The following is a 268,747-nucleotide window of genomic DNA, read 5'->3' on the forward strand; positions in this document are numbered from 1 at the left end:
CACGCGGAAATTCACAGGGATGTCTAGAATGTGGCTCTCTCTGAGCTATAGATCCTTGGACCTGCTTAATTCCAACGACCACTGCAGTGGAGTAAACAGTGGCGTGAACTCTCCAGTTAGAAGGCTGCTGGAGCTGATTTCTTGCGTTCTGGAGGCTGGGCTGTGCCCCCGGAAGGGCCCCGAGGTCTGAACATGGTCCCCTGAAGTCAGAGAACTTAAGGAGGATACCAGCTTCATCCCAGAGCCATACGCACAAAGAGGGCAGCCAAAGGGAGAAAATGGCATTGATTCTGGGGGAGGCTATACACGAGACACATTAGGAGACCTGCTCCTCGTTTGATCTGCTTCAACCACAGACAGTGAGGGGTCCACATATAGCCAGGTCTCTAATTTTCCCAATTAGTTGCTTGGAGCACCTACATGTCCATATAGACAAGAAGTGCCATGTCTCCATCACAAGGCATCTCCCTCCCTCCCTGAAGTGCCCAGGAGCCCCAGGGCTGCACTCACTTGGGTCCGTGGGAGTCAGTCTCCCTGCAGGTGCTGGCAGAGAGAAGAGGAGGTGTGATTTGTTCACCGGCCAGTGCTTCGAGGCATCCTCGGTGTTGCGTTGACCGTGGCCCTTCCTTGTTGGGTGAACACTTGCTCTGTTTGCAGAGACCTGGCCTGGATTCCTAAGGCCACCACCTGGGGCCTCCTCCCAAGCTCTCAGTTCAAAGCTCTCTTGGAGCCCTAACCGGTTTGGCTCGCGGACTGGAGGGTCCCAGGTTCCATCCCGGTCAAGGGCATGTACCTTGGTTGCAGGCACATCCCCAGTAGGAGGTGTGCAGGAGGCAGCTGATCGATGTTTCTCTCTCATTCATGTTTCTAACTCTCTATCCCTCTCCCTTCCTCTCTGTAAAAAATCAAACAAACAAAAACTCTCTTGGATCCTGCTGATGCGTCCAGCAGTTGAGTCCTGAGCCTCCTCCTTGCATCTGGGCAGAGTCTGGGCATCTGGGCAAAAACCAGCACATGGTCCTCGTAAACACTCAGCCCAGGAACACTGGGCATGGCCCTTTCCAGGTCATTGGATTGCAAACTCACCCGCAGATAAACAGCTTCCTTAGCATAAAGAATGTGGCTGCTGCCCTAACCGGTTTGGCTCAGTGGATAGAGCGTCAGCCTGAGGACTGAAGGGTCCCAGGTTCGATTCCGGTCAAGGACATGTACCTTGGTTGCAGGCACATCCCCAGTAGGGGGTGTGCAGGAGGCAGCTGATGGGTGTTCTAACTCTCTATCCCTCTCCCTTCCTCTCTGTAAAAAAATCAATAAAATATATTAAAAAAAAAAAAAAAAAAAGAATGTGGCTGCTGAGAGGGCCAATGAGAGGATGAGCAAAATACGTTCTGCTAACGGAGGGGCCTGCCAGTCCCTGGCCTTTGTTTGGTAGCAAAACCGGGAGGGGCCTGGAGACGCCCTCCACTCGGCTGCTCACTGACCATTGCCATCCCCTCGCAGGTGTGACGTGGAGGAGGTGTTGATCACCATGACAACACTATTCTGAATGCTTTCACCTGGAGGGGGATCTTAGCCAGTTTTAACAGAGCACAGCTGAATACAGTCAGCTGACCCGTGGACATTGCTCCCTGGGCGGCCTCCAGGTATGTCCTCCGTGAACCCTCACTACGCTCCTTGCCACCTTCCAACCACTTTCCCACTCCCACCCCCAAACCCCCACACCCCCAATCCCTACACCCCACACCTCCACACCCTGGCCTCTAGTTCAGACTTCCCTCACAGAGTTTTTCCTTAAGGACTTTGGTATTCTTTTCTGTCAAAACATCCTTCATCTATCCCAACAGGCTTTCCTGTCTTTTTTTTTTTTTTAATGTTTTTATTGATTTCAGAGAGGAAGAGAGAGGGAGAGACAGAAACATCAATGATGAGAGAGAACCATTGATTGGCTGCCTCCTATACGCTGCCCCCCCCCTCCGCCCCCTATACTGGGGGTTGAGCCCACAACCCGGGCATGTGCCCTGACCAGGAATCTAACCATGACCTCCTGTTTCATAGGTCGAACCTCAACTGCAGAGCCATGCCGGGCGGGCGAGCCAGACTTTCCTGTCTTTGAATCTCAGAGAAAGAAGGGGCTGGGATCTGGAGACTTTTGCCCCCGGAGGCTCCTTCACTGTGAGACAAGTTTATACTTTCTCCCAGGAAAGGGCATTTGCTCATCAAGAGGTATTAAGGGAGGGGCAGCTTTCACCAACCCTTCAGAACAGCTTCATGCCACTCTCCACTCAGGGCAACGAGCACCTACTTGCCCTGCATTTTCAAAAAATAAAAGAATCCATTCAAAGAGGAATGAAAATCCTAAGATGACTCAGGTCCACCCTCTGACATTGAAGCAGCTGGGATGATGCAGAAGTTTCTCTCAATAGGTGACCAGTTATAGTTTTTAGATCATTTTGATGACTTATTGGGTCACAAAGTTTTTTTTTTTTCAGACAAAAAGATCATTATCTTAAATACATTTTTAAATCCTCAGTAATAAAAAAAATAGAAAAATATGGTAATTCTTTCATTTTGTTCATTATATTTCACCCTAATGAGCAAGATATCAGAGAATATATAGTTTAAAAATAGCCCTAGCCAGTTTAGCTCAGTGGATAGAGAGTCAACCTGCAGACTGAAGGGGCCCAAGTTCAATTCTGCCCAGGTTGCAGGCTCAGTCCCCAGTAGGGCATGCAGGAGGCAGTCGATCAATGATTCTCTCTCATTATTAATGTTTCTCTCTCTCTATTTCCCTCTCCCTCTCCCTCTCCCTTCCTCTCTGAAATCAATAAAAATATATTTTAAAATAATAAAAATAAAATACAATGACAAGCCCAGCTGGCATGGCTCAGTGATTGAGCATTGACCTATGAACCAGGGGGTCAGGGTTCAATTCCCAGTCAGGGCAGATGCCTGGGTTGTGCAGGAGGTAGCCAATCAGTGATTCTCTCTCATCATGAATGTTTCCATCACTCTCTCCTTCTCCCTTCCTCTCTGAAATCAATTAAAAAAATATATATATATAATGACAATTCATAATCTCATTTCATGAACAGTTTTAGGGATAACGTTTCTTAGACTGACAGGAAGAAAGAAGTGGAGGGAGGGAGGGCAGGGAGGGATGGAAGCAGGAAGGAAGAAAAGAAGGAAGGAAGTCTGTTCCAAGAATAACTTACGATTAATTAGTACAAAATGTATGGCTGAAATGGTCGATATTGGATAAATGTGATATTTTTCTGATACATTGGAAAGTTAAATGCAAAATATTTCTTTAGAGCTAGGAGTTCACCAAAGCTATTGGAAAGTCTGAAATCTCCAGGGGGATTAATTTATGAGGGTCTGGCCTTGGTGGCCTCTGGCCTGGAGCCCTGAGATCCTGGCTCTCCAGCCCAGCACCATCAGTAACTCCCTGGGTGTCTCAGCAAACCGCTTCCCTTCGGTTTCGTGACATTCTGCTTTATTTGTTAATAAAGGGCTCAATCCCACAAATTATTACAACCTGAGGCGAGGGATTTCACCTGCTTGACCAAAAGGGGGCGACTCCTGACTGTGCCTTCCATTTTTACCCCGGCCTCCAAAATTCTTTCCTGCTTCCTCAGGAAGTCATTTCCAAGCGTGACAAACTCCATTTCAGAATGGATTATTTCTTCTTTCGTATTATACAGGTGATGCACTAACAAAGACTAACGCCTTATTTGAAAACCCACTAAAGGCAGCAAATACAGGATGTAGTGTTGGTCTAAACTTGACGGGAACGCAGTCATGAACTCATTCACTCTTTCATTCCATGAATAAATGCCACAGCCCTGTTTTCTAAAATTGGGGAGATTTGTGTATCAGAAATAACCAATTCACAATCTTATTAGAATTTCCTTCTAATAATTGGAATTCTAGGTATCTGCTCAGATCCTAACTGCTTGCCATAAGCAAAAATAAATTTTATCATCATCCAGAGCCTCAAATTGTATCTATATTTCATACGTGATATCTAGTACCTAATACATAATAGAGCTCAAGATAGGTAACAAAATTGACCTAAATAATAAAAAGCAATAGACAAATCTATGTGAAAAATTGACAAAAGCGGAGCCATTTTAAAATAGAGCCAGAGCAATAATATTGTAATAATAACAATGTGGTGTCAGATGGGCACTAGATTTATTAGGGTGATTGCTTTGTAAGTTATATAAATGCCTAATCACTGGGTTGTACACCTGAAACTAATATAATATTGTATGTCAACTAATTGAAAAATAAAAAATTAATTTAAAAAATAAAATAGAGCCCTAGCTGGTTTGGCTCAATGGATAGAGCGTCGGCCTGCAGACTGAAGGGTCCCCAGGTTCGATTCTGGCCAAGGGCACATGCCTGGGTTTTGGGCTCAATCCCCAGTAGGGGGCGTGCAGGAGGCAGCCAATCAATGATTCTCTCATCATTGATGTTTCTATCTCTCTCTCCCTCTCCTTTCCTCTCTAAAGTCAATAAAGTATATTTAAAAAAAAAAAAAAAGTAAAATAGAGCCAGAGCAGCCATTCCAGGGGAACTGCTCGCTCCTTGAATGTTTGGAATGTTGGACGGGACACAATAACCTTTGCACTGGGCCAAAGCGGCATGACTTACCAGCAACTGTTGCCAGGGACTAGGGGTGAGGAGGAACGGGGAGTGACCGCTAATGGGTCTGAGTTTTTTGTGTTTTTTTGGGGGGGGAGGTTGATGAAAATGTTCTGGAATTAGGTCGTTATGATAGTTGCACAACTTTATGAATATATTAGAGCCACTAAATTGAATACTTTAAAAGGTGCATTTTTTTTATTATTGATTTCAGAGAGGAAGGGAGAGGAAAGAGAGAGAGAGAAACGTCAATGATGAGAGAGAATCATTGATTGGCTGCCTCCTGCATGCCTCCTGCACTCCCCCTACTGGGGTTTGAGCCCGCAACCTGGGTATGTGCCCCTGACTGGAATCTAACCTGGGACCCTTCAGCCCACAGGCCGACAAATTCCTCACTAAGCCAAACCAGCTAGGGCTAAAAGGTGCATTTTATGGTATGTGAAGTATATCTCAATAAACACACACACACACACACACACACACACACACACACACACCGGCTCAGACTCCCCCATACCAATGAACCAAAAGACTCTGTGGCTGGGGTCTAGGCATTGACGATTTTGAAAAGCTCCCCAGGTTATTCCAAGGAACAGCCAGACTTGAGAACCACTGTTAGAATAACATGACTGTTCCCTTTCTTCCCCTCCTGCTTCTCTCCAAGGAGAAGTGGAGAAACTGGGGGGAGAGATTTTGCATGCTTGCTTAACGGCGGTGTCTCCATCTCTCTCCCTTTCTGGTTCTCTTCCCTCTCTAGATCAGTTCAGCAGGGAAGAGATCAAGAAGCCCAGTATGGCCAGTTATGGACTGAATTGTTGCCCCAAAATCCATACATGGAAGTCCTAACCCCCATGTGACTGTGTTTTGGGCATAGGGCCTTTAAAGAGGTAATTAAGGTTAAATGAGGTCATAAGACTGGGGCCCTGTCCTCGTAAGAGGTAGAAGAGCTCTAGCCAGTCTGGCTCAGTGGATAGAGCATTGGCCTGTGGACTGAAGGGTCCCAGGTCCGATTCTGGTCAAGGGCACGTGCCTCGGAGGCAACCAACCCATATGTCTCTCTCACATCGATGTTTCTTTCTCTGTGTCTCCCTCCCCGCCCCCTCTTCCTCCCATTTTCTCTAAAAATCAATGGAAAAATGTGAGGATTAACAACAACAACAAAAACAAACAGAGGAAGTAGAAGAGACACTAGGGATGAGCTCACACAGAAAAAAGGCCATGTAGACAGCACAGAGAGAACAGTCATCTGCAAGCCAAGGAGAGCGGCCTGGGAGAATCCACACCTACTGACACCTTAAATTTGGACTTCTAGTATCCAGAACCATGAGAAAATAAATTCCTGTTGTTTAACCACCAGGACGTCTCCGATATATTGTAATGGCAACCTGACCAATACGGTGTCCAATCCAGTGGTTTCTCTAATAGAGCAAGAGGTAGGGACAGTCTGATTCACCCCTCTCATCAGTGGGTGGGGTAGCTGGTCTGAAAGGCAGGGCCCAGGTTCCACCCTTCTCTCACTTCCCAAGTTCAGAAGTGTGTGGTTAGCACACCCTTACAGGCCACCCTCCTGGAGGAGGGGTAAGCAGGGATCTGATAACATCTCCACTGTGACTGGATGGGCAGGTCCAGCGACCCTTGTCCTGAGGGTCCTGCCCTGTTCAGTTCAGAGGAGAGAGAGGACGACCATGTCTGCCTTGGGCTTGGGTTTAAGTCGTGTTTACTGGAGCTTTGCATGAAGGTTGGCTTTTGGTTTCCCATCTGACCGGCCATCCTTGGACATGTATTCTATTGGTGTGCATCCTGAAGTGAGGGGCGACTCTCTCACTGACTCCCTAGGTGCTCTCATCAAATATTTGCCACATAAATGAGTGAACTGATTGATGTACCCCGGCTTTTTCCTCCTCTAGGAATAGCTACTGTTCACTGAGTGCCTTCCATGGGCCAGGCACTATGATCTCATCGCATCCTCCCAACAACCCTACCAAAGATGTGTTATTATTTCCATTTTATAAAAGAGGAAATTTTATATAAAACTACCAAATTAGCTATCCCAAAGCAAACCTCTGCTTTAAAAAAGTAGCAGCTCCCCTCCCCACCCCATTCCTCACAAAATCTGACCCCAGTCTCCAAGTCAGTCCTCAGGTCAGAACATGAAGCGCCTCCGTACGGGCCATTTGCATTATTGATCTCACAGAAACGTGCTCTCTCCTGCCTTGTTTCCTGCATTCGTCCCATCACACATATTCCTTGAGCGTCCCCCGTGTGCTGGGTATGGAAGCTGGTGCTGGGGACACGGTGGGTAATCAAGACAGACATGATTCCTGCTCTCAAGGAGCTTTCCTTTACCAGGTCAACAGACATGAACAAACACAGTGGGTGCTGCACAGGAGGCCTGTGGGCGGAGAGGAGGCGTGAGACAGAGGGGTGTAACCTAACTGGAAAGCCAGGGAAGGCTGCCCTGAAGAAGCGATCAGTTTGAGCGAAGCTGTGCTGGCTCAGGCCACCGCCTGGGTTGGGATGCCCTGCCTGCTGATTTTCTCTGGCCCCCGGGTGTCAGTCAGCATCCTGACCCCGTGAAATCTCCAGAAATTTGACCTTAATCTTTTTTTTTTTTTTTTTTAATGTTCTCAGGTGAGAACCTGAGCTTTCTTTTTTTTTCTTTTAAAATATATTTTATTGATTTTTTACAGAGAGGAAGGGAGAGGGATATAGAGTTAGACACATCAATGATGAGAGAGAAACATCCACCAGCTGCCTCCTGCACACCCTCCACTGGGGATGTGCCCGCAACCAAGGTACATGCCCTTGACTGGAATCGAACCTGGGACCCTTCAGTCCACAGGCCGACGCTCTATCCACTGAGCCAAACTGGTTAGGGCTGACCTTAATCTTTACATTAGAATATAAAATAAGAAGATGGGAGGATGTAAAAAAAAAAAAACACACAACACATTAGAAACAATTTCATCATAGGGATAGAGACTGTTCGTTATCTCCCCATATCTCTTCTCCCCCACCCCCCTTTGGTAATAGGAACATAAGCTTTTAGCTGAGCCTTTGGCCACCCGGAGTATAAAGATGATTTTCCTACCGCCTTTTCAGCGAGGTGTGGCCGTGGGATGCAACTAGTAGGTGCTACTACGAGGTTTGTCCTTAAAAAGAGGTGGATCTCCGCCTTCTTTCCTTCTCGTTCTCATGCTCAGTGGATATGAACACTGGAGAGCCACCTTGGGCCATGAAGTTGAGGGCCATCTCCTAGGGATGGGGACAAGGGAGCTGGAATCACCTGCACCCCAGATGCCCGGAGAAACACTGTATTCGTTCCCTGTGGCTGCCATAACAAATGGCCACTGACTGAGTGGTTTAACACAGCAGAGATTCATTCTCTCACAGTTCTGGAGGCTGGAGGGCTCCCCTTCCATGAGGTCACCCCTTCTCTCTTGTACTTCCATTGTTTGGGTTACGTGGCCTGCAAGGTTGCTGGAGTGGAGGAAGAGAGAGGAGGGGGTACAGCCACTCTTTTTTTTTTTTTTTAATTGTTCATTTTATCTTATAATTATGTAAAATATCTACAGAGTTTCAAAATCCAATCTACAAAGCAAGGTCCACTCAAATAAATCTAACTTATAGTACTGTCCCCTCTACCCTATTCCCTCCTTTCCACTAAAGGTAATTATTTTTAAAGTTATATATTTTTATTTTTAAAATATAAGCAATTATGTACCTAGAGTCCCCTCTCTCCTTATTCAATACTATACAAAATGTCTCTACCTTACTTTTTACATTTTTATTTTACTTTCTATCTTACTTTTTAAATTTTCTGGTTTTTTATTATGGCAAAATATACATAACATAAAATTTATTTTATTTTATATATTTTTTATTGATTTTCAGTGTGTAAGGGAGAGGAAGAGAGAGATAGAAACATCAATGATGAGAGAGAATCATTGATTGGCTGCCTCCTGCACGTCCCCTACTGGGGATCAGCCTGCAACCTGGGCATGTGCCCCTGATGGGAATCGAAACCGGGACCCTTTAGTCTGCAGGCAGATGCTCTATCCACTGAGCCAAACCAGCTAGGGCACAAAATATAAAATTTATAATCTTAACCATTGTTAAGTGTGCAGCTCAGTTGCATTAAGTACATTCACCATATTGTGCAGCCATCACCACTATCCTCTCCAGAACTTCTTTCATCTTCCCAAACTGAAACTCTATTCCCATTAAATTTCCACTAACTCCCCATTCTCCCCTCTCCCCAATCCCTGGCAACCACTATTCTACTTTCTGTCTCTCTCAGTTTGACTAGTCTAGGCACTTCATCTAAGTGGAATCATACAATAGTGGTTATTTTGTGACTGGCTTATTTCAGTTAGCGTAGCATTTTTAAGGAGGGAGAGTCATTCATAAATGCCTCAGCCCTGGCGTGACATATGTTGCAGTTCATTGGCTAGATCTAGTCACATGGCCCCAAATGAACTACAAAGGATGCTGGGAAAATGCAGAGGAGCACATGGAATATTTTGTGAGACATTGGGTTCTGTGAGACAATTGTGTCGATGATACATGCTCTTTTGCTTACGCTAGCTTAAGTTGGTTGTTGTTCCTTGTAACCAAGGAATTCAAACCACATCCATTCTATACATGTGTCTCAACATCTGGTGTAGAGGGGAAGCTCAAAAAGGGGGGCTGGGAACTTTTTTTTTTTTTTTTTTTTTTTACTGAGAACATTTTTGTGCTGCTTTTCAAAATAGAATTACAGGTTGTTGGCATTAAAAGAAACCTGAATCGCCCTAACCGGTTTGGCTCAGTGGATAGAGCATTGGCCTGCGGACTGAAGGGTCCCAGGTTCAATTCCGGTCAAGGGCATGTACCTTGGTTGCGGGCACATCCCCAGTCGGGGGTGTGCAGGAGGCAGCTGATCGATGTTTCTCTCTCATCGATGTTTCTAGCTCTCTATCCCTCTCCCTTCCTCTCTGTAAAAAATCAATAAAATATATTAAAAAAAAGAAAAAAGAAACCTGAATAAAAAAAAAAAAGAAACCTGAATCCAGCCCTGACCGGTGTGGCTCGGGTGACTGGAGTATCCTCCCATACACCAAAAGGTGGTGTTTGATTCTCAGGCAGGGCACATACCCAAGTTGTGGGTTCGATCCCCGTTGGGATGTGTGCAGGAGGCAATTGATTGATGTTTCTCACGCGCATGGATATTTATCTCTCTCTTTTTTTCTCTCTAATATCAATTAAAACACACACACACACCCTGAATCCAGAGTCTAGGCAATATTGTAATTTGACTTTTTGTAGACCACGTATCTATTTCAATCAATATTTATTAGACAAAGTGCACTGAGCACCAATGATGCCTCAAAAATTGTGAGGACTGTGGGAACACAACATTTAATGAAATGTAGTCTCATTCTAGTTTATGGAAAACGTTGTTTTTCCTCTGTTGATTATAATTACTTGTTTGACCTATGACCTAAATGTTGGTTATTATTAGATTGTGCTCATGAGGGAAATCTATGAGTAAACCATGAGTATATTTTTGAGTTGTATAATTTCACTTCCTTTTTCTTAACACTTTTACTATTAGTAATACTGTATCAAATTTCCCCCTTTTTTTCTTTTCTTCTTTTCCTTGTATCTCTCTCTCTTTTTCTTTTTTTGTAAAGTTAAATAATAAGGATGCCACATTTCCCAAACGTTTATGAAATGACTCCTCAAAAATGTTAAGGACCAGAATAACTTTCCTGTATCTGTACTTGATGATCCCAAGCCCATGATTTGACGTGATTGCACAGCACAAGAGATCAGCAAGCTTGGCAGGGATATAAACATATTTATATGAATGCAAAATTAGATACAAAGAGGGAATCAGGCCCAGCTGGCGTGGCTCAGTGCCTGAGTGGCGATCTATGAAACAGAAGGTCATGGTTCAATTCCTGGTCAGGGCATATGCCCGGGTTGTGGGCTCGAGTCCCAATATGGGGCATGCAGGATGCAGCCAATCAATGCTTCTCTCTCATCGTTGATGTTTCTATCTCTCTCTCCCTCTCCTGTCCTCTCTGAAACCAATTCAAATTTTTTTTTTAAAAAAAGGGATCAGTTCTGTGTCTAAGTAATCAAGACACTCAGGATCTCATGTTGGATCTTCCCACAAATTAACTGCATCACTTTGAGCAAATTTTTTAAATTCCCTAGACTTTAGCCCAAAGATGGAGAAGGCATATAAAATAATTCAGAACGGCAGAAAGTGGAGTCACATAAAACAAGGTGAAAAGGAGGAAATGGAAGGTTAAATGTTTTCTTGGAACTGCATAGCTAAATCACATGACATTTTCTTTTTACGCCTGCAGAGAAAGAAGAAATCTGGTTGTCTATATTTCTCTTGCATTACGATGAAATCTTCAGGAATTAATATGACTTGCCTCAGTAGGATTTAGCAATTCTGAAGGGGGTAAAAACAACAACAACTGATATGTGGTAGCTGCTTTGAGCTATCAGCTTGTGGAAACTCGAGCATAGTCGTTAGTGAATAAATGCTTTTTCGGGAGAAGGTGGACAAAGAGTGTTGCAGGTATAATGAGACAATGTGGGGTCACTCACAAATGCATCGTTCACTTCCGCTGGCTCTCCCCCAGACTCAGAAAGAATGATTACGTGGCATGATTTTCTCCTCCCAACAAAGCACGGGACAGATGAGGACAATGCTTAGCTCACGGCCACCTGACTCACATGACAATGGACCCCTGTTCGAGGGTGTTGTGTTCTGATTGGTCAGAGGCAACACTGCACAAACAGAAAGAGCAGCCAGTTCCTAAACAAACCATTGCTTGGTACAGAGGGAAGGAAGGAAGCTTCTATTCCGGGCCTTTCCTCACCCCATCCTGTCTCCTCTCTAGTCCTTGGGGTGAGAAGCAGGGTGCATCTGTCTGTAGCTTACCCTTTACCCTCGTAGGGCCCATGAGACCTTGGCAAGTTCCTGTGTGCTCTGCCTCTCATCTTCCACATCCCTAAATGGGCACGATCGTGTACATATAAGAAGTAGACTGATGGTGCCAACAGCAGAGTCTTAAGCAGAATGGAAGCTCAAACGTGTTCATTATTCCTATTATATGTTTTTCCCTCTGTGGACATTCTTCTCCTTTCTTTTTTTTTTTTTTAATTTCTTTATTGATTAAGGTGTCACATATTTGTCCTCATCCCCCCATTCCCATCCCCCCCCCCCCCCACCCATGCCCCAACCCCCTGTTGAACTTAACCGTTGGATAGGCTCATATGCATGCACACAAGTCCTTTTGTTGAACTCTCCCCCTCTCCCCACCCTCCCCTATCCTCCCTCTGAGGCCCGATAGTCCCATCAATGCCTCCTTGCTTCTGGTTCTGTTCTTGTTCCTCAGTCTATGTTGTTCATCATTTCCCCTAGATGAGCGAGATCATATGTCACTAGATATATACTTATGAGAACTGAATGTGAGACGAGCAATAATAGTTATGTTGACAGGCAGATGGATCAGTCTGTAGTGAGTTTCTTTCTGGACCAACAGTTCTTTTGAGACCCAATTTCAATGTCCACCAGTTCCTTATCTGTACATGTCAGCACTGACCCCTCAGCTCTGGATGGTGGACAAATGGTGGTAACGGAGGTCCGACTCCCTCTGGTTTGGTCTTGGCGAACCCAGGGGCACGGCTTCACCCGGACTAAGGGGCACGTGGCCTCACCCGGATCTAGGGACACATGGTCTCACCCGGACCCAGGGACGCTTGGGCTCTCCCAGACCCAGGGGCACATGGCCTCATCCGGGCCTAGGTGTACGAGGCCTCACCCGGATCCAGGGACACATGGTCTCACCCGGACCCAGGGACGCTTGGCCTCTCCCAGACCCAGGGGCACGTGGCCTCACCCGGGCCTAGGTGCACGAGGCCTCACCCAGATCCAGGGACACATGGTCTCACCCGGACCCAGGGACGCTTGGCCTCTCCCAGCCCCAGGGGCACGTGGCCTCACCCGGGCCTAGGTGCACGAGGCCTCACCCGGATCCAGGGACACATGGTCTCGCCCGGACCCAGGGGTGCGTGGCCTCTCCCAGACCCAGGGGCACGTGGCCTCACCCGGGCCTAGGTGCACGAGGCCTCACCCGGATCCAGGGACACATGGTCTCGCCCGGACCCAGGTGCGCGTGGCCTCTCTCACACCCTGGGGCACGTGGCCTCACCTGGACCTAGGTGCACGAGGCCTCACCCGGATCCAGGGACACATGGTCTCACCTGGACCCAGGGACGCTTGGCCTCCCCAAGACCCAGGGGCACGTGGCCTCACCCGGATCCAGGGACACGTGGTCTCACCCGGACCAGGGACGCTTGGCCTCTCCCAGCCCCAGGGGCACGTGGCCTCACCCGGGCCTAGGTGCACGAGGCCTCACCCGGATCCAGGGACACATGGTCTCGCCCGGACCCAGGGGTGCGTGGCCTCTCTCAGACCCAGGGGCACATGGCCTCACCAGGACCTAGGTGCACGAGACCTCACCCAGATCCAGGGACACATGGTCTCTCCCGGACCCAGGGACGCTTGGCCTCCCCCAGACCCAGGGGCACGTAGCCTCACCCGGGCCTAGGTGTACGAGGCCTCACCCGGATCCAGGGACACATGGTCTCACCCGGACCCAGGGACGCTTGGCCTCCCCCAGACCCAGGGGCACGTGGCCTCACCCGGGCCTAGGTGTACGAGGCCTCACCCGGATCCAGGGACACATGGTCTCGCCCGGACCCAGGGGTGCGTGGCCTCTCTCAGACCCAGGGGCACGTGGCCTCACCTGGACCTAGGTGCATGAGGCCTCACCCGGATCCAGGGACACATGGTCTCACCCGGACCCAGGGACGCTTGGCCTCCCCCAGACCCAGGTGCACGTGTCTTCACCCGGGCCTAGGTGCATGAGGCCTCACCCGGATCCAGGGACAGATGGTCTCACCCGGACCCAGGGAGGCTTGGCCTCTCCCAGTCCCAGGGGCACGTGGCCTCACCCGGGCCTAGGTGCACGAGGCCTCACCCGGATCCAGGGACACATGGTCTCGCCCGGACCCAGGTGCACGTGGCCTCTCTCACACCCAGGGGCACGTGGCCTCACCTGGACCTAGGTGCACGAGGCCTCACCCGGATCCAGGGACACATGGTCTCACCCGGACCCAGGGGTGCGTGGCCTTTCCCAGCCCTAGGGGCACGTGGCCTCACCCGGTCCTAGGTGCATGAGGCCTCACCCGGATCCAGGGACACATGGTCTCACCCGGACCCAGGGACCCTTGGCCTCTCCCAGACCCAGGGGCACGTGGCCTCACCCGGGCCTAGGTGTACGAGGCCTCACCCGGATCCAGGGACACATGGTCTCGCCCAGATCCAGGGGTGCGTGGCCTCTCCCAGACCCAGGGGCACGTGGCCTCACTCGGGCCTAGGTGCACGAGGCCTCACTCGGATCCAGGGACACATGGTCTCACCCGGACCCAGGGACCCTTGGCCTCTCCCAGACCCAGGGGCACGTGGCCTCACCCGGGCCTAGGTGCACGAGGCCTCACCCGGATCCAGGGACACATGGTCTCACCCGGATCCAGGGACGCCTGGCCTCTCCCAGACCCAGGGACATGTGGCCTCACCCGGGCCTAGGCGCACGAGGCCTCACCCGGATCCAGGGGCACACGGTCTCACCCGGACCCAGGGACGCCTGGCCTCCCCCAGGCCCAGGGGTACGCGGCCCCACCCGGGCCTAGATGCACGAGGCCCCACCCGGATCCAGGGACACATGATCTCGCCCGGACCCAGGGGTGCGTGGACTCACTTGGACCTAGGTGCACGAGGCCTCCCCCAGATCCAGGGACACATGGTCTCACCCGGACCCAGGGGCGCTTGGCCTCTTCCAGACCCAGGGGCGCTTGGCCTCACCCGGGCACGGGACCCAGCGTCATCCGGGTCCAGGGGCACTTGGCCTCACCCGGACCCGGAATCCGGCCTCACCTGGAGCCAGGGGCACGTGGCCCCACCCAGACCCAGGGACGCGAGGCCCCACCCATACCCGGAGGCGCGCAACCACTCCCGAGCCCAGAGGCGCGCAACTCCGCCCGCACCCGGGTCCCAGCGGGGCCCCGTCCTCCCGATCCCAATTCCCGCCGGTCAACCCCCCCCAACAACCCCCCCGGCCATCCTGCCAGAGCTCCAGGACGGCTGCCGCAGAACTCGTCGGGCGGCTGCTCAGCGAAGTTCCGGTGCGCCCGGTGCGTGGCGGCGGGCCGGCCCGGCGTCACCGCGCCGGCTCCTGGGTCCGCAGCGGCGGCCGGTCGCCGAGCATGCGCCCCCGGCCGCCCCCGGGGCACCGAAATTCCTGAAGGACTTGGAGGCCAGCAAGCGCGGAGTCCCCCACCCCACGTCTCACAGGGGCCCGTCTGTCCGTGCTCAGCAGCAAGTGGAGCCGCCCCCTCAGCCAGAGACCGCCGGGGGGACCGCGCCGAGCACGCTCCAGGTCGCCCCTGCGTCGCCCAAGCCGCAGTTCCCAAAGTGTGGTCCTTGGGTCATCTGCATCAGCATCATCCCGCATACCCCTCTTATTCTAGCTGCAGAGCATCCACTCAGCCAGCCCTACAGTGGTTTTGGGTGGTGTCTGTTCCGCTCTCCCGTCGCAGCCTCAAAGTTGTTGTGGCAGGCAACATCCAGGCCTCCGCCCTATGTCTCCATCCCAGTCCTCCCTTGTATAGTTAAGTCTTGATTGTTGCTGGTGCCACCGGGAGGGCTCTCTTTGTCTATAAAGGAAGAGTTGCTGTGCAGGAGACTCTTCTATGGGCCGGGTCTTGGTGCAGCAAGGCTTTGGTGCTCACTGAATCTGCCTGTTGGATTTGTCCCTTATGTGCGTGGTTGAAGTCTGGTGTCATTTCCCACAGACCACCAGATGCCCTCGTTTCTGGGTCCCCAATGGGGCGTAGATCAGCCACTGCCTTAGACACTCAGCAGGGATTACAGCAAGAACTGTAGTTTCCTCCTTCTGTCTGAGTGGCCCTGGAGCAGTCCGACTAGAACAGCAGTTTATCTGGTCCGCTGCCAGAGGGCAGGCCACCCACATGCATAAGCCGTTGCTTGGAGCATAGGTGTGCCTGCAAGACTTGTGGGGCGGGTCTTCAAAACGTGCGGGGCGGTTCCCAGGGTGGGGCAGGTCTCAGGGCGGGACGGGTCCCAGGGTGGGGCGGGTCTCAGGGCGCCAACAGGCCATGGTGCGGCGAGCCACAATGGCTGCGAATCTGCTCCTTCTGCCTTCCAAGTTTCTAAGTCCCCTCGTTCCGCGCTCTAGCGCAGCAAACACTGATTGCTGGGCGCACCTCCGCAAGAGTCCCGCCTCTCCCCGCAGGCATCTGGGTCTCCCGCGGGTCCCCAGAAGCTGGATTTCAGGGTGATGGAGAGCTAATCTCCCCTAAGTTTGGAACAAAAGCCCCTTTCCCCCGCCACCAGCCCGAGCCACGCGCCTCCGCACCTTGTCCCCTCCGATTTCGCTGGTTTCCTCTTCCCTCTTAGCTGTAAATCTCTCCTGTAGTTCTGGGCTGCAGACGCTCTGTCCTCCAGTCGCGCCCCTGAAACCGCTGCGCTCGGCCCAGCCATCCTCTTGATTCTCCTCCGTCAAAATGGCTAGAGGACTTGAAAGTAAGATGAGATCTCTTAAGAATCCTCCAAATTGGTGTTGGCGGCGTCCGGGGCCCCGAGGATCTCAGTGCGCAGCTCGGCCAGGTCGGTGGCGCGGGTGAGCCCCTCCTGCAGAAAGATGGTCTCTCCTTCTCCTTTCTTTATAAAGAAGAATCATTTAGAGAGGACCATCCCGTTTTGGAAGAAGTTTCCTCTGAAAAACACTGCTACCAGCTTTATGGATGGGAATATGAAAATTTTGTAATGGGAACGTCACACAAGAAGTTATAGGTAGATGCTGGGGGATAATAAGTCATAGAATCATGAATCTTAGCCATGGGAAGAACTCCTAGATAGCTTATTTAGAAAGGGCTTCTGGGCTACTTCACCAGGAAACCTGGTGCTATCTCCCTTTTTGCCTGTAGAGAGGGGGCCTTTGTTGGCTTTGAGTATATTTACCCCCGGGAAGCAATTGTCCTGTTCTTAAACTGATTGTTGTGGGTTGAATTGTATCCCCTCAAAAGGTATGTTCAAGTCCTAACTTCTGGTACCTGTGGATATGACCTTAATGGAAACTGGGTCTTTCCAGATGTCACCAAGTTTTAAGATGGGGTCATACTGGAGCCCCAATCCAATGGCTGCTGTCTTTGTAAGAGGAGGAAAGTTTAGACACAGACCCAGAGGGAGGACACCAGTAACAACGGAGGCAGAGCTTAGAGTGATGTATCTACAAAGCCAGGCAACGCCAAGCATCGCCTGCAACCACCAGAAGCTGGAAGAGGCGAGGAAGGGCTGTTCCCTGGAGCCTGCGGAGCCAACATGGCCTTGTCCACACCTTGATGTTGGATTTTAGCCTTCAGACGGAGAGAACACATTTCTGTTGTTTTAAGCCACACAGTGTGTGGTAATTGATTATGGCAACACAGGAAACGAACACACCCTACCACGTGACCACATCTCTTTGTCCCCTCTCTTATTTAATCTGTGAAAGAGAACAAATTCTTGCTCTCAATAGCTTTGAGATTTCTGATGGAAATTTTAATATAATTAATATGTAGTGGTGTTTTTTTGTTTGTTTGTTTAAAATATTTTATTGATTTTTTACAGAGAGGAAGGGAAAGGGATAGAGAGTTGGAAACATCCATGAGAGGGAAACATCAATCAGCTGCCTCCTGCACACCCCCCAACTGGGGATGTGCCCGTAACCAAGGTACATGCCCTTGACTGGAATCGAACCCGGGACCCTTCAGTCCGCAGGTTCAACGCTCTATCCACTGAGCCAAACCAGTCAGGGCAATATGTAGTGTTTTTATATTAAAATAATACATATTGGGATTGGGGAAGCTTCCTGGTGACTGAGTTGGAAAGCTCGTAGGAAAAAGAGAGACACTCTCTGTAAGTCCTCTTCTGTGCTGCTCCATCCAGCGCTAGAGATCCTGCCCGGAGGACCCAGGCACCACGAAAACCGTCTGCAAACGCTGCTGACACTTACTTCCTGCTACTTCAGAATAAAAATACGTCTTGTAAGTATTCTGCGCTCTACAAAGGCTGCTGTGGAAAATCAGAGGTAGCATTATTTTCCTTTGCCTCTTTTTTAAAAAATTATTATTACAAACGGACTTTCCCTTCCTCAGAACTTGTTATTCATATCTTTTCCCTCAAGATATCTTCTCTTTGGTGCCTGACAATAATTCTTGTTCTGACGTCATGGGTGAGTCCACCCCTAAGCAAAGGTGATGTTTTTCCATTCTATCAGGAACTCAGCTATTTATTTCAATCCATTCATAGACTTGTAGCAGAAAAGGATATTTTGGTTGAATACATCCCCTTATCAGATTATAGATGCATCCCTAGCACTGTGGGGTTTTTTTAAACATGCGAAATTGATAGAAACTCTGTTGACCTCATGTTCTTTTTATATCTCTCACGACTGCAGTGAGTCACACACAGAACTTGGAATTGATATCAGCTGGTGACCTGAAAAAGGACTCACCGCTTAATTGCATCATCATTAATGATAAGCTATCTGGCCTCACACTTTCTAACTCCAAAACATTTTTTGTTCTGCCTGTTGACCGAGGAATCCCTTGTCCTGGTGCTGGGGCTAGTTCTGCATGCTTACTTCCTGGCTTCAGTATTAACTCTTGTTGTGAGCATTACCAAACGTGTTTCTTTTTTTCTCAAGCTCTAAAGAAAAATACGAATGTCTATGTGGTTTTATATTTTCATGAATATAGCCTTTTGACTCTCATGTTGTCTCTAAAAGATGTTGTTATTGCCCATTTTCCACCTTTTTTGGTGTGCTTTAAGAAGAAACACTTCTTTGCCCTAGCTGGTTTGGCTCGGTGGATAGAGCGATGGCCTGTGGAGTGAAGGGTCCCGGTTTCTATTCCAGTCAAGGGCACATGCCTGGGTTTCGGGCTCGATCCCCAGTGGGGGGCGTGCAGGAGACAGCCAATCAATGATTCTCTATCATCATTGAAGTTTCTATCTCTCTCTCTCCCTCTCCCTCTCCCTTCCTCTCTGGAATCAATAAAAAAAAATATATTTTTTAAAAAAGAAGAAGACACTTTTTCACATGAGGTGTTGGTTATGATTGAGGTGTTGTTGTTTTTTTAAGCTTGTGATTATTCTCACTCATCTTGCTTGTTCAGACTCCTGGTGCTATTTTTAGCACCGAACACCTGTTGTTTTAGATTAGATTAATAATGGAACAAAATTTCTCAGTTATTTTTTTCCATTTTCTCAGCTAACAAAATATTTGCAATATGCCTCTGAAGATCATTTTAGCAGGTACTTTCATTTATCCAAGAGCTTTGCAGAGTATATCAACCATGGGGAGATTGTTGCAAATGTCCAGTTTATGTGTATCTATGTTATTTTATATAGTTCACATTGTGCTTAGCAAAAAGATTCCACATTTTGTAGGGTGATTGGATGGACCCCAAGGACGGGTAGGGGATGATGAGAAGGAGAATAGGTAAGCGGAAGATGAGACCTTTAGCTGATGTTATGGGCTGAATTGTGTCTCCCCCAGGTTCTTATGTTGAAGTCCTCACACTGTGTCTATATTTAGAGATAGGGCCTTTAAAGAGGTAATGAATATAAAACGAGGTCATATGAGTGGACCTTAATCCCATATGACTGGTATCCGTATAAGAAGAGGAAATTAGGACACAAACAACATGTGTCAGAGATATAATCATGGGAGGACACAGCAAGAAGGTGGCCAATTGCGAGCCAAGGAGGGAAGCCTCACAAGAAATCAACCCCGATGATGCCTTGATCTCGGGCTTCCAGCCTCCAGAACTGTGAGGAAATGAATTTCTGTTGTTTAAGCCTTCGGTCCAGTGGCTCTTTGTTATGGCGGCCTGAGACGCTAATACAGCTGGGGACTGGCCACAAGTCCTTCCCTCCGGAGGACCTCAGCCTGAAGGGCAGTGGGAGGGGCCTGGAGGAGAAGGGTGGTGGCAGAGCCCTCAGTCTGGACACCTGCTTGGCACCACTCTCCAAGTCCTGAGCATGGCATCATATCTAGGCTGGCTGGCAGAGACGGAGCCCTGCTTGAGTGCGGGGAAGGGGGCGCAGTGTGGGGGGCGGCAGCCCACACTCCTGGAACGGAGAGCTGGCGGCGAATATTCGCACGATAATGATCTGGCTGCTGTCATATTTGACTCCCCGATGGCTGATGGTGCTCCTTTCCTTAAGAGCAAATAAAACTCTGCCCTTTAGCAATAGAAGGAAACAAAACCATTAATTTGTACAGGCTTCTATTATTCTCTAGATGGCTCCTCTAGCTGAGTGACATGGCGAGTCAGTGTATTAAAAGGGGCAGTAAAAGGAAACCAGGCCATTCAAGAGACCCACAAACCTTCGTTGGGCAAGCGTACTTGGCTGAACAGTGTCTCCCAACATTCATGTCCCTAAGGAAGCTGTGAACGTGACTTTATTTGGAAATAGAGCTCTTTGCAGATGTCGTTAGTTATTTAGATGATATCATACTGGATTAGGGTGAGCCCTCAATCCAACACGACTCCTTATAAGAAGAGGAGAACCGAGAGAGACACATAGACACAGAAGGGGAGAGGCCACGTGATGATGGAGGCAGAGATTGGAGTAGCACAGATGCAGGCCGAGAAATGCCAAGGATAGCCAGAAGTCATAGGAAGCTAGGAAGAGGCAAGGGAGGGCCCCCCTACAGCCTTCAGAGGGAGCACAAGCCTGCCAACACCTTGATTTTGGACGTGTAGCCTCCAGAATTGTGAGAGAGTAGATCTCTGTAGTTTTAAACCAGCCAGTTTGAGGGACTCCATTACAGTGGCGCCAGGGAACTGACAGAGGAAGTGAGCAGGGCAGGGACAAGTACAATGATTGACAAGGGCTTGAGGGCTTGTGTGGTACAGCAGCTACAGGTCCAAATAAGAGATTTGGAACCTGTGGTGAGTGGTGTGTCCGCGGTGACGTGTCCAGAACAGACCCTCAGAAATTGTTCTTCCCCTCCTTTCACGCGATTCGGTCCGTGGGAACCACGGACTGAAGTTCCACGAGAACATCGTGAGGGTCTCCACCGTCTCAAACAAGACAGCGCCAAGAAAGAGCTTTAGAACCAGAGAAAGCCTCGTCAACTGTGAGGTGATTATTGTGCCTCCAGGGTAAAGAATCTTCTTTATTCTGAAACATCCAGAGTAGCTGCTGTGGGAGGCAAAACCATCCAATTCTTGAGAAACCTTTCCCTTTCTGAGCATTATCATTTAGCAACAGGCACAGGGCGGTACGTGTTGGAAGGGCAATGTTTTCTTAAGTCTTTCGGATGTAAACTTGAAATATGAAGGCCTGGTTTTAAGGTTTAGGGTATGGTATGCTGGTCTTTTCTGCCCCAAGGACTTGTGTGAGGCGTATATTGGAAGCTGATTGTAAATGGCAATGGCGTCGTTGCCAGGCAGGGAATTACCGAGCAGCGAGGTGCTGTGGTGGGAATCGCGCTGGATAAGCAATTCCAAGGCTGGTTTCCAGGAGGCCTGACGTCAGAAATGTGCTGCCTGATCCTAGGCAAGTTGCTGGAACGTGCTGAGTCTTCATCCCGTAGAGGCTGGCTGAGTATGGTTGCTCCAGTGCTCTGCCACTCCCCACGGAGAGAGACGGGAGGGGCATTGGCCCCTGGAGTGGGTACAATAGGGTATGTCCAAGTTCTAACACTCACTGCCTGTGAATGTGACCTTGTTTGGAAATAGAGTCTTCGCGGCTGTGACTAACTTTCTCTGGATGAGATTCTCCTGGACTGGGGTGGGCCCTAAACCCAATGACCCGTGTCCTTAGAGGAGACAGAAAGAGAGAAGAGACACAGAGACACAGGGGAGAAGGCCATGTGAGGAGCTGAGTGAAGACCGAGGCAGAGGTTGGAGTTGTGCAGCTACAAGCCAAGGATGGAGGAAGCCCCAGAAAGCAGGAGAGAGGCATGGAACGGATTCTCCCTCACAGCCTCCAGAAGGAAGCAATTCTGCCAACACCTTGATTGTGCATTTCTGGCCTCCAGCACCAGGACAGAACACATTTCTGTTGTCTTAAGACACCAAGTTTGTGACAATTTGTATGGCAGCCCTCACAAACGAATACAGTCCCCTCGCACTGGGGACCCATAAGAAATCTTGCTGCATCTGATGACTGGAAGCCAGTGCTGTCCATCTCTGCCAATCTTTGTCAGACCAAATACCTACAGAATTCCAACAGGGGTTGCATTAGTTTCTTCTGGTGACTTAAAAGAACACACTTTTATTCTCTTACGGTTCTGGAGCTCAGAAGTCCAAAATCAGCCTAACTAGGCCAAAATCAAAGTGTCAGCAGCCTTCAGAGGCCTTAGGGTAGAATCAGTTCCTTGCCTCTTCCAGCTTCTGGTGGCTGCCAGCATTCCTTGGCTTGTAGCCATGTCACCTCCATCTTCAAGGCCAGCATCTCCAAATCTCTCTCTGCTCTGCCTTCATGTAGACTTCTCCATGTGTGTAAAATCTCCCTCAGCCTCCTTTTCATAAGGACACGTGTGATTGCATTTAGAGCCCACCTAGATAGTCCAGGACCGAGGTCGGCAAACTGCGGCTCTTTGGCCCCTTGAGTGTGGCTCTTCCACAAAATACCACGGCCTGGGCGAGTCTACTGAAGAAGTGGCGTTAGAAGAAGTTTAAGTTTAAAAAATTTGGCTCTCAAATTTCAATCGTTGTCCTGTTGATATTTGGCTCTGTTGACGAATGAGTTTGCCGACCACTGGTCCAGGGCAAGCTCCTTAATCACATCTCAATCATATTTGCAAATATACTTTTTCCATATAAGGTAACACTTACAAGGTCCAGAGACCAGGACCTGCTATCTTGGAGGGCTATTACTCAGCTGGCCACAGGGGCTCAGCCTGTGCTTTTATTGAAATGTCAGATAAGCAGCCTCAAGCAGCCCAGTTAACAGGGCCGGAAGCTTTGCCTTCATCTGACTCTTTCCCTCATGCCGCTCAGGGTGAGGGTAGGGTGGGGCAAGTCCTCTCGGTTTGGGCCGTCAGAGAATATTCTGAATGGATACTACCTATTCCCTCAATTCTCTCTCTCTCCAATTTTTGAGTGTCTGTCTCCCGCCCCCTCCCAGTCTGATGTCTCCCAGACCTTATTTTGAATATCACAATTCTTCAAACAGTTTGGGATCTGTCCTCTATCTCCCCAAGTATTTACTACTCCAGGCTTCAGCCTGATGTCACTGAAGACGTTCCTTTGTTGGCTCAGAATTGTGTGTGTGTGTGTGTGTGTGTGTGTGTGTGTGTGTGTGTGTGTGATGCTAAAAGTGACCTTGGGGGAGGACTGTGGTGCCCTGCTTTCTTCCAGGGAGTTCTTTGACCAGAAAGGGCTGTGGTCAGATTCCCTCTGAATCATCCAAGGGCAAGCACACCTTCCCACATGGAGCATTACATTTCTCCCAAAGACAACCTAGTCTAATATCACATGATGAAAACACTCTCTTCCTATTAATAGTCCTTTTGAATCCACTCCTGGAAAATCTATATCCCTAGCATTATTGAATAAAATAATTCTTCCCACCTCTATTTTCACCCCAAGGGCTCTACACTGACTGAGAATAGCTCTCTCTGAGTCATTTGGGATGAATGGTGCTATCCTTGAACACACTGTTTCCGATTTCTAAATTTATCTCTTGCTAGGAGGGAGTGTGTGTGTGTGTGTGTGTGTGTGTGTGTGTGTGTGTATTCACCCAGCTACATGACTGTTAATGAATTAGAGAATTGGAGAGAAGTGAAAATATATTTGAGTTTAGAAAGAGGGAAGGGACTAAAATGATAAAAGAGAATGATCAAAGAAGGAAGGACATATCAAGAGAAGACAAGAACAGGCTCCAAATTCTCCTAAAATGTAGAAGCACAGAATCGTCTTCTTTTTCTTCTCCTCTTCCTCCTCTCCTTCTTCTTCTTCTTTCTCTTTCTTATTCTTCCTCCTCCTTCTTTTTCTCCTTCTTCTTCTTGGTTAATCCTCACCTGAGGGTATTTTTTCTTTTCTTTTTAATATATTTTTATTGATTTCTGAGAGGAAGGGAGAATGAGAAAGAGAGACATCAGTGATGAGAGAGAGAGAATCATTGATTGGCTGCCTCTAGCACGCCCCACACTGAGGATCCAGCCCACAACCCAGGCAAGTGCCCTGATCGAGAATTGAACCATGACCTCCTGGTTCATAGGTCGACACTCAATCACTGAGCCACGCTGACTGGACCCGAGAATGTTTTTTCCATTGATTTTTAGAGAGAGCAGAGGGAGGTAGGAAGGGAGGAGAAAAAAGGAGAAACATTGATTTGAAAGAGACACATTGATTGGTTGCCTCCACACACAATGGAGGATGACTGGGCTGGAGGATGAAACCTGCAACCGAGATACATGCCCTTGACTGGGAATGGAACCCAAGACACTTCATTGTGGGGGCCGGCACTCTAACCACTGAGCAACTCAGGCCAGGGCCAGAATGTTCTTTTATGCTAGTGTGTTAGGCACAAGGTTTGTGGTACCTGAAGCTTTTTTATTTTTTAAATCCTCACCTGAGGATATGTTTTTACTGATTTTAGAGAGAGAGGAAGGGAGAGAGAGAAACATCAATGTCAGAGAGAAACATCGATTAGTTGCCTCCTGTATGAGCCCAACAGGGGATCGAACCTGCAACTTAAGTACGTGCCCTTGACCCAGAATCAAACCCACAACCTTTTGGTATCCAGGACGACCCTCAAGTGAGCCATCAGGCCAAGGAAAGCTTTTTAAAACATGGAGGGTCCTCCTTAGAAAGAAGAATACAAAACAATGAATACAGAGTTAAGTACAGGGCTTTGGATGAAAGGGCATAATCTGAAGTTTAAACTTCATTAGCCGCAGGGCAAATCCTCTGTGTTGGTTGGGAATGGAGACCAACATCCTCCTATTTATATGATATCTCATTACTCCAACTTCTCAATGATGTAGTTCCAGCTAAAAGCATTTTAATCATATATATAATGTTAGGAATCCAAAATATATATACTATATAATGTTAGGAATCTATAATTATATACAACTAGAGGCCCGATGCACAAAGATTCGTGTAAGAATAGGCCTTCCTTCCCATGGCTGCCGGCACTGGTTTCACTCCGGCACCCAGGACCCGGGCCTTCGCTCTGGCCGCTGCCTCCCGCCTTCGCTCCGGGGCAGCCACCGCCATCTTTGTTGCATTAATTGGCATATTCCATCCTTATTGGCTGTGGGTGCTGCCATCTTTGTTTAGAAGTGATGGTCCATTTGCATATTCCATCTTTATTAGATAGGACGTTAGGAATCCGTCAAATCATCTTAGATCTAGAGGGGAAACCTTCACACATAGATTTTTTAAAATTATAAAATAACATTTCTATATCACTTTATAGTTTAGGACACCCTTTCAAAGACGTTACTTCATTTAATCCTGACAAGAACCTTGTGAAGAAAATTTATATTTTATCCCCCTTTTACATAAGGGAAACTAATTTTGAAGAGTTGTGAGTTTTGCCCCAGTTCGTAAAGCTGAGGTTAATACAGGAAGTGGGCGGCACCCGGGGTTTGACACCTGCCAGCATTGACAGGGGGTTAACACTATTGGCAAACACCTCTCCTTACCAGGGGGTAGGGTAAGTGTAGGGCAGTGATGGGCAACCTTTAGAGCCTGGTGTGTCAAACTTCGCCAAAAAACTGAGCATAACTCGGGTAGTGTGTCACTTTGAGGAAAAAACTAACTCCAAGACTCTAGTCGCAAATGTTTCATCCTCAGGAGCAGCAAATGTTTCATCCTCGGCATGCGGCCGCGTGTCATCAGAAATGGCTACGTGTGTCAGTGCTGACACGCGTGTCATAGGTTCGCCATCACTGGTGTAGGGTATGGGAAAACAAGAGAGTTCATCCAAACTGCCTCTGTCTTGACATTGATCCTTTCTTCCTGTCTCTCCCTCCCCTTGGATTTCTCAGCCCCACCTTTGACAGGCAGAACAGTAAGTGATTTGCTCCAAATAGGGCGGGTGAGCAAAAAACAAGGACTGTTGGCGCTTTGGGGGATGCCTACAGAAGCAGAGCTGTCTGCCTCTGCAGGGTTGTCCTCCGAGCTCGCTGTTGTCCTCCGAGCCACATACGAGTTCCAATCATGAAATCACAGGGGAAGAAAAGTCCAGAAACTAGGCTGGGACCTTTAAATGTAAGGGCCCAAAATAAAATTTCCCCCCAGCCACATTTCTACCTCCCATTCAAAATGAAAATAGTTTTACTGAATTCCAAGGAAGATGTCAGGCGCCTGCTGGAGTAATGGGATAGACTTGTCCCCTTTTCCCCACAGCCCGAGAGTTTTGTGGCTTAGCCTCCTACTTCCAAGGAGGGCCAGGCCACTCCAGGGGAAATAGCCCTAAGAGGTCAGATTTCTCGGCAAAGAGCAGAAATAAAGAGAGGCGTCTAGAGAGCAGTTTGGCCAGGAGAGGTATGGGAGTATCTGTGCTGTACGAGGGCAATGGTGAGGAGAGAAGAAATAAGATTAAAAAACAAAAACAAACTTATGGAGGGCTTTATCGTATTGGAGAAATACACCCAACGGACTTGCATTTTCTCAAATTATTTTTAATTGTATGGAATGGGTATTTTAAAATTTTTAATGTTGCCCTTTGGGTTGTAGCTTTATAAGCATCATCCCTACAACCTAGAACCCCACACGATTAAATCATAGGACAGCAATGAGAAATGAAGCATAATTTGTGGGCAATTTAAATGTTAGTATCTCTGCTGAAACCGGTTTGGCTCAGTGGATAGAGCGTCGGCCTGCGGACTGGAAGGTCCCAGGTTCGATTCCGGTCAAGGGCATGTACATTGGTTGCGGGTGTGCAGGAGGCAGCTGGTCGATATATCTCTCTCATCGATGTTTCTAGCTCTCTATCCCTCTCCCTTTCTATCTGTGAAAAATCAATAAAATATATATTTTAAAAAAAATAAATGTTAGTATCTCACCATCTTCAAGAGGCAGCAACAGCAGTCTAATCCTAACATTAGAGTGAGGACCAAATTGTATTTTTTTATTTTATTTTATTTATTTTTTTTTTTAAATATATTTTATTGATATTTTTACAGAGAGGAAGGGAGAAGGATAGAGAGCTAGAAACATCAATGAAAGAGAAACATCGACCAGCTGCCTCCTGCACACCCCTCACAGGGGATGTGCCCGCAACCAAGGTACATGCCCTTGACCGGAATCGAACCTGGGACCTTTCAGTCCACAGGCCGACGCTCTATCCACTGAGCCAAACCGGTTTCGGCCCAAATTGTATTTTTAAAATATATTTGCCACCTTTGCAGCTGGTCTCTAGTCGCCCACCATGGGCTTTGTTAAAAACACCATCGTGAAGACGGCAAATCACTCTCCACTCCACTCCCCGCCCCACGCTGCTCCCCCACTCACTTTGCTCATCACAGTGCCCTTCCCCCAACACACACACTTCACTGTGCTTCCTCGGCCTCACGGAAGAACTGCTGTAAAATTGAGAAAAAGGATGGGGCAGTGTTAGGAAAACCCAAACCCTATATTTCCCTGAAACTAAGGGTTGCTTTTACAAACTGTTGAAAACTGAGATATTCTTTTTCTTTAATCAGGAGAAGCAACAATGGGTTTAAAATCTGGGCGATTTTTCCAAGGATGTACCCAGTTTCTCCAAGAGTAATTCCGCCTCTGTAGTTCTCTGGTGCAGTACAAAGCATTCTTTGAAACATCTCTAAGGTGATTAGCAGAAGGCATTTCAGCCATTGTTACTGATTTGAGATGGTACAGACCCCAGCAGGCCATCAGCCTGAGTATTACAATTGGCAGAGAGGAAGAACAGGCCACAGCCACTGTTGTGGTTAGGAAAGTGCTGGAGAGAAAAAACTGTTCCTCACACTCCATTTAAAAGAGTATACAGTGCAGAAAGATGGCTAACAGATTTAACTAGGCCTCGCTTTGACAACATTTAAGATGGCTTACAGACTTAACTATACTTCACTTGGACAGCATTTAAGGTGTTAGGAAATCTCAAAAATATTAAGCAGCGTATGAAGAATAAAAAGAGGTAGGCCTGGGACTCCTGGCTTGTCAAGGCAAAGGGTTCTAGATCTTTAGGTAATATGTCACCAAAACGTATGTTTTTGGGTGTGGTAGAAGAATGAGTTTTATACACACACAGATACACACACACACACAAAACTAGTATTTTTTAAAAATATATTTTTATTGATTTTAGAGAGGAAGGGAGAGGGAGAGACAGATAGAAACATCAATGATGAGAGAGAATCATTAATCGGCTGCCTCCTGCATGCCCCCCACTGGGGACTGAGCCCGCAACCCTGGGCATGTGCCCTGACCAGGAATTGAACCATGACCTCCTGGTTCATGGGTCAATGTTGCTCAACCACTGAGCAACACCAGCCAGGCATAGTATTTTTTTTTTAAATAAAAACAATCTGACAGCATTTATTGTCATCTGGTAATAAGGGTAATCAAAGCAATATGAATACATGTTTAAGAACTATACTCCTAACAAAGGTCACCTAAGAACCACAACCTGTATTGCCTTCTCAACAATTTCTCACTGTATTAGTCATTTCTAGCTGGAGACACTTTGGAGCAGAGCAATACCTCCTTTTAGTATGATCTGACCCATTTGTTTTCTTGACTTTGTTTTAGAATGAACCTCTTCTGCATCATCTAGTACGAGGTTCATGCACTCATCAAAACCCTCCATCTGCAAGTTCACTTGCTCTTAAAGCCACACCCAAATTAGAAATCCATTCTGCAAGGGTCTGCAGGTGAGGTTGATGGGCTGCATGCTCCCCTTCTGCACTTTCTGGCCATGCATGGTACACCCTGGTGGAAGCGGGATAAAGACTGGACTAATCCAGGCCTTTAAAAAAAGATTTAAAGTATTAAAAGTACATGGTTATAGCTCTAGCTGGTTTTGCTCAGTGAATAGAGGTCGGCCTGCACACTGAAGGGTCCTGGGTTTGACTCCGGTCAAGGGCACATGCTCGGGTTGTGGGTTCGAACTCCAGTGGGGAGGCGTACAGGAGATAGCCAATCGGTGATTCTCTTTCATCATTGATATTTCTCTCTCTCTCTCCCCTCTCCCTTCCTCTCAGAAATCAATAAAAATATATTTTTAAAAAAGTACATGGTTATAAAAATTAAAATAGTATATAGGAATATAAAATGAAAAGGAAAAGTTTCTCCTCTCCCTGCATTCCTGATGCCTTCAGCTGCCACATCTCCTCTCCATTTGCATTCCTCAGAGGTAACCACACTTCCTTGTGTTTTGTTTCAGAATGTTCTGGGCATTAAAAACATACTCTCTCTTCCATCCTCCTCTTTTAAAAATGCAAATGGGACTTGGTGTGGTGAACACACAATACAATATACAGATGATGTATTATAGAATTGTACCCTTGAAACTTATAAAATTTTATTAACCAATGTTACCCCAATATCTCTATATATAAAAGGCAAGCGACCAGAATGCTGGAATGACCAGAACGACCTGAATGACTGGTCGCTATGACACACACTGTGGCCAGCCAACCAGCCTGATCAGGGCAGGGGGCGGGGCGGGGGGGTGTCCTGTCCCTGATTGCCCCCCCCCCATCAGGGGCAGGGCTGGCTAGCCAACTGCCTGAGGCCCCTCCCCTGGGCTGGCTCCACCACCAATCGGCCCCCATCGGGGTGGGCCGGATCCCCCCCCCCCCCCGTGCACGAATTCATGCACCAGGCCTCTAGTATTCAATTAAAAAGAAAAAAAAATTGGAATACTTAAAAATACTATTCTGCAACTTGGACTTTTTCTATTTAATAGTATACATTGGGCATATTTTTCACATTAGCTTATTTAGAACAACCTAATTTTTAGCTGTCTCATCTTTTTTTTTTTTTTTTTAATTGAAAAGTAAGTGATAACAGAAAGGAAGGAGAGACAGCTGGCTTTAGACAAATATGAAATTATCACCGTAAAAGGCTAATTTATCTTTCCTCTGGAAGGAGATTAGATGCAGAAAACACATTCCATTTTTCCTCTCTCTCTCTCTCTCACACGCATGAAAGATTTATTACAGCTGGTTTAAACAATAACTTGGGTCCTTGACAATTTTATCAGACCATACAACGAAAAGCCAGTACTTTTTAACCCCCAAAGTATAGAAATGAAGTAGATATGGTCTTCTCCAGTGAACAAAGTGCTCTCTCTCTTTTAAACCAACATGATGGTCTCTGAGGGACTTGCCCCCTTTTTGTTCTATGGTGCTTCTCAAATAATTTCATTTTTTATATATGTCTAAGTGCTCCAAAGTGGTAATTACAATCTCCGGTTGTCTCTGAGGAAGTTATAGGAGGAGGTGGCACAAGTTTACTGGCAGACAAATCCATGAGAAATTGGGTGGTGATTGGTCAAATGTAAAAATTTGGCTGGGAGTGTCTTGGGCCTTTAATGGCCCTGACTGCTGACCTAAGAAATTAGCAGCCTCCTGGCAGGCAGAATATGTGTATTTTTAAAAATCTCTCCTTTGGGAGATTTCTCATATACAAACATGACCGAGGAAAGTAATAGACAAACAACACACAAGACTGTGGTCAAGTGTGAGAGGAGATGATGTCAAAAGTCAAATTGCACCGGAGGATACTAGAGTCTAATCAAGAACCCCCAAATCTGAGACAAATAATAAACCTGACATTGAAGGCCAAACTGATCATCAAAGTTGAGTCATTTACCATCATTATTTGTGTAGGTTTAACTATGTGGACTCATTTCCTCCCATTCTTTGATTTGCAGGGCTGGAAGAACCCTTAGTGATTGATCGTCTCTTTTAATAAATAAGGAAGTTGAGACCAAAAGAGATTAAGTGACTTGGCTGAGATCACAGAGAAGTGGCTAGAACCGAACACCCTAGTGAGTATACTTACATTAGTCTACATACACCATACATGTAAAAGACGATGCATAATGTGTATGATAGTCATTCACGTTTCAAAAACAGAACAGCATTGCCAACTTTCCAGTATAACCTGGGTGACACCATTCAAGAGCAATGTGGCCTTGAATTAGGAAGCTGGAAGAGAGGGATGAGGGTGGGGAGGCCAGCCAGGGAGTGGAGAAGTGGCAAGGTTAGGAGCACCTGGCAGGCAAGCCAGCTGAGGCAGTAGCTGGGGACCTGCTTTCGGCCTAGGACAGAGTATTTACTCTTTCACTGATTCTGCTCAGCCAGGCCAGGGCTCTACCTACGCCAAAGTCAAGCATGTTTTTAGAGCGAGAGGGAGAGAGCAGTGTGTGTCTAGGCCAGAGAGATTCCAGGAGCATCTTTCCTTCGTTTTTTTTTTTTTCTCTAAGGTCTTTGCTTGTTAACTCTGGATTTACAGGTAGGCAACCCCCCCGAAATGGTATTAGTTAATGATTGACTACTGTTTTCTGCTAAGCTGCTGTCAGGGAGACTTTTGCAACGACTTTCATTTAAAATAGTGGTTGGTGCTTACTGTTAGGTCTGATCTCATTATTGAATGGACTTCCCCTCCCCGGGGAACTGACCTTTAGACCACTTCACAACAGACATTCCGCTTTGCTTAGCACTTGCTAAGACCACATGCCACTTGCTAAGACCATTATCTTTCCCCTCAGGACTCGGCCTAGAGAATTCTCCGCCCAGAAAAAGCCTGCCCAGAGTCCTGTAAAACCTCTGACTCCCTGTCCCTGGGTGCCAGTGCCATGTTGGGGCTCAGCCCATCTGGTATCCAGATGACCTAATAAATTCATAATTCTTCACCCCTTTTGGCCTCATGCGTCCCTCCTTCGGTGACCCTAACACTTACCTCAGCTGCACATTAGAACCCTCTGGGGAGCTTCGAATAAAATACTGACACCAGAGCCCAACACAGTGAAATTCTGGTTTAACTGGTCTGAGATCCAAACGCTGGTAGGTTTGAAAAATCCCCCAGCCCCAAGTGATTCTAAAAAGTAGCTAGGGTTAGAACCACTGATTTAAAACATCAGGCAAAGTTTCAACCAATGAACCAATTGTCTTAAGACAGTTACAGTAGCATTGTTTTCTTCATATATCTGGCAATGTGGTTCATTAAAAAATGAAATAATTTGCAGAACATCTGCCTTCATAGGACGTTCTCATTATCTATTTATTTGTGTGTTTTTTTTGCTAAGGAAAGTCCACATGGGGCTGAATTCAACAGTGGATCTGAAACTGATGGTTCCACTGAAACTTCTGATCTCCTTATTTCTACTATTTTCTGTGTCCAAGTCACATCACAAAGATTTGACACAGTAATCACTCCTCTAAGACCTTTATGTTGAGGGGTCTGGGCAGCCCAGAAAGCATGGTACTTATTAGAGGCTCCAGGACGTTTTGTCACCACGGGACTTCCTGTGCTGTGGCAATTCAACAACCAATCAGTGTGGGCCGGAATCTATAATAATAAAAGCGTAATATGCTAATTAGACCAGATGTCCTTCCGGACGACCTTCCAGACAAAGCGCGGGCGGCGAGGGAAGCCCAGTCCCGGGAAGGCCTACTCTTGCACGGAGGCCTCTAGTAATTAATAATGTGGAACTCCTTCCTGCATTTGAGTCCTCTTACTTTTATCAAAGCAGAAGGTAAAAAGTATTCCCTGATCTATAAGTCTGGGAGTGTAATTAAAGGTCATTTAATTCAACGGGGGGGGGGGGGGGTGGTGGTTTAGGGGGGCCTGACTCAAGCACAATTCTGTTCAAGAAGCCACCTAGCCTTCCAAGATAGACAGCTCAAAGATACTGGGGCGTCCTCCTTCCATAGAGGTTCTTCAGCTCTCTTACCCTTGTCAACCTAAATCCCTTTCACTTCATTAATTGACTTATTTTATGAAGTCTTCTCAGATCCATCCTGCTCAGTTGGGGGCGTCCGAGCTTTGCGCCTTCCTTCCCGCTAGTTAGAGCCCCGTGCTGCGAATACTTGTGTGTCTCCTATTGCTACGTGCCCCTCGTTGGTGTGCACTTATTGCAGGCCTGCTGCTGTCAAACGTCACAGGCTCCTAAGAGGAAATACCAAACAAAATAAGACAGCCCCGCTGGGGCAGAGCGCCCGGCTGGGGCCCTCCCCCTCCCCCCCACGACCCCGCTACGTGGGAAGCTCAGGCCTCTGGGAAGGAGGGGTTTCGAGCTGGATTTAGGAAGTCTGCCTGGCTTCCCTCAGGGCCGGTGAAAGGAACGCATAACCTGCCGGCATGGAGGGAAGGCCCCACGAGTGGGCTGTTGCTCCCAAGGCCACGAGGGAGGAAGACGGCCCGCCTGACTCAGCCCTTCCCGGGTTCTGCCCGCGTTTGCTTCGGGCGGGAAGGCAGGCCGGTCGGAGGGGGAAGAAGAGCCGGGGGGGTGGCGGGGTGGCGGCAGGAGCCCGGGGAAGGAACTCGGCAGAAGCTGGAGGAGACTCAGGCGGCGGGAAAGGGGAGCCCCGCGAGCCCAAAGGAGCAAGAGGCGGGGGAAGAGCCACGCAGGGGGAGGAGCCTGGGAGAAGACGGGGGCGGGGCCAAGGAGGGGCGGGGCCGGGGGCGGGGCCGAGCGGAGCGGACAAGGGGCGGAGCCGGGGAGAGGCCTCTAAGGCCACGGCCGCCGCCGCCGCCGCCCGCCCGCCCGCCGCCTCCGGGGTGCGTTCTCCCGCGGACCCCGCAGCCGCGGCGCTTCCTCAGCCGCCGCTCCCCGGGGCGCGGGCCCTGGCGGCCCAGCTGACGAGGACGCTCCGCGCGCCCCCCGCGGGCCGCCGCCGCCTGCCGGGCCGGGGGGCCGCCGCCTGCCTCAGCGCGCGGGGCCGGCATGGAGCTCTTCCAAGCCAAGGACCACTACATCCTGCAGCAGGGCGAGCGCGCGCTGTGGTGCAGCCGCCGCGATGGCGGCCTCGAGCTCCGACCCGGTGAGGCTGGCGGCGCGGGGTCACCCCTGGGCGCGGGGAGCGGGGGGCGGCGGGAGGGCGCGGCCGGGCCCCCCAGCCCGCGGGAGCGGAGGGCGCCGCCTGCGGCCCTGGCGGCCGGCGGGCTCGGCGCGGGCGCGCGCTGTCATCATTTCCCGACGGAGGGGGCGCTCGCCCGGCCCCGGGCCCGACCCCGGGCCCGACCCCTCCGCGCGGACAAAGGGCCCGCGACCCTCGTCCCTCCCCGGGGGAGCTGACCCGAGCTGCCGGCAGCCGGGGTCCGGCCGGCTCTCCCCGGGAAGTTCGAGCGACGTACCCCTGGCCGTCAAGGCCTCTTCCTGTCTGGAGTGGCCTCTGGCCCGTGGGTTCGAGTCCCCACCTCGGGCCAGAAGCGATGCCAGTTCAGTGGCGCGAGCTGTCGTCGGAGCTTCGCTCCCGGTTCACCTGTTTCTGGGTCCTTTTTCGAGGCGTGATTCCTTCCGGCCTCCCCACGGGCACCTGCTTTAAGGCGCCTTTCCTTTGACTGTGGCTTTGCAATGAACCTGTCGTGTCACGTTGAACTGGTACTATTTCTGGGTGGCTCGCTGTTGTGCGATGCCGGGGGTACCGTGGGCCCGGGTCGGGGTGTCCGGGGAGCTGCTGTGCGACGCCGGGGGCTGCGGCGCTCCGTCTGCGTTGGGAAAACTAGTTCGCGTGGTGAGTCCGGCAGCAGCCCCGCCCGCACCGGCCGGGTGACACCTCCCCCTCGGAGGGGGTCGGTCCTTTTCCTCATCACCTCGGGCATCTTCCTCTAGAGAAGCGAGAGAAGAGAGCTCTTTAAGTAAACAGAGCATTTCAAATTTGCTTGTCATTCTTGTGTATAATAACCTCGACAAAGGAATTCCATGGTGTGAATGGGAAGGTCTAAGAGATCCAAATAAGCTTTTCCGATCACAGCAGCTACCGTTTATGGGCTGGCTTCCCAGGTCGTGGTCCTTCATAGCCCCACAACCACCTCACGCCCCCCCCCGCCCCCCCCCGTGAGGACACAGGTGTGAAAGGTGGCCTCACCGGCCTGAGGTCAGGCAGGGAGTAGAACCGGCCCCAGCAGGTGCCGCCGCTCTCCGACGAAGGCCTGCTGGTTGATTTGCAGGGAAGGAGAACTTATTCTTTTTTTTCTCCCTCTAGCCTCGGTGTATTTTCTTACCGTTACGTGTGATTTCCTCTGTTCAGAATGGAGGAGAGACTGCGGCACCCAGATAAGGTTCTTGATGGTCTTGGGACAGAAGTTGTGGTGGGTAGGCTCCTGTTGGCCAGTCTCCATTCATTCATTCTCTTTTCTCTGTTTTTCCTGATCTGACCATTTGCCTAGCCCTCCCCCTGCTCCCACCCCCAACGTTTGGGTCAGGTTCCAAGTTTAGCTTGAAGCAAGGTAGACGGCAAAACCCCCCAAGCTGTTCAGGAGCCGACCGTAGATCATTTACAGCTGGATGGAAATGGAGATCCTCTCCGACCCAGGGAACAGAACACTTTTCTACGCCTCATCTCTTCAACTACAAAATGAGGGCTGGGCTTTTTGGTCATGGTACACGATGGAAATGTTTTTTAGAACCATGCCAGTTTGTCCAGTGTACGTTTTAGGGGTTGATATTGGTGTGTTTCATGAAAAACACTCAGGATGTCTCCAGGTAGTCACCAGTATGTTTGGGCAGTGAATTGAGGCACATATAAATAGGGGGGGCTGGGTTGTTTGCATTTTTAGGGCCACTCTCTTCTTTGTCTTAGCCCCTAAGATTGACAGAGATGAACCAAGCTGGTGGAATTACATGGACCACGGTGCAGTCATAGGAGTCCTCTGAAGAGGAGCGGTTCTAAGTGAATTATTTGACATTCTGTTTGATTTGTGTTCAGTTCTTATACAAGGGAGGCTGTCCTACCCTAATGGTTGTTTGGGGATAAATCACCCCCCTCAAGCAAAGAAAGTCAGCTCTTCTAGGCTGCTGGCTAGTGCCCCACCTTTCTGTGGAAGGATACTTCATACTTCTGAGCTAAGGAAGCTCAGATGAGCCACAGGTGTAAGCCCTTAAGAAATATCCCCAGGGTAACCTCGGCCTAGATTTTGGATTAAGCCATGTGGTTTGAGTTACTGTTTATATATTCAAAGTCCACATCAGAAGGCAAGTTAAAAACTTCTTTTCTACATAAATGTCTGAAGTCTTTGCAGTTACATTTATTTCATGTCTTAGGATGTAGGCAACCACAGACTGAAGGAGACTGAAAATCTAGAGGAAGGAAGAGGCCACTATATTTCAGAATAACCGCCTGCTTTGATCTTCAGGTGTTTGAGTATAGCCAGTGAATAAAGAATCCCGTGTACTTTACCAAATTGTTTGTCCTATCCAGTACTTAAGATCCTTTTTAAAGAATGACTATTAATAATTGTATTTTAATTGCTTTTTTCTATAGAATCGTTCAAAATTCTTTTCATTTTATCGTACCTTTTCCCTCTGCTTTTGCTCTTGTTTCTAATGAAAGCATTTAAAATATTCCATTATTCCCAATTGATAATTCAACTGAATAGGTGATTGACCAAGTCCTTATCTTTTCCAAAGGGCAGTGTTATAAGACCAAAAAAGCCTGTGGACATTGTGGTTTTTATGTTTATGGCTACTGAAAACCTGAATCAGGACTTCCTTTTTCTTAGAGACATCAGAAGAGTCAGCATTGATTTTTAAGGTTAAAATGACCATTTCCTTATCCTGGAATGTGTGTTATGATTTTTAAGGTTAAAATGACCATTTCCTTATCCTGGAATGTGTGTTACTGTCCGCCTCTTTTCCTGCCTCGTTTCTTCTGGAAGACCCAGCTCAGATGTGTGCTCACCCTAGCCGCATTCCTAGGGCAGAATTGTGGTCACAATAAACACATTATTGTGTTTCCAGGTGCTTTGTCCACTTAGCACACACGTTGATTATAGCCCTTACTGCATCATATAATAATAGTTTCCTTCCTTTTTCCTCAGGGGACAGTACTTTTCCCAAGGCAAGGACCGTACTTGACTCATCTTGGTATCTCTGGGCTCTAGAGTGCTTAGAATGCAGAAAGCATTTTTGGTTGAGTGGAGCCGAGTTACATTTTAAGTCCAAGTTTTCTCTCAGTAATATCATTGCCATAAAAATAGGATGTTGTGTTATGCTTATTACCCATTTTAGTCCCTGTTTTGAATATCTTCTAATTGGGGCGGAAAATCTCTGTCCAGCTGGGTGAGGAAATAAATGCGAGGCTTTCCACTTGTGTGTGTGTGTTTTTTCCCCCCTTTCTATCTGATTTAGCATCACCATTTTTTAAAAGAAAAACCTTTGGATTCCTTATTTTCTTCTTTACATTGTTTAATTTTTAAAAATTGTTTTTTCTAAACAGTTGATACTATTATTTTTTTCTGATGCTTTCTTTCCTTTTTAAAAAATTCCTCACCTGAGGATATGTTTTTCTGGTTCTTAGAGGAAGGGAGAAGAGGGAGGGAGGGAGAGAGGGAGAGAAACATTGATGTGATTAATTGCCTGCCCTACTTGCCACAACTGGGAATCCAACCCGTAACCTTTTGGTGTATGGGAGGATGCTTCAACCATCCGGACCACCCAGCCAGGGCTGATGTTTTCATTTTTTTAGTCTGTAGCTTGCTTTTTGGTGGATGCTTATGTCTATTGCAAAGTGACCCCTAGAGAAAAATATTTAGATTGTTTTATTGTCTACCAGGGAAATGATAAAGTACTGTGTAAACATTCAATAACTTCCTGAGAGTGAAGTTTTACTATCTGAGAGTAAGGATTGTAGACTTTAAACAGTCCACTGTTTGGGAAGGGTGATATGGTCTTACCTCTTCAGTCTTAAAATTACTTCGACTAGACCTCGTGTCTGATGTGATGGTGTTATGTAATTTACTGCATTCTATGCTTCATACTATTTGCAGACTGAGTGACCATGGAAAGATGTTAAAGCATTTGTCATACACATAACATTCACAGCCTGTAAACTGGAGAGAGAGAAATGATAATTCTGAATGATGAATGCCAGTGAATATGTTTTTGGAGGAGATAACTAGCTATCAATTAGAATTCACAGAAACATGAAAAGTGTTTCTGTTCTTCTTAGTAATTTTTTAATAATGAATTATTTTTAGTATGTCATATGAAGTTAACTTTCTTTGAATGAGAAATTATAGTAATGGAACTGAGATCCACATGAAACTTTATCTTTTCAGGATCATATTTTCTGAATATAGATTCAGTGTATTTAGAGTTTTGTGCCATTTGATATTGACTTTGAAAAAAAGATTTTTGAACTAAAATATTTGCTAATAAACACAAATTACCATGACAAAATATAACAGGGCATTTTAATTTAAAAGATTATTAAATATATTGTAAAAATCTTTGTTTTTGTTGAATAACCAGGTTTTTTTCAAGTGTCTTTACCCTTCAGTTTATTTAAATGGCTTACCAGTTTTTATGTTCTGAACTACTTTTTACTCCATGGTTTATATTTCTAATAATCTAGCATTGTTAGATTGAAGAGGTCTATATGTTTATTTTTATGCACACTTACTTTTATGCATGCAAAATAGAAAAGACTCATCTTTCCAATTTTTTTTTCTCCCTTCTGGGGTTAAAGAAAAGAACGACAGGGTCTTTCTAAGGGGGCAGATAACAATTTTTGGAGTCAGGTTTTACAGATGAAGGAAGTTTTTGAACATATTTTGTTGCCTACATTGTTAACTGAGAGTAATAGTAGCTAATAACAACAGCTTTTATTTATTGAGCATTTTGCTGAACCAGACACTGTGCTAAGCCCTTTATTTGTAACTGGCGCATTCCATCCCCACAGACCTCAGGAGGAGGGTTCTGTTATTTTCTGACAGACGAGGAGACTGAGGCATAGAGAGGTAATCTGTCCAAGTTCACAGAATTAAGTGGGGGAGATGGGCTTCTAACCCACTATGTGACTACAAAGCCAGGGAGATACCTCTCAATGCTGACAAACCTGTTTGATAAACCTTTCTATCTTCTTGACTACAGAGTTATAGTGTTCATAATTTTATGGATAATATCTGAAATGTGTCTTTCGCTATCATCATCGTATAGATTAGCCTTTATAGAGAATCAGATAGCCTCTCTTGTCAAAGCACACACACTGAGGGAGGATGTGTGTAGAAGGAAAAGGTTGATAATGGGACTGCTGGATGGTTCTTTGACCCAACACCTATCCCTGACTCCTCCTTGCAAAATTAGTTCATATACTTACAGGGAATGTCACTATGTAATAGATTGACTAGTTGTTTTTCCAGGTTAGGGTTAGTTTATCAGGTTTCCCTTAAGTTTTTAGAACATCTGCAGTTTGAGAAGGGACTAGAGATAGGGTAGATCTTTGTGCAGAAACATTGATCTGTACGGGATGGGAAGTGTTTCAGCCTGTGATGGCAACCTGAAGCCTTCCTCAGTCTAGCTTTGCGAGAGTCCTAGCTCTAATTTCACAGGCGTCTTTCCAGAGCATATAAAGCAGAGTGGGAATGGTTAGGGAAAAGTCTTTGGGACCACTGCCTTCAAACAGGGAGGGGCCTTTGTGGAATCCCTGGTTCCGAGATGCTGTGCTCCGAGCAGGCCATCGCCAGCAGAGGCCACGACTTGGCAAAGGCTAGCTTCAGAGGAGAGGAAGTAGGAAGGCCTTTTAGAGTAGAGCATGCAGGTGCCAGCAAATTTGGTGTCCTGATAGCGTGGTCTTTTCCGGAACCTGACTCCTTTGGTGCTGCTCCAGGATGCCTAGCTGCACGGCTTCCCGTAGTCCTACCTGCCCAGCCTAACTCATTTGGAGCAAGGGGGAGGAGATGTACATTCATCACCATATCCCTAGCACCTGGCCCACAGCAGGTCTTATGTAAAAATTGTCTCAAATGAATTGAAATAATGCTAGTTAGTCCCTGGTCAACCCTTTGCACTTTAAGCAGCAAAGAGATTGTTGGGAGGATTAAATGGAGAATGTAAGAATAGAAGGCCAGAATGCTGCCTCTCTTGCTAACTAAAAAAACTGCTAATTTCTCATTTTGTTCAGTAAAGGGGGAGGGGGCGGAGAATCTAACTTTTAAGTCTGAGATTCAAGAAATTTATTCTCTTTTAGAATGAAAATAAATGGGACCTGAAGACATTTTTTTTCTTATGCAAAAAAAAAAAAAGTTTGTTAATGATTTGGTCCTTGTGATTTATGACAAAATGAACTGTTGTATTTACAGATAGATACCAGACTGTTGGAAAAATCAAACTAGTTTGGCTGTGCTATTTATTCTCAGAGCCATAGTCTGGTGTGGTTTTATGAGGGTTTAAATGTTAGATCTTTATAAGCTGTATTACTACCTCTCTTTGCATCTTTTTGTTAACTGTTCTATTCATATTCAAATATGTTTTAAAATATGACCTTTTAAAAATCTAGCCTTGCGAACGAACACAAGTTTGAGAAGTAACAGCAGTGTCATTGAATCTCTAACAAATAATTAATTACTCCTTAGCTCGTCTATGTCATCATTATGTGTCAACTGACCATAATTGAATTGAAAAGAACATTTGAATTAGAGTATGTTTAACAAAATGGAGAAATATTTTTTATTATCAGTTGTTGATAATCTTAAATAATAATATATAAATAGTATTTTAAAAGTGAGGATAAACACTGAACATTAAAAAAACACACACCACTGAACATTTAGCATTGTAGTACTATTACAAGACACACTGATAGTATCTTAATTAAATCCCATGCTTTGTTAGAATGACTCACTTTCTGGTTGCTGTGAGACCCTTAAAAAAACTGCTCATTCAGAAAAAGCATCCACTCCTGCCTGCTTTCTTTGGTTAAGGCTGGCTGAATTAAATACAGGTTGATTTTAGGTCATTGTTTCTTCTTTAAGTTACTTCATTTTGATTTCAGGTTCTTTCAAGTTTAACTTCGCATTTCTTCAACTTGACAGTGGGATGTTTAAAAATACATTAACTCTTTATAAATCTTATTCTTTGAATCAGCTTTCATTTACACTGAACTTCAAATTCCACAGTTTCTGCAGTGGTCAGTATATACCATCTGAAGCAATCATAGCATCAAACTGAAATATTAGGAAATTTTAAACATGCCATATGCTTTTAATTTTAGTAGTTTGCATATATAATGATGATTCTTCACAGTATTATTATACATTGCTTTCATGGCAGATACAAACTTTTTTCTTCCCTCTGGGAATAGCTGTGATGGGCAGAGTCACAATGTGCCAGACTCCCTTCTGGGCAGCTGTGCTTCTTAACTGTCAGGGTTTGTCTCTCCTCTGGTAGCTATTGCATTTATTCCCCTTCACACCTTTCAAAAGTTCCCGCATCTCAAAGCGGCAGCCCCTCCTCCCTGCTTCTAACTAATTTAGTATTCTATTTCTTCCTCCTTCCAAAAATATTAAGGCTGAGTTTCTGTGAAGCCATTTATTCTTTCAACAAACATTTGTTGAAGACCTGCTGGGCATTGTGCTAAAGTGAAAAGATGGTTAAAACACTGTCTACCCTAGCCGAGGTTGTAGTCCAATAGGAGATAGACACACACAGAGGTCTGGAGTGACGGACACTGTGATAGAGCTATATAAGACAGTTCTGTGGAAGATTTGGGCCGTCTTGAAGTTCCAGGTCTCAGTGTGTTTGTTTTTCTGAGGTGGTAAAAAATTTTTTTCTAATAAAATGAGAAGGAAGGATACTTTTTTCTTTGATTCTGTGAAATTTCTTGAAGTAGTCTGTGATAGTTCTTTCTCTCTATAGGAGTGGAAAGCCCTGGAAGAAACAGGCTCTGTGCACGTGTGGACTTATTTGTGTGTGTCTTGCCAGAAATAACTTTGTATGCTCAGTGCCTTCATTCTAATGAGGTACTCAAACAAAACAAAATGACCGTTTATGAGGATGCCTAGTGCCTACCAGGCTAGACTGAAATAGTGCAGGTTCTTCCACTCTGTGGTGGCCTTGTTTGATCTAGTAGAGTTCTTCATTTGATCTGATGGTGGGTTTGAAGGCAGAGCTTTTTGTTGGTGAGGACCTATGGCGGCAAGACTACTATGTAGACAGTCCTAGATGGGAGAGAATAAGTTAACTTTGGGCAAAGTTTTCAGGGAAAGCTAGGAAATTATTTAAGTACCAGCTGGGAGAAAGGTTGCACTTATTAAATGAAGGAAGTGCTAATTTTATACATCTTGGTTTAAGAGCTCTAAAACGAGGAAAGGAAAATACCAATTGTTAGCTCAGCTGTGCTCTGATTTAGTTCTCAGAATCCTATTTCTGAAAGTTATATCAAAGGACAATTTTTTTTGGGAGAGCAGAAGGTGAGAGACGTATTTGAACACATTGCTATGTTACTTGGGTGATGCATTGTGCATTTATTATTCAAAGATTTATCGAATCCTTGTTTAAACTGGTTGTATTTTCAGCCTCTTCAGGTAATGAGTTTGGAAAGTTGTGGCAGGCTGTACTTTCCTTCATTTATTCCCAAACTATGTCTTTTAAACATGCGTCTCCTAGACTCTTATTCTGAATGTACTGTAATCTCCATACCTCTCATAATGTTATGCATTTCTGGTAGGTTTTCCCAGGACCTTTCTACATTGTTTGACCTTTCATGAAAGTCTTTTTCTTTAGTTATCTTCTGTTCTTTTTTGAGTTGCATTGGGTCTTTCTTGAAATGTGATTATTAGGACTTTATACTTCAGATAAGGAATCAATAATTTTTCGTGTAGATATTACAGAGTTTAAAAACCAATTTCTAATATCCTTCATGGTCATGATCAAAAGTTTGTGGGCTCTTTGCTATAATTAGATGCCTGTTTTAATAGAAAAGTCTAGGTATTCTTAAGATTTCCTTCCTAGATAGTATCTCTTATCTTTTAAGTACTCTTAGGGTTTTTTTTTTGAAATATAATTCTTTGTACTAGCTTATGCCAGCTCACTGTATTATGAGATCTTTATGTAATTTATGGTACTTTATTACATTAAAGAGTTTAAAGTTGTACATGACACAGGTATCATTTTGAATCAGACTGATAGGATAAAGCTAAACTTACTCATGCACGTTCCATCCAATAACCTATAATCACTTAGACCAATAGAGTAGTTTCCCCTTTATCCGACATTTCCCTTTCCTCAGTTTCAGTTGCTCCCAGTCAACTGAGGCCTGAAAATATTAAATAGAAAATTCCAGAAATAACTTACAAGTTTTAAATTGCACGCTGTTCTGAGAGGTGTGATGAAATCTCCTACTATCCCGTTGGTCACTTAGTAGCCATCTTGGTTATCAGATCGACTGTGGAGGTGTTGCATTGCTTGTGTTCAAAGAACCTTTATTTTACTTAATAATGGCACGAAGCGCAGGAGTAGTGGTGCCGGCAATTCAGATATGCCAGAGAAGCTGTAAATTGCTTTCTTTAAGTGAAAAGGTGAAAATTCTCCACTTAGTAAGGAACGAAAAAATCATCTGCTGAAGTTACTAAGATCTATGATAAGAATAAATCTTTTGTCCATGAAATTGCCTAATTTGTAAATTAAACTGGATCATAGGTATGTAAGTATAGGAAAGAATATAGTAAACGTAGGGTTCCCTACTGTCCGCAGTTTCAGGCATCCACTGCGCCGCTCCACCCCTGTAGATAAGGGGAGGCTACTGTGATTCTCCACTTGGTTGTACATTATAATTTCCTGGAGGAGCTTGACAAACACCTGTGTCAGGGCCCCACTCCAACCAAGTGAAGTCAGACCTGGTGAAGGGCGGGGCCCAGACATCAGTATTCTATAAAGCTCCTAGATGCTGACCATGAACAGCCAGAATGAGCAACCATTGATTTGGAGTTCACACTGGGAAATCACCAGCTGCTAGAACTTCTAAGTTGGATTAGCTATTTAACTTGCTGCGTGCCAGAAAATCATCACCATTAGAGTTCAAAGAAATGTATCAAATTTTGCATTTTTAAGATGGCTCCTGAATCACCTTTATCTGTTTTCCTGGCCAAATTAAATTCTGAGAGTTGAAGCATGGAAGAGCTAACAATGGGAACTTTCAGTTTTTCATTTTAGAACCCTTTTACTCATCTGTCTGACTTTAGTGATTGTCTTTCCATACCAATAATATCCATTGTCTTTAGCAGGAAATGAAACTTGGGTCTGATTATTTATGCATACCTTGGTACTTTTTTTTTTCCCCCTAAAACAAACGAAACTGCCCATAAACTTCAGCAGTTGTGAAAAACACAGGCTTGTTCTTGGGCTGAGGGAGTGCCTTCACTCTGGGCTTCTGGAATGAATGACTCATACTCTCTGCAGGCACCCAGTATTTATCACTTGTTTCTGTGTACCAGGAAGGGGAGGGCCTGTGAAAACAGAAGCCCTGTACTGCCAAATGAACCTGGAAGTGGAGACCAATTGGCCAAACAATTGAGCTTAGAACAAAATATTTCTGCCTTTAGTGTATGCTGCTTTATTTCACTAATTAAAAGTTGGCATTATTTGTAAAATGCTATACTTTTGTAATCTGTAAGCAACTTTTCTCTTTACTAGATGACTTTGATAATCCTAAATTTTAAAACCTGCTTGCAAATTTCAAACATTTGTCTTTTGAATTTATCTGCCACCTTGGAATATACTTTTTGAAGGGAAGATTAGAGAGCAATATGCTTGTTGAAGCAGATCAATTACATGGCTGTTCTTTGTGGAAGGATAGTATAAGCCCACTGGCCTTTTTCTTTGCCATTCCAATGCCTTCTGCCTCCTGAGTAGTGGTAGTGTGCATTACTAAGTGTACTTGCTACATATGCTTAGACTAATATCATTTACAGATTTCCTCTATACAGAATCTACTAATGCCAACTGATTCTGCTTCCTTTTTAAAGAGTAACAGATTGGGGTAGGGGGGTGCACACAGCCCTGGTTGGGTGGCACGTCGTCCCATATGCCAAAAAAGTTTGTGGGTTTGATTTCTGGTCAGGGAACATACCTAGGTTGCGGGTTTGATCCCTGGTTGGGACAGGTGTGGGAGGCAACCAATTGATGGTTCTCTTTCACATCAGTGATTCTCTATCTCTAGTTCTCTCTCCTTCTCCCTTCCTCTCTAAAACCAGTAAACATACCCTGGGGTGAGGTTTAAACACACACACACACACACACACACACACACACACACTTTGAAGTACCTATGTGTCCCAGGCACTGTACTGGGCAGCAAAGGCACATCAGTTCAAAAAGACACACCGAGCCTCTTTTCTTGGGCCAGTTATATTGCCTGCTTCAGGCCTTCCTCTCTTGTCTTGTGTCTCTTGTCTCTATATTGGTATGAGAAACCATGGGCACCAGCTAGAGATTTTAAGATCATTTCCCCGAATGTTTAGGTAAGTCTTTCATTGTGAGACAGGCTCATCATTTATTATATTTATTGAAAGATAAATGCTTTTATTAAAAATGCTTGTATAGCATTAAAAAAAAACCAATTTAAGTTGGTAGCCCTATTAAAAGTCAGTGAAAATAAGCAATTGGTAGAAGTCCATTTTTCATGCTTACTTTTACTCATTTATTGATTCATTTGGTTCAGTAACTATTGAATGAATGCCTGCTATGCATCAAACACTGTCCTACACCTCAGGTATATAGTAGTAAACAAAATAGGCATAGAATTAAATAAACTGATAGAGGGGTTGAGACTTAATAATAGTCTGTCTTTTTAATTGGTTAGTTTAAACTTTACATTTATTTTAGTATATTAGGAGTTATCTCTATTGTTTATTCTTGTTTTCCATTTATTGTGCTTTTTCTTTTTATTCTATCACCTTTTCCTGTCTTCCATTGGATATCTCAAATATTTGTTAGGTGCCTCTCTATTGCTGATCGAAAGTTACATATTCTACTTATATTCTTCTATGGTTTCTTAAGACCCAGTATTTATTTTCACATACATAACTAAAATTTACCAATATCCATGTCTTTTTCCCAGGCATAATCTTACCTCCCTTTAGCCTGTACTTCTAGATTCCACCCCCTGCCACCCCTGCGTGTGGAGGATTTAGAGGGGAGGAAGCTGGCAGTCATGCTTGATTTGCCATTTGGATCTGAACCGGAACTGGGTTGCTGGGACTAAGACTGGATGCCTAGTTTTGAGCTGCGTCAGAGCTCTGGATCTGTTTCATATTAGAGGAAACAATTTTGGGGACATATCTAGATACTGAGATTTTCATAAAATTTTTTTACTTTGAGGAGGCTTTCAGGAATTATGGCCTTACCATAAGATTTAATAAGTAAAAAAAATTGAAATTTTTCTTTTTAGTTTTTTTTTTTTAAAGCTGTATGTAGATCCTTGAAATAAAAATCTATGGAGAGATTGACTGAGTGGTAAGAACCTGGAATTTTAAATGCATGTACATTTCCCAACTTGAGCTAAAAGTTATTGAACATTTATGTGCCAGACATGGTGCTGGACACTTTCATATAATTCTCTCATTTGATCCTTATAAAAACCCTGTTAGTTGAAATTTCCATTTACACAAGAGGAAATGGAAGCTGAGAGGTCTTCAGAGACTATAGTAGAGTCAGGACTCTACCTGGGACACCGTATTCAGGCTGTGCCCACATCATACCTGCGCCTCTAGACTCTGTCCAGGCTCCTAGTTCCCGAGCCAGCTCGAGGCTGTCCTTGTACACACGCTTATCGGGATCTCTGGCTTTAGGCCTGCCCTCTCATGTTCATCCTCTACACTGGCCCTGATGTTCAATCTCAAATGCAAATCTGCCCTGTCTGGAGGAAACAGCCCTGACCTCACTATCTGTTGTCCTCCTGAGTGGGTCCCTGTGTAGTTCTTCAGCCTTGCTCTTGCAGCTCTCTGCCTTTTACGTTAGGGTCCTGCAGAACCAAACTGTCTGGAGTCCTCATTGCATTCAATGCATATTTGAATGCCTTTTATGTATTAAGCAGCCTGCTAGCTATAGAGCAGACAAGAGCTTTTTTAATGATCCAGATGGGGGAGGTCTAGACCCTGGGCAAGAATAGTGGCAGTGGGATGGAGAGAAGTGAAACATTCATTAGATATTGAGGGGATAGAATCAATAGGACTCTGTGAGGAAGAAAAGCATTTTGGACATCACCCAAATGTGCAGCTGGGATGATGGTGAGCTGAAAGTCCCATACAAAAATGAGAATATTATACCTGAGAACATTTGGTAGGGAAACTTGCGGAGTTTGATGTATGCTAGAAAAAGCCCTGGGCTGAGAATGGGAAATGGTGTTTTGATTTTGACAAGCTATGTAGTATTGGACAGTCCCTTTGTCTCTGCTAGCCCTGAAGCTTTTATCTGAACTAGAACAGAGGACTTTAACTTTGCTATTTTATTTATTATTATTATTTTTTAATATATTTTATTGATTTTTTACAGAGAGGAAGAGAGAGGGATAGAGAGTTAGAAACATCGATGAGAGAGAAACATCGATCAGCTGCCTCCTGCACACCCCCTACTGGGGATGTGCCCGCAACCCAGGTACATGCCCTTGACCGGAATCGAACCTGGGACCCTTGAGTCCGCAGGCCGACGCTCTATCTACTGAGCCAAACCGGTTTCGGCAACTTTGCTATTTTAAATAGTGAGCCCTTCTAACACGATTCACAGCAAATTATCTGACTTTAACTTGCCACTCCATTCTGTGTCATACGTTCATTTGTCTACTCAGCATTTTGGAGCCTGCTGTGTACCATGCACTGGGGATATAAAGCTAAATGAGAGTAGGTCTTATGAGCTTCCTGTTCTTGATGAGTTTCCTGCTCAGTCAGAGAGACAGACAAGTCAATAGTTAGGTGCATTAAACCAAAGTACGTTGCTATGATGGAAATCTGAGCAAGGTTTAGGGAGTCACAAAAGTGATCCTGCTCTGTTCTGCGAGGTGGGTGGAGAGGGGAATGCGTCAGGGAACACCGGTGACCCTTGCTCTGAGTCTGGAATGAAGAGAGGCAGAAGTGGGTGGGGAGCAGCATTCCACACACAGCCTGTCCTACTGGATGGCTGCAGGAAGACCAGGATGCTGGGGGCGGGGAGGCAGGAGGAGGGGCACAGGACCCGCCCATGCGGGGGCTTACAAGCCTTTCCAAGGAATTTGGACTTAGTTTCTAAAGCTGTGGGGAATAGGAGAAGTAATACAGTTGGATTAGCAATGTTCATATTTATCCCTTTTTATACCGAATGTATTTCCTTCACAATACCGGTAATAACGGTAGGCAAGCTAGACTTTGGGGCAAAGAACATTATTTGAAATAAAGTCAGTTATTACATCCTGATAGAGCAGTTCACCAGGAAGATAGAGTAATCCTGAACTTAGTCTCAAGTGTAAAGCAAAACTTAAGAAGGAAAAATGGAAAAAACACAAAGCATGAGAGTTTTAAAAAAAGAAAAAAGGAAAAAGCCTGCTCTCAAAACCTATTAGGTTAAGCAGTCAAAGAAATTAGCAAATGCATAGAGAAGTTGAACAAAAGAATCAACAAAGTTGATATAATGAGCCCTAGCCCCAAAGTTAAATAGTGTGTTCAAATATTTCACAACCATAGTAAGAAATACTTTAAAAATCATGACCTGTTGAACACATATGTATGTACCAGAAACAAAAGTTTCATAAAATATTTCCCTACATGGTGCAATTTTTCATGGTATATTCAGTTTTCTGTTCTATTCTGTTGTGTTGCTGTTAATACTAATTTCATACAAAATTGATTTCATGATCCACTAATGGATTGATACCCCTTTTCCTTGAAAACACTAAGTTAAAAATATGCCTGCTTTTGAACACATAGAACATTTACAGATCGACTTCCTGAAGTCCCTTCACACCAAGCCTCTGCTGCCTCTCTGTGCCTCTAAAGCAAAGTTGACTTTGACTCCTATTTTTACTGAGTCAAGGCCATCCAACACATCATCTGCTTTTCTTCTCCATTTCTATATTTAGTCTTTCATCTTTGCTTCTAGACGTAGAAAAAAGTGGTATCCTTCCTTTTCAAAGGTTAACTTTTATACCTGGAATTTTACTGTCATCATCTTCTGTTTTCTTTTCCTCCTTTTAGATCTCTGGTTCTTACATCTAGACATTTGCCCTTGATCATCCCACAATGAATTCAGTCTTATTGGGTTCTCTTTTCGAACCTCAAAGATTATCAGTAACTATTATTTTTAGTCTTTATACCATAAACTTGGTTATTTTAGTTTTTTCTAGTTTTTAATCCTCAACTGAGGATATTTTTCCCATTGATTTTTAGAGAGTGGAAGGGAGGAAGGAGGGAAGGAAGGGGGAGAGAAAAAGAGAGAGGGAGAGGGGGGAAGGGGAGGAAGAGGGGAAGAGAGAGTGGAAAGGGAATGGGGGGGAGGGAGAGGAAGAAGAAGGGAGAGAGAGAGAAAAGGAACATCCATGTGAGAGACATATCGATTGGTTGTTGCCTCCCGCACACACAACAACCGGGGCCAGGGATTGAACCTGCAACCTATTGAACTACCATTAATGTTACATTTATATCCATGCATTTCACAGCCTTTTGCAATCGGGGTTCCACAAGAGAATTAAGCCCTAATGTCCTCAGGCGCCCATTGTGTGTAATGAATTAACTTCTCTCCTATGTGTCTAGAATGGCACAAGTTATTTGGGAGAATTGAGAAAACAGTCACGCACATCATTGTTTGTTTTGTGGCTCAGATGAGGAAGCCTGATCGGGATGCCCGGCTCACACCAGGCACTCAATACTTGTTCCTATTATTTTTGCCCTGGAAGTCCCATAAAAGAGCACTAGCTGTCTGGATTTCTTTGCTTGGGGAAAGGGTATTTTCCAGACTGGGATCCAGTAAGTGGGCATCTCTATATGGCAGTTTCTCAGGCCTTGTCTTCGGATTTGGGACTAGCTCTGACTATAGGGCTGCCGGCATCTCCGTTGTCTTGTAGTGCACCAGCCTCTTTCCCCCACTGAAGGGCGCCAGAGTACTGCCTCCAATCTGAGCCGACTTTCAGAATGTCAGTTCTTTCCCCATAACTGTCCTTACGACAGAAGCCTTATTCAGGCTTTGATTGAACGCTTTTTCAAAAATTGATAGTAATGTATTCAGTTCTGGGTGTTCATAACTGCTTTTTTTTTTGGACATTGATCATATTTTAATATACTGCTTTTAATATACTGTTTTACATGTTTTCTGATGAATATTTTCTCATGATTGCTTCTTATTTTATTTTAGCTACTGATCTACTTCTTGCCTGGAATCCCATTTGCTTGGGTTTGGTAGAAGGCGTTATTGGGAAAATTCAGCTCCATTCAGGTATGTTTCTGTAAACTCCATAAACTTGTCAAACTGATTGTGGCATTTTGACGTTTTCTTCTTTGAGGATAAATGTAGATTCTGTTATGGCTTTGATTCCTTTGCCTTAATTATTTGTCTGCCCAAAGTGCGTATATTGCCATATAAGTTTCATGAAATAAAAATAAAACTTTAGAGAAAAAGGAGGTATAATATTACAACCCTTTCTTCCTCTTAAAACACAGCACTTACCAAACGCCTAGCAAGTGTCAGGAATCGTGCTAGTCGGTAGAACACAGTAGTGAGCAAAACCTGACCCATTCCCACCCTCATGGAGCTTACAGTTTGGGAGAGAAAACAGACATTGGTGAATAATCACCGAAAAAAATGTATAATTATTTGATAATGATGGTAGGTGCTCTGATGGAAAGACATCCCCCCAACTGCACTGATTTCAAAGGAGAGGATAGTAGGAATAAGGCTAGAGAGATAGGCAGGTGGCAGACCATGGCTGTTGTTGCTTTGGGTCCGCTGTCCATTTCTGATCCAATTAACTGGCCAGGGAAGAGTGTGGGTTTCTTAGTATGGAGTGTGGTCCTTTCCGGGGGCCCTATCCAGGGCAGACAAATTGATGGAAGGTCTAGGTACTTTAGCAGGCCCCGTCTTGGAAGGACAGACACCTGTGCCCTGGGTTCAGAGGAAATTTTGTTTGTGAAAAAATTAGATGTTATATAGTTGGGTCCCAAAATATTCTGAAAATGAGTAAATGAAATAGTTTAAGCATTATATGTAAATTAGAGGCCCGGTGCACGAAATTCGTGCACGGAGGGGGGGCGTGTCCCTCAACCCAGCCTGCACCCTCTCCAATCTGGGACCCCTCGAGGGATGTCCGACTGCCCGTTTAGGCCCGAAACGGGCAATCGGACATCCCTCTCACAATCCAGGACTGCTGGCTCCCAACTGATCACCTGCCTGCCTTCCTGATTGCCTCTAACCGCTTCTGCCTCCCAGCCTGATCACCTCCTAACCACTCCGCTGCCAGCCTGATTGATGCCTAACTGCTCCCCAGCCAGCCTGTTTGCCCCCAACTTTTCTCCTCTGCCAGCCTGGTCACTCCTAACTGCCCTCCCCTGTAGGGTTGATTGCCTCCAACTGCCCTCCCTTGCAGGCCTGGTGCCTCCCACCTGCCCTCCCCTGCTGGCCATCTTGTGGTGACCATCTTGTGTCCACATGGGGGCAGGATCTTTGACCACATGGGGGCAGCTATATTGTGTGTTGCAGTGATGGTCAATCTGCATAAGTACTCTTTTATTAGATAGGATAGAGGCCTGGTACAGGGGTGGGGGCTGACTCGTTTGCCCTGAAGGGTGGGGGTTCCCTTGGGGCGTGGGGCAGCCTGAGCGAGGGGCCTTTGGTGGTTTGCAGGCTGGTCACGCCCCCTGGCGACCCAAGAGGAAGCCCTGGAATCTGGAATTTATTTACCTTCTACCATTGAAACTTTGTAGCCTGGAGCAAAGCCAAGCCTGCTGCTCGCTCCTCGGCCAGCAGTGATTTCTGTAGGAGTTAATTCACCTTCTATAATTGAAACTTTGTAGCCTTGAGTGGAGGCTTAGGCCGGCAACAGGAGGCACAGAAAGCTTGGCTTCTTTTGTTACCGCCGAAACCCTCCCGCTCTCAGTGGCTGTAGCCATCTTGGTTGGGTTATTTGCATATTTGCTCCTGATTGGCTGGTGGGTGTGGCTTGTTGGTGGGCGTGGCTTAGGCGTAGCAAAGGTGCGGTCAATTTGCATACTACTCTGTTATTAGGTAGGATATCTGTTTTTCCTTTCGTATCCATTTTAATATGAGTTTTGAGCTATTGGAGGCTTTACCATTATTGCTGTGTAAAAAAGTGTGCCCTTTGCTCTGGCCAGTGTGGCTCAGTTGAGTGAGTGTTGTCCTGTGCACCGAAAGGTCACTAGTTCAACTGAAAGGTCAGGGCACATGCCCAGATTGTGGGTTCGATCCCTAGTGATCCTCGGTTGGGGTATGTGCGGGAGACAACTGATGGATGTTTCTCTCTATGTCGATGTTTCTCTCTCCCTCTCTGTCCCTCTCTCTCTAAAAATCAATATAGCCGAAGCCAGTTTGGCTCAGTGGATAGAGCGTCAGCTTGCAGACTGAAAGGTCCCAGGTTCGATTCCGGTCAAGGGCATGTACCTTGGTTGCGGGCACATCCCCAGTAGGGGGTGTGCAGGAGGCAGCTGATTGATGTTTCTAACTCTCTCTCTCCCTTTCTCTCTGTAAAAAAATCAATAAAATATATTTTAAATAAATAAATAAATAAAAATCAATATAAACATTTTTTTTTAAAAAGTGTGTCCCTAAAAAAAAAAAAAGGTGTGCCCCTTTTTATTGTAAACTAAAATTATTGAGCATTTGTGACTTCTTGTGTATAAAGCACATATTGCTGGAGACAATCTAATTTTCCTTTATTAGTTGTTTTGGTGGTTTTTAAAAAATCTGTTTTCATTATGAAGTATATTTTAGATACAAAAGCTGTTTATCACAGAGATAAGGCACAGGTTATTGTAAAACAAACACTTCTATCTACCACCCAGCTTGAGAAAGGAAACATGACCAATGTCTTCGGAGCCCTCACGATGGCTTTCTCCAAGTATATCCTGCTTCCTTCCCTTAAAGAGATCCTGCCGTTTTGAATTTTGACTTCTATTATTGCTTTTATTACATATGTATTCCTAAACAAATATGTTGCTAATTTTTTAATAAGTGATATTAAGCTGTTTGTATTCTTTCACTTTTTCTCTTACTCAACTTTACATTTTTTAGCTTTATCCATGTTGATGTATGAAACTTTAGTCCCTTGTTTACACTACTGTATGAATATACCATAATTTGTTCTTTTTCCTATCACTGAGTAATAGTGTGTTGGGGGGTTGTTTATTTTTTCACTGTTAGAAATAATATTGCCACAAGAATTTTTGTATATTCTGCCTTTGGTAGTTTAAAATTTTTTTCAATACAGAAGAGAAAAGCATTTAGACATTCTGTAACCATGCTAAGTATTTTAATAACACCCTCCTACCTGTCTACATTTACATACATATACTTTTAATTCATTTATATGCTGACAAGATAATTTCACAGCTGAGTGTTCTGAATTTTCTATTGTTTAAGTGAAGTATGTGAAATTTTTGAGTTATTTTTCTTCACATCTTGGAGCAGTGAATAAATCCCTGAACTCAATCAGAAAACCTGGATTCAAGCTTTATTTATTAGCTTTGAGATAAAAGGGAATTTAGTTAACATTCTTTTCATTTATTCTGTTAGCTGGGGTCATTACTGTGGCAGCCTGGAGCTGGGAGGGAGCTTGCCTGGGTGTCTCAGTTTCCCTGCTTGTGGCATCTCCTTCATATCTCCTCTCACATCGCCTCTCCTTGGTTCTTCTCTCTCCTGGATACCTATCCTTTTAGGGTGGTGGCTAGAAGACAGATCGCAACAGGCAGGGGTTTATCAAGCATCGGCTTGTGTCACTGAGTTTACTAAGGTCCCATTGGCCAATGGAAGTCCCAAAGCCAAATCCAGAGTTGGCATGGGAGGGGACGTCACCAGGGCGTGCATCCCAGAAGGCTGGCTCGTTGGGTCCACGTCTCCGGGCCTCTGCTTTGTAAGCAGTGAAACAAGAGTAAAACTGACCGCCCTCTTTTTCCTAGAGGATTGCCAGTCTCCAATGAGATAGTGTACCTGAAGGTGCTTCATAAATTAGAGATCACTGTTTTATCAAGACTCTTTTGGTTGCAAATACAAACCTATCAGCTTATGCAAAACAGAACAAAAACCCCAAATTTTTATAAGGAACCTAGGGACCAAAACCAAGAAGTGGACATTGTGTAGGGACCCAAGATTACTTTTTCTGGGTCAGGTGGTCTCTGACCACCACTTCTCCCTATACCTCTCCTACCCCCTTCTCTTCGTTCGGCTTTCTGTGTATGTAAGACAACATTTTTGTTCTTACGGCATTCAATCCAGCCTCAGCCCCCAAACCAACCAACATCTAATGTTTCTTTTTTTAAAAATGTTTTATTGATTTCAGAGAAAGGGAGGGAGAGGGAGAGAGAGAGATAGAAACATCAGTGATGAGAATCATTGATTGGCTGCCTTCTGTATGCTCCCCACTAGGGATCGAGCCCCCAACCCAGGCATGTGCCCTGACCAGGAATCGAACCGTGACCTCCTAGTTCATGGGTCAACGTTCAACCACTGAGCCACACTGGCTGGGCTGATGTTTCTTACAACCATTGGAGACTGACTAGCTGTCAAGGACTGAGTAGTGGGTGTAGTTCAGACCCCGAGGACAGAGACTCTTTTTGGCCCATTGGGCCAAAGGCCCTCCCTGGTCACAAAGGTCAGACTTTTCCAGAAGTGTGCTCCTCTAGGCAGGAGGGGCAGTCAGAGCAGTAGGGTTTGGAGGTGGCAGACAACCCAGCAATGAACCAGTGTCTTACTGGCCGATGATTTCACGGTGCTGGGAAAGCATGGTCAGCTCCTGTGGTCACGTGTGCTTCCCCTTCTGGCACCACTTGCCTTTCTCTGGACCAAAGACAAGTGGTTGGTAGGCAGTGGGGTACCTGCTATACAGGATATTTTGGAAGAGGGAAAGGTGGGGAATCGAGTGAACTGAAAAAAAATATTTTTTAAAAAGAAAGATGGACAAAAAAAAAGGAAGACCGACAGGGAAAGTATCTCAGTTTTCCCCTTTCCTAATCTCTACCTCTTCTTTCCCCTTGTCACATCACTTTTAAGGTTTGACTGTTAACAAAGGGAGGGGGGCAGGGGGAACGAAGGGAAATCTTTTCTGGGCTCCCTGCTGCTCTTTACCCATGGAGACAATTGCAGCCTCACCCTGTATGTGTCATTCCGCCCCCAGCTCCTCGCCCTTGGAGCATTCATCTTACTCTTCCTTGCCTTCTCTTCTTCATTCTCTGTCCTGGGGATGCCTCCTCCCTTCTCCGAGCCCCGTTATGTCTCTTGCTCTGGCCACACACACATTAGCCTGGGTGAGGGGAGGCGTGCTTTTGGTGTGCCTTACAACCGAGATATCACTGCAGGCATGTTTTCCCATGGGAACATCTTACCTTCTGGGGGAGAGGACGAGGGGAATAAAACATATGTCCTTAAACATTTTCATCCTCCTACTTACTCTATACATATAAATGCATGAATTTTTGTTCTTGCCTGATGAGATGGGAACGTATAAATTTATTTGAACAGATGTCATTAACAGTCTTAAAAGGGCGTGGGTGCGCTGTTCATGACCGTCACTGAACTCTGAGCTCTGGAAATATTAAGCAGGTGTGACTTAGGAACTGTATTGTTTGCTGGAACTGCCATATACTGAAGTTCTGCAAACGGGGTGTCTGTAACAACACATTTATTTTCTCCCAATTCTGAAGGCTTGAAGGCTGAGATCAAGGTGGCATCAGGGTTGGTTTCTTCTGAGGCCTCCCCTTGGCTTGGAGATGCCATCTTCTCCCTGTGTCGTCACGTTATCTTCTTCTCCGTGTGTCTGTATTCTCTATTTTCTGGGTAATGTTGGGGAAATAGCTGTATCTTCACACAGCTATTCATGAAAAGATTGCTTTAGGCTGGAGACTTTAAATGGATCACAAAAGCTCTTTAAATTGAAATTATTTTGAAGATTAAGGCAAGGATAAGCTCTGTTGGGGTAAGAAATAACGGAATATAAAAAGCAAAAGTATATATTCCATGATAGATTCAGAAATAGTTTGAAAATTGTCAAAAACCTTGATTAATTTGGCAATAGAGACTCTTGATGTAGTAATTAAGGGAATTACTACAAGTAGGATTGAAGAGTCAGACAGTTCCTCAACGAGCTCTCGTTAAAGTAGTGCTTGCCATCTGCCTGTTTCCCCTTTGAAGTGGCGATGTCTCAGTCGCTGAAATGTAAAGTGGATTATGCATAGGGTTTTAGGTGTGTAATTTCAGTCCTCTGCTGTCCATGGAGACTTTCTTGCTGTGACACTAAGGACATGAAATATTTTACATATTTCAGTGATGAATGGAGTGGCACTAACATTGATTTATTCTTTTCTAAAAACCCGTTAGAAAACCCCATCCTCAAGGCACCGGAGAGAGGGGACGAGGAGCCTGGCAGGCCCCTGCTGGAGACCTGTCTCTCGGGAGGGACATGCCTTTTGATAACGCTTCTGTTTCAATGAGAGCTGTTAGTATGGTTTGCTCTCTGGTAAACATTAGCTTTAGTAATGATAATATGAATTTTTAAAAATATATTTTATTGATTCTTCACAGAGAGGAAGGGAGAGGGATAGAGAGTTAGAAACATCGATGAGAGAGAAACATCGAGCAGCTGCCTCCTGCACATCTCCTACTGGGGATGTGCCCGCAACCAAGGTACATGCCCTTGACCGGAATCGAACCTGGGACCCTTGAGTCCGAAGGCCGATGCTCTATCCATTAAGCCAAACCGGCTAGAGCGATAATATGAATTTAAAAAGTTACTTAATCCTCACAGCTACTCTCTGCAGTAGGCAGTCTAGTCCACTTCACAGAGCAGTTAAGTATTGTGCTGCCAAGTACACGGAAATAAGTGATGGAGCTAGAATTTGAGTCTGAGTTCTGACTTCCAAGTCCAGAACATTGAAGCCTCCTTGAAACAGGAAGGTACTATTTACAAAATTCCTTCTCTGTTGAGATCATTTGTGTTACATTTTGTCAGATTTTTATTTTCTTAAAATATTTTTTATTGAGATTTTTAGAGAGAGAGAGAAAGGAAGAGAGATAGAAACAATGATGAGAGAGAAACATCATTGATTGGCTGCCTTCCTACACACCCCCTACTTGGGATCGAGCCACAACCTGGGCAAGTGTCCTGACCGGGAATCAAACCAGTGACCTCTTGGTTCCTGGGTTGATGCTCAACTGCTGAGCCACACCAGCCAGGCATATTTTGTCAGATTTAATCTTTCTCATAACCCCCCAGGTACTAGTATATTGAACTTTGATCTGTAAAAGAAGCACTTCCACTTTTCAGATTTATTCTGTGTGAGTAGTTAACTAAACTCTAAAATATGCATATTTTATTTTAAAATGTGTTTGAGTTCATAATTTGAATTTCAATATTGGCAATACCAATACTTTTGTGGAAAAAAGGATGCTTTGGTTTCTCAAGTGGGATAAAACTTGTTGTTTGAAAGTTAATATTTTTATATCTTTTTCTGTTAATATTTTTATATCTTGGTATTATACCATTAGATGGTTTATTAGAAAGACATTTATTACATTTGATTATGCATATCATGTTTGTCATAGCTGTAATTTATTAAGATTTCAATTCATGATATTAATACAAAATGAATTCAAAGTAAACTGCATTAAGAAGGCATAAACATAAAAGAAGACTTCCTAATGCTGGCTTGTCTGGTAACTGCCAATGCTCTAAATTGTTCAGTGTAAAATAGAAATTACTTATTTGAGGTTAAGAAACCTGTGATAAGGATTTCTTTTTTAAAATATATTTTTATTGATTTCAGAGAGGAAGGGAGAGGGAGAGGGAGATAGAAACATCAATGATGAGACAGAATCATCTATCGGCTGCCTTCTGCACGCCCCACACTGGGGACGAGCCTCCAACCCAGGAATGTGCCCTGACCCGGCATCGAACCAGCGACCTTGTGGTGCACAGGTTGGTGGTCAACCACTGAGTCACGCTGGCCGGGCAAGGATTTATTTTAATTCAATAGAATGTATTGACACTCTACAGTATATTATGTTTTATGTGTTTTATTAAGTGTTAGGTTTATTGTGTGTTAGGTGCTTAGTAACCTTGATTCATGCCTTCCCAGCACATGGTAGGTTCTTGGTTAATGTTTAATGATAATGAATAATGAAATGGCTTATAAAAGCCTTGAAACTTGGGAGTAGATTTCCACCCTACTTTATTTAATTAATTTATTTATTTAAAATATATTTTATTGATTTTTTACAGAGAGGAAGGGAGAGGGATAGAGAGCTAGAAACATCAATGAGAGAGAAACATCGACTAGCTGCCTCCTGCACACCCCCTACCGGGGATGTGCCCGCAACCAATGTACATGCCCTTGACCGGAATCGAACCTGGGACCCTTCAGTCTGCAGACCGACGCTCTATCCACTGAGCCAAACCGGTTTCGGCTCCACCCTACTTTATAAAGAATTATAAAACACTTTCAAACTCTTGCATTTATTGAAATGCCTAAAAAAACACATCTTCAAAACACTGTTCCTAATGTGAGAGTTGATTAATATTTGGAAGTAAAAGTGGAAATTGAAATACTATGTATCTCTTTAAAAAACTTTTTTCATATGAGAAATATATATCATGTTATTTTTCTACAATATGAAATTCCTGAAACAACTGTTTTAATATTTTTATTTTTGGTATATTTTTCTTCATGATATAAACTCATAAACTGAAAAGCTGTTTTTACATGCGGTCTTTCATAGACTATTTCTCATTTAATTAAAAATCGTTTGTGAGCCGAAACCGGTTTGGCTCAGTGGATAGAGCGTCGGTCTTCGGACTGAAAGGTCCCAGGTTCGATTCCGGTCAAGGGCATGTACCTTGGTTGCGGGCACATCCCCAGTGGGGGATGTGCAGGAGGCAGCTGGTCGATGTTTCTCTCTCATCAATGTTTCTAGCTTTCTATCCCTCTCCCTTCCTCTCTGTAAAAAATTAATAAAACATATTTTTTAAAAAATCGTTTGTGAGAAGTCAAAACTTGGATTGGAAAGATAACTATTGGGCCTCTGAGTATTTTCTTTTTTCTCGCTTGTATTAAGATTTCTTTCATTTGTTTACCATCTTCCTCACTCTTCCCCTCAGTATATTTACTAATTTGCTCAGTCCTCATATAAAGTAGTTTTGGAATTGCTGATCCATACCCTTTTGAAAAACAAATTCATTAACCAGATGCAGTATTTTGCTCAGTTGTTTTTGTCTTTATCCTTACAAAATACTCTCTTCCAAAGTTATTTAGTTTTTTCCTCCCTATCTCCTACAGTGTGGTTACATTTTCTGTTTGTAGCTGAGTTGGGTTACTATTTGCATTTCATTTTGGGTTTCCTCCACATTCTGGTTTATTTGAACTATGTCTTTATTTTTGAGGCGACATGAAGCATTACCATTTCTAACGAAAGAGCATACTCAGAGGACTGTTATTTTTCATTCCCTTGTACTATCCCCATTTCCCCTTCTTCCGTTCTCTTTCTGCCTATCCCTTGTAGGCGACCAATCTCATTAATTTCTGATTTATCTTGCCTCTTGTTATTGAACAAATGAGCAGATATCTGAACATTTTTTCATTTCTTTCTTGTATAAAGTGTGGGATACTCTATTCCTTTGTACTTTGTTTTAATAACGTATCCAGTTTATCCACTTAATATATCCAGGAATCACTCCTTATCAGTCACGAAACACTTCTAATTATTTTTCATAGCTGCCGAATACTCCATTGAGTATATGTGCCTTAGTTTGTTCAAGCATTCTCCGGTGTCTAGGCATTCAGGTTCTTCCCAGTACTTTGCAACTACCAATTGCTGCAATGAATAGACTTCAATATATATACTTGTGTGTTATTGTGGATCTTAAGGGGAATTTACAACAGTGGGATTGCTAGGTTAAAAGGTAAGTGCAAATGTTTTATTGTAAGGTACCACTAAATTTCCCTCCAGAGAAATTGTATCTGTGTGTATTCCCACCAGTACTGTATGAGGTGCCTGTTTCTCCACAGCCTTGCCAGCAACTGTACTATCTTACTTTTTTATTTTCCCCTATCTGATGGGTAAAAATGGCATTACTCTAATGAATGAGTGAGATTAAACGCCCTTTCACATGTTTAAGGGCCATTTTTATATTTGTTGTGTCTTTTAAAGAGTTATATCTAATGCACGTTGTGGTTGGATTATTCACCTTCAGCCTCCCAGGATAGTAGCACTTTATAGAGACTAGACATTAATAATGACTTTTCTGTTTCAGATTTTCCATGGTGGCTTATTTTAATTCGGCAGAAAGCACTGGTGGGCAAACTTCCAGGAGACCATGAAGTCTGTAAAGTTACCAAAATTGCTGTGCTGTCACTTTCTGAAATGGAACCTCAGGATCTTGAGCTAGAGGTATGGTACTGTCTCAGGAAATTTTATGGAAACGTGATATGAATATAATAGCAATTATGAGGATTTGGTTTAATAGACCAGAATCATACAATGTTAGACATGGGTAATATCTTTAAAATAATTTAATCTTATGGTTTTCAAACTCCATTTTAGTAATGGAAACTTGGTTTCCAAATTGGTGAAATCCAGTATATGAGATGCATAAGATCAGAGCTGCTTTGGTTGAGGTGGTGATGGGGAGTGGGCATGTGCAGTGAACATTAATGTACAAATTTTTGGTGGGCATTTCTTTTCTCTTGGGTATATACCTAGTGATGAAATTGCTGGGTCGTGTGGTAACTATGTTTAACCTTTTGAGGAACTGCCAGACTGTTTTTCAAAGCAGTGTGCCATTAAAAAAATATCTAGACAAGGGTATGAAGAATCTGTGGGGTTCAAATAAATGAGAACATAGGTGCTCTTCCTTTTTGGGGAAAAAAATCCTTTAAAGTTTTATAGGCTTGATGTTCCATGTCTGCATATCGTATTTGCTGTATCTCATTGCCTTAATAGATAACTGCATCATTTCCCATATTTAGTTTCCCATCAGACATCTGTTTAAAATTTTAGCTCCAGATGGACATAGATAGATACCAACTTTTAAAGTAAAAATCATGTATTTTTATTTCCTTAGACAGCAGCCACACCTGCTCTTGATCCTGACTATGAATATAAGCTGGTGGAGTAATAGGAAATATCGGGAGCACCGCGGGGCTTGTGGGGTGGTTTTCTTTGTGAGATCACGTGTGTCAGCACGCGCGGCACAGACCTGGCTGGGCCTCTGGAAAAGGGAAGGTGATCCACCGTCACACCATGTGTTGTGATCCCAAGAACCTTTTAGGATAGAAAGGGTCTCAGATGTCATTTTCTCTATCCACACTTTGTGGTAGGGCTTCATTGAACCTTTTTAAAAAGATAGTGGTCTATACTTTTTTCTAAAGGTAACTGTGTGGAGGATTCTAGAATATTCATTGAAAATGTTTATGTTCAAAGTAATTTTAGATTTCTATTTAGAAAAATCGGTTTTAAGAGGTAGCGATAGACTGCCGGAGAAGATGGTGTAGTGTTTGTGCTTCCCTATACAGGTCACAGTGGTTATCTGAAACCTTTGGGGCCGTATTTGTTTTAGAGTTCAAGTTTTGATTTTGGAGGGTGGGGAGGTTATTGAGAAGGTTATTCCATGTATTTTATGTATGCCCTGTGAGTCTGGGTGTTACTCACAATACAATACATTAATATTTCTTAAAGAATCATGAATCAGTAGAATATTCATATAAGGGAGGTAGCTTCATGTCGGTTTAGGGTACATTTTGGCATATTGTAAATGAGTTGTAACAAACGTAAAACATACTAGTAAAATTTCTGGTTTCAGAATTTTTTGGGTTTTGGAGTTGTTGATAAGAAAGGAAGTGAAGGGGTATTGGGCCCAAACCCAGGAAGAGGTTAGATTACTAAAAGAAAGAGAGCCCTGACCATGTGGCTCAGTTGGTTGGGTGTCGTCCCATGCACCAAAGGCTGCTGCTGTGATTCCCGGGTCAGGCACAGGCCCGGTTGCAGGCTCGATCCCTGCTAGGGGATGTGCAGGAGGCAGCCAGTGGATGTTTTCTCTCACATCGATGTTTCTCTCTCTCTCCTTCTGCCTTCCTTTCTCTCTAAAAAAATCAATCAGTAAATAAAAAGAAAAACGAAGAAGATATTGCTAGGCCTGGAGCGTAGTATCTTCATGGACCATAAACAGAACAGTAGTTTGAATGGGGCCACAGGCCTCCTGGACTTTGGATCCAGAAGCAGGCAGTTCCAGGTAGAAAATTTCCCCCTACCCAGTACAGGGAACTAAAAGGGCTGCATAAAAGATGGGGGGTCTGAAGCCATGCTTGGTACTAGAAGCCTGGTGCTAGAGGGAGACTCCCCAACTCATGAAAGGAAGCTGTTAGGTCATTGCACTAATGGGGTAGATAATTGTGCATAAATAATTGTGTCTGTTAAGCACTTCCTTTGAGAAATACTGGGCAAAAGATTAGGACCTGAATTAACACAATAACAATCAGCATGAAGTGGTTAGGTTTGATAGGAGAGACTTTAGGAAGGAGAATAATGGGAGATGACTCCTAGCTTTCTTGCTTAAGTGATCCCGTGGGTGCTGTAGTCGTTGCCCGAGGTAGGTCAAATCAGAGGAGGAACAAGATTTGAGAAACAGATGTTGAACAGTTTTGAAGATGCTGAATTCGAGGGACTGGTGTGTCTATAGCAGGGAGATGTTATATATTTGGTTCTTGTGTTCAGAGCAAAAGATCGGAGTTACCGTGAACACGGGCAATAGGGTAGTGAAGACTGGGAGGGTGTGTGTGAAATTATATGTAAAATACTTGATTTTAACCAGATAGTTGTCTTTAGAACTTCTGTGCCCTTCTCTGGTCTTAACACGTCCTCACCTTTGCCAGTGGGCCCACACATTTCCTGAAGCCCCTACATGCTGCTTCTTCAAATTTAATCTCTGGACCCAAAGAGTATGTTTTTTGTTGGTTTTGCTAGTGCGTGAGGATAGGAGCCGAGGAAGCAGTTGACGTGTCCAGCTTTTGAGATTCCCAGTAGAGCAGACTCTTGACATGTTCTAAACCAGATCACTCAGTTAACTGGCATGAGTGAATATTTAGCACAGGCAGCTGTGAAGTAATGCCCTTGGAGCATAGAAAATGTGCATTATGCAATATTTAAAATTTTAGATGCCATTTTTTAAAGCATTAATTAACCTCAGCTGGAGCATTTTATTTCTCAGTTATATTAGCTATAATTATGATCCTAAGCTGAATTTTCCATCCCTGAATCCTAAGTAGATCCTGTTCTGTATTCTTTGCCTGCCGTCTCCTGTAGCTTTCTAATCACGGAAGCACCGCTGTGTTTCCTAGGACCAGTTGTCTACTTGGTCGTTTTTCTAACTCTTGAGGTTTACTCTGAACCGCAGTGCATGAGCAGTAGCATCCACTTTTGTACTCACACTTGAACATTTAGCAAGCAGATATTAATAATAATGAATTCTTGCTGAGGCCCGTTTGGCTCAGTGGATGGAGCGTCGGCCTGCAGACTGAGGGGTCCCAGGTTCGATTCCGGTCGAGGGCATGTGCCTTGGTTGCGGGGCTCATCCCCAGTGGGGGGTGTGCAGAGGGGACTGATCGATGTTTCTCTCGTCGATGTTTCTGGCTCTCTGTCCCTCTCCCTTCCTCTCTGTGAAAAATCAATAAAATAAAAAAATAAAAATAAAAATAATGAATTCTCTCTCTCTCCCCATTATTTAGCTCTGTAAGAAGCATCATTTTGGAATTAACAAACCAGAGAAGATTATACCATCTCCTGATGACTCAAAGTTTTTACTGAAGACCTTTACGCACATTAAGTCCAATGTATCTGCTCCTAATAAAAAGAAAGTAAGCAAAATCAGTCAGAGAAAGACAAGTATCACATGATCTCACTCATATGTGGAATCTAATGAACAAAATTAACTGATGAACAAAATGGATACAGAAACATAGACACATAGAACAGACTTCGGAATCTCGGAGGGAAGGTTGGGGAGGGTGGGTGGGTGAGAAGAAACTAACCAAAGAACTTGTCTGCATATCTGCGTCACCCAAGGACACAGACAGTGGGGTGGGAAGGCCTGGGGCGGGGTTGGGGGTGGGCTAGAAGGGATCAATGGGGGAAAAAGAGGGACATATGCAATACTTTCAACAATAAAGGTTTAATAAGAAGAAAAAAAGAAGAATTTAACTGATACGGGCTTGGAATTCACTTTTTATTAGGTTAAAATTGAGGGGTAGTTTTCCTGCCCGTGAACTTATTTCGAAACCACTTGTCATATTCCAACACTGTCTCTGTATGTCCTCGGGATGAGCTTCACTTCCTTCCTAGGAAGGCGTGTATTACCCACACAAGGCTGTCTTTACATTTCATTCCTGCAGTGATCGGAGATTCATATTTTACAGGTTAAGGAGAGTAAAGAAAAGGAGAAGTTGGAAAGAAGATTACTTGAAGAGTTGCTGAAGATGTTCATGGACTCGGAATCCTTTTACTACAGCTTGACCTATGACTTGACCAACTCAGTGCAGAGGCAAAGCGCTGCGGAGAGGGACCCCCGGCCCCTCTGGCAGAAGGTACCTCTCACGGTCAGGGCAGGGTTTGCCCTCCGGAGCAGTTTATGGACTTATTTGGCTTTATCGGAAAACTGAAACAACAGGTTTCTGACTGTTTATTCTCTACCTTTTCCAGGTTGATGATCGATTTTTTTGGAATAAATATATGATACAAGATCTTACTGAGATTGGTGTGAGTAGTTGTTTTCTAAAATATTCTAAGATAATTATAGTTAAGCAAATATCTTTAAATTGTCTTAAAATCTCTAATGTTTTTCTCTATAGAATGGGAATTATTTAGTCAGGGAAAACTAAGACATTTGGTATTTTAAGGCAGCTCACAATTCCATTGCTTAGCCACAGGCCTATCTTTTTAGCAGGTTGCCATGGGATAGTAGTCATTGAAGACTGGGGAACTAATGTCCTCAGAGTTCCTATAAAACAGGTAGTTTGTTTACCCATTGGAAATGTTGAAGCCCAATTGTCCTTGAATAATACCAGATTTTTTAACTTTCCTGTTTCTTCATCTGGACAGATCTCCAAGGACATTCTAGTACTGCCAGTATTTGAATCAGGGAAGATAGGGAATATGATGAGGTTATTGAGATTTGGTGATTACAGTCTTTCTTTACTCTGTCATATTATGCTGGAGAATGATGACTGTCCAAGGACAACTAATTAATTTATTCAGTCAATCCACAAATATTTGTGGAAGGCCTGCTATGTGCCGGTTACTGTTTTGGACGCAAAGTGGGCAAATAGTTGATTAGAATCATATATTATCTTTTTCTTAACCTTTCAAAAATTTCAAACCTTTTGTCCTGGCCAGTGTGGTTCAGTGGTTGGAGTGCTGTTACCTACACAGAAAGGTCTCAGGTTTGATTCCTGGTCAGGGCACATTCCTAGGTTATGGGTTCGATCCCTGGTTGGGGCACATAGAAGAGGCAACCAATTGATATCTCTCTGTCTGTTTCTCTCTCCCTCTCCCTCTCCCTCACTCCCTCCTTCCTTTCTCTAAAAAATAAAAATCAATAAACAAACACATTCTCAGGTGAGGATTAAATAAGTATATTATTTTTAAAAATTTTCAAACCTTTCTCCTTTTTTCTATTTCTCTTCCTTGGTGGGAGTTAGTAGATAGAGAGTGCCTACCACTAGCTAGCTATCATGTCTCTATCGAGAAAGAGTTCAGACCTCTTTATGATGCTGAAACTTTGACCACCAAAACTCTGTGGCAGGATTAGCAGTAAGGGTGTCTGTAATGAATATTTGTCTTGCTTGCTGACATAATGAGCTCTATGTTTTGCAGAGTTTTTTGCAGATATTTTACATTACCATTTAAAACTGATGACTTGCAATAAAGGTGGCATTTGGCAACATACATTTCTTTGTTCCTGTCAAGAGTTTTGCATTTTTTGCTAGAAGGGGAAAAAATACAAATAACAGGAATGATGATAAGAATAATGAAGGCAGGTAGACCCTTTACTGTTTTCAACCACCTTTCCAAGATCCTGTCTGCAGGCTCCATAAAACAAAACCATGAGATAGGACCTGGAGTGTGTGGTTATGCAAGAGGAGGTGGGTTTGAAGTGGATGCTGAGATTAGGGCTAGATCTGATTATGGAGACAGGAGAGAAAGAGGGACTAAGAACAACTCTTTGGGAAGCTTTTTATCTTTTACTGTTTATCCTTTACTATTGCTAAATAGTTACTGTAAGCAGGCACTCTGCTAAACACTTTCTACATTTTACTGATTAATCTTCACAGCAACCTTATAGGGTAGTAGTTTTCCTGTTTTTCAAAGCAGAATGTCCAGCCACTGGTGAGGTGCTGTGATTCACCTGGGGTGTTAGTAAGTGGTGGAGCTTGAATTTAGACCCCGCTGTCTGGCTCCTATGGTGTGGTCCCTCTCCGGCAGTTCTCTTTTGAATGATTATCCTATCTAATAAAAGAGTAATATGCAAATTGACTGTCACTCCAACACACAAGATGGCTGCCCCCATGTGGTCAAAGATGGCCGCCACAAGAGGACCAGCAGGGGAGGGCAGTTGTGGGGGACCAGGCCAGCAGGGGAGGGCAGTTAGGGGTGACCAGGCTGGCAGAGGAGGGAAGTTGGGGGCGACTGGGCCTGCAGGGAAGGGCAGTTGCGGGGGGACCCAGGCTTGCAGGGGAGAGCAGTTAGGGGCAATCAGACTGGCAGGGGAGCAGTTAAGCATCAATCAGGCTGGCATGGGAGTGGTTAGGGGGTGATCAGGCTGGCAGGCAGAAGCGGTTAGGGGCAATCAGGAAGGCAGGCAGGAGAGCAGTTGGGAGCCAGCAGTCCTGGATTGTGAGAGGGATGTCCGACTGCCTGTTTAGGCCCGATCCGTAGGATCGGGCCTAAACGGGCAGTCGGACATCCCTCGAGGGGTCCCAGATTGGAGAGGGTGCAGTCTGTGCTGAGGGACACCTCCCCCCCTTGTGCACGAATTTCGTGCACCGGACCTCTAGTTATAAAGAAAAGGAAATGCTCTCTGATCCACCTGCACTCCTCCCTCCACTCCTTTGTGTTCTCTAGTGAGCAGAGAATATGGTTAAAGAATGGCAAGTTTCTGTTTCTAATAAACTAACAAATATGTGCTGGCTACTGTTTGGGTTTAAGAAAGTAGCAGTGCTGTACAGCATAGAAACAATGTGATGTTCCTATTGTTTTCAGACACCAGATGTGGACTTCTGGATTATTCCCATTATCCAAGGTTTTGTGCAGATTGAAGAACTTGTGGTAAATTATAGTGAGTCATCGGACGATGAGAAAAGCAGCCCAGAGACCCCGCCCCAGGAGTCCACCTGCGTAGATGACATTCACCCACGGTTCCTAGTGGCGCTCATTTCTCGTCGCAGCCGGCACAGAGCAGGTGTGTGGAGGGCTGTAATCACATGCAAATCAAATCCAGGCTAAATGGAAATCCTGTGGGGGTGTTGAAATGCCGACGACCATATGGATCTGGAAACACAGTCCGTTTCAGTGCTCACTTTGTAATGTGACGGGACCAATTATTGGATAGAGGCGAACTGGGAAGAGTTAACAAAAGGAGAAAGAAGAGAAGAAGGTCACTTGGGGTGTGCTTCTAAAATACCATTGTTCCCATGATGGGTTGCATCACAGTAATAAACCCTTCCTGAGGGCGAGCGCCTTTGGGAAAATCCTCCTCTTTCAGTGCATAGGAGCTCTCCTAGCTTCAGTTTGTAAAAGTCATGATTTGGGATAAGTTGATCCAGTTTTGCCTGGCGGTTGCACATTAGATCCCCAAGCTATCCTGAAAGAGAGAGAAGCATGATCTAGTTAGACTAAATTTTTTTTAAATGTTGCTTTTTCTTTTTCTTTTTTTTTTTGCTTTGTTTTAGGAATGCGCTATAAACGAAGAGGGGTGGATAAAAATGGAAATGTTGCAAATTATGTGGAGACTGAGCAGCTAATTCATGTCCACAATCACACCTTGTCATTTATTCAAACACGAGGCTCTGTGCCTGTCTTTTGGAGCCAGGTTGGCTATCGATATAATCCAAGACCTCGGCTGGACAAGAGTAAGCAGTCCATTATTCGGTTTGCAAATGATGATATCAGACAGATATTAGATACCTTATAGATTTGGATTTGCTTTGCCAGATGCTTTATTCAAAACAATAACTCACACAGTGAAATTTAGTAGAAAGTGATTATAAACATAAGAGCAATAATGGTTGTTGACAATTTAAGTAATTTAACAATTAAAAATTCCCCAACAATAGAGCAAAATAGCTTATTGTACATTTTAAATTCTTGATTTTTTTATTGAAGAATACTTTATTGGATATTTAATTTTGGAAAAGGGTAAATGAAGCCAATATTTGTAGAAGGAGGAAATATCGTAAGATGGCATCTATAATACAAGATGCCTTTATTGAAATGCCTCACTGTGAAGTGTTTGTTATTGTTTAAATTATTGAGAAGTTAATTTCTTTTTGTATTTTAACTTTAACACTGGAATAGCTAAGTCATGTCAGCCTAATTAGGTTACTGAATTAGGTTGATTTAAAAAAAAAATTTTTTTTTTATTGGTTTAAGGGAGAGGGAGAGAGAGAGAGAGAGAAAGAGAAACATCAATGATGAGAGAGAATCATCCATTGGCTGCCTCCTGCACACCCCCATTGGGGATTGAACCCGCAATCCGGGCATGTGCCCTTGACCCGAATTGAACCTGGGACCCTTCAGTCCACAGTCTGACGCTCGATCCACTGAGCCAAACAAGCCAGGGCAGATGATTTTTAAAAATTTACAAAATATTTTTCTCTCAAAACTGAATTTACATTTCTGAGAATTTGGTAATACTTCAGTTTTTAATATCCTTGATTAAAGTTTTTTATTATTGTTATTATAAACCACATGAAACCTTTTCTGACAAGTTGGCTGGCTATACAAATAGTATTATAATTTCACAGTTTGTACTTTGTTTTAAATTTAGTCTAATGGGGGGGGAGAAATCAGATCTTTGGCTTAGCATTTTATTTTAAAATAATTAATTTTAGAAAATATTACATTTGGTCTATCAGGTTTTTTTTTAAGTAAGAATAAAGATGGAATAGACACTAATTTTTTCTTAAACAGGGGAAGGAAAAATCGATTTTATATCGCTTCTTTGTAGGTGAAAAGGAAACCGTTGCCTATTTCTGTGCCCACTTCGAAGAACAACTGAAAATTTACAAAAAACAGGTGGGCTTTGGTCTCTAGTAGTAACTGTCCCTTTATATTTTAAAATGATTGTGTATTTTGTTTCTTTAAATTTCAAACAGCAACAACAATGTATTATTCATAATTAAGCAAAATGGCATTTCTCATGAAGTTAAAGAACACATGTAAGCTAAGAATATACTTAATATTATTTTTAAATATATTTTATTGATTTTTTACAGAGAGGAAGGGAGAGGGATAGAAAGTTAGAAACATCTATGAGAGAGAAACATCGATCAGCTGTCTCCTGCACACCTCCTACTGGGGATGTGCCTGCAACCCAGATACATGCCCTTGACTGGAATCGAACCTGGGACCTTTCAGTCTGCAGGCTGATGCTCTATCCACTGAGCCAAACTGGTTAGGGCTATTCTTTTTTTTTTTTTTTTTAATATATTTTATTGATTTTTCACAGAGAGGAAGGGAGAGGGACAGAGAGTTAGAAACATCGATGATAGAGAAACATCAATCAGATGCCTCCTGCACACCCCCTACTGGGGATGTGCCCACAACCAAGGCACATGCCCCTGACCGGAATCGAACCTGGGACCCCTCAGTCCGCAGGCCGATGCTCTATCCACTGAGCCAAACCAGTCAGGGCATAGGGCTATTCTTAAAATTTTTAAAGAAATATTGTCAGCTACTTTAGACCATTTTTATTATTTTTAAAATTTTAATTTTTTAAATCAGTTTTATTTTTCAATTATAATTGACTAGACCATTTTGAGATAAGACATTAATCTGTCAATTATGATTTGAGAAGTATCTAGAGTAAGAAGTAAAAGGCATCTCTCAGTACCGCTCATAAAGTTAGTTCTACCTCCTGGAAATAACAATTTGATATATATCTTTCAGTATCTTTTCTTTGCCCACTTTTCTTATATGTTCATACAGTCATGTAGGAATGTGATCATATAAGCCAAAATCAGATAAAAGCTGTTAGATGAAATACAAGTTCAATAAGATGACCAGTTTTCAGATACAGGATTGAGCTAGACTATCAATAACTAATCATTAGCAATAGCCAGTCTTTTTTTTTTTTTTTTTAAATGCACTCTTAGGTAGAAGGAGAGTATACATATATTTTTTTTTTATATTTTATTGATTTTTTACAGAGAGGAAGGGAGAGGGATAGAGAGTTAGAAACATCGATGAGAGAGAAACACCGACCAGCTGCCTCCTGCACACCACCTACTGGGGATGTGCCCGCAACCAAGGTACACGCCCTTGACCAGAATCGAACCTGGGACCCTTCAGTCCGCAGGCCGACGCTCTATCCACTGAGCCAAACCGGTTTCGGCGGCAATAGCCAGTCTTAATGTATAATGCCATAGGATGTATTTTTCTAACAGCAACAAAAATAAAATAGGAAGAAATAACCTAAAATCTTGTAAACATACAAAAAAAAAAAAAAAACCATGACAGTGGTGGTGGCGGGGGCCAGGGGAGAGTTACTGAAGAACACAAAAGGAAATCTGAATAAATGGAGAGAAAATACAATAATCTTAGAAGGAAAGATTCAATATTCAATAGATTTCTGTTCTTCCAAAATTAATGTATAAATTTTGTGCAATTCCAAAGAAAGTCCCAGCAGGGAAATAAAAACCAAATGATTGAAAAAAAAAAACCACCTATAAAGTTTGATGATAAGAGATGAAGTCAGGAATGTGGGAAATGAGAACTCGCACGTATTGTTAGAGGGAGCATAAGTTGGTACAGCCATTTTGAATGGTATTATCATTCAAAATAAAATATGCTCTACTGTTAATTCAGTAATTTTGCTTTCTGATATCCTACATACCATATACAAAAATCAGTTCCAGGTAGATATGGATTTAAATGTGTAAAGTTAAACAAATCTTTTTAAAGGAAAATATAGAACATCTTTTGACCTTGGGTCTTAAACTGGACTTAAAAAGCACTAATCATAATTTTTAAATGGATAAAATTGAACTTACTAATTTGTAAATGTTTATTAGAATTTTATTTATTGAAACTTTATAATAAATATAAATACTATTTACAAATGTTATAAATATTTTATTATTATTATCTTTTTTCTTTTTTTTTTTAGAGAAGGTAGGGGTAGCCTCGATAAGAGAGAATCATTGATCTGCTGCCACCAGCTAAGTGGTTGAGTGTAGACCTATGAACCAGGAGGTCACAATTTGTTTCCCAGTCAAAGCACATGCCTGGGTTGTGGGCTCGATTCCCAGTGGGGGTTGAGCAGGAGGCAGCCGATCAATGATTCTCTCTCATCATTGATGGTTTCTATCTTTCTCTCCCTCTCCCATCTTCTCTGAAATCAATAAAAAAAATATATTTTAAAAAGTCTTCTAAATATTTTCAAGATTTGCTATTTTAAAGGACCTTGTTTTCATGATCTATTCTAGTTGGTTATTACAAATGTATAATGTATAAAAAAACTATTAATGCCATTGATGTAAGCAGTTATCATAAACCTAAATGTAACAAATGAAAATCTAATGTATAGGAAAAAGATTGATGCTTGAGTGGATTTTTAAGCATGGCTATAAAATATTTCTAAAACGTAATTCCAAATAAATCACATTATAATTCTATCATCTGATTAAACTGAGTTTTTTTCTCTGACTCTTACAGGTCATTATTAACTTGGTAGACCAAGCAGGAAGAGAGAAAATTATTGGGGACGCGTACCTGAAGCAGGTGCTGCTCTTTAACAACGCGCACCTCACTTACGTTTCATTCGACTTCCATGAGCACTGGTGAGACGCTTCCTGAGACCAGTGTTTCGATCAGTTCCAATGGTTGTGGTGCGATGCTGCCCCACGGACCTAAGTTTCTCTTTATTGGGAAGAAAAATTTCTTCTCATTCTTGGAAAAGGAAGGAGTATTATTTGTTTACTTTGCTTTAATTTTCATAGGGAGTTTATTTTGGGTAAAAATTTAACTTAGTTGTTCCTGAAATATTTATAGTCTTTCTGTTCCAAAATAACTTGCAGACTTAGAGTTCACTTTTCCTTTTATTATTCAAGTAAAGAATTCCTGGAGCTTTTCCTTTCTGCTTGAGCCTGAGCCTGGCAGAAGTAACAGAAGCCCCTTCATAAAAACCATCCTGCTGGCTCATTTTTAGACTCTGCTCGTAACACTTCTTTCTCTATGGATAAAGTGCACTAGAATTTGCTCTGGAAAATCAACAATTAGCGAACCATTTTGATGATAGCTTTAACTTGTGTGTATTTTGAAAGCAAGGTTCTTTTATCATGACCCAGGTTCTAACGTGGGTTCAATTATCTGAGTGTTGAAAATTTGACAGGGAGAGAAGCTTTAGATATCTTTATGTTTCAGTATATTTTTAAGTATATTTTCTTCCACATTACAGATTAGCTATAAACATTTATGTAATTGCCTATATAAATTATAATAGTGTTAACCTCATTTACTTAAAGTAATACTTTTCTTTAATTTTCCAGGCTATCTTAAATATCATATTTTAAGTTAAAGCCTTTTCTCTTTCTTTTGGCTTGTATTTTAGCCGAGGAATGAAGTTTGAGAATGTTCAAACACTAACAGATGCTATTTATGACATTATTCTCGACATGAAGTGGTGTTGGTACGTATTTATTTCATAAGAAATCGGTTGAACGAACGCTCGGTCTGTGAGCCAGGTGTATTTGTGTGGTGACAGCATTAGGATAAGAGCAGCAAGCTGAGGAAGCTTTTTTGTTGTTCTACTTTTGCTTCCCGTTTCCTGTTCTCATTTTTAAGGGAGGGTTGGGCATTGGGCATGGCAGCTCTGAACCGGGAAGAGGGGTCAAGTGGTTGGGCAAAGTGACGTGAAGTGCCCGAGGACTGTTTAATTCCTAGTCTCATTTCCTTCTCCTCTTCTTGCCAGCCCTAACGTGGAAGGAGGGCTTAAAGGGACCTGGTCCCAGTTGTCAAGCATTTGCAATTATCAGGAAAGGATGATGATTCTCATCTTACAGGAGGGAGAGGCAGGAAGAAGAAACTGGCTTCACGGACAGAACAGAACTTTCTATTAGACTTTAAGGCCACAGATGGCAAGAGAAATGAGATGAGCCAGGCATGCTGCATGACTGTACTAGGTGGTAAAGCGAAGGAGCCTGTTCAAGCTAATTTAGATGCATGTCTTCTTGGAGTGAAAGAGACGGGGCAGGATGGTGTCTGAAAGTGCTTTTTGATTTTAAATGTGCAGAAAAGCATAACTTGTGTCAGTTTTTTGCTTAGTAGTTGTGTGACTTGGGGCAAGTGACTCTTTCTGTACCTCAGTTTTCTTTTCAAAATGGGGATAGTAATGTCTTCCTTGTTGAGTTACTGTATAAATCAACAGTGTCTACATCGGACTCAATAATGCCTGCACACAAAAAAATAATAATAATGCCTGCACACGGTGCTATTCCAAGCAAGCTGATAACCAATGCTTCTGTTCTTACCGCTGTGCCTTAAGGAATTTTGGTTTTTGAAAAACGTATTGAAGTATTTCATGTTGTGAAATAATCCCCTACTGTTTTTGAAAAGGGTCGATCAAGCTGGGGTAATATGTAAACAAGAAGGGATTTTTCGAGTTAATTGCATGGACTGCCTGGACCGCACCAACGTGGTTCAAGCTGCCATCGCACGAGTGGTCATGGAGCAGCAGGTAATTGGAATTTGTTGGATTGTAAATGTTCATTTTTAATTTTTTCAGGTGTAAACAAGTAACTTAAATCTTTGTTCTTTAGAACATGTATGGCATAAAACATCTTTTTTTTTTAAATTTCTTTATTGATTAAGGTGTCACATATTTGTCCTCATCCCCCCATTCCCATCCCACCCCCCTCCCCACGGATGCCCCAACCCCCTGTTGAACTTAACCATTGGTTAGGCTCATATGCATGCACACAAGTCCTTTGGTTGATCTCTCCCCCCTCCCCCCACCCTCCCCTATCCTCCCTCTGAGGCCCGATAGTCCGATCGATGCCTCCTTGTTTCTGGTTCTGTTCTTGTTCATCAGTCTATGTTGTTCATCGTCTCCCCTAGATGAGCGAGATCATGTGTCACTAGAGATATAAGAACTGAATGTGAGACGAGCAATAATAGTTATGCTGACAGGCAAATGAATCAGTCTGTAGTGAGTTTCTTTCTGGACCATCTGTTCTTTTGAGACCGAATTTCAATGTCCAACAGTTCCTTATGTGTACATGTCGGCACTGACCCCTCAGCTCTGGATGATGGACAAATGATAAAACATCTTGTTGCATTAAAACCTGGAAAGCACAACTTCCACTAGATATACCTTGAACCAAGTGGTATTTTTTAAAAATATATTTCTTTATTGATTTCAGAAAGGTAGGGAAAAGGAGAGAAAGAATCATTGATCGGCTGCCTCCCGCACACCCCCCACTGGGGATCAAGCCCACATCCCAGGCATGTGCCCTTGGCCGGAATCGAACCTGAGACCCTTCATTCCGCAGGCCGATGCTTTATCCACTGAGCCAAGCCGGCCAGGCGCGAGTGATATTTTCTTAAGTACGCATTTCAAAATGTGAGGCCCGACATTTAAAAATGTGTCGGGCGTCACTGTACGGTCACTTACCCTTTTCCTCATCTCTAACCCTCTCTCCTGCATCGGGAGCTGCGGGTCTGCCCGTTATTCTGACTGGCTTCGTGTCAGGCTCTGCCAGTAGCGGGCACTAAAGGAAGACCATGAGGCTGGAGGAGAAAGGGACTAGCTTCTTCACCTGGTTATTTTCCTGCCAGCAGTGCCACCACTGGGGCTGTTGGCTCCTTTGGCACCACAGAACCAGCCTCTTACTTTATGCCCCAGTTGCTGGCAAGTGCTTCCTCTAGTCCTTACGTCTATTACCCATGTCCGCCTTTAGATCTTTTGGCCCTCTAACACCTGAGTAATGAATTCAAAGGTGGAAATTCCTAGCATGGTTTTTAGGTTTTTTGTTTTTGTTTTGTTTTAATTTTTATTGATTTCAGAGAGAAAGGGAGAGTGAGAGAGAGAGAAACTTTGATGAGAAAGATACATTGATTGGTTGCCTCCTGCATGAGCCCCAACGTGGGGTTGGGGGGCGGGAGTTGAACCTGCAACCAGGTATGTGCCCTTGACTGGGAATCAAATCTGTAACCCTCTGGTGCACACTCTAACCATGCCAGCCAGGGCTGAAAACACCATTTCTTTTATTTCAGGGTCCTAATTGGGTATGAACATAATTGCTTTTTCTGCAGTATATATTTTATGCTATGGTGTCTTGGTTTATATGTAATTAATTCACCAATGTGTAAATTTTAGCTGAAAAAATTAGGTGTGATGCCCCCAGAGCAGCCACTGCCGGTGAAATGCAATCGGATCTATCAGATAATGTGGGCCAACAATGGTGACTCCATCAGCAGGCAGTACGCTGGCACAGCTGCTCTGAAGGTAAATACCTGCAGCGAGCATTTGTGGGTCATTCTGTGGGACCCAGAATGGGGTTTCAAACCATCTTTGTTTTTGAGATGAAGGCATGCGGCGACAGGTGGTGGCTGACTTCTTTCTGGAATGTTTGGCTAAGGCAGGGGTCACACTCATATTTCTGTGGGGCCGGGGCTGGGTGGCTCAAGCAGGCACCCATTGGGTGAAAGGGAGAGACGGAGCTGAGCGGATCTAAAGAAGAGCGTATGTTGTCCCAGGAGGTGCTGTTTGTTTCCCTATGAGGATGGAGGCGCAGGGTTGCTAGGTCTCCCGGTTTTTTCAAGGGAGTTGCAATCTGGAATTCTGTGAAATATTTGGCTTTTAAAATATTTAAGTAGACAAAACAAAACATGTCTGTCGATGGGATTTGGTCCCTAGTATGATAATTGCCCCCTAAATTTGTATCCCCATCCTGCCTTTTACTGTCTCTGTTACCTTGGCCAAGTCACTTAACCCCCCTCTCAATAGGAGAATACACATTCTTAAGCGCACATGGAACTTTTTCCAGGATCATATGTTAGGCCACAAAGTCTCAACAAGATCAAGAAGACAAATTATATCAGGGTGTTTTGTTGTCTTTTGTTTTTGTTTTTGTTTTAATAATAGTGGTGTGAAATTAGAAATCATTAACAGGAGGAAAGTTGGAAAATTCACAAATATGTGGAAATTAACACTCCTGAACAATCAAAGGATACCACAGCAATACATAGAATCATGAGGCTATACTGACCAATTATATGAGAACAAATTGGACAATTTAGAAGAAATAAATTCTTAAAAACCATACAACCTACCAAGACTGAATTACGAAGAAACAGGAAATCTGAGCAGACCAGAGAGTAAGAAGATTGAATCATTAAGCAAAAACCTCTCAACAAGGCCCAGGACCAGATGGTTTCACTGGTGAATTCTATCAGACATTTAAAGAGTTAATGCCAACGTTTCCCAAGTTTGTCCAAAACACAGAAAGGAGGGAACACTCCCACACTCATTTTATGAGGCCTGATACCACTACAAGGACATAAAACTAGAGGCCAGTATCCCTGATGAATGTGGATGCAAAAATTCTCAAGAAAATACTAACTAAATGTAACAGCATCACACACCATAATAAAGTTGGATTTATCTATCAGGTGGAAGGATCGTTCAACATATACAAATCAATAAATGGGACATCCTGCATTAATAGAATGAAAGATAAAAATCATCTAATAGATGCAGAAAAAGCATTTGACAAAATTCAACGTTCTTTTATGATAAAAATTCTAAACAAATTGGGTATAGAAGGAATGTACCTCAGCATATTAAAGGCAATAATAACAAACCCATAGCTAATGGCATACTCAGTGGTGAAAACTTAAAAGCTTTTCCTTTAAAATCAGGAACAAGACTTTGGTGCTCACTGTCACCATTCCTATTTGTCATAGTACTGGAAGTTCTAGCCAGAGCAATCATGAAAGGAAAATAGAAAGCATCCAGATTGGAAAGGAAGAAGTGAATTTGTCTTTGTAGATGATATAATGTTCTATATGGAAAATCCTAAAAATACTCCACCAAAAAACTGTTAGAACTAATGAGTGAGTTCAGTAAAATTGCAGAATACAAAATCAACCTACAAAAATCAGTTGCGCTTCCATACACTAACAACAAACTGTCTGCTAAAAAAATAAAATAATCCCTTTTACAATAGCATCACAGACCGTAAAATACTTAGGAATAAAGTTAACCCAAAAAGTGAAAGCTAAGTACACTGAAAACAATAAGACATCCATGAAAGAAATTGAGAGGACACAAATAAATGAAAAACTATCCCATGTTCATGGATTAAAAAAATTAATATTCTCAAAATGTTTATAATACTACGCAAAGCCATATATAGATTCAGTGCAATCCCTATCAAAGTTCTAGTGACATTTTTCACAGAAATAGACAAAAGCAATTCTAATGCTTGTATGGAACCAGGAGACCCCCAGTAGCCAAAGCATTTCTGAGAAAGAAGAACAAAGCTGGAGGCATAACACTCTAATTCCAAACCTGACTACAGAGCATGGCACTGACATAGAAACAGACACACAGATCAATGGACTCGAACTGAGAGCCCAGAAGTAAACCCACATATACAACTAGTACAGCTGTTACAAGATGAATAAATTCTGTAGATGATATTGGACAAGGGGGTCAACAAACATTATGGGGAAAGGATAATCTCTTCAGTAAATGGTGCTGGGAAAATGGAATAGTCACAAGCAAGAAAGTGAAATTGGACCCCTGTCTTATATAAAAATTAACTCAAAATGGATTAAGGACTTAAATGTAAGATCTGAAACTTTACCGTTTACTCCTATAAGAAAACATAGGGAAAATGCTCCATGACGTTGGTCTTGGCAATGATATTTTGGGTGTGATTCCAAAAGTGAGCAAGTAAAGAAAAAGGAAATAAGTGAGTAGGGGTACATCAGACAAAAAACTTCTTTCTGCACAGTAAGAAAAATGTTTTTTAAATCAGTAAAATAAAAAGACAAGCTATGGAATGGGAGAAAACATGTATTTGCAAACATGTATCTGATAAGAAGTTAATATCCACAATATGTAAGGACCTTATCCAATTCAACAGCAAAATATAATTTGAGTAAAAAGTGGGTAAAGGACCTCAAGAGACATTTTTCCAAAGAAGATATACAAATGGCCAACAGGTACATGCATAGGTGCTCAACATCAGTAATCATGAGGGAAATGCAAATTAAAACAGCAATGCACTGTCACTTCATACCTGTTAGAATAGCTGTTATAAAAATAAGAGGTAAGTGTTGACAAGGATGTGGAGAAAAAGTAACCTACACTTGGTGGGAATGTAAATTGGCATGGCCATTATGAGAAACAGTATGGAAGCTCCAAAAAATTAGAAATAGAACTACGATATGATCCGGCAATCCCATTTATGGGTGTGTATATATATACACACACACACATATATATATATATATATACATATATATATACATATATATATATATGTATATATATATGTATATATATATGTATATATACATGTGTGTGTATATATGTATATGTATATATATGTATATGTATATATATATATATATATATATATATATATATGAAGGAAATGAAATCACTATTTTGAAGAGATATCTGCACTTACATGTTCATTGCAGCATTATTAACAATAGTGAAGACATGGAAACAATCTAATTCAATGAGGATGAATGACTAAAGAAAATGTGTGTGTGTGTGAGATGGAACATTATTCAGCCATGAAAAAGGAAGGGAATCCTGCCATTTGCAACAGTGTAGATGAACCTTGAGTGAGGGCATTGTGTTTAAGTGGAATAAGCCAGACAAAGACAAATACTACATGATTCACTTACATGTGGAATCTGGAAAAGTCAAACTTCTGGGAATGAAGAGTTGATTGGTGGTTACCAGGGCTTGGGGCAAAGAAGATGTTCAAAAGATACAAACAATAAATTTTGGGGATCTAATGTACACATGGTAACTATAGTTAACAATAATGTATAATTGAAACCTGCTAAGAAGTAGATCTTAAATGTTCTCACCACACTCACAGAGGTACACATGGAGGAATTATGTGAGGTGACAGATGTGTTAACCTGAATGTAATCTGCTCACTCCACACACACACACACACACACACACACACACACACACACACCAAGTGATCACGAGGTACACCTTAAATTGACACAGTTTTACTCATCAATTTTATCTCACTAAAGTTGGGGGGGAGAGAAATATTTTTCTCTTTGATATTAAACTTTTTTGGATTCAGCATTCATGTCTCTCTCTTCTGTAACAGGTTCTTATTTAATTACTATTTCCTGTGAACGACTTAACTAGTTGGCGGTATCTTCTCCAAAATTGTCAGTGTTAGGACAAGGTCTGTTTCAGGAATGGCCTTGGATAGAAATAGTGGGTTTGGGATGGGGGAAAAAAGGACTATGCTTTCTTTGCCTTAAAAGTTTAAATCACTACCTCTCTAGGGAGTTGCTCTGATACCTTTGTTGTTAAAAACAAGAAAAACAAACAATTTAAATCCTCATTGGCTCATTCTACAGGAATTGTACCGTGTAATGAGAAACCTGCTCTCTCTCTATTTACACACATTCACATACACAGGTCAAATCTCTAATAAACGCTAGGGAGCTATCCACATTTTCCCCATCAGAAATTGGTGGTTTTCAATATATCAAGTTGAGGTTTAAAGACTTTTTTGTTTTGTTTCGTTTGTTCTACAATTTGCCAAGAATGGCTTTACCTTAAAGCTCCATCTAGCTGAAGGCTTGTTGCTACAGATAGTATGTTTAATTATTTGACATGCTTGGGTCAGAGTCAAATACTAATAGATATTTTAATTTAACTGTATTACTTGGAATTATAAAAGCCTACAAAATTAGTCTTACAAGCCCACCTTGACTTCGGGAACATTCTTGTGTTTAAATAAATTGTCAAAATATTTTCCTTGACAGGGTGACTTTACAAGGACAGGAGAAAGGAAGTTAGCAGGAGTTATGAAAGATGGTGTTAACTCCGCAAATAGGTATTACCTTAATCGATTTAAGGATGCTTATAGGCAAGCTGTCATAGGTAAGAAACGTAAAATTTGTTATTCCTTCTGTGACTGTTTTACAGAAACCAACGTTATTAACATAGTTCATATGTTTATAATATACGTATGCTTCTATATTGAGCATCTTACCAAATGAGTCAAATTCAAATTTTTAGAAGATTAGAACCTGACAAATTTTTTAGGCTGGAACAACACAAAAAGTCTCTCATTTCCATACGTATTTGTCAGTTTGCTGTTCATGGAACAGAAAGCATGGTTGATGAAATATGAAATAAGAGACCCTAAAACTTCATCACCTAAAAACTCCACATTCTATTTGTTTTTCCGTTACTCAAGGCTGAGAGATGTAATGAGATGGTTTTCTGTCTTTCCATGGGTGTGATTTAATAGCATATTAAAGAGTATTACATTAAGCCCTAGCTGTTTTGGCTGGGTGAATAGAGCGTCGGCCTGCAGCCTGAAGGGTCCTTTCTGGGTTCGATTCCAGTCAAGGGCATGTGCCCAGGTTGCAGTCTTGCTCCCCAGTGTGGGGAGGAGTGCAGGAGGCAGCCAATCAATGATTCTCATCATTGATGTTTCTATCTCTCTCTTCCTCTCCCTTCCTCTCTGAAATAAATAAATAAATATTTTAAAATATATTTTATTGATTTCTTACAGAGAGGAAGGGAGAGGGATAGAGAGCCAGAAACATCGATGAGAGAGAAACATTGATCAGCTGCCTCCTGCACACCCCTCACTGGACCGGAATCGAACCTGGGACCCTTCAGTCCGCAGGCTTACGCTCTATCCACTGAGCCAAACCAGTTTTGGCAATAAAAATGTATTTAAAAAATTTATTCTATCCAATTTAATCGTGGTTGTTTTGTTTTGTTTTGAGGGGGAAGAGTAAATGGAGGGTAGATTACCCAGAGGAATTCATGCTTTGGCATGTTTTAAATTTAATTTTTATTAAAATACTAGAGGCCCGGTGCACGAAATTCATGCACGGGTGTGTGTGTGTGTGTGTGTGTGTGTGTGTGTCCCTCAGCCCAGCCTGCACCCTGTCCAATCTGGGATCCCTCTCACAATCCAGGACTGCTGGTTCCCAACCACTCGCCTGCCAGCCTGCCTGATTGCCCCTAACCGCTTCTGCCTGCCAGCCTGATCACCCCCTAACCACTCCTCTGCCAGCCTGATCGACGCCTAACTGCTCCCCTGCCAGCCCGATTGCCCCTAACTGCCCTCCCCTACAGGCCTGGTCGCCCCTAACTGCCCTCCCCTGCTGGCCTGGTCCCTCCCAACTGCCCTCCCCTGCTGGCCATCTTGTGGTGGCCATCTTTGACCACATGGGGGCAGCCATCTTGTGTGTTGGAGTGATGGTCAATTTGCATATTACCTCTTTATTATATAGGATTACCTTATAGTATTTAAATAAACATATAGTGTGGATTAGAACCAAATGTAATACCTTTCCTTATGGTCTCTTGAGATTTATTTATTTATTTATTTATTTATTTATTGATTTTCTACAGAGAGGAAAGGAGAGGGACAGAGAGTTAGAAACATCGATGAGAGAGAAACATCGACCAGCTGCCTCTTGCACACCCCCAACCGGGGATGTGCCCGCAACCAATGTACATGCCCTTGACCGGAATCAAACCTGGGACCCTTCAGTCTGCAGACTGACACTCTATCCACTGAGCCAAACCAGTTTTGGCTCTTGAGATTTTTTAAATCCTATTTTTAAACTTGATGTTTATCATACAGGAAGTAATAGGGCCTAGACACGGGCCAGTTAGTAATCTGAGAAGTCGGGTGTAAAGAAGTTTGGTTCATTTGCCATAGATAGGGGGTGTGCTGACTGGAAAACTGGGCTTTAGCACATTGTTACAGCAAAGTAAGGTGCCTTCCTTCTGTTGGTCAGTCTGGTGACTCAGTTATGTCCTTGAGGACTCAGGCTTTGTCCCTTTCTCAGTTGGATCTCTTCAAGGCTGAGACAGGCCCATAGCAGGCTGGGCTGTTGCTTCCCCTTGTAGTGATAGTGGCAGGTCTTTCCCAGAAGCTCCCTCCAGTCTCATTGTCCCAGACAACTATAGGGAATGGGATTATAATGATTTCTTAAAGTGTAAGCCACATGCCACCCTAGGAAGAAGCTAGCTAGTCTATTTAGATCCTCTTAAATGGGCTTATTTGTCTTTTTTAAAAATGTTTTTATTGATTTCAGAAAAGAGAGAGAGAAACATCAGTGATGAGAGAGAATCATTGATCAGCTGCCTCTTGCACACCTCCCACTGGGGATTCAGCCTGCAACCCAGCCATGTGCCCTGACCTGGAATCAAGCCATGACCTCCTGGTTCATGGGTCGACGCTCAACCACTGAATCACATCAGCCGGGCTTATTTGAGTTGTAAGAATTCTAGATACAAGTCCATTATTAGATAGGTGATTTATAAATATCCTTTCCCAGTCTGTGAATTGTCTTTTCACTATCATATTATTTCCCTTTGAAATACAGAAGTTTTTTATTTTAATGATGTTCAGTTTATTTTTTCTTTTGTTTATGATGTTAATGTCCTATTTTCCCCCAAACCCCTCTTCCCCCCCCCCAAAAAAAAATGTCTAATCCAGGTCTCAAAGATTTATTCCTGTTTTCTTAGAGTTTTATGGTTTAGGTCTTCATTCTCTTTTGTTTTTTTAAAAAAAATGTATTTGGAAACTAAGATGATGATAGATATTGACACTTTCTACTCTAGATTTGATGCAAGGCATTCCAGTGACAGAAGATCTTTATTCCATATTTAACAAAGAGAAAGAGCATGAAGCTTTGCATAAGGAAAATCAGAGAAGTCACCAGGAGCTAATTAGCCAGCTGCTACAAAGTTACATGAAGTTACTGCTGCCTGATAATGAGAAGTTCCATGGGGGCTGGGCCCTCATTGACTGTGACCCCAGGTAATGAAAGATGTCCTGCTAACTAATGTGCTTAAATTTCTGGTAAGTTTTCTGTAATTAATGCTAGGACTTAGCCATAAAACTGTGGGCATGGATGCATGGCGCATGGCACTTTCCAAGTACAGAGCTGACACTAAGGCAGGATGGCTGAGGCACTCATCTTCGGGGCATAAGGGGTCACTAAAAACTCAGTAATAAGAAATATTTTAATGCAATAATTGATATAAAAAACAATGTAAAACTATGGTTCGCTACGGGCTGTGTGGGTTTTCCCCCTCAGAATCTAGGTTTACTGTATTAATGCACATAACTTAGTGGCTAGAGCATTGGCCTGCAGAATGAAGGGTTCTGGGTTCGATTCTGGTCAAGGGCACGTACCTCGGTTGCACGCTCTATCCCCGGCCCAGGGCACATGCGGGAGACAACCAATCAAATGTGTCCCTCTCACATCGATACTTCTCTGTGTTCCTCCCTCTCCCTTCTAGTCTAAGAATCAATGGAAAAATATATTCTGGTGAAGGTTAACAAAATATATATATTGCACTAAAAATGTGTTTTTTAATTGTTTAAAGTATTACATATGTCTCCTTTTTCCCGATTGACCCCCCACCACTCCTATCCTGAGGGCAAGCCCCCTTCGCCCCAGACTCTGGATCTGTTTTTTTCTTTATTGATTAAGGTATTACATATGTGTCCTTATCCCCCCATTGCCCTGCTCATGCCTTCACCCCCCTGGTGTCTGTGTCCATTGGTTATGCTTATATGTGTGCATACAAGTCCTTTGATTGATCTCTCTCCCATAACCCCACCCTCCCCTACCTTCCCTCTGAGGTTTGTGCATCTGATCGATGCTTCTCTGTCTCTGGAGCTGTTTTTGTTCATCAGCTTATAATGTTCATTATATTCCACAAATGAGTGAGATCATGTGATATTTATCTTTCTCTGACTGGCTTATTTCACTTAGCATAATGCTCTCCAGTTCCATCCATGCTGTTGCAAATGGTTACAAATTCTGTTTTTATGTCTTTCTTTGTTTTGTTTTTTATATATTTTATTGATTTTTTACTGAGAGGAAGGGAGAGGGATAGAGAGTTAGAAACATCGATGAGAGAGAAACATCAGCTGCCTCCTGCACACCCCCTATTGGGGATGTGCCCGCAACCAAGGTACATGCCCTTGACCAGAATCGAACCCTGGACCCTTCAGTCTAGGCGAGGTTCCCACCTTCTGCGTGCGGAGACCCGCGGGGCGTGGACCTTGTTCCAGCCGCCTGCGCAGGGAGAGGTGATGGAGGCGCTGACCCCCAGGATGCGGAGACCAAGGCGGACCAGGGAGACAATAGTGTCGGGGCTACAGACCACGATCCGCAGGGTCCCTCGCCAAAGACAGCCTAGAGGACGGCACTGAGGACGATGAGAAAAATCCAGGAGACGACACCAACGGAGAGCAGCCCCCCAACGTGGGGCCGCAACTTCATTTACAGGAACCCTAATCCACAAGATGCAAAGAGATTAAAGCGGATCCGCAGCTGAGGGTTCCTCCGCTCCGAGGCTGAACAGGGCGGGGCTGAGCAAAAATGCTGGATTACCCTCTCCACCCTGACCCGGATTAGTTTTCCGAGAAGAAAAAGGAAATTCCAGCCGTAAGAAAGGTTCCAGCAAAAGGTTGGCGCTGAAGATCTTAAGTGCTTGCTTTTAAAAATCAACAAAATTGCGGGGCCGGAGGCCAGAGGCCGGGAGAGGCGGCGGCAGCCCGGGCAGCCCGAGCCCCTCAGCTTGGGCCTGCGCTCGCGCCATGAGCAGCGGCCCTGGGGGCTCGGCCTCTGGACCGGGCGGCAGCAGCGGCGGGAAAGTGTCAGTCGAAGCCATGGGTGGGGGCGTAGGGGCCTCAAGTTCCAGTCGAAGCCATGGGTGGGGGCGTGGGGGCCTCAAGTTCCGGGGGTGGGGCAGCGGCAGCGGGGGAGGAGGCAGCGGCGTGCCCAGTGCGGGTGACAGCGGGAAGGTGACCAGTGGTAGACCCTCTAGGCCGAGGCCCGGAGCGCTCCCAGGACGTGGCTCACACAGACGTCCAAGCGATTGGCAATGGCTCATTTGGAGTCGTGCACCAGGCACGGCTGGCAGAGACCAGGGAACTGGTAAGATCTCCGTTCAATAAATTATTGGCAAAAAAAAAAAAAAATCAAATTGTAAACATCTGTTAATAAGCATCTTAAGTAATTATCTTTGAAGAAAAATTATCTTGGTGGCTATTTTGCAAGCCCTTAAATATCGCACCGGTGGACAGAGCGTCGAACTGTGGACTCAAGGGTCCCAGGTTCAGTTCGCCAAGGGCGTGTACCGTGATTGTGCTAACTCACTCTCCCTCTCCCTCCCACTCTGTAAAAAAATCAATAAAATATGTTAAAAAAAAAAAAGCTGTATCGGCCGCGCATGCGCACCAGACACAGACTGCGGGGGACCCTCCGTGTCGTGTTCCGGGGCCGGCGGTAGTGCGGATCGCGGGGTTGCGCAGATCGCGGGGTTGCGCAGGTGTGCGGGGTACGGGCGCTCCGAGCTGGGACTCCTGGACAGAACAGCCGGACGATGCCGCGGGGCGGCAGGCGGAGATCCGCGCAGGCCGCGGGCCGCGCTGCTGGAAATGATCGCTTGTCATTCAAAATGGTTCTCCTCCTGTCGGGGCTGACATTGAAGGTCCCGGTGGCGCTCTATATCTTTTCCAAAATGGTCCTCTTCCAGGGCCTCCTGCTGCTGCCCGCAGAGGACAGCGCCTTCTACGCGCTCGTTGTGTCTGTGATCGGGCTCCATGTGATGGTCTGTGGCTTCGTGTTACTCATGTTCCCGGTGGACAGCTCGCCTCCGCCCTGGGAAAGGAAGCCCTAGAACGGGGTGGGGTGGTGGGGGGTCTGGGGGGGGCGGATTCTGGCCTTCACTGCCGCGAAGACGAAAAGTGGGGGCGGGCCTGCTCGGTGTCAAGCGCGGTCAGCGATGAAAAGACTGCGGACCACGTTTGGCGGTTTGGCGGCTGTAAATACACCGGAGCCCGTGCGTGACAACCACGTTCCACAGTCACTTGTGCTTTTCCCCGCGGTAAGTGCGCCAAGAGCGAGGCCCCGGGCCCGCCTCCCCGTAGCCCGCAGCGCCGCTGGCTTCCCCGGACGGCGGGTTACCCGGGTTTTGGGCCTGGCATCCTGCCTCATTCATTGTACTTGGGGACTATTTTGTTCGGTGAAAATTGAGAATTTATTTTAGACCGAGGCGCTACACTTGGAGCTTGTGATGTTCTCTGCAGCACCGGTGAAACCGTGACCTCATTCTGACGCAGGTGTTTGCCCTGCTTCCCACAGCTTTGAGGAGGAATGAGTTGGTCTTTTAAAGATATTGAAGAGTCTTGGCAAATAGGTGTGGAATTCTAAGGTAGAATTATGCATTCGTATAGTGGAATTTTGGGACTAATCCAAGAAGCCAGATTAATTTCCACCTTTGTTTGGAAAGGCTGTTATTAAGGTGAATATTAAGGTTTTGAGTTCAGAGTCTGCCTGTCATCTGTAATTTCGTATGTTGACCGTTTTCTTTTGTAATCTTACAAAGATGTACATTTTACTATAGTTTTTTTTTTGTTTGTTTAGTGGTTAATCTAAAGTCTAACCTTTATTTTAATAATTGATTTTAGAATGGAGGTAGATAATGGCAAAATGGACTTTGAATGAGTAAATTAATCTATAATAAGGAAAATGCAAAGTAGCTTGGGCTTGGCCCATTTTTCCATTATATTCATGTAAAATTCTTTCAAAGGATGAATTCTACAGTGTAAAAATACCCTACTGTGCAGTGTCATTTTGATTAGGTTTTTCTAGACTATTTCTTCCTTCTCAACCTCACCTTTCTTTCTTTCCATTTCTCCCCTTTACTTCCCATCATCCATTCCCCCTGTGCTATCCCCCCTCTATGGCTGTCTGTGAGAAGGGACCTCTCTTCGAATCGTCCTTCCTTCCACCCTCCCAAACTAGGTTCTTTTTTAAATACCCAATTAAATGTATACATTGATGATCCCCCCCTCCCCAAGTCTTTTATCACAAGTGGTTCTCCTTAAAAAATAAGCTTGGGAAAAATGTAGATGTAAATAAAAATATGTAATTGCCTGTGTCATGTTTGTTTAGCCTCATTGATGCCACTCACAGAGATGTGGATGTGCTGTTACTGCTTTCTAACTCTGCCTACTACGTTGCCTAGTAAGTTGCTTATTCATTTAAAGCTTTAAATTTTGTTTTAAAATCTGAGTAAATGTTCATTCTAGGAAATTAAGAATCAGGTGGTTTTTTTTAAAGAAATGTTATTGAACCCCTTTACGTAACTGTTACGTCATTCAGACTTTTTTAAATTTAAAAATGTTTTTTTTTTGGAGTTATATCCCAGGTTTTGGTGTATTCCACATATTTTTATTGTTAATGACCATATATCATTGTTTTATTACTATTCCATAGTTAAATGTTTTCCCATTGTTAGGCATTAAAATAATTCCTTTTTAAAAAATTTTTGTATTTATTTTTTTATTATGGTATCACATAATTGTCCTCATCCACCATCCTCACTCTAAACCCCTCCCCATGTATACCCCCACCCCCCTGTTGTCTGTGACCCCTGGTTAGGCTTATATGCATGCACACAAGTCCTTCGGTTGATCTCTCCCTCTTTCTCCCACCCTCCCCTACCTTACCTAAAATAATTCCTTTTTTGTAGATTTGTTTTGCTATTGTTAATGATACAACTGTCTTTGTGTAGCTAATTTTGTGTACACTGTTATTATTTGGTTATAGTGATGAATTACTTCTTCATAGCCTTGCCAGAATTGAGGGTTGTTTCCCCCAATATTCACTTTCTTTTTGGCCTTGTGTGAACTGTTCTGTTTTTTCTTGTTATTGGCCTGGGTGCCTATTGACATCGATCACATGGATTTCCTCCTTGATTTGGATATAATTTATATACTGTGTTATTCCCAAATACATAGCTTCAGTATACATGTCTCTATTTTTAAATTACCTTTTAGGTTAAGGCTTAAGTTTGTTGTTTTTCTTTTTCTTTTTTGCAAAATGTTTATAAAACAAATTATTTGTGCCATGAATTTTAGTGTAAGATCTATAAACTGATTTTTAACTATTGAACTATGTATATGTTATCTCATTACATCTAAAAATATTTAACTGTGTATTGTGCTACAGATTTTAACTGCATAGTTGCTACTATACCTCAGCTATAAGACAATATGCTTTTGATTTTAATACTCTTTTTAATCCCTTTTCCTTTATCTAGTTATGATGATGAAGTTGATAAAGTAAACCAGTATCAACGACTAAGTCTAGAAGACCTGGAAAAAATAGAAATAGGTAAATTTAAAGGTACTCACCCAGTCATAGGAAGCAAATACTGTTTCTTCCAAGAGCAGGTCCAGTTGTTGACGCAGCCGGCACAGCATCTTCCCAGAACCAGAGGGCTAGTCCTCGTCGTGTGTTAGGATCCCTTCTATTCTTTAGAGATTAGCGATGACTATAATCCAGTAATAAGTTTTTATTTTATTATCTTGTGAAGATTAACCCAGAGATCAAGTTTACATATTTGAGGCTAAAGCAAACTGTCATGTAAAGCTTGTGTGCTTTTGTTGAGATTGTGAAGAAAATGTGCTAAATTACCTAATGGACGAATGAGTGGTCTTCTGAAGCTATGGAAGGAAGTACATGTTATGTGAAAGATTTACACATATTCCTTTGGTCTTTAGGTCCCGAACCCACTCTTTTTGGTAAGCCCAAGTTCTCCTGCATGCGGCTGCACTACAGATACAAAGACGCAGGTGGCTATTTCCACACACTGAGGGCTGTAATACGTAATCCAGAAGAGGATGGGAAAGGTAAGGAGATGAAATTACTGAGTGGAAACTTTTTATCTGCTCTTATGAGCACAAATGCGATCGGGGGCAGTACATACCCTTACCAGCTAATGACCCAGGGAAATCGCTTTGTGATTTGAGACCTTGAAATAGCAGCTTTGTTCTCAGCAGCACAGGGAGGTTACGTGAACTCATGATGGATGGGGACAGGGAATCTAATGGGAGTCCTGTGTGTGGCCGGATGGATGCAGGGCTTTTCCCACCATGTATGTCTCGTGTGGGTAACAGTCAGGGACCATGTCTGTCTGGTTTACAGCTATTACCCTCGGCATCTAGCACTTTAATTCCAATTGATTTGGTTCCTTTGCTCTTTAACTACTCTGTTAAAAACGGTTTTACATCCCTAACCAGTTTGGCTCAGTGGATAGAGCATCGGCCTGTGGACTGAAGGGTCCCAGGTTTGATTCTGGTCAAGGGCATGTACTTTGGTTGCGGGCACATCCCCAGTGAGAGGTGTGCAGGAGGCAGCTGATCGATGTTTCTAACTCTCTAGCCCTCTCCCTTCCTCCCTGTAAAAAAATCAGTTTTCCAACACTGAATTTGTGGGGGAAGTACAGGAGGGCCTCAAGTTCCGTCGGAGATCATTCCTATGGCGCGATTTTCGCCTTAAGTCAGAACCTACCTACGTCACTCACATGGGGCACATACACAGCAGTAATGAAGTGAAACAGTAAAAAAAATTTAAAAGATACAATTCCTGACCTTTACTTGCAGTAAATAAATAATAATAAAAAAATAAAGCACATATGTACATACTTCGAAATGATGGAACTTTTTTTTTTTTTAAATAAATGGGAGATGGCGACGGAACCACGAGTAACCATGAAACGCTGAACGTCGAGTCTCACGTAACCTGAGGACTGTCTGTAATGAATAAGTAGCATTTTTCTGTAAATTGAAGCAAATAAGTTTGTATTTAACTGAAAGACCACAAATTTCATTTAAGGTTGAGTTAGAGCTGCTAATTTCTTAGTGTGTTTCTGGAGAAAGTGGCAAGCAGGTATATTTGGGTTTCAGATACCCTTCAGTGCATTGCAGAGATGCTGCAGATCACCAAGCAAGCCATGGGATTAGATGTACCTATAATCGAGAAAAAACTCGAGAGGTGAGTATACTATTTTGATTTTTCCCTCAAGAATAAAGACATTATTGAGTCTTGTGGGGGGGAATCACATTATGGTAATGAATTGGTATTTAGAGAGAAGTATCAAATTTCTGTGGATTAAAGGTAAAACTTTTTGTTAAAATTATGGCCACAAGTAATATACTTTTAAAATATACTTAAGAGGAACACTTCAATTTAAATAACTTTGTAGAGAAACTAGCCACTATGCTTTAAACACGAAATTTTTAATTTGGGAAAGAATGCCTATAAACAAATTATTTTACATTTAAATTTGTGAGCTTTCCATCTAATGAGCATGTCCATGGTCTACATTCCACTAGAGAAGAGAGCCATTTGGTCATCTAGAAAAAAGTTGTTCAGTCTTTTGTTAGTAGAGAAAATGGTTTCCGTTGTCTTTGAAGTTATAATTTTTACAAAATAGTTGCATGACTACCAAGTCAAACATTCAAGACACGTGTGGCAAATAGCATAATTTTCTCATTTGTACTGGTCATGAGGGATGCCGAAGGAGAAACCACTAAGTTTAGTTATGTTAAATGCCCCGAATCTTTTCAGATAACCCACAGGAACATAAGGAAACAAAATTCTCCACACACCCCTCCCCCCCCCACCTCTTCCTGAATTCAGCCTCGTGGGAATGTGTGTAGACAGCTCTAGTTACGATGCAGTCGATTCCCACTCATAACAGTGCTGATTTTGCCATCATTTAGGTTTGGATGTGAAGCCTCTGAAAGGGGATTAGTCTGCGTTTTGGGTGTGGGTTTTTGAGAAAAATTTATTCTCAGGATGCACAGAAACATGGGCTAAGGCAACCGTTGGGAGACTTCCCTCCCTCCCTCCGTTCCTGCTCTCTGCATGCCTAGGAGAACACAGCTGAAGGAGACATGCAGGAGCAAGCAGTGACACTCCAAAGACAAACGGTTTGTTTGGTCCAAAAGAACTCAACACTATAAATCCAATTACCAGAAAGCATGTCAGTCACCACGCAGAGCTAAAATGCTGCAGATGCAGTGTTTCCACAGGGTGGCTTTGTTGCCCCTGGTGGCCAGCGTGAGGAAGGTGAGGACAGAGCACCATGGGGCCTGGGGTTGAAGCCACACAGCCGGACCCCGTTTCCACTCAGTGCCTGAAACAACTTGCCAGTGTCATGAAGGGCCTCTGCTGCTCTCCTTACAACACTACCCACTGGCTGTTTCAGAGACTTGGCAGAAAAAATAGACCTCATCAATGATCTTAGTGATTACAAGCTGAAATGACAATATTTTTAATATATTGGGTATAAGTAAAATACTATTAAAATTCATTTCACATTTTTAACATGGCTGTTTTCAATGACATCTACAGCTTGTATATTTTCTATTGGACATCCTGTTTTAGTGTCAACTCCAAGGGGTTATCTTAGTTTATCAATTAGCAATGCACTGTTTTTAAGAAATGGGGTCCAATTTAAATAGAATTTTTACTTACTTTAGTAATTGGAAATGGTATGTTGAATTACATGGGAAATTAACTTTTCTCTCTTCTTTGTAGGAAGAGCAGTAAGCCTCATGAAGACATAATTGGCATCAGATCTCAAAACCAAGGCTCTCTGGCCCAGGGAAAAAAATTTTTAATGAGCAAATTTTCATCTCTAAATCAAAAAGTGAAACAGACCAGATCCAATGTAAATATTGGCAATTTACGAAGGCTAGGAAACTTTGCAAAACCTGAAATGAAAGTTAATTTTCTAAAACCAAACTTAAAAGTAAATCTTTGGAAATCAGATAGCAGTCTTGAAACCATGGAGAACACAGGTGTGATGGATAATACAGTCCAGGCAGAGTCTGATGGGGAAATGTCTTCAGACAATGACTCCTACCACTCTGATGAATTCCTTACAAATGCCAAGTCTGACGAGGACAGGCAGCTAACTCGTTCTTTGGAGAACGTGGGGCCAATAGACTATGTTCTTCCTAGTTGTGGCATTATTGCTTCAGCACCTCGGTTAGGCAGATCCCAGTCTATTAGCAGCACTGATGTTAGCATTCATGCTCCTACAGATATTACTATTGCTGCTCATGGAAGTGAGTTTGGAAAAGGCTGTGAGTCTCCTTTAAAAAAAAGTCCTTCTGCTGATAATATACACATATTGGCTGGCTTTGCCAAGCCTATGGATATTTACTGCCACCGATTTGTACAAGATGCACAAAACAAAATGACCCAACTGTCGGAAACCAGACTTCTTTCTCAGCAGGCTAGTGAGGAAGGAAATCAAACCACCAATCAAGTTTCCAATGAAGAAACCCAATCTGAATCAACGGAACACATACCTTCTCGACCATCTCAGTTAGACGTGTGCTTTTCTGCAGCAGGCCAACAGTTTTTGTCTGTCGAACCAGTGCATTCGGTTGTATCTCAAAAGACCCCCGGCTCTGGATCCAGCATGCTTGAACTGGAGACAGGGCTTCACGTAACTCCTTCTCCTTCAGAGAGCAGCAGCAGAGCGGTCTCTCCCTTCGCAAAGATCCGGAGCTCCGTGGTCCAGGTCGCTAGTATCACCCAAGCCGGGCTAACCCAGGGGCTAAGCTTCGCAGTGGCCAAGGTTCAGAAGAGCCCTGCAGAGCCTGACGTGGCTAACGAGGTCCAGCAGAGCGAACTGAGAAGCATGTTCACACAGTGCCAGACACGGATAATTCAGATTTAGCTTCAGCCACAATCCTGTGGCTTTCACTTCACCAAAAAGAAGAGGGTTTCACATATGAGGCTATTTCAACCTGCACTGACTCTGAATTCAGGGATCATAAATTCCGTTTACTGGGAAAGTTTTTAAAAGAATATGAACTTGAGCAGATTTCCAAATTTGAGAGTCAGGACAACAGAGGTGCATCATCCTAGAATGTGTAGACCTGAGTAGTAAACACTACAGAGCTGTTTGTCTCTTTGAATGTAATTCAGGGATAGATTACTTTGGGGTATAATAACCTGAACCTTTTTTGTGTGTGTGAAGTAAACACATAAAGGACGGTCATGGATACATTGAGGGGGTTAGCATTTTTTAAAATTTAATTTTTCTCAGTACATTTCTGTGTATTATCTCTGCAAGGTAAATACATTTACTTTTTAGTGACTTTAAAAGTGTTACTAATATGGAGAAGCATTTTACTATAAAAAACTTGGTTTTGTTTTGATGGCTTAACCATTCCCTATGAAGAACTGAGGGTTACTGGCATAGTTAAGAAATGTATGCCCTTTTGATCTTAATTTTCCTGCCACTCTGTACACCCCATAGTCTAGGAGCATTAAGATGTCAGTAATAAAACCTGAGACATCAGATCTGAATACCAGCACCTATTAATTTTGGCATTTTCAGGTAAGTTGGTAATTGAAAAAGTGTCATTTTAGTTTTTTGTAGGGAGCATTCCTTAACATCTTGTGTAGACTATTGAAACCGAAGCACAATTGTGCTAAAATTGGTTTTATGACCATAACCCTGGCCACATGGGAACTCTTCTATAAGCCCATACATTAAGAAAGTTATTCCAAACAAAATCTGGTTTGTCTGGTATCTTTAGAGCCTTACTCTGTTGACGTGATTCTCGGCTAAACATTGTCTGTTGTAACTTTGCTAAGTATTTCCACTTTTGTTATTTATTAGTGGTGTATTTTTGTGTGTGTGTGAAGTGTCAAATCGTGTGACTATTTAAAAAATAAAATACCATTATAATTTAAAATGACAATGTATGAGAACTCCTTGAATAACATTTTATGGGTAAGTTTCCTGGTGATTCCAATAGGGTTAAAATCACGTTCGATTGACAACTTCAATGTCCACGTGTATAGCAAGGGAGGGAAGGGTTTCTGAAACCCAGGGTTCTCTTTCCTACCTGCTCAGTAGGACTGGAGTCGGAGGACACAGCATCTCCTCCACGCAGGGCACAGGGAAGAGCTGCCGTTCTCTGAAAGAGGGTTTTCCTTTCAAGGGAACTTCTCTGCAAGACCAAGCCACTTAGGACTTGTCTTTGATAAACTACAATTCACACTGGCACAAGAAACACACGGTAACTAATCTACTCTTGAATTTTATTACCATAAACCCAGGTGAGGTTTCATTTCTAAAAGTTTAAGGATGGTCTAGTCTACCAGTTATAAAAATGAAAACCATTTAGAATACTAAATATAAACTGGTAATTTACATTAGTTTATAAAAAATAGATGTGAGTTTAGGAAAAGTTAAAACAACTAATTTTCATTTCAGTTTGCTAGGCATAATAAATTCCTTGATTTTTAAGGCTGACCCTGTTTCCTTGGCTAACAATGTCAATTTAGACCTGGGGGTGGAATTTAAGGAATCATTTAACTGAACCATTAATGTTTCCAACTAGGTAAATCACTGGCTAAAAGTAATTATATATAACCACAGCTTAAGTGATGTTCTAACCTCTCCAAACATTCTGGGAGCCACAATTACACTATGAACAATTATGTTAGAACTGTAACTGGTCTGGGGAAAGCCTACTTAGTTTTATCACGGTGTTCTGGACTAGCAGATAATGTCAATCTAATAAAGTTCAAAAAGAATTAACCTTTTTCCCAAAGACCTTTCTTAAAAAATAACTATTTTACTCTCCTCACATTTGGGCTAAACAACTTAGTAGGGTAGAATTTCCTTAAGTGAGTGCCATAAACAGTGGTTCCCAAATGTACTGGGGTGAAATGAGAAAAATAAGGACAATGGAGTATTTTTTCAAAAAGCTACATTTATTCCATTTAAAGGACTATCTTGTTCTAAGACTGTCCTCATGAAAAAAAAAAAGTAATAATACAGTGATTTGATCTTTCAGATAACTTTGCATCCTTGTCCATCCCAAAATGTTGGGAAATATTACTGGTCCATGAACTCTAAAAGTATGGGAACCACTGCCACATCAAAGACTATTTTTTGCAGATTAACAACTGTTCAATAGAAAAAAAAAGCTTCTGTGGTCAAATGTTAGGGAAATCATGTGAAATTCTGCAGTATCATTTCCCAAACATCTGACCACTAAACACATTCAGATCCACTGTTAATTGAAAAGATGTAAAAAATCTTAAGTGAACAATTCCTGAATGGAACTGCAACGATTTTCATATGAACAGAGTTTGGCCTATAACTTAGCTTCAGCTAAGGAAATGGTATAAGCAGCAACATTATCTTATCAATATTAAACTTTTAATATCAAATACATTTTTTTACATTGTTACTAATTTATATAATTATAAAACAAACTCCAAAAGCTCCATAAAATCAGTAAGGTAAAAGCCCTTACTGAATATTATATAAACTTCAGATGTTACCAGGCTTGATTTCAGGAAAAGTCCTTGGTTTTTAATACAAAGTATCTACAAAACAATGGTATAAATGATACTTGCATTTTGCAATAGTGTGGCTGTAATTTGCCCATTACTCTTCAATACGAATCAGATGTTTAAAGTTCATTTCCATTCACACACTTCTGCTGCTGAAGCCTAGTTCTTCTCAAAGACTCGAGCTGCTTTGCTCTTAGCCATCGTTCTCTTGACAGTGTTGTCTGACCAGCACTGAGAGACAGAAACCTGGTTTGAGATAAGAAACAAATTGAAGTCTAGAGCTAGGAATAGGAGACAAGATCTGTGGTAGGGCCACAAAGAAGTCAAGAACCAAGTCAGACTTCTACAAAGGAATCCTTTAAGTCACATTTGGGGGATGACTCACTTTGAGAAGCATGCCTGGTTCCACTGAAGTGATCACTGGCCAAATGCAATTTCACTTCAATGAGCCACTTCACAAGGGTTTTTTTAAAAGGAAAAAGTTCATTTCTGTTTTTAAAAGTCGACCTCAGTTATTACTAAATAAATTAGGGGCTTTATTCATAGCGTATGTTAAGCAATTATGGACAAGTACTACTCACCGAGCGACAATGAGCAGCTGGTGGAGATCGTCAGCCGTGATGCTCTGAGGATCATTCTTGCGCATTTCCACGAAGTCATCTTCAACTGCCTTTATCAAAAGAGGAAATGACATTTGCATTTAATTGGGAAAAGGAAACTAACATGGTCCCTTGACTGGTGTAAAAATGAAGTCAGCCCTGCTTTTTAGACAAATGAGATAACATGGATGAAAGGACTGAGAACCAAACTTAGAATGTCCCTGATGCAAGTATTCCAAATAAGATCAGGCAAACACAGGGAAGATGATGTCAGTAAAAATGGCAGAGCAAGGACCTCAGAAAATTCTCTCCATTAAACGGAATAAGAACTCCAGTAGAAATGATCAAAATCTGCTTCATCAAAATTCTGGAAATTAGCCAGAGGCTTGCAGCAGCCTGAGGAGCATTACTTAAGAAAGGCAGTAAGAACACTGAGCTGGGGCATCTTACCCTGTGTTCCCCATCCTCACCCGCCTCCCAGGCAGCCCTGGGGATGTCCTGCCTGGTGACCACTGCAGAGGGCAGTGGGCTGGAAGCCTGCCAAAGTGCCCCTCGGAAAGAAGGGTCCTCATGTGACTGGTGGTTCCCGGAAGAACCCATTTGTAAGGTTGTCTTTAACCTGACGTGGGGCTTGCCCAGTGTGAACAGCCTCTTCTCCCAGGGCATTTTTAAAAAAGTCACAAGTAATTATTGACCATCTTGGCTGCTGCAGACACTGGCTAACCAAATTCCTTAAAAGGAAAAACAGGGAATGAGATGTCCACATGTGTGTGTGTGTGTGTGTGAGCTATATAAATCAATTCCTACGAATTTAGGAGGTCACATGCTTGCACCGGTCTGTGTGCATGCTCAGATCTGAGCAGGCCCTAAGCTCTCACCTGGGAATAACTTTCAAGCAGAAAGTGAAGGAAGGAGAGATAGGGCAGTTGTAATCTGCATGGCTGAGTGTTGAAGGCTTGCCCCAGCATGGATACAGGACTTAGATTGGGAGACATATTGCTAACAGGCATCTAAGGAAATTAAATTTCTATCCAATCACTGAGTGACCACTAAGCTAAGAGAGCAGACTTCAGTGCCCACATATAACCAAGAACACAAACTATAGAATTCAGAAAGTCATTATATAACAACAAGCCCTAGAGAGGGGGGGGAAATCTGTCAGCAGAGTTGCCACATTATATTATTTAAAACTAGAGGCCCAGTGCACCAATTCATGCATGGGTGGGGTCCGGCCGGCACGGCTGGGGGGGGACGGGGACAGGGAGGGGCCACAGGAGGTTGGCTGGCCAGTCCCGCCCCCATTGGGCCGGCAGGCCACAGTGGATGTCATAGTGACCAGTTGTTCCGGTCACTTGGCTTTTATATATATAGATATCTGGTTTTCAACACAAAAATTAGGAGACATACAAGAAACAAGAATGTACAACTCCATTCATTGGACAAAAAGAAAACAGAAATTGTCCTTGAAGAAACTCAAATATTGGACTTACTAGACAAAAAGTTGAAACCAGCCATTTTATATATATTCAAAGAACTACAGAAAACCACATATAAATAAGAGAAAACATGAGAATGATGTCTTGCTAAATAGAAAATATCGATAGAAATTACTTTGAAAAACAGAGAGCTCAGCCCTAGCCTCTTTGGCTCAGTGGATAGAGCATTGACCACCTGCAGACTGAAGGGTCCCAGGTTCAATTCCGGTCAAGGGCATGTACCTCAGTTGCAGGCTCTTCCCCTGCCTGGGCCCTGGTCAGGGCGCATGCAGGAGGCAACTAATTGATGTGTTTCTCTCACATCAATTATTTCTCTGTCTTTCTCTCTCACTAAAAATCAATGGAAAAATAGCCTCAGGTGAGGATTAAAAAACAGAGCCCAGCCAGTGTTGCTCAGTGGTTAAGCACTGACCTACGAATCAGGACATGGTTCGATTCCTGGTCAGGTTACATGCCTGGACTGCGGGCACAATCTCTAGTGTGGGGGCATGCAGGAGGCAGCCAATCAATGATTCTCTCTCATCGATGTTTCTGTTTTTCCCTTTTCCTTCCTCTCTGCAATCAATAAAAAAATATTTTTTAAAAAAGCAAATAGAAATTCTGGAAGTTGAAAAACATAACAAATTAAAAATTAACTAGAAACTCAACAGCAAATTTGAGCAGGTAGAAAAAGACTCAGCAAACTTGCAGTTAGGACAACTGAGATTATGCAGTCTGTGGAATGGCAAGCAAAAAGAATGAGGAACTATGAACAGAGCCTGAGACTTGTGGGGCACTGTTAAGGGCGCCAACATTCATACAGGGGAGTACCAGAGGGAAGGAAAGGAAAGGGGGAAGAATTTAAAGAAGCAATGGTCTCATAATTTACCAAATTTCCCGAAAACTTTCCCAAAATGTGCATTAATCTGCACATCCAAGATGCTCACCTCCAAGAGGGGAAACTCAGAGTCCCACCTAGACACATCACAATTGAAATGTCAAAAGTCAGAGAGAAACTTGAAAGAACAAGAGGAAAATGACTCGTGTACAAAGGATCCTCTCATCAGAAATGATGAAGGCCACAAGTTGGAGGACATATTGCTTTTTAAATAACCCAAAAGGGTTGAGAGAAAGTCTACAAATCAAGAATTCTATATCCAGCAAAAACCAGTCTTCAAAAATGAAGGAGAAATAAAGACATTTCCAGATAAGCAAAAAACGTAGAGAGAATTTGTCATAAGCTGATCTGCCCTATAAGAAATATTAAAGAGTTCTTCAAGCTGAAAAAAAACAACACTGAAAAGTAACTCGAATGCACATAAAGATCAATGGCCAAGGGAACTATACAAGTGAATATACAAAGCAGTGTAACTGACTTTCCCCCTGATTTAAAGACAACTGTGTAGACCAATAATTGTGAATGTCGACGGGCATACAGTGTATAAAGATGTAATCTGTATGATAATAAAGCACAAAGGGAGAAAATGAAATTGTAAAGAAGCAAAGTTTTTGGGTACTACTGTGAGTAAATTGGCATTAATCTCCAAATGATGGTTATAGTTAAGAGTTAAGATGTTGCCGAAACCGGTTTGGCTCAGTGGATAGAGCGTCGATCTGCGGACTGAAAGGTCCCGGGTTCGATTCCGGTCAAGGGCATGTACCTTGGTTGCGGGCACATCCCCAGTAGGGGGCGTGCAGGAGGCAGCTGATCGATGTTTCTCTATCATCAATGTTTCTAACTGTCTATCCCTCTCTCTTCCTCTCTGTAAAAAATCAATAAACTATATTTTAAAAAAAAGAAAAAAAGAGTTAAGATGTTAACTGTAGCTCCCAGGGCAACTGCTAAGAAAAAAAAATTTATAAAAGACATGGAAATTAAAATTGTATACTAGAAATATCTATTTCAAACAAAAGACAGTAACAGAGGATTAGACAAACAAAAAAAAGACATAAGACATAGAAAACAAGTGGCAAAATTACCTTATCAGTAAATACAATGAATGTAAATTGATTCAGTACTCTAATTCAACACAGGAAAATCCTTTATTTTATCCCAAACATACCTTGGTTATTTCGTCAGAGATGCTATAATCCAGGAACCTCAAAAGGGTCAGATAAATGCGGAATTTGTTTAGCACAGAAGGCAGCACGGCTGAGAGAAGGCTGTTCATGTACTCCTCCATGTTCGGTGGAATCAGCTGTGGCTGTAAGTGGATCTGGCAATCTGCCTAAAGAGAAATAGTGCACAGTATTTTCCAAGTTCTTAAATTAATCTAAAATTTCAGAATGGATTCATCATCTCTACTAGCCCCTTAGAGAATTAAAAATACTATTTATTATTGGGGGGGTGGTCACTTTTTAACATTAATTTATATACCAACAATAATTACAAAAGTTGGCCTTTTCTTGGTTACTTATGTTTCCTCACCAGTATCAGCAAACACCTAAGCCAGCCAGCCTCTGAGAAGCAGCTAATTAAAATGTTTCAGATGTTTTCTTAACCATAGAATATGTATTCCATATCTTAATCACACTTTCCCACGGAAAACTTACCAAGGGCCATTTCATCCTCATTCACAGGTAGTTTTCTCATAAATCACAGTGAACGCTATAATACAGAGAAACTTGATGCCCTTTGAATAGCCTATTTCCCATTACTAAGAGCTCCGTCAGTCACACTGATGGTTTACCAGAGCATTTCACCATCCAGCAAAAAAATAATTATCAGATGGATTAGGAACACTTTAAAAGGAACTCTAAAATAATTTCTCACATAGGACTGGCAGAAATCAATGGGAGACAGGAAGAACAAAGGTGTGGATATGAATCAGGCAAGTTATTGACAGCTTCTACTTTCTATACCAACAGCTTTTTTCGCTTGTCTTGTGATTTGCTGATAACTGATTCTTCGTAGATCTAAGGTTTTCATCCCAAGGCAGAAACAAAATAATTCCCTTATTAGTAATCAGCAGCTACAATTTTGAAACAAGTTTAACTTAGTAATACGCAGTAACCAAGAGACAAAAAATATATAAATATATTTCCAACATAACCTCCCTCCCTTTAAAAATGACTCATCGTACGGGTAGAAGTGATCTCCCCTCCGAAGTAATCAAAACATTAATATTGCAAGGGAATTCCATCTGGTGGTAACTGAAATCATAATCCACCTTCTGCCAAGTTATTAGGTTGCTCAGGGCCGTAACATTATGAACACCTAGAAAAGCAGGAAAATAATTTTTCAGTCATCTGATTTTAATCACCTAAACAAATTAGTTTTACTGACACTGACTATAAGACATGATGTTTCTTCTACTGCTTTAAAACAGTATATAAGGCACCGTCCAATTTACTAAGCTAAGTGTTCATTAGGTAATACTTCCCACATGGTATCTGATACCTAACATCTGGTATGCAATTAGGCAAAAAATAGGTTCCCAATTAAGTATGATTACTTTCTAGGTGGTGTGTTCAAGAGGGCTAAAATTATATGGTAGGACTGAAATTATATTTATCTATAGAGATACAGTTACGGAATTTTATTGATTTGCTACCATCTACTTTTGCCGTATGTGTACCTAGTCAACATTGTTTCTAATTCTACCTTTTCCTCTTGAACTTATCACCAGCATCATGTCATTTTAAGCACAGGTAAAGCTATCTGCTTCCTTATCATTTTATTTTTATTTTAAAAAAGACATTTCTTTTTTTATGTTATTTATTTTTAGTGAGAGAGGAAGGGAGAGGGGTAAATAGAAACATCGATGAGAGAGGAACATCATCAATTGGCTGCCTCCTGCATGCCACTATTGGAGACTGAACCCACAACCTGAGCATGTGCCCTGACAGGGGATCAATCCAGTGACCTCTTGGTTCCTGGGTCGAAGCTCAAACACACCAGCCGGGTCCTTGTCATTTTATAATGCTCTCTAACTGGGCTTAGTGCAAACAATCTGATCTACTAAACTTTTTATTTTTTCAGAGATGCTTTAAAGTAAAAAATTTAAACTTCATATTGGGCAGTAAGTTTTATTACATCTTTTCTACACTTTTTTTTTTAAAGATAATATATGACTAGAGGCAAAACCTCTTTTTATCTTTAAAGCTATTCACTAATTGTTTTATCATTGTTAATTTGGTCTAAACTGTAAATTTTCATATAATTATAACAACACATAGTTGATGTACACAATTTATACTATATGCTTTAATTAAATTCATATGGCAAGCCTTTACTTTAAATATTTCCGAAATGTGAATTTGTTCAGTTATTCTTTTAAGAAGTCACTACCAGATCTGGCTTTGACAGGAGGTTACAAAATGGAAGGGAAACTCCCATGTACGTACCTGGGGTGTCAAGCTGGCCTTGCTCCAGGAGAGTTTCATCGATTACAAGGGAAGTGTTGCTGGGGAGCTGGAGGAGCCCACTGACCAAGCGATTGGCTGTATAGTCTTTGTGGGGAATGAATTTCAAATGGTTCATGTTCTCTATAGTCATCTGTAGACGAAAAGACTGCAAAGAGAAATTTTTTAATGAGCAAGGAACTAAGTTTCCTGTTTTAAGAGAATATATATTTGGAGTTAAACACTGTGTTTATATAGAAAGAACCTATCAGCTCCCAAGAGGAATCTTACGGTTTCTTGAGCCCTTTTAAGCAAACACAATAATCTATTTCCTGAATGAGAATTTCACTGACTCTGAGCTGCTTTATTCTCAATTGTCTTGCTCAATATTCTTGAAGATTCTTATTTTACCAGAGAACCAAAAACAAATATCCAGCAGCTTAAGTGCACAGGGCAACACAACGGAAATAAAATGCTTCTTTACTCATCAAGATGGGGAGATGCACTCCCTGAATCTAAATCATATCCCTTCACACCCTCCAGATTCTCAAACTGTTTCAAAAAAACCGAGAGCAGGGCACACTGAGCTGTGCCAGGTGCTGGGTCTCATTCCTCACTCTACCCGGCTGCACCCGCCTCCTCACCCATCTCTCAGAGCCCACCACTGCAACGCCCTCTGCACCCTGCTCTGCACTCCAATCTGCTCTTCTCTCCCCCTCGCCTGAACAGCAGGCCTGGGGGGAGAGAAGGGGGTTGCGGGAGAAGGGGGTTGAGGAAGAGATAAAGTATATTTTCAAAATGGAGAGGGTTTTGTGCTTTGGCTTTGGTGAAGTCAGAGAAAATGAGGGCGGGAGGCCGCATTAGACACCAGCAAACCACTGCTGAAGAGCAGCATCTTGTCGAAACAAAAGACGGCTGTGAGCCCAAAGATGGGGGGCCCGCTGCACACGAGCACGCTCCTCAGACTCAGCCTGCTGTGAAACAGGTATTAAAGAGGAGGCGTTCAGAGGCACACAAAGCATACCAAATTCCACAAGCACATTGGCCTCAGCTGCGCACAATTTTGAGAGTAACTGCAATTGGGCTCAGTTACATTTCTAGAAGTTGCTGCTAAGGCAACCAAAGTGAATGGTTAGGGGCGAGTACATTTTAAGTTATAGAGCCTGGCCGGCTTTGCTTCCTTGGCAAGACATCTATTAAACCTCACAGGTCAATAGTTGGGCTGACTGTGTGCCCAGGTCTGTAATGTGTTTATAATGATCTTACTGCTGGAACAAGATGTTGGATAATTCGATACAAGTGCTCTGTGAAGGTGCTATTCCGTGGGCAGCCACTCAGGTTAACTGTGAATTTCCCCAGTGGAAGAACGTCTCTTCTTGTATAGCTAGAAAAAAAAAAAAAAAGAAGTTATTAACAATAAGATACTCAGCTGATTTCCATCAAAAAGCAATCATGGGAAAATTAGCTTATAGTATCACTGAAGATAGATTACTCTGAAGTTATTTTATTTATCAGAGTAACAGCCATAAAAATAACAGCTAATACTTACATGAGTGCTGATTATGTGCCAGGGACTGTTCTGAGTGCTTAAATGCTTTCTCATTTAATCCCCAAACACTCTGAAGTAGGTACTATTACCTTTGTTTAACAGATGAGAAAGTTTAGGTAACATGACCAAGTGTACATAGCCAGGAAGTAGAAGAGCTAGGATTTGAACACAGCTGGTTGGTTCCAGAGTCTGTGCTTGCAACCATTACATATCACTGTGTCAAATTCTATTCGAGCAAAGACTTACAGCACAAAGATGTTTACTGCAGTGTAGTTCAGAATAGAGAAAAAATAGGAAAACCTAACATTTAGGGAAACAGTGCAACTGTCTACAATGAAATATTGTACAGCCATTAAAAAGTTCATCAAGAAATAAATAATGGCCCTGGCCGATTTTGCTCAAGTGGTTAAGAGCATCGTTGGCCCATAGATTGAAGGGTCAAGGGTTTGGTTCCCAGTCATGGGCACGTACCTGGGTTCAGGTTTGATCCCCGCCCAAGTTGGGGCGTGTGCAGGAGGCAACCGATAGATGTGTCTCTCTCATATCAATGTTTCTCTCCCTCCCTCCTTTCCTCTCTCCCTCCCCTCCAATCTCTCTAAAACAATCAATGAAAAAAAATTCTCAAAAAAAGAATTACGATGGAATAATGTTTAATAGATATTAAATGATAAAAGCAAGGTATAGATCTGTGTTTAGATTATAACTGAGTTCTATGCAGAAATGTAAACAAAAATAATGACAAGAGCACGTACCAAAATGTGTTAATAACTGAGATGATCTCTAAATGGTGAGATTATAGATTATTTCTATTTTCCTCTTTATGCTCTTGGAGCTGGTTGAAGGCACACATATCACTTTTGAAACCAGAAAACAAACGATAGCGACGTGAAAGCAGGGGGTGCTCACACCCAACCTAAGTTAGATGTGCACACACAGACCTCGCTGACTGTAGAGAGTTAAGAATGCAGAAAGGATAAGACAGCTCATTTTACTCATCAGGCAGGTCCTTGATCTGATACTAGAGGCTCAATGCATGAAATTCGTGCAAGGGGCTTGCCCCTCGCAGCCTCATCCAGATGGTTGTTCTGCTGTTCAGTCTAAGTAGCATATTAGCTCTTTATTATATCGGATTGGCCCTTGAATTTAAAGAGAACATCAAAATGCTCAAGGTGAAACTGAGAAGAGATGGAAAAAGGACTTGGTCATTAATTTGGTCTAACACTCATTACACTGACAAATAAAAACCACTTAATGATGAAATCCTCAGAAACCTTCCTGCTCTTTCCCCCTTTCAACAAAGCACCAACTCTCGCCATCCCCACCAGGAATATAGCACTTACACTGTAGAGATGAGATGTAATATAAGGTATTCAGCAGCCAAACTATCTCCCAAAAGGGCATGCGTGAGGAACCCAAGCAATTCTGCTCTGACTGGAGACAATTCGGACATGAAGCTTGAAACAACTGGAGAAGGAAAGGAGACCTGATTTAGAATGAACACACCAGTTCCTCTCGAGTGTTTCAGGTTAAAAAGACAACTGCGGAACAAAACCCACTACAAGTCAGTATACTTGTCAAGACTTTAATGAAGAGAATTAACCTAAAGCAGTGATGGCAAACCTATGACACGCATGTCAACACTGACACGCGTGACCATTTCTGATGACACGTGGCCGCTGAGGCGGCCGCATGCCGAGGATGAAACATTTGCTGCTCCTGAGGATGAAACATTTGCGAAATAATGTTTTTTTCCTCAAAGTGACACACTACCCGAGTTATGCTCAGTTTTTTGGCGAAGTTTGACATACCAAGCTCAAAAGGTTGCCCATCACTGACCTAAAGGATAATGGGGAAAAGAACCAGTGGCCATTCTGACGAACAGGACCTGACTCGGTTCCCCCACGAGCACACATCACAGGCAGCTCCCCACACACACCGGGACATCTCCGGGTCACGCGGCGTTGGCACTTACACTTACAGGTTTTGCTCTCCTCTTTGTTAAGGGAGGCCGGCAACAATGGGTTGATGTGTTGCAACTTCTGGGCTAAAACCACATGAATTCTTGGCACCAGCGAGGCAGGAGGACTGTGCACTCTCTGTTCTTCGGCTGTGTCTGTGCATTCCATCGGATCCAGGAGTGACGCAGCGTCCCTGCAGAGAGGGACAGCGCTTCAGCTCACAGATACGCCAGTTACAGAGATGTAACAATAACGTACATCTCTGGGAAAAAAATGAAAATTCAAGCCAAGAACAGTTCTACCTGTACATCTTAAAAAACAAACAAACAAATAAAAACGGAAAATGGCTCCTCCTTCGTTACCTCATGCATTTCAGGCTGGGTGGGTCATGTTATGATACAACGTACTCATTCCTTTCTCCAAGAAGAGTAATGTTTGTACTTAGTATGCTGTCACCTGACTCAATGGGATATAGTTTGTCTACTCACTAGGTCATTTCAAAACACAGACTTTCTTGCGCTACCAGCTGGAACATCAAATGTCATAGAAGGTCTCAGAAACCTGGGTCTTTTTCTCAAAAGCCATCAGGTATCTATTATTCAGTGTGTGGAAAATTCATTCTACTCTATCCTGTTAATTATTAGTCATAAAAATAAAAAATAAAAAGACTCACCTTTCATCATTGTTCAGTATACTCAGCACAGGATCCACAGAGAGGATGCCATATAACTCAAGAACATCATTTACTTTGAAACAATCCCCATCTTCATAGACCTAATAAGAGGCAACATGACATCGTGTTGTTAGGACTAAACACCAACAAAGCAAAAGATATTAGTCTTGAAATAAACCCTATCCTAACTTTAGAGAGAGTGGAACCACCACTTTTCTTCACAAATTGAGACCAAGAGAGTAAGTGCTTGCCTGAAGTCATTCTTCGAGTTAGCAAGTAAGTTAATTAAAATGGAGGAACCTCGACTCCCTGACCAACATGTTTTCAACATAGCACACTACAAAGGAGAGGCTTTCCCCAAAGGATGGGTATCGACTAAAACCAGAAACATGCATAATCTCAATATCTATTGCCCATATCAAAGAAGGGGACACAAAAAAACAGGGTTAAGAGGTTAACAAAAACTTAAATTGGCCATGAGGTCTTTCACTATAAAAAAAAACAACTTTCAAAGTTGTACCCCATGATGGTCTTTAATAACTGTCAAAGCCCCCTATTGGTGAAACCCAATATAAGTATGGCAGGAAAAATACTGCGACTCTGGTCCTCATGTTATAGAAGTGTCATTAAAGTTAAAACCACAACAAATAAAAATGGATTCTGATTGATCATTTCTAAAACTTATATCACTAGTTCACCTATCAGAATTTACAAAGGGGAATAAGCAAGATAAGGGAACTATTAAAAAAATTTCTTCTATTTTAAATGCAAATGAGAAATTGATTTTGGTAAGAGAAGAGTGGTAAAAATAGTATTAGAAAGTTGGAAATAATAGAGGAAGGGAATAGACATGACTTAAAATATTGTTCCACTTCTGTGACTGAAATATTCTTTTTTTAAAATATATCTTTATTGGTTTTAGAGAGAGGGGAAAGGAGAGAGATAAAAACATAGATGAGAAACATCAATCGGCTACCTCCTGCACGCCCCCTACTGGGAATTGAGCCTGCAACCTGGGCATGTGCCCTGACCAGGAATTGAAGTGGTAACCTCTTGGTTCATGGGTCAATACTCAACCACTGAGCTGCCCTGGCCAGACTGAAATATTCTTTAAGAATGCTGTGGCAGACAGAAAGATGGACCTCCTGAAGATGTCCACATCCTAGTCCCTGAAGTCTGTGAATATGTTATTTTTATAAGCAGAAGTGACTGGCATAAATGAAGGACCTGGAGATGGGGAAATTATCCTGGATTATCTGGGTGGACCCAATTTGATCACACTGTCCCTTTAAGTTGGAGAATCTTTCCTACCTACGGTCAGATATGACTATGAAAAAATGGTCAGCTCTAGCTGGTTTGGCTCAGTGGAGAGAGCGTTGGCCTGCAGACTGAAGCGTCCCGGGTTCAATTCTGGTAAAGGGCACATACCTTGGTTGCAGGGTCCTCCCCAGCCCGGGCTCTGGTCGGGGCTCATGCAGGAGGCACCAATTGATGTGTTTCTCTCACATCCATATATATTTCTCTCTTCTACTCTTTCTAAAAATCAATGGAAAAATATCCTTGGGTATTACTCAAAAAAAAAAAAAAAAAAGGAAAAATGGTCAGAGAGATGCGTTGTTGCTGGCCATGAAGATGGAAGGGACCACAAACCAAGAAGGTGGGCACCTGCAGAAACAGTCAAAGGCAAAAAACAAACCAGAGCCTCCCCGGGAACCTCCAGGAGGAAACGCAGCCCCACGGACACGGCGATTTACTCCAGGAAGGCCCATGTCGGACTTCGGATCTAAAAGCCTGGGTACATTTGTGTTCTTCTAAGCCACCAAGTTTGTAATAGGAAACTAACACAAACGCTAAGAATTTTCCACGTTAATTTCTGAGATACAGAACATGTCTATGTCCATGTCCGGTCTGTGAAAGCTTACCTTCACAAGGCACGCAGGGCCCTTCTCTCCTGGCAGGGGGAAGTTCAGGTCAAAAGGAGAAGAGAGGTTCAGGGAGCTCAGCTGTTGTCCAGTAGAAGCTTCAGTTTCTAGACGTTTTGGCTCGCCACACCCCTGAAGACCGCCAACACTCCCTAAGTCAAAGGGAAGCAAGCATTGCACTCCCGTCATTTCTAGGGCCTCCTGAAGATAAAGAATCCTCCTCAGGAGCATTTTAAGTTTGATATAAAGGATGCTTCTGAGCTCACAAACTTGTTAGTTTTTAAGGAAATAACACATACCAGCAAAGCCCTTTCTCTGACTTATAAGTAGAACAAAGATTATTATGATCTGGAAAATATAGTCATTGTTTCTCCTACAATAAAATGGCAACAAATTCCCGCCATCAAATTCCAGTGTAAGTATTTTAAAAAGTTAATATTTAAGATGGTTTCTTCGACATCTCTAACCTAAGGCATATATGGCCTCTAACAATAGAACCATCCTGGTAGAACAGCTTCCTACTTCTAAGCAGAATAAAACCAGAGCAATAAACTCATTCACCAAGCAGTTATTAACATCCACTATGTACCAAGAATCATACTAGTGATTGGGGATACAAAAATGATTAAAAGATGGCCTCTAGCCTGGAAATAATCAGTTTAGGGCTGATAACTAATTAGAATCAATATATAGCTTGCCATACCACAGGATACTGCTCAGCAATAAAAAGAAATAAACTGCTGACACACAACAGTTTGAATGGATCTCAAGGGAATGTTGCTGAATGAAAAATGTTGATCCACAAGTTTACATACTATAAGATTCTATTTATATAACATTCTTGAAATGACAAAATTACAGAGATGGAGAATAGATTAGTGGTTACCAGGGGTTAAGGACTTGGGGATGGAGAGCAGAGGCAGGAGAAAGGTGGGCATGCTTATAAAAGGGCAATATGAGAAGTCAAGTAACGACTTGTCCCATATCTTAACTGTAGTGGTGGGCACATGAATCTACCCGTGTGATGAAATTGCAAAGAATTGAATATGCGCACACAGATGCCTGTAAAGAATGTGAATTCTGAACAAGGTCAATGGATTGTATCAATGCCCACTTCCTGGTCATGATATTCTACTATAATTATACAAGGTGCTACCACTGGGTGAAATGGGTCAAGGGTATATAAGATCTCTCTGTATTATTTCTCACAACTGCTTGTGAATCCACACTTACCTCAGAGAAAGTTTAAAACTATTTATAGCCTAAAGGATTGCCTAGAAACCAGTAAGTTAAACTTTACATAAATAATGTACTCAAATAAAAAACTAAAAGCCCGGCATTCAAACAATGACAATGACATTCAAACAATCAGACAAGAAACAGATATAAGAACCAATTGCTTAAATGAAAAGCATTACCAAAGACCTGGATTTTACCATTTATTGCTATGATACACCACTAATTTCAATAAACATTTGGGGTAGGTGGAGAAAAAGAATACTACATTTATATATATTTACTGTAAAACATTACAATTTTAAAGACATTAAAATATTCCTTAGCATTAAGGAAAGAGTAATATGAACTTATCCTATACTAGGGGCCCAATGCACGAAATTTGTGCACTGGGGAGGGATCCCTCAGCCCAGCCTGCCCCCTCTCACAGACTGGGGAGCCCTTAGGGGATGTCCTGATGGGGAGCGGGCCTAAGCCACAGTCTGGCCTCCCTTTGTGGGAGGTGACCAGCTGATCAGGGGAAGGCACCAGCCCCATCACCCCACTGCAGCAGCCGCCAAGGAATTTTCATCAACATGGACTCCAGTCCCTTCACGTGAAAAAATTATAACTTTCTTTAGGCATTTTCAAGATGTGTCTTTCATAGGATATGACATTTCTTTGTTTTTCTTTTTATCCTCACCTGAGGATATGTTTCCACTGATTTTTTCCCCCTTCCCTCCAATCCCAGGCTTGACCCCTGCCCAAGCCTAAAGCCTCCACCACAGGGTTTAGGCTTGGGAAGGGGGACCCCCAGCACCTCTGATCCTAGGCTCGGCCTTTACCAAGCCTAAAGCCTCCACCCCAGGCTTTAGAAGGGGTCCCCCTTCTGTCCCCCCGCACCTCCAATCGCAGGCTTGGCCCCTTCCCAAGGCCTAAAGCCTCCACCCCAAGCTTTAGGCTTGGGAAGGGGGACCCCTCGCCCCTCCGATCGCAGGCTCAGCCCCTTCACCCCCCCACCGCCCCTCCTATTGCCGGCTGGGAGTGACCTGGGTGCCGAGGAGGTTCCCGGGACCCAGGTATGAATGCAAATTAACTGCCATCTTTGTTGGGTTAATTTGCATACTCAATGATTGGCTGTAGGCGTAGTGGAGGCACAGTCAATTTACATGTTTCTCTATTATTAGGTAAGATAATAAAAGGGTAATATGCAAATTGACCAAACAGCAGGACAACTGGTCTCTATGATGTACACTGACCACCAGGGGGCAGACGCTCAATGCAGGAGCTGGTAGTCAGTGCGCTCCTGGTGCTCAGCCAGAAGCCGGGCTCACGGCTGGCAAGCACAGCAGCGGTGGTGGGAGCCTCTCCCGCCTCTGAGGCCGTACTAAGGATGTCCGACTGTCCCGAGGGCTCCCAGACTGTGAGAGGGCACAGGCCCGGCTGAGGGACACACACCCTCCCCTCCCCCTGCATGTACAAATTTCTTGCACCGGGCCTCTAGTAAAATAGAACAATATATGGTTAAATGAAATTCATTAGTAACTTTTTGTTTATAAACTGACTCATATTTGCCCTCTCGACCCAATCTTACAGAGATCAATTAACTAAATTTGTTTTCCCTCCTCTCTCTTGAATGTGTCCTCTAATTAAAGGTGCCGAAGAAAAATAACTGAACATAAAAGGAGAAATAAAGACAAACTTATCTACCTGGCATAAGAAATTCACCATGCATCAAAACTATCATTGGTGAAATCATAATGACATACCAATTCTGACATTCTCTCATGCCTTCAGAAAATTTTCAACTGTCTGTCTCCTTGTGAGCACACACTACCTGTTTGTTTGGCACCCGCATGCTGCTCTTTCTGTTTATTAGGCTGCAGGTCCATGTCTTCATCATCTTCATAACTCCTCTTGTGACGACTGGGAGTGTAAGATGTTGAAGGACTGACTCGAGCTTGGTTTGCATTAATATAGGCGTTAAACAAAAGGTTAAGAAAAAGACCACTATGTACTGTGGATTATCCTAAGTTATGTTAATTATATGACAAATAAAAGATTGCTAATTTGGCAATTTGCTCAAAATAAAATTTTTTTTTTAAAAGGCTGGACATTCAAATTTGGTCATGAGAGGCTAACATTAAGCTTAATTTATGCCCCCTACCTACCGCTGCTGTAAAGAACTGTAAAACTGGACAAAAGACATGAAGCAGCTATTTCTCTTTTTTGTTTGTTTTGTTAATCCTCACTCCGCCGAGGACATTTTCCAATGATTTTTTTAGAGAGAGTGGAAGGGAGGGGAAAAGATGGAGAGAGAGAGAGAGAGAAAACATTGATGTGAGAGAGACACAGCAATTGGTTGTCTCCCACACATGCCCCAATCAGGGCTGGGGATCGAGTCTATAACCAAGGTACATGCCCTTGACTGGAATCGAAGCTGGGACCCTTCGAATGCGGGCTGATGCCCTATCTACTGAGACAAACCGGTTAGGGTCTGTTGTCAGTCATTAGACAACAGGGAGCATAAGGTTATGATCTTCGAATGAGTAATATACTGGGTGAACTCCACTTTATCCCCATCTCCCTCTAGGGGGCATTTTCTAAATCGCAACAAAAAAGAAATGGAGACCCATCTCTTGCTGGGTAGAGACCACACAGAACATAGTTCAGGGCTACCAGAGCAACTAAGATTTGCAGACTGGTACTGGAGGGGAAGGAGTTCCCCTGCAGAAGACAGAAGACCCAGAAATCTGTGCAGGTTCCTTTCGGGTCCTTGGCGGAGTATAAAAGGGTGGACGCACAAGGCAAGATTCCTTGAGGTCTAGCAAAGAACAGCTGCTGGTTGGCTAGGAGCTAAATGGAGGTTCTGGAAGTTGCACAACACTTAGAACTGGACCCTACTGAACATCCCGGGCACTTAGGTGAGACCCAGAAATAGCACATGGCATGAGTTAAGAACTATGCTCCATACAGCAAGGCTACTCCAAACTCACCTTAACGAATCTCAAAACCAAGCTTTGACATTCAAGAACAGGCATGAGGAAGCTATGGTGAAAAAGCAGGACAGTGGTTGCAAGGAAGGGGAGTGGTGACTAGAAAAGCAGAAGGGAACTTCCTGGCACAAGTTCTTCACTTTGGGGCATAAATCACTGACGTGTACTCTTGAAGCCTATGCATTTCAGTGTATATAAACTATGCCTAAAAAACATTACTGCCGAAACCGGTTTGGCTCAGTGGATAGAGGGTCCCAGGTTCGATTCCGGTCAAGGGCATGTACCTTGGTTGCGGGCACATCTCCAGTAGGGGGAGTGCAAGAGGCAGCTGCTGGATGTTTCTCTCTCATCGATGTTTCTAACTCTCTATCCCTCTCTCTTCCTCTCTGTGAAGAATCAATAAAATATATTTTTTAAAAAATTTACTAAAACTTTAAATAAGAAAATAAAACAAGATGAAGAGTTTCCACAATCTCCTCTCAAAAGAACCAATGTATTATTTTCCCTTAAGAAAATTAGAATTAGTTGTAATTTAAAACTTTTTTACTTAATTATCATGTGCTCTTTTTTTTCTTCAATATATTTAAATCTACCTTAACCTTTTAACAGTATTTCACTATAGGAATGTACCAATTTTATCATTTCTCAGGGATGAATCCTTAAGATTGCTTTACAGGGTTGTGTTTTTTTTTTTCCAATTAGCTTCACTGGGATAAAAAGACTAAGTTTTTAAAAACTCAATCTAAATTATGGCCTTTTCAATGAAAATAATCAAGGACCATAATAAGAAAGTTCAGATAAAGGATATTTCTTTTACCCACACAGATTCCCCAGGCACTGGAACACAATAGAAATTCTGTCTTTCCAAAGTGGTAGTTCGTGGAGAGTTTAAATCAACTTCTTGCTGAGGCTGTGATGTACACAAAAGTATTTTAAAAAATTTATTAAGAAAAACAAAACAATTTTTAAGTTAGCAACCACATTTTTATGCTATTTACTATAAAACCATAGTAATTATTTCACATTGAGTTAACTGAATTAACAAGCAGCTAACTAAATCCAAACTATCATTTTTTTAAAAGAAAACTGACATAAAAATAATTTTGCGAGCAATAATCAATACCTTCCCTCAAATCAAAATACACAGCACCCTGTATGTTACAAAATTAAATCCTTTTAATAAACAAGGCGCTTTTTTTTTTTAAGACAAAGCACATGGTAACCCTACTGTCTCTTTCATAGAAAATATATCAGAATCAGCCTATATTAAAGGAATTTAATGAAATACTCATTACGAGGTAGCTCTGAGATGCGATCCAAGACTCAGCTATTATTCCCTAAAAAAAAAGCATATTCTCTATTTCATATATGCTTAGAAAGTGCTAAAGGACCCAATATGTAACATTTAAAAATTACTTTAATAAACACATAATTTTATAGTACAAAAAATCCTCTTAAAATAAAGATGTATATTTAATTTTGTAGAGGGGAAAAAAGAGGATCCAAAAGACATGAGGTTTGAGCCTGAGATAATCTGTATAAGCAGGGTTTTCTGTTTCTTTCTTTCCAGGCCTGTAGTCCCCTTTTCCTGGTGTGGTGCTTTTACATATGACGCTTTAGCCACACGGTACGAAGTATCTTTGCCTTTGGTAGTGTCACAGATGGACATTCACATCTGTTTTATTTTCCTATTCCCAGGTACTAAGATGACTGAGCTGTAGTAAGACTGCATTTCTGGGTACCAGAAAAAGTTATGTATTAAAACATTAGCCTCAGATGAGAGTTAGGGCTCCGAATCAAGAGATGCATAAGCATTTAAAATCGATTTGTCAGACTTGGAAACACTCTAAAAGAAAACTACCCCGGGAGACCTGAAGGTCATCATGTGTAAGATTTAAAAAATTCATCTTTCATGAGTCCATTTCTCTAAATAATTGTAGGAAGTCAAATTTTTGTTTAATAAAATCTTTTCAGCAACCTTCTAAATTAGGGTTGTTCTTCTGTCCAGACTGGGCCAACGAACCAGAACACTTTATTCAATGAGGAAGAACTTCTGTGAATGAATGGGCTGGGATTAGGCTTTATAAACCAATCTCTTGAGGTTGGAGTAAGCAAAGTCAGACTCCCAGCATGAAAAAAGCCCTAAAAAACCTGACTTAAAAGGATGGTCTGAAAGGCAGAGAATTAGACCCAGGAACTCCACCGAGGTCCCACCTTCCTCCTGAGGCCCTGCCTTCGCTCCTGCCTCCTCCATCCCCACCTGTGACACTTGTTTTCTTTCCCAAAATTTACAAATGCTGCTGTGATTCAATAGGACCACAGGAAAAACACAGAAAGAGAAAATATGGGGACATTTGGGGTTGATGTATCTGTTTTGAAATGCTGATAATCTTTTCCTACTATTAAACTAGAAATAAATTTTAAGCTGTCCCCAGTTATAATGCCAGGTATGTGGAACAGGTTTCTTTCTGACACTGAATTTAAGTATGCATGCTGCCCATGATCAGAAAAGCAGTTATTTAAAATGGAGATATACTGTGTTCCACTGTAACTGCTTTATAGCAAGTTTCTACCTCAACACTGCCCCTTCCACAACTGTAACTGTGCCTGGATTCTGCCTTCTTACCCTTCCCACCACTGATACGTCAGAGAGCGTCCAGTGCTTCCTCTCATCAAAGAAGGCTTAAGTTTACTAAAAACTGTGTTCCTTCTAGGAAAAGAGAGCAGAACTTGATCCAATTTAACTAAGCAAGTGTTAAGCCCTGGCCTAAGTTAATCTTCCACTTTCATTTTTAAAAGAATTTATCACAACCTGTAATTTTTTTAACCAAGTACATAGATACTAGGGAAAGAAACAAATTAGTTTTGTCATTTATAACATTCCACGTTCTAAGAGATTTTTAGAAGACCAAAAATATAACAGAGAAAAAAAGAGCAAAAGCATTCCACATGACTTCTTAGAATTTATTTATGCACAAGATAAATTTAAGATAAACCAAAAGAAAGCAATGAATTCACTACTTAGGAAAAAATTCTTATTAAAAATGTTTTATAGTTCTTAAAAATACATACCCCACATTCGGCTATATCTCTGTATTTTCCAAAATGAAGGACCTATGACCCAAACAAAGGATAACACTATTATAGCAATACATTTAATTCAAAAATACCATAAAAAACACTAATTATAAACAGAAAGTTCCATGATAAAAAGCCATACATACACGTGCTTTTGTGTTTCGGTTCACGGTTTCATAAATTCCCATGTAAAACTCCGGGTCAAACATATCCTGAATCATGCAGCGAAACTTCACAAAACTGTTAGGTTTCAAATAATGAAGGGGAACCTCATTCAATGATGGTACCTTACGGGAAAATGAACATGTCAATACGGTAGTCTGTCTACACAACATCAAGCTCAAATACACACACAGACTTTATATCCAGACCCAAACCGCAACACAGGCACAAAAATCAGCCCCAATAGAAAGCCAATATTCTCAATACCTTATCAACATAACAGCTGGACAAAAGTACCTCCGAGCTCTTCCAACTTTGTGTTATGGCATTGGACTACAATGTAAAAATAAATGCTTTTCCTTCTGAACACTTTTCAAGTAGCAGAAAGACATCTGTCTTATTGAGCTCTTCTTTTAAGACTAGCACATGCTGCTCTGTCTGGTGAGGCTCAGTTTGGAGATCATTATCTGCACACCAAAGGGTTGCAGGTTCAATCCCCAGTCAGGGCGCATGTGTGAGGCACCTGACTGATGTTTCTCTTTCACATTGATGTTTTTTTCTCTCTCTCCCTCTCTCTCTTTCACCCTTCCTCTCTCTAAAAAGCAATACATTTTTTTTTTTTTAGCCCTGACTGGTTTGGCTCAGTGGATAGAGCGTCGGCCTGCAGACTAAAGGGTCCCAGGTTCGATTCCGGTCAAGGACATGTACCTTGTTTGCGGGCACATCCCCAGTAGGGGGTGTGCAGGAGGCAGCTGATCGATGTTTCTCTCTCATCAATGTTTCTAACTCTCTATCCCTCTCCCTTCCTCTCTGTAAAAAAATAAAAAATATATATATCAAAAAAAAATTTTTAAAGACTAGTACATGCCAATTTTTAAAAATAAATAATAATCAAAGCTCACAACTACCAATTTTTTTGTCTTAGAAAGTAACACGGTCAGTTACTGCCATCTAGAGGCACCAATACAGAAACATTTAATTGCCTGATTTTAAATTTAAGTTGTAAAAGAGACCAATATCTTTTAAAGCACTTAAGGCAGAAGGCAGTACACATTAATTTATATACTTTAAAATTATATATGGATTACAACTCTACTGAGAGAAACTGGACATCAGCCCCACCCTCTTCCCCCACAAAGAGCAATGAACTTACCCATTTAGGAGCATTATTTTCTTTCAGCTTTTCCTTAAAATATTCAATTACTTTCTTCTCCCAGTCAGGATTAACTCCATTTTGGGCTGAAAAACAAATATACTTTTCAAAGGTCAAGCTACACTACACAGTAATAGACTGTTCAGGTAAGCGACACGTTCAAGACAAGAAGCTGCCCACCGCAGGCTGGCTGCTACACCAGGGCGGGCTGACCTCCTGCAGGTTCTCAGGGGCCAAGGCCTGGCTGAGAACACCCACAGAAAGAGGGGGGCACCCAGACAAAGCAGCACCTCAAGCATCCTTGGTACAGCACACTGCTCTCTGGAAACATTTCTCTACAGACTGAAATGAAGAGCTGAGGTTGTTGCTATTGTTCTTAATATTCTATTTTGGAATAAATGTTCCAAAAGGACGCATGACTAGTACAAAGAACACCTGTATCTTTGCTTCGTTTGCTTTCTCATGTTCACTTTTCTGACCTATTTGAGATTAAGTCACACACATCACATATTTTTAACTTAAAGTATTTCAATGTGTTTCCTAACAACAGATCACAGTACTGTCATCAACCTCAAGAAGTTAAAAATTGATACAAAACTTTTTATTTAATCAACCATCCATATTCCAATTGTCATTTGACCCAAAACATCCTTTACTGCATTTTCCCCCTTCAGTACAGGACCCTGCCTAGCATCACATATTGCTTTTAGCCACCATGTATTTTTAATCAGGACCAATTCCTCTTTTATGGCATTCCTATTTAAGAATACAGGCCTTTAAAAAATAGAATGCTCATTTTAGTTTTGTCTAATGTTTTCTTAGAGTAATTGCAGTTATGTGTTATCAGTCAGAATTCTATATAGGTGATGCTGATGCTGTGTTTGCAACGGTATCATCTAGAGACAAGATGTCCACCTTCCCCTCATGGATGATGTTAAATTTGATAACCCAGTTGAATAGTTTTGTTTCTCCACTGTACAGTCACAAACAATAAGTAATCTGTGGGTAATACTTCAAGACCATGCCAATAATTTTCACAAAATTCACCCCCTACATCTAGACTTTTATAAAACATACTATTTTTATGGATTTTTTTTTTTTTTGAGAGGAAAGGACAGAAACATCAATGAGTGGGAACATCAATTGGCTGCCTCCTACATGCCCCACACCAGGGAACAAGCCTACAACTCAGGCATGTGCCCTGACCAGGAGGGAATCAAACCAGCGACCTTTCCGTGCATGCGTCGGCGCTCAACCACTGAGCCACACTGGCTAGGCCATTGGTGTTTTATTGCAATGATGATTGTGAAATAATGAGAAAGGTGTTTTTTTATGTCATGATAAAGATAAGAACACCCAGGCTTTGAAAAATGAGAAAAACTTGCTAAGACCAAAGAGCGAATCATAGACAGAATTAGGAATACCTATTTTCGGAACTAGATCCACCAAACTACATAGCTGGCCAATATTACCACCATTTATATTTAAAATCCTGCTAACACCAAACACTTTTATTTAGCTTATCAAAGACTAGTTCTAAAAAAGGAGTGAGGGGGGAACTCTAGGTGATTCTGATGTGCAATGAAGGTTAAATCTACTAATAAAATTGGTCCTCAAAGCATGGTTCCCTGACCACTAACATTAGCATCACCTGACTAGTTAAAAATGCAGAATTTTCAGCCCATCCCATACCTACTGAATCAGAAACTCTGGAGAACCACTGTTGTGCCAATACATGACTACTGAATTGGATTAAAAAAAAAAGTGAGTATTTTTGCTTCTAGACAAAATGGATGTTTAAAGAAAAGACATATGCAGCCATGACTGCCACACTAATCCTACAAAGCATGAATATGCCACATAACAGGGGATGAAGCTTTACAAAGAGTGACTGGGAAGTGGTAGTTACTCATGTGTACAAATAGGCTTCTTAGTAAAGGCCAGCTTGCAAGTATTTGGTATTGCTGGACAATTAAAGGACTGCCTTAGACAATTCCAAAAAAGAAAAATCAAGCACACAATAACTGTCCATTATTTATTAAGCCTATCGTATACCCAGCACTCTGCTAAGTTCTATAAGGACACTTAGAGTGGAAGGAACTTAAAGACAAGCTATGTGATAGATAGAATAACAGCCAAAAGCAAAGGAAAAAACACCACCACCACCTCCTGCAGGCCAAACAATCTCAGAGAGAGCTTCTGATGGAGGTGGTACTGAGCTGGGCCTTTAAAGACAAGTAGAACTAAGACATGCTGAGGTACCGGGGAGTGGCATACTCTGGATCAGCAGTCGCCAACTGGTGGTCCTTGAGGTCTGAAAGGTTGGCGACCGCTGCTCGAGATCAGTGGTCCCCACCGTGGGGCAATTCAAGAATGAGTTAACAGTACATTTTTTGCATTTCTTATTATTCTAGGGGCCTCATATACAGTATATAAATATGTATTGTGACATTTATGCATTTCAATTCTCTATTATGTGTTTTGAAACTGCTATTTTTTCATATCACTTCATATTATTATTTTTTAAAACAATTTCTTAGTGATTTCTTCCTCAGTACTTCAGCTGTCCTTTCGTTCTTTTATTTTTCTCTTTCATGGATGCCATGTTCTTTGGAAGTTTGTTTAGACCAAGTTAATGGCCTTTTAGGCTTCCTCCACTTGAATAGTTCATGTTTTGAATAGTAGGAATTATATGTCACGGGGGAGGGGTGTGTATCAGGATTTTAGAGATGCTTAGGTTGGGAACCGCTGCTCCAGATCAACCAGTGTGCCCCAAGAATTTTAAAACATGCAATACCTGACTAGTCAGGGGCACTGACCTCTCTTCCCTTAGACTGTCAAATAAAAAAATTAAACAGCCAACAATGAATGAACATATACCTGTTTGTGTGTGTGTGTGTGTGTGTGTGTGTGTGTGTGTGTGTGTGTGTGTGTATCAGACAGGCAAAAAATATGTACTAGCAATTAATTTATGAGATGAAAAAGGTTGAAAGTCACTGCTCTAGACTTAGAGCAAGGTCGAGGATGAGCACTAAGTGGCTGGAAGCTGCCAGTGACCGAGGTCTGTCTGAAAGCTAAGCCATCCCAGAGAAAGAGTGGAGAGCCAGATTCCCGCAGACACAGTTTAGCTGCTGGGCTGTAATTAAGCCCGACACACTAGCCCACTCATGAATTCTGTTACGAGACATGTATTCATCTTTCTTGGTTTAAGTAGGACCAGCTGAGTCATTTGCAACCAAGAGTCCTGCTTGGCACACACAGACCACTCCATCATGTTTCCTATGCATTCTTGGCCATCTCAATTTGAATGCCATTGCACACTGGCTTTAAGGGGTCAGGAAACTGAGGTACTAATTCTTTGTGTATTCTAGATGTAAGTCTCTTGTCAGATATATGTAAGGCAAATACTCTTTCCTAATCTGTAACTTTAACAGTCTTAATGGTATCTAAAGTCCAACGTATCAGCTTTTTCTTTAATGGTCACTTAACCCCAAGATCGTAAAGATATTCTCCTAAATTTTTTATTTTTCATATTTAGGTCTGTAACCCATACCACTTTTTCCAAAAAAAGATTATACTTGTCAAACCAGCATTATTTTAAAAACTTTCTAGCACTAAATTACTTTCACACTTTTGTCAACAATCAACTCACTGTATTTGTTAGTCTATTTCTAGGTTCTCTATTATGTTACACTGATCTATTTGTCTACCCTTATAGTATTACTACAGTGTCTTAATCACTATAATTTGATAGTAAGTCTTAAAATCAGGTAGTTAAGTTCTTCCAGTTCTCTTATTCTAATCCTCAACATTGCTACATAACTCTGAGAACCAACTTAACTTCTATATGTAAGGTCTGCTAAAATTTTGATTAGGATTGTGTTGAGTTTATAGACTAATTTGAGGAGAATTGACATCTTAACAATACATCTTTGCCCAGCCGGTATGGCTCAATGGTTGAGCACCAACCCATGAACCAAGAGGTCGCTGGTTCGATTCCCGATTAGGGCACATGCCTGGGTTGCAGGCTCTATCCCCAGCATGCAGGAAGTAGTTGACTGATGATGTTCCTCTCTCATCACTGTTTCCAACTCTCCCTCTCCCTTCCTCGCTCCAAAAATCAATGAAACGTATTTTCTTTAAAATACATCTTCCAATCTATGAACTCTCCCGGGGAGAAAGCATAAAGAAGCCTACATATGGATTCTTCCAGACTCTGTGTCTTTCCCCAGCTATTTATCCTCACTATGCTGCTGTAATAAATCTTAGCCATGTGTACAACTATACACTGAACCACGAGTCCTAGTGAATCTCTAAGGCCAGGCATGTATCAACAGTTCATTTATTTTTATTGTTAAATAGTATCCCACTGTATAGCTGAACCATTAATTTGTTTGTCCAATTAGCTATTGAAGGGCAGATTGTCCCCACGTTTTGATAACTAAGAACAAAACAACTATAAACATGTGCATGTAGCTTTCTGTGTAAACATAAGCCTTCATTTCTCTAGGTAAAAACCTAAGAATAGGAGAGTTGGGTATATGGGAAATGTGTGATTAACTTTATGACTGACTTTTCCAGAGTGGCTATTTCATTTTGCATTCTCACTGGCAATGTATAAGAATCTAGCCGTTTGTATCTTTGCCAGTGCTTGCTATTGTCACTGGTTTTTTTTCCAATTGTAGTTGTTCTAATAGGTGCGTAATAGCTCATCACGGTTTAAAATCTGCATTTCCCTAGTGGCTAACAATACTGAACTGGTAAAGTGTCTATTTAAATCTTTTGCTCCTTTTTAAAATTGGGTTATCATTCATCCTTCCAGTTCATAACTTGTCTTTTCATTCTCCTAATAAATATCTTTGGCATTACAAAAGGTTTTATTTATTTAATCCTCACCCAATGAGACTATTTTTTCCATTGATTTTTAGAGAGCGTGGAAAGGATGGGGCAGAGGGAGAAAAAGAAACATGGATGTGTTAGAGACACATTAATTGGTTGCCTCCAAATGGTGCCCCAACTGGGGGTGGAGGATTAAAAGTGCAAAGAAGGTATGTGCCCTTGACCGGGGAATTGAACCTGAGACCCTTTGGTCTATGGGCTGATGCTCTAACCACTGACCCAAACTGGTCAGGGCAGAAAAGTTTTTAATTTTGATAATGCCCAATTTATCAAATTTTTGTTTTATGTATTGTGTATGTATAAGAATTCACTGTGAAATCCTGGGTCTTATGGTATAGGGTTTCTTTTTGGGGTAATCTAAATGATAGAGATTGCACACCATTGTGAATATATTAAGAACCAATGAACTTACATTTTAAAGTGGTGAATATTACGAGTTACACCTCAATGAAAAATTTTGCAAAGAAAAAAGAACTAAAAGCAAAAACAGTTAAAAGTGATTACCTCACATTGGGACGGGCATACTTTTACTCTTCATTTAATACCACTGTTTTTTGTAAGCATGGGCCAGTTATTATGTAATGAGTTAAAAATGCATATATACATATTTATGCCTTTTGCCATAGCTGCCCAATCCATTCTGCTCTGAGAACTTTGCCCCACCCCCACCCCCACCCCTCGCTGTTGAGGTGTGGGCCTAACAGTCATGACTGCCTACATAACATAACTAGCTGTGCTCTGGCCATAGCTGACTAGTGTAGGAGTGGACTCCTGACTCCATAGTAGGCCAATCAGTTTCTCTAACCCTTGAATTTGGGATTAAATGGGAGGTGCTAAGTGTGGGTTGAAACTAAGAACAAGTGAATTTGGGAGCTATGTGGAGAAGAGATAAAGTTGGACTTGATTCTCGCTAGTTTCCCAGTTCCTGATCCACTCAGTAGTCTCTTTGGATACCAAGCCACCCTCCCTTGTTTTGGGGTTCCACAGCCTCCTAACAGATTCCTTCTTATCAGTGGCCTACCCAGGGTGTGATGGCAGGAGAAATCCAAGGTGGATACAAACAAAAGGGTATTAATTGCCTGTTTAGAATCATGGTGACAATAAAAAAGCATACCAACTTTCAATCAATTTTCTTACTGCTTTAAATTCTCTAAAATGCTAGAAAATACTCCTTCCTGCCCTCCTTCACATACCACTGCTTTTTTGTAGGAGATACGCTAGTTCTAGTTCTATTAGATAAAATCAAAGTACCTTGAATATAACCAAAAATGATGATCTTAACTCAACCAACAATTAAAAAAGAAAACAATAAAAGTCAGAATTGACAAGCATTCCTGCTTCTGAAATTAACAGTGGTTATTAATTCAAGTTTTTAATCAATTTAAATAAAGAAAATTTCTTTTAAATAAAAAATGATTAAAAGAAAAAAAGTGTACAAAACTTTCTTTTTTAAAGATTCCTGCCTTTGCTTAAGGAAAGCACTTTTGTATGGATCACGAAATGAGCAACAGCTGGGGGACTGACTCTTTAGCATTATGCACATCACAGAGCCCAAGAGAAATCTGCTGAACTAAAGCATTCCTAAATCTTAATTTGAGCCTAGGACCTCAATGTCCTGTATATAAAGTCTTTAGAAACTGGAACTGAAACATTAAATGCATTTTATGAAGGCTTGCAGAAAAAAACTTTACATATGAACAATTATAATATGGCAAATACAAATTCAAAGTACAGATTGGTTCACAAAGATAAATTAAGACTCATATAGTTATGAGTAGCCACTCACAGAATTTCAGTTTCTTATCTGAGCCAAGAAGAAAGAATTAGGACTTGTATATAAAAGTAATTCATATGGGACATACTCACAAATTCTCTGAATCAATATAAGTCTGCCAGGACTGTCCTAAGTTTGAGACGTGTGGTCCAGAAACCATCCACTGCCTCTGTTCAACTAATGTCACCAAGCACTTTCGATGCACAAAGCATGTTCCAGGCAATTAGGATATGTCCGTGAATAAGGCAGCTACAGGCCAAGACTGCTCAGAGTCAAAATCCAGCAAAGGAACCCAGAACAAGTAATTTCAACAACGTGCTTTACATGCTAATTTCCAGGACACAGGGTCCTGGAGTAACTTGGGGCAGAAGTACTTAAGTTCCCAAAGGAAGAGTAAGATTTAGCCAGGGAAGTGAAGGGGGGTGGGAAGGGGGACCAGGCAAAGGAAACAGCTGATGCAGAAGGCCTGAAGGCAAGGCTCAAAGTGAGAGTTCAGTATGAGGGTCAGGTATCCAGGAGGCCTGAGAGTTAGGCAGGGGTGGAACCAAGGAAGGCCCATGAACCACAACAAAGTTGCTGAATTATTTTTCTATGGGGGGGGGGGGGAGGGTGGCGAGGGGAAGGAATGGATTTAAACAATTTCCTACTAAACCAAAAAGAGTTTAGAAGTTTAACACCTGACATACTTCTCACACAAACATACCCATAGTGCTATTTTATAAAGGTATTCAATACATTCCCAAGTGACAGGAAAATACAGCAAAGAATATATATACTATACTTCAGAACAGCTTCTATAAAAAAATCACACCAACCCAATATTAGTTTAGTTTCTTCTCTGTGAGACACACCCTATACAGGAACAAATTATTCTTGTGGGGGGAGGGGGGATCAAGGTCCAGGTCCCCACAATTCACAAAATTTTCCAACTACTGTAAAGCCAGTATGTTATACCTAAATTATATCATTTCTGTACCATGAGATGTGCCCCTTAGGAGACAAAATCTGATACAAACACATTCAAATCTCTATCAAATATAAAATCTTCTCACTTCTTCAGCATAACTAGGATATGGGGTATTTCTCATAAGTAAATGTTCTAAAGATCAGTAACTGGAACTGCACCCATTAGGCACCAGAAGTTTATACTTTTGAAGGACTTTTTCAGATAAAGTTATCTATGAGTCTGCACCCTGATAAACCAACTATGCCATTTAACCTTCACTCCACATTTTGGGGCCATTATTTTGGATATCAATTATGGGTTCCTGTATTATGAACATCAATTACTAGGATTTGGTAGAGGGATATTTGCCCCTTCCTCAAAGCACCCTTGATGGATATGTGACTTTTTGGGGGGTGTGGTTTTAAATATATATATATATATATATATATATACACATACACATACAGTTTCCATTTCTTCTTTATGGGTTTGTCAGTGTTCACTGGTTCCCACGCAGATGCCTACCCAGGATTCCTTCTAATTTGCTGCGTCTAGTTTCAGACTGCGAAACCAGGCAACTAAACGAGTTCAAATTATAGGGAAACGGATAGAGTGCTGAAGCACACACATTTCACACCATCAGCTTTGGGCCCCGGGGAGGCGTTAGCTCCCGATTGGTCGTTCTCCCCAACATCCCACGAGGCTCCGAGGAGCCAAGGCCACGCTCCGGCTCCCAGTGACTTCCAGACGGGCAGGCGCTGGGGATCCAACTCAGGGGTCTCGGATGGCGTGCGCCTCCTCGCCTGACTGCAGGGGGGGGGTCCGAAGGCCGAGGGGACCGAAAACCACCTTAAATCACCCTCCCGGGGCCCTGAGCAGGAAAGCAGCGTGAACAGCAGCAACTGCAACTAAAATGGACCGAGTGTGCCCGCGGCGTCCTCGGCTCTCTGGGCAGGAACCGGTGCGAGCAGCTCGGCATTGCCGGCGAGGTCTGGCACCGAGGAGGTGCCCGGTGGGCAGGGCTGAAAGTCGCCCCGACAGAAAAACGAAGCTGTTACAACAAATCTTATCTCGGAAAGGGAGGGCGTGTGTACCAGCGGTTGGTGCCAACTTCGGCGGCGGGCGAGCCAGCGCTCCGACACACCGGAAGTTTTGAAATACCCCGCAGCTCCCCGAAGGCGAAGCGCTCTCCCTCGCCCCGTCCCGGCGGGCCCTCCGACGGTCCCGGGACCGCTCCGGGCTCGGCCGCCCGCCCGCCCGCGGGGCTCGGGCCGCCGGCGGAGCAGGCAGGGGAGCGCCGCCGTCAATCACGGCCGGCCGGCCGCCCGCTCCTCGCGGCGTCACCTCGGCCGCCGGCGGCCCGCGAATCCGGCAGGTGGGAGGCACCTGCGGCCCGGCTCGGGGACCGGGTGTCTCGGCGCCGGCGGCGCAGGCCGGGCGGTCCGTCTGGGCCGCGCGAGCCCCCGAGGCAGCCCCGCGTGGGCCCGGCCCCCGGCCCCCGGCTCGCAAACTCGGCCGCCGCCCGGCCCGCCCCCGCGCCGCCACTCACCGAAGAAGCCCTGCACGATCCCGAGCGGGTGGCTGAGCCAGTCCTCCCCGCACGGCATCTCGGAGCGGCGTCCCGCGCCGCGGCGCCTCCTCAGGGGCTCGGCCGCTCCTCACCCGCGCCCTCCCACGCAGGGCGACACGCGTGGCGCGGGCCGCCGGGCCTCAGGGGACCGCGGCGGTGGCGGCGGCAGCCCGGGAGCTGCAGGCCACGGGAAGGCTGCGCGGACGGCCCCCAACCTCCACTTCGCACAATGGCGGGAAATAGGCGCCGCCGACCGCGCTGCTGCCGACCTGGGTGGAGCTCGCGCGGAAGGGGCGGCGGGCGCGCGCTGCGCGGTCCCGCGCACGAGGAGGCGGGGCGGCCGACTAGCCGGGGGGCGGGGCGGGCCGCGGCCGCGACGTGACGGCAACGCGCCGCCATCTTGGAAACGGGCAGCGGGACGGGCAGGCCGGCCTCGGGGAGGCGGGGGCGCGGGGGCCGGCGTCCCGGCCGGGGGGCTGGGCCAGTGTTGCTCTCTGACACCCCGGGCCCGTGACGAGGGAACCGCCAGGTCCGACTTATGAATTCCTGGCGCGCTCAGGGCGGCGGCCACGGCAGCCCCAAGGCACCACCCGGAGACCTCCGAGGCGTCTCTGGGCAAAATTAATGGGTGCAGCAGCCTTCAGGGCCCGCCCACCTCCTCTTTTTTTTTTTTTTTTTTTCCTAATGTCAGCACACACAGATCACATCTATGATCATCTTTTAATGAGGGAATTTGGGAAATATCCAAGGCCTGGAATGTGCCTGAGCAAACGCCGGTCTCCTCACTGGAAACAGGACAGTGAACAGGAGGGGGGTCTGAAGGGAGCCTGAAGGCGGGAGCTGGAAAAGAACTGACCTCGGATCTCAAGCCCTCCGCAGGACAAGGGGGGAATCGGCATTTCTCACGTGAACTAACCAATGGGCATATTGGGCTATACACCTGGCTCCTGTGAGTTTGGGTGAGTTGACAAAATTGAGTTGCAAATCCAGAGCATTACCACCACTTTTCTCACTCATTCATTTGTTTAGCAGAGAGGGTTGCCAAGTCCCTGATAGTAAATGGAGAAGTCTCATATTTTAGCTTCATGGCCAGTAATATGCAAATTACAGTCGACCTTTGAACAATATGGGTTTGAACTGAAGCATAGGCACTCCATCTTGTTCCCGTAACCTCTCTTTTGTAAAAACTGCTGTTTAAAATTGTCCACTAAATATTGATGGTCCTTTGCTCTGTTAATTAACTCTGCTATTCCTGGCTTCTGTAAGCATGCTTGCTCGAATAATAGGGAAAATAAGCTCAATTATCTGGCCTTGCAAGCCGCTCTGCCGACTTGAGGGTCTGGTCCGTCCCTGGTTCCTCCCATGCCAGGTATCTTTTGGTTATCTGAGTTATGCTGTGCTCAAGGTTACAAGCTTCCTGCAAAATATCTACTAAGCAGATTGTCCCCATCTCAGTACATGGGGCTCTTTGGAAAGCCTGTGAAAGGTCCGGAAGCCCCATATTTAGGAGACAAAGAAACCGAAGGGTATAAAGGAAAAGCTTCCTCCATGTCACTTGGCTCAGACTTTGGCGGTAACTCCTCTGAGACCGCCGGCATAATAAAGACTCCAAATTTGGCTTACTGATTAAGGCGTCCTCTGTTCAACTCGCTGATTTCCAATATAACAGAACTACTTGGGTCTACTTACTAGTATACTGGGATTTTTTTTTTTTTTCAATGAATATACAGTCGGCCCTTCATATCCCCAGGTTTTGCATCCTCAGGTTCAACCAACTGAGGACCGAATTGATATAGTAGGCATTTAGATAGACATGAGAAGAGAAGAAACAATAGGCCAGGTACAGAATGTCTCCAGGGCAGAAAGCCCCAGGTACTTAGCAACCAGAAAAACTAGGCTGGGACCTTGCCCCCAGGGTGACCTTGCCTCTCCTAGCATACTGCTGGTCATGTGATAGACCCCCTTAGAGGAGGAATAAGGGGACTGAGGAATAGCCTCATAGGACTCCCATACAAGTCCTTGTAGGACCACTCCCTTAAGCATTAAGTCCTCAGGACAGTGAGGTTCTGACCCACATAAAGTAATCTTTTTTTCTTTTTGCACATCAAGTGATCTTAAGAACAAAGCCTCAGGTCTGCTCAGTACAGAGTCTGAGTTTTGGTCAAACTAGAGATGACACTTAGGCCACAGATGTGTTTCAGCTCAGGGCCCAGAAAAGCAGCAAAACCAGATGAAGGGACACCTTAGTTGACATCAGGTTCAGATGCAATGATTAATAACCCTCCCTTAGCACTGACCAATCAGTAGAGACTACACCTGAAAGGGTAGACCTGGAAACGCTGATGAATATTCTATTGAGATCCTCCCCTAGGATCTCCTGTAAGACCCCGCCTTTAAAGAGGGGATAAAAACCCTTAGGATAAGGACCGGGTGTGTGCTCTTTCTTTCTCTCTAGAGCACAACCTCATCTTCCCCTTTTCCTTCCCCAAGGCACATCTTTCTGCCTTTCTTTTTCCTAAGCAACAAGGGCCCTTCTTTTGCTTCTGTAACTTAGTTCCTGAGCCCATGCAGCCCAGCTGGCTCACTTGTCTTTTATTATTTCTTTAATTAATTAATTAATTAATTTTTACTGCTGTGACTTTCTAAATAAACTTTCTCTTATAATTTGAGTTCCTTGGCTCTGAATTCTTTTTTGATTGTACTTACTAATTTTCTTTCATCTCTGACACTTCTATTATAGAGAAAGGGCAAATAGCAATATTAAAATATTTCCTCTAATTAATTCCCTTTTAATGTGCATGAATTTCATGCACCCGGCCACTTTTATATATATAAAAGGCTAAGTGACGACTGTACATCCCATCTGACCACCTGACTGACCAACTTGCTGGTACATATGATGTGTACTAACAATCTATATATATAAAAGCCTAATATGCTAAGTGTCTGACCAGGTCAACCAGTCGCTATGACATGCAGGGGGAAGATGCTCTGACTGGTAGGTTAGCTCCGGCTGATGGGGACTGAGTGAGATGGGCCAGACATGCCCTGGAGCCAACCTTCAGCGGTCCCTCCCCGGCTGGCCAATCTCCAGCCTCTAAAATATTTCTCCTAATTAACTTCCTTCCAATGTGCATGAATCTGTACACAATGTGAGGCTTTTATAGGCAGGAAGACAGGACAAGGAAGTTATTAGCAAAAGAATAAGGACTGTTTCAGGCAAAGTCACCTATCTTTTGGGAACGGGCTGAAGGCTCTTATCAAGCAGATTACCTCACTAGAGTTGATCAGGAAATTCCAGACTGATTGGTTTAAGGCCACATTCCTGGGAGGAGCTGAAACTGCAAGTCAGTCTTGATTTGCTGTTCTAGGGGCTCCACCTTGGGCCAGTTTCTTTTTCTTCAACAGTATCATGTTTTCTGTACCCCACAGAGGAAGAACTCTGAGCTTATTCCTTCATTGGGCTGGATCATCTCCATTGCTTTCTTAGACAGTATGTTGGGGAGGTAAATAGTTTTGGAGCTGAATTCCTTTCCCTCTGACCTGCTTTTCTCCTTTTGGAACATTTAGGGATCTTGTCTCCATGCTCTGTGAAATATTAAAGTCGGTGTGTGTAGGCAAGCTAAATAGCCATCTCTGACAGAGTTGAAAGAAAACTGAATTTATTTAAGGAAAGGGGATGGGGCGTGGAGTATCCGAAGGGAAGGGCTGCCCCACCAGGAGACATTGGGTAGATGATGGCAGCATCCAGAAGCTGGAGTTTCGTCCATATATGTAGTCACTGGCGGGAAGCTCTTGTCATCAGTGGGTCTGGAGGCCGAGTTAGTGGGCTTAGAATGCAGATGGACTGCGGGTGTGCAATCAGATGTCTTTAGGACAATTTCTTTCTGGTCTGATTCCTGGTGTCCAGCAAGTTTTTCTGGTCTTTGTCCTCCTGTGGTGGGAAGCTTACAAAAGGCCATTAAGGTTATATTGCCCTATATTCCTAACACTCTGGTGTGTGTCTGTTTTCACCAACTGTGCTGGGAACTCAACTCTGAATCTGAAAACTTGTATCCTTCATTTCTGGGAATAATTTTTTTCCCCCTTGATGATCCCTTCGCCTGCATTTTCTCTGTGCCTATTCTTAGCAGAACTCTTAATATTCAGATATAGGATTTTCTGGCCTAGCACTAATTTTCTTATGTTTGTCTCTTAGCTTCCATGTTTGTCTTTTTTTTTGCTTTACTTTTTGGAAATTTTCTTACATTTATTTTTCCTCTAGTGACTTTTGTTTGTTTTTTACTTTTTCTTTTTAAAAATCTTATTCTCTTAATTCTCTTCAGCTAATCAACATGACCTCCGATAACACAACACTGTTGTTGTCATACAACAGTCTACAGTGGGGCCTCTCTTCACTCCAAGGGTTATTGACTTTCTTTTTTGTTTCTTGAATTTCTTTTCTTTTTAAATGCACCTGATACTATCCTTGGTTGTTGATCCTTTTATCCCTCTGAAGATATAATTCACTGATTTTTAAAAATATATTTTGATTTTTTACAGAGAGGAAGGGAGAGGGATAGAGAGTCAGAAACATCGATGAGAGAGAAACATCGATCAGCTGCCTCCTGCACACCTCCCTACTGGGGATGTGCCCACAACCAAGGTACATGCCCTTGACCGGAATCAAACCTGTGACCTTTGAGTCCGCAGGCCAACGCTCTATCCACTGAGCCAAACCGGTTAGGGCTCATAGATAAGATATTTTTAAAATATATTTTTGTTGATTTCAGAGAGGAAGTGAGAGAGAGAGAGAAATAGAAACATCAATGATGAGAGAGAATTATTGATCAGTTGCTTCCTGCATGTTCCACACTAGGGATCGAGCCCGAAACCCGGGCATATACCTTGACTGGGAATCAAACCGTGACCTCCTGGTTCATAGGTCCACACTTAATCACTGAGCCACACCAGCTGGACTATAGATATTTTGTTGTTTTGCTTTCTGGAGTGGGCTGCTGTTTCTTCTAAGTTGCTACTTCCTGTTCCTTTGTGTGTGTCTTGTTTTGCTCTTTTTCATGTTAAAAGATCTTTTTTAAAGTGTGGGGACTAAAAAGTTGATTGGGAGCTCAGAGCATTTAAACAGGCCCTGGTGGGGTTTTGTTGCTGTTATTGTTTGTTTAGTCTATATGAGTGTATTGTCAGAAAGATTTCATAGAAACAGGAATGTACCAGCCAAAGTCAGGGTCATAGGAAACAATTAAAAATACAGGTTTTTCCCTGTGGGAACCGGCTTTTCCAACATCAGGCTCAGCAGCTGCACTTGTCTGATGCCTTTCTGCAGACACAGCCCTGGGCGCACGTGGTACAACACGTGGATCAGCAGGAGCAGCGGCTCTTCTCGCAGGAGATGCATTTGTACTCTACATTTGCAGGAGCAGTGCAAATGCAAGTGCAGGGGCGACCCAGCAGGACAGTCGGGGTTCGGGGTTCATTTCGAGCTGAGGTGAGCCCAGAAGATCCAAAGCAAGTGCTGAAGAAGTACTTGGGCAAGTGGAAGGTGTGTTCTGGGCATGTTGTGGGTGGATCTGGCTGGGTCATCTTATTGGGAAACCCTGATTTCAGTATCTCTAGGTCTTTTGTTCCCACGACCCAAAGAAGATTCTCCTAATACCCTCCTGCCTAGAGGCTGAAGTCTGGGCAGCTAGTGTTCTTGGAGCCGAGTAGAGATATTGGGCTGGGTTGTGAGATAAGTTGTTTTATTATTCAGTATGTACATTTTTTGCATAATCTTCCTTTTGTCTTATAGTCTTTTTTCCAAGAAGGGGGATGGGTAGTATTCCAGTAACTCAAGTCAAGGAGGGGACTTAACTGGTTCTTAAGCAGTTTTAACCAATCCTAATTATAGGACTTCTCTCTGCCCCTTCACTGCCACTTCCAGAGGTGCCTGAGGTAATCAGATCCTAAACCTCTTGGTGAGTTTTATGGTGCCAATAAAATTGCCTTTGAGTTATCCTCGTTACTGGTTTTCTAAATCTTGTTCATTTTTTTTTTTTTGGTGCCTTCCAAAATGTTCTTGCTGTAGCATTCCCCTCATCCTTATGGATTTATGCTTAAAAACAAACAATCCCATGTGTGTTTTTAACAGTTTCAGGAGGAAGAAAATGAAGATATATCTGTTCAGTCGAACATCTTTCCTGAGAATTACTCCTGTTTCTGTTCATTCCTACTGCAGTCACTCTAATTTTAGCCACTGTCATTGTTCAGCTGGCTCACTGCCGCAGCCTGCCAGCTGCTCGTCCTGTTCCCGGGCTTGCCCATCCTTATCGGTTTTATTACACTGAAGTCAGAGTGGACTTTCTACAGAGCAATATTATTTCTCCACCCTCCTTTACACCCTTCTGATTTCCTTTTCCTCTTAACTTTAAGGCCCTGCAGCATCTAGCCTTGATCTCCTAGCGGTGAATCGGCACCAGAATGTTACCAATGACTGAACCTTGATTCAGCAACCTCAGTGCTTGAGTTCTGGGGCTAAGAAAGAGTTCAGAGACAAGACAAACAAAAATTTATTTAGAAAGTCACAGAGATAGAAAAAGTGAGACAACCGGGCTGTGTGGGCTCAGGAAACAAGTTAGAGAGGCAAATGAAGGGCCCTTGGAACTTAGGAGAAAGAAAGCAGGGATATTGGTGCCTGGGGGAAAGAGAGGGGGAAAGGCATAGGAGAGAGAGGGTGAGGGAGAGAGAGAGGCAGAGGTTGGGTCCTCTGTCCTAAGGGTTTTTATCTGCTCTCTAAAGGCGGGGAAATTAGGGGAGGTCTCAGGGGAGGATCTCCATGGACTATTCCTGGAAGGCAATCTTTGGCACACTGTGGCTTCCCAATGGGTCATTTTTCATTTCATGAACTCTGGACTCTTTCAAAGGGATCTGATCATTTTGAATTCTACACAGCCCTAGATATAATCCCTTTTTATAAAAAGGTCTTTGTCCTAGCTGATTTGGCTCAGTGGATAGAGTGCTGGCCCTTGGACTGAAAGGTCTGGGTTCGATTCCAGTCAAGAGTACATTCCTTGGTTGCAGGCTTGATCCCACATGTGAAAGGCAACCAATCGATGTGTCTCTCACATCGATGTTTCTCTCTCTCTGTCACTCCACCTCCCTTCCACTCTCTAAAAATCAATGAAAAAAATATCCTCGGCTGAGGATTAATAAAAATAAAATAAAAGGTCTTTGCTCCTGACTATAGGAGCACTGTGGAGTGTCTGTAAATATGTCTTTATAATTCCGTTTTAAGTTAGCGTACACTCAAATGAAACCAGTCACCGGCAGCTGCTGCTCCCGGGACAGGTCAATGATGGAATTCAGAAGGAATGGGGAGGGGGGTGTGGAATGAGTGTCCATTCCCTGCAGGCCAGTGTGGTCTCAGACCTTTAGACTCATTGTAAGCTGCCACTGCCAACACAAGACCAAAGCCTGTGACTTGTCAGTGTGCAGCGTGACATCATTAAAGACTGATGCTAGCCTCGGAGCCTCGAACCTAGCCTCGGGGCCTCAGGCCCTAGCCCTGCCTCTGAACCAGCTTTTCCTGGTAATCTCCTCTAAGGTGTTCTCAACATGCACCTCGGAGACCGCAGAGAACTTTCCTGGGGATCTCTACTCAGGTGTTATTTCCAAGATGCACAGGAGATGGCAGCAGAGGATAGCATGTCTGGTTGTTTTCAAGGCGGAACCAGCGGGCAGCAGAGAAAACCTCTTCCTGGTGACCTTCACTCGGGAGTTCCTCCCAAGGTGCCCACAAGCTGGAAGAAAAGAGCATTTTCCTGCCTCGAGGGCTCTGCCCACTCTGCATTACAATGAGGACACAGAGCCCTGGTAATAAGCTCACTTTGATATAATTCCTATTTTAGGACCCTCACATACTCCTCTGACCTAATGCCCCCACTTGGTAGATGAGGCAGGGGCATGTGTTATCTCCATTTTACGTTTTTAAGCTGAAGACTGATTCTAACATAACTGAGGCCTTAAATGGGCCAAGATGGGCCAGAAGAGTGAGCACACACAGTATCCTGGACAAATGGAGGAATCTCAGTCCTTGCAGCTTTGGGTTGAATCTTGGTCATTCTATTTGAAGAAAATCTGCACATTATGGAATGTTCCACCTTGCCATACACTCACCCCAGCTGGTGTCTGGGGTAGGACTTGAGCAGGCAGCTGGGGAAGAGGACAGGGAGGAAGGGAGGGAGGGAGGAGGAGGTGCCCTGGTCCTTTACAGGAGCACAACCAGCACCAGAGGCCTATGACAGGGGCTTCCCCACTTCTACACCCTGCCTGCCCTCCAGCCGTTTAAAATCTGTTCTTCAGTCCAGAGCACAGGTCTGCTTCTGCCCACGTGACCTTCCTCTGAGGCCTCACCTGACAAGAGCTGCCTAGAGGCTCAGAATGGAGTCTAGGATGACAGGTGCAGAACTGACTTCTGGCCCCATCACTTACTGGCTGTGTGACTTCAGGCAAATAAATGTAAACTCAGTCTCCTCGTCTGTCAGATGGGGATAACCGCTCCCTCTCCGGGTGGCTGGAAGGACTCGGTGAAGTGGTGCGTGTCAGCTCCTGCCCAACATGTGTCCCCACCCACTCTCAGTCTTCTTAGTCTTTCCTACCCTCTGTGCGGGATAAATCAAGAGAATAGCAACTAGTCTCCTTTCAGCAGGACGAGCTCTTCTATTCATGTCCGAACAGCCAAGTCCCCCTAGGGACCAGCTGCTACACCGGGCTGGCTTTATCTTCAGGACATTGTCAGCCACTGCCTCTCAGGTCTTCACACCCCCGTCCTCTCCAAACCCATGGTCCCTGCCTCAGCTCAGGCCAGCTCCACCTCTCACCAGTGTACTCACTGCGCCTCCCTCGTCCAGTCCAACCGCCACACTGTGACCAGTTTGACCTTTTTATTTATTTATTTTAATATATTTTATTGATTTTTTTTTTTTTTTTTTTTTACAGAGAGGAAGGGAGAAGAAGGGATAGAGAGTTAGAAACATCGGTGAGAGAGAAATATCGATTCAGTTGCCTCCTGCACACTTCCTACTGGGGATGTGCCCACAACCAAGGTACATGCCCTTGACCGGAATCGAACCTGGGACCCTTCAGTCCACAGGCCGACGCTCTATCCACTGAGCCAAACTGGTCAGGGCCAGTTTGACCTTTTTAAATTAGGGACCTCATCCTGTTGTTTCCCAAGAACTACAAACCGCTTCCCCCTGCCCCGCCCCCAGCCTCGAGAAGAAAGGTTCTATTATCCCCACAGGGTTGAGACTCTATCAGGCTCATTTGCTCACCTGGCCTCATTTCCTATCGTGTTTACCCCCTCGGCCCCACTTTCTGCCCCTCTCGGTCCACAGGTAGCAGGGCCAGCCGTGGGATCAAGCTAGGAGGGAGGGTCATGCTCCACCCTGGCGCTCTCCCCCGCATCCTACCTAGACGTGCAGCCAAGGCTATTCCCGTGGAGCCGACACAGTCTGCCTCGCTCCAGATGCCGGAGCGGAGTCTTCGGTGACACGGTAAAGCTCTGGTGTGCGCTGTGAGGAGCATCGCAGAGATGGGGCTCTAGCTCCTTCCGGATGGACTGCACAGGAGCACGTGCTGCAACGCCAGCGACGTCCAGAGGGGCGCACGCGCGGGAGGCCTCTGCACATGCGCAGATCAGATTCCTCATACTGGCCACTGGGCAGCCCGGAAGTCTGCCCGCCGGCCCGCCCCTCTTCCACCTTTAAGGACTTTCACTGGCGTTTGCCCAGAACCGTTATCCTGCTGTAGCTCTTCCGGAAGGTGGTGTGAAGCGCATTGCGCAGGCGTGCTACAGACGCCCCGCCCCCTCGCGGGTGTCGTCCAATCGCAGCGGAGGTGCCAACCAGGCGCCCACGAGCTGAGAGGAAATGGCTGGGCGGCCAGGGCCTTCGAGGTCTGAGTCCACGGGGACAGGGACGATGGACCAGGCTGGGAAGGCCGAAGGTAGTTATGGGGGTGCGGGGTGCGGGGTGCGGGCCTACGTTGAGGCGGGCGGGAGCGCAGGTGGCTTCCCTTCCGTATCCGCAGGTCGGGCCTCCGCAGGTCGGGCCTCCGCGGCCTAGCATCGGCGGGAAAAGCTTATCATCTGCGCGGGGTGCACAGGAGGCCGTCTGACTGCGGAGAAGGGGTTTGGCTTCTGAAGGGAACACACAAATGAGGGCACATTTTTAATCCTATTGCTTGATTTTCTGCGGGGTCTGTGTAGTTACTACTTGGGGACATTTCTTAACCGTCGTTCGAGGGTCAGATGTTAATGTCGGTCACTGCAGGGCGAGTGTCCTTGACCTCCGACGACCCCGCAGGGTGTGCTGGGTAACGAAGCGTTGCGTCTGCAGCTCGGCTTCAACAGATGGGGCACCTGGGAAAGGGCATGCAGGAGCTGTGGGTTCTGTTTTTACCACCTTTAAGTAATTTTGGAATTATTTTAAAATAAAAAGTCAAAAATAGGGGACTCACACTACACAGGCTGTTTTGTGAGATAGTCGTTGGCTCATTCGACAGCTATTTGCTGCTTCCCCATTCTGCCCTTCCTAGGACAAGCGCTGGAGAATGAAATCAGTATGGATAAGGCCCGAAAAGAAGGATTGCTTGGGCAAATTGTGAAAGTCATTTTAGGCCCCAGCTGGTTTGGCTCAGTGGATAGAGCGTCAGCCTGCGGACTGAAGGGTCCTGGGTTCGATTCCAGTCAAGGGCACATGCCAGGGTTGCGGGCTCGATCCCCAGTATGGGGCGTTCAGGAGGCAGTCGATCAATCATTCCCTCTCATCATTGATGTTTCTATCTCTCCCTCTTCCTTCCTCTCTGAAATCAATAAAAATATATATTTTTAAAAAAGTCATTTGGGGGTCACGGGGAAATTTATTAACTTAATATAACTATATGCAGAAGTGTAGGTGAACAGTAAACACCCTTTCCTGTCCTTCCAGCCAGAGATTATGTAGACGCGGTACCCGTATTTGGGGACTGACGGCTGCACAGAGCCCTGTTGTGGGGATGAAGCCTAAGTTCTCCATGGGTGGACTTTCAAGTGGTTTCCTGCTTTGACATCAACAGACATTGCTTCAGTGTCATCTCACATGCCCTTTTGAATATTTATCTGAGTATATCTGATGGATAAATTCCCCAAAGTGGGATTGTCTTCAAAATGCTGCTGCAGCCCATAGTTGCTAGAGGTCGCATCGGTCTCCAGTCTGTCCGTGTGTGTAAGGGCCTGTGGCCCATGTCATCCCAAACACGTGCTGTCACACTTCCTCATCTTTACCCACCTCCAGGACACAAGGCGTTATTTTCATCTCTTTCATTATGATTTGAGGGTGTGCATCTTTCCAAATGTTTCTTGGCCATTTGTGTAATTTTTGGTTAACTATTCTTTTCTCCACTCTCATGTAAAAATGGTTGTTGAGCTTCTCTATATTGATTGATTAGTTGGTTGGTTGATTTTCAAAATTTTTATTATGAAAAAACTTCAACATATACAAAGGTCGAGAACCAAGTATAATTACCCTACCAGCCCGTCTTTCAGCTTTAACAATGATCAGCTCTGGGCAGTCTGGTTTGCTCTTTTCTCCTCACCCACTCCACTGTTTCACATCACAGCATTCCAGGCATCAAAGCACGTAATCCATAGATATTGCCATGTACATCTCTAAAAGTTCTCTAAAGGATGAGCACTCTTTTCAGAAAGCTCAACACAATATCATTGTGACATCTGAAATAGTAAGAGATACAATAATTCTTTTGTTTCATCAACGTATCTGGTCAATTTTCAAATTTCCCTGATTGTGTCATCAATATTTTTCAAAGTGCATTTGTTTGAATCAAGATCTAAATGTAGTTTGTTTACTGAAATTGGTTAACATGTCTCTTTAATCCCTTTTAGTCTGTAAGGGTCTTCCTTTTTCCCTTTTCCCCAAAATTTATTTGTTAAAGAAACTGGGTTGCTTTTCCCGTGGAGCTTCCAATCGGAATGTTGCTCATTTCATACTCACGAGCCATTTAACATGTTCCCCTGTCTCTGTTTCCTCTGACTTGATATTTAAATTGAGAGGCTTAATAAGCATGAGTCATTTTTGGTCAAGAATCCTACCTTGTATTTTTACTTAAGTGTCTCATGATGTCCGGTTATCTTTATTATGCTGTTAATGCCTTTAGTAATAATTGCCTAGATCTACTACTTTATTAGGGAGTGAAAAACGTACGTGCCTATACTGGTTATAAACAAGTCAACATGAAATACTTTACTTAGAGGCTTCAGAATAACAATTGATTGTATACAGGGAAGCTCTTTATATTTATATATGCTTAAATGAGACATCTTATTAAATGTTCTTCCTATTTCTTGTGGGGTTTTAAAAATAAGATCTCCAGCACTCTAGTTGATTATGCTGTCTGCCAGTTGCAGTGATTTCTGACTCCTTGTTCCCAGTTTCTTCTCTCCCTCCTTTCTTTTCTTTCACTGTTACACCAGGAGCATCGACCCAGCCCTGAGCAGTAGCAGCAGTGAGAGTGCATCCCTTCCTGCACCCTGAGTTTTAGTAAAGGGGGGTCAGCGGTGTCATTTACCCTTTAGTAAAAGCTGATCACGAAGGGACTCAATTTATCTCTCGTGCCGTTTCCACCGCAAGACACGGAGCCGGGGCACCTCTCTGACGGGAGGTCTGCCCTCAGCCCACCTCAGTCCCAGCCCAAGGTTGTCGGATCCTTCCTCAACCCTCTCACCCCTACAGGATTCTGAAATGTTTTGTTTTGTCTCCACAGGGCAGGCCAAGTCCTCACAGAAGATTGAAAACTTGATGGATATGGTGAAGAAGTTAGAGAAAGGTCATATGTCTCCGTTATAACTGAGGCTCAAACAGAAGTGGATTCAACTACAGGCCCCACAGTTCACAGCCTTTGGAAATTAATTCATTCACTCTTACTTCTAAAACTTAATTCTTGAAAATAAAAGTATAGACCCATGATCCAAAATTAAAGTATAAGGGGATAGCAGGCAAAACATTTTCACAAAACCCAGTTGCAACCCCCTTGCTGACTACCCACTTGATTGTCACTGCATAAAAGGGATTAAAGTTAGACCCATGTTTTCACCTTCACCTCCCTTCCCTCCACCTCACCTCTGCTACTCTCTGCTTGCTCACCAGGCCCCTCCCAGCCATGTTGCCATCTCAGGGCAGACCTCTGACTGCCTGCCTCCCATTCCCACCCAAGGAGTGCAGGGCCTGCCCCCTCACTTGATTTGGGGCCTTCAAGAGGCCTTCCCAAATCTGAAGAAGCATGTCCCACTCTTTCAGTCTTTGATCCCTAGCCCCTCTATTTCTCTTGACTGCAGTTACCACAGTCCGAGCCAGTAACTTCGTCTATCTCTTCCTCGTCTCCCCTACCTTGAATGTGAGCCCCTGGAGGGTCCCCATGTGCCTCTGCCTGCCCTGTCATCTTCACTCAACCTCCTTTCCTTCCTGCAGCGGGAAGCCTAGAGCCCAGGGTGGAGGTCCTGATTAACCGGATTAATGAGGTCCAACAAGGTGAGCTCAGGAATTTTAGCTTGTCAGCCAAGAGCAGCCAGATGATTTGCAGGGCCCGATGAAAATGCAGGACATTACTAAGTATTTCACAACAGCAACTGCAGAGCATTAAACAAGCACGGGTCCATCCAAATGCAGCTGTTAGAGTCCTGGGTCCATTATCCTGGCCCTGCTGCAGACAGAGCCCAACAGAAAAGCCTCTGGAAGCCTCATTTTCTGCTCAATAAAATCTGGGCCTTCCTGGGTTTGCTTGAAGACAAATGTGAAATGTCACTGTTTGCAAGGAATGGTGTAGCTGGAGGCTGCACTGACAATGCCTGACCTTCTGCTCTTTGGCACAGCAAAAAAGAAAGCCAGCGAGGAGCTGGGAGAGGCCCGGACTGTCTGGGAGACCCTGCAGAAGGACCTGGACTCATGTAAGTGTGCCAAGGTTCACTCAGAGGACCCCAATGTCATGTCTCCCTGAGCCCAGTATTCCAGACACTGAGCATGTGTACTGTGGCCAAGGGCCCCTGCCCCCTCTTCAGCCTCAGGTCGTAGCCTGCCAAACTCCCCCTTGCCTACTGTGGGTAGAGTACTCCCAAAACACCCTCCAAGCATACTTCCACCTCAGGGCCTTTGCTAGGCTGTTCCCCCCCCCCGCCCCCCGCCCCGATAATATCAGTTCCCATTGCTTTACATCATCATTCAGCTCTAGCTCAGATATTCCATTCTCAAAGAGACTCTCCCCCATCATCCCATCCAAAGACAGCACCCTGCACCACCTGATTACATGCCCCTTCCTGCTTGACGTGTTTCCTCACAGTCTTGACCCATTTCATATGACGTGTTTCCTTTTTCTCTCCCCTCCATATAAACACACCTCATTCCACAGGGTCCTCCCGTCACCCTTTATCAACATCAGAGCCCTTTGGTGCTCACAGGGAGTGTGGCCCCAAGAGGGGAGGGGGTTTGCCGTGAGAGGTCCACATTTGTTTTTCGGAGGAGTGCTGTACCAAACTGCCTGTGTCTGAGGGTACAGTGGGTGGTCCTTGGTGCCTGGATGTGCACTGATACCTGAACCTGTTACTGTGTTTTCCAGTGAGTGGAGAGAAAGTGCGCCTGAAAGAGATCTTGAGTAAAAAGCAAGGTAATGACAGCTACTCTGCCCCCAGGCTTCTGCCTTTGTGCCCTGAGGAAGCTCACTCCCTGCAGGGCACCTGAGCCTTTGAATCAGCTGGCGTCCCTCCTGGGCTTCCACCCGATTTGCAGCAAATGACAGAGTCCCACCCCGTGTCCACGAGCCTCCACATGATATAACCCTATTACCTCTACACAAACCTGATGCCTTGGCGGTTCCTCTCCCTGCAGAGACGCTGAGGATCCTCCGGCTCCATTGCCAGGAAAAGGAAAGTGAGGCACAGAGGTAAGCGCTCACCTGGGCCTCACTCTGCCCTGCCCTTCATTCTGGTGAAGAAAGTGAGGGGAATGTCTTAGACACAGCTCTCCTTCTCTCCTGTCACATGGAAAGGCCAAATGAGTGTCTTCTCACCTCAGCTCTCGCAGTAGGCAGGCATGTTATGGGTGTTCTCACTCACTGTCGGTAATCGTTCTTTTTGCTAGAATACCAATTAAATTCTTATAGCTGGTTTTTATTCTAAGCCTTTTACTCTTTCCACAGGCTCCATGGCTGTCTATTCACTCACCTGCCTATCTGTCCCTTCAACTGTCTGTCCACTCAGCCTCTCATCAATCATCCATTATTCTTCATCCACATGACTATTTGTGTATCCATCTCTCCACCTCCTGAACACTTATTCGGCTCATTTTGTGACCAGAGGCACCAAGCCCTGGCATCCTCAGATTGTTTGGGAAATTCAGATGAGATTAATGTGTGTGTGCTTCTGCACTTGACCATGTCCATGTTGATCTCCCTAATCCTCACCAAGATATTTCCAGGGGGCTTGTGCTCATGTCCCCCCACGAAGTTATAGAGAAGGACTCCACCTAGAGGGCTAGACCAGACCTCAGGAGAAGGAGGCACAAGCCCCACCCCAGCCCCTTCCTGGAGAGACATTGGGAGAGCATGACAGGGCTGTCTTGCCTCTTCCAGGAAGCAAACCCTGCTAGAAGAGTGCAAGGAGCGAATCTGTGCCCTCAACTTCCAGATTGAGGAAGAGAAGAGCAAACAGAGGCAGCTGAGGTAAAGCCCAGCGCCCGAGGCCTTCGGGGGCTGGAGTGGGTTGTAGATGGGGATGATATCAGGGAGGGGGGTTAAAAGAGGAACTGGCCAGGCTAAGGCTCAGAGGATCAAGGTGGTGAAGTTTCCCCAGAAGAGCAAAGAGTATGGGCAAGCCCCCCACCCCAGGACTGTACATGGAGACCCTTAGCCTGGGCCAGGATGTGGGTGTCTCAACCCAGGACCCCCTCATCCAATGTGGTTGGCCCCCAGATTGGATTTCGAAGAACAGTTGGAAGAACTGATGAGCCAGCACAAGGACCTCTGGGAATTCCACGTGAGTCACTCAAAGCCATTCCTCCCATTTCCCCCATCTTCCTTGGCAGAACCAGGCCAAAATTCAGAGTCACCCTCCAGGCTTCATTCCTCTCACCCGCCACACCCAGTGCCTGAGCAAGTCGTGACGGCCATACATCAAAATCCCCTCCAGTCAGACCCTCATCACCACCCTCACTGCCACCCAGTTTTATCCTCTTCGCTGGTCCTGCCCACCCATCCCTGCTGCCTTCTCAGGGCCCTTCAGTGGTCAGGAGGAATCCTGATGAACTAAGGAGGGGTCATCCATCAAAGAGATCCACAGATATGTTTGGGGACATCACAGGTAGGGGGTGGGGCCAGTGTTTGCCACCAAGGGATCCCAGCTCCAAACCAGAAACTAGGCAGAGAGAATGAAGGTCAGGATGGACGGGCTCAATGAGGGGGCCACGCAGAGGGATGAGGAAGAGCAACAGGGCTGGGCTGGTCCCGATTCTCCAGACGACAGCCTCCCGAGCCTCTGCAGCACAGCACCGGAGGCAGCGGGGAGAACCGTTCCAGGCAGAGGCCCTGGGGCTGCACCGGCCTGGCATGCTGGGGGACCCGCGTGGTAGGAGCTGAGGCATGCTGAGTGAAGACAGATGCAAGTAGGCTTCTCGGAGGCAAATGGGGAGGAGGGGGGAGATAAACATGGGCCTCCTTTCTCCCCCTCAGCGTCCAGAGCAGCTGGCCCAGGAGATTGGTGCCCTGGACAGCAGCAAGGAGCAACTGCTCAAGGAAGGTGAGAATGGGGGCGCCCAGCCCTGCCCTGCCCTGCTCATCTGCCTGCTCATCTGTCCCTTCCTGCTGCAGAGAAGCTGGTAGAAGCAAAGCTGGAGGATGTGAAGAATCGCCTGTGCTCCCAGTTTGGTACCAAGGGCTGCTCTGCCATCACCGAGGGGCTCTTCCTCCGCAGCAAGGAGGCAGCAGCTGCAGTGTAAGACAGGGCCAGCGTGGGGGAAGGGCAGAGGGAGGGAGCTACCAGCACTGATGGCCCCACCCTCAGGCATCTGTTTGAGGAGGAGACCAGAAAGGCCCAGGAGCTCCTGGAGGGCACTGCCCAGCGCCACGAGCAGCTGCAGGAGGAGTGCCAGCAGCTGCAGCAGAGGAGGCAGAGGTGGGCATGGAGCCCCTCTCCCTGTCTGTAAGGGGAGGCTGGCTCAGGGAGTCCCTCTCCTGCCTCTGTCTCCTGCCCTCTCCAGCTCTCTTTTCCCCTCCTCCCTTCCCCCTCCCCCTCTCTTATCCAACCCTTTATGTCCAGGCTGAAGGAGGAACTGGAAAAGCTCGGTGTGCAGGTCACTGCTCAAGCCCAGAGCAAACAAGAGGATGGGACCAGCCCAGAAGAAGCTGTGAGCCCTGGAATCAAGTGACAGCTCATGAAAGGAACTGGGGGGCGGGAAGGCAAGGAGAGGTTCCGGGGGGGTCCTCAGAGGATGATCTTCAAGGAAGGGCATTCCCACAGGGGCACAGCCAAGGCAAAGTCTAGAGGCTGTCAGTGGTGGGAGGCAGGCCCCAGGGAGGGTGTGGGTACACGGATTCGAGGAAACTTCCATCTCAGACCCTGACCTCCCACAGGCCAATCCAAAGCCCCTCGGAGTCAGCGAGGAGAAAGACCCAGAGCTGCCCACTGAGCAGGGCCTGATACCCTCCTAGGCGAGGAGGTCCCCCCTGCCCTGGAGCTTATGCCTGAGCTTGAGGAAATAAAAGGCACTATTTCTGTACAACTGCCTCAGCTGTGTCCATGCTGGGGGTTTGGGGGAGGGGAGGAGAGGCCTCTGAGACTGGGTGAAGCTTTGGCCGTACTCGGCCTCTTGGCCTCAGAGGGCACTCAATCAATGGTTCCCTGGCCTCCCAGTCTCTGGTCTGCTCACCTCCAGGACCCACTTCTCTGTGTCCCCAGGCAGAGGGATGCAGGCCTGAGACCTCTCACGACAGGGCTAGGGGTCCTGAGAACCCACCCTGTGCTAGTTTCTTCCATTCTGTAGTCAGGTTTGGATGACACAGCATCCCCGAAATCCCAACAGTGAGGACCAGGGTGCTGGAGACAGCCAGTCAGTGACATGCCCCGACTCACCACTGACTGGCTGAGAAAAAGAAATGCAATGGAGGCTAAGTGTGGTTTGTGCTCTCCTGAGCACACAATGTATCACTGAGACCCTGTTATCCTACCTAATAATAGAGTAATATGCAAATTGACCGTACCTTCGCTACACCCACCAGCCACGCCCACCAGGAAACCATCGCAGGGACGTTGGGGTGCAGCGGAGCCCAAGGCCGGGAAAGCCTCGGGTGGAGGCTTTCCTGGCCTTGGGCACCAGCGGGGAGCCTGCATGGATTGCAGGCAACGACCAGGGGGTCAGCTCCTACGATCCTTAGCAGGGACGCTGGGGTGCAGCAGAGCCCCTGAAAGAAGGCAGAAGGCGGTGGCCATAGCCAAGGCCTGGGTCCCCGGTGCCAGCAGAAAACTGGTGCAGGCAGCCAGGTGAATGAAGGTCTATTGCACGAATCTTCGTGCAAACGGGCTGCTAGAAAGAATATAATGTTAGAAATCCGCAGCGTGCTGGGAGGCACTCAGGACTATTGTGTGCTTCTGAGGCATGTTTCAAATCCCCCAAAATGCAACAACCCGGTTAATGACAGTGTTGGGAGTGGAGGTCTGTGCTCCGGGGTCAGCACACAGCGAACTGAGTACAAAGATGTTCCTTGTATTGAAAGGCTCCCACGCTCAGGTAGGACAGTGAGCGGTGGGGGTGGAGAGAGACCCACACAGGCCCCAGACTGAAGGACACTGTTTCCGTGGAAAAGGAAGAACAGGCCTCAGTGGGAATGCTCCCGTCGGCAGGAGAGCTGAGGCATCAAACCTGAAACCCAGACTCGGTTTGAACAACAGGCCCAATGGCATCCTTATCCTAATCCCAGAACTTGTGACTATGTTACCTCACCCAGCAAAGGGGCCTCTGAATATGGGGTGAGGGTCTTGGGGTGGGGAGACTGTCCTGGGCCGTCTGGGAGGATCCCTAAAGAGGGAGGCAGGATGGTCCGTCAGAGACTGGAAGGTGGTGCCACTGCCGGCTTTGGAGCATGACCTGTTTATTGAGGACAGTGTGTGCCCCGTGTCCGGAGGCCCTGCCTCCCTAGTCGCTCCCCCCTCGCTAGCACAGCGGAGAGCGGCTTCCTCACGCCCCTTTACCATCTTCAGAGCACACGTGCCTCACTCTTGTGAGCGGGGAAGGAGACAGAGTTTGTAATCGGGCGGGATGCTGGCAAACCCATTCACGACGGGGGTGAGGTCAATATCCTTGGGGTCGACGAGAGACTTCAAGCTGAAGTGCTGGAGAATGGCGGTGAAGAACAAAAACAACTCCATGCGAGCCAGGCCTTCTCCGACACACACCCGCTTCCCTGCAGTGACAGTATACATGAGACAGGCGGGAGTACACCCCGTCCAGCAGGATGGACCCTCTCTGCCCGTTGAAAGGAAGCACAGAATGTACTTCAGGATAAGAGTATCAGTACCACATATTCAGGGACCAGCCTTCACACACCTCAACCACCAGGACGCAGCTGCCTAAACCCATGGGAGGTTAGAGGATGCTCTCTGCCCACCCATGTTCCCCAGGCAAGAAGCAATGCTGTACCATCAGGTGTTAGAGTTACCGAGCTGGTTATAGGACCTTCCCTCACACCAGCAGCGGAGAGGAGAGCTGGGGAGGAGGCCCAGCCCAGAGGTGACAGCCGGGAAAGGCTGAGGGTCCCATAATGGTCCAGGTAACCAAAGGTTACATTCTGTTTAATAACAGAGGATTAGGTAATACCGTTTTTGAAAGATTTTTTTTTTACTAAGTTCTATTAAATAAAGAGTTTTAGCCCTGAATGAAGTGAACTATCTACTGTTCAGAAAGATAATTCATCCACAACACCTCATTCCCAGGACTCCTGGTGAGAACATATCATTAACCTCTCTGAACAGGGAGGCACGCATTGTGAATAGAAATGAAAGACGTGGTGCAGGTCTGAGATGATGGCAGATGACCCGGGGAGCAGAGGACAGGAATTTGGGACAAATCCTGGGAGGGGGCTACAGTGAACTCTTCTTACCTGCGGAAAATGCCTTGAAATAGTCACTGTACTTGAACTTTCCTTTTTCATCCAGAAAATGCTCTGGCTTAAACTTGTCTGGATCAGGGAATTCTTTGTTATCAAACAAGACAGAGTCCAGTGTCGGAATTAGGATTGTGCCCTAGAAGAATAAAAGCGTTCTCAGTCAAGTTAGCAACGCATGGGCTTTGATCTGGGGGCCCCTGTGAAGAAGAGGGTTTTGCATTTTACCTATGCAAGAGAGAAAGTGTTCAGCGGGGGACCAGATAGGAAAACTCAGGGGTCAGGTCTAACTAGCAGTGAGAGCGCTAACCTTTTCACTGGAGTAAAGGGCTGGCTGTTGCTGTTTGTTTTCTGCTGTTAGAATATCCCACCAACAGCCCTGGCCGGTTTGTTTGGCTCAGTGGATAGAGCATTGGCTCATGGACTGAAGTGTCCCAGGTTCAATTCAGGTCAAGGGCATGTACCTTGGCTGCGGACTCCAGGCACTTGCAGGAGGCAACCAATCGATGTGTCTCTCTCACATTGATGTTTCTCTCTCCCTTCCACTCTCTCTAAAAATCAATGGAAAAATATCCTCAGGTGATACCACCAACTCCAGGGACTACCTCAGGAGCCCATTTTCCATATTTCCCCGACCTCTGGTCACCAGGTCCATGTGAGGCCTGCTAGGGAAGGGGCCCTCTGCAGCCGGGGGTGGCCGAGCCACATCTGCCAGGAGGAGGTGCCTTGGGCCCTCCATCCTGTCCCCGGGCAGGACAGTGGCTGAGCTGGTAGGCTGGTACTCGGGGTGTGCAGTCCAGCTCACATCTGACCTTGGGGATGACGTAGCCTCTGAACACTGTGTCCTGGGTTGCTTCATGATACAGGTTGGAGGGCAGGAGATTGATGAACCGCTGAATCTCATGCACCACGGCGTCCATGTAGGGCATCTCTAGCTTGTCCTTGATGGAAGGGATGCGGTGTGGCCCAATCACCCTGTCAATTTCTTCATGAAGTTTCTCTGCCAAGGAATGAATGGAAAGGTGAAAAGGACTGACGCTGCCGAAACCGGTTTGGCTCAGTGGATAGAGCGTCGGCCTGCGGACTCAAGGGTCCCGGGTTCGATTCCAGTCAAGGGCATGTACCTTGGTTGCGGGCACATCCCCAGTAGGGGGTGTGCAAGAGGCAGCTGATCGATGTTTCTCTCTCATTGATGTTTCTAACTCTCTATCCCTCTCTCTTCCTCTCTGTAAAAAATCAATAAAATATATATTAAAAAAAAAGAAAAAAAAGAAAAGGACTGACGCTAGGCTGGCTCAGCAGCCAGCCAGACAGCCATCTAGGGAGCCCTCCAGGCCAAGAGTGCTTCAGGGTGCCAGGAGCCTTGGATTGTTGGACAACCCCTCCACAAATGTCAGTAAGAGCTAAGCTCGTCAGGTTCTAGTCTACAGCATGTTTTGGCATCCACTCTTTTTCTAATTATTATTGAGGTAACATCGGTTTGTAGCATTATACAAGTTTCAGGTGTACAATGTTAAAATTCAACATCTGTATGTACTACATTGTGCTCATCACCATCCATCACCATCCAATTAACCCCTAACCCAGGGGATATTAACACCGTATCATGTATGTGATTTGCCAATATCTTTTCCCATTCTGTAGGTTGCCTTTCATTTTGTACTGTGCAGAAGCTTTTTAGTTTGACGTTCTATTTGTTTATTTTCACTTTTGTTTCCCTTGTCTCTGGAGTCAAATCCCTAAAAACATCACTAAGACTGGTATCAAAGAGCTTAGTACATGCCTTCTTCTTCATATGTTATGGTTTCCGGTCTTAGGCTCAGTTTCCTAACCACGTTGCGTTAATTTTTGTGTATGGTGCAATGCAGTGGTCTAGTTTCATTCTTTTGCATGTGGCCATTCACTTTTCCTAACACTATGTAACTATACAGATCCCGTCCTTTCCATCTCCCTTTTATGTTTTTGTTGCCACAAACTATCCCATTTTATGTTGTGAGCTTGTTACTGAATTGAAATAGCTATCGTTATTTTTAATGCGTTCCCCCTTTAACCGTCACGCTGTAATCTAGTGTTAAACACCCCACTCTGAAATAGCTTTGCAGTTTTCTGATTCCGTTTGTCTCTTCGTCACCTGACTTGAAGTTGTGTGTAGTTTCATCTCGGGGAGAAGAGCTCCTTACGTTTCTTATGATGCAGGTCTAGGGGTGGTGAGCTCCTCAGCTTTTGTTGGTCTGGGGAGGCCTTTCTCTCCTTCCTATCTGAAGAATACCTTTGTGGACAGAATCTTCCTGGCTGGCTGTGTTTATTTTTCAGTATTTTGAATATGTCATTTTACTCACTTCCGGCCTGTGGAGTTCTGCTAGATTTCTTCAGATAGCCTAATGGGGGTACCTTTGTAGGCTACTACCCGCCCCCCTCAGTTGCCTTTAAAATTCTACGTCGTTAACTTTTAACAGTTTTAATATAATGTTTTGGAGGAGTTCTTTTTGGGTTGAGGTAATTAGTTGTTTAATAGCTTCCTATACTTGTATGCCCAGCTCCTTCGCCAGGTGTGGGAAGTTCTCAGCTGTTATTTCTTTTCTTTTCTTTTTTAAAATATATTTTATTGACATTTTAGAGGAAGGGAGAGGGATAGAGAGTTAGAAACATCGATGAGAGAGAAACATCGATCAGCTGCCTCCTGCACGCCCCCACTGGGGATGTGCCCGCAACCAAGGTACATGCCCTTGACCGGAATCGAACCCGGGACCCTTGAGTCCTCAGGCTGACGCTCTATCCACTGAGCCAAACTGGCCAGGGCTCAGCTGTTATTTCTTTAAATTAGTTCTCTGTTCCCTTTTCACTCTCTTCTTATTCTGGGATACCAAGTATCCCATGTTCCTTTTTTTTTTTTTTTAATGAGTCAGTTAGTTCTCTCAGAGTTTCTTCATTTTTAAAATCTTAGGTTTCTCTCCTCTTTCTCGTGATCATTTCTAGATTTCTGTCTTCTCTCCCCTGGGGTCTGCTCTATTCCCAGGGCTTTCTGGTTAAGTCTTCACCTCATGTACTGAGTTCTTCGGCTCCGGGGTATCTGTTTGGTTCTTTTGTAGACTTTCAGTCTCTTTGGTAAAGTGTGTTTCTGTTCATTAATGTTACTCCTGAGCCTATGAAATGGTCCTTCGGAGTTTTCTTGTAGCTCGCCGTTTCTTCATGCCAGCTATTTTGAACTTGCTGTCATTTCGGTGACAATCTTCTGTGACTTTAAGTTTGACTTCTGGAGAATGCTCATTCTCATGGTGTTTGATGAGTTGTTCCTCTGCCAGTGATTTGAAGTAGCCAACAGTTTTCTTATTTAGGTAAGGCGTTGTTTACTTGAATTCCGAGATCCAACAGGTCGGCAATTAGAGGCCTTCTTCTGCCTTCCAGTAGGTGGCGCTACAGCACACGTTTTTGGTTTCTCTTATCTGAGTTGCTTCAGGTTGGAGAGGTGGCAAGTTCCCCCTCCACTGCCTCTGCCAGAGGTGCAGCCCCTGCTGCTCTTAATGCCGCTAAAGTTGCCAGCGTCTTGCTGCTGCTGGTGGCATTGTGGTAAAGGGCATGGATGCCAAGGTCACGAGCCTCTCTGCTACCACCAGGGTTGTCAGGTTTGAAGGCGCCACCACAGTCACGGGTAGGGGCTGAGGCCCTGGGCTCCGCCTTGGCATGGGGGCTGGGGTTGCAGGCCCGACCTCCACTATCACTCGGTTCCTGATCAGGACCAGCCCAGCTCTTGTCTGTATGCCAGAAATAGAGACTAACAAAGTGGTCTTGGAAATTTCTACTGGGAGAGGAATCTCTGTGTTAACGGCGTCTAAGAAGTCTGGCAGTGAATGGCGGAATGGAGACAGACACGCATGTCTACCGCTTGGAGAACTCCTAGGAAGCAGGAGTCCGAAGCCCCCGTTTTCCTCGGCAGAGGTAGCGGCCACCTTTGCAAGGTGCTTGGCCTCTCGGGGTCTGAGGTTTCCTGTGGGCCTGCACAACATGCAGCATGAACTGCAAAACTACGTCCAGCGTGGCACCAGAAGAAAAGCGTAAAACACGTACAACAATACAGAATGTATGCTGGTACTCAGTACACGTAAAATGTACCAAGTCACGCCCATGTAGGCGCTTCCACGGCACAACCTTCCACAACCTCCCCCAGGCACCCTGAGCCGCACCTAGAAGGAGTGAAGGATTCCAGGGCAGCGGGGAGCCTTGGGAAGCTTCTCCCAGGGCTTCTTTCCTCTGACCCGCATTCCTCCTCGCCCCGGCCCGGCCCGCCCTCCCTGCTCTGCCCAGAAGGCCAGGTCTTACTGGGGGGGCGGGGGGGAGCGATGCAGGCAATATCTTCAGGGTCATAAACAGGTCCTACTATGGAGCAGAATGCAGACAGCATCGCGTTTTCCCAACCTGGTGCTGGCTCTCCTTTCCTGTGATCCAACTGTCAGTGGGGCACGGGAGGACAGGTGTTCAAGAGTGCCAGGTGGCTGTCATGCACAAGGACACGTCCCCTCAAAGAACGTGTCCGATGCCCTGCCAGGGTTAACAAGCAGCGCCACTTGCAGACGGAAAGCTGAAGCCTAAAGCGTAGGCCGACCGCCCGGGTCAGACAGCCAGTGGGCCCTGGGCTCCTTGCCTGCCGTTCACATACCTTCCACCTCGGGGTGTTTCATGAGAACCAGGAGCCCGTATTTCAGAGTGGCGCTGGTGGTCACTGAACCTGCAAAGAACAGGTCGGCCACGGTCGCGGCAATGTTGTCCAAGTTGAACCCCGGCTCTGCTTTGTATTTTTCCTGTGGGTGTCAGGGACAGACAGGTAAGGGGACGAGGAAGAGACCCTTGCACCCCTGAGCAGCACAGAAGTCGCAGCCCTGCCAGCTCCACAGGGAGGAAGGGGCGGGTGTGGGCACGGCCAGCCTGAAAGGTGCGGGGCAGGGCTCCTGGCCCAGGCGTGGGGCTCTGTGTGCTTTTATAGCACCGAGGGCTGTCCCGGGGGCGAGGCTCTCCCTGGTCCTGGGCCATGACCTCCTTCTGCCTAGGGCTGAGCTGTGGGGCCTCTGCTACAACCCAGCGCCTTTGGGTCCCAGGAGGCAGGGGAGCCAAACACCTGGAAAGGCAGGGAGAGGGGTCCCTTGGATGGAGGAGATGCTCAGATAACCTGGGGCCATTATCCAGGGAAGTCACATGCTGGTCTAGAACCACAGTGACATCAAAGGACAGAGGTGAAGTGTGACCTATCTGGGTTGGGGGCCCTGAGAAGCGGTCAGGTAGACAGATGCTGGCTAGGCCTGGAGCGCCTTGAAGCCATGCACAACTGGGAGATTACATGCTGACAAGGAACGCGGGGGCCTCTCCCCAGATGGGACGCGGTCATGATAAGGAGCACCGTGTGGCTCAGTTGGTTGGGCATTGTCCTAGGCACCGAAAGGTTGCTGGTTCAATTCCCAGTTAGGGCCTGTGCCTAGGTTTCGGACTTGATTCCCTGTGGGGAGTGTGCAGGAGGCAGCAGATTGATGTTATTTTTGTGTTATTTTTTAAATATTTTATTGATTTTTTACAGAGAGGAAGGGAGAGGGATTAGAGAGCTAGAAACATCGATCAGCTGCCTCCTGCACACCCCCTACTGGGGATGTGCCCGCCACCAAGGTACATGCCCTTGACTGGAATCAAACCTGGGACCCTTCAGTCTGCAGGCTGACGCTCTATCCACTGAGCCAAACCAGTCAGGGCAGCAGATCGATGTTTTGCTATTACACCCATGTTTCTCTCTCTCTCTCTCTCCCTCCCTCCCTCTCTCTCTCTCTCTCTCTCTCTCTCTCTCTCTCTCTCTCTCTCTCCCCCTTCTTGCCTCCCTCTCTAAAAATCAATTAGAAAAAAAAAAATAAGCATGGTCTGGAGGGAGCTAATGGGAGGGGTCTCAAAGTGTGTTCCACAGCCCCTGACAGCTTCCCCAAGTGAGCCCACAGGGGACGGGGGTGTGGTGTGGAAGGCAGCCAGGTAGGCTGGCTGTGTGGGGGCAGCGTGTGTGGCCACACCAAAGCCAGTGCGTTTGTGTAAAACCCAAAGCATCAGAATGGACCCAGTGTGGGCAGTCTGGGCACCAGCAGTGCAGGTTATAATATAAATCTGACCCCCCCGCCCCAAACCATCTCGGAACACCAAGCACTCAGCTTTCCGGGCACCGTGCAGGGTACCTTCTCCATCTCCATGAGCAGGCGGTCACTGAAGTCCCGGGGGCAGCTGGGGTCCAGGGACTTCCGGTGCTCCTTCACTCTGGCTAGCGCATAGTCTTTTAGTTCAGACACATTTTTCATTAATTTTCTATGGCTTCCAGGCAGGTAGTTGAGAAAGCTTGAAAAATTATTATGAAGCTAGAACAATAAAGAGAAAGGAGAGAATTTCTTCCTATATATATTTTTCCCCCCTGGATGCAACATAATTTTGTGTACTGGACGAATTTCCTCCCAACCTGAATGTATGGCTGCTCCTATTGTACTCTGTGTATTATCTGAGCACCCCTCTTCCTCTGTTAGGCAGTGCTCCTTCTGTGGGGGATGTGAACACAGCGCACGTGTCCAGTGGGAACTAATTTTAAAGGGTGAAATGGTGAGTGTCCGCAAAGGCAGCACGGGGCCCACGGAGGCCTCCAGAAGGAATACTCAGGACAGGAGTCCTGGCTTTCGCTGGCCTGTCTGTCCGTACACCCCGAGTTCCCCCCTCTCCTTTTTCTACTGGAATGGATGTAGCTGAAGACGAGTGCCAGCTAAGGAATGGAAAGGGAAGGCAGTGGCCTCACCTGCAGCCAGGGCGTGCTGAGCAGGTACAAGTTCTCGTTGAACAAGGTCTGCAGCCTCAGACAGGTCCTGTCCTCGTAGTCAAAGTGCTCACGGAAGAGGATGTCGGCAATGACATTGAAGGGCGCGCAGCCCACCACAAAGGTGGGGTCGAAGGGCTGGCCTGGAAGATGGGGGACTGTGAGGGGGAGCGCCAGGCCGTCTCCTGTGAGGAGCCGCCCTCAAAACAGGGCAATTCACGGAAGAGAGGGATGCTGGGACCTACTCGGGTTCCTGTACTTCTCGGTGATCCGGGTGTAACAGTGACACACGCGACCACCACTGCTGCTCCCCCTGCGATGCAGAGAGGACCCCGCGTGTGGGAGGATGAAGGTGGCCTTTCTGTGCGCCCAGCTGCTGCAGGGCTGTCCCGTGACCCCGTGACCCCGTGACCCCGGGGCCCCGGCCAGGGCGGCCACACGCACCCTCGGTCTTGCGGAGTGCCTCCAGCAGGAAGGGGATCTCCCTCTGGATCCGGGCCTCGTTGCCCTCCTTCCCCATCCCGAAGTCCCGCAGGATGGTCAGGGAAGACCGCCGGGTTTCCTTCCAGGTCGGGCCATTATTGAAAGTAATTCCTACGGAAGAGGGACAGCGAGGGGTGACTGCCAACGCCCAGACCCGGCGCCAGGGGGCAGCGACTGCCCGTCCCGGTCGCACCTGTGTCAGGTGTCCAGCGGGGATTCATTTTGAAAAACATATATATTTTTATAGATTTCAGAGAGAAGGGAGAGGGAGAGATGGAAACCTCAATGATGCGACTCACTGATCGGCTGCCTCCTGCACGCCCCCGCCTGGGGATAGAGCCCGCAAACCGGCATGTGACCCGAAGGGGACTAGAACCGGGACCTCCTGGTTCCTGGGACGAAGCTCAAGCCCTGGGCCGGGCTGGCTGGGTGGGGACTAACTTTATTTTATTTTATTTTATTTTATTATTTTATTATTTTATTTTATTTTTTTATTTTATTTTATTTTATTTTTTTATTTTATTTTATTTTATTTTATTTTATTTATTTTATTTTATTTTATTTTATTATTTTATTTTATTATTTTATTTTATTATTTATTTTATTTTATTTTATTTTATTTTATTATTTTATTTTATTTTATTTTATTTTATTTTATTTTATTTTATTTTATTTTATTATTTTATTTTATTTTATTTTTATTTTGGGGGACTAACTTCAGAGAGGTTAGCAAAGGCGTCCCTGGGTCCCTGTCGGCTCCCGGCGCCGTCTGTGCGCGCCCGCAACTCACTCCGCCTTTCCTTTTCCGCGGGGGGCCTTCCCCGCGGCCACCTCTTGCCGGGCTAGTGACGGATTCCCGCATCGCCGCTCTGTTTTCATTGGTTGTCACCCTCCCGCCGCAAGTACGTCCTCTCGCCACGCTGTGGCTTCACGGCGTCCTTGCTAAGCCAGGGCCACAGGGCCACGGGCTCCCGCGCGGGTCCCCTGGCGCACGGGCACTGGTCTGGGGCGGCGGGGCGCGCGGAGGGAGGGCGGTCCGTGGGGGGGAAGCACCGGGCGCCCGTGTCGAGGCCCCGCGCCAAGTTGAACGCACAGATGAGCGCCGACGTGGGGGTCCCGGTTCGGCTAAGCTGGTCTGCGCTTCAGTTCGTGTGGGACTTGGCGCAGCCGGGGCGCAGGGCAGAGGCGTGGCTGCAGGGGGCGGGGTGGAGTCTGGGGAGACTCACCGTCCAAACTCGGGTTTCCATGGGAACGAGCGAGGAATGGGAGGGACCAGAGCGGCGCCCGCCCGGGAGGGGAGGTCGGAGGCCAGGGCCCTGGGGGGTGCCTCCTGCGGACCTTGAAGCCGCCAGGGAGAGCAGCACAGAGGGAGCTGGGTAGACCACAGAGCTGGCGGCTGATTTAAAATGTTGTGGGACCCGAAACAGGTTTGGCTCAGTGGATAGAGCGTCGGTCTGCGGACTGAAGGGTCCCAGGTTCAATTCCGGTCAAGGGCATGTACATTGGTTGCGGGCACATCCCCGGTGGGGGGTGTGCAGGAGGCAGCTGGTCGATGTTTCTCTCTCATCGATGTTTCTAGCTTTCTATCCCTTCTCCCTTCCTCTCTGTTAAAAATCAATAAAATATATTTTAAAAAAATAAAATGTTACGGGGGGGGGGCGGATAAAATAACAAAATAAAATAATAAGTTAAATAATATAATATAATAATAAATAATAAAATAAATAAAATAGCTCTGCTGGCGTGGCTCAGTGGTTGAGCGGCAACTTATGAACCAGGAGGTCCACGTGGGAGTCTCGGTTGGGCACCTGCCTGGGCTCCACCCCCAGGAGGGGGCGTGCAGGAGGCCGCCGAGGTGGAGGAGTCCCTCTCATCATTGATGCTTCTCTCTCCCGCTCTCCCTCCCCCTTCCTCTCTGAAATCAGTAAAACACATATTTAAAAAGAAAGTAAGATAAAAGTCTGTCCCGCTGTCAGGGCGCTGCAGGCCCCGGTCACAGCCGCTTTCGTGACGATGCCCGTTGTGTGACAACTGAGTGAAAGTACCGACCATGCCCTGCACGGACTGGCATCGCTTCACCTTTCTGACGTCACTGTTTCTTGTGGCTGCTGCTTCAGCCCCTGCCAGGCCCCCAGCACCGCCCCGGGCACCGTGAGGAGAGCAGCGGGAGGTACCTTGGTTCTTGTGGGCCCGGTACGCGTGGACTTCTACGCGGCCGGAGAACTCGCTCTTGTGCTGGAGCAGGACCTCCCTGACCGCCTGGTAGCCGTGCAGGACCACGACGCGGTTGGAGCCCAGGTACAGGGTGAACACCGGCCCGAAGCGCTCTGCCAGCTGCGCCACCACAGGCGGGGAGGGAGGGACCCCCAAAGTCATTGCTGTCGACCAGGAGAACCCAGAGGGATCCGGGGAGAGCCTGTGCCCAGCCTGATGTGGGAAGACCCTCCCCACATGGCTTTCTTCTGCGGGAAGTCTGGTTCCCGGACACCTGCCCGCTTAGCCATCCCCACCCGGCCGTGGCTAAGTCCCTTCCCCGGGGGTCGGCCGCCCCTGTCCCTCCCCGGAGGCCACTTTGCCCACATTTGCCCTGTCACCCTCACAGTTTGCTGTTTCCAGTCAAGGTCACGGGCCCCAGGGCACTGCCGTGGGACCGAGAGCCCACACCCTTTTGACCCCTGAGGGCCCCCCCACCCCGTGGTGCATAAAGCACCATCAACACCTCTCTTAACGAAAACATTTTCCAAGCCTGCCCCATGCTGTGTGGCATTCTTTTACTGACTCATTTAGTAGATGTGTCAGCTCGTTTCGTTTTCAGATTTGTTAGCTCATCCACTGTTCACCACCATCATAGGAGGAGGTCTGTCTCTGGCATCTACAAAGAACTCCAAGTTGACACCAGCCCTTGTGCACCTGGTGTGAATGCATGACACCATGGATGGCAGTGGCCTCCCCAAGCCAGCCAGTGACGGCGGCGGTTAACACTCGGCTCAGGCAGGGGCCTCCAGGGCCATCCACAGCCCATCCCCATTCGAGTGCTCCGTGCCCAAGCTCTACCACCAGCTAAATATTTTGAATTTTGCTCTTGGACACTACCGTTAATTCAGTTCATTCGGAACAATGTGTCTGACAATGAGTTGAATGCACACGTATTACATCTAATTCCCAAAGTCTCCTCCCCCAAATCAGCAATATTTCTCTTACCCTGGCGAAGGATTTTGGCACATCGTTGAGTTCCAACTGAAATAAATTCCCAACAATGGGCAGTGGGAAAGGGCCTGGGGGCAATTTCCTGCTGCTGTGCATCTGCTTCCAGAGGAAGGCGCACAGCAGGGCCGTCCCCCATACCAGCAGGGCGACCGTGACATCCAGGAAAGTCATGGCACCTGCCGTGGTCTCTGCCGAGCTCCGGAGCGCTTCTGTGGAAAGACAAAGCTTTTATAACTCGCCCTCGAGAAGGCGGGTGACTGGCCAGCCAATGCCACCTTCCTTCTCCTCTGGCCCAAGACATTAGTTTATGATTAGCTGCCGTTGGGCATCCTTTCAAAGGCTGATTTCCGTAGTGGCTGCCTCTGAGAAGCCCCATCCAGGCTCTGTCGACACTGGTTGCTGGCACTTGCACCAATTCCAGTGTTGATTTAAGAACATCCAAACCGCGCGGCAGGTGTGGGTCAGTGGTTGAGCGATGACCAATGAACCAGGAAGTCGTGTTTGTTTGTTTTTTTTAAATATATTTTATTGATTTTTTACAGAGAGGAAGAGAGAGGGATAGAGAGCTAGAAACATCGATGAGAGAGAAACATCGATCAGCTGCCTCTTGCACACCCACCACTGGGGATGCGCCCGCAACCAAGGCACATGCCCTTGACCGGAATCGAACCTGGGACCCTTCAGTCCGCAGGCCGACGCTCTATCCACTTTCTATCCGGTTTCGGCTAGGAAGTCGTGTTTTGATTCCGGTCAGAGCACGTGCCTGGGTTGTGGGCTTGATCCCCCAGTACAGTGGTTGGCAAACTCATTAATCAACAGAGCTAAATATCAACAGTACAACGATTGAAATTTCTTTGGAGGGCCAAATTTTTTAAACTTAAACTATATAGGTAGGTACATTGTTATTAACTTAATTAGGGTACTTCTAAGCTGGCCTTTGCTAAAAACTCAAGGGGCCAAAGAGCCTCATGTGGCTCGCAAGCCGCAGTTTGCCGACCACTGCCCCAGTAGGAAGTGTGTGGGCGGCAGCCAATTAATGATTCTCTTCAATGCTGTTTCTATCCCTTTTCTCCCTCTCCCTTCCTCTATCTGAAATCAATAAAATCATTTTTTAAAAGAAAGTCCAAATTGCCCTAGCGCCCGTGGTCGGCCAACTGCGGCTCACGAGCCACATGAGGCTCTTTGGCCCCACAAAATACCACGGCCTGGGAGAGTCTATTTTGAAGAAGTGGCGTTAGAAGAAGTTTAAGTTTAAAAAAGTTGGCTCTCCAAAGAAATTTCAATCGTTGTACTGTTGATATTTGGCTCTGTTGACTAATGAGTTTGCCGACCACTGGGCTAGCCAGTGTTTTCCAGTGGTGAGAGCATCTGCCCAAGGGTCCAATTCCCGGTCAAGGGCATGAACCTGGGTTGCACGTTCATTCCCAGCCCCCTGGGGGCGTGTGCAGGAGGCAAGTAATCGATGTGTCTCTCTCACATCATGGTCTCCCCATCTCCTCCCTCCCACTCTCTCTAAAAATCAATGGAAAAAATACCCTTGGGTGAGGATTTACAAAAACAAAAACACCATCACCACCACAACAAAAAGCATGTCCAAACCTATAGAGAATTTTTATAAAAATTTATTTGAGCCAAACAGAGGATAAACCCGGAAGCAAGATCTCAACAGACAGAACAATGCTTTCACAAATGAGTCTGCAGCTTCTTTTTGCATTTGGAATTAAGGAAGGAACAGAAGGAAGATGACCTTCAGGTGGGGATTACAAGATCGTTAACAAAATCACGTGCTCCTTTGAGACCCCTGAAAGGAGGATTACTCTGGCATTTCCAAGGTTTCAGGAGATGCACAGAAACTGGGAAAGTTGCTTAAAGCAAAAGAGTCTCAGAGGGTCTGGCCAGCGTGGCTCAGTGGTTGAACGTCGATTTATGAACCAGGTCACGGATCGATTACAAGAGGTTACAGTTTGATTCCCCGTCAGGACAAATTCCCTGGTCAGGACACATGCCTGGGTTTCGGGCTCAGTCCCCAGTGGAGCAGGGGAGGGGGGATGCAGGAGGCAGCCAATCAATGATTCTCTTTCATCACTGATGTTTCTATCTCCCTCTCCCTTCCGCTGAAATCAATAAAAATATATATTTTTTAAAGAGTCTCAGAGGGCCCTAGCTGGTTTGGCTTAGTGGATAGAGCGTCGGCCTGTGGACTGGAGGGTCCCGGGTTCGAGTCCGATCATGGGCACATGCCTGGGTTTCGGGCTCGATCCCCAGTGGGGGACGTGCAGGAGGCAGCCAGTCAATGATCTCTCTCATCATTGCTGTTTCCATCTCTCTCTCCCTCTCCCTTTCTCTCTGAAATCAATAAAAATATGTAAAGGGGAAAAGAAAAGTCTCAGAGGGAAGGCAGGGGAGGGGAAGGGGAAAGATTAACCAAAGAATTTACATGCATATATGCAAAACCCATGGACACAACACTGTGGTGAAGGCTGGGGGGATGGATAGGGGGTCCATGGAGGGAAAAGGGAGGACATCTGTAATGCTTTCAAACAATAAAGGTAAATAAATAAAATTTAAAAAGCAAAGATAAACCACAGCAAAGAAGCTATAGACCTGGGGTATTCCGACCCACGTGACCTACCCAGCTAGGAATGTATGATCAGGTCACCCTGTGAGGTTCCTTTCTGTTGGGTTCATTAGGAGCCCATTTTCCATCCACATCAGTAAACACAGCATCCAGAGGCACCAACCCATGGGTCGGAACGTGGGGGTGCTCCCGGCGCCCTGGGCTCCTGTGATCCCCCAGGAGAGAAATCTAAAGCTCACCGGACGGGGGCACTGGCCAGGATCGAACCGGGGCTCCACGGCACGTGTCCACCATCCAACCGTCCCGAGTTCTTGGGATAGAAATGCAGAGAGTCCACCGCCAAGTGGTGCTCAGGGGAGAGGTTTCTTACAGGCAGCTCCAGGGCCGAGGGAGACAACGTTAAAGGGAGAAAGAGACATGTTGCTCCCAAACAAAAGCTGGGGACAGTTTTACAGACGGTGAGGCAGGAAAGACCTCTAAGTGTGACGTCAAGTATGTAGAGATGGGGACTCCGGAGCCTGCGCAGTGGAGCTACATGCTTCTTCATGCACTGCATGTGTCCTTAGCGTGCTAACTCTCCACCCAGGCTGTGTGTTTTAGCATTAAAATGAAGAAGGGGCCGAGGCCGGTTTGGCTCAGTGGATAGAGCGTCGGCCTGCGGACTCAGGGGTCCCGGGTTCGATTCCGGTCAGGGGCATGTACCTTGGTTGCTGCGGGCACGTCCCCAGTGGGGGGTGTGCGGGAGGCAGCTGATCGGTGTTTCTCTCTCATTGATGTTTCTAGCTCTCTGTCCCTCTCTCTTCCTCTCTGTGGAAAATCAATAAAATATATTTTAAAAAAAAAATGAAGAAGGGTCCCCGAAAAGACAGTCTTTCTTGCTAGTGCGCACGCATGAGTGAAAGGCACAGAACGTAAGCCCACCGAAGTCAACCTTGCAGAGAGCAGCGTCCCGCAGTCCAGCTGCTAGCTGGCCGTGGGGAGGGAAAGCACTGGGCAAACGGCCCTCCCCTTTGACGCTAGCTGGGCAGGGAGGATTGTGATTATGTTTGTCTGTGAGTGTCTGGGGCAGAGTTTACGCAACATCCATTTTGTGCTGTCTCCACGGCAGAGTGCCGGATGGATCTCAGGCTGGATCCTCTTAACATCTGAGCAGAAGGTTTGTCTGGCAGCCCCAGACAGTACCTGAATCACCAGCAGCCAAACTCATAGGCCTGGGATGGAAACTCACCACCTGAATTCTATTCCACTTTGTCAGATCAATTGGAAATATTAGTGGAGGAGAAAAAAAGGTGGTGATGGGGCGGGGGGAGAGTTGACCAAAGCTGAAAAGTTAATCTGATTATTTTTTAGAAAGGTATATTTTTTTGATAATTAGGAGATAATTATTCTTGAAAATCTTTTAATCAAGTTAAAAGTTACACTAGAATTTTTATCGGATTTGCTGTAAACCAATGCGTTAACTTGGATAGACGTGTCTGTGACGTCTAACCTCTGCTTGTCTGGGAACACTCCACACTCCACGTTCCCTACAGCTTCTGTGTCGCTATGCCTCCTTCCCCAGGCCCAACGCCACCTTTCTGGGAGAGCTTTGGGTGCGCTGTTCCCCTAAAAAACACAAGGCCGGCCCTACCTGGCTTGGCTCAGTGGACAGAGCATCGGCCTGCGAGAGCCCAGGATGGAGACTGAGCCGCCTGACCCCTCTGCTCCCTTCTGTCTGTGAGGCCTGCCTGGGCAGACACCTGTGCGGTCCACGGAGCCTGGCTCCTTTGTGCTGGTCCCTCCTGTCGCTGCTGGAGGGAGAAGCGGAGGCTGCCTCGCTCAGGCTAGGGTTAAGCCTGCGGCTCCCATTGGCTGAGAACTGTGCCTGCCTAGGGAGGGAGGGCAGGCGCTGGTGCGCACGGACCCCCCAGGGGCAGCTGTGGGCAGAGGCCGGGCCCCAATTCCAGGTCCTCCGGCCACAATGCTTTCGGATGCCCAAACTACATCAAATCCTAAGCACAGGAGCACCTGTCTTTGGAAGTCACTGGCCGACACTGCTGAGCACTTCTTCTAGAAGCAAGGACTCTTGTCTTGCATCTCATTCGATGGCTGTTCGTTTTCGGGGTGCCTTTTTTGGTCTTTTATGCCTCTATTATTTTGTGTGTGTTTGTATGTGTGTGTGTGTGTTAAATAGACATTTTCAGGTATGCTGCTTTAATTTCATAGTGATGTTTTTTTAAAAAAAACAACAACCCGATATATCCATGTAGATTACATCGTAATGTAACACGACATAATATTAACATAAGGCATAACTCTCCATGCAACATACCACTCCACTCTCAGGAATCTTAGTTTTAGAATATTCGTTTTAAATTTGCTCACAGATATTTTCTCCTGTCTTATAAATTGATTTTGGCTACTTATAGCCACCTTGCCAATTATCTGCCCTGAACTACTCTTTACAATGTCTTCCCCTGTTACTTCCACCTGACATCTCGTCTGCCTTGGATTCCTGCTCCTAATGTGTAAACTCTATGCTCAGCCAGGCGCTGGGCAGAGAGCACGGGTTAGAGGAGAGGCATCTTGGGAGATACACGGAGCCCTTTCCCGCAGAGGTTGCTTGGCGTAGGGACCCTCGGGCTCCTTGGCCTCCGCCCCAGGGCCGAGTCCTCCTCGGGGGTGAAGGTATTTCCTGTCAGGTAGACTCAGTGAAGTGATTTACCTTCCTTTACACTCACAAGGAGGCAGTGTAACTAACCCAGAAGTTCTTCAGGAGGCAACGCAGGAGCCATAAGTCCTCAGACCACACAGGTAAAGCATGGGAGAGCATTGCTTCCCTAGGCACCCAAAAGGCTGGGGATAGCAAGAAGGGCAGTGGAGATGGAGTTGACAGTACGCTCAGACATGTCGTTCCAGGAAATGTCCTCTTCTTTTGTTTGCTAAAAGGGTTGAGAACCTCAAAATAGAATTGGCCCAGACAAGTATATAAAGCCTCATGCACATTTGGTTAAAAAGAATGACCTTGCCGAAACCGGTTTGGCTCAGTGGATAGAGCGTCCGTCTGTGGACTGAAAGGTCCCAGGTTCGATTCCGGTCAAGGGCATGTACATTGGTTGTGGGCACATCCCCGGTGGGGGGTGTGCAGGAGGCAGCTGGTCGATGTATCTCTCTCATCGATGTTTCTAGCTCTCTATCCCTCTCCCTTTCTCTCTGTGAAAAATCAATAAAATATATTAAAAAAAAAAAGAAAAGAATGACCTTGGCAAAAACCAAAAATCTTTTTCAAGTAAAACAAAAACAGATAACACACATGACCGCAGTGTCCAAAGGGCAAGCCAGCTTGGCCCGGGAGCAAACGTTCCCGCGTCAGAGGGCCTGGTGGTGACCTGTGTGTTCTCTGACCTGAGCTCATCTCAGCCTCTGTCTCGGAGCTGTTGAGCAAGAACGGGGAGCAAGCAGCACTTCACTGTGTGCAAGGTTAGCCCCTCGGGTTGAAGAAGGAGCCCTACTGACTTCATATAATTCTAGATGGTGGCTGCAGCTCACCAAGATGCCAAAGGAGATGCCAGTTGCAAACCTAAAAATAGACGATCTTTCAAAGTGTGTCGAAGTGGTCCTGTTGATTCACAGCCTCTCCAACACTTAACGCTAATCCATTTCTTGATTTTTCCCCATCTGGTAAGACTAAAATGGTATTTAATTGCAGCCCCAATTCGCATCGCCCTGATTATGAATGAAGTGCAGAATCTCCTTATATGTTTGTAGCCTCTTCTGGGAAGAGCCTGTTCCTGCTGCGCTCTCCTCGTCTTGTGGGATTTCTGTCGTCCAGTGCTTATGGGAAGGCTTCATGTTGGCTCATGGTCCTTTGTCAGTTGTATGTGTTGCAGTGATTTTATTCAACTCTTTGGGCCATCTTTTCGCAGTATTTGTGCTATGTGTTTTTTTAAATAAATAGATACTTTAAAATTATCCATCTTTTAGCCCTGGCCAGTGTGGCTCAGTTGGTTGAGCATCATCCATTACACAGAGAGGTCACCAGTTCAATTCCCGGTCAGGGCACATGCCTGAGTTGTGGGATCTCCAGTAGGGGGCATGCAAGAGGCAGCTGATTGAAGTTTCTCTAGTGCGCGCTCTCTCTCTCCCTCTCCCTTCCTCCAGCTCTTTTGGGAAGGTCATCCTTGGCCACAGTCCATTATTGGAAACCACAGCTGCCCCTTCTTGCCTGGCCCTCTCTAGGCGGTTCCCTCGGGGAGGTAAGACTCCCATGAGGCAGGAGTATGGAGCAGCCTCCCTGCTGGGCCAGGCTTCTCTTCAAGAACCTGACCCACTTAGAGCCCAGACCACACTGCTGGTGCTCCCTCCTGCTGATCTTTGGCTCAGATAGGCCGCAGATGAGCAGCTGTGCGGAGGTTCTGGGGGTTCTACCATTTCAAACGGAAGTAAAAGGCATAGCAAAGCGATTCTGGTAATTTTTTTTCCCACAATAAAATAGGTCAAGGCAAAAACAAATTTGTCTTTTCAGAAACATCTAGAAGAAAATCAGGGACTATTGTCCAAAAGGCAAGACTGGAATGTAATGGCATGCCCCCGGATCGTCTCCTGCCTAAATATAAGACTTGCACATTTTCAGGAGAAGACGCAGGGAATTCTTACTCTGGCGGAAAATGGGATGCAGTGTGAACCGTCTTCCCAAAGTTGGTGACTCCTTCATTTGCTGCTGATCTTTAAGCACAGCCTGTCCCCTTGGGGTGAAGGCTCAGGTGCTGGGAGCAGGGACTCCCACCCACAGGTCAACAGGGACCCCTGTGGGCACAGTCCCCGACTGAGCACAGCCAGCACCCTGAAGGGCACAGAGAAGGGGGGGGGGCAGCGTGAGCTCACTGATCACTGGTTTGCCAAGGGTCTCTCCCCTGAATGTATCTCAGACAACCAGTCCCTGCAGGAAAGATGGGATTTTATCTTAAATAGATTATTGCTTAGATCATTTCTAGATTTACATAAAAACTGAGCAGACCATACAGAGAGTACATCTGAGGCTCACACCCAGTTTCCCTTATCACTAGCACCTTATATCAGTATGGTATATTTGTTGTCATTAATGAATGAATATTGATGGATTATTATCAACTCACATTGTACAGATATTAAAAGACAATAGGGAATATTGTGAACTACTTTATACCTATAAACTCAGAAACATACACAAAATGGACAAATTCCTTGAAAGGTACAATCTAATGAAGCTTATACAAAAAGGAATAAATTACATGAATAGTCTTTTTTCCCCCATCACCATTTATTCCCCTCTCTGGCCTCTTCCACCACCTCCCAATCCCCCCACCCCACACACACATCAATAAGCTTATATCCACTAAAAATTGAAATTGTAGTTAAAAACATTCCTGCAAACAAGACTCCAGGCCTAGGAGGCTTCATTGGTAAAATCTACCAAAAATTTAAGAAATAGATAAAACCAATTCTACACAAACTTTTTAAAAAAATTAAACAAGAAAGAATACTGCCCAACTCATTCTGTGAGGTCAGTGTTAACCTTGTTTTAAAACCAGAGAAAAATATACGAGAAAATTTAATGCCAATATCTCTTATACATTTAGCTGCACACTTTATTAACAAAATTCTCGAAGGAAATTTTCTAAACACAATAATTATGCCAAGTGAACAAAAGCCAGCCGCTCCCCCAACACCCAGAAGAGTACATGCTGTATAATTCCACTTATATAAATTCCCCAAAATACAAACTACTCTACAGCGACAAAAAGTTGAACAGTGATTAGCTGTGGGGGTGGAGAGAGACATACAAAGGGACAGGAAAAATCTTCGGGGAGTGATGGATCCGTCCACTCCCACGATTGCTGTGATCACTTCCTGAATGTATACGTGTGTCAAGACTTTTACATACTGTAAATATAGAAAGCTTATTGTATGCTAATTTAACCTCAAAGCTGTTAAAACTAAAACAAAAATACAGCCTATAACTCTTGGTATGTAACTGAAGCGACATTACAAGGAAAGGTTATAAATTTACATGTATACATTAAAGAGAAGAAATGTGGAAAATAAGTGCTCTAAATATCACTACCAAAAAGCTACAATAAGTAGAAAGAAAAAGATTATACAGATTAGAGCAGACACAAGTGACACTGAAATCAGATGATCAATTTAAAGAAAGTCAAAGGCACATGTTTCCTAGGCCCTTGAAGATGCTAGTGAGGTGGTTAGCCCCTAGCAACACTGATCAAGAATAACAGAGCAGTCACAAGGTACCAATATCGGCACTGAAAAAAGGCACATAAGTATAGATGTTATAGACATTAAAAAGATAGTACAAAGAATTATCAATAACTTTATGTCAACAAATTTAAAATGTAGATAATATTGTCAATTCATTGATAAAAAGAACATCACAAACAAGATCTAAGAAGAAATAGAAAGCACGAATAATTCAATTATCTACAGTTTGAAAAATTAAATCTGAAAAGGGAAATTCCCAAAAAAGAAAATTCTAGGCCCAGATGGCTTGTCTGTCAAATTCTTCCAAACATTTAAGGAAGACATAAAACCAGTGCAACATAAAATTTTGCCATTATTTCTTTTTTTTTTAAATATATTTTATTGATTTTTTACAGAGAGGAAGGGAGAGGGATAGAGAATTAGAAACATCGATGAGAGAGAAACATCAATCAGCCGCCTCCTGCACACCTCCTACTGGGGATGTGCCCACAACCAATGTACGTGCCCTTGACCGGAATCGAACCTGGGACCCTTGAGTCCGTAGGCCGACGCTCTATCCACTGAGCCAAACCGGTTTCGGCTGCCATTATTTCTTAAAAGAGGGAAACCTCCTGATTTTTATAAGGCCTAAATAATCCTCATACCAAAGGAAATGAAACAGAAGCATTTACAAAAAAGGAAAATTACACATCAAGCCCTCTTCCAAATATTGATCCAACATATTGCCAAACTGATTCCTGTAATATATATAACGAATAATAAATATGTCATGACAGAGGTTAGTTTGCTTAACCCAAGGTTGGTTTCACATTTGCAAATCAATCAATGCAGCTTACCACATTGACCACAAAGGGGAGGAAATCAGGTGTAATCTTAACAGATGCACGAGCATTTGATTAAAGTCAGCACTTCATGATAAAAACCAAAACCCTTAGAAAACTGGCAATAAACTGACTTCCCTTCACCTGATAAATGGCATTTACCAAAAAAAAAAACACATTCAATACTGTATTTTTCCCCCCGATACGGTATTTAATGGTGAAAGGAGACCGGGAGACTGTCTCTGCGGCCAGGAGAGGCAGGTGGTCACTGTGCTGCCATATTCGATATGGGACGGAGGGGGCTGGCCCTGGAAATGAGGCACAAAAAAAGAGGTTAAAGGTATCAAGGAAAGGAGAGGGTCTGACATTATTCCCGGACGACAGGATTACACATGTAGAGAAGCGACAGGACACTTTGGATCCAATTAGGGAGAGTTTACAAGAAAAACGGAAAAGCAGCCTCAGCCGGGTGGCTCAGTTGGTTGGCGTGTCGTCCCATACACCAAAAAGGTCGTGGGTTCGATTCCCAATCAGGGCTCATACCTAAGTGTCGGGTTCAATACCTGACTGGGCAAGTACCGCAGGTGACGGATCAATGTTTCAATGTTTCTCTCTCTCTCTCTCTCTCCCTTCCTCTCTCTCAAAAATCAATAAACATATCCTCTGAAGAGGATTTAATAAAAAAAAAAAAAAGGAAAGCAGACGCCTGCCCAGTGACACAGAGCCCTCCAGTGAGTGGTTCCTGAAGATGTTGCCAAATATGTGTTTTTTGTTTTGGTTTTTTTTTTTGGTTAATCCTCACCCAAGAATATTTTTCCATTGATTGATTTATTTTTTTTTTAAGAGAGAGTGGAATGGGGGGCTGGGGAGAGAGAGAGAGAGAGAGAGAGAGAGAGAGAGAGAGAGAGAAATATCCATGTGCGACACATTAATTGGTTGCCTCCCGTATACGCCTCCACCAGGCCCAGGGATCGAGCCTGCAACCCAGGTGCGAGGGTCAATGCTCTAACCACTGAGCCACCGACCAGGGCTCACCACGTATGTTGTTAAAGAAACGGGACCATAACTATGGATTTCTGCAGGCGTCTGTGTTTGTGTTGTGGATGCACGGAAAGCCTGCAGGTGTATGCCTCCCTGAAGGGATGGGGGCGAGGGGACAGGGTGGAGGAAGACGGGGGTTTCACCGAGACTAGAGGCTTGAGGACAGGCCCAAAATGCTCCTGTGTGTTCCGGATTCAACCCAACCGCAAAGGGGAACAACGAACTGTGCTTTCCACACTCAGCGGCGTATCTCCCTCCAGGTCTTCACAGCGTCATCTCCTCCACAGGAAACGCAGCCTCGTCGTAATCCTCCTCGGGCCCAGACTGTCCGTCTGTGAGGCTCGCTGCCCCTTCTGAAACAGGCCCGCGAGGCACCACGTCACCGGATCGCCCCAGAAGCCATGTCTGATTCATCACCAGTGGTCTGGCCTGATGACTTCCCTCTTGTTAGGAAAGCTTAGCAATTGTCACCAAAAACACTGGACAGCCCGGCCGGCGTGGCTCAGTGGTTGAGCATCGACCTCTGAACCAGGAGGTCATGGTTCGATTCCCGGCCAGGGCACATGCCCGGGTTGCAGGCTCGATCCCCAACGTGGGGCCTGCAGGAGGCAGCCGATCAATGATTCTCTCTCATCATTGATGCTTCTATCTCTCTCTCCCTCTCCCTTCCTCTCTGAAATCAATAAAAATATAATCAAACAAACAAACAAACAAACAAACCACACCACTTGACAGAGATCTCCAGGCAGCTGGATACTGGGGCGCCTCAATCATCCGGTCACAGCACATGACTGGTTCTGTCACGCTCATCCTCCAGGTGAGGACACTGAGGCTGCGTGCTTCAGCCACTCAGAAGCACAAGTACACCCCCTCCCCGAGGTTCCCACCTGCTGGACCGCCCCCTCCGCCCCCCGCCACCTGGCTTCCGGAGCTGGGAGCGCGGACACACCTGCCGGGGCCACCCTGACCACACCCTGGTCCTCCTCACCCTGGGGCTCCTCCCCGATTTCCTCGTACAGCCCCGTGAGAGGCAGGTCCCCGATGACATCATAGGTGGGCTCCCCAGGAGACACCTCCGAACTTCCCAGGCCTGAGGAACAGTGGAGCAGGGTCACACACAGACCCCCGGTGTGGACGGGTCCATGGGCTGGGGGAGAGGGGTGCACAGGACTTTCACGGGGGGACCCACTCGGGCAGCAGAAAGGCAGGATGCTTTGGGCAGGTCCTGGGAGGTACAGTGATGGGACCAGGCCCGCAGTGCCCTCCCACCCCTGGCCCCCAGCCCGCTCTCAGCAGAGCCTGATGCTGCTGCCCAGGGAGCCTCCAGGTGGCTTCCAGGTGGGACCTCCTAGGGCAGTGGTCGGCAAACTGCGGCTCGCAAGCCACATACGGCTCTTTGGCCCCTTGAGTGTGGCTCTTCCATAAAATACCACGGCCTGGGCGAGTCTATTTTGAAGAAGTGGCGTTAGAAGAAGTTTAAGTTTAAAAAATTTGGCTCTCAAAAGACATTTCAATCGTTGTACTGTTGATATTTGTCTCTGTTGACGAATGAGTTTGCCGACCACTGGCCTAGAGGGTCAGCACCGAGTCCCAGGGGCCTGAGGCGGACTCGTTTCTACGTCACTGTTTGGCCAAGAAAAGGCCACTCACTTGAAGTGAAACCCCACGTCAGGGACCCCAACACCAGTGTTAAGTTTCCACGGGCTTCTGCCATGCTGGCCATCGGGACCGGTGGGTGTACACACCTCTCTGCTTGGCTTGTGTGGTTCGCAGCAGGATCAGGAGGCCCAGGAGGCCCAGAGAGAGGAGACCAAGAAGCGCTCCCAGGGCTGTGCTGACCGCCCTGAGCGTCGGGCAGGGCTCTGGGTTCTGCAGGGGAGCGGGGCCCGGCTCTGTGGGAGGAGAGACCACGAGCGGTTCCTGGTGGCCGAGGGGGAGAGGCGGCCCGCAGGGCCCACCCCCTCACCCTCATGGGCCTCCATGCGGCTTCTGAATTGCTGAGGGGGCATCTGCTGGGCAAAGCACCCCCAATGGACTGGTAGGTGCGGGTGAGGGCTAGAGGTTTCCGCTTTCCTGGGGCAGCACCCCCCCACCCCCTTGGTAAAACAGTGACTATTGTGGGACCAAAACAGAGGCTCTGAGCAGCCACACCGGTGACATGGCGCAGGGGCTGGCTCCTCCTGCTCAGTGAGACCCCACACTGGGGATCCCTGTGGCCATTTTTGTTCTCTGCGAACAGAAGGAGGCTACCACACCGCACTTGACACGAGGTGACCCCCACTCCCCAGGAGGAGACATGAATTGGGGGGTAAAAAAAACAAGAGATGGCTCCCCCCAATGTTAGCGGAAACCACAACAATTCAGCTTATTCCCCAGAGAATGCAGCGAGGAAGCTTCCCGTCACACGCCGGCCCACTCACGGGAGCAGCGCACGCCCGCGTCCTCCTTGTGCCCGCAGTCCACGTGTCCCCAAGGCTCCGCGGGGCAGCCCCACAGGGACGCCTCGCTGCCCCGGCACCCCACCTCGTCCAGCCACACGGGCCCTGAGCCCGGGCCAAAGGCGGCCCCTGCCAGGGCGCCGATGGCCCTGCCACAGCCCAGTTGGCGGCACACGACCTCCGCGTCCGCCAGGTCCCAGGAATCGTCGCACACGGTGCCCCAGGAGCCCGCGTGCCAGAGCTCCACGCGGCCCGAGCAGCTGTCCTGGCCGCCGCGCACGCGCACGGAGCCTTCCTCTGGAAAAGGGGGGGGGAGTGTCACTGCGGGGCAGGGCTGGGGTGAGCAGGGGCAGGCGGAGGGGCAGAGGAGTACCTGGGCAGCCGCGGGTGGCTGAGCAGTTGAGGGTCTCCCCCGGATCCGGAAGGGTTCCTCCCGCCTTTTCTGTGGGGGAAAGTGGGACCCGTCGGATATTTGCAAGGTTGGCAGTTTCAAATTCTGGGAAATACTTTTCCTTTTTCTCTTCCCAGCGCCAGGAATGTCTGCTTCAAATGAGGGAAGGTCTCTACGTTTAGCCGAGGGGGACACACACAGGGTGAGGGATTCCACACACTGTCCCGGGCTCCTCCCAGCACAGCGTTCCCCTATGGGACGCCTGCGCACCCAGGGGCGCTGCTCCCCACTGCGGGGGAGTCAGGAGGTCTCAGAAGACTCCAGATGACGCATGCACACCAGCTCAGACCCTCAGGGCAAGGACGCTCCCCCTCGCTGGACCAGCACACCCAGAACTCTAAGGCAAAGTGATGGTGGCCATGTCATCCCTTAGAGCCGAGGTCGGCAAACTCATGACCACAGAGCCAAATATCAACAGGACAACGATTGAAATTTCTTTTGAGAGCCAAATTTTTTAAACTTAAACTATATAGGTAGGTACATTGTTATTAACTTAATTAGGGTCCTCCTAAGCTGGCCTTGGCTAAAAACTCAAGGGGCCAAAGAGCCACATGTGGCTCGCGAGTCGCAGTTTGCCGACCAGGGCCTTAGCGCAAAGGGCCTGAGCCATGATGGCTGCAGGGACTCCATGTCAGACCAGCTCTGGGGCCCCATCCTTATAGACCCCAGCACACCCGCTCCCTCACCTGCACACACCACCCAGGCCTCCTCCTGGCTGGGGCAGGAATGCGGGTCCCAGGGGGCGGATGGGCACTGCCACAGGGACAGGTCGTGCCTGTGCCGGCACCGAATGGCGGCCACCCAGAGCGCCCCAGAGGCCTTCGGAGCCCGCACCGCCGCCTGGAGCTGCCCCTGGGGCCCGCAGCCCAGCTGCCCGCACAGGACGCCCAGGGAGGCGGGGCTCAGGGGCCGGCAGACGCCGCCCCAGGTCCCGTTGTGCAGCACCTCCAGGCGCCCGGCGCAGCGCTGGCCGCCGTCCCGCAGCCTCAGGCCGGTGAGCCCTGCAGAGGGAGAGGCTCCGTGAGGACCCGCCCGCAGTGCAGGGGCCGCGGCCGGGTGGCTGCACCGACCTGAGCAGAAGACTCCGGCGTCCTCCTTGTGCCCGCAGTCGTGCCGGCCCCAGCCCCCCGACGGGCACTGCCACAGCGCAGACTCGGTGCCCTCGCAGCCCAGCTCGTCCATCCAGATGCGCCCGGACCCGGGCCCGAAGTGCGCCGCCCCCAGGGCGCCGAGGGCGTGGCCGCAGCCCAGCTGCCCGCACACCACGTGCGCGTCCCGCAGGTCCCAGCCGTCGTCGCACACCGTGCCCCACGCGCCCCCGTGCAGCACCTCCACGCGCCCCGCACAGCGGCCCGGGCCCGCGGCCAGGCGCACCCGGCGGCTCCCTGCGGAGACACCCAGTCAGCGCGGCCCCAGCTCCAGGCGGGTGGCGGGTGGCGGGTGGCGGGGCCCTCACTCACCAGCGCACACGACGCCCGCGTCCCGCGAGGTCCCCGCCGGCGCCAGCGGGGACGCAGACACGTTGCACTGGGCCAGGCGGGCCTCGGTGCCCAGACAGCGCACGCGGCTCAGCCCCACGCGGGCCCCGCGCCCCGGGGCGGGAGCATCGTAGGCCTGCTCCGCCTCTCCGCACCCCAGCTGCCTGCACACCACGCCCGCGCCACGCGCGTCCCACGCGTCGTCCAGGACGCGGCCCCACACGCCGTCCAGGGACACCTCCACGCGGCCATCACAGCGGCTCTGTCCCTCCCTCAGCCGCAGGGCGTGGGGGAGACCTGGGGGGAGAGGCGGGGGGGGGGGGGGAGGGGCTGGCAGGGGTCAGGGAGGCACCCTAGGCCTGGAAAAGGGGGAGGACCACCCACTGCCCCAAAGCCCCTCTGCCCACGGCTCTTGCTGACCCACCTGAGCAGACCACGGAGGCCGAGTTTCCTGGGGCACAGGGGGGGGGCGCCCAGGGTGCTCACTGGGCAATTCCACAAATAGGGCTCTGTCCCCACACAGAGGAACCTGTCGGGCCAGAGGGGAGCGCTTCCGTGCCCAAAGTGACCGCCTGCGGGCGCGGCCACGGCACTGCCACAGTTGAGCTGGTGGCAGAGGACGGTGGCGTCTGCGAGGTCCCAGTGGGCGGCACAGAGCGGGGCCCAGGCCCCCTGGACCTGGAGTTCCACGCGCCCCTCACAGCTGCTGCTGCCGTTGGCCAGCCGGAACCCTGGGGGGGGGGGATGTTGAGGGAAGAGGTTGTCAGCATTGCTCCCCGACCCTGCAGACCCTTCCTTAATGCAGGCTTTGTTAACTCAGCCGCTCCCACACCAGGGAAGGACAGCTGGGTACATCACTGTCAATGGCAGATAGAGAGCGCCACGATGCACGCTCCTCTGCAGTGATGGTTAACCTGGGGACGAAGGAAAATCAACTTCTCCGGCAGCCTGCCGTGCAAGCAGAAACAGGACCCTAACGAGCAGCGAGGTGGTGGGATGCTGCCTCCATGCCGGCAGGAAGAGGACACGGAGGCAGGACTCGGCTCTCTGCACAGCGGCTGCTTCACCTGACCCGCCAGGACCCCAGAGCAGCAGAGCAGCACGGCCTCGCTCTCAGGCCCTGATCACTATGAACCTCTCCCCACCCTGCACCCTGGAATTGGGAAGGAACCCCCAAACTGCATCTCTCCTCTAAGTAACGTTTAGGCTTATTCAGGGACATGGAAGCATACAACACACGGATAAATCTCAGAGAGAAGCGGGGAGGAGGGTGCACGGGAAGAGATTAACCAAAGAACTTATATGCATATACACTGAGTGGCCAGATTATTATGGTCTCTGAACGCACAATAGTCTGACCACTCAGTGTACTTATGTGTAAGGGAAAGCTTGCAAATCTTGATGTGTCAAGGGACCAGGAGATAGTGGCCCCCAGCCTCTGGCTAGTAAGTCCTCTGCTTCTGTCTACCCACAATGCAGTTCTTACACATGGAAAAACCTTATTTTAAAATCCCAACTCTGTGGTCAGTCTACACTGAGTGGCCAGATTATTATGTGTTCAGAGATCATAATAATCTGGCCACTCAGTGTATGCATAACCCATGGACACAGATAATAGTGGGGTGAAGGCCTGGGGAGGGGTGGGAGTGGGGAGGAGAGAGGTCTGTGGGGGGGGGGGACAGGGGCATCTGTAATATTTTCAATAATAAAGATGAATTTTAAAACATAAATAAATAATGTTTAGGCTGTAAAAGTCATAACCAACTTTTTTGAAACTCTAGTCTTATCTAATCAAAAACTTACAACAACTAAGAAACACTTCATGAAGCAAAAACTCGGCAAGTTTGGCTCTGGCAGGCAAGAAGTGAATGCTAAGGCAGAGTTGAAATGTGGCCTGCCTCAGCCTTGGAGATATGGTCCAACAAAGAGCTAATATGCAAAGACTGAACAAACTTTACATTTTATTTGTTTGTTTTTGGCTACAAGCATTTAAGAAAATCTCTGTCAAATTACTATCACCACTAAGATAACAAACAAAAAAAAAACACCAAAAAAACGAGAGAGAGAGAGAGACCTCATTGGTCACACAGGAAAAAGAGTAGAATCTTTACACAAAGAGTTTGAAAAGTCACTAAACAAACAACTATGACCCACAGCAATTAGCAACAATGAACACTGGGTGGGAGAGAATCTGATTTCTGAAGTAACCATCCTATAGTAAGTTAGCAATGTCTCGTTCATGCAAAGTATCAAGAAACTATGACACATTCACATGGAAAAAACACACAGAAACGGTCCCTGAGGAAATGAAATCATTATACTTACCAGAGAAAGACCTTAAATAAGGGTCTTAAACATGCTCAAAGTCTAAAGAAAACCAGTTTAATGATATTTCATCACATAGGGAATTTCAATGAAGGGATATAAATTATTTAAAAAGGAACTAAAGAGAATGTATTGAGTTTAAAAAGAAAATTAATGGAGCCTGGCTGGTGTGGCTCAGTGGTTGAGCATCTACCTATGAACCAAGAGGTTACCATTGATTCTGGGTCAGGGCACATACCCGGGTTGTAGGCCTGATCCCCAGTGTGGGGCGGGAAGGAGGCAGCCGATCGATGTTTCTCTCTCATCAATGTTTCTACCTCTCTATCCCTCTCCCTTCTCTCTAAAAACCAATAAAAACATATATATATATATATATATTTTACTGATTTTCCACAGAGAGGAAGGGAGAGGGATAGAGAGCTAGAAACATCGACCAGCTGCCTCCTGCACACCCCCCACCAGGGATGTGCCCGCAACCAATGTACATGCCCTTGACCGGAATCGAACCTGGGACCTTTCAGTCCACAGACCGATGCTCTATCCACTGAGCCAAACCGGTTTCGGCAAAACATATTTAAAAGAAAACGAAACAAAGCATGAGCATCTCAGTTGATGCAGAAAAAGCATTTGACAAAATCCAACAGATTCTCATGATAAAAACACTCCATGAACTAGGAAAAGAAGGGAACATTCCTCAACACGATAAAGGGCATTTGTGAAAAACCCACAGCTAACATACTCAATGGTGAGAAGCTGAAAACGTTCCCCTCCCCCACCCCCCCACCCCCCGAGGTCAGGAGGAAGACAAGGATGCCGGATCTCACCACTGCTGATCCACATTATCTTGGAAGTTCCAGCCAGAACAATTAGGCAAGAAAAGACATAAAAGGCATTCAGGTTGGAAAGGAGGACTGAAACTATCTGCCTTCAGAGACATGATCTGTACAGAAAATCCTCCAGACTCCACAGAGAACTATTAAAGCTGATAAATTCAGGAAAGTGGAGGGCACAGGATCAACACACAAACATTATTGTATTTCTATATACTGGCAATAATCCATCCTAAGGGAAAATAAGAGGCAATTCCCTTTACCATCACACAAAAACTTACTTTCCCCTGAGCACCTGAGCCCGGCGTCCTGGCCGTGCCCACACTGGTGCCCAGGCGCCCGGGGGCAGTGGAACAGCAGGGACTCGTTGCCCGCACAGCGGAAGGCCTCCGTCCACACGGACCCAGAGCCCTGGCCAAAGTGCGCGCCCGGGGGTGTGGACACGGCCATGCCACACTGCAGCTCCCGACACACCACGTGGGCTGTGGCCTGGTCCAGGTCCTCGTCGCAGACGGTGCCCCAGGTCAGGCCGCGCCTCACCTCCAGGCGCCCAGCACAGGGGTGCTCGCCGCCCGCCAGCCGGGCCTCAGTGTGTCCTGGGGGCAGACATTGGACTGAAACAGCCCCTCAGGGGCAGGGCAGGGGCTTTTGCAGTCCCATGGGGAGGAAGGACAGGAGGACCAGAACCACCTGGCTTGGCCCAGCCCTGAGGGGCACTGGGGTACCTGGGACCTGCAGGTGGGGAGGACCCTCCCATCCCTCAGCATCTCCTATTCCTACAGCAAACATTCATTTCCCACCCCCTGGGGCTCCCCCAAGCCGGGGATAAGTGAGCATAACCCCCATGGCCCGTGCACCCAAAGGGCCCAGGGCTGGCTCCCACGTCTGCCCTCCCCACTCCTCTCCCCCCCCCCCATTCCCGTCCCCAGACTTGGACTCTGTGTCTGGCCGGCACTTTAATCACCTGGTCAGTTTAAACCCCCACGCTGGCTGCACCCAGTACCTCCCAGGGCAGGGATGCAGGCTGGTGGCAGGGGGTGGACAATCCCCCACCCCCCACCCCGCCTCTCCAGTCAGTGGATGTCCCCTTCAGTCCCCGAACAGCTATGAAAGGATGACTGCCTCTCACAGACTGGGCGTCCTTACCTGAACACACGACCTGCGTGTCTGTCGGAAGGTTGCACTGGTCCTGAACGTTCAGATTGAACCTGCAGTTGAAGATGTTGGACTCCGTTCCCTGGCAGGTCACGATCTTAGGCCCCCGGCTCCCAGAGCCCCCGGTGAGGTGGGGTCTGGATGCCTGGAGCGCTGGGCCGCACCCCAGACTCCTGCAGAAGACACTCGCCTCCTCCAAGTGCAAACCACACGCCACAGCATAGCTTTCAGTCCATCTGATCTCAAAGGTCCCCGCACAGGGACTGCCTCCTCCGCTGAGCTCCACTTTCGCCAGCTTCCCACCTGCAGACAGCACAGGAGCCTGCCTGCTGCTCACCTGAGCCCCACTGGTCTGGGGCGTGCACCCCACTCTGCACACAGTGGCTCCCAGACAGAGGCAGAGCCCTGGGTTTGTCTGCAGAGGCCCTTCTTTCCCACCCAGAATCCCTCAGGAGGGGAGGGGGGTGCAGCTGCATTCCCTCCTGCTTCCCGAAGGCCTCCAACAGTGGACGGCAGGACTGAGCTCCAAGCACCCCAGCTTCTGGGACTTTGGCGCCCTGGGAGCCCCGCCAGAGCAGGGGGAGAGGGAGTCAGGCCCCCTTTCCTCTCGGGTGGTCACCCTGGGGTCCAATGCTTGACCGTAGGCAAATGAACCCCAAAAGGGCTGCCCTGGGTGTGCAGCCCGCAGCTGGGAAGCACAGGTGTTCCTCACCTGGGCCGTCCCGGCCCTGCTCCTGCGGGGCCAGGACAATGCCATGAGGGCCTGAGGGTCACGGTCCTGGAGTCCGGGGCTTCCCCCGGGGGCGGCCTCCGACAGGCCCCCCCTCACCAGGGCCTCCTACCTTTGCAGTGGACCGCGCCGATGCACTCACATGCGCAGCCCTCCAGCGGCTCCCACGCCCCCGGGGCGCAGTCCCAGAGCGAGGCCTCCGAGCCCTGGCACCTCACGCCCTGCAGCAAGGAGGGCTGCCTCTCCTGGGGCCACACCACATACGTGGGCGCCACGTGGGCCCCGCCGCAGTCCAGCTGCCTGCAGATGACCGCCGCCTCCTGCAGGCCCCAGTGGTCCCCGCACACCGGGCCCTCCAGGCCGCCGAGCTGCACCCGCACCAGGCCCTCGCAGCGGTTCCCGCCTCTCAGCAGGGCCACCGACTCTGCCGCCACCGACTCTGCCGCCGGGCCTTGGGACAGAACACAGGGAGGGCGAGGTCGTGCACGGCACGCTCGGGAACTTCTTGTCCAGAACTTTCAAAAATTTGACATCGAATTTTCGCCTTCCATCCTAATCTGTACCCTTAGCTTCCATGTCCTCGTGTTCTCACCCTTTATACAGATGACATTCATGACAGAAATGGTAACAAAAGGGAATGTCTGAGGGCACTTCCTGTGGCCTTTCCCACAGGCGCGGGTCATCGTCACTCGCCTGCGGAGGGCTGAGACCGCCTGCCCCTCTGAGGTCCTGGCTGAGCTCCGGGGCTGCACACACCAGGCGACAGTGTCCCCTCCCTCGATAGACCGTCCTCCGAGCCCCCAGCCCTCAGGACAGCAGCACTCACCCGCAGGGAGGGTCCAGCAGGCCAGGAGGAGGGGCCACAGCCTCAGAGGCGACAATGCCATCCCTGGCCACCTCCCGTGCTGTGCCAGCTCAGGTGCAGGCGGTGGGCTCCAGCTCAGCGCTGAGCCCTTCTGAGAAGGAAGCCGGTGAGCCCCGCCCGCCTCCCCTGCCTATCAGTGTCATCATCTGTCCCGCGGAGCAGAGGCTCACCCCCCCGGCCTGAGCCCAGGCAGCCCCGCAGCACTGGCGAGGCCGGGGTGGACTTGCTGCTGGGCCAGGGGTGAGGCTCACGGGCGAGCAACCACCTTGGAGCCAGGAGCAGGCTCCGTGGGAGACGCCCCTTTCTCGGCCTCACACAGAAGGTGTGTTGATGAGCATGGATCATTCCGATGCGTCATCAAGGACCCAGCAATTTGACCAAAACCGTTACAAACGTGCATGACCTGTGGCCAGCAATGGGAAAGGAGGCAGACACCTCTCTGTGCGGACCGAGTCCTGGAAAAGCCGCCTCGTGTCCAATCGGAGAGGAAGAAGCACTCGATGGAAGACTCGTCGGAAGGAATGCTAGGAAGCCGTTTAACGTGACGGTGTGGACAAGTGCATATGTTAGCGCATGTTTTAGGCGGGAAACACACAGGAAGCACAGAATGTGCACCCGATGCGTTGCTGTAGCTCATGCTTATTTTTAAAAATATATATTTTATTGATTTTTTACAGAGAGGAAGGGAGAGGGTTAGAGAGTTAGAAACACCGATGAGAGAGAAACATCATCAGCTGCCTCCTGCACACCCCCTACTGGGGATGTGCCTGCAACCAAGGTACATGGCCTTGACCGGAATCGAACCTGGGACCCTTCAGTCAGCAGGCCGACGCTCTATCCACTGAGCCAAACCGGCTAGGGCAATGTAGCTCATGCTTATATCTGTGCATCTGTTCAAAGAAAAGTTCTCAATGGACATAAAGCAAGGGGAGTTGATGTATTCATTTCGGAGTGAAAGAATCATGGTTTTCATTTTCTTTTTGTTTATTTTATTGTGTGAGGTTGTGTGTGTGTGTGTGTGTGTGTGTGTGGTTTTCATTTTCTTTCTTGGTTCCATGCGTTTTAAAATTTATAATAATGTGTATTATTTTCTAATCAGAATATCATCAGTGAAAGTTACTTTCCAAAAGATTTGCCCGTTTAAGAGAGGGCAGCTCGGTCCTCCTCCCCTTCCCGAGAGGGAGGAGGAATCTGTCAGCAGGACCCTCTGTGCTGAGGCTCCGCCCCCTCCCTCCCCGCCACCCCCCCCCCCCCCCACACACACCGCAGCCTGGCGGTGCACTTAGCCCAGCTCCCAGCTCGGACCTCAGGAACACCCAGCATGCACCTCGAGCCAGGCTGGCCACCTCTTGAGGCCAGAGGGAGGCTCCTGGGTGCGCACAGAGGTGCAAGGTGAGCTCAAACATCCAGGACACTCCTTGTCCCCCAAGGCTCTGTCAGGAGCTGTTCCTGCCACATTCCCAGGACCTGGCAACGAGCCTTCCTCACCCACTTCACACCAGAGGCCCCGTCCAACCTCTGTGGACATCACCCCATCTCCTTCACCCGGCTTCCTGTCCGGAAGGGACTGACTTTCATCGTCTGCAGCATAGTCGTCCTTGAGACCACAAGCTGTGCCTCTCTCACAGCCCAGGGGGTGGGCACAGGGGGAGAACAGGGGGTGGGAGGCAGTGCTCAGAGAGAACCTCCAGCCGGCTGGCCAGACCCTCAGGGGAACCCTGAGAGGTGGGTGGTGATCACTGCCATCACGGGGAGACCCTACAGATGAGGGACTCACAGGATGATTAAACCTCGTCTTTCCCAAGACGTTTACGTGGGAGAGTGAGTCAACAGAGATCAGATACGTGATCATTTGCAAACCTACCCCAGACCCACACAGGGAAGAGGACACAGAGAAACACGTCCCAGAGAGGGTGTGTGAGGTGTGGTCAGGGAGGTCTGGACAAGGTGCGGTCAGGGTGAGTGTGGTCACAAAGGGCTTGGTGGGTCATCAGAGCAGGGCAGCGCTGGGTGCTGGGGACTCTGGAACAACACCTGAGCCAGGTGGAGGGCTGTCTGCAGGCGAAGGTAGAGTGGCCTGGTTCCTAGGGAGCCCATCCCACACCCTGTAGAACCTTCGGGCAAAAGGCTGTGGGTGAGGAGAGTTGAAAACACTCAGAGCCCATATTAGACCAGAGTGAGGCAGAGAGCGGGTGGGGGCGGGGGCAGAACCTGGCCACGGTGGACGTCTGGGGAATGTTCTGAGGTGAATGAATGGATGGATGAATGCATTCAGAGGGAGTTTAATGGCATCTTTTTTAGAAATGAGGAACAGGAAAGCCCCCAGGAGTCTTGCTGGCGTCCCCGGTGGCCAGCTCCGGGTCATCACATCCTGCAGCCGGGGCCACGGCGGCGTTCAGTCCCAGTCTGCACTCGGGGGCCCGGAGGGGGCGGAGCCCACCTGTACTTAAGGAGAGGGACATGCATGGTGTCTCAGCAATTCCTCGGAGCCTCCAGGACGTCTGGGCCCTGGTTTGTCATTGCACCTCAAAGCCAGAGGGCCAGACAAGGATGGACATGCGTTGGGGTGAGAGTAAAGCGTGCTCACACCGTGTCTCCTCCCACCATCTGCTGCCCCCCCCGCTGCCCCTCTGCTCTCCCAGCCCCCCAAGGTGACTGGGAGCAGGGTTCTAGAAGGACTCTGTGAAAAGAAACCCAAATAAAAATCTAGGGCCCTCCCTAAACTCCACGTCTGCTCATAAGATTCCAGGGTAACAAGCAAAGCTGAAGGGACAGCCGAGTATCACAGCCCAAGCCGGAGACAGCAGTGAGGGTTACAGACACACGGAGAGGGGCTCTCGGGGTCTTTAAATGTAGGCGCTGGCCAGAGCAGAGCCGTGGACATAGCAGCAGTACAGCAGGACAAGCACAGCGGACGCCACGGCGCACAGGTGCACACCCACGGAGCTCAGGGCCGTCCCCTCCTCCGGCTCCTCCTCCGGCTCCTCAGGGCCTGGCTCCGGCTCCCAGGCATCGTCATAGTCCTCTTCCGGCACCAGGTCCGGGGACACACTGGACCCTTCAACCTTCTCCCCTATGGGGACAGCTCCAATGTCCTCATAAACAGCTTCCGAGGGCAGAGTCCCCAGCATTCCAAAACCTGCAAAGGCCACACCCACACCTGCAGTCCTGACACTCCTGCTGTCCCAGCCCACGGCTGCCGGCCCCCTGCGGGGCGGGACCCTCGACCCCTCAGCTCCTCCTGCCTCAGTTCCCATCAGGAGCACAAGGAACACACACTTCCGTGGGCACCCAAGACAGAGAGCTCCCCAGCTATTCGGGTGACACGGGAATGGGGAACCCTCGAGCCTGTCCCACACCCAGGCAGCCCTAGGACTACGAGTCTTCTCACCCAGCTCCTCTCAGAAGCAGAGCAGAGCCCAGAGCCCCCCTGCCCCCGACAAGTCGACAAGTCGTGGGTCACTGACAGGTCATCACAGGGGAGATGGGGTGACACCCAGCATGCAGGGCAGTGACCAGGACAGAGAGGGCCTGCGATAGGCTGGGATCTCAGCGTGTGCCCCCCAGCCTTCCCATCCCCAGGCCCGGTGTCACCCTCACAGGCCATGCCTGCCACCTACCCCTGCAGGCTCCTCTGCGGTACCACTGCACCCCCAGGATCAGGGAGACGAAGCCCAGGAGGGTGCCCAGAATGAAGCAGAAGATCATGGGCAGGGTCCCAGCCTTGAGGGAAGATAGTGGGGCCAAGACAGGGCCTGTGGGGACAGTGAGAGGTGGGTCTTCCCTGAGTGCTCGCACTGCCTGGGGAATTGTGACCTCCGGCCTGGACCACCTGAGTCAGAGGGGGAGGGGCATCCAGAGGAGAGATGGGCTTGTCCTGCTCCTCCCCCAGAGATGGCCCTGAGGGGGGTCACACAGCTCAGGGCCAAGGGGGCGGGCGCAGAAGGGAGGGGCAGAAGGACAGCTCCTACGATCCTGACAGCCCACTGCCCTCGCCTATGCTTCGGAGATAGCCAGTTTCTAAGAGGCCGCAGCACATGGGGGCCAAGACCCCGCTGGCAAGGGAAAGAGCCCAGAAGTAGTGGGGCAGGACCCAGGCAGCTGTCCCCCCTCGCAGCTCTCCTCCCGGCTGGCACAGGGACGGGCAGCCGTGTTCCTCCGACCACAGGGTGTCTCCGGCACTGTGGCCCTGCCCCTGATGGCCTCAGCACCCCCAGACCGAGGCACAGGTGTCCACAGGAGACTCCAGGGCGCCCCTCCATGCGACCCCAGTGCAGGCTCCTCTGGGTCAGGGTCAGACAGGAGGGTGTGAGTGGAGGCTGAGGAAGAACACGCCTACCTGATGCTGGTGGTAGGACCGTGGCCCCTCTGTCACCTGCAGGAGAAAGGGCCACAACTTGGGGCGAGTAAGAGGCGGCGGCCACAGCCCCGAGCAGCAGCCCAGACCCTCTGAGCAGCGCCCCAGCCCCACTCAGCCAGAGCCGGTGATGTCATTGGACCCCCACAGAGGCAGCCTGTGCCCCCCCGCCTTGGAGGGACCTAGCACAGGGGCAGCCTCAGGGCCCTGCAAGCACCCACAGTGAGGGGACACTCCAGAGAAGCTCCCCTGAGACCCCTTCCCAGCCTCCAACAACACCCCCCTTGCCTCCCGCCCACTCACGGGAGCAGCGCACGCCCGCATCCTCCTTGTGCCCGCAGTCCACGTGTCCCCAAGGCTCCGCGGGGCAGCCCCACAGGGACGCCTCGCTGCCCCGGCACCCCACCTCGTCCAGCCACACGGGCCCTGAGCCTGGGCCAAAGGCGGCCCCTGCCAGGGCGCCGATGGCCCTGCCACAGCCCAGTTGGCGGCACACGACCTCCGCGTCCGCCAGGTCCCAGGAATCGTCGCACACGGTGCCCCAGGAGCCCACGTGCCAGAGCTCCACGCGGCCCGAGCAGCTGTCCTGGCCGCCGCGCACGCGCACGGAGCCTTCCTCTGGAAAAGGGGGGGGGGGTGTCACTGCGGGGCAGGGCTGGGGTGAGCAGGGGCAGGCAGAGGGGCAGAGGAGTACCTGGGCAGCCGCGGGTGGCTGAGCAGTTGAGGGTCTCCCCGGGGTCCTGCGTCGTTTTCGCTGACAATCCTATTGGATTAAACAGTGGCAGTCCCAGACTAAATGCCCTGAAAAGCTTCAGAACGAAGTCTGTGAAGCCCACGTGACCCCGGGGGGCCCCCAGCCATGGGTCAGTGGCAGCCCCTGAGGGTGCCCAGGCCCCCCAGAGACCGCCAGGGGCCCACCTGCACAGGTGATCCAGACCTCTTCTCCGTGGGCACAGGAGCGCAGACGCCAGGGGGCCGAGGGGCACTGCCACAGTGTAGAGCTGTGCAGCCTGCGGCACTCAATGTTGTCCACCCAGGAGGCGCCCAGGCCGGTGGGGACGGGCCTGTTCTCCAGCCAGCCCTGCTCCCCACAGCCCAGCTGCTTGCAAATGATGGACAGGGAGGTGTCCTTCAGGGAGTTGCCGCACACGGCGCCCCACGTGCCATTGTAGAACACCTCCAGCCACCCAGCGCAGGGCTGGCTGCCCCCCTGCAGCCGCAGGGCCACGGACTCTGGAAGACAAGCACCGTCAGGCCAGGGGACGTCTCTGACGGAGGGGACCCAGCACCGAGACCGATGCCGCTCACAGCCATCGGACCCAGAGCGGCCCTGGCATCGACCCTGCAGGCCCACAGCGGTCTCCCACCCTAAGGAAGCAGCCAGCAGGTAAGCCCGGGTAACCAGAGTGAAGCCCCAGTTGTGACGTCTTAGCAGGGGTGCCAGCTGATCGTCTAGAAACCCACCCTTGGTAAACTTTATGATTTTTAAAGCAGAGCTTACTGACATTAATTTTTTGTATGTTTACTAGATTTGTATTTTTTCTAATCTTGAGATTAAAAAAAGGTTTTCTGTGAAAAAAAAAAAAAATAGAAACCCACCCTTGGAAATTACTTGAAATACAGAATAATATTTTTGCATAAGATGACCAATTTAGCAGTGACTACACAAATTAAAAAAAAAAAAAAAAAAAAAGGAGCCCTAACCGGTTTGGCTCAGTGGATAGAGCGTTGGCCTGCGAACTCAAGGGTCCCAGGTTCGAGTCCGGTCAAGGGCACGTACCTTGGTTGCGGGCACATCCCCAGTAGGGGGTGTGCAAGAGGCAGCTGATCGATGTTTCTCTCTCATCGATGTTTCTAACTCTCTAACCCTCTCCCTTCCTCTCTGTAAAAAAAAAAAAAAAATCAATAAAAAAAATTTTTTTTTTAAAAAGGAATTATCCCAGAGCGTTTGGACACAGCATCAGTCCAGGCTGGCCAGTGTCCATGGACTGTCATAATACCATTGGCCGGTGTAATTCCAACAGGGGGACGAAATATTGCCACATATCAGAGTATGAGACAATCCTTTAAAATTGTTATGAGGGCCTATAGACCTATATGCCAGGATCAATGAAGAAAGTTGGGTATGCATTGCATGTGACAGTCATAACTAATTAAAATAAGCTTAGAGGAAACACGGGAAGGAAATACATCTGTGACACATTTCAGAAGTGGTCACAGAGACCTGCCTGTGTCCACGCTCCTTGCAGTGAATGAGTCTATTCCCCGCCCACCCAATCTGGCCTCCAGACTCTAGCCAACTGAGGGAGTGGGCAGGAGTGACCGTGCTGTTCCCCGCCTGGGCCTCTTGCTGTGGAACCCTGCCGCCAGGCTCCGTCCTATCACAAACAGAGCGCCCCCCCCCCCCCCCCCTGCCAAGCTGATCCCCAGCAGCCGCAGCTGCCCGAGGGAGTCCACCAGTCAGAGGAAGAACTGTCAGGAAATTAAAAACACAGTGACAGCCTGGCCAGCGTGGCTCAGTGCTTGAGCATTGACCTATGAACCAGGAGGTCAATGGTTCGATTCCCAATCAGGGCACATGCCTAGGTTGCAGGCTTGGTCCCCAGTGGGGGGCGTGCAGGAGGCAGCCGATTGAGGATCTCTCTCATCATTGACGTCTCTCTCTCTCTCTCTCTCCCTTCCTCTCTCTGAAATAATAATTTTTAAAAAAATAGAGAGAATGATTGAAATAGATGCAATCTTCTAAACATAGTTTAGGAAAACTTTCCTAAAGCAAAATAGGAACCAAAAGCAGTAAGAAAAGATCACACTTGGACACCCAACCCCTCCCCAGGCATCTCCAGGCTCACACCCCCAATCAGTGGCAAAATCCTGCCACTCAACAACCATCCCACCCGGACAAGAACCCCATAAAGAGCCTCAGATATGCGTGAGCTGAAAACCGGAAAAGTCCTGCAGCACGCTAAAATATACATCCCAGGCTCTGACGCTGGGGGGCTCAGCAGGAGTGTGAGGTGAACTTCTGAGAAGGGAGAAACACCGCAGGCATTGCAGTTCAAGACCACCGGCCCCAGAGGCGCAGGCACCCCTCTCCCACCCCCACCCACGCACCCCCCACCCCAGGCCCCGCCCCGCAAACAGGGAAAGGTGCTTGGTCCTGCAGCGTCGCCCGCGGAGCCAGAGGACACTGACCATCCGTCGTGGAGTTCTCTTTGCGGGGAGCGCGGAGGCCCTGGAGACGGGAGCGAGCCCACCAAGAGGCAGTGCGCGCTGTTACCCACGGAGACGCCAGGACCCTCAGACTCCCGGCGCCCCGGAAAGCACTCAGCGCCCAGGACCGACCTGAGCAGAAGACTCCGGCGTCCTCCTTGTGCCCGCAGTCGTGCCGGCCCCAGCCTCCCGACGGGCACTGCCACAGCGCAGACTCGGTGCCCTCGCAGCCCAGCTCGTCCATCCAGATGCGCCCGGACCCGGGCCCGAAGGGCGCCGCCCCCAGGGCGCCGAGGGCGTGGCCGCAGCCCAGCTGCCCGCACACCACGTGCGCGTCCCGCAGGTCCCAGCCGTCGTCGCACACCGTGCCCCACGCGCCCCCGTGCAGCACCTCCACGCGCCCCGCACAGCGGCCCGGGCCCGCGGCCAGGCGCACCCGGCGGCTCCCTGCGGAGACACCCAGTCAGCGCGGCCCCAGCTCCAGGCGGGAGGCGGGTGGCGGGTGGCGGGTGGCGGGTGGCGGGGCCCTCACTCACCAGCGCACACGACGCCCACGTCCCGCGAGGTCCCCGCCGGCGCCAGCGGGGACGCAGACACGTTGCACTGGGCCAGGCGGGCCTCGGTGCCCAGACAGCGCACGCAGCTCAGCCCCACGCCGGCCCCGCGCCCCGGGGCGGGAGCATCGTAGGCCTGCTCCGCCTCTCCGCACCCCAGCTGCCTGCACACCACGCGCGCGCCACGCACGTCCCACGCGTCGTCCAGGACGCGGCCCCACACGCCGTCCAGGGACACCTCCACGCGGCCATCACAGCGGCTCTGTCCCTCCCTCAGCCGCAGAGCGTGGGGGAGACCTGGGGGGAGAGGCGGGAGGGGGAGGGGCTGGCAGGGGTCAGGGAGGCACCCTAGGCCTGGAAAAGGGAGAGGACCACCCCCTGCCCCAAAGCCCCTCTGCCCACCGCTCTTGCTGACCCACCTGAGCAGACCACGGAGGCCGAGTTTCCTGGGGCACAGGGGGGGGCGCCCAGGGTGCTCACTGGGCAATTCCACAAATAGGGCTCTGTCCCCACACAGTGGAACCTGTCGGGCCAGAGGGGAGCGCTTCCGTGCCCAAAGTGACCGCCTGCGGGCGCTGCCACGGCGCTGCCACAGTTGAGCTGGTGGCAGAGGACGGTGGCGTCTGCGAGGTCCCAGTGGGCGGCACAGAGGGGGGCCCAGGCCCCCTGGACCTGGAGTTCCACGCGCCCCTCACAGCTGCTGCTGCCGTTGGCCAGCCGGAACTCTGTGGGGAGGGGGTGTCAGGCTCCCCTTTGACCCAGCAAAGGGCAAGTTCTTTCTTTGAACCCCATGTGGTGGCCTCCGAGCTGTCACCTGGCTCTGACCTGCTCCCCCTGTTCCCCAGGCGGAGCACTGGCTCACACATCTATGCAGAGAAGCCCACACTTCGTGGCCTGCCCTGGGGTCCGGGGTAGAACATTCCTCTAGGACCAGGCTCCTGTTCGCCCCCCGCTCTTCCCCTTCCCTCAACCCACAGCCGCCACTTCCTCTACGGAACAGGGCACCCTCCTGGCTGGAGGCACCTTTGTGTGCTGGGGTTGGAGCACCCAGGAGGAATCCCGGGGGAAGGCTGGCCGGAAAGTAGGCAGGGGGAGCCTCAGAGCCCACCCTCCTGGCCTCACCTGAGCACCTGAGCCCGGCGTCCTGGCCGTGCCCACACTGGTGCCCAGGCGCCCGGGGGCAGTGGAACAGCAGGGACTCGTTGCCCGCACAGCGGAAGGCCTCCGTCCACACGGACCCAGAGCCCTGGCCAAAGTGCGCGCCCGGGGGTGTGGACACGGCCATGCCACACTGCAGCTCCCGACACACCACGTGGGCTGTGGCCTGGTCCAGGTCCTCGTCGCAGACGGTGCCCCAGGTCAGGCCACGCCTCACCTCCAGGCGCCCAGCACAGGGGTGCTCGCCGCCCGCCAGCCGGGCCTCCGTGTGTCCTGGGAGGAGAGAAATTCTGTCAGGGGCAGGTGTTCTCAGGTAAGCAGCTCACCTGGAGCCATCTCCCTGGACCACAGGACGCTCCGGCCAGAGGGGGTCCTCTGTCTCCAGGCAGTGGGTCTGCCAAGCACTGGACAGACTGACAGCCAGAGGCCTGTCCGCCCTGCACGCAGAAAGCAGGGTCCCTCGGTGCTTCCCCCAGGACAGCGGTTAGAGTCACCTGCTGCAGGCGCCCGTGCACATCACAGGGTGGTGGCATCAGGCCCTGTGTAATCTTGGAGGCAACGTCAAGGCCCTCAGGCCACAGGGCACTGCCTCTTGGGGGCACCACGGAGGTCCGTTCACTTCAGCCTGCCCTAACTCTGGGGTGGATGCGGGCAATGCCCTCTCACCTCTGACTCGGCGCTTTCCTCTCCTCCCCCCACCTACCCCCACCTGCTCCACTTCCTCTGAAGCCGCACAGGTGTCCCCGAGGGGAAGGGCGGGCGTGCGGCGGCCTCACCTGAACAGACCACCTCGGCGTCTTGCTTCAAGTCGCAGCCGCTGCGGAGGTTGTTGTTGAGTCTGCAGTTGCGGATGGTGGGCTCCGTGCCCTGGCAGGTCATGAACTTCCCGCCAGTGTCCCCGTCTTGGCGGGAGGCCTGCAGCGCGGGGCCGCACCCCAGCTCCTGGCAGAACACCGTGGCCTCCTTCTGGTGCAGGCCACAGAGGCGGTCTATGCCGTTCAGGTTCTTGATCTCGGGGAGTCCGGAGCAGGGGCTCCGGCCCTTCACCAGCTGGATCTCCCGAAAAGTACCGTCTGGAAAGCAGGAGCCGCGCTCAGAAGGGGGCGGCAGCCGCCTCCACAGACACGTCCCCTCGGGCATGGCAGCTCCTGCTTGGCTCCCCACCCGGCCTGGGGTCGCAGCCCCAGAGGCGGGCCCTGCTCCTTCCTCGGGTGTCAGTGCTGGGCTGAGGGGGCCCCTTCCGACCAGGCAGTCACCAAGGGCCCCTCGCTCAGAAGGACGCCCCTCAGAGGGCTGTGCCTGGTGTGATGCGCTGCTATCATGCTCCTGACAACCTTGCTCGTTTTTGAAAAGGGCGCCTGCCCCCCACAACCCGAGAGTGGGTCTGCGTCCGAGGCGGGACACTATGAGGGGCTTGGGGAGTTCTCACGCACCTAAGTGCCCACAGACAGCTGAAAACCCTAACGACAGATGTACCTGCCATTTGGGTAAGAAATCCCCGTTAGAAATCCACATGGGCCCCTCAGGCCTCCTCAAGTGTCTAGAAGACCGGGCGGTACCCCTCCTCCACCCTTCTCCCCCCCCCCCCCCGCCGTCCCTCCATCCGACTCCTGCTCCTCATTCCAGCTGCTGCTTTACTGGGCGTTGGTTTATTCTCTGTCTCTCCCTGGGGAGCCCAGGCTCTGCCCCGCAGGAGGTGCCGGGTTATCCCCAGCCGCGTCCCCAGCACCGGGAACAGTGCCTTCCTTGCAAGGACATGGAATGGAGATGAGACTGGGCCTTGCTAGAGGGGTCAGGCCGGCTCCTGTGCCCAAAAGGAGTCCATCCAGAGAGCCACAGACCTGCCTGCCTCCGCTCCCACACCCCCTCCCCCGACTCCTCCCCTTCCCCTCTCCCACGGTTCCAGCACCGACTTACTGGAGCACAGCGCGACCACCATCCACTCGTGGGGGCACGGCGTCTGTGTCCACGCCCCGAGGCTGCACTCCCACAGGGAGGACTCGTCACCCCTGCAGGACACGTTGTGGAGCAAGGGCTGCACCCTCTCTCCGGGCAGCGGGACATACTTGGGGGCCCCCACAGCCTGGCCGCAGCCCAGCTGCCTGCACACCACCGACGCCTCCGCCAGCGTCCACTCCTCGTTGCACACGTGTCCCCACACGCCCTCGTGTTGGACCAGCACCAATCCGTCACACTCACTGTATCTGTTCGCCAGCCGCAGGCTGCCCGGTCCACCTGCAGAGCGACAGGCCAGCCTCAGCGGGGCCAGACCACGGGGCGCCGGGTGAGGGGAGGTGGAGGGTGGGCCGAGGGGTGATGGCCCCTGCGTTTGCCTGGGGCCACCCCCAGGCCTTGCTGCCAATGGAGCCAGATTAGAAAAGTGACCCCGGAAGCTTGCCCCCAACCACAGCCTTTCTAGGCCTCTGCACCCTGGTCTTTCCCTCAGCCCCTGGCAGCCCCCACTCATCACAGCCCCTGGTCCTCCACCCTCAGCTCCAGGCCTGGGCTGGGGCAGGGAAATAGAACAGCGGCCCCAGGACATCCGAGAGGGGGGCCACCTCGTCCCAGCCTGGGTCATCCCAGACCACCACCAGGGCTGCCCGGGACTCACACGGGCAAAGAAGCGAAAGGGCAGACCCGCCAGGGCCCGGAGGAAGCAGGTCCTCCCACCTCCACTGGGGCCTTCGCCCATCGCCGCACTGCTCCCCGCAGCCTCCTCCTGGGCCTCCCAGCCCGTGAACTGCACCAGTGTCTGCGTCCCTCATACACAACAGGTCCCCTGCAGCTGTTCCCCCCCCACCGCCTCACGGCCACCAGATCCCCACCCCACCCCCTGGGTGCCCCCTCTGTCCAGCTGTGCAGTCCCCTCCTCGCTGGACCCCGGGTCAGCCTGGGCAGTGACGTTTTCTTCTGTCAGCTTCCAGGGTACCGAATGCTGCTCCCCTCTCCTGCCTCCCTGCCCTGACACACACTCACACGCATGCACTCTCACAGGCATATGCACACACGCTCACATTCTTCTCTCACACACATACATGCACACGCACCCATGCTACTGTAGGCAGGTCCCGCAGGGGCTCGGCCCACCTCCAGCCCCTCCATGCTGTTCCTTCAGGACTGCACGCAGGCCCCTCCCCGCCTGACTCTGCCTCTCGGCTTCTGGACCAGCAGCTCCCCACACCCCTGTGCCCCAGCCTGGGGTGGCCTCTCCCTGGAGCTATAGCTGTCCTCCATGTCCCAGCACCATGCCGATGCTCAGCCTCACCTCCAGGTGTAACATATCTCCCCACCCCCGCCTCCCAGCCCTGCTCCAGGGTATGGGGTGGAACAGCCTCCTTTTGGGCCCATCCCACCTCCTGTCAGTCTAGGTCATTGAGACCAGACCCCAGCCATGTTCCCTTGTTTCATCCCGGCTCTGACCCAGCCCACACCCTAGGCTCTGAGCAGTGGGGCGGGCAGCCCTGGGTTCACCTGGGATGGGACCTGCTCAGTGTTGGGACAAGAGTCTCCAGGGGTCTGAACCAGGAGCCCACATACCCTCCTACCTCAGGATAGCCCACCCCTCTGAGCTGAGCGAGACCCAGGCAGCTGGTCATAGCAGGGGATCCTCACACTCAGCCATCTCGGCGTCTACGGAGCCGTTGCCTCCAGAAGGTTCCATGGATGAAGGGAGAAGAAACTCACCGATGGGGACTGCCCAGAGAGTGAGGAGAAGGGGCCCGACTCCCAGGGCCCAGAGAGCAGCCCTCATGGCCCCTCCGCCCCCAGGGCGTCAGCCAGCTCTGGCCACTGGGCTGGGGCAATGGCAGGGATGGAGCCCAGAGTCACATATGCAGACGTGGGGGCTGCCAGTGGCCCCAGCACCAGTGGAGGCAGCGAGAGCCTTTCCAGGGCTTATCAGTGGCTCCCGCTCTCGGTCTGTGAGCAGAGCAGCCAATGGCCTCGGCAGCTCTGAGCATCGCCAGGCATGCGCAGAGGGCCCGGCTGTGGGTTTCCTCTCCTGCTGGGAACTGCTGACGGGGCTGCTTCCCCCAGACCCATGATCAGGCAAGTGGTCCAGTCTGCCCGCAGCTACGGCAGCAGGAAAACCCACCCCCCTAGACAGTGACCAGCGACACCGGACTCCCTGGGACCCGCAGGGACTGAGCGGGGGCCCGCAGCACCAGGACGGTGAGACAGGCCCGGAGAGTTTTGCAGGGGCTTTGTAAACTCAACTGTCATTGGAACCACAGTCCGCAAAAGAAGGCCAAAACCTACACCCTCAGCTGGAACAGGTGACCAGCTGCTGAAACAGGACATTTAAAAAGAATCAAGAGCCTCCCCAACATCATAACCAAAATGCCCAGGATACACGTGAAAATCCCTCACCACACGAAGCACACAATTCGATGATAAAGGACAATCAGCCGATGGCAATGCCAAGGTGAACTAGATGTCGGAATTACCTGACAAGGATTTCAGAACAGCCTCCCACGTAGCCTGAGCGGTGTGGCTCAGTGGTTGAGCATCTATCTGCCTCTGAACCAGGAGGTCACAGTTCAATTCCCGATCAGGGCACATGCCCAGGTTGTGAGCTCAATCCCAGTGTGGGGCAGGCAGGAGGCGGCCAATCAATGAGTCTCTCTCATCATTGATGTTTCTCTCTCTCCATTCCTCTCTGAAATCAATAAAAATATATTTTTAAAAATGAAATAAAGTATGAATTGTATCTTAATAAAGCTTATTTTTAAGTAATTCTAAGACAAAAAAATTTATTGTCTGAAATTAACATATTTACAGAAAGAGAATATAAAAGTTATCTGTTTTGAAACTTTAAGGATACACACTTAGTACTCATTATAATTCTTTTAATCCATGGTCTGAATCTGTCTCCCATACTACGAAGTGAGTCATTATTAATCTACAGCACAAAGAAAAGCATACAAAACCCTGGACTGTTATTAAATCATTAAACTCAGAGAAAAAAACAAAAGTGCAGCCCTAGCCGGTTTGGCTCAGTGGATAGAACATTGGCCTGAGGACTGAAGGGTCCCAGGTTCGATTCCGGCTAAGGGCACATGCCCGGGTTGTGGGCTCGATCCCCAGGAGGGGGCGTGCAGGAGGCAGCCAATCAATGATTCTCTCTCATCATTGATGTTTCTATCTCTCTATCCCTCTCCCTTCCTCTCTAAAATCAATAAAAATATTTAAAAACAAAAGTGCACAGAGAAACTCACACTGGAATTATCTGATATATTACTACTAGCTCTATTTTTCATTTCTTCCCTGTGTTATTTCCAAAACAAAACATACTCATTATATTCAAAGAAACATACTGTAATGTGTTTGATTGCAGGTGGCTGCTTTCTTATTTTTATTAATGTCATTACTGAAGTCCTGTATTCTAAGGTACACTTTATACCTTGTATCCATGGACCCTCCTTGATACTTGCAGTGTCATCAAATATATATAAAAAAATAAACTAGTTAGATAATAAAGCAAAAACAGGACAGTAAAAAATGCTGTTTCTTTTCTTTTTTAAGCAAAAGTGTTCTTAACAATTGCTAGCTATTGGCTCACGGAACTAGAGAATATACAGGGTGTCCCCCGAAAATGTATACACACTTTAATGGCTGATAGTCAACTGATGTTTCTTTCTTTCCAGATTTAGCCCATTGGAATTAAAATGGCCGTCGACATGTGCATACACTTCTTTGTGACACCGTCTCTGTTAGAAACCAGTCCTCAGAAAGCGATTCCCCTTGGCTATTGTTTGTCTAAGAAGCGATAAGCCATTTAATTCACAAGAAGAACACTGCTGGCGCCTTCAGAAAACACAGCCTGGCCGTCTAGCTTCAAAGCAAGACAACGAGGCGGCAGGAGCGTGATGGGGAAACCAGTCTTCGAGAACATCATGGAAGGAAGCCCAGCTGTGCTCGATGGCCTCCTGCTTGTTACAGAAATCCGACGGCTCCTTGTGGCTGAATGCCACAGGAACCTTCTCCAGACCCTCTGCATCCTCCGCGCGCGCTCCCGGCTGTGCCCCAGCTGGAGGAGGCTTTGGTTCTGTGGGAAGCAAGACTCCTCTGCCTGAATTTTTTGACTGTTTCTCAGCCCGTGGAAGACCAAGCGCTGACAAATGCTTCTGCTTTGTCTTGTCTAAGAGGGATGTTTTCTACCTGCTGCTGCAGAGCTGCTGGCTTCCCAGGGTGACATGCTGCCTGTTCTAAAAGGAATGGTATTGTGTCAGGAACCAGGTGAGGATCTTGTCTAGAAAAAAATGCAGCTTCAAGTTTTCCTTCCTCTTCTTCACTGAAACTGCTCTCAGCCTTCAGGTGAAGTGTTTGAAGAACCAGGTGAGCAATCGTGGACACCTTCCTGTACCTGTTGCATTTCCCAGCGCCACTGCTTGCTTGTTTCAGTGTGTTTTTAATTCACTGGATAGACTCACTAGTAAAATGGAAATGACGAAGGACAGCATCAGTGAACTTGAAGACAAACCAGTAGAATTTACTCAATGTAAACAACAGAGAGAAAATAGGATAAAATAATAGAGCAGCAGAGACCTCTGGCACAGTAGCAAACGTTCTTATATTTCTATGACTGGAGATCTGAAAAGGAGAAGAGAGAGACTAAAAAAAATAATAATTTTTTTTAATATGGCTGAAAACTTCCCAAATTTGGTGGAAGACATAAACTTACAGATTCAAGAAGCTGAGCAAACTCCAAAGAGGATAAACCCAAAGAAATTCCCATCAAAACACATCAGAACTAATCTTTTGAAAACTAAAGACAAAGAAAAGAGTCCTGAGACGGCCAGAGAAAAAGGACACATTATCTACAAAGGAAAACCCATGTGCACGACGGCACATTTCTCACCTGCGCGGAGGCAGCAGGCGGAGGAACGGCAGGTTGAAGAGCTGAAAGAAAGTGTGTCAAGCCCGCACCCTGTGTCTGTGAAACCACCCCACAGACATCAGCAATGAAGGGGGACCAAGGACATCCTCAGGTGGAGGAAAACGAAGAGAACGTGTCGCCGGTAGGCACACCTGTAAGCTATGGTTAAGCCAAGGCCTCCAAACAGAAAGAAAACGCTAATCCTGAGACGGGGCTTCCAAGAAAGGAAGGAGCGATGCAGAGGGTAAAAGCAGAGGGAACCTAACAGACTGTCCTTCACCTTGTGGGTTTCTCCATCACATGTTTTGTTGGAGATCTCTCTCTCTCCTGGCGGACTTCACCCCCCCCCCCACCCTCCTGTGCTGAGGAAGGCTGTCGGTAGACTTTGAAATTTCACCTGGGCTCACCCGGGTGCCAGCAGTTCCCAGGGGTTCCCAGGAGGATTTAGGAATTTCCCCAAAGCGAAGCACGCCCCCTCTGCGTCATTTGCCGTCAAGTGGGTACCCTTGGTGGGCAGAGAAACTTGACTGGGTTAACCCATAGGGAGTAATAGAAATGGTCACGGTAATCGTTGCAATGATGATGACAGTATTGCGTGTTTTCTGTTTGTTTTTAAGAAAGGTAGAAATTTATAACGTTGTGATAAGTTTTCACAGTGACCAAAACTGACCAGACTTTGTGGGGTGATCAAGTTGTAAGCTATGTAAATATCGAACTGCTGTCTTATACACCTGAGAGTAATAGGCGACTGTGTATTACTTGAAAAAAAAAGTTATGTTTGAAGCAAAAGCTATACCACTACCTGAAGTGGTGTTCAATGTACATAGAGGAAGTATGTAGGACAACTGTATTTTTAAAGTGGGAGGGTAAAGAACCTAAATGTAAGTAAGGTTTCTATATTTCACTTGAACTAGTAAATTGTAAATACTACTAGGCTGTGATAAGTTACATGTGTATTTAACATCTAGGGCAGGGGTCCTCAAACTTTTTAAACAGGGGGCCAGTTCACTGTCCCTCAGACCGTTGGAGGGCCAGACTATAGTTTAAAAAAAAACTATGAACAAATTCCTATGCACACTGCACATATCTTATTTTGAAGTAAAAAAACAAAACGGCAAAAACACCCGCATGTGGCCCGTGGGCCGTAGTTTGAGGACGCCTGATCTAGGGCAATCAATAAGAAAATGGCACAAAACTCAAAAACATAAATACATCAAAATGGAACTCTCAAAATGTTCACATAACTCACAGGGAGACGGAGAAACAACAACAGAGGCATGAGAAGCAGTGAGAACAAATATAAAACAAAAAATCAAATGCTAGACTTAAGCCCCAGCGTATCAATAATACTTTAAATGGTCTCAACATATAACTCAAAAGACAGATATTGGCAGAGTGCATAAAAAAAAAAAGCCATGACCCAAATATGTGTTGTTTACAAGAAACTCTTTTCAAACACAGCATAGGTAGGTTGAAAATAAAGTAGAAGAAGGTATCTCCTGCAAACATTAATTTACAAGCTATAGTGATATCAGAAAAAGATTTCAGATAAGAGAAAATGACTCGAGAGAAAGGGGGACATTATGTAATGGTTAAAAGACCAATCCACCCGAAAAAGATACAACAAGCCGAAATGTGAATGCACCAAACCACAGAGCATCCGAATGCATGAAGCCAAAACAGGCAGAGCTGGAGGGAGGAACAGACACATGCACAGTCCCATGACAGAAAAGCTGCAGGGAGCTCGGAGAACGGAGCATCACCGCCATTGACAGAACACTCCGACGCAAGAGTAGACTCTACACGTGTTTCATGCACCATGGAACGTTTACCAAACTCGATTATATTCTGGAGATAAAGGAAGGACCCTTGGAGCTTGGGAGTGAGGAAGCTGATGGTAAAGTGCCTGGTGAGTGGAGGTGGGGGGCGGGGGTAAGGGAAAGGAAAAGGTACGGGTGTGCTCCTGGGGTGTGGGGGCAGGGGAGCCCACTGGGTCCTCCTCCTAAGGGTTTTAAGGGCGGAGACTTTAGGGGAGGTTCCAGGGGAAGATGTTCATCTCTGGGGGAAAGGTCAGGGGGTCCAAACCTCGTGACCTGCGATATTCTAGGTAAGAAAAAGTCACCGTGGGGGCAGGATCCTACCCTACAGCCGATTGTCCATTGTAGGCACCTGGGGCTCCCCACCCCGTGACCTTCTGGACCTGGCCCGTCGTCCTTGCCCTGCTCATGTCTGTCTAACTTCCTACAACAGAAATAGCAGAGAACTTCCTTAATCTGACAACAAATATCATCAAAACACAAACCACAGCAAGTGTCCTACTTTCTGAGATCGGAAACAGCACAGGCCCACTCTCACCTGGACTTCGCCTTGGAGGTCTTAACCAGGGCGGTAAGTTCGGAGCAGAGAAGTCGTAGGGTTGGGAAGGAGGGTGAAACCCTCATCACCCACAGACAATGCCACTGAAGATGTAAAAAATCCAGAAGAATCTACACATAAGTTAGTAGAATTCACAAGAAAGTGTAGCAAGCCTCTGGACGCAGTCAATAAATGAAAGTCACTTGTTTTTCTACAGAGAGGCAAACAGAAAGTGAATTCTTTTAAATAGCTAGCTGTTAAAAAGGCAAGAAAAATGTTAAGTATTGCCCAGCCAGTATGGTTCAGTGGTTGAGTGTCCACCCATGAACCAGGAGATTTCGGTTTGATTCCCGGTCTGGGCACATGCCCAGGTTGCAGGCTCGATCCCCAGTGGGGGGCGTGCAGGAGACAGCTGATCGATGATTCTCTCTCATCATTGATGTTTCTTTCTCTCTCTCCCTCTCCCTTCCTCTCCGAAATCAATAAAAATACATTTTAAAAAAATGATTCCACAGTTTACATGGAAAGGCAAATTGACCATCCAGTCAATACAGCAGAACTGGGAGGCCCCACGCGGGTTAGGATGAGGGTGGTTGAAGCTTGTTGGCTGGAGTGTGGGATGGAAGGGCAGCAGGGACAGTCTGAGCCCCTCCAGGGCCAGTCACAGGGGCTTGGGGGCTTGGGGGCATCCTGCCAGTAGGTGTGAGCAGGAGGTGGGGGGAGAGGAGGTTGGGGGAGGGGAGAGGGGCAGAGAACGAGGCTGTGGGGTGCGGTTTCCTTCCCTTTTGTTTATAAGACAGGAGGCTGGAGAGAAAGAAGGGGAAGGGTCCTCGTGGGAGGGGCCAGGCCTGCGGCTTGGCAGGAGGGCCCAGGAGGTGTGTGGATGAAGATAAGATCTCTGCAGAAAAGGCAGGAAGTGGTGCCCCTGCCCTGGCTTGTTTTCCGAGAAGGGGGTGCAGTTAAGGAAGCCTGTGGGGAAGCAGGCCAGCTGTGGCGGTTCTGCTGCAGGCACGGAGGGGGCTCTGCAGCGGCTGGGCACACTGACCTGGGAGTTAGGGACTCCCAGGCCCCAGGTCTTGGGCGCTCACTGCGGTGACAAGGGGTGCTATAGGAGTGACCTGAGAAAAGGGCCTCAATCTTCTCACCTGGACCAGGAGGGGGCGCTCTGGGCAGTGGGAAGCGGGGTCTGCAGGACGGCGTCTGAGATGGTTGGGGAAACAGGGCCCTGGGAAGCAGGAGGTCTGAGAACCAGCACCTCAGTCAGGAGCACTGTCCACAGATGCTGGGTTCCCGGAAAACATCAACCACTAATCCGAGGAGCCTCCTGTTGGATAGACCTGGAGCTAACCCGGCTCCGAGAGTCCCGGCCACCGTGACGGACAAATGTCCCACGAGAGATGCCTTATTATCAGAAAAGCACTTCCAAATCACTCTAGAGCAGTGGTTCTCAACCTTCCTAATGCCGCGACCCTTTAATACAGTTCATGTTGTGGTGACCCCCAACCATACAATTATTTTCGTTGCTACTTCGTAACTGTAATTTTGCTACTGTTAATGAATCGTAATGTAAATATCTGTGTTTTCCGATGGTCTTAGGTGACCCACAGGTTGAGAACCGATAGCAGGGTTGCCTAAGACCATCGGAAAATACAGATATTTACATTACAATTCATAACAGTAGCAAAATTACAGTTATGAAGTAGCAACGAAAATAATTGTATGGCTGGGGGTCACCACAACATGAGGAACTGTATTAAAGGGTCGTGGCATTAGGAAGGTTGAGAACCACTGCTCTAGAGTCACACTGAGTCTAGACAACTAGCACCACCCTGTGTCTGGAAGAAGTAAAAACAAACAACAAAGCCCGTCAGGAGGGAGGAAGGTAACATCCGAGAGTGCGCTCCAGGCAGGTAATTCTTCTATTACAGGACTCAGCGCCCAATCAAAGATGAGCTGGCACATCCTATCTAATAAAAGGGTAATATGCAAATTAACCATCACTCCATCACAAAGATGAGCTGGCACATGAAGAAATAAAAGGTCAGGAGTGGCAGCAGGTGTGGGCTTTCCAGAGACAAACTCAAAAACAAGTGTGTGTGCCCTGACTGGTTTGGCTCAGTGTATAGAGCGTCAGCCTGCAGACTCAAGGGTCCCAGGTTCGATTCCGGTCAAGGGCATGTACCTTAGTTGTGGGCACATCCCCAATGGGGGGTGTGCAGGAGGCAGCTGATCAATGTTTCTCTCTCATCAATGTTTCTAACTCTCTCTCCCTCTCCCTTCCTCTCTGTAAAAACATCAATAAAATATATTTTTTAAAAAACAACAATAAAACAAAACAAAACAAAAAAGTGTGTGTACAAGACCCAGGGAGATAAAACAAGTGGAGAGTTGGATGGATAGACTCACTGGACTGACTGGCACTCCACCAGCACAGAAGAGCACATGGAACAAGGCAGACCCATATTCTAAGCCATAAGCCAAGTCTAACTTAAAAAGAATTCAAAGCAATACAAAGTATGTATGCTGACCATAATAGAATTAAAATAGACATCACTAAAAGATTAAGATCTCTGGGAAATCTCCAAATATTTGGAAACAATACACTTCTAAATAATCTATTAGTTAAATAAGAAACCAAAAGATAAATAAGAAAATGTTTTAAAATGAATATGAAAACACGGCATATCAAAAATTGTGGGATTTGCTTTAGCCAGTTTGGCTCAGTGGATAGAGCATTGACCTGTGGACTGAAGGGTCCCACATTCAATTCCTGTCAAGGGCATGTATGTTGGTTGCAGGCTCCATCCCGGCCCTGGGTCGGGGTGTGTGCGGGAGGCAACCAATCAATGTGTCTCTCTCACATTGATATCTCTCTCTCTCCCCCCCCCCCCCCCCCCCCCAGCTCCACTCTCTAAAAATCAATGCAAAAATGTCCTTGGGTGAGGATTAACAAAAAGAAGGAAGGAAGGAAGGAAGGAAGGAAGGAAGGAAGGAAGGAAGGAAGGAAGGAAGGAAGGAAGGAAGGAATTGAAAAGAAGTGAGAGTGCCCAGGAGCTCTGTGGAGCGGAGGTTCTAAGCCTCTGGGATCATGAGGGTCTGATGCAGCTGAGAGAGATGCTAAACCCATGAACAACCGTGGGCAGCTGGGAGGTCCCTGCGCCCACTCCTGAGCCCCTGGCAGGTGGCGGGGGTGAAGACCTACTGTCCCAGGTGGGAGGGGAGAGGGGCCCAGAGGCCAGACAGCACCATTTCAGGAATTGGCCGCTGATCCCACCTGGAAGCCTGTTGGCTTGGGCAGCCGGGTTACAGGTGACCTTGCCATGGAGTGGCCACCCCCGTGGATCTACCCCATGCACACCGCAGGCGGAGGAGGGGGCCATACCCCAGACCTGGGCCTGCTGTGCTGGCGCTGCAGCCGCTGTGGGGCCTGGTCACCAGGACGTGAGCTCAGGTTGCCATGGCATCCTGTCCCTGTGTCAGGGCCATCCCCTGACAGGGATGAAGACGAGGATGTGAAGTGGGTAGGACTGGGGTGGAGGGTGGAAAGGTGGGCAGGAGGGGGGTGAAGTGGGGACAGATGTGGGCACAGTGCACGCGGGGATGGAGATGGAGGGTGGGGAGGGGGGTGGATGGGGACTGCTGAGGGAGGCAGGGGTGGGTGGGAAGGAGGACGGGGTGCAGCGAGGAGGGTGGTGCTGAGAAGGGAGGGGGCTCTGCGCTCCGAGAGCCGCCTCTATCTCCTCCCTTCCCGTCTCCCGAGGGACGAGCCAAGCTCGGCGTCTGCCCGCCCCCAATCCTAGGGCGGCGGCCTCGCACGGATCCCGGCTCCAGCGCCCCGCTCGGGCGAAGGATCTCCCCCACAGCCCGCGGCTTTCCTCGGCTGCAGCCCCTGGAGCGGCCACCTCGGCCGCGGTTCCGACCGAGCCCGGTGGCGGGTAAGGCTGAGCGGGTGCCCGTGGGACCAGGGATGGAGGGGACCCGCGGGCCCGGGAAGAGGGTCGAGCCGCCGCCCAGATCGCTGCGCCAGGAACCGGCCGGCGTCCTGTCCCGGTCCCCGTCCGGGCTGTGGGGCCAGGCAGTCGGGGGAGGGGTGGATGCGGGGCCGGGGTTGGGGGGAGGGACGGGCCCCTAGGTCCCGGCCTGGGGGGTGGAGTCAGCCCCGCGTCACCAGCCGCGCGTCCCCCGGCATCTGGCCTCGCCACCGATGCGCGCAGCCGGGACGGGTCCGGGAGAGCCGGGCGGAGGCACACGGGTCCTGGCTCCAGACCCGGTCCGGGTCCTTGGGGGCCCTTGGCCCAGGAGACGGCGGCCCCCAGACCCAAACCCCACCGCAGCGCGGGCCTGGCTGGGTCCTTGCGGAGCAGCCCAGGATGTGGCGCCCGCCCCGGCCTCTCGGCCCCACCGCAGGGTGCTCACTACCTCCCCAGCTTTGCCCCCGCTCGACTCCGGGTCACAAAACATCTCCCAGGCGCTGAGCCCTCTCATCCCCCACCTCCCCTTCCCGGTTACTGAACAAGACCCTTCCCCCCCTACCCCCCCCCCCCTCCAGGCCTGCGTCCCGAATCCTAGGCGTTCAAGCCCCTCCTCGCAGGCTACCGGCCCTGAGCGGGTAGTGAGCCCCGGCCCAGACCCCCGGCCCCTGGTCCTCGGAAGCTGAGGCCCTTTCCTCCGCCGTCCACAGGTCTTGCCCCACGAGAATGAACTGGATGGCAGCGACGTGCTGGGCTCTGCTGCTAGCCGCCACCTTCCTCTGCGACAGCGGCGAGACCAAGGGTGGCCGTGGAGGGGCCCGCGGCAGCGCGCGTGGAGGGCGCGGGGGCGCACGCGGGGTCCCCAGGGTGCGCGTGAGGCCGGCGCCCCGCTACTCCGGGTCCTCTCTGCGCGTGGGGGCGGTGGCGGCAGCGGCGGCGGCGGGGGCGGCGGCCGCGGCCTCGTCGGGCTCAGGCTGGAGGAGGGCCCTGGGGCCCTGGGAGAGTGACCTGGAGGGCGAGGACACGGCATCCGGAGGCAACAGGACGGCTGTCTACAGCTACTGGGCATGGACGTCGGACGCAGGGCCTCTGTGCAGCCTGCACCTCTGCCTGCTGCTTGGCGGCGCCCTCAGCGCCCTGGGGCTGCTGCAGCCCTAGGCATGGCAGGGCTCGGAGCCAACTCGGCCCCCCAGCCCGCACCCTCCCCGCAGGCGCAGCCCACAGCCCACGGTCCTAGAGTCCAGAAAGGCTGCCTGGGTGATGCCGACCAGTCCCAGCAGGAGCTGCATCCTCTCTTCCCTGTGACCAGGTGCCACTTCCTGCTGAGCCCCTCCAGAGCCTCCCCACCATCAGCTCCAGGATGCCTCACCCCCCACTTACAGGTTTGCGTGTCCCCCAGAACGGCCAGTGTCCCGGGGCTCCTGGACCGGCCGGGCCAGCTGCCTACCATCTCTCCAGAGCTGCCCCAAGGACAGGGGCCAAGACCAGGCTGTTCGGGCCACTCCGCCTCCTTGGAACCCACCTGGGCACTGGAGGGTGTGACAGTGTTGACCACCAGGCAGAGGGGGGCACAGAGGGCTGTGGCGGCCTCCCCCACAGAAGCTGCCAGGATGGACCAAAGGAATTGATTTGGAGGAGAGGTTTCTGCTCCCGGACTGAAGCATGGAGAGTGTCAGGTGCTGACCCCCTGTGGATCTCAGAGCCCAGGCTTGCCCACTCGTGGTTCGGTGCAAGTTCCCAGGGCACCCCTGCCCACGGGCTGCCCTGCCCCCCGGGGCTCTGTGCAGATGCTCTGTGAGACCCACTGCCAGGGACTCTCTTGGAGCCACTGTGCTCTGACTTGAAACAAGTCACTTGATTCTTCTTGGGACCTGCTTTGAAAAAAGCAACGTTCTGTTTAAACACCAAGATCTTTCCATTCCCTTTGAACTTCAGGTTCAAATCCCGGACCCAGAGCCCTGGCCTGCGCTCAGGGACTGCAACTGCCACTCCCACTGAAGAGCCCGCCCCGGCCTGGCTGGCTGTGTTCCAGGCAGACGGGTAGCAAGTAGGCAGTGGCAACCCTCAGCGGGCAGCACCCCCTCGAAGGTGAGGCTGTGGTGCAAATGGAGGAGGCTGGGAGCTCATCACATGACCATGGGCAGTACCTGGAGGAAGGTGAGGTGGCTGGGCCCCAGGACCCAGCAAGCACACTGGGCGTGAGAGCCTCCCTCAGAAGAAGGAAGCTCCCAGAAGGCAGAGCTCCTCCAACACCATCTCGGGGTGTCTAAACGCTCCAGACTCTCTGAGGATAGGGCCACAGGGCCCATGTCGAGGAGCTTCTAAGGAAACACAGCGTTTGCCTATGGCACCCAACACCCCTACGTGTAAGGCCAACCCTTAGCCTCTGGGGCATCTGTGAGCTCAGCCCTGGGGAGGGGGGCCAGCTCTTCACCATGTACTCCAGCTCTAACACCACCGCACCCCAAGGCAGGACAGCTCCCAGGCCGGCTCCTGGGACCTCACCCTCCCGGTGCTCAGCAAGAGCCTCCCACAATGCGCCCTCACCCCCTGGACCACAGGGCCTTTGGACTCAGTGACGGACAGCAGTGCTGACAGGCCCTCACAGGGAGCCTGCCGCTCTGCCCTCCCACAGCTGGCTCTGGTCAGGGGCCGGTGGGAGGAGGGGTCTCTAGGCTTTCAGCAGGACTTCGGATCAAGTTTTTCTCCAAAACACGAAGCTGCAGGATGAAGCCTCGGCAGCCTCGTGTCCACACTGCCAGTATTCTTGGGGTGCAGCGAGCCCAGACGCTCCTCTATCCATTCCAGACCAAGCTCGATGCTACCAAAAACCAGTGAGCAGCGGCCAAGCCCCGCCCGGGGCCTCAGAGGCAGTGTGACCGTCCTGCCACTTTATCCGCAGGGAGCAGGAAAGTCACCTTGCACAGGGCTGAGCTGTTCTCCCCAAGGCCCGACATGTGGGCCCAGCGTGGCTGCGCTCAGCCACTCAGATGTCCACCCGGACGACGGGCTGCGTGGCGCAGTGTGAGCCGTCAGCTCGCTCTGGAATCCAGATGCCACACTCTGGTCAAGAGCTCATTTCATCCCCGACCCTGGGAGCGCGTCTGGTGTTCGGTGTGGCCCTGAATCTTTGAATCTCCCCACCCCCAAACACACACACACGTGCCCTGGGTTCCTGCAGGAGGCAGAGGGTGCTCAGGGCGGATCATCTCAGGGGGGTTAGCCAGGTTTGTGGAGTGTGGGAAACCCACGTGGGTAGTGGGACCCGGGGGATCCCAATAAATAGTGGGAACTAGAAGGGAACCCACGTGGGTGGAGAGACCTCCAGGAAGGTCGGGCCTCTCCCACAGAGCCGCCGGGGCTACTGACCAGGGAACCTGCCCCCCAGCCCACCCATCCTTCCTGTCCTTGTCCTGCCCCGTGGACCCCTTCCGGTGCAATGACAAGTGCTGGGAGGCACTTGGGAAGTGCCATTGTCCAGCAGCTAGAAGGTGCTCAGAGCAGTGGGAGCCCTCGGTCCCCGCTGCCCATACCAGAGACCCTCCCAGCCAGTACACGTTACCGAGGGGACAGGCCAGTCCTTGGGTTCTGCCACGAGTATTGGAACCTTCTGTCCCCATTTGTGTGCACATTCCAGTAGCGTGGTGAAATAAACACTGTGCTGGCAACGCCGCCTCCTCATTGCAGGACCCAGGACGCTGCATCCCCAGCTGCTAACCAGCTCGCCTCCCACTTCTCCCTGGTGACAGGGGCCCTGACACAAGCGCCCAAGGTGCTGAGGGTGACTGGGCCAACAACAGAGATGAGGCTCTTAGTTTAAAACATTTAAATTAGATTACAGCTTCACTCCTTCCGGGCCAATGTCAGCTTCTCCATACGAGAAGTGAGTGTGAGTGAATGTCCTCGCCAGGCCAGGCACGCAGGACTGCTCAGGGATGTCGGTGCCTGACGTCCACACCCCACGCACTGTCCCCTGGAACCAGGAGCTGGCCTGGCTGTGGACGGCAGGAGGGCGCAGCCCCCTTCCTGGAGCAGAGACCTTAGTGTAGCGACTGGCATAGAGCTTCCGGAAGAGGGAGCCCTGAGTGTTCAAAACCCAGACGTGAAGGTCTGGGACACTACACGTCTCCGGGGCCTAGCGCCTGGCTGGGGTCTGCGGCGGGGAGGCTCTGCAGGATGTCCCGGTCCAGCATCACGGGGCCCAGCAGCCCGCTGCGGAAGGTCCGGAGGAAGTCACGGGCTGCCGCAGAGTAGTTGGGCTGGATGACGTTCACGTTGCCTGAGGAAGGCAGGAGGGTCTGGTGAGGAAGGGGCTCCCACGCAGGATCCCACCCAGCCTGCCCTCAGGCACCAGGATCTACTCAAAAAGAATACAGAGCCAGCCCGGCTGGTGTCGCTCAGTGGTTGAGCTGAGTCAACCTTTGACCCAGGAGGTCATGGTTTGATTCCTGGTCAGGGCACATGCCCAGGTTGCAGGCTCAATCCCCAGTGTGGGGTGAGTAGGAGGCAGTCGATCAATGGTTCTCTCTCATCATTGATGTTTCTATCTCTCTATCCCTCTCCCTTCCTCTCTGAAATCAATAAAAATACATTAAATTAAAAAATAAATAAAACAGAGCAAGCCTCCCGAGGAAAGGGTGAACACGGAGTGCACCCAGCACCGCCTGGGCCCACAGCAGCGAGGCTGGACAAGAACCTTCGCTCCCACAACAGCTTCATGGCCCCAGTGTCCTCCCTGGACAGCCAGGCCTGCTCCAAGGACAGGTCCCCTAAGCCTGAGTCTCACCTGTGCCCGTGAGCACCTTCACCTTCTGTGTCTTCCGCAGCTTTATGGCCACACGCTTCAGCACACTTGCCACGTCATCGCAGGCCTCGCCCAGGCCATAGTGCTGCACGTACCTAAACAGAGCAACCGTCAGCCAGCAGGAGCAGGGCGGCCTGTGAGGTCACATCTGGCTCCACAGGGACCCTTGTGGGTGTGGCTGACTGCGGTGTCAGTGTAGGTGACAAGGTATGGGGGTGTGGCTGACTGCAGTGTGGGTGACCACAGCGTGGGTATGGGTGACACTGGCATGAGTATGAGGGGCTGTGGTTTGGGTGTGAGGCTGGGCCTCATGAGGGCCCACTGTGGAGTCACTGGCATCTGTCCTCCATCTGTGTGGCCACGGCCAGCTCCCCAGCCAGAGCCCTTGGCTGCAAAGCAATTGCTGTTCAGGAGCATCGACACCCCACCCTGAGCAGGCCCGTGGTCGGCGCGACAGGCCACTCAGATACACGCAGACTCCTCGGTGCCTCCAGCAGCCAGGCCAGGTCAGCACAACTGGAGTCCCCTGCACGTCCTCCCGCCCGCTGTCTGACTCGCGTTTTCTGGAGCCATGGCACATGGCACCCACCACTGCGAGAACTGCCGGTGACTCTCATGACGTGGGCCCTGACCAGCATGAGCATCGACTGAAGCCTGAGGAATGCAGATCGCGCAGCAAACCGAGAGCAGCGTCCCACGGTCCCTGCCCCGCAATTCTGACAACCTGTCCCTGGGATACAACAGGCCCTGAGGAGGACTCCACCACCACACATCTGAGACCTGCCATCTGCAGGAACTCAGTCGCTATACTTTCCAGAACCACTGCAGAACTGCGCAGGTCCAAGCTGGCTTCCACAAAAATGAGGCAAAAAAAGTTACATCTGAAATTCTACTTCCAGGCAAGACTGGAATAACCCCATCTGAAACAACCAAAAACACACAAAATGATGGTTTTCAAGGCACCAGACATTGGTCCATGAAGGAGGTGAAGAAACCCACAATGGCCCAGCTGGGTACCTTGAGACCTGGCAGAGCCTGAGGAGAAGGCGGTGTGGGGAGACCAAGGCAGCTAAAGGTCACACAAGAGAACTGGGGGAGAATTCCAGAAATCTGCAGAAGCCACCACACGTTCAGCAGAGGAGGGACCGGCACAGGAGAGGAACTCCCCAAGGCTGGAGGGCAGAGGTACAGAGACGTCGGGACCCACGGGTGCTGAGGAGGGGACAGGCCTGCCTCAGTCAGGGGCACCATTCTGGACCCACAGGCCGCCTGAAAGGACCACAATGTTTCCGAACAACTGTCCCAGAACCAAGTCCAGGGTTTTCTACAAGAACAAAGCTCCCCGTCACTGAAAAGGTAAAATTCAAAATGCCTGCCATCTAGGCACAAAGGATCAGGCTCACAGAGCAGAAAACAGACCCGCAGGGAGGAAACCAATCAGACGCCAGATCAGCCGACAGAGACACAGAAGACATAAAAAATGATCCACCTCCACCTTCTAGGGGTGGGCACTATAGAACACGCTGGGGAGAAGGACCGGGAGTCGCTGAGCAGGGGACAGTGTTGCGCCAACATGTGGTAACTGCTGTCCTGAGGAGGCAGATCAGCTCAGGAAAACCAATGGCTGCAAATCACCATATTTGATAAAAACTGCAAAGCCATAGAAGATCCAAGAACTCAATGAGCTGAAGAAAAGGGCACCAGGACCCATCGTCTTAACTGCTCGAGTCAGAAACAATCGGCACGCCTATGCTCCATTCATAGGAAAATCTCGAAAAGGACAGAAAGCAGAAGGCCCCTGGGGTGAGGGGTGGGAGAGGAGGGATTACAAAGCAGCTTCACAGCTGTATCTGTGTATCAAACGCATCCAACTATATACACTTTAAATCAGCGGTCGCCAACCTTTCGGACCTCATGGACCACCAGTGGCTTTGAATGATGCAGACTGTTGTTTGTCTGCAATACCCTAACAGGGCCACTTGGGAAACTACACTAGCATAGGAGAGAGGACGGGCTGACCTGCCCTGCATCCGGCACTCACCCAAAGCGCTGGTGCCTGTTGAGGGTGTAGAGAAGGTAGTCGGCCATAGTCTCCTCCCCGACCAGGTGGTCCAACACGGTTCCTGCAAACAGGCAGTGAGGGTGAGTGCACGCCCTCAGTCTCAGCCAGAGGCTGCAAGGAGAAGGCCATGCCCAGACCTGACCATTCTGCCCGGCTGTACAAGGGACAGCGCTGAGGGTTAGCATGGCCTGCAGGTTAGTGTGGCACAACCACAGGGCTGGGGCTGCACTGGGCCGCAGGTGGGGCCCGGAGGGTGGCTCACCACACAGGGCCAGCTTTAGGCCCGTCTCCACGCTCTCAATCCGAGGAGCCAGCACTCCAGGCGTGTCCAGCAGGAACATCAGCGGCCGCTCACTCACCTGTGGGCACAGAGGGCAGTTGGCTCACCACTCAGGAAGTGTCAAGCAGCCCTCCCACCAGGCCGTCTGTTGGATAACCCCTCAAGCAGGAGACTCCCAAATGAACCTGCCCTGATGGGGTCGTTTTCACAAGCTCTTGGCTTCCCCACAGGAATCCGCTCCCATTAATTTGGAGATAACAGCAAGAGCCCCCTCAGCCCCATCTTTTCCTCCCAGGAGGAAGGAAACGTGCAGAGAGGTAATGCAACTCGGCTCTGCCCTGACTACTTTCTGACCTTGGGCACGTGACGCAACTCCTCTGTGCCTCAGTTTGCTTATCTGTAAACAGGGACCAGTGTGCCCTCCCCACAGGTCCGGTGTGAGGCTGGTGCAGTGCCTGGCCCGTGGCGAGCACTCGTGGGAATGGAGATTGAGGGAAAGGACAGAGACGAGCACACCACCTTGCAAGCCCCCAGGAGGTGACAGGCATCTGTGTGTGTGGAGCTCTGGGCCCAGGAGCCGAGGCCCCTACCTGAATTCTGGACATCACGGCTCTAGTGATCCCAGGCTCGCCGCCCACCCTGGCGGCTTTTCCTGCAGGAGAAACAGGGCTGTCAACATACATTAAACACACCGGGCGTATCAGGTACAGAGCAAGCAACGAAGCACATGGAAACCTGCAAACTTGAGTTCAGGGTTCTGCCCCAAACCAGCTCATGGCCATGCCTCCCCATTGCCTGCAAAGGTGCTCCAAGACCTGTGGAGGGAAAGGGTCAGACCACAGCTGCTCCTTTCAGCAGTCATCTCCTTCCCTGCTAAACTTGACCCTGCACCCTCCTAATCTGCCCCACGGCACCGCCCACAGCACGGCCCCGGGTAGGCCGTCTGTGAGGCTGACCTGACCAAGGGCCAGCCTGTGCTTTGGGGCCCAGTTCAGGGTGTCTCCCAAGCAGACGCTGCACCCTCTGCCAAATCAACTGGAGGTAAAGGGACATGTGTGTCCACTGGCGGATGAATGGCCAGCAAATGTGGTCCAGCAAATGTGGTCCATCCACACAACGCAGTATTGTTCCGCCTTAAAAAATAGGAGGTCTGGCACCTGCCACAACCTGGATGGACCTGGAGGCCATTATGCTCAGTGACATCAGTCACAGGTGCTACATTCACAGACCCTCAGAGACAGGAAGATTCCAGGTTCCCAGGGCTGGGAGAGAGTGGAGTGTTGAGCTATATAACTTAATGCCACCAGTTTTTTAAGCCACAATTAAAGAAAAATGAACTTTAAAAAATAGATGACTATCACTACCCTCGAAAGAGTACCAGAAGCAGCGCCTGTCAATCACAGTTCCGTGCAGTTTACAGCCTTCGGGTTGTGCGCTGAAAACAGTGCTAATAAAGACCACACGCTGGCACTGACGGGGTGATGTCAATGCAGACAGGTTTTTTTTTTTTTTTTAATGCAGACAGTTTTTTTTTGTTTGTTTGTTTTTTAAATATATTTTATTGATTTTTTACAGAGAGGAAGAGAGAGGGATAGAGAGCTAGAAACATCGACGAGAGAGAAACATCGATCAGCTGCCTCTTGCACACCCCCTACCGGGGATGTGCCCGCAACCAAGGTACATGCCCTTGACCGGAATCGAACCTGGGACCCTGGAGTCCGAAGGCTGACGCTCTATCCACTGAGCCAAACCGGCTTTGGCAATGCAGACAGTTTTAAACTTTCAAATACTTAAGAAAAGGGGACAGGCACAGTTAGAGTACTGTGGACACTCCTGTGTGCCTCGAAATCAGAGAACATGCATGAAGCAGGGAGACAGCCCAGGGCGCCCAGATGTAATCCCCATGCAGGCTCCCGACACCCCTGCCTGACATCAGACGCCATGGGCTGTGTAACACGTTGGGCACAATGGATCAAAAACTTAAATGAAGCCCTAGCCGGTTTGGCTCAGTGGATATAGCGTCAGCCTAAGGACTGAAGGGTCCCAGGTTCGATTCCGGTCAAGGGCACATGCCTGGGTTGTGGCCTTGATCCCCAGGGAATGTGCAGGAGGCAGCCAATCAGTGATTCTTTCTCATCATTGATGTTTCTATCTCTCTTTCCCTCTCCCTTCCTCTTGGAAATCAATAAAGATATATTTTAAAAAAAAAAAACTGAAATGAAAAGACAAAATCACCAAAGTTTAGAATCGCCATCCAGGTATCCAGCAGAAAGAGGACAAATTAAGTGTGAAATGTCACAGGAGGACTCCCTCACCGTGTAACCACACAGCAGGCTGCTAACTGGGTCCTTTTGGAGGAAAGAGACAAGCTGAGGACTGTGCCCGAGGACTTATGGGCTGAGTTTCGTCTCAGGACAAGAGCAGCTGCTCTGAAGGAATGATGAGGACGTCGCAAACTCAGCCGACGTGGCTGGTAGTACCTTTCCTGAGGTGCTGTCTCCTGAGCGAGTTGATGAGTGAGGACTTGCCCACGTTGGGGACGCCAATCACCATGATGCAGAATTCCACATTCTGCAGAGGCAGAACAGTGGCCATCAGGGATACAACCAGACCCCCACCGGGAACCCCAACAGCCCACGCCACGGGACCCAGGAGCCTAGGCCAGCCAAGGGGGAAGGAAGGTCACTGCTGAGGCCTGCCCACCTGACAGCCCCCCACCCTTCCTGCAGGGGAGCAGTGAGGTGAGAGGCTCATGTTCATGCCAAGGGCTCAGTCTGGCCCACTGTTTGGCAGGTGAGCCCCGGGCTCCTCAGCAGCAGGGACTGCCCCAGGGCCAGCACTGGCCCATCAACCAACCTCTCCGCGGTGGTAGCGGTAGCTGTTTCCAACCAACTCCGTGACCATCGGGATGACCTGCAACAACCACACAGGCACTTTCATGAGGAAATCGGCTCCTCCCTTGGTTTCTGGAGGTGGCACACTCGGGTTCCATCCACATCAAGGATTCAGACTGCCCTATGGTGGGGGACTACCTGTGCCCTGTCCTGTCCCATCCCAGGAGGGGACGACTCCTTGTCACAAAGATGTGCACTAGCCAGTGAAACTCTCCGACACAACTGGCACAAATACGGTCCTACACTTTCCAAAGGCCCTTCCTACTTGTAACCAGGAGTGCATTTTACAGCCTGACTCTGCCCTTTCAGACCATCGGACTGGCCAGGCCCATCTGCTCTGGGCCCCGGGAGACAAGTGCGCCCCGGGAATCCCAGCAAATCTGTGGGGTGCCTCCAAAACTCTCCTCCTATGAAAGCATAGAACATTTTGCAGTGTTTTCTCAAAGTCCTTCAGCAGAAGCATTTGAGTGTAAAACAGAAAAGCCCACCTGCTTGATGTTTTCATCCTTGATACAGTTGGTAAAAATGACGTTTTTTAGGCCTTCTCTTTCCAAGTGTCGTATAATTTTCTGAAAGAGATATTTCTATTTTAAATACTAAGTAAAAATAGGGGTGGCATAACACCCTGAGGTCTGAGGATCTGAGATTGTCCAGGCATGTGGACTCAGAGCCACTGGGGCTGGGGACGCAGGGAGGATTAGGCCCACGTCGGGCAGACGTGGGGACTCAGGTGACAGGGCACCGAGGGCAGTGCAGACTGTGTGAGTGGCCCAGAGCAGCTGGCTCGGTGTAAGGACAGGGGGGAAGAGCCGGTCTCAGTCCGAGGGCTCTAGGCTCCACCGGAGGTGAGCATCCCACCTTCTTGGGACCCCAGGACCTTCTGATAAAATGAGGCTAACCTAGGTTCTTCTGAAGCCGCATCCGGCACTGAAATAACAGTTTCATTTTCCGTTAGTATGTTCGTCACTCCTGTGTATTCTAACAAGCTTTCACAAACTCCACTTTGAGGTTTGAACCCAATCTGATTACAAAGTGTATGGAACACTTTAAAAGCCCAAAAGTAAACTCAGGCTAATATGAGTTCACTGGTCTTAACATTAATTGAAATCAGCATATAAACCATACTTGTTAAAACCAACATGGTAGCCGAAACCGGTTTGGCTCAGTGGATAGAGCGTCGGCCTGCGGACTCAAGGGTCCCGGGTTCTATTCCGGTCAAGGGCATGTACCTTGGTTGCGGGCACATCCCCAATAGGGGGAGTGCAAGAGGCAGCTGATCGATGTTTCTCTCTCATCGATGTTTCTAACTCTCTATCCCTCTCTCTTCCTCTCTGTAAAAAATCAATAAAATATATTAAAAAAAAAACAAACAAAAAAAACACACCAACATGGTACTGTTTGGTCAGCTGTTGACCTAAACATGATTGATATTTAAATGAACAAAAAAGTCACTAATTCAGTTAATTTTAGTTAAGCATTTCAGTTACTCGTATAGTGATGCAGATTAACAAACAGCCAAAACAGACATATGTGAAGCCGCTCTGAAGTGTATAAATTCACACGATGTTCCCACCCACTGCCCTGAGGACCACCACTGAGCCTCTCCTCTCCCCTCCCCTCCAAGACCTCGGGGAAGCAGGACCTCAGAGCGAACACTCCTGCTGCCTCCCAACTCGGTGAACCACTGCTGTGTCCTGGGTTAGGTACCCTCAGTGCGGTCAGCACAACAAAATTAGCATCAAGGGGCAAAGTATTCGCTGGTAAGACTGACGTTTCACTGATACAGCCATGGAAAGCTGTGAAGCTATGAGCCTTGCACAACAGGACAGACTGAACTGATCAGAGGTGGGCTCCTGGGCTGTGCAGTGGGTGGGAGTCAGGGTGGGACAAAAAGACCTCTTGTGGTTGAGCATGTGAAGTTTCCCTGGAAAACTATGGTGGAGGCTGGGGTTGGGGTTTAAATAACAAACGTACCAAGAAACCTGGAATGCATTCCTGAGGCTGCAGTGAAAGGAAAATCTCTGCACCACTAACAACTTGAAAACAAGTGGAATTCAAAAGACTCTAACACGTACTCTGCAAAGGATTTGACAACAGAGCAAGGAAAGTGAAGATGCATATTCGCAAAGGGCATTCCAGAATCACCACGTTTCTCTACCTCTGGGACCCAAGGGAAATGTCCTCCAATTGATCACTGTGTCCCCGGGTTCTGCCTGGCTTTGGAGAAATCCATTCTCTACTCTGGGCCTTGCCCACCTTCAGACCGCACAGCGGGCAGGAGGCGATCTGCAGGCCAGGCCGGGGGTCTGGAAGGCCCTGGAATTGGTGAATGTGGACACCTGGGGGAAAGCAGCCATCACAGGAGATCTCCAGGCCAGCACTGTCTGGGCCTGCGGCCAACAGCCTCATATGGCCACTGAAATTTAAACTAATTAAAATGAAATCATGTGAAGGTCAATTCCGCAGCCACAAGAGCCACATTTCAAGTGCTCAGAGTCACATGTGGGCACTGGGCTCCAGCAGCACATCCTGGCCACTTCCCCTGGGAGACACACATGAATGATTGGGACCATAAATTAAACATTAGAGGAAGCACGCAGACGAAGGGCGGCGCGCCAAGGTAAGCCTGCCTGACCAGCAAACTCAAGTCTGTCTCAGCAGTGACTGTCATCGGGGCCAAGCGGGCCAGTGCCACGGCAGCTGAGGGGCCTTACCTGCTTCTCCTTCAGATCCGCCAAGTCCATTTTGTTGAGGACGAGCAAGTGAGGCTTAATCCCGAGAGTTTCCTGAAACAGAGGGTTGCGGCCCGAAAGTGGGATGTGGCAAAATTAAGGCAAAAATTCCTTCAGAGCTTTTACCAGCCGACTAATTTATTTTGTCCTGTTGCCCAGATTGCACCACCTCAGAAGGAAATCTTTAGAAGGAACCGTCTCAGGGCGAGCGCACACCCAGCCTCAATTTCCGGGAGCTGTGACACCAGCCCCTGTGCTTCCCTCCCCTCACAGCCACGGAGCCACGGACACTGCTTCCTGTAGAGAAGAGGACAGGCAGGGCAGTGGCTCTCACGGGGCTTCTCAAATGGGAATGATGGTGACAAAAACAAACTCAGTGGAAGGTTTTAAAACTAGACCATTGTTTGGTTGTCAAGGTACGAAAGTTCAAACTGAATATCTGATCACTCAGAAAAGTGATGTCCTAACTAGTGTGTCTCACACCATCACTGCCTCCTCCGGTGACCACTGAGGAGACCCCCAAGTCTTCTCTGCGAGCACCACTCTCCCCAGATCTCCATGTGTTCACCAACCGGGAAGCTCTCCGAACCTCATCCTTTGGATTTTATGGCAGCTTCATTACACAGGCAAGACTGATGAAATCACTGGCCACTGGAGATCAATTCAACCTCCAGCCCCTCTCCCCTCCTAGAGGTCAGGGGCTAGAACTGGGAACCCAAATCAGATGGGTTCCCAGGAACCAACCCCGTCCTGAGGGGCTTTCCAAAAGCCGCCTCATTAACATAACAAAGGATGCCTTTGGTCTCTCTCATCCCTTAGGACCGTGGTCGGCAAACTGCGGCTCTTGAGCCACATGCGGCTCTTTGGCCCCTTGAGTGTGGCTCTTGCACAAAATACCACGGACTGGGCGAGTCTATTTTGAAGAAGTGGCGTTAGAAGAAGTTTAAGTTTTAAAAATTTGGCTCTCAAAAGCAATTTCAATCGTTGTACTGTTGGTATTTGGCTCTGTTGACTAATGAGTTTGGCGACCACTGCCTTAGGACATCCCAAGAGTTTTTGGAGCTCCAGCCAAGAATGGGGACAAAGGCTAAATATGTATTTCTTAATATAAGTTCCAATATCACAACCAGCAAAGGATATCCGAGCATCATGGACCTCGATGATGCAGTCCACCAGCTTCAGGCTGCTCTGCATCTTCTTCAGCCCTGGAAAACAGAACACCTAAGGCAAGGGGTCCGTGGCCTTTTGAGGGCGCTACAACCTTTAAGCTGATCGGTCAAGAATGACACCACAATCGCCTAAAAAGAACGTCTCTGAGGGATGTGCTCAAGTAATGATGCCTGATAACCATTTGCTGGGCCTTTCCTTCAAGTTCAACAGCAGTGCCCTGCCTCAAACATCTCACCTCACCCCTTCTTCCCACCCCCACTCCGCGCGCGTCCCCTCGGAACACACGCGCACAGCATTCGGCAGGAGCCTGGCATGGCGGGCACTGGGTCACTATGTAGGGTGAATCTGAGCGACTCCGAGGCCTGGAGCAGGGAGACCAGTGGCAACCAGGACACGGAGAGGAGCTGGGCGGGTCCTAAAAGTCTCTTAGGGCCACATTTTGACAAACACTAAGAAACTCCCAGAGAGGTTTAGGCAGAAGACAAGAAATGACTCCACGTTTTAAGGTGCTGCAGTGAAAGCACTTGGCAAGTACTTTCCTGCCCTAGTTCCTTTGGTCCTCAAAATAATGTCCAGGAATATTACTTTTTTAAAAATGCAGATGTGGAAACTGAGGCTTCGGGGAATAAAGTGGCAGAAGGGCCTTGCTGGGAATCAGGGATCAGGTCACTCCCGCCGACGCGCTCGCGGCGACCCGAGCGCAGCCGGGCACCGGGGACGCCGCCCCCTCCTGCCTGGACCTCACCTTTGGCCATGTGGCCCGGGAACCAGCGCGCCACATCGTGACCCCCCAAAGGGAAGCTCTCCCGCCAGGCGGCCCCGGCGGCGCTGCACAGTGCGCGCGGGGCCAGCCTCATCGCACCGCGTCCCCGCACACCGCGCAGCGCGGGGGGGCCGCTCCGGCTACGGACCTCCCCGCTGGGCCAGCAACCCCGGCCGAAGGTTCCGGGACTCGAAGGTTCCGGCACTTGAGTGCCACTGAACGGCCCGCGCGTGCGCACAACGCTGCCTCGAGTGGCGGACGGGACCTAAGGGGCGGGGCCACGCGCCGGGGCGGGATTTTAGCGGTCTGATTTGGTTTCTTTTTACGAACCTGGTTAAAATTTTCAAGTTTACCGTATAAATGTATTATCCTCCTTCCTCCCCCCCTCCCCCAAGTACTCCAGGCTTTAATGTGACAAACAAACCCTCTGCAAATACTGAGTGTAGTTATACAATGAGTTATAGTGAGTCCTCACTGTCCGTGTGACGTAGTCGGGGTCCCAGCAACTAACTCAACCGCACACCGAGTTACTAAACTATTACTCTAACGGGATTTTTGAAACGAGCTCCTAAAATTCAACATGCTCAGATTCCCAACACAAAAACATCTTCACGGGGGTCTTGATGGTTTTAAATTCCCGAACACTCAGCGCTAAAGGGCCCTGGGGCTGAGACAAGCGCCCACCACCAGTCCTGCCAGGTGGCCTCCGGGCTGAGAGAGCCTCCTGATGAGTCAGAACCCGGTGAGGACCCAGCCCCCCAGTCTCTTCTCACTGAGCAGCCTGCATCCTGCCTTTGCCTCTTGAGAAATGCCCACCCAAGCCTCATGCCTTGAGGAAACTGTGGGCGTTAACGATACAGACCTGTGCATCTGATAGGAGCCGCATCGTTTCTTAGCCTCGGACCATGAAACGGAAACAAACCCCTGCTGAAGTCTGGGCTCCTCCCACAGCTTTCTGCCTGGAAGCTGTCCAGGCAAAACCGCTCCAGTGGCACAAAGCCGTGGCCACACATTCAACTCCGGGGCAGGGGCAGGAAGACCCCTTGAGGGGCGATTTGACCCAAGACAGGAGGGATAAGGGGCTATGCCAACACACCCCAACATCGCCCAGCGCACCCCTAGCACACGCCCCTCCCTCACCCTCACACACCCGGCTACCCTGTCCCTCTGCACTCTTGAGGCCTCATTGTTCACTTCCTCCAGAAATCCTCAGGATGGGGTGCCTCCTGTGCCCTCCTTTCTCCCCACTTGCTGGCCCTCAGAAACACCTGAAGATGCCCAGGACAAGGGCAACCACAACACCCAGAGTCCAGGGGCCCTGCAATGACTGGGCCAGGGGGGAGTCGAAGGCAGAAGCCACAGATGCTGCAGCCCCGAGGCGTAAGGACGACTCCGGACACAGAGGTTCTGACACACTTTATGTGAGCCACCAGCATCAGCAGCTGGTCACACCTGTGTCTCACTTCTCCAGGCAGACTCTCCCCCTCCCCCAGCTCCAGCTCAGCCATGGCCAGGCCCAGTGACAGTCGTGAAAAATGAGAGCAGTGACCCGTAACAATACATCCCAAGTCTCCAGCCAGGCTGAACAGAGGGAAGGATGGTGGCAGCCTCCCCTGGCAAGGGAGGAACAGGCTGGCTCAGAGCCTGGGACCGTGCAGCTGCGCCTGGGGGTCCAGCAGCGCGATGAGCCGGTCAGCCTCCCTCCAGCCGGAGAGCAGAGCCCCGTGGGTGGTCGAGTAAAACGTCCGATGTGTGGCTTCTCCTGCAAACAGGACCTGGAGCTGCAGAGAAGGGTGGGGTTAGAACGGGGTGCTGGGGTGGAGCAACAAGCCACATGCCTTCCACGTGTGGCTACAGAGCTGAGGGTGAGGAGGTGGCTTTGTTCTTCACCTAATCCCGCACCCTGGTGTGGCCACAGAACAAGAGCGGGTGCTTCTCGCGGAACAGGGCTCAAATATTCGGGATTAAACGTGATCACAAAATGGAAAATGCAACAGAGGGCCTGGGAGACAACTCGGAGAACATCCCCCAACATGCAGACCAAAAAACAGATAGAAATGAGGAGAGAAAAGGATAAGAATATTTGAGGACCGGTCCAGAAGTCTGCCATTCAAACAACAGAAATCTTAGTGTGTGTGTGTGGGGGGGTGTGGGGGGGGGGGGGGGGGGAGGGAGAAAAGAAGAGAAAGCAGAGAGAAGATGAGATGAATCACAAGAACTTCCCAGCTGACTGAGGGGCTCAAGGCAAACCCTGTGAAGTGAGTGGACGCCCGGCGAGGGTCGCATGCTTCTGGTCTCCATGGGCGTTGGAGCCTAATGCTCTTCTAAGCTTCCTAAGAGCTTGGAACACGGGACACAAGGAAGAAAGGACTCCAAATGGCTTTGGACTTCCCGACAGCAACATTGGAAAATGTTCCAAACCCTGAGGGGCATGACTCGCAAACCACGATTTTATACCCAAACTAGGAGACTCCTACAGAAAGGTGGGGTCCACGCCTGCCCTGGGATGGTGCCTTCTGATTCCTCAGCTTGGTCACAGGGGGCGCTGCAGCCGCCCACTCCACTGGGACGCCCGTACTGAAGGCCTGGGAAGCCACACGAGCATGTGCCCTGGGGCTATGTGTATGTAGAATTATGATGAAAAGAACACATTTTAAAAGTATTCTTAATTTCAAAAAAGAAAAGGGGCCCTGACCGGTTTGGCTCAGTGGATAGAGAGTCGGCCTGCAGACTGAAGGGTCCCAGGTTCGATTCCAGTCAAGGGCATGTACCTTGGTTGTGGGCACATCCCCAGTGGGGGGTGTGCAAGAGGCAGCTGATTGATGTTTCTTTCTCATTCATGTTTCTAACTCTCTATCCCTCTCCCTTCCTCTCTGTAAAAAATCAATAAAATATATTTTTTTAAAAAAAGAAAGAAAAGGGATTCTCCTGGCCGGCGTGGCTCAGTGGTTGAGCATTGACCTATGAACCAGGAGGTCACGGTTTGATTACCAGTCAAGGCACATGCCCAGGTTGTGGCCTTGATCACCAGTGTGGGGTGTGCAGGAGGCAATGATTCTCTCTCATCATTGATGTTTCTGTCTCTCTCTCTCCCTTTCCCTTCTTCTCTAAAACCAATAAAAATATAAAGAAAAGGGATTCTGAGTCTCAGGGGTCCCAGCCCCACCCACACTCTGGGGTTCCAGCGGGACCCCGGTGCCTTACCATCCAGGGGCCACATCATACCTGGGCCTTCTCTCTGTCCGCAGGGAGCGGCTGAGCCAGCAGGTCAATGTCATCCCCGGTGCTGCCCACGGCCACGTAGCTGTAGGAGCCTCTGGAGTAGGGGGCGCTGTGCCAGCGAGACCTCAGCACACTCTTGGGCGCAGGAAGCTGTGGATTCCCTGAACCACAGAGATGCCACACATGAACCGGGGCTCCTCCCACCAGTCTGCAATGGGGCCTTCATTTTCAAGACGGAGCAGTTCAAAATGAAAGAAACTGCCCAGGAAGAAAACCAAGCCATGAAGTGCATGAATAAGAGGCTCTCCCAGTCTTATCCGCTCTGTCCAACTGGGGACGCCATCACTGCATCCTCAGCCCCCGTGACCATGTGGTCACTGTGCTCTGTCTGAGCCCCCACGTCTCATCTATAAAGCCCTGGTTAAGGGCAGCTGTATTTATTTTGGTGGCACATTTTAGAAAATGGAAGTGGGAAGTGTTGGCAAAACCATTTCAGTTGCTCAGGAGCAGGAACTCAGGCAAGTTCATAGAGGCAAACTCAGCTCTTCACTGGGAGGAAGTTCAGTTCCCCTTTAGAGACCGTACAACAAGGAGCACGAGGCAGAGCCGGGGCCGTGCGGTCCGTACCTGTCACCCGGCGAAGCATGCGGGTCAGAGACAGAAGCACCTCCTCATCCGACAGCGTCTCCATGAACTCGGACTCAAGTCCAGCGATGAACCCGCAGAGGACGTGGGCAGACCTACGTGGAGAACACACCCAGGTCGGGCTTTGCTGGAAACACCAGTCTCTCCCTCCCTAATGATTCGTGTTCCTATTTCTGAGTGAGCACCAAGCCCACACACGTTGCTGTGCTTACGCTGCATGTCTGGGACACACGACTTAGCCCTTCAAGTGTGGGTCTCTGATCCCAGGACTTACAAGGATGCTTTGTTCAATTATTGCATCGGGTTTAAGCACTGCCTCCCGTTCTAGACATGTCCACGTTTCAGACTTCTTCTGTGACCTACAAGCCTGTATTTCAGCAAATACTTTCTTACTGACTAAACATGCCTTCCATTCACCAGCACACTCTGGGCCTCAGCAATGCTGACAAGCCACACACAGTGTGTGCCCCTCTGTCCCACGGGGGTTAGGCCCAGACGGTCTGTCTATCATCAGCCCTTTGGGAACTCTCAGGATCCCCACCATTAAACCCTCCCGACACCTCACGGTGAATCAACACACTGTTGGATCCTCAACCCAAACGACGCCGAGGAGCCAGTCCCTCTCAGCACTCACGCTTCCTCAGAGAAATGGGGAGCGTACATACTCGAAGGAAGGCAGGACCAAAAAGCCAATCAGCTTCTTGACCCAGGCGTCCTGCATCGGGGGAGCGGTGTCCTCCAGGGGCGATGTGTCCTCCCACACCACCTGGATGTGCTCGCAGTCCGGCTCCCAGAAGGGCTCTTCAAACTCCAGGAAGATCTTATTGTTGGTCCCAAAGCCCATTTTCCTGATCGCTTCTGCCTTCTCAGCGGGCAGTGGCGGCTGGAAGAAGGTGTCCAGATGTTCTTTAAGAAAACCTGGAATTTATCATTGGACTCGACTTACACCACAGAAATACCCTTAACTGGGATCAGCAACCACAGAAACCCGCCCTGAGCCCGTCAGAGGAGTCAGAGAGAGGCCTCTGTAGGGACGGAGTCTCATGTCTGAGCCTTCTGCCTCTCACCCCCTGGAAAGCACACCGCTCAGGACCGTGGGGAGAAGCAGTAAGAGGCACAGCACAGGCCTTTTCAGAGGTGACATAACAACTAATCTGCCAGATGAGAAAATTACTTTAGCCAAGTCAAACAAAACGGGAAGAAATAGCCACAGTGCAAGCCAATCCCTTAGGGTGCACATAACTCGCTAGTCAGTGAGAAGAGGATGGACAGCCCACAGGAAGTGAGGCATGGGGTGGGGAGGACCAGAAGGGGTCGCCACTCTCCACAGCCATCCCCACCTGACCAGATCTTCAACTCAGGTCCTACAGAGATATCCGTGTAGTGTTTATATATATATATGTGTGTGTTTTTTTTTTTATTGATTTCAGAGAGGAAGGGAGAGGGAGGGAGAGAGAGAGAGAAACATCAATGATGAGAGTGAATCATTGATGGGCTGCCTCCTGCACACCTCACAATGGGGACTGAGCCACAACCCAGGTATATGCCATGACAGGAAATTGAACCGTGACCTCCTAGTTCATAGGTCGATGCTCAACCACTGAGCCATGCTGGCTGGGCCGCACAAGTATATTTATAGAGTTGTGTAACAATCATCACTATCAAGCTTAGACCACGTGTTCTTAAACACACATGTATAACATTGTGTGAAACAGAAAAAGTAAAAGCAACCTAAATTTCCATCCATATCTATAATAATAAAAGCGTAATATGCTAATTAGACCAGATGGCCGAACAGTGGAATGACCATCCAGACGACCTTCCGGATGAAGCCGGGGCTGGGAGGGCTGAGGCAGCCATCTCGGCTGCGAGGGCTGAGCCCCTTGCACGAATTTCATGCGTCAGGCCTCTAGTTAAGTAACATTAAGCAATGGCACCTGCATAGAAGAAAGTTCTATGTGGCTGTAAAGAGCAAGTGTGGCACAGGCCCTGGCTCCCTGTGACCAGTATGGACAGTCGTAACAATGCTCCTACTGATCACAGCAAGGGCTCAGTAAGCACCAGCAACTATGAATAGCAACTATGAATGAACAAAGAAGAGAGAGAGAGAGAGAGAGAGAGAGAGAGAGGAGAGAGAAAGAAGGAAAGAAAGAAAGAAAGAAAGAAAGAGAAGAGAGAGAGAGAGAGAGAGAGAGGAAGGGAGGAAGGAAGAGAGAGAAGAGAAGAGAAGAGAAGAGAAGAGAAGAGAAGAGAAGAGAAGAGAAGAGAAGAGGCAAAAGGAGAACAAGATTGCACTTGTGGGACGCGGAGGAGACTGTATTTTAAGTCGGCTCTGGCTCCTGCTAGCTTTGTGAACTTGGGCAACTGACTAATCTCTGTTGACATTTGTCAAACAGGGGATGGGCCAGGTAAGTCCTCAGGCTGCCTTGGGGGTAAAGGAGACAACGCTGGCAAAACTTGGATTCCAATCATCTCCACCTTTTATCAGGTTGCCCACTCCTACTCACAGTCTCTGTCAAAAGCCTCGGCTCTAGAATTAAGCAGATCATGTACTTGGCTCCTTCCTTGATGACGGCTGGACCTGACCTTGAGATGTGGCTTTTGTGCTGTCCCCCAGGTGAACCTCCATCAGGAGGCCTCCCAGCCTTTCCAGAAAATACCTCCAAAGGATGAGAACAGCTGACTTCCCTTTTCTCTGTGAAACTCCTATTTCCTACGCATGGGATTGCTACAAAACACAACAGAGTCCTTCTCTCCAAGACTTAGGATGGAAATGTGAGCTTAGTAGCCAGGCAAAGCCCCAGCGCCCGCTGGGGCGGGAGAGAGCCAGAGGCCGGGGCACCTGGGGCCGAGAAGAGAGGAGACCCTGACCGGATGGTGACCTTACCTAAGGGCACGGTAAGGATCACGTGATGTGCTGGGAAGCTGTCTCCGTCCTCACACTCCACCAACACTGGGAACTTCTCCCCGGGAGACCCAGCTTCTTGGAAGGACCCGTTCCAGTGAAGAGTCTTCACCGGCTTGTTAAAGACCATCACGTCCTGGGGCAAGGAGGCCATGATGCAGTTTGTGAGTCCTTGGTAGCCCCTGGGAGAGACAGGGTGTCGGCACTGATGAGAGGACCCGCCTGGAGGGAAGACGCTAGAACAGCCCTCCAGGAAGCTGCAGCAGCTCTGTCCCCACTCAGGCTCAGCGGGAGGAGGCTGGGAAGGGTCAGGGAGGGCATGGGGACCTCGTGCCAGGCTCCACCCTGTGGTTTCTGATCCACCACAGGAATGTTAATACCTGCCTCCTGGCTAATGGGAGGATGAAACGGGCAAAGTTCCCAAGGGCGTGAACAAGGTCCCTGCTGCCTGCCCAGCCCCCTGGTTCTGCACAAAGGCCCTTCCCTGTGCACAGGGCCTGGGAGGACCTGGGAGAGAGAGCCCCATGGGAATGTCTCACCAGTGCCTGGGGGCAGACTGAGTCCCCCTTGACCCTGCCCCCGAGCCACAGGGAAGGGCCCCTCACACAGTGCTTAGCACCTGAGGGGCCTCGTAAACGTGGGAGGAAGAAAGCATTACAAGATGCATTTCCTTCGTTTTATCACTTGTTCCTGAAAATAATGATCTCCCTTTTCTTAAATGAGAAAAACTAGGGAAACAAATGACCAACTTTCTAAACAGAGAAAGCCCTGGCTGGTTTGGCTCAGTGGATAGAGCGTTGGCATGCAGACTGAAGGGTCCCAGGTTCAATTCTGGTCAAGGGCACATGCCCGGGGTTACGGGCTCAATCCCTAGTAGGAGGCATGCAGGAGGCAGCCGATCAACGATTCTCTCTCATCAATGTTTCCATCTCTCTCTTCATCTCTGAAATCAATAAAGATATATTTTTAAAAATAATAAAAATAAAAAAGAGAAGACAAAAGTCCCCCTTGACCCTCCCACCACTCCCCTGCCTCCCAAAGCTTCACCTGAGGTACATGGAGGGGGCCTGGGGAGCATGGAGGGGACCTGGGGTGGGTGGAGGGGGCCTGGGTGGGTGCATGGAGGGGGGCTGGGGAGCCTGGAGGGGTCCTGGGGAGGATGGAAGGCTGACGGGGTGGGTGTGGCATACACATACCCAGGAAAAGTGCAGTCCAGCCCTGGCAGCACGGTGTACTCCCCAAAGGGAGCGAGGGCCACCAGGTCCATGCTGTGGGTGCCACTCACACAGCACTCTATGTTTAAGAAGTTCTTCAGAATGGCCAGCTTGAGCTTCTTGGTCTCCTCATCCTCTGTCCAGCCGGCCAGGTGCTGACTGATCTCCTTCCTGAGGTACTCCCCAACACTGGGCACGGGGGCCTCGGCCGCGTGCAGGAACTCCCGGGACTGGTCTATGAGGCTGTAGTACAGATGGCCCATCTCCACCACCAGCTCGAGGCTCACACTTTCCCCGGAGCTGGCATAGGACACCGAGGGCAGCGCCACGTGGCCCCCGGTATCGATCCTCTGGTTCTCCTCTGACAACTCCTTGTCCCCCAGCAGCCCGTACTTGGCAGCCAGCTGGAAGACGGGGTTGCCCTGAGAGGGCCCGTGGATCCAGTGAGCGCCTACCTCCACCACACCACCTGGGAGGGGACACAGGTGCCATCTGAGGGTCTGTCCCCACGAAGGTGGACCCTGAGCCCTTCTCCTGGACCGCAGCCGGCTCTGCCCTTCCCCCAAATGCTCTGAAAACCAGCCCCAGGGCCACGGGTCCCTGAGGACCATAGTCCCTCCCCGAAGGGCCTGGCCCGACCTAGTTCAAGGGGAACGCCTGAGGAGGGGGTGTGCTGGCCTGCACCTGCCCGGGGAGCACCCTGGAGGGATGACCTGGGACCTCGCACAGGCTGCGGGGGGCACAGTCAGGGGGTACCTTCCCGCAGGGGCGGCCCTGCCAGCTACGGGCAGCTGGGTTTCCGGGACCAGTGAACTTGGGCTGATTAACTGGGGCGCGGCGGGGATCCACTTGGGGGGCAGGTAAGGCTCCCGGGTCGGTTAACTGGCCGCAGGCCGGCCAGGGGGCGGCGGGGGGCGGGCGGCCCCGGTTGGGACCTGGGACTGAGCTCGGGAAGGGAGTTCCGGGGGAGAGGCCGTTACCGAAGCTGCGCTCCGAGCGGATGCGGCCTCCGGCGCGGGCGGTGGCCTCCAGGACCCGCAGGTGCCGGAAGGCCGGGTGGCGGCAGAGCCTCTGCGCGGCCCCCAGCCCCGCGATGCCGCCGCCCACCACCAGCACCCGCGGCCCGCGGCCCGCAGCCTCCTCGCCGCCGCCGCCGGACTCCATGGCGCGGTTCCGGGCAGTCCCTGCGCGTTCCCGCCGCTGCGAGGTGCAGATAAGCGGGCGGGCCAGGGGGCGGGGCCTCTCCGGGCACCCAGGGCCACCACCTACTGCAGCGACTCGGTGGGTGACACTGCCCATTTGGCTGAACCAGATCAGGCTGTTTTTTTTTTTTTTTTTTTTGTAAACGGCTTTATTGATTAGAAGTCACATAGCATACATTTCACCCAGTTAACGTGTGCAGTTCCCCATTTTACAGTACATTTACAGAGGTGTGTCACCATCATCACGACCAAGCTTAGAGCATTTCCATCACCCCAAAAAGAGACACCGACACCGGAACGGTGCTCCACAGCCCCGGCGGCGGCCTCTGGCACCCGCTAACCCACTTCCTGTCCCTATGGATCTGCCTGTTCTGGACATTTCATAGAAACGGAGTCACGCACTTCGTGGCTTCTTTCACTCTGCATAATGTTTTCAGGGTTCATCCACCTCATGGCATGTAGCATGTTATCAGTACACTTCACTTCTTTTTATTGCCAAATAACATTCCTTTGTATATTCTCATGTACCATTGTATGGAGATCTCACATTTTGTGTATTCATTCATGAATTGGTGGGCAATTTCCCTCCACTTTTCAGCTGTTCTGAATAAAACTATGAGCATCCATGTACAAATTTTGTGTAGACATATGTGTTCACTTCTCTTAAGTATATGTAGGGATGGAATTGCTGGGTCATATGGTGATCTTTCTTTAACTTTTGAGGAACTGCCACACTTTTCCAAAGTGCCTGCATCATTTTACATGAATATTCCAGTTTCTCCACACCCTCACCAACACTTACCATTGCTTGTCTTTTTAGCCATCCTGGTAGGTGTGAAGCAGTATCGCGTGGTTTTGATCTGTGTTCCCCTAATGACTAATGATGTTGAGCATCTTTCCGTGTGCTTATTAGCCATTGGTATGTCTTTATTGGAGAAATGTTTGTTCAGTACGTTACCCATATGTTATTGATTTTTTTACAGAGAGGAAGGGAGAGGGAGAGAGAGTTAGAAACATCGATGAGAGAGAAACATCAATCAGCTGCTTCCTGCACACCCCCTACTGAGGATGTGCCCGAAACCAAGGTACATGCCCTTGACCAGAATTGAACCTGGGACCCTTGAGTCCGCAGGCCGACACTCTATCCACTGAGCCAAACCAAAACGGTTAGGGCCGTGGTCGGCAAACTGCGGCTCTCAAGCCACATGCGGCTCTTTGGCCCCTTGAATGTGGCTCGTCCACAAAATACCATGGCCTGGGCGAGTCTATTTTGCAGAAGTGGCGTTAGAAGAAGTTTAAGTTTAAAAAATTTGGCTCTCAAAAGAATTTCAATCGTTGTACTGTTGATATTTGGCTCTGTTGACTAATGAATGAGTTTGCCGACCACTGGGTTAGGGCATGTTACCCATTTTTAATTAGTTCGTCTTTTTGTTATTGAGTTCAAAGTGTTATTTAAATAAACAAAAGTTTTCATTACTAAAATTTAATGAAAGCTTATATTTGTAAAAATAAAACTTTTCATAATCTAGTCTTCAAGAGCTATCTAGTTGCCGATGTAAAAAATCAGCATTGCGTTGCCCGGCCGGTGTGGTGGGTCAGTGGTTGAGCATTGGCCCATGAACCAGGAAGTCATGGTTTGATTCCTGATCAGGGCACATGCCTGAGTTTGGGGCTCAATCCCCAGTCAGAGTTGTGCAGGAGGCAGCTGATCGATGTTTCTCTCTCTATCCCTCTCCCTTCCTCTCTCTAAAGTCAATTAAAATATATTTTTTAATCTTTATTGTTGAGAGTATTATATAAAAATATATTTTTTTAAAAAGAATCAGCATTGCGCTGCATGCCTGTTCCATTTAGACCTATACATACATACATTTCAGAGTGATATGCATTGTTTAATGTTTCTCAGTCACCTTGTGCAACTGCTGTGAATAACTCACTACTTCATGAGTACCTCTGGGCCACCAGACAGACAGGCAGGCAGAGGAACAAGAAAAGGAATGCCTGTCTTTTCCTTGTCTAAACACTCAGCTCTCCGCACAGCACATTGTTCAATACATTACCCATTTTTAAAAAATCAGCCGCTCTTCATGGAGGGCGTTGGGTAAAAGAAGGCAAGTGCTGGAGCCTGAGCTATTGCTCCTGAGAGCAGATTTCAGGTTCAAGGAGAGCCTATTCATTCCCTAATATGGTTGGATTTCTGTGCCGGACAACTTGCGTGCAGCTCAAAGTCCGGGCCTCCTGGGAACCCAGGTGTGGCTGGCCCTCAGACACCCGGGAACATGGTGAGGCAAGGGCCGAGGGCCGAGGGCCAAGCTAGCACCCGCCTCTGCCCAGGAGAAGCAAGGAGGCGACGCCCCCAGGTGGAGACCGGGGCGCTGGACAGAAGCCGAGGGCCACGCCGGCCGTCCCGGGCCTAGGTCAGCCGGGGTCGCCGAGGTCCCCCGAGGACGCTTAAACCCGCCGGGCTCGGGCGGGCGCCCTCCAGGCGGGGAGGGGCACGGCCCCGGGCAGGCGGTCCCCCAAGGTACCAGGGGTCCGCGCTCAGAGGTCTCAGGGCTACTTCCAACCGCTCGGAGTCAGTTAGCAGCCGGCCCGAGCGGGGGCGTGACACCACCGACCCAACTTCCGCCCCCAGTCCCTCGTCTCCGCCCCAGCCCCTTCTCCCCACGCCCCTCCGGCTCGTGGCCACGCCCCAGTCTCCCAGGCTGATCTCGCGATACGTGCGCGGTCTCGCGATGCCGGGCTGTGGGCGATGCCGGGCTGTGGGCGGGGCGTGCCCTGAATGGCTTGGCCGGGGGCGGCGCCGTGGGCAGGGCGAGTCGTCCCCTGAGTGCCATGGCCGCGGTGCGTGTCCTGCTGCTCCGGGCCCGCGGCCCGCTGCTCCCCCGGCCCGGCCGCGTGGCGCTGCGCCCCTTCGCCTCGGGTGAGTGCGGGTGGGGCCGCCGCCGCCGCCGCGCCGAGCTCGCTGAGCCCTGGGGATCGGTCGGGGCCACGTCTGTTTGGAGCCGGCTGGGTTTACCTGACTGTAAGGGGCTGTGCAGGGAGCGCCGCGGGCATTGCAGTGGTCGCGCGCTCGGTCCTGGCCGGTCCTTTCCCTTCACCCCTGTATCCAGTTCACGACCCAAGTACCGAGTCGTGTCGGTGTTACCCTGAGTTCTCCTTGACCCCCCTGCACCCCGGCTGTAATCAGCAACCGTTTCCAGGTCCCCCGACAGGCTCGCTGCCGCTGAACACCTTACCTGTTATTCCCGTTTCTCCCCAGCAAGCCCACGGGGCAGGGACTGTGATCCCTGTGTTACCGTTCACGAAAGCGGCCACTCCAACATGCAGACACACATGCACGCCTTTGTCTCCACAGGTTAACCCTCTTCCTCTCCAGGTCATTGCTGACCCCCACGTCTGAGCTGACTGCCCTCCGGGGCGGTGGAAGTCACCCGTGCCTGTGTGTGCCCCCCACTGTTAGGGTCGCTGAAGGAGGAACGCACGAGGCCAAACAGGGTGAAGAAGTATGAATTTATTAGAGTCATCTGGATACCCAGATGGGCTGAGCCCCAAAATGGCACCAGCACCCGAAGACTGGGAGTCGGAGGTTTTTAAAGGCCTCTAAGCGGGCTTTTTCTGGGCAGAGATTCTGTGTGCAGGTCCCGATTCTGGGGAAGTCCAGAGGGGAGAGAGAATGGTCTTAGCAGGTGGAATGTGGTCCAAGCAAGTGGAATGTCCATTGTGAAGTGGCCTAAAGGTCAGTTCCCAGTATGGATTCAATTATTTGATCAGACCTAACATCCCAGCCTTTTTGTTTTATGGAATAGGGACGAAGGTCATATCTTCCGTATTGACTTCCTGCTGAGGGGGGACGTGGAGATCACAGGGGGATGGACTTTGATAGTAGTCAGCTGGATGAGGGGTCGCAGCAGAATGATTTGCCCAAGAGACTGGTTGGGCAAGGCTCAGAAGCGGTCCTGTTGAGTGACTTGGGAGGTAAAAGCTGGTCCTGAGGCTGCCACAGTGTCACTTGTCTGGTTTTGCTGCTTTTCTGGGCCTGGAGCTGAAATACAACCGAGGCCTAGGTGTTATCTTTAGAGAGGAAAAAATGAGGGGTCTAAACTGCCTGACTAGTTATTGCTAGGGGAGGGGAGGTTACCCTGGGGGCAAGGTTCTTATTTCCCCAGTTTTGCCCCTTGCTAGGCATCTGGAGCTTTCTGCCCTGGTAAGTTTCTATACCTGGTCCATCATCCTTGCTCTGGGGGTCAGAGGGATGATAGGGCCTGGGCACAAAAGGAGGTTGTGATGGTGTCTGGGGATGGTATTTCCTGAGTATAAGTAAGGCTTGTAACCTGGTGGAGGCAAACTGTTTTATAAATTTTAGTATTACTGGGGCAAAAGCTAGAACAATAAGAATTATAGCAAATAATCTGGTGAAGAGAGAGAGAGAGAGAGAGAGAGAGAGAGAGAGAGAGATTAGTTTGGAGGGTTGTAGTTTAATATACCAAAAAAAAAAAAAAAAAAGGCTTATTCTCAAATCATTTACTCTTAAGTGTCCTTGGTTTAGGGAAGATAGGGTTTTCTAGATGGCTGCAAACTGCCATTCAGCTATTTCATTACCCTTATGCTGCCCGGGTTTCAGCACCAAATGTCAGGGTTGCTAAAGGAGGAACACACAAGGCCAAAAGGGGTGAAGAATTATGAATTTATTAGGTCATCTGGGTATCAGGTGGGCTGAGCCCCACATTGGCACCAGCACCCAAAAACAGGGAGTCAGAGGTTTTTAAAGGAGTCTAGGTGGGCTTTTTCTGGGTGGAGAATTCTCTGTGCAGGTCCCGATTCTGGGAAAGTCCAGAGGGGAGAGAGAATGGTCTTCGCAGGTGGAATGTGATCCGAGCAAGTGGAATGTCCAATGTGAAGTGGCCTAAAGGTCCGTTCCCAGGAGAAGGGGTGTGGATTCAATTATTTGATCAGATCTAACACCTTGACAGGTTGCTGCCGCTGAACACCTTACCTGTTACTCCCGTTTCTCCCCAGCAAGCCCACGGGGCAGGGACTGTGATCCCTGTGTTACCGTTCACGAAAGCGGCCACTCCAACATGCAGACACACATGCACGCCTTTGTCTCCACAGGTTAACCCTCTTCCTCTCCAGGTCACTGCTGACCCCCACATCTGAGCGGACAGTTGCCGGAGGTAGACGTCACCTGTGCTTGTGTGTGCCTCCCACCAGACGGTCCACTCGGAAAGGCCAGAACTCTGTTCTGTTCACAGCTTAAGCCCCTTCATCTAGTTGGCATTGGTTGAAAACACGAATTCCTCCTTCCCTTGTTTCTGCGGAATCACAGGTCTCTCATGCTGACGGAGGCCTTCAGAAGGAAGGCTGCTGTGGGCTGTTGTTCATTGCTGGGCTTTTTGTTTTTGTTTTTTTTTAACGTAAGGAAAGATTCAAACATCAGTGGAAGCAGAGTGGTGGAAAGGCCACCCATGTGGCGGAGAGCTGCGTGCTGCAGCCACCAGGGACTAGTCAGGGGTCCCTCAAGTCTGTCCAGGTCACTGTGTCCACCGATGGGGATACATCCCCCCAGTTTGATGCCTGTATGAATAAAAATATCTCCTTTCTTCTTGTCCCAGGGGCTAACTTTGAGTACATCATCTCAGAAAAGAAGGGGAAGAACCAAAACGTGGGGTTGATCCGACTGAACCGCCCCAAAGCACTCAACGCGCTCTGCGACGGCCTGATCAAGGAGCTCAACCAGGCGCTGGAGGCCTTCGAGAAGGACCCAGCCGTGGGGGCCATCGTCCTCACGGGCGGGGAGAAGGCGTTTGCAGGTGTGGTGGGCAGCGTGGTGGCAGGTCACCCAGGTGTACGAGGGGTGGTCTGATCGTGATCACGCCCGTGGTGTGGTGTTGCAGACAGACTTACACCTCTGAGGTAGGGTCAGAAAAGCTCATACAGCTTGGGGTTGACTTACATGTAAAATGGAAATGGGCTGGGGAATTGCTTGGATGAGCTGCTCGGTATGTTTCAGGTGTGCTCTGCCAGCAGAGTACGTTTATTCAGGTCCTCCATAGTCAGGTGTTGTGTGTTGAAGGCTCAAGTGACCAATGAATAAGCCCAGCCTTCTCTGAGTCCACCTTAAATCTATTTCTTGTTCTGGGGTCCCTCCGTATCACCTCTGTGAGCATGTATCACAGCGATTTGCCACTGTCCACCACTGCGCAAGCCAGGTCTCCCCAGGAGCCCCAGTGCCTGCTCACAGTGGACACTCAGTAGCTGCCTCTTGGGGTCTCTGCACTCTGGTAACTGTGGCCTCACTTCCACCAGCTGGAGCCGACATCAAGGAGATGCAGAACCAGCGATTCCAGGACTGTTACTCCACTGGGTTCTTGAGCCACTGGGACCATCTCTCCCGGGTCAAGAAGCCAGTCATAGCTGCTGTCAATGGTTACGCTGTGAGTGTCTGCCCGAGTCTCCCTCTCACTCAGGATTCCTTAGGGAACCGTATTTGTGAGTGTGACGTATAACCGGTTTTATTTTGAAAAGGCCTAAGCCTAGTTCCCAGACCAGGAGGCCTTTCCCACTCGATGCCAAAGAGCTAAGGACTATAAGGAGAGGAGGTGTTTCAGCACCTGCTTTTGTCAGCGCCCCCTCTCCCCCATGTTCATGACGACCCCGTGACTCCCTGTAATGTTCCTCCCCTCTCCTATGTTAAAGGCATACGTGTTGGCTTTTGTACAGTTGTAATGGCTTTCCGCCCTGCACTGCACCTATCAACTAACCTCTTTAACTACCGTTGGAAGCTCTGTGTCCTCTGTTTGGTGCATTGAAGTCTCCTGCAGGCGTGTTGACTGCTCAGAGACGCTGGGGTGGTCATAGCCTGAAGAGAAGTGATGAGAGCATTTCACTTTGTGACTGTTTAATAAAGCTCCCTTGGGGTAAGCCAGGACCAGCGATTAAAGTGTATTGGAACAGCCATGCCCATTGGTGTTCACTCCCTGTGGCTGCCTTCGAGCCTCGGCAGAGAGATCTTGGGACCCTCAGAGCCAAAAGTGTTTGCTGTTTGGCCATTTACAGGAAGAGTTGGGCAGCCTCAGCCATTTTATAGGAAATTCTTGGGAACACTTAACTAACTTTGCACCATTGTATTAATCTTTGCTATACCCCAGACTGTTTCTTCTTCTTCTTTTTTTTTTTTTTAGAAAAATTACTTATTTAATGTCTTTTTAAAAATATGTTTTTATTGATTTTAGAGAGGGAGAGAGAGAGAAACGTCAATCTGCCTCCTACATACCCCTTACTGGGGACTGAGCCCGAAACCCAGGCCTGGGAATCGAACCTGCAACCTTTTGGTGCATGGGACTACGCCCAACCAACCGAACCGCGCTGGCCAGGATTGTGTTTCATTTTAATAGACTATTTAAGTAAGAAAATAGAGTGATTTTGTGATTGGATTCCCGGATGACCCCTCATGTTTTGCAGCTTGGCGGCGGCTGTGAACTTGCTATGATGTGTGACATCATTTATGCTGGAGAGAAAGCCCAGTTTGCACAGCCGGAAATCCTACTGGGAACCATCCCAGGTAAAGCGGAGTGACATCTCCAGCATAAGCTCTTCAGGTCACTTCCCAGGGTCTGCCCACCACTTAGGAGCTTGAGAGCTTTTCCAGGAACAGACAGAGCATGTGGCTTGCACATGACGAGGGATGTGAGGTGGTCGCGTGAGCACTGGACAGGTGGCTGCCTCTGTCTGCCCATTGCTCCCTCTGCCCCCAGCTCACTAAGTGTAAGTGGTCACAACAGCACTCAGAGATGGCCATGGGGGTCACGGAACTCTGCCGGCTCCTGGGTGATGGCCACATCCCGTGTCAGACGCTGTTAGGAAGGGCTGACCACACACTGGCTTACGGTCCTTGTAGGTTAGAAGCTCGGAACATGGTGACTGAGGGCCAGCCTGAGAGCTTGGTGCCCCCTGCACCTGCAGGGGCAGAAGGCTGAAGATGTGACACATGTCACATCTGCTCATGTTCCAGTGACCAGAGCAAGTTTATGGCCTCACCCAAGTTCAGCAGCGCAGGAAATCAGACCCCCACACACGGAGGTCGGCAGGAGCAGTGGGCAAACAGTGCAACCTCTGCCCCTGCGGTCCACCTGGTCAGGATTCCGGGCCTGTGTCCCCACAAGGTCTCTGCCCCACATGTCTCTGCCCAGGGCATCTCCTGAGCCAGCTGGGTGGGCAGGAAAGTGTGTCCCATCGGCGAAGGGCGAGGACAGCCCGCATGAGCTCCGTGACAGTGGGCTCTTCCCGTCCCAGCTCCCAAGGTCGGAGTCTGCTGCACTGTGGCGGTCTCCCTCAGGTGGTCCCCTTGACTCGCCCTGGTGTCCGGGGTTCACCGTGGGGCAGGTGACTGGGCACACTGCTCTCTTTCCAGCTGGTGGAGGGTGTGGGGGCGCGTGGAGGAGTGTCATAGGCTGGACCCCGCAGAGCGCTGGGAGAGAAGGGAATGTTCAGAGCGCCCCAGGAGGTGGGAGCCCTGCTCTAGGCTCAGACCCGAAGGGGAGCAGGTCAGATCAGAGGCCTCCCCCCAGCCAGGTCTGAGGCCAGAAGCTGTGAGCTCCATGCATCTGTCTGGAGTCTGACTCCTGTATGAGGTGCTTATGTAGGGCCCTGGGGTGCCAGGTGGAGCGGGGGCACTGAGCATGGAAAGGAGGCCTCCCCAGGGGTCCTCAGGTCTCCTGCCTCCCCCCTGCCAGCTGCCTCGCCCCACCTGAGAGACCCATCTTCAGCTCCTCAGACCTTGTGTCTGTGCATGTTGGCTTATACTGGCCACAGAACCAGCTGAGACCACAGCCTTCTGCCCCTGCAGGTGCGGGGGGCACCCAGAGGCTGACCCGAGCTGTTGGAAAGTCTCTGGCCATGGAGATGGTCCTCACTGGAGACCGGATCTCAGCCCAGGATGCCAAGCAAGCAGGTACAGGCTGGGGTCACCCCATGAGGAGTGGAGAGGGGAGAGTTGCCTGCAGGTGCCCCTGTGGGCAATCAGCACAGCGCTTTCAGGGGTCCTGACAACCCAGGGGACCGCTGCCTGTATTGACATCCCATATGTAAAAAGAGTAGCTAAAGCATATGCACAGGTTACAGATGGTGTTAAACCATTCCTTTCCCAGAGCTCAGTGTAAGCAATGGGGATTCTCTGAGACCTGGCAGCGCACCTGTCCCCGCTGCTCGGTGACATGCTCTGTCGGAGTCGAGTGACCACGCATGCAGCCAGCAGCATCGCCCCAGCGTGGGGGAGAGGTGGAACCCTCCCTGTGTTGCTGCAGCCCCTTGTTAATAGCCCAAAAGACCGCTGCTGTCAAAGTGTCGAAACATAACCAGAGCCGCTTCCTCATGTTGTTCACCTTTCTGTGTTTTAGGTCTTGTGAGCAAAATTTTCCCTGTTGAGAAGCTGGTGGATGAAGCCATCCAGTGTGCAGAAAAAATTGCCAGCAATTCTAAAATTATAACAGCGATGGCCAAAGAATCAGTGAATGCAGGTAGGGCTGTGCCAGGGGGAAGGAGAGGCCGCCTGGACTTGTGTGGCTTCAGCGGTTTGGCTCTGAATTAGGCACCAATCTGGACAACAATTGTTGGGATTCTCAGTATTTCGAATTTGGCTCTTTGTAGAGTTTTTGTTTCTAGTCGCTCGCTCACAAATTCTGTTCTGAGCTCCCGCTGGTACTGAGACCAAGAATATGTCATCCTGGGGGACAGACAGGCACAGGTGCTGGCTGTGCAGGGGGGAGGCCTGATGTCGGCTTCTGAGAAACTCAGTTTCCCTGGGAGCCTGGGTGGAGAGACTGCTTCTCAGTGGTGAGGGGCTGTGCAAATAGCCCGAGGCTTGGCCCAGGGGGCGCAGACTCCCAGGACCCCGTGGGAGCCAGGACAGAGGCCACACGCTGCTGTCGTCCTGCACTCTGTTCTCTCCGCTACCTGGCCAGGACCTTTAAGACTTTTAAAACAGTTTCATGGGCTGCCTCAGGCCCTCTGTGTTTGGACAGTTTGCATTCCACCTTTCATGCAGTTTCTCGCCCCTTCCTCTGGGGGAGGCACTGAGCTGGGGGGTCAGGCCTCCCCAGGCCACATTCTGCATCAGGTGCAAGTGCATGGGGCTGTGCAGACTGTTGCCTGCCACCACAGAAAAGCACTCCCAGCTCCAGCATCTCACTTCGTAACGTCAGGGTTTTCTCTTTCAGCTTTTGAAATGACGTTAACAGAGGGAAATAAGTTGGAGAAGAAAATCTTCTATTCAACTTTCGCTACTGTGAGTAAACAGCATTCAAGTAAAGAATCACACATGTTCCAGCCGTACAAGCTGCTGGGAGTGTCCTGGTAGACTTTATCAGCATACCCTCCTCCCCGTTGGTCAGAGCTGCTAGTGTCCATAGCTCGGTCAGGGGCTGCATCCGTGAGGGGAAGTTCAGAAGGACGGACGGAGCGAGGCCATTTCCTGCCACAAGAGGTCTTCTGGGTGGCCCTTAAACACAGTCCGTTTACCCATGATTTCCTGTCACTCCAGTCACTTGGAATGGGGTTTAGAACAATGTTTTCTTGGATTTCTGCCAGTGACAAAGGAAATCATTCTTCTAATACAGATTTACCTCTTTTATCATCAGAAGGTCATATATAGGTGTTTTATGAAAGAAAGATAAAAAATGGCTTTGGCTCTTGAGGAAGTGCAGATGTGTGTGTGCGCAGGCATGTGCACACACATGGGCATGCACACATGTACACACAGGAAGAGAGGCAGAGGTAGAGTCTGGATTCCTGCCTCACGACACCCAGGGTACTGCTGAATTCAGATGACGATTTGGTGATTGACCCAAATAGCGTGCATCTGAGGTTCTCTGTAGATGAGAGTTTATTTGACACAAAGGTTCGTGGTTCCTGAGTGAACATCACCTGGGGGTGAGGGGAGGGGGCAGGTAAAAGTACCCATTCCCAGGCCAGCCCTAGTCGGTCAGGGAATCCGGACCATTCCCAGGCTTCCAGGTGGTCCTGCTGCTGCAGAACCCTCCCTGCCCCCCCCCCCCCTGTGAGAGTGGAGAGCCCTGCGCCTGACCCACTAGGACATGTGACGTCCAGCTCTGCTTTATTCCCTCTCCCCCAGGAGGACCGGAAGGAAGGGATGACTGCATTTGTGGAGAAGAGAAAGGCCAACTTCAAAGACCAGTAAGAGCTGCTGCCTTTGCCTTAAAACCTCCATTGAAAGAGGAAAAATTATTTTAGAACAAATAAACCCTCTCTTTTAAAGAGCAGCGTAGGTGCGTGCACTTTCTCTCCAAGTGTGGAGTTGTGAGAATCGGTGTCTGGAGAATCTTCACATTCTGACCTGAGCGTCTTTTTTTTTTTTTTCTATGTTTTTATCGATTACCGAGAGGAAGGGAGAGGGAGAGAGATAGAAATATAAATGATGAGAGAGAATCATTGATCGGCTGCCTCCTGCACACCCCACACGGCATCAAACCTGCAACCCAGGCTTGTGCCTTGACTGGGAATTGAACCGTGACCTCCTGGTTCATAGGTCAATGCTCAACCACTGAGCCATGCCAGCTGGCCTAGAATTCTTTTTAATTGTGGTAAAATATGTTCTAGCCATACAAGCTGCTGGGAATTTTTAACCATTTTAAAATATACATTTCAGTGGCATTAAGTGTGTTCGCAGAGTCCTGCAGCCATCACCACCATCCACCTCCAAACTGTTTCATCAACCCAAACAGACTGTATCTCCATGAACTCCAGCCCCCTTCTCCCCACCCCCGCCAGCCCCTGGCACCCTCTACACTACTTTCTTCCTGTCTCTGTGAATTTAGTATAATGTTTTCAAGGTCCATCAAAGCCATAACATGTAATAGTTTCTTTTCATTGCTGAACAGTATTCCTACTAGCATTCTTTTAAATGGCCCTGGAATGTTTGATGATATTGGTATGTTGGAATTTGCGCTTTCCCAGGTGTTGAGTATTTAGACTGCAACGTTTCTTGCTGTCGGAACGATCATGGATAACACTGCGGTGAATGCTGTGAGCAGGAAACCGTGCCCTTGACTGGAGCATGTCTGAGACTGTGAGAAGGAGCTGCACGTTGCAGGGCTGCGCGTGCGGGAACTCGGGCTGTAGGTCAGCAGGGCCTCTTCTCAGTGCTGGGCTGGCTGAGTCTCTGAGATTAATGCCAGGCCTTGCATCAGGATCCCATTCCCGGGCCTGGATCAGAGCTGCTGCATGCGTGGTGTAGGAGGTGCCCCAACAGGAATGTGAGTGGTGGCTGTCACACTCAGTGCCATTTGCTGGGGGAGACAGTTTACGTACTAAATTCCCTCTGCTGGCCTCATTCTTGGGGTGGGCCAGCCGCATCCCCTGGGTCACTGTGCAGTGTCAGATACCACATAGGACACTGGGTAACCGAGTGACCCTAGTTATAGGAAACCACCCCTGCCCCCACTGCATGTCTACCATTTAATTCTCACATCACAGCCCAGCTCAGAACTTGGGACCCTCCGTCTTAAACCAGGCTCTCAAGTGGGAGAGAAACAAGTCCTGGGGCCTGGGAGGGCTTCACAGGTGAAAGGGGCAGTTACTGCCCCCAAGCCCCAGAACATCCTTAGACCCTCCAAGGTGAGGGACCCTGCTGGCTGCCATGTGCCCCCGAGTCCTACCCCATGGCTGAGGTCACTTCATGTGTGGGTCATGGCCTTGGGCTGGTTTGGAGCTGAACACCAAGGAGAAACCCACCTGCATTTGAGAAAGAGTTGAAATGATCTGAAAGCTTCAGCTATCTGAATGCCTTAGATCACATGCCCTAGTGTTTTGGTTATATTTATGCAGCCAAGTGGGGCACTGGTCAAAACAAGAGTTTGACGTCCTGTGCCGACTGTCTGCCTTGCAGGCATTAGCTCTTCAGTCTCCACCAGGTCTGTTCCGTGTTGTGATCCGAAATCCAGATCAGGCTTCAGAAGGGAGCAGTCTGAGAAGGAGGTGGCGGTGTCTAAGGGATCAGCCCTGCTTCCCAGTGCTGGGAATGGAGTCATTCTTTTCAGAGAAGCTCGTGTCTTTACCCTTTGACACGTGCTGATTACAGAAGTAGGTACAAGGGGAGCTACTTGGAGTGGGCGGCCTGGGGGCAGCGAGCCCAGAGGCAGGCTGTTCTGCATGAAGACAGATGTGGAAATACTCACTTATTGAAGCTGAATGTGTGACCAGGGCTCTGCTGCGTGACGTGCCACCTATCCTAGATTTGAGTAGACAAGCTGAGTGTCCAGGGATGGAGCCTTAACATTGAGAAAACCACCCGGCCGGCTCAGTGGTTGAGTGTCAACCTATGAACCAGGAGGACTGGGCATGTGCCCGGGTTGTGGGTTCAGTCCCCACTGTAGAGCGTGCAGGAAGTAGCCAATCAATGATTCTCTCTCATCATTGATGTTTCTGTCTCTCTCGCCCTCTCCCTTCCTCTCTAAAATCAATAAAAATTTTAAATAATAAATAAATAATAAAATAAAATTGAGAGAACCATTCGTTCGCTGGTTTACTTTTCACATGCTTTGGGCAGTGGCCTCCACACTTTGATTTTGAGCTGCGGGTCCCCAGAGTTGAGTGGGGCCGGTTCTGAGGATCCTGTTGAGACCTCACACCCTTGTCTTTGCTGTGCTCAGTCAGAAGCCGAGAGTGGCTCACACTGAGCCAGCATATTTCAGAAGTCTGTCACCACAGGGTTATTTGGGTTCCAGAACTTACAGGAAAAGGAGTCCACTCCCCCACCCCCCCAGGCCTGGTGGAATGGGACCTTCTCCCAGGCTTCATGCTGGCCCAGGGCTTGGGGGAGTGTGGGGACCTCAAGATCTCAGGAGACTATAGTGTGTGGCCATGTGCTCTACTGTGACTGACGGGACCACAAACCCCAGAGTGAGCTCCCCATCCCCCTTGTGTTAATTGACCTCTGGCCTCAGATTGTTTTAGGGTTTTGATTTATTTCTGAAACTGAAACTTTTCCTTCTCATCTATATAAAATCAGCTTTCCCCTCATATATTTCTACTAAAAAGATAAAGCTTTGGAGAATGTTGACTGTAAGTCTCTCCACTTAACCTTGCTCAGGTACAACCCTCACCCTGAGTGGAATCGGCTGCTGGCCCTGCTGATTGCCACCCCCCACCCCACCCCGCAGTTCCGGACTTCACTCTGCACCACCCGGCCAGGGCTGTGTGTTCAGGGCACTGCTGGACACCAGACAGGGCACTGCCGGTCTCCAGAGCCAAGCCGTACGACGTGGAGAAGGCTGTTTCCTCCAGGTTTTTCACTGGCTTCGTTGTCTCATGTACACACAGAACTTCCCAGGAGCTGCCAAGCTCTGAGCATCTTCTGTCACCACACGCTGAGGGCTGTGGCCAGAGCACTGGCCGCACAGCCCAGTGTCCATTTGGGAACAAAGTGGAGGCTGGAGGGCTCTGATGGGAGACAGCCTGGCTTGGGCCGGCCTCTGGGCTGCTGGGCAGGTAAGCAGGGCAGCCCTGCAAGGTGAGGGTTGAGGAGCCGGAGCAGGGAGGGCTAAGGCCCACTGGAGCTAAGCAGGAGCCCACCTGCAGGCTGAGCAATGCGTTTGGTGGTGGGTTCTTATGTGAGGGTGTGACCAGGCCAGTGCACTCGGGGGCCTGTGCTGCTGTCTGCCCCACAGCCTGAGTGGGGGGAGGGGGCTGGGAGAGAGCAGACACAGGCTGGAGGCCAAGGGCAGTGTCAGCAGGGCACAGGAGCCACCTGCATTGGTCAGCTATTGCTGCATAACAAATGATCCCCAAATTTAGGGGCTAACCCTAAATCAGGTGTTCTTTCTGACAGTCTAAGTGGGTCAGGAATCCAGACTGGCCTCAGTGGCTCTCAGCTGGTGGGCGGTGCTGGGAGAGCCCCATCCAGGTGCTCCCAGTACACAGCCCTCGGCGTCCTCTCCAGGGCAGGCCCAGGGAGTAAGTCCACCACGGGGTCTTCCTACCCCGGGACACAGGGATGGGAGGGGGTAGGGAGCCCCGGCCAGAAACACACGCGGGCGTCCGGGTCTGGAACTGGCCAGGGACGCGAGGCCCTGAAAGGTGCCTTCTGGGCTGGGTCCCACACCACACCCCCGGGCGCAGCCCCGCCCTCTTCCAGCTCCAGCGGCCCCGCCTTCCCTGCAGGCCCCGCCCACGGCCACACCCCTCCGTCCTGCGAGCATGGTGGTGCTGAAGGGCATCCCAGCGCTTCTGTCCCCAGAGCTGCTTTACGCCCTGGCGCGGATGGGGCACGGGGACACCATCGGTGAGTCGGCGGGGGACCGAGCCCCAGGATCTGGAGCCCCATCCTCGAGGCAGAAGTCAGGGGAGGCGCCCGGGGCTGGAGTGGGGACTCGCTGCTGGGGTCCTGGCCCACACGGTCCCCATTCCCGGAAGAGCCGGGTCTGGAGGTGGAGTCATTGCCTCGGCCGCCCTGTGCGTCCTCGGAGTAGGACTCACCCCTCCCGAGACTCCGGCTGGCCCAGGCCGCAGCCCTGGCTTTGGTTGGCCCCAGGCGGTCACGAGGACAAGTGCCCTTGGCCCGGGCAGGGTTAGGTCGGGGTTGGGGCTGGTCGCTCCCGCAGCCGAGTATAAGGGGTGGGGAGGGGCCTGACGGCCACGGCCCTGGGTGCTGCTCATGCTCCAGACCCCTCCCCAGATGGCCCCGGAGGGGTCACGTCCCCCGGTGTCTGTGGCTGTTTCTCTTCTCCTGGGCTGCGGGCGGGATTCAGGGTGCAGGCTGCAGTCCAAGCTCCGCCCTCATCCCGCTAACACCTGTACAGTTTCTCCTACACCTGGTAACTCCCTCCTCCGCCCTGGCCCTTGGGTTTCCCTGTTGGGAAGGGGTGGGGAGGCTAGCGGGTATGGTGCAACATAACACCCATGTGGACCCTACATGTCTAACCCAGCCGGCCGTTCAGTTCTTGCAGACATGAACTTCCCCACCTCCTCCATCTGCAAGTGTGGCCCAGAGGAGATCCGCGCAGATGGTGAGCAGGCCCCCTCCTGCAAGGCGGGGGGGGGGGGGGGGGGGGGGGGGGGCTGGAAGGGTGGGTGGTGGTCCTGGCCCCAGCTCCCCAGGTGCTGCAGCTCTGCCCCCACCTCCACCCATTCCCCAAGCACCCACCAGTGACCCATGTGCCAGGACCCTCAGGGTGCTCCCTGCAGCCCCCAGCCCCCAGAGGTGACCTGGGCCTCCTGCTCCATTTCTGACACCCCTTGGTGACTTCTTGAAAATGGGGAAATGGAGGCTAGGCACCGTGTGGGCTGACTGAGCAGTGGGGTCCCCACGTCCCCCAGGTCAGTCAGGTTTTCAGCCTTTACCCTGATGTAAAATTCCCAGTACTGTGACCTGGCCTCACAGGCTGCAGGTGTCACCAGGGGGGCAGCAGTTGCCTGTGGCCCCTCTATCCTGGGCCCAAGTCAGTCCCTGATGGTTGAGGGAGACCATGTGGCCAGGCCCAGCCACCAAGGTGGTGCTGTGGGCACCTGGGTTGGGAGGGCTGGAGTCTGAGGCCAGCACTCTGCCCGCAGGCCTGGGCATCCCGCAACTCCTGGAGGCCGTGCTGAAGCTGCTGCCACTGGACACCTATGTGGAGAGCCCGGTGAGGGCCCCTTTTCCAGACCTCAGAGGGCCCACCTGCCTTTGGGGAGTCGGGGGGCCGGGGGGGGGGGTGTGTGTGCATGTGTCCTCAAGGGTTCTAACCCTGATCAGAAGAGCCCTAACCATCACCCAACAAGGGGGGCCTGGAGGCACCCAGAAACAGACTGACCCCTCTGTCCCAGGCTGCTGTCATGGAGCTGGTGTCCAGTGACAAGGAGAGGGGCCTCCAGACCCCGGTGTGGAAGAGCTACCAGTCCCTCCTCTTGGAGGCTGGCTGCTCGGTGAGCCTGCGGCCCCCACCGACAACGGGGTTGGGACCCTCTGCGCTTCTTTGGAGGCCTGGGAGGAAGGAAGGACAGGCCCAAACTCTGCCCCACGGTTGTGTGAGCGCCTATTCACCCGCAGTGGGAGCGTGACCCTGGGGCCACCCTCCTGCCCCCAGCTTCCTACGTTTTCCCAGGATCCTGACCTGTCTGCCTAGGGGCCCTCACCCACCTCCGCCTCTCCAAGTGGAGCCAGGGCAAGTAGGGTCAGAGGTCTGGTCTGATTTTGTGTGACACCCCCCACGCCTTCCCACCCTGCAAGGGGTCGAGCCTGTCCTCCCGGGACCACCCACACAGGCAGGTCTTGGGTAGGACCTACCTGAAGAGAGGACACCTGGGGCTCCTGTCCTGGACGATGGCTTCCCTACCCCACCCCTGGGGCAGATCAGAGGGGCTTGAGTCCCAGGCAGGCAGCCACCAAGCACAGCAGGCATCTCACCCACCACAGCCTGCTTCCCTCCCTCCCACCCCCCAGTGCCTGGTCCTTGCAGGTAGGGAGTCGAGCATCCTTGGGACCCTGGCCTGGAGAAGCAGAGAAATGAAGCTCAGAGAGATCATGCCTCCTGATGCCCCTGCTGGGCCCATGGGGTTTCTGGGCAGGGCCCCTCAACCACATTGGTTTGTCTTCCAGAGCCCCCTAGAGAAGATAGAGAGGTTTGAGTTTTATCAGCAAGCCAAGAAGGCTTTTGCTGTTGTAGCAACTGGGTGAGTTCTGGCTGGATCCACTGGGTCCTGATGGGTCGGCTGGGTCCATCTGGGTCTGGGCTGAGTGTGAGGTCCTCCCCCTCCCCACTACAGAGCTCCCCACCCTCTGCTTAGCCCCTGTCCCCACTGAGACAGATGGTCCCCAGGGAATGGGATCACTGAGCTGTCCAGTGGTGGTGCACAGCAGGGGTCTGGGCACCCTGGCTCGGCTCTGGGCTCAGCTCAGCTCCTTATGCAGGGAGACGGCCCTCTACGGAAACCTCATCCTCAAGAAGGGGGTGCTGGCCCCCGAAGCCCTGTTCTAGACGGGTGAGGAATCAGGACCCCGGAGCCGGACAACACTACCAGCAGGCCCTGCCCTCTTGGCAGCACCCAGACTCACCCAGCCAGGGCGCGTGGCCTGGCAGGTCCTTGGGGGGCTGCTGACAGGCTGGGATTCTCTATCTGAAAACTGATGGAGCCCAGCCGGTGTGGCTCAGTGATTGAACCAAGAGGTCACTGGGTCTATTCCCAGTCGGGGCACATGCCTGGGTTTCGGGCTCCATCCCCAATGGGGGCATGCAGAAGGTGGCTGATGGAAGTGTCTCTCTCATCAATTTTTCGATCTCTCTACCTCTCCCTTCCTCTCTGTTTAAAATCAATAAAAACATTTTTTTAAAAAGAAATATGATGAAAAAGTGTAATGACTTGTCAATGTTCAGTCCAAAGTTTTAAGCAGCAGTACCATTCTCACTCACAAAGGCAGAGCGCAGGGAGGCTGCTGGCTCCCGAGAGCAGCCCCCAGGTGCCCGAGATGGAGCCTCAGGTGGAAGGTAGGCCTCCACCTACCAATAGGTTTGGGCCTCTTGACTCGGTGAGTTCCTGGGTGTGAGACCAGAGGTCACACAGGTAGATACCCTCCTGCAACCTAAGGACCTGGGGACCTGGGTGGGGGGCTGTGGTGACCCTGCACACTGCAGGAGGCCTGGAGGTAGGTGCAGCTGCTACTCAGGTGGCCCTGAGTGGAGTAGAGGCTTATGCATCCATCCCCCCAGCTGTAGACACTGGGGTGGCCCTTAGAGAGGGGACCAAGGCCCTTTCTTCAGCCCCAAAGGCAGGAGGGCAGGTGGCAGGGCTGGTCTGGGGGTGGTGCTGGTGGGATGGGAGTGGGATGGCCCTGGGTGGAGGGCTCGAGCTGCCTGGGGTGCCAGCTGGGCCCCATGCCTATGTTCCTTCAGCCCAGTGGTTGAGTGCCTACTGACTATAAAGAAGCCTGAGCTGTCCTGGGAAGTGGGGGTGGGGTGGTGCAAAGGATGAGAGGATAGGGGCTGCCCAGGCAGAGGACTGGCCTGAAGGGGTGCCTGTGAGGCTCTGATGGCGCCCGGCGAGATGCTCAGACTGGGTCTCAGGGTGGAAGAAATTCCCGCCAGCCATTGCCCCAGACTCCAGGGTCTCTCCCTGAGGTCCCTCTTCCTCCAGATCTTCCTACAGCCATGTGAATGTGGGAGCTGGGAAGACTGGGGGCTCCTGGGTCTCTGTCCCTCAGGGCTTGGCAGAGGCTCCCATGTGGGGGCTGGTTCCCGACCTCTTAGAGAGCCTGGGGGGCTGGCAAGCCCATTGGGTGGAGATCTGGGGCTCAGCCTGGGGAAGGGACTCTGTTTTGGGCCCATCACTGCAAGGGCTTAACCTCAGACCCCATGGCCACTGCTAGGCACACAAGGGCCTTTCTTTAAGCAGTTTTATTGAGGTTTAATTGACAAATGATAAACCACACATTTCAAATGTACAATGAAGTCTATTTGGACATCACCCTGGCCGTTGCAACTCGGCTGGTTGGGTGTGGTTCCATGCACTGAAAGGTGTTGGGTTCAATTCTGGGCCAGGGCACATGCCTGGATTGCAAGTTCAATCCCTGGTGGGGGAGAGTGCAGTAGGCAGCCGATTGATGTTTCCCTCTCACATTGATGTTTCTCTCCCTCGCCCTTTATCTCTCTCTAAAAAAAAATAAATTTAAAAATGTATATATATAAAATAATAAAAGTGTAATATGCTAATTAGACTGGACAACCTTCCAGACGAAGCCGGGGCTGTGAGGGAAGCCTGGGTCCCGGGTGCCAGAGGGAAGCCGGTGCTGGCAGCCGGGGGAAGGGAGGCCTACTCTTGCACAAATTTTGTGCATTGGGCCTCTAGTATATGTGTGTGTGTGTGTGTGTGTGTGTGTGTGTGTGTATTTGGATATTGTCTGCACTCAAGAGAGCCATGCACCACCGTTGTCACCCTGCATCTCCTCTCCCCCAACCTCGCCTGCTTTCTGTCAGGACAGGTCAATTTACACATTCTGGAATGTCACATGAGTGGGACAGTGTGTGCTCTGTTGGCTGGCTTCTTGCACACATTGGTTGTCATGGGATCATGTATGTTGTGTATATCAGTAGCCCCCTTCTGCTGCTGAGCAGTGGGTTTCCCATCATGTGGACGCATGAGCTGGGTTGTGTCTGGTGTGTGGCTGTTACAGTGATGCTTGCTGTGACGATGCACACCCAAGTCTGTGGACAGACGGGCCTGGAGTGCAGTGGCTGGGTCATGTGGTAAGTGTATGTGTAACTTTTTAGGAAACTCCCAAACTGTTTTCCAAAGTCACCGCCCTAATTGACATCGCCACCACAGGGAGTGAGCGTTCTGACCCTCCTTGTCCTGGCAGCTCTGGGTGCTAGTCCTTCCTGTCAGCTGCGCTGGCGGGTGGGCAGGTGGTGGTGTCACCTCAAGTTTTGATTTGCATTGCCAGGTGATTATTTTTATTTTTTTAAATCCTCACCCGAGGATATATTTTTCCACTGATTTTTAGGGAGAGTGGAAGAGAGAGGGAAAGACAGAGAGAAACATCGATGTGAGAGAAACACATCGATTGGTTGCCTCCTACACGCTTCCTGACCAGGGCCCGGGCTGGGGAGGAGCCTACAACCAAGGTACGTGCCCTTGACCAGAACCTAACCCGAGACCCTTTGGTCTGCAGGCCCACACTCTATCCACTAGGCCATACTGGCTAGGGCTGGTGATTATTGATGTTGAGCATCTTCTCATGGGCTTATTTGCCTTCCATCTATTTTCTTTGGTGACATGAATACTTGCCCATTTTGTACTGGCACCGAGGCCTTTAATGCATCTGGTCACCAGTAGCAATGGGGGATCCCACACCACAGCAATCCTGGGACGCCGGCTGGTGTCCTGCCATTCAACTCCACTCTGACACCATCTGCCTGGCGATGGCATCAGACCCCACAGGTTACGAGCTCAGTCCCACAAGACTGTCCCCAGCCCCGCTTTCAGACTCTAGTCACACGTCCATGTTGTCACCTGGCCTTCCGACGGACTGGCTATAGGTTAGAGGTTCTCACGACCCCCTGCTTGGGTTGGACCAAATTGCCAGAGCAGTTCAGCGAACCCAGGTACGTTTTACTCGCTAGATCACTGGTTTACTATAAAAGGATACAACTCAGGAACAGCCAGATGGAAGAGATGCACAGGCAAGGTCTGGGGAAACGTCCCCCCAAATCTCCGTGTGCTCACCACCCTGGAAGCTGTCCGAATCCTGTCCTTTTGGGCTTTTATGGAGGCTTCGTTACATAGGCATGATTGACTGAATCCTTAGCCCTGGTGACTGGTTCAACTTCCAGCCCCTCTTCCCTCCCCTGAGGTCAGGGGGTGGGACTCGCAAACTCAGAGAGATGACTATAACTTTTTAAAAGGACAGACAGTAACAAGTGCTGAGGAGGGTGTGTGAGAAACTGAAGCCTCGTACATTGCTGGTGGATATACCATGGTGCAGCCAGTTTGGAAAAAAAATTTATTTTAGCGTTTTCTTTAAAAGTGAAGTGTGAACTACCATCCTACCTCGCAACTCCACTCGTAGGTACCCACCCAAGAGAAATGAAGCTGTGTCCACACCAGGACTATGAGAGCATCCATGCAACACTATCAGACACAACCAGCATCGGTCCAGAGGCCTGTGTGGATGGATGGGTAAAAGGAGGCCTACCTTGCCCAAGCTGGTTTGGCTCAGTGGATAGAGCGTCGGACTGTGTACTGAAGGGTCCCAGGTTCGATTCCAGTCAAGGGCACATGCCTGGGTTGCGGGCTGGATCCCCAGTTAGGGGTGGGCAGGAGGCAGCCAATCAATGATTCTCTCTCATTATTGATGTTTCTATCTCTCTCTCCCTCTCCCTCTCCCTTCCTCTCTGAAATCAATAAAAATATATTTTTTAAAAAGGAGGCTCATCTGAACATGGGACGGTATTCAACAGCAAAAGGGGTGGAGCGCTGATCCAGCTGCTGCCATCGCTGTCCTCCAGCTGTGAGCGGGCTGAGCCCTCGGGGGAGGGGGGTCCCGTCTCCCATGACACTCCCCAAACACCTGCTGAGCGCCTTCTCTGCGAGCACTGAGCAGGTGCTGGGGCCACAGTGACCAGTAGTGACCGGCTTGCCCAGGGAAAGCGGACAGCCCCGGAGCTCCAGACGCTGAAACAGGAGAAGGAGGCCCTCCTCCGAGCGGGTGGGGGCCAAACCCAGCTGGACCTCAACCCAGTTGGCCAAGGCAGGCGGGAGGGAGAGTCTGAGGGCCTGACCAGAGCCAGGACGGAGAGCCCCGTACGCCCAGGTGCGGGAGCAGCCCGGCCTCCGCGGGCAGAGTGCCTGTGCCCTGCGTGAGGTGTGCGCGCGCGCGTCTGAGGGGGTGTGAGGCTGTGGTGCCCGGTGCTGCTCGGGTGGGGGGCAGGCTCCGGGCTCCCCTCCCCCAGCCTGCGTCTCCCCAGCAACAGCAGCCTCGGTCTGGGGCTCGGCCCCTCCCCCGCCCCACCCGACTGCGGCTGAGAAGCGTCTGGAACCGCATCCTCCTCCGGAGACCGCATTCTGCCGCAGCAGCGCGTTGGAGCCGCTTGTGAGCCATTTCCACATTTACCCCTGTGGAGCCGTGGGGTGGGGGTGGGGGAGGGCGGCGGTAGGTGACTGTGCGGGTGTGCAGGTGCGTGTGCAGGAGGAGTGTATGGAGGGGAGCCCTGTGGCGGACGGGGGTCCTCCTGTGGGGTCTGCGCGGGGCGAACTGCTGCCGGACCGTCCAGAAGGGCCGCGGCGTCTAGCCTTGCACACACAGCCTTGCAGAGCGGGGGATCGGGTGGGTTAGGACTGCTGGACATCACCCCCCGCCATGGTGACGGCAGCCCCTCCCGGTGAGCCGGCTCCAGCCCCGCAAATCTGAGTCAGCGGTTGCGGCCATCCTGAGATGGGGGGGGGGGGCAGTTCCAGGACCCCAGCTCTGTCGGGGGGCGGGAAGGGGGTAGGGAGAGGGGAGTAAGGGGTTGACAGAAGGAGCGTCGCGCCACAGCACCGAGAAGCGCTTCGGGCTCCCGGAGGGGGTGGGGAGGCTGCGCGGGGGCCAGGAGCAGGGAGAGGGCATGGCTCCGAACCACCTGCCGCAGCGGGCTCCGGATGCCGGGCCACAGGTGACGGGCTGGTACGTGGGAAGCCCAAGCCGGGTGCAGCCCTAGGTCTCCCCCACCCCACCGCACCCCTCCCCGCTCCGGGGCCTCTCAGGGCTGGGCTGCTGGCCCGAAGTCCACCTGCCCTTGAAGCAGGAGCCAAACCCACGCTCGGCCTGCAGGGCGAGGGGCAGGAGGGCACCTGGGGCGGCTGGGCGGGGGGCGGGGGGCTGCTGGGTTCCAGCAAAGATCGCAGGCCCCTGCACTACGCAGCTGCCAGCCCGACGCGCGCCGAGCGCTGGTGCCCGTGCGCAGTGGCGCGCGCCTCTCCTGACGCAGCATCCCCGGGGCCGGGGGGGGGAGTGGGGGGCCGGTTACGAAAGCGAGTCTATGGCCTGACCTGTATCCGAGCTTCGTGGGCTTTCACCTCTGAGTTCGTGGCCACCCCCCTATCCACCCATCAGCCGCTCATCCTATACCCCCTCCCCAAGCCTCGGAGAAGAGGCTGCACCGCCCTCTCCCCCCCCCCCCCCCCATCCTCCCAGGAGCCAACAGCGGGTGGGGAGCAGGCGACCCGCCGGAGAAGACACAATTACCGCTCGTGGAAGGAGCAGAGCGGGTGGGAGGATAGAGGCGACCCCTCCCCCATCCCATGGACTTGTGTGTCTGTCATGTGAATGCGCTCGCCCGCCTGCCGAGTAGGTCCCGTGACAGGGAAGGAAAGGCGTGGTGGGCGGGGGGTTACCTACACGCAGCCAGCCGCCCCCCCCCGCGCCCCAGCATTCTGCCCGGGGGCACGGGGTCCGGAACCAGACGCGGAGGGTCCAAAGGGCCCCACACAGCTTCTCCTGAAGATCAGGCACCCAAAGCTCATCCCGTTGCTATGGAAACCCGCGATGATGTAACGTGGACGTCAAGCTGCGTTGGACCTTATGTTTGGCTCCAAGGGGACCGACCCCAGAAGCGGGGCTACTTATGGGGGTGGGGGGGGACCCTCGGGCTCCAGCGGGCATGGTCACCAACCTGACACAGACCGCGCTCAGGCCTCAGCCACAGGCCGGGGTTCTGAGCCACATGGGGCGTCCGCTGCGTGAAGGCCTCCGGTCTCCTCCCTGGGGTGGCGCACCCCTCGCTCCCCTTCAACCCGGGGCACTTGGCGCCCCACCTCCCCCCGCCCCCTCATCTGCATCTCCGGTGGTCTTCGCGGCGGGAGTTCCTTTCCTTCCGCGCGCTGGGCCTCTTCATATTCACTCTGATGGCTGCGTGAGCACCTCTGCGTCCCTGAGCGCAGAATGCCCGCCCGCCTGGGCCCGGTGCCCAGGTGCCCCCGCCCCTCCTCGGGAAGCGCCCCGCCCCCAGCCTGGGGGGTGGGTGTTGGGGGCGCTTTGCGGATCAGTAAGTAAGGGCCCTGGCTAGGCGCCGCCCCCAAGGAAGGGCCCTAGGAGAACCCTCCTCCCGGGAGCGCCGGGAGTCCACGATGGGGGCGGCCTCTCTCTGCCCAGCCTGCGGCTTCCAGTGCGCGTTGCAGTGGTGGTTCCTGGCTCCCCCACCTCCCACCCCCAACCCCACCCCCACCCCTGATACACACGCCCCGCACAGCCCTGGACTCCTTGCCCGGCATCTCTCTGCCTCTCTGCCCGGACAGGCCTCCTCCTCTGTTCCCACCAGCCTGCCCACACCTGGAACCCGCTGGTCACCTGAGGCCCTGGTGGGTACGGGCGCTGGTGGGGCTGTTACAGGGAGAGTGTTTGGGGGTGGTGAGGTCACCCTAGGACAGGAGATTGGGGGTTGAGATTCACAGAAGTCTTTGCAGGGGGGTTGCAGGCAATAGAGAGGGAGGGGTCATGTTCAGAGGCCATTGGCTCCCTTGGGCTTTAGTAATGAATCACTACAATTGGGTGGCTTGAAACAACAGACATTTATTCTTTCAGGGATCTGGAGGCCAAAAGTCAGAAATCAATGTGTTGGCATGCTCTTTGAGGTCCCAGGGGAAGCTCTTTCCTGCCTCTTCCAGTTTCTGGTGGCCCTGGTGGCCCTTGGCTGAGGCCGCATCACTGCAATTCTGCCTCCTCCTTCACATGGCCTCCTCCCTGTGTGTCTGTGTCCACATTTCCCCCTTCCTATAAGGAAGGACATCAGTCATTGGGTCAAGGCCCATCGTAGGCCAGTGTGACCTCATTTGAACCTTAGCATATCTGTAAAGACCTTATTTCCAATTAGGGCCACATCCACAGGTGCCAGGGGTCAGAGCTTGTTGAACCCACAATAAGCCCTTTGTCATTTTCGGGGTGCAAACACCTTCTTGGTTTCTGTTCCCATTCTTTGAAGGCTTTGTCTTCTGTTTGTGTGTTTGTTCTTAAATATATTTTTATTGATTTCAGAGGAAGGGAGAAGGAGAGAGAGAGGGAAATGTCAATGATGAGAGAGAATCATCGATCAGCTGCCTCCTACTGGCGATTGAGCCTGCAACCTGGGCATATGCCCTGACCAGGAATCGAACCATGACCTACTGGTTCATAGGCTGATGCTCAACCACTGAGCCACACCAGCCGGGCTACAGGCTATGTTTTGATGAGCAGAAGTTTTTTTATTTTAAGGTAGTCCTTTTATCAATGTCTCCTTATGGTTAGTGCTTATTTATCATATTGAAGAACTTGTTCTGTCCCTGAGACCAGGAGGATATTCTGTATGATCTTCAAGGCACTTTTCCAACTTAGGTTGATTTACTGAGAGTAGGCTTCTATGTGTGGTGTGAGGTAGGGGTTGGGGTCGTTGTTTCCACACGGATGTGTGTTTATCAAAAGGTAGTCATCCCCCTTGCTTTGCAGTGACATCTCTGTCATAAATCTATGGTCTGAATGTGTAAGGTGTGTCAACTAGGTCTTTGTCTACTGCATCAATACTGAACAGCTTAATCCCACTGTTGTGTAACAAGCTGGACACCTGGCATGAATTCCCCTCGTCCTTCTCAAGAGGTCAAGTGTGTTCTTGTTCCTCTGACTTCCATATGAAATTACAGTGCTTGTCAAGGTCACACACAAAAATTCTGTTGGAATATTTATTGGGATTTATTGATTCCACATACACATACACATCTTTTTGTGTTGTTAATCCTCACCCAATTATATTTTTCTACTGAATTTTTTTTAGAGAGAGCGTAAGGGAGGGAGAAAGAGAGAGAAACATCAATGTGTGAGAGAGAGAGACATCGATTGGTTGCCTCCCAAACAAGCCCTGACAGGAGCCGGGGATCAAACTTGCAACCCAGGTACCTGTCCTTGAACAGAAATAGAACCTTTGACCCTTTGGTCCTTGGGCTGATGGTTTTCTACAGGGAGGTTCTTCTCATCTCTTGTTAGACCTATTCCTGAGCATTTGCTATTTCTGATACTGTTTAAGGAATCTTTTTTTTAAAAAGCATTTTCGAATTTTTTTGTCATTGATATATAGAAATATAATTGATTTCTGAATACCTTAAGTCAATCAATTTGCTGAGCTCTTTTTTAAAAAAATATGTTTATATTGATTTTAGAGAGAAAGGGAGAGATAGAAACATAGATGTTACATCAATCTGCTACCTCCTGCACTCCCCCTGCTGAAGATGGAGCCTACAACCCAGGCATGTGCCCTAACTGGGAATTGAACCAAAGACTTCTTGGTTCATGAGGGCTACACTCAACCACTGAGCCACTCTGAACTCACTTTTCAATCTTCATAATTTACCTGTAGATTCTCTTGGATTTTCTATTCACAAGAGATGGTTTGCCTGTGAATCATGCGAGCTTGACCTTCTCTTGTCCAGGCCTCTCCTCTTCTTCCTTCTCCCTGCCCCGCAGCGTGGCTAAGTCCTCTAGCACCATGATTTACAGACATGGCAAAGGGCCTTTGTCTCCATCTCCCACTCATCCTCCTGACTCTCCCCTCTTGTAGGGATGTCCGCTTTCCAGGTGGCCCAGCCCTGTGTACACCACTACTCTGTCCTCCCAGCTAGCATTTGGGTTTACTCACCGACGTCATCTTCTGTAGATCCTGTTACTTCTTGCATCTTTAGGAGGGTTGCCAGTTAAAACACAGGATGGCCAGTTAAATTTGAATTTCAAATAGACAACAAATGACTTTTTAGAATCAGTATGTCCTATATTGCATGGGATGTACTTATACAGAAGAAGAAGGAGGAGGAGAAGGAGGATCCTTTTTGTCTGAAATTCAGATTTAACCGGTGTCCTGTATTTGTCTTTGCTAAGTCTGGCCACCCTACCCTCAGGCTTCTGTCAGAGATTGTTTTCTGTTGACTGGGTCACTGCCTTTAGACTGTCCTCTAGCAGGTCAGCCAGTGGAAGACTCTGTTGCCCTTGTGTGTCTGGGCAGTCACTGGTCTGAAGTGCCACCCCCGGCACGGCTGTGGGGCCCTGAGGGAGCCCAGGGGCCAGGAAGGGAGTTTGGCCTGGCCGCTCACGGCCCACCCCAGCTCGGGTATGAGGAGCACTGGGGCCAGTCCTCTCTGAACCCTCTCTGTTCAGAGCCTGCTGGGGTGGGCATCTGCTAGGCGGCCAGTGTGCAGTGACCCTGTGTTTGCCTCTGCACAGGACAAGGACCACCATCCACCATGGTGAAGCTGGGCTTCAGCTTCGGGAAGTTCGGCAGAGACCTCGGGTACCAGGATGGGGTTACCATGGACAGCGTCCCTCTGATCAGCCCCCTGGATGTCAGCCAGCTCCAGCCACCATACTCTGACCAAGTGAGTGGCTTGGGCCAGTGGGGAGATCCTTCTCAGCCTGCGCTGGGAACAAAGGGGTGCAGAGAGAGATTTATTTAGATATGGCCTCCTCCAAGGTGCAGGAGGGCAGGCAGGGGAAGGGCCAGCTGGGTGGAAACCTAGAGCCACATGCAACCAGCTCCCTCACCCCGCCACCCCCCCCCCCCCCAGCCACCCTGTCCTCATCTGTAAACGGGGTAACCTGGTCACAGGTGACTGAAGATTCACACACTGTTTAGAAGACAGCACCCAGCCCGTGGTGCTGCCCAGCGGGGACTCAGCACACAAAATTCCCACCCTGTCCTGCTGGGCACACTGAGTCTTGGGTCAAGCCTGAGACGGGGTCCTGGGGGCAGCGGCTGGTAGTGGGGGAGCTTTCAGCGGGAATCTGTGAGAAGCAGAGCTCAGGGTAGCCCTGCCTGATCCCATGTGAGCTCCGGAGTATGAGTGACATCAAGACATGTCCTAACTGGGGGCGAGGAGGTGGCTATCTGTACCCATATCTGTCAGCTATGGGCTGGGGACCATGAGGACAGCCCCCCCTCAGGCATTGGCTGAGAGCAGCTCTCCAGCCATCTGGGCTTCCACTGTGTCTGCTACAGTTCTGGACCCAGTTCTCAGTGGGCACCTTGGGAAGGCTCAGTCCTTGCTCCTAGGGAACTTGCCAGGGCCCTCTATGGAAGGGCCCTCAGGACTCTGCGACCCAGAAGAGGAATCAGGGTGACTCCCTGGAAGGGGAGGCAAGCTGTGGGGCCACTGAAGGGGAAGCTCCTGGCGGGAAGCGGTGGGACCTTCCGAGCTGAAGGCAGCCAGCAGACAGAGGGGCTCCGTCCATGGTCTGGCCAGGCCTCGTGGCTGCCATGGACCCAGCAGACTTGCAGCACCCACTTTCCCTGGGCCTCAGCTTGTAGTCACTGGAGCCCAGCCACTAGACAGCCTTGTCCGATGGTCAGTACCCACACCCCTGCTGGGCAGCTGAGCCCCTGCCCGCCCCCCTTCCTAGCCCTCCCAGCTCAGGGGCCTCCTGGGTCATCTCTCTGCACAGGTGGTCATCAAGACGCAGACGGAATATGGACTGCCCCCCACAGAACAGATGAAGAAGTTCCCAGACCTGGAGGCCCAGAAGCTGGCCTCCACCAACCCGGAGGAAGGACGCGGGGTAACCGAACCCTTCCCGCCCAGTGCTTCTGGGGGGTCAGTCCCGTGGAGAGGCAGATTAGGATCGAGGTGCTGAGGCAGCCACAGGCCTGAGCACCCAGGGCTGGGCCCCCTTTCTCAGGCTGCTGCTGTCAGGGAAGTTGGACAAGGAAGCGCCCATTCAGAGGCACGGTGGGGTGGGAACTAAGGCTGGGTGCTTCGGGGTGGGGGCACTGAGGGATTTGGGGCTGAGCAGCGCCAGGCTGACGTGTGGCCAGTGGGACCCAATCCTCCCTCCTGCTGTACAGTGGGTGACAGCCACTGTGGGCAATGCGTGCACCCGCCTTCCCAGCAGGTCATCTGTCTCTTCCTTAGTGACTCGTTGGTTTCCTTTCTTTTCTAAAAAAATATATTTTTTTTGATTGATTTTAGAGAGGAAGGAAGAGGGAGAGAGAGATCATCGAAATATCAATGAGAGAATCATTGATCGGCCACCTCCTGCAAACCCCACCCTGGGGATGGAGCCTGCAACCTGGGCTTGTGCCCCGATCAGGAATCAAACCGTGACCTCCTGGTTCATAGGTTGACGTTCAACCACTGAGCCACGCCGGCCGGCCTTGTTGGTTTTATTCATACTATAGAAAGTCACTTTTGCTGCTAGGTGCTCTGGCAAATATTTTCTCCCACCCTTTTTTTTTTAGCATTACTAATTTTACTAATAATGATTTTTCTCATTTTCCCCGTACTATTTCTAAAGCCTTTCATGTGTCAATAGTAAAACCTGCCTCCTCCCCCTATTGTTTCTGAGAAGGAAAGCCAGCCTCCCCCGCACAGGCTAGCAGGTTGGGGGGGGGGGGCTCAGCTGGGTTCGCAGCCCCATTATGAGGCCTGCCCCAGGAGCCCAGGCTGGGTCCCGGGCCCCACCCCCCATGGGTTCCTCTCCTCCCCCTCACCTGCAGATGCCCCCCGCACGTATGCTGGCCTTCGTCATGGCAATCATGGGCTGCCTCCTGATCATGTACAAGGCCCTCTGGTACGACCAGTTCTCCTGCCCAGATGGCTTCCTGGTTCGGGTAAGGCAGGCAAGCTGGGCCCAGAGTGGGGAGGGGGTCCCCAGGCAGAGTACCAGGGAGCGGCCCTGGGGGTCTCCAGTGGAAGCACGGGGACGGGTGCCCCCGGGGGAGCCCAGGGCGTGCCCTGTTCCTGTGGGAATATGGTCTCCAAAGCTCCTTGTGCTCCCGTGACCTTCCCAGAAAACATTCAAATCCTCTTTTGAAAGATTCAAAGAAAAGGTGTTTTTGCAAGAGACGTTATCGTCCTGCGAGTAAGGACTAAGTAAAACCTCAGGGAGGAGGTGCAGGGACGGAGGTGAGCTGGCCAGTCAGTGCTTCCCGGTCAGGTCAGCACCTGCTCTGCACCGGAGGTGCGGGGGCTCCTGGTCCCTCCCTCGCTGACCTGTGGGGGGGCTGCTCTGTGATATGACAGTAACATTTTCCCACAGTTGGCAAATATTTTCTCCCTTCTCTTTTTCCTCTCTCAGCGTTAGTAAAGGTTTTTAGCCTTTTTAGTGTCTTTTCCTAACGCCTCTAATGTTTCAGTAGTGAAATCTGCTCCTTTACCCGAACCCCAGCGATCCTGAGTTGGGGCCTGGGAGGCCTGTCTGTATTCCCAGGGGTGCCCTATCCCCCACTCACCGGGATCCCCTCCATGTCCTCTGGGTGGGGGTGGGCTAGGGTGTGCCTGTGGAGCCCCCTCCCCTTCACTCCTGAGCAGGAGCCACCACCCTCCTTCGGAGAGGGGTTGATGCTCCATGGACCCCCACTTCTGAATTGGAGGTCAACTTGGGTCGCTGGAAATGAGGGCAGAAACAAACGTATTTCGGGTGATTGTGGGCAGTATTATTGAACTGCTCCAAGGCAGGAGGGACAGGAAGGCCTAGAGGTCACGGCCCCCCCTCCTGTGGCCACACATGTGGCTTCCGCTCAGTAGTCAGTGTCCTAGGGAGAGCTCACCCCCATTTGCACACCTGAGCCCAGGGGCAGCCCCTCCCCACCCCCACCCGCCCAAGACCCTCTGGCCCCGCCCCCTGAGCCGACTCCCCCCCTCCTCCTCCCCCCCCCCGCCCCCCGCCCCTGCAGCAGCACAAGATGTGCACCCCGCTGTCCCTGGAGATGTACTACGCGGAGATGGGCCCCGAGCGCCACCGCAGCATCCTGGCGGCCATGGGGGCCTACCCGCTGAGCCGCAAGCAGGGCACCGAGCCCCCCGTGGTCTGGAGGAAGATCCATCCCGTCTTCAAGGAGGGGCCCAAGGCGTCCCCCCAGGCGGGCCCGGCCACCACCGAGGCCCCCGGGAAGCCGGCGGCGGCGGGCGCCGAGAAGGAGGCGGCGCTGCAGGCGGAGGGGAGCGCCCCGCCCCCGGCCCCGGCCCCGCAGTGACGGCCGCCTCCGCGCCCGGAGCCGCGAAGCCCCGTAGGTGAGCCACTGGGCGGGGACCGGGCCCGGCCACCACTCAGAGCCAGGGACCCTCCTCCCGGCACCCCCACCCCCATGCGGGACCCACGCCGCCTGCCAGCCTTACCCTGGGGTGCTGTCCCCCCACGCGGCTGCTGTGACAGCGTCTGAGCCCCCGAGGGGGGGGCAGGGCGGGACAGGTGAACCCGTGGCGGGAGAGGGGGGATCCCCACGGAAATGGGCGGTCTCACCCCTCCGCCCTTGTCCGCAGCGCCCCCCGCCCTCGGCACCCGTGACCGCCCCGCCAGATGCTGTCCCACCACGTGGTCGTGCCCCTGTCCCCAGGACCCCGCTGCCGCCCGCCGCCCGGAGCCTCTAGCGCTGTCGCTTTTCTCTAAATAAAGACTCACATCCACCTGGCCTCCTGGTTATCCTGAGCATCCTCAGGCCTTTTCCTGTCCCCCAACCCCCATGTGGTTGAGCCCCCGCCTCATGTCCCCCTGAAGAACTGGGTGGGACTGTGAGCTGGGCCCTGGGCACCCTGGTTCAGGAAGGTGGGGGGGGGGGGGGGACCTGCGCGGTGGGCCTGGGGGTGAAAGGCACCCGCACATAGGGCCTTGTGGTCTCTCTCTCCGCGGCTACAGTACAATAGCTTCACCTGCATCCAAGGGAGCTTCCAGGCCTGGGGGGGCAGAGGGCGAAGGTCTGGGCAGCCTAGGAACAGTGGGTAGTGTCAAGGAAGTGGGCTGTGAGGGAAACCGGGGCACAATGGAGGCGAGGTGGGTAGTGGAGTGGGAACAAACTTGGAGGTGTGAGGAGGAGGATGGTTCTGGGGGGTCAGGGAAGGCTTGGCCACGCACAGGGTCCTTAATGTTTGGGCTCCTATCCATCCATCCAGCCAGCCAGCCAGCCAGCCAGCCAGCCATCCCTCCATCCCTCAGTCTATCCATCATTATCTATCATCCCATTCATCGACCTGTCTGTCTATCTGGCCTGTGTCATTTCTCTAGCTTTCATTTATCCAAAGCTTTTTTCTGAGTCAATGGAGAGGCAACTACTTCTTCAACACTGAGACACGCAATTTGCTCACCTGTGGGTCTCACCGGTGAGGTGCGTGGTGTGATATCGGGGACCTTGAGTCCAGCTCACAGCCCAAAGGAGTCTCTTGACGAAGGTGTAAGAGCAGGTGAGGCTTTAATAGTGTCAGATAAAATGCCAAAAGTCAAAATACACGATTCTTACACATAGAGTGTGTCCCAGGTCCATGGGCTCCCTGGCGAGGGACCCGATGATGGTGGCAATGGGTTCAAGGAAAATGTGAGAAACTCCTTGTGTTCATCTGAGAAGAGACCGGGACCCTCAGAGAGAGACCACGCTGGGGCAGTGGCACAGGGGGACCCGGGGCCTTGGGTCATCCATTTATGGTCGGACCCTGTGCTGCATGTTAGTCGTCTACAAGCTGACCTCACCTGGCCGCCTCCCGCTCTGCTTCCCCACTTCCTGTCACACCCTCCACCCCTTCACAGTAAATCACAAGCGCAATCCTCAGATGCCCATGTCCTCAAGGTCGTTTCAAGGTTACACGCCCTTCTTCACCAGGCAAACACTCACTAGGGCCGGGCCTGGGGACCCAGGGATGGGAGCCAGGAGGTGGAGCCCCGTCTCAGGTCAGTCATCACAGCCCCTCACGGAGGTGGCTGTCCCAGAGACACACGTCCGCTTGTCGGGTCAGTCCCCAGCCCGGAGCAGGCTCTCCTGCAGGCGCCTGGGAAGCAGCTTCGGGAAGAAAGAGGAGCCTGGGTCTCTGGCGGGGGGTGATCCAAAGCTCTGAGGGGGGTGCAGCTCAGAACCTCCTAGAACTGCAGGTTCCTGTGGGACTGGGCAGGTCACACTGTGGGTCGCATGTAGGGGTCACGCTGAGAGGCCACATGCCCAATCCCACAGGAAGGTCACTGCCAGGGCGGTGGGACGGTAAATGAGGAACTACATGTGTGACTCTGCAGCTACTGCCTGGACCTGTGCCTGTGGGAGGGGGTGAGGGTCAGTTTAGGGCCCTGCAGGCAGCGAAACCACAGAGCCGATGAGCGACTCCCACCAGCACAGCATCTGGCCAGGGCCCACCCAAGGCTCCCCAGGTTGCTAGGGAATCTGCCCAGCACCGGACTGCAAGCCTGGCAGGTCATCACCTGCCAACTGCTCTTTCACAGAGGGCAGCCTGCGGCCCACGTTACCCCGGGGCCAACCCTCACCTCCAAGGTCCTGCCTGTGCTTGGGCCAGAGCAGAGAGGGGTCTTGGGGAGAGGAGTGAAGCTTAAGGTGTGGGGATCTCACTCTCTGGGAGGCGCAGCTCAGGGAGGGCTCAGCCTGCTGCTGCTCCCTGCTCTGTCCCCAACGTCCAGAACCAGTTCCTAGTTACCTCCCGGGGATGCTGCCTGTTCCTGTGGGATGACTGGCAGCAGCAGCGAGGATGAGGATGCTGGCGCCGCCATGCTTGGCCACGGTTCTGGGAGGTGCTGCTGCAGCCCCCGCACACCCTCCCCAGAAGGGCGGATGAAGACAGGCTGGGGTCTTTATTTCAGGACCCGAGGCCATGCAGAGCAGCAAGGGCTCACTGGTCTGGAATCAAAGGCCACAGACGCCAATCTGACCAGGCCCAGTACAACCCAGGTCTCCCATTTCCAGCCAAGGGTGGCTGTGGCTGGCACCCTGCAGGCGCTCAGCACTGAAGGCAGGAGCTCAGTGTGTGTGTGTGTGTGTCTCTGTGTGTGTGTGTGTGTGCATGTGTGTGTGTGTGTCTGTGTGTGTGTGCATGTCTGTGTGTGTGTCTCTGTGTGTGTGTGTCTGTGCATATGTGTCTGTGTCTCTGTGTGTGTGTGTGTGTGTGTGTGTGTGTGTGCATTTCCAAGTCCCTGGGGGTTGACCTGTTCCGGTTGACCTGTTCCCATCTCCGTGTCCCATTACAAGGAGCAGTGCCTGGAGGAGCTGCATTCTGCTCTGGCTCCTGGATACTAACCGGACATCCAGAGCGGGGCAGTGACTGTCTCCCCGAGGGGTGGGCCAGTCCTGGGGGTCCCTGAGGGTTCTTAGGCGAACACACTTCTTCCCTGGCCTCCTCTCAGGTAGTTTGACCAAAGTTCTCCCCCACCCCCGAATCTGTCGGGACAGGGCAGGACACCAGGCCTGGTGGGTTGACAGCAGTCACCTCTGCCCTCAGAGCAGGCAGTGCAGGCTGCCCTGCTTGGCACCGCTGACCGGAGGTGAGAGGCAGCGCACCAGGCAGGCTCACTGCGGCCACGCCACAGCGCCGGCCCGGGGCGCTGGATGTCCACACTAGGCCCTGCCTCAGGCCCTCCCGCTGCCACGTGGGCTAACCTCTCTCCAGCCGCACAGAGACGTACTGGCAGAAACACAGGCCGGGCTCCAGGTGGCCCCGAGCGGCCGTGGTGTCCTCGCAGTGGGGGAAGTGTGCCTGCACCAGGCAGCACGCGTAGGCACTGGAGAACTGCAACAGGGCCTCCCGGAACAGGGCCTCGCCCTCGGGGGCCTGGAGGAAGGTCCGCCTGCAGTCCTCCAGCTGCACGAACACGAAGGACAGCTGGTTCAGGGTCTCGCAGCCCATCAGCACCGAGTGCGGCGCCAGCAGCAGGTTGGCCTCCCCCACCCTGAGGCCCAGCTCCTGCATCTTCCTCCTAGAAAACCTCCTGAACCAGCACAGACTGTTCACTCCTAGGACCACGGCGAGGAGGCAGAAGAACGTAATGTTGGTCATTATTAGGAACCGCAGACCCGGTGTGATGGGCTCGAGCCCAAAAGGCACAAAGAGAAAGATCGAGACCCCGAAGAGAAGGAAGAGGAAGATGCTGAGCGGGACCCTGCAACCCAGATAGCGGAGGCAGGACCTGGGGGACTGTACCCCATTCAGGATGCCCACAGCATGCTTGTATACCTCGGGGTCCGGCAACACCTCCTTCAAGGGGTCTGGGACGCTCAGGGTGCTGAAGGTCCCCACCTTCCACGAGGGCAGGCTGTCCCTGTTGACACAGTTCAGGGTCAGGAGGGTCTTCCCGCTGTACAAAGAAGGGACCGGGCGCGGGCCGGGCAGGGAGCGCACCATGCAGTGGCTGGGGGTGCACAGCAGCTGCGCCACCTTGCTGTAGAAACGGCTGTCCACGGCCTCCAGGTAGGTCAGGTGGCTGAGGTGCAGCGGGACCTGGCAGGGCCGCAGCAGCACGGGGATGACCGGCTTCCTCTCCAGGCAGTAGCCAAAGAGTGACAGGTCGGCCTCGAGGAGGCACCACCTGCTCTGCACAAAGTCCTGGCTCAGCACCAGCAGCACCTTCTGGCTCTGATGGATGCACTCAGCCATGTTCTCCAGGATGTTCCTGCCCGGGGTGAAGTCCCGCTCGTGCAGGCAGACACGCAGCCCCGCGTGGTCGGCTTCCAGGCGGCCGATGAGCCCATGTGTCCACGTGGCATCCATGCTGCTGTAGCTGACAAACAGGTGGAACTTCTCGCCGGGCTTCAGCGGGGGGATGGCCATGGCTGCACCTTTGTCCTCAGAGCTGGAATCCATAGGCGCTGCCCCTCAGCTGCTTTTGTTCTCCCACAGAGAAAACCACCCCCGGCTGCAAGAGATCAGGACAGACTCATTATGCAGAAAGACAAGGCCAACCAGCCATAAAGGTGGAACCAGGTCCACAACCGGCTGCAACCAGCCTGGGCAGCCACACACAACCCCTGTGGTGCCCTAACAGCTGGCCCTGAAGCATAGTAACCTCCATCTCGGGTAAAAACTGCTGTTTAAAATTTTAACTCTGCTATTCTGGCTTCTGTAAACGCTTGCTTGCTTAAATAATAGGGAAAATAAGACTACTCCCATTCCAGAGAGGCCATAAACTAATGCCCCAGAGTTGTCAGTGCTAGCGCCTGGTCAGGCCTTGAGCTATGGTCTCTCAGCCCTGTCCCAGCAAACAGGAGTTTTTTCTCAGAAGGTCTGGAAGTCTCATTCCAAATTTGGACAACAAAGAGCTGAAAAACATATAAATTGGAAAGACTTCCACCATATTGGGCCCCAGAATTTGAGAAGCAAGAGTTCCTCTGGGCCCGCTAGCGCTAGCGGGAATGAACAGGACTCCAAATAAATTTGGCTGATTGATTAAGGCGTCTTCTGATTTACAATATAACAGCCCCAGTCCCCAAGCAGCTTTGAGGAGGCAGCCTCTGCTGTTCTCACCTGGTATCTTCATTCCTGTCCACAAGACATTTGACTTTGAAAGGGGTGGGCACACAGAAACCACACTTTCCAGTCCTTTCTTTTTCCTCCGATGTGACTCATGAGGTCCTGGGAGGTTGCTATAGACTGAATGTTTGTGTCCCCCACCAAATTTGTACGTTGAAATCCTAACCTCCGGTGGTGGTAGGAGGTAGGCCTCTGGAAGTTCATTAGATCCTGGGGTGGGGCCCTCAGGATGGGATAGTGTCCCTGTAAAAGAGGCCCCAGGGAGCTCTCTCACCCTCTCCCTGTGAGGACACAGCCAGGAACCAGGAGGTGGGCCTCGCCAGAACCCGCCCATGTGGGCACCCGGAGCTCAGCTCTCAGCCTGCAGAACTGAGGAATGAATGTTGTTGCCTAAGCCGCCCTGTCTGTGGCTGTTAAGGAGCCCAAGCAGACCGAGACAGGACCTCCTCTAAGCACTTGCTCTGGGAAGAGCAGTCACACCTTCCAGAAAGCACTAGAACTTTCTCTACACAGCTCAAGACCCTTGAATAGAGATTCTGCAACTCAAACCCTGTGAGCGGAGGGCTGAGCTTGAACTGCCTTAGTTGGGGTCTGTCTGCTTGTCTCCCCAGGACTCATCGCTGGGGGCTTGCTCAGTGGACCCCGCCAGTGGTCCTGGGTTCAGAGCCAGCTCCACAGGCACAAGGCAGCGATGACCTCACTCTACCTGGTGGTCCCCAGCTGAGAACCTTCCCCACTTAGGCGAGCAGCATGGAGTCACTAGGACTGCTTGGCCAGCCCTTGCAAGGGCCCCCTACCCTCTCGCCGGCCCCCTAGGGAAGCAAAGGAGGAGGAAGCCCATCTGCCCATTCCCCACTTCCCCGGGGTCCCTGACCCCCACCTGCTCTATCTGGTGGCCAGGAGGAAGGCTCCTGCATGGGTAGGGATGAGGAAGGGACTCAGTCCCTTAGCCCACGCAGCACACACAGCACACACAGCACACACAACACACACAGCACACACAGCCGAGCAGGAGTCTCTGCAAGAGGCCACCCTTTCTGCCCAGTGAGCCCACAGGCCTTGGGCACCATTCCTCTGACCCTCACCCTGTCCATTCCAAGAGGTGAGCGTCAGGTGAGCAAGGCTCTGAGGGACACGGCCGGAAAGCCCTCCCTTTGCCAAACAGTCGAGTGGGTAAGAGCAGTCGAGTGGGTAAGAGCAGGTACTCCTCACCCATGTCCCAGCCTCGGCCCCCCGCAGCCCTCCACACAGGAATCTCACCAGATCAGGCGCAGACTGGCCCCGAGTGCGGAAATGCCACAGGCTCTCAGGCAGCAGCACTGCCCACCGTCACTTCAGTCCTCAGAGCGCTAGTGGGCAGCCAGGGACCCTCCCCCGGAGCTGTCCCACACAGAAGGATGTTTGTGAGCTACGCTTTCCAGAAACCTCTCTGCTGGAACTAAGAGTGGGAAATGAAAGAAGGAAGTGGACCATGGGAGGGGCCCGTATGGGAAGGGGAGGAGTCTGGGAGAAGACAAAAGTCTGCCTCCGGCCCAGGAAATCTGACTCAAAGTGGCCAGGACGCTCTCAGAATCTGTCTGCTGCTGAAGCTGGGCGTTCCCAGGAGGAGGCAGGAGGCAGGGACAGGAAGGGCCACTGGGAGCCGGGAGCTCCTGGTTGGGTTCAGCGGAGCATGTTCAGCCAGGATCAGGGTGAGAGTCACCCCCCCCCCCCAACTGTGTCCCCAGGGCTGGCTGCATCCAACAAGGGAAGATTCTGGGTCACCCTCCCCAAACAGCCATATTCCGGGGTCCAAGAACAGGCAGCAAGCAGCCTCCCCCAAACCCATCCACAGCTTGTAACCTGCCTCTTCACCAATTCTGCTCAGTCACCCAGGGGATGGGCCATCTATGTCCCTCTGGGCCCTGCCTCAGTTTCCTCATCTGTTCTGCAGAGGCTGATGGGGTCCGAGGTGGTTTCCTAGTAAGCCTGCAGGCATCCAGGGAGGAAGGGAGGGAAGCAGCCTGGTGGGAGGGGGGCAGGGGTGACGTCAGGGCAAGGCGTCACTGCTCTTTGCTCCAAGCGTAGGGTGGCTGGGGCATAACTCACAGGCTCCAGGGTGGGTGCGCACCAATGGCTCCGTGAGGCGCAAGGCTGCAGGCGAGCACCTTGTGGGCCCTCTCCACTGTGGATCTGGTAGCCCCACCTGGACCCAGGGACAGATTCTGGGGATGCTCTGGGCCCTTGGTCCTGGTGGCACAGACATGGGGACATCCTAGAAGCCCCTCCCCCGGCGGTTATGCAGAGATATGGACCAGGCAGCTGGATCTGCGGGGCCAGGTCCGCCAGCTGCTGAGTGAACCTTGCAGCCAGAGAGCCTGTGGTGGGGGGCGGCTCTTCATGGGTTCACTTGGAGCCAACACATCCCCCTTGTGTGCTGGGTACCAGGCCTAGCAGGTCCACTGGTGGGAAGGTCCGGGACCTGGGTGGGGCAGAGGCATTTTGAAGTGAACAGAAAGCCCCTGGGGGAGGCTGTCCCCTCTGACTCCCCTCCCTCACGAGTCCCATGTTCTGGGACAAGTCCCACCCTGCTGCGGGGTGAGAGGGGTGGGCATTGTCAGGTTAGGGCAACCATCCCCACATCCATCCTAACACACATGAGTTTGTGTGCTTTTGTGTATGTTGGAAACTTTTCATAATAAAAAATACCTTAGCCCTGGCCAGTTTGGCTCAGTGGATAGAGTGTTGGCCCTGGGACTGAAGGGTCCTGGCTTTGATACTGGTCAAGGGCATGTACCTCGGTTGCAGGCTCGATCCCCGGCCCTGCTCGGCAACCAATTGATGTCTCTCTCTCACATCGATGCTACTCTCTCTCTCTCTCTCTCTCTCTCTCTCTCTCTCTCTGTCTTGCCCCTTCCCTTCCACTCTCTCTAAAAATCAATAGAAAAATACCCTCGGGTGAGGATTAACTAAAAAACAAACAAGCAAACAAATACCTTAACAGGAAGCAGGAGTGATGAGGAGGGGGAAGGGAACCGGAGGGTGGGGGAGTGAGATGGAGGCAGTGATGGGCCAGGTGCTTGGGGGTGAGTGTTGGAGAGTCTGGCTGGTTACAAGGTGCACAGACATCTCTCGACCCAATTGGACGTGAGCCTGAAGCCGAAACCTGAATGGAGGTGCCAGGCTGCTTCCCTGTCTCAGCTGCCAAGAGCTGCTTCCATGGTCCTGGGAGGTCAGAAGATGCTGGGACTGAAGCCATTGCCGGAAGCTGAATTCCCAGAGGTAGTACTTCCCGGGATCAGGCGGGGCGGGCGGGGGGGGGGGGAGGGGGGGGGAGGCTGGACTGGAGAGAAAATCCACGGCAGCAAAGGCCGCGGCGGGCTCTCCTACAGGCCTCAGCCCAGGTCTGGGGGCTGGAAGCTGCAATCACAGTGGACCTACGTGCAGGGCTGGGTTGTAATTGACTGTGTGGCTCAGCAAGCAAGCGGTCCTGGGTCCCTTCTCGAAGAGCGTGGCCCTCCAACCACTCACGGCACAGGATTCTACCGCGAAGCCACCCAGATGTGAACTCACAGCCAACGCCACAGAACATATAAGCAGGAAACGAAATTCAGCAGGAACAGCCAACTCAACAATCTTCAGAAAGTGAAATTAGAGGTTTTACAGATGAAATACTTGTGTTTAAAACCTTGAGAAATAAAAGAACTGAAAATATGAAGCAGGGTCAAATGCATTTAAAAAAAAAACAACCAGGCAAATTTGAAAAAGAATAAAACACTTTTTAGAAATAAAGAAAATATATTTGCTGAAAACTAAACACAAGGACAGTTAAAAACCATTAAATACGGCTGGAGAAAAAAAAATGGGGATGTGAAAGGTACAGCTGATGAAATGGCCCAGAACGCAGCGTGGGAGACAGAGACAAAAGATGAAAGATGTAAGGAGGGTAGGAGACCAACAGATCGCATTGCAAACATCAGGCCTATTTTTATGGGCGTTCTAGAGGGGGAGAAATTAGGGAAATAGCAATATTTGAAAAAGTAGCTGCTAATAACTTTTCAGAATTACTTTAAAAAATTGACCTGTATTTTCAAAAAACCACCACCTATCCCAAACAGAAATAAACAACAGAAATAGTGTTCAACTTCCAAGCCACAGGCAGGGAAATAATTATTTTTTAAAAGTATCTAAAGAAAGCAGAGGAGGAGGAAAAAAGAAGCAAAGACACAGTGGAGCCAATAGAAAGCACAAAAAAAGATCACACAGCTAAATCCACATAGGTCAGCAATTATATTAACTATAAAAGGTATTTGATATACCAGTTAAAGCAGAGAGATTGGCTCAGATTGGCTAACAAGTAAAATTCAGCTACATGCTTTTACCAGAGACCTGCCTTAAACACAGAAACAGAACAATAGGAAGTAAACTGGGCACCTGTCCAAGAGCCTACGGGCCCGTCTCAGAGGGTGCATAGTAGTCAAGCGCTGGACGAGGAGCGGGGGCCAGGCAAGGGGCAGCTGGAAGGACGGGGTCATGGGGAACCAGGCCTCAGAATTGGGGGACTCCCCTCCTTGCTGGGCACGGGAAGTGAGATTCCCCCTTTACTCCCTGGTCTCAGAGTCAGGGTGGAGGCAGGGCTGGTAGAGGGGTGGGGGCTGGGAAGCTACCGGGAAGGGGTCTGCAGAAGGAAGGACTAGGACAGAGGGTGACTCGGCACACGGTGTTCTGCAGGGTCCAGAACACATTCCGTTCTACGACACGGCTCACAAAATTAGATGGGGTATTACAATGGCCGGAAAGTGGGATCCAGCCCTAACCGGTTTGGCTCAGTGGATAGAGCGTGGGCCTGTGGACTGAAAGGTCCCAGGGCATGTACCTTGGTTGTGAGCACATCCCCAGTAGGAGGTGTGCAGGAGGCGGCTGATCGATGTTTCTCTCTCATCAATGTTTTTAACTCTCTATCTCTCTCTCTTCTTCTCTGTAAAAAAAAAAAAAAAATCAATAAAATATATTTTTTTAAAAAAAAGAAAGTGGGATCCATCCTGAGGCCTACCAACTGCTCCAGGGCAAACAAAATGTGGAAAAGCCACACCATGCAATAGCTGGGAGCCCTGACACCTGCTGTGCGTGCATGCTGGGAGCCCTGGAAGCAGCCAGACACAAAACAACCACAGTGTCGGAGTCCATTTACAGGAAACGTCCAGAACAGGCAAGTCCGAGAAGACCGAAGTAGTAGGTTCATGGTCACCAGGGGCTGGGGGAGGGGACGTGGAGTGACAGCTGATGGGGATGGGGGTTCTTATCAGGATGACGAAAGTATTCTGGAGTCAGAGCCTTGTAAAAGCCACTGAAATGTATACTTTAAAAGGGTAAGTTTTATGGGTATATTACATTTCAACTGAAAGAAAAACACAAAACACCCAAGATGGCACATGAGGAAGAAGTTAGTGGAGCCCTCGGGTAACCAGAACCTTGCGTGCCACCGCTGGTCGCTGGCCGCTGATCACGTGCAGGGCCTGGGAGATGCTGACCTTGCAGATGCTGCTGGAATCCAGGGAGAGGAAGTGCCACCTGCTGGAGCCCAGCCGCCAGGCCCTCGGAGCCTTTCCGTGTTTTCTTAAAACTGAGCCAAGAGGGCTCCGCCCCCAAGGGATGGGCTTTGTGTTTCTGCTGGGGTTGCAATTCTCCTCTGCTTCCCCTGGCCCTCCTGACCTCAAAAAACACCCCCCCCCCCGCCCCGGGCTTGACCAGCCTGTCCATCCTCGCCTTGAATCTCCTTGACCCCTCCCTCCCGAGGTTGGTGGTCACCCCTCCTCATTAAGGCTGGACTGAGATGACCTCAGCCCGCGGCTCTCTGGGCCTCTTTGAACAGTGTCTGGACAGCCACAGGAGCTGCAGGGGCCAGGTAGTGGACCCCACTGGCCTACAGGACCCAGAACTGGCTCCCCCTGGGCTCCCAGGGCCCCGTGGCCCCTCCTCCTCCGCACCCCTCACTTCCAGGGCTGCAGCCACACCACGTGCTCTGTCCCCAGGTTCACCCCCTCGGCCAAGCCTCCATTCCCTGTGCTGGTGCCCTCCCGCTCTCTGCTCCCGGATCCCAGGTTCAGCCTCGGAGTCAGGCCCCACAGTATCTCACCCTACCCGCAGCATGGGTGCTGCGCCCCAGCTCCCTGGCCCTGGCTGGCTGGGCCCCATGAGGTGGACACTGCGTCTGTCCCTCCCCCTTCCCCCAGCCCCGCCCCACTCAGCGCTGCCTCCCACTTTCTGGCTCCTGAGGAGCTCTCGCTGTGGGGAGCTGGACACTCACTTCCTCTCTGTTTTCAAGGCCACAGTGGGGTGCTGCCCCAACCCCAGGTCTGGCATTTCCTGGCGAGCAGGGCAGCACGAGTCAGCTTTCGGCCAAGCAGGGACGCTGGGCACTGGGCTGGGTGTCCTCCCTAGCCACAGCCCTGGGGGCACAGAAGGAGCCCTGGGCAACAGAGAGTGGGGGTGTCCCTCTCGGCACTGGCCCTTGGTCTTTCTCCTGGGGAAGACTCTCCAAGGATTCATGCCAAGGATTCAAGGACGTCTACTGCCCTACCAAGGTGCCACGTGGACACCTATGGCACCGTGTCCGAGTGTAGGACAGGTAGGGGGACAGGCCAGGCCCAACCCTGAGGTCAGAGGACAGGAAGGACATGAGGGGTTCCTTGTCTGTGGGCCCCAGCACTGTCCTGATGCACCCCCTGGGCAGGTTGGTACCGACCAGAGCAGGGCCCCATGAGTCAGAGTGCAACTTTAGAAAAACTGAAGCCCTAACCAGTTTGGCTCAGTGGATAGAGCATTGGCCATGGACTAAAGGGTCCTGGGTTGATTCCGGACAAGGGCATGTACCTTGGATGCGGGATCGATCCCAGTAGGGGGCGTGCAGGAGGCAGCTGGTCGATGTTTCTCTTTCATCAATGATGTTTCTATCTCTCTCTCCCTCTTCCTTCTTTCTGAAAGCAATATATATATTTTTAAATATATTTTATTGATTTTTTACAGAGAGGAAGGGAGAGAGAGAGAGTTAGAAACATCGATGAGAGAGAAACATCCATCAGCTGCCTCTTGTACACCTCCTACTGGGGATGTGCCCGCAACCCAGGTACATGCCCTTGACCGGAATCGAACCTGGGACCTTTCAGTCCGCAGGCCAACGCTCCATCCACTGAGCCAAACCGGTTAGGGCTGAAAGCAATATATTTAAGAAAGAAAAAGAAAAGTTGGAGAAAAGGCTGGGACCCCGCGAGCCAGACTGGGGCGGCTGCTGGAGGGGACACTGGTACTGAGGCTCCTGGGGCAGAATCCCAGCCAGTCCTGAGGGGCTCTGCCTGGGGGAGAGTCAGCTGCAAACAGCAAGCGCAGCCCTGCAGAGAGCCTGGCCGCTCCGTGCCCTCTGTGAGGCCCAGTGCCCACCGCCCCAGGACATGATGTTTCTGCCCCTTCCCCAACGCCAGCGACTCAAAACACATCCACACCTGTGATGTGGGCCCAGCCGGACACGAGGCATCCCCCCCACCCAGGGACAGCCCCCCCACCCAGGGACAGCCCCCCTGCCCAGGGACAGCCCCCCCACCCAGGGACAGCCCCCCGGCCCAGGGACAGCCTCTCCCAACTGCCCTGCAAGCGCCACCACACCAGGCCACCTGCCTTGCTCCCCAGCCCGGATTTGGTCCTTGATGTGCTCTCGGGAAGTCAGGGCCTTGGGGTCCCAGCCCACAACCCGCTGCAATGTCCCACTAGAGCCAGAGCAGCACTGTGCCCACCTGGCTCCAGGAGAACACCTGGCTCTGGGGCTGGGGCTGCCAGCTCAGGGTGCTGGGGCTGCCGGAGACAGGGCGCTGGCCGGTGTCCACAGCGGGCAACTTGATCTCGCTACCCGTCAAAGGAAATAATTTATTCAACGTAAGTGAAGTTACTTCTGCTGGAGACACACAGATGTGGCACATGAGTCTCATGTGAAATTGGAGGTGACCCCATGTGGGCTGCATCCTCTCTGATCACTGGGATGGGGTGGGGGGTGGTTGGCAGGGGGGAACAGGCCCTCAGCCACATGCCCCCACCTGGTGAGGAAGAGCCCGAGCTGGGTGGCTCTTGGGCAGCCTGGAGCCCCGGGTGTGGGGGGCTGACACATGGGCAGCAGCCCCCCCCCCTTCAGCA

At 49.2% G+C, this 268,747-nt stretch overlaps 12 protein-coding genes, 1 long non-coding RNA gene and 2 pseudogenes across 19 annotated transcripts; 6 read left to right on the forward strand and 9 right to left on the reverse strand.

Moving 5' to 3' along the window:
* Window positions 1–28,444: 28,444 nt before the first annotated feature.
* On the reverse strand, window positions 28,445–28,696 carry LOC114232547 (small nuclear ribonucleoprotein E-like; annotated as a pseudogene).
* Window positions 28,697–33,484: 4,788 nt separating this feature from the next.
* On the forward strand, window positions 33,485–93,960 carry INPP5F (inositol polyphosphate-5-phosphatase F). The gene is made up of 20 exons (XM_054729066.1): window positions 33,485–33,767; window positions 50,039–50,119; window positions 60,153–60,289; window positions 63,622–63,750; window positions 64,309–64,476; window positions 64,592–64,648; window positions 67,151–67,349; window positions 67,840–68,019; window positions 69,117–69,184; window positions 71,825–71,949; window positions 72,720–72,797; window positions 73,724–73,844; window positions 75,486–75,614; window positions 80,156–80,273; window positions 82,989–83,187; window positions 87,344–87,415; window positions 88,494–88,567; window positions 88,957–89,085; window positions 90,142–90,229; window positions 91,781–93,960. The coding sequence occupies exons 1-20, from the start codon at window positions 33,671–33,673 to the stop codon at window positions 92,931–92,933; spliced, it is 3,402 nt and encodes a 1,133-aa protein (XP_054585041.1). The 5' UTR covers window positions 33,485–33,670; the 3' UTR covers window positions 92,934–93,960.
* A 332-nt stretch (window positions 93,961–94,292) lies between these two features.
* On the reverse strand, window positions 94,293–126,191 carry MCMBP (minichromosome maintenance complex binding protein). 3 transcript variants are annotated; one of them, XM_054729068.1, is made up of 16 exons: window positions 125,868–126,191; window positions 116,700–116,785; window positions 115,531–115,671; window positions 115,379–115,420; window positions 113,115–113,216; window positions 111,148–111,292; window positions 108,096–108,247; window positions 106,174–106,274; window positions 105,521–105,693; window positions 104,883–105,006; window positions 103,260–103,377; window positions 101,997–102,162; window positions 100,733–100,866; window positions 99,713–99,877; window positions 96,157–96,245; window positions 94,293–95,821 (listed from the first exon to the last, which is right to left on the reverse strand). In XM_054729068.1, the coding sequence occupies exons 1-16, from the start codon at window positions 125,923–125,925 to the stop codon at window positions 95,695–95,697; spliced, it is 1,923 nt and encodes a 640-aa protein (XP_054585043.1). In that variant the 5' UTR covers window positions 125,926–126,191; the 3' UTR covers window positions 94,293–95,694. The 3 variants fall into 3 exon arrangements, with proteins under 3 accessions (XP_054585043.1, XP_054585044.1, XP_054585042.1); XM_054729069.1 differs by having other exon boundaries at window positions 94,293–95,806; window positions 105,515–105,693; XM_054729067.1 differs by having other exon boundaries at window positions 105,515–105,693.
* A 3,342-nt stretch (window positions 126,192–129,533) lies between these two features.
* On the reverse strand, window positions 129,534–135,501 carry LOC114232529 (uncharacterized). Its single transcript, XR_003618606.2, has 2 exons — window positions 135,335–135,501; window positions 129,534–129,835 (listed from the first exon to the last, which is right to left on the reverse strand). It is a non-coding gene; the product is annotated as an uncharacterized LOC114232529 (long non-coding RNA).
* Window positions 135,502–135,640: 139 nt separating this feature from the next.
* SYCE1 (synaptonemal complex central element protein 1) lies at window positions 135,641–143,683 on the forward strand. 2 transcript variants are annotated; one of them, XM_028149624.2, is made up of 13 exons: window positions 135,641–135,869; window positions 138,684–138,746; window positions 139,388–139,447; window positions 139,789–139,863; window positions 140,529–140,576; window positions 140,798–140,852; window positions 141,540–141,629; window positions 141,879–141,942; window positions 142,635–142,701; window positions 142,773–142,896; window positions 142,966–143,076; window positions 143,221–143,360; window positions 143,535–143,683. In XM_028149624.2, exons 1-12 carry the CDS (start codon window positions 135,794–135,796, stop codon window positions 143,327–143,329), a joined length of 942 nt encoding a protein of 313 aa, XP_028005425.1. In that variant the 5' UTR covers window positions 135,641–135,793; the 3' UTR covers window positions 143,330–143,360; window positions 143,535–143,683. The 2 variants fall into 2 exon arrangements, with proteins under 2 accessions (XP_028005425.1, XP_008142650.1); XM_008144428.3 differs by having other exon boundaries at window positions 135,646–135,869; window positions 143,221–143,308.
* Window positions 143,684–145,053: 1,370 nt separating this feature from the next.
* Window positions 145,054–156,738, reverse strand: LOC103288678 (cytochrome P450 2E1). The gene is made up of 9 exons (XM_008144429.3): window positions 156,562–156,738; window positions 155,535–155,694; window positions 153,322–153,471; window positions 152,860–153,020; window positions 152,258–152,434; window positions 150,715–150,856; window positions 146,873–147,060; window positions 146,058–146,199; window positions 145,054–145,361 (listed from the first exon to the last, which is right to left on the reverse strand). The coding sequence occupies exons 1-9, from the start codon at window positions 156,736–156,738 to the stop codon at window positions 145,171–145,173; spliced, it is 1,488 nt and encodes a 495-aa protein (XP_008142651.2). The 3' UTR covers window positions 145,054–145,170.
* A 10,767-nt stretch (window positions 156,739–167,505) lies between these two features.
* Window positions 167,506–190,543, reverse strand: SCART1 (scavenger receptor family member expressed on T cells 1). Its single transcript, XM_054728808.1, is given in 23 exon segments — window positions 167,506–167,594; window positions 168,191–168,331; window positions 169,662–169,976; window positions 170,817–171,131; window positions 171,201–171,515; window positions 171,591–171,905; window positions 172,033–172,075; window positions 172,077–172,339; window positions 175,045–175,359; window positions 175,910–176,221; window positions 176,761–177,099; window positions 180,452–180,652; window positions 181,134–181,268; window positions 182,174–182,488; window positions 182,565–182,633; window positions 182,789–183,103; window positions 185,213–185,527; window positions 185,617–185,931; window positions 186,054–186,359; window positions 186,757–187,065; window positions 187,569–187,865; window positions 188,710–189,027; window positions 190,477–190,543. Coding segments are annotated over 23 exon segments (5,724 nt in total).
* Window positions 190,544–192,599: 2,056 nt separating this feature from the next.
* Window positions 192,600–195,438, reverse strand: LOC114232542 (COMM domain-containing protein 10-like; annotated as a pseudogene).
* A 5,273-nt stretch (window positions 195,439–200,711) lies between these two features.
* Window positions 200,712–201,300, forward strand: SPRN (shadow of prion protein). Its single transcript, XM_054729197.1, has one exon. It carries the CDS (start codon window positions 200,722–200,724, stop codon window positions 201,151–201,153), a length of 432 nt encoding a protein of 143 aa, XP_054585172.1. The 5' UTR covers window positions 200,712–200,721; the 3' UTR covers window positions 201,154–201,300.
* A 2,510-nt stretch (window positions 201,301–203,810) lies between these two features.
* Window positions 203,811–214,871, reverse strand: MTG1 (mitochondrial ribosome associated GTPase 1). The gene is made up of 11 exons (XM_054729126.1): window positions 214,683–214,871; window positions 213,906–213,972; window positions 212,750–212,852; window positions 210,524–210,604; window positions 209,998–210,054; window positions 209,622–209,712; window positions 207,732–207,793; window positions 207,124–207,220; window positions 206,841–206,922; window positions 204,782–204,894; window positions 203,811–204,274 (listed from the first exon to the last, which is right to left on the reverse strand). The coding sequence occupies exons 1-11, from the start codon at window positions 214,792–214,794 to the stop codon at window positions 204,114–204,116; spliced, it is 1,026 nt and encodes a 341-aa protein (XP_054585101.1). The 5' UTR covers window positions 214,795–214,871; the 3' UTR covers window positions 203,811–204,113.
* Window positions 214,872–216,105: 1,234 nt separating this feature from the next.
* PAOX (polyamine oxidase) lies at window positions 216,106–223,892 on the reverse strand. Its single transcript, XM_028149626.2, has 7 exons — window positions 223,667–223,892; window positions 222,669–223,155; window positions 221,455–221,654; window positions 219,233–219,485; window positions 218,550–218,662; window positions 217,926–218,083; window positions 216,106–216,481 (listed from the first exon to the last, which is right to left on the reverse strand). Exons 1-7 carry the CDS (start codon window positions 223,848–223,850, stop codon window positions 216,338–216,340), a joined length of 1,539 nt encoding a protein of 512 aa, XP_028005427.2. The 5' UTR covers window positions 223,851–223,892; the 3' UTR covers window positions 216,106–216,337.
* A 2,770-nt stretch (window positions 223,893–226,662) lies between these two features.
* On the forward strand, window positions 226,663–235,165 carry ECHS1 (enoyl-CoA hydratase, short chain 1). 2 transcript variants are annotated; one of them, XM_008144368.3, is made up of 8 exons: window positions 226,663–226,811; window positions 229,504–229,701; window positions 230,198–230,325; window positions 231,353–231,452; window positions 232,737–232,841; window positions 233,287–233,406; window positions 234,106–234,173; window positions 235,020–235,165. In XM_008144368.3, exons 1-8 carry the CDS (start codon window positions 226,724–226,726, stop codon window positions 235,083–235,085), a joined length of 873 nt encoding a protein of 290 aa, XP_008142590.1. In that variant the 5' UTR covers window positions 226,663–226,723; the 3' UTR covers window positions 235,086–235,165. The 2 variants fall into 2 exon arrangements, with proteins under 2 accessions (XP_008142590.1, XP_054584816.1); XM_054728841.1 differs by lacking the exon at window positions 226,663–226,811 and adding an exon at window positions 227,746–227,866.
* A 3,900-nt stretch (window positions 235,166–239,065) lies between these two features.
* On the forward strand, window positions 239,066–242,202 carry FUOM (fucose mutarotase). 2 transcript variants are annotated; one of them, XM_008144370.3, is made up of 6 exons: window positions 239,066–239,186; window positions 239,842–239,910; window positions 240,455–240,525; window positions 240,707–240,805; window positions 241,479–241,552; window positions 241,791–242,202. In XM_008144370.3, the coding sequence occupies exons 1-6, from the start codon at window positions 239,102–239,104 to the stop codon at window positions 241,855–241,857; spliced, it is 465 nt and encodes a 154-aa protein (XP_008142592.2). In that variant the 5' UTR covers window positions 239,066–239,101; the 3' UTR covers window positions 241,858–242,202. The 2 variants fall into 2 exon arrangements, with proteins under 2 accessions (XP_008142592.2, XP_054584915.1); XM_054728940.1 differs by lacking the exon at window positions 239,066–239,186 and adding an exon at window positions 239,694–239,718.
* Window positions 242,203–251,608: 9,406 nt separating this feature from the next.
* Window positions 251,609–255,680, forward strand: CALY (calcyon neuron specific vesicular protein). Its single transcript, XM_008144434.3, has 5 exons — window positions 251,609–251,740; window positions 252,804–252,917; window positions 253,855–253,968; window positions 255,037–255,370; window positions 255,620–255,680. The coding sequence occupies exons 1-4, from the start codon at window positions 251,609–251,611 to the stop codon at window positions 255,331–255,333; spliced, it is 657 nt and encodes a 218-aa protein (XP_008142656.1). The 3' UTR covers window positions 255,334–255,370; window positions 255,620–255,680.
* An 845-nt stretch (window positions 255,681–256,525) lies between these two features.
* Window positions 256,526–262,024, reverse strand: LOC114232532 (toll-like receptor 4). Of its 2 annotated transcripts, XM_054729237.1 has the most exons (5): window positions 261,848–262,024; window positions 259,460–259,973; window positions 259,295–259,379; window positions 258,721–258,922; window positions 256,526–257,124 (listed from the first exon to the last, which is right to left on the reverse strand). In XM_054729237.1, exons 2-5 carry the CDS (start codon window positions 259,919–259,921, stop codon window positions 257,034–257,036), a joined length of 840 nt encoding a protein of 279 aa, XP_054585212.1. In that variant the 5' UTR covers window positions 259,922–259,973; window positions 261,848–262,024; the 3' UTR covers window positions 256,526–257,033. The 2 variants fall into 2 exon arrangements, with proteins under 2 accessions (XP_054585212.1, XP_054585211.1); XM_054729236.1 differs by having other exon boundaries at window positions 259,295–259,973.
* Window positions 262,025–268,747: the final 6,723 nt, after the last annotated feature.

The sequence above is a fragment of the Eptesicus fuscus genome, chromosome 17 (assembly GCF_027574615.1).
Source record: "Eptesicus fuscus isolate TK198812 chromosome 17, DD_ASM_mEF_20220401, whole genome shotgun sequence".
Classification (NCBI taxonomy): domain Eukaryota; kingdom Metazoa; phylum Chordata; class Mammalia; order Chiroptera; family Vespertilionidae; genus Eptesicus; species Eptesicus fuscus.

Excerpts from the sequence above, each read along its gene's own strand:
- INPP5F (XM_054729066.1), top strand. The coding sequence starts at position 33,671 with ATGGAGCTCTTCCAAGCCAAGGACCACTACATCCTGCAGCAGGGCGAG. Across the intron at positions 71,950-72,719 it reads TTCGACTTCCATGAGCACTG|CCGAGGAATGAAGTTTGAGA; the intron begins GTGAGACGCTTC and ends CTTGTATTTTAG. Across the intron at positions 72,798-73,723 it reads CTCGACATGAAGTGGTGTTG|GGTCGATCAAGCTGGGGTAA; the intron begins GTACGTATTTAT and ends GTTTTTGAAAAG.
- MCMBP (XM_054729067.1), bottom strand. The coding sequence starts at position 125,925 with ATGCCGTGCGGGGAGGACTGGCTCAGCCACCCGCTCGGGATCGTGCAG. Across the intron at positions 115,421-115,530 it reads ACCGAAACACAAAAGCACGT|GTCCTTCATTTTGGAAAATA; the intron begins GTATGTATGGCT and ends TTTGGGTCATAG. Across the intron at positions 111,293-113,114 it reads AATCTGTGTGGGTAAAAGAA|GCCTATATTAATGCAAACCA; the intron begins ATATCCTTTATC and ends CTTTTGTTTAAC.
- SYCE1 (XM_008144428.3), top strand. The coding sequence starts at position 135,794 with ATGGCTGGGCGGCCAGGGCCTTCGAGGTCTGAGTCCACGGGGACAGGG. Across the intron at positions 142,897-142,965 it reads AAGGAGGCAGCAGCTGCAGT|GCATCTGTTTGAGGAGGAGA; the intron begins GTAAGACAGGGC and ends CCCCACCCTCAG. Across the intron at positions 143,077-143,220 it reads CTGCAGCAGAGGAGGCAGAG|GCTGAAGGAGGAACTGGAAA; the intron begins GTGGGCATGGAG and ends CTTTATGTCCAG.
- LOC103288678 (XM_008144429.3), bottom strand. The coding sequence starts at position 156,738 with ATGACTTTCCTGGATGTCACGGTCGCCCTGCTGGTATGGGGGACGGCC. Across the intron at positions 155,695-156,561 it reads TGCCAAAATCCTTCGCCAGG|CTGGCAGAGCGCTTCGGGCC; the intron begins GTAAGAGAAATA and ends GTGGTGGCGCAG. Across the intron at positions 153,472-155,534 it reads CCGGGCCCACAAGAACCAAG|GAATTACTTTCAATAATGGC; the intron begins GTACCTCCCGCT and ends CCTCTTCCGTAG.
- SPRN (XM_054729197.1), top strand. The coding sequence starts at position 200,722 with ATGAACTGGATGGCAGCGACGTGCTGGGCTCTGCTGCTAGCCGCCACC.
- MTG1 (XM_054729126.1), bottom strand. The coding sequence starts at position 214,794 with ATGAGGCTGGCCCCGCGCGCACTGTGCAGCGCCGCCGGGGCCGCCTGG. Across the intron at positions 212,853-213,905 it reads GAGGTCCATGATGCTCGGAT|CCCACTTTCGGGCCGCAACC; the intron begins ATCCTTTGCTGG and ends ATTTTGCCACAT. Across the intron at positions 207,794-209,621 it reads GAGACAGCACCTCAGGAAAG|GAAAAGCCGCCAGGGTGGGC; the intron begins GTACTACCAGCC and ends TTTCTCCTGCAG.
- PAOX (XM_028149626.2), bottom strand. The coding sequence starts at position 223,850 with ATGGAGTCCGGCGGCGGCGGCGAGGAGGCTGCGGGCCGCGGGCCGCGG. Across the intron at positions 223,156-223,666 it reads CCGCTCGGAGCGCAGCTTCG|GTGGTGTGGTGGAGGTAGGC; the intron begins GTAACGGCCTCT and ends GTCCCCTCCCAG. Across the intron at positions 219,486-221,454 it reads GATCCTTACCGTGCCCTTAG|GTTTTCTTAAAGAACATCTG; the intron begins GTAAGGTCACCA and ends GATAAATTCCAG.
- ECHS1 (XM_054728841.1), top strand. The coding sequence starts at position 227,761 with ATGGACTTTGATAGTAGTCAGCTGGATGAGGGGTCGCAGCAGAATGAT. Across the intron at positions 227,867-229,503 it reads CCTGTTGAGTGACTTGGGAG|GGGCTAACTTTGAGTACATC; the intron begins GTAAAAGCTGGT and ends TTCTTGTCCCAG. Across the intron at positions 230,326-231,352 it reads CTGCTGTCAATGGTTACGCT|CTTGGCGGCGGCTGTGAACT; the intron begins GTGAGTGTCTGC and ends CATGTTTTGCAG.
- FUOM (XM_008144370.3), top strand. The coding sequence starts at position 239,102 with ATGGTGGTGCTGAAGGGCATCCCAGCGCTTCTGTCCCCAGAGCTGCTT. Across the intron at positions 239,187-239,841 it reads GGGGCACGGGGACACCATCG|TTCTTGCAGACATGAACTTC; the intron begins GTGAGTCGGCGG and ends CCGGCCGTTCAG. Across the intron at positions 241,553-241,790 it reads TTTGCTGTTGTAGCAACTGG|GGAGACGGCCCTCTACGGAA; the intron begins GTGAGTTCTGGC and ends CTCCTTATGCAG.
- CALY (XM_008144434.3), top strand. The coding sequence starts at position 251,609 with ATGGTGAAGCTGGGCTTCAGCTTCGGGAAGTTCGGCAGAGACCTCGGG. Across the intron at positions 251,741-252,803 it reads AGCCACCATACTCTGACCAA|GTGGTCATCAAGACGCAGAC; the intron begins GTGAGTGGCTTG and ends CTCTCTGCACAG. Across the intron at positions 253,969-255,036 it reads CAGATGGCTTCCTGGTTCGG|CACAAGATGTGCACCCCGCT; the intron begins GTAAGGCAGGCA and ends CCCCTGCAGCAG.
- LOC114232532 (XM_054729236.1), bottom strand. The coding sequence starts at position 259,921 with ATGGATTCCAGCTCTGAGGACAAAGGTGCAGCCATGGCCATCCCCCCG. Across the intron at positions 258,923-259,294 it reads AGGTGTTGCCGGACCCCGAG|CTGGAGGACTGCAGGCGGAC; the intron begins GTATACAAGCAT and ends GTGTTCGTGCAG. Across the intron at positions 257,125-258,720 it reads CTCTGTGCGGCTGGAGAGAG|CTGCTTCCCAGGCGCCTGCA; the intron begins GTTAGCCCACGT and ends TTCTTCCCGAAG.